Source organism: Orcinus orca, chromosome 4, assembly GCF_937001465.1.
Source record: "Orcinus orca chromosome 4, mOrcOrc1.1, whole genome shotgun sequence".
Classification (NCBI taxonomy): Eukaryota; Metazoa; Chordata; class Mammalia; order Artiodactyla; family Delphinidae; genus Orcinus; species Orcinus orca.
In genome coordinates, this window is record NC_064562.1 from 113,684,445 (window position 1) to 113,941,955 (window position 257,511).

The 257,511-nt window shown below is 41.2% G+C and overlaps 2 protein-coding genes and 1 long non-coding RNA gene across 13 annotated transcripts; 2 read left to right on the forward strand and 1 right to left on the reverse strand.

The window, feature by feature from the left end:
- Nucleotides 1-42,619: 42,619 nt before the first annotated feature.
- LOC117197713 (uncharacterized) lies at nt 42,620-126,360 on the reverse strand. Of its 2 annotated transcripts, XR_007476841.1 has the most exons (5): nt 126,248-126,360; nt 108,824-109,324; nt 108,220-108,336; nt 69,622-69,719; nt 42,620-44,329 (listed from the first exon to the last, which is right to left on the reverse strand). It is a non-coding gene; the product is annotated as an uncharacterized LOC117197713 (long non-coding RNA). The 2 variants fall into 2 exon arrangements; XR_004478518.2 differs by lacking the exon at nt 69,622-69,719.
- Nucleotides 126,182-181,931, forward strand: BOD1L1 (biorientation of chromosomes in cell division 1 like 1). Of its 10 annotated transcripts, none has more exons than XM_049708793.1 (26): nt 126,185-126,566; nt 131,644-131,768; nt 136,158-136,348; nt 136,838-137,452; nt 138,034-138,183; nt 146,028-146,194; nt 147,345-147,456; nt 148,120-148,258; nt 149,623-149,695; nt 151,768-157,738; nt 159,621-159,685; nt 160,574-160,658; nt 162,790-162,833; nt 164,262-164,319; nt 165,543-165,613; nt 166,226-166,298; nt 167,039-167,118; nt 168,753-168,837; nt 169,206-169,279; nt 171,146-171,221; nt 171,303-171,334; nt 172,659-172,704; nt 174,635-174,684; nt 174,782-174,866; nt 175,249-175,402; nt 180,662-181,931. In XM_049708793.1, the coding sequence occupies exons 1-26, from the start codon at nt 126,330-126,332 to the stop codon at nt 180,777-180,779; spliced, it is 8,976 nt and encodes a 2,991-aa protein (XP_049564750.1). In that variant the 5' UTR covers nt 126,185-126,329; the 3' UTR covers nt 180,780-181,931. The 10 variants fall into 10 exon arrangements, 6 of the variants coding, with proteins under 6 accessions (XP_033266573.1, XP_033266574.1, XP_049564750.1 ...); XM_004282536.4 differs by having other exon boundaries at nt 126,186-126,566; nt 171,300-171,334; XM_033410679.2 differs by having other exon boundaries at nt 126,186-126,566; nt 166,226-166,262; nt 171,300-171,334.
- Nucleotides 181,932-199,668: 17,737 nt separating this feature from the next.
- NKX3-2 (NK3 homeobox 2) lies at nt 199,669-202,696 on the forward strand. Its single transcript, XM_004282537.3, has 2 exons — nt 199,669-200,197; nt 202,140-202,696. Exons 1-2 carry the CDS (start codon nt 199,738-199,740, stop codon nt 202,661-202,663), a joined length of 984 nt encoding a protein of 327 aa, XP_004282585.1. The 5' UTR covers nt 199,669-199,737; the 3' UTR covers nt 202,664-202,696.
- The last annotated feature ends 54,815 nt before the right edge of the window (nt 202,697-257,511 follow it).

Below are 257,511 nucleotides of genomic sequence, written 5' to 3' on the forward strand. Positions count from 1 at the left end.
TAAGCCTCAGTTTCCTAATCTGTAAACACCATAGGGTTATTCTTGGGATTTAATGATGCATGTGATTTTTCTTAGTGATTTAAGGCATGCTATGTAAATATTACAGATTCAATGCAAAACCAGCCATTTGCCCAATCTTTCCTGGGCCTGAGGGCAGCCAGGTAAGATGTGACACCCGGGATCTTTATTTTTTTCAAGTTTTAAAGGCCCTTCTCCAGCTTTCAGAAGAGATCTCAAGCTAGGAAACACTGCTTTCCAAGAAGCACTGCACCTATCCCAGCAGGCCTTGAGCCCCATGAATTGTCTGAACCAATAAATACAGCAGGTGTCCTCTCTAGTGTGTAGGTCAGGTAGTAAATTCACTTCCCTGTACTAGAGACACTTGGCTGCATGGTAAAATAATGCAATGCTGTGATTCCCACACCTGCACATGAGGTTGGTCCAGTAACTTCTGCTCAATTCCAGGTGGCTTGTGCTCAGTGGGAGTGCTGTCTGTTCAGGCTCCCCAGCTGACTGCTTGGATGGCTGGAGCCACCTAGACCTGGATGGAAGGAGGTATAATGGTGAGGGGTGTGGACTCTGGAGCCAAATTCTGCGCTGATCTAGGTGAGTCTAGGCAAAGCATTTTAAGTTCTCTGTGCTTCTGCCCCTGTATTAGTTTCCTACAACTCCCATAAACTGGGTGACTTAAAACAAAAATAATAATTTTCTCACAGTTCTAGAAGCTAGAGGTCTGAAATCAAGGTGTCAGAGAGCTGCCTTCCCTCCCAAGACTGGTAATGAATCCTTACTTTCCCCTTCCAGCTTCTAGTAGCTCCTGGTGTTCCTTGGCTGCATAGCTATAATCTTTGCTTCCATATTTTCTCACAGCCTTTTTCCTGTGTGTGTCTCTGTGTCTTCTCTTCTTTTCATAAGGATACCAGTCATTGGATTTAGGGTCTACCCAAAATCAAGTATGATTTCATCTCCAGGTCCTTAACTAAATACATCTACAAAAACCCTTATTTTCAAGTAAAGTCACATTCTGAAGTTCTGGATGGACCTGAATTTAGAGAGCCCACTATGGTCCCCTCATTTGTAAAATGGAAAAAAAAAAACTCTAGGCACCTACCTTACCAGATGTTGTAATAAATGAGACAATACACATAAGAGAGTGTTTACTGTAGTGCCCAGCATACAGAAAGCACTCAATCAACATGACCTATTGACAGTATTAGGGCTAGATCTACCAATAACTCACTTTCTTACTTTGGTTAAGTCATGTCACCTCTCATTTTTCCATTTCCTCATTAGTTAAAAGGGAATGCTGATGCTTCAACAGTCCTGGGGTCCAGAGTTCTAGTCCAGGACTTAGACAACATTTTTTTGTAGATGGCCAAGTAGTAAATATTTTAGGTTTCATGGACCATATATGGTCCTGGAGACAACTATTAACCAAGTCCAAGCTCTCTCTGCTCGCCACACGACAGGCCAGTGAATTGGAGACAAGGTGTTGAGGCAAGAAATAAGACTTTATTCGGAAAGCTGGCAAGCCGAGAAGATGGCAGACTAAAGTCTCAAAATAACCATCTTATCGGGATTTGGATGCCAGTTTCTTTTATAGCACAGAGACGGGGAGGAGATGAGGAAGTAAAGTAAAAAGGCTATCCCCTGGAATAGCCAGACTCGGGGAGGGGATGTGTTAATTACTTCTTTCTTGCAGCCATCCACAGGTGGAACAGGGTCCGGATGTGTCCCTGAACAAATGCACTTTGGTTTAGCATTCAGGCAGAGGGGCAGCGTTCCCCAAGGCAGGCCTTTATGTATAGACAGTATCCTTTTAGTGAACAAAAGTGGCAGAAAGCAACAGTTAAAGTAAAAGAAACAAATCCAACATGTAGGCAGATTTGGCTCTTCCCTGTTACACAACTACTTGGACATGGACAATACATAAGCCAAAGAGCATGACAGTAACATTTTATTTACAAAAACAAATGGTGGGCTGGATTTGGCCCCTCTTCCAGTCTCTCTCCCCTCCAGCTAGCCCTCCCAGACCTTCACAGAACATCATCTCTCAGTGTTTTTTGCCTCTCCCTTGCATCTGAACTTGTCACACTTAAGTTAGTCCCTTTATTAGGACACCAACCACTTTCTAACTTACTATTTATGAATATATGTTATCTCCTATCCTAGACTGTGAGCTCCCTGAGGGAGGCCCATGTGTGATCCACCCTGAATCATCCACATGCTTTGCACACCGTGGGTTCTTGTTAATGAACTTGGACAATGGTAAGGCTCCAAGGGCTGCCTTTCCTCTGTTGGCTTCCAGAACTTACCCTGAGAGAATATTGAACTTCAACTTTATTTAAGGAGTTTGAATATTATTCCAGGAGCAATAAGGATCAATGGTAGGTATCAGAAATGAGAAGAACTCATCCATGTTTGGAGTCCTAATGAGTAAATACCCAGAAGATTAAACTTAGCCTAAGGAAACTCAGAGTTGCTTTAGTTACCAAATGGTCATACTTCCAGCAATCAATAACTGTCCAAAAAGTCACTTCTTCTGGTACCCTTATACTTTTATCTCCCACTGAGATGAAAAAGTCTTAGGGAAGCAGTTAATCAAGTGGTTTGGGTTCTAATATCAGAGCTGATCTAATATCTAATATCCATGTCAGGTAGTATCATTATTAGCAGTATCACTTCTATAACTATTAATAATGCCAGGCAGCAGACTTTCTACAGAGCCTTTAATGTTTAATTAGCAGTTTTACCTTTCTCCCCCAGTCTCCTGCCTGCAGGATTCTCCCAGGAATCACTGTGTGTGCGTCGTCACCTCTGCTAATGATACTGAATCTACACATAGTTTCCCAGCCTCCTATGACACTGAGGTCAGCTGTGGAATTCATTAATGTATCAGGCAGACATTTTCTCCTCAACCCATAGTAACTTCCTGAATCAAAATTAGAATAAGCCTGAGGTCTTCTGACCCAGAGTTGATGGCGACTGCCCCCTTTTCAGATTTCATTTTCTTAGGGTCATTTCTGCATAGTTTTTGCTTTGTTGATCAAATTATGAGCACAAGGACAATAACAATCACCCAACATCTTTATCCCAAAGTGATATAAAGGCCTTCAAGTCCATCTGCCTATTCAGTGAATTTTCCATCCTTAATAAAAACAAGTTTCAGGCACCAACTTCAAACCCTGATGCAGGTGAACCTGCCTCTCGGGGAGCAGGTGCACTACATGCATATTAATGTGCAAAGCTCAGAACGGGGAGGCAGGGCGGAAACTTCAAAGGCACGGGATGTAGAGCAGGAAGATAAGGATTCTCTTTAGAGATTTCTGACTTTGGGCAAGTCATTTAACCTCAGAGTCTCAGTTGCCTTGTATGTAAAAATGGGGATAATACTTATGCCTCACCCATATCACAGTTTGTTGCAAGAAATATGTGAGGCTATCACCACGGAAATGATGGGTGGATGGTATGCTTTCATCATTACTTCTCAAAGGGGTCATTCTATCCAAATGTTAGGCCCCTCTAAATAAACTAGGGGTTTGCCTCAAAATGTTTCAAAGGTCCCTTCTACTCTAACGAAAAAGCAGAAGGAAAAACTGTTTCTTGTATATTCACTAGGTAGTAATATTAACTGACATTGAGTACTTGCTAAGTTCCACATGCTATTCTAAGAGAACTTATATAACCTCAGAACAGTCCTATGAAATAGGCAGTATTGTTAACTCTATTTTACAGATGACATAACTGAGGCACAAACGCCTCAGTTAATACCTTTGCCCATGTTTACTCAGGAGAGGAAGAGCCTATTTTCCTTTTTTTTTAAATTTTTATTGGAGTATAGTTGATTTACAATGTTATGTTAGTTTCAGGTGTACAACAAAGTGAACTAGATATATATGTGTATATGTATGTATATATATATATATATATATTTCTCCATTCTTTTTCAGACTATTTTCCCATATAGATTATTATAGAAGTTTGAGTAGAGTTCCCTGTGCTCTACAGTAGGTCCTTGTTAGTTATCTATTTTATATATAGTAGTGTGTATATGTTAATCCCAATCTCCTATTTTATCACTTCCCCCCCTAGATTGCCCTTTGATCAATAGTTTTCAATATTTGTCCAGTGACCCCCCCAGAGATACTTTCAAGGGAGTCTGTGAGATCAAAACTATTTTCATAATAATACTAAAACATTATTTGACATTTTCACTCTCATTCTCTCACAGTTTATAATGGAGTTTTCCACCAGACCCTACATGTCATGTGATATGACATGTATGATTGAGCTGTGAATTAGTACCAGATATCTTATGAGACAAATAAGCCTCTACTTATTTAAGTTGCACTTAGTCCATTCTTCAGTTACTTGAAGCTAAATGCATTTCTAACTGATACAAAGAGCAAACTGCAGAGATATTTCTATGCATAAGAATTTCTTTGCCAATAAAATTAGATCCAGAAATGACATAGATAATGAAGGCATTTTAAACTTATATTTATATATGAGAATTTACAAGAAAACATGAAAATGATGAGAAGAGAAATAGGAGAAATATAAAAGAACCAATGGGGCCTTCTAGACCTGAAAAATACAATATCTGCAATGAAAAACTCACTTCATGGTATTAACAACTGATTAGACATCAATAGGGGAAAAAAATCAGTATGATCTGAAAACATAGCAATCAGAACTATTCAAACTTAAGCACAAAGAGAAAAAAGAGGCAGAAAAAATTAACAGAACCCCAATAACAATAAGGGGTGATATAAAGAAGTCTAATATAAATGCAACTGTAATCTGAAAAAAAGAAAAAAAATTACAAATATAATGGCTGGAATTTTATGCAAATTTGATGAAAACTATAAACACACACAGTTGAAAGGTTCAACAAGCTCCAAGCAAAATAAAAACAAAGAAATCCACAACAAGGCTCCTCATAATCAAATTGCTATGCACCAGTGATAAAGAAAAAAATCTTCAAAGAATCCATAAGTAAGAATGACACATTACATTCAGAAAAACAAAGATAAGAGTGACTACAGATTTCATATCACAAACAATAAAAGACAGAGGACAATAAAACATTTTTAATGTGCTGAAAGGGAGAAAAATGTCATTCTAAATCCAGTGAAACACCTTTCAAAAGTGAAGAGTGATTTTAAATATTTTCAGATAAGTTAAAACTAGAAGAATCTACTGAGGATATCTCCACTACAAGTAATGTTAAAGAAATTTCTTGGGGCAAAAAGAAAATCATACCATATAGAAACGTGGATCTATTCAAAGGAATTCAGAACAGTTTAAATGATAACTATCTGTATAAAATAAAAATTTCCTTCAGGTTTTAATTCTTTAAAAGGAAATTGTTTAAAGAAAAAAGTAAAAACAATGCATAGCATAGAATTTATAACATGTAGAAGTAAATTGTATCATAATAATAGTATAGTGCCTGGGGAGAACAGAAGTAGACTGTTACAAGGGTCTTACATTATAAAATTAAAAGGATACAAAATGATACACACTGGAAACACTGATAATAAGAAAACTGAATATCTATGTTAACGTCAGACAAAGTAGGCTTTAGGACAAAAAACAGTGATAAACAGGGGCATTTCAATATAATGAAAGGTTTAATTTATCAAGAAGACTTCACAATCCTAAATGTGTGGGTACGTAAGTAACACAGTTTCAAAATACATGAAGTAAAAACTGATATAACCAAAGGAGAAACGAATAGACTTCAATTATATTTTGAGATTTCAACACTCTTCTTCCAGTAGTTGATAGATAAATTAAATCGAATAGCCTCTAATAAAAGACAAACAACATTTACCTCCAACTTGATCTAATTGACATGTATAGCACAAGTAACCAAACAACAGATTACAGATACTTTTCAAGTGTACATGGAAAATTCACTGAGATATCACATGCAGGGCCATTAAAAAGTCTCAATACATTTTAAAGGATGGAAATCATAAAATCTATTTTCTCTGACTACAAGAAAATTAAGCTAAAATTAAAAAATGAAAAAATATCAGGAAAATCCCAAATATCTGGGAAAACAATCACTTCAAAATAACCCATTTTTCAAAGAAAAACTGAAGCAAGGAATATTAGAAAATATTACAAAATGAATGAAACATACTATATCAAAATTTGTGAGATGGGGACTTCCCTGGTGGCACAGTGGTTAAGAATCCCCCTGCCAATGCAAGGGACACAGGTTCGAGCCCTGGTCTGGGAAGATCCCACATGCCACGGAGCAACTAAGCCTGTGAGCCACAACTACTGAGCCCGTGTGCCACAACTACTGAAGCCCACATGCTGAGAGCCCGTGCTCCACAACAAGAGAAGCCACTGCAATGAGAAGCCCACACACCGCAACAAAGAGTAGCCCTTGCTCTCCACAACTAGAGAAAGCCTGTGCACAGCAACAAAGACCCAATGCAGCCAAAAATAAATAAATAAATATATTTATTAAAAAAAAAATTTTGTGAGATGCAAACAAAGCAGCGCTTACACAAAAGTGTATAGCTTCAAACGCTTATATTGTCAAATTTTTACATGTCCAAGATCAGTTATCTTAACTAATAAATAAAAAATAAGAACTGAAATACAAAGTACAAGAAAGGAAGTAATAAAAAGTTTAAATCAGTGAAACTAAAAAATGAAAAATCAAGGAAACCATAGGCTGCTTGTTTAAAAAGATCAATATAAATGATAAACCTCTAGCTAAACTGATCAAGAAAAAAAGACAAAACAAATTATATCAAAAATATAATAGGATGTCAACATCCTATTGACATTTCAAGAGCATTCTCTTGAAATTAAACAAACGATATTAGAATGTTATGAACAACTCTATGCCAACAAATTTGACAACTTGAGTGAAATGGACAAATTTATTGAAAGACACAAATTACCAAACCTGACACAAGAAGAAGAGAAAATTAAAACAGCTGTATAGCTCTTAAAGGCATTAAATTTTTAATTAAAAACCTTTACAGGAAAAAAAAAATCTCCAAATTCAGATGACTGCTTTCACAGAGATGCAACAGTCCTTTATAAAACAGGAACATATTAAATCTAACAATAATCAGAAAGGATAATTCAACATGAACAAGTGGGATTTATCTTATGAATGAAAGATTGGTATAACACTCAAAACTCAATAAGTGTAATTCCCCATACACACAGAATAAAGACAGAAAATGATCAACTCAATACCTATAGCAAACATACAAATAGGTTGAATGTTTAAAAAGTGGGGGAAAAAAGATATACCATGCATGCAGTAACCAAAAGAACATTGTAGTGACTATGCTGAGATCAGACAAAACAGACAATAAGACAAATATTTTTATTAGAGATAAAAAAGAACATTTTATAATAATAAAAATGGTCAACTCATAAGGAAGGCAAAAAATTTGTCATCATATATGCACCTAACAAGAGAATTACAAAGCAAATGAAGGAAAAACTGACAGAATTAAGTAGAGAATAGACCATTCAAAAAACAGGTAATGGTGGCATAGTGGTTAAGAATCCGCCTGCCAATGCAGGGGACACAGTTTCGAGCCTTGGTCCAGGAAGATCCCACATGCTGTGGAGCAACTAAGCCCGTGCACCACAGCTACTGAGCCTGCACTCGAGAGCTCACAAACCACAACTACTGAGCCCACGTGCCACAACTACTGAAACCCATGTGCCTACAGCCCATGCTCCACAACAAGAGAAGCCACCTCAATGAGAAGCCCACGCACCGCAACGAAGAGTAGCCCCTGCTCACTGCAACTAGAGAAAGCCCACGCGCAGCAACAAAGCCCCAAGGCAGCCAAAAATAAATGAATAAATTAATTAATTAAAAAAAGAAACAGGTAAGGCCTTTAATACTTCAGTTTCAATAATGGATAGAACAAATAGGCAGAAGATCAGGGAAATAGAAAACTTGAACAGCTCTAACTACACCTAACAGACATCTGAAGAGTGCTCCACCCAACAACATCAAAATATACATTCCTGTCAAGCATACAGTGAAACATTCTCCAGAATAGACCATAAGCCAATCTACAAAACAAGCCTCAATAAATTTGAAATTATAAAAAGTATGATTCCTGAACACAATGGAGTGAAACTAGAAATCAATCACAAAAACACTCCTGATGAATTCACAAATATGTGGAAATTAATCAACACATTCCAAATAACCATGGGTCAAAGAAGAAATCACAAGGGATATTAGAAAGTACTTTAAGATGAATGTAAACAAAAACACAACATATCAAAATTTATTTTTCTAAATGCTTAAAGATTAATAGCTGTGAATACCTATACTTTTAAAAAATATATATTTCAAATAGGTAAACCAACTTTCCATCATAAGAAACAAAAAAAGAAGAGCAAACTGAAACCAAAGCAAACAGGCGAAGGAAATAGTAAAGACTAGAGAGAAAATAAAGGAAATAGAGATTGGGAAAATAATAGAGAAAATCAGCAAAAGCAAAAATTGTTTCTTTAAAAAGACCAACAAAATTGACAAAACTTTAGTTAGACTGACAAAAAGAGACAGAGGAGACTCAAATTACTAATATCAGGAATGAAAGATGGGACATCACTACCTACCTTACAAAAATAAAAAAAGATCATAAGGGAATATAATATGAACAACTATGCCAACAAAGTAGAAAATCAAGATGAATTGGACAAAATCCTAAAAATATACAAACTACTAAAGCTGATTCAAGAAGAAAATAGAAAATAATAGATTTATAACAAATTAAGAGATTAAATTAGTTATTTTAAAACTTCCTACAAAAAAAATTTCTGCACCCAGAAGTCTTCTTGATCAATTTGACAAATGCTTAAATATGAATTAATATCAACCCTCAATCTTTCACAAACTCTTTCAAAACATAGAAGATAAAACATTCCCCAACTTATTCTGTGAAGCCAATTTTATCCTATATTAGGATAAAATAACACACAAAACCAAAGGTATATCACAAGGTTATATCATAAAACTATGGGCCAATGTCTCTTATGGATGTAGATGCAAAAATACTCAACAAAGTACTAGCAAACTGAATCCAGCAACATATAAAAAAGATTATACATCATGACTTATCCCAGAAATGCAAAGTTTGTTCAATATAATACACTGTATTAACAGAATAAGGACATAACCACATGACCACCTCAAAAGATAGGAAAAAATTATGACAACATTTAAATCTTTTCATGATTTTAAAAAAACTCAACAAAGTATAAATAGAAGGAAATGTCCTCAACCTGATAAAGGCATCTATGAAAAACCCACAGCTAACATGACACTTAATGGTGAAAGACAAAGCTTTTTCCCTAAAAGGAGGAACAACACAAGGATGTCCACTCTTGCCACTTACATTTCAATATTGTACCAAAGGTTCTAGCCAGAGCATTGGGCAAGGAAAAGAAATAAAGGCATCCAGATTGGAAAAGAAGAAGTAAATTTATGTCTACTCACAAATAATTTAGCTGTGTGTATAGAAAATCCTAAGGAATCCACTAAAAACTATTCGAACTAATAAATGAGTTCAGCAACTTCGCATGACATAAAGACATTCATTAACAAGGCCTATGATACTTAGAAATATCATCTAACCTTAGTTAAATTATCCAATCTCATGGTGCCTTTGCGTCTTCATAGCAAAGTGGAAATAACCTTACCCACTTCCCTGATTTAGATGGATTCAACAATGCATCTATGGATTGCATAGTCCCTAATATATACAGTGCCTGATGCGATATATGCAGAAGTCCCTGATACTTAATACATGCTCAGAAATGCTAGGTTCTTGTTTCCTTCATCATTTAATTCACTATTTTGCCAGTTCAAGATGGTGGTTAATAGCAATACTTTTTTAACATCCTAGCATAGTTGCATCACCTGACATTTATACATCAGAATAAAATAAGCTAACTCTAAAAGAGTTTGCCTCCTAATATCTAGCTGAGCTCAGCCAGGATTGGCATAGATATTATATTATCAGTTCTATCTTCTTTCTCCTACTCCTTCCTCCATGTGGTCCTTGTCACATTCTATTTCCAGAATCAATCATACCTGAGGACTAAACACCCTCAGCCCCTCCAGTTGAGGGGAACAAGGTGAAAGAAAAGGGACAAACATTAGAGTAAGAAGGAAAATTTAGACTTCTCACCTGCTCCCCATTAAATTATACTCACCACACTCTATTCCCTAAGAGAAGAATATGACTTCTTCCTTCCACTATACCTCCTCTTCCCCTACAAAAAAAAAAAAAAAAAAAGAAAGAAGGAAGGAAGGAAGCAAGGAAGGAAGGAAGGAAGGAAGGGAGGGAGGGAGGGAGGGAGGGAGGAAGGAAGGAAAGAAAGAAGGGAGAGAGGGAGGGAGGGAGGGAGAGAAGGAGGAAGGAGGGAAAGACCTAACTTTTAAAGAGAAAGCACTATGATATGGACCAAAAAGAATAAGGAGTTTCAAGTTCACAGAAAGGGGACAGAAGACTAGAAGATGACATTGATGAGGAAAGATAGAAAAATTATACATAAAACTATCTCTGATCTTTTCCCTATGTTTTATCCCAGTGCTGCCAGATCCTAGTGGTCTTATGTTTTTTTTCACTCACTAATACCCAAAGGGTAACACAGGACAAGAGGGAAGGTAGGTATAGGAAGGGACAAAGGGAACTGTTCAAGCTAGCCTCCCACGTCTTACATTCAAGGGGTACAGCAACCCATTGAGCTCACATGGTCCAGCCCAACCTACAAAGGAGTTTGGGACCAAAGGCCCAGCTAATTATGATTGTGTCTTTTGCTGGGATGCCCCCTGTGAATGTGACCTTATGTGGAAATAGGGTTTTGCTGATGATAAAGATAAAATGAGGTCATTAGGTTAGGCCTTAATCCAAAATGCCTGGTGTCCTTATAAAAAGGGAAAATTTGAACACAGAGACAGACATGCCCAAAGGGAGACCATCATGTGAAGATGAAGTCAGAGGTCAGGGTTATTACATAAGCCAAAGAACACCTAAGACTGCCAGCAAAGCACCAATAGCTAGGGGAAAGGCCTGGAACAGGTTCTCTCTTCTGACACTTTGATCTTGAACTTCCAGCCTCTACAACTGTGAAGCAATAAATTTCTGCTGTTTAAGTCACCCAGTATACGGTACTTTGTTACAGCAGCCATAGCAAACTAATACACCCTATGCTGTAGGAAATGGGACAAGGATTCAGGGACTCAGGATCGTAGCCATGTCTTCCTTGGAAGGTATATAAACCAGAAATCCCTTGCTCAGCTTCAGCATATGTAACCAGAGACCTCTTCCTCTCCTTTCTGGCTCCACCCCTGGAAGAATGAGTAATTTTCTGATTCACCTTGTCCTGGTCTTTTAATTTAGGCCAGCCCTCCCAGATCCCAGCCCTAGAAGCATGTTCTGTTCCAACAGCAGTACAGACCTCAGCAGTTCGTATGTGAGCTCTGCGGTCAGACAGACTGAGTTCTCATCCTTGCTCTTCTACATTCAAGCTGTGTGACTTTGAACAAGTACCTCAACCACCTCTGCCTCCATTTCTGGGATGGTAGAACGTGCCACCTGGGGTTGTTCTGAGAAGCACAGTGTCTGGGACATACCTAATGCCCATTAAATGTTAGTTTTACAAATAATACCTCAAAGGACAGCTACTGTTATGCACAATTACCCCCAGATTCCTCCCCCTATCCAAGAGTATAGCTCAATATCTCAGTTTGGGAGAAACATTTGGCCTGCTCTACTGATTTTGAGTTTTGGCCTTCCACACTCTTCCTCGCTGAGGAATTCCTCCTATTCCTCCTGTTGCTCCTTCTGAGGTTTTGGTTTCTCCTATAGCCCAGACCCAACTTCAAAACTCCTCCTCCTGGGCCTATCCAGGGTCCTGCTTCAAAGGGGGAGATACTGATAACATAGATAAACCAACAAAACCTACTCTGGAAAGCCCTAGTCACCATGCAAAATGCCTTGAAGAGGGTGACATAAGTGTTGTCTGTGGAGGTGGGACCAGGAAATAAAAAGATGAATAGATATATATGCTGGTAGGCTTGCAGCAAATGGAATATGTAATCAATTTTACTATTCAGTCTAAGGTTCAGAACTTGTGATGCTGGTCAGAGCAAAACAGGCCTTGGATCAAAGTGTTCCAATTGTTATGCTTTGGCAAGCACAATGCAGAGATGTAATTGTGCATCAGGGAGGCTTTGATGAGTCTGATGCCACACCTCCCTCAAACACAGGAAGGGCCTCGTCAGAACATATGACCAACTAACTCCCACAGACAGGGGCTGTGAGAATCACCCTGGGGAAATCAAGACCTCAGCTGCTGAGATGAACAATTTCAAAGCTGAGAGTTTGCCAGAGACAATTTTGTGCACAGCAGAAGAATTTCTGCTGGCTTCTGCTGTGCTTGTTCTGAGCAGCAAACCAGTGCCTTGTGTGAGCTTGCTTACAACAGTGGTTCTCACCTAGAGGAGACTTTGCCTCTCTGGGGATGTTTAGAAATGTCAGGAGGCATTTTTGGTTTTCACAACTGGAGGAGAGAGTACCACTAGCATCTAGTGCATAGAGGCTAAGGATGCTTCTGAATGTCTCATAGTGCACAGAATAGCCCTACACAATGAGGAATTATTCAGGCTAAAGTACCAGTAGTGCCTTTCAGTTGAGAAGCTCTGTCCTACAAGGAAGGACCAGGATTACTTCCATGGCTTTCACAGAGCACTGTGCCATAATCAGGCCCTGATCTGGTTGACCAGACTCACTGTTTATGATGGCCATTGGTGAAGAGCATAAACATCTGAGCTCAAATTCAAACTACCACACTTACCAGCTTGAGCAAGATACTTCACTCTAAGTGTTCTGTTTCCTCATCTATAAAATAGGGATTTAAGTAAAATTTGTCTCACAGGGTTGTTTAAGGACTAAGTAAACTCTGTGAAATAATTCATGTAAAGTGCTTCATTAAGTACCTAGCAGTTAAGAAGCAGTATTAACTATGATTTTCCTTTACTACTGCTTTATTTTACTTATTGTTATTTTTGAGGACACTGTTTTTGTCATGCCACCAGCTGAGAAGCCCTTTGTCCTTCTACCATCCCACCTGTGATCATTCTTGTCCTTCCTCAAAGATAAGTTCAAATGTTTCTTCCCAGAAACCTTCTCAGACCTACACTAGGGATCAATCAGTTCCTGCTCTGAGCTCCCTGGCATGTTGTTTACTCCTGTGTTCACCCTGATTACCTACCATTTGCCAGCTCCTAAATGGCAGGGAACACATGCCACCACCCTCTGTATCCTGGTTCAGGCTACAATAAATATCCATAGAATTGAACCTCAATCTGCCTTTATCACAGTTGTCCTCATTTCTTTTGGCCCTTACCATCCTGAAAGTGCTTCCTTACTCACTCTTTTTTTTTTTTTTTTTTTTTTTTAGCTGTAAGCGGGCCTCTCACTGTTGTGGCCTCTCCCGTTGTGGAGCACAGGCTCCGGACGCGCAGGCTCAGCGGCCATGGCTCACGGGCCCAGCCGCTCCGCGGCATTTGGGATCTTCCCGGACCGGGACACGAACCCGTGCCCCCTGAATCGGCAGGCGGACTCTCAACCACTGCACCACCAGGAAAGCCCCTGTTACTCACTCATTTTGCTGCATGAATAATGATATCTCCAGTCTCCACTGTCTCTTGGGAGCTGACTATAGGTCTGAGGATTTGCAAGACTTTCTCTGAGATGTGATTGGGAGCAGAGAGGATAGAGCTCTAACATAGACATTGATGAGGGGGAATGAAGGAGGAATGAAGACTCTCTCCCCTCTTCGTAACCAGGGGACAGAAATAGTAGTCATTGCTCATGGTCAAGGAGCTCTATTGGTTAGGCATTGTGTGAGTCTTTTCTATGAACTATCTTCTTAATAGTTCCCATGAGGGCGATATCAAAATTATCCTTATTGTTATAATTACTTGACCAATGTCACATGGCAAGGATGACTCCCAGGTAGGTCTGGCTGACCCAATGTTTGTGTTTCTAATCACTCTGATTTATTTATTTTTTTAATTGGAGTTTAATTGCTTTACAATGTTGTGTTAGTTTCTGCTGAAGCTAACTAATGAAGTGAATCAGCTCTATGTATACATATATCCCCTCCCTCTTGGACCTCCCTCCCACACATCTAGGTCATCACAGAGCACTGAGCTGAGCTCCCTGTGCTATACAGCAGGCTCCCACCAGCTATCTATTTTACACATGGTAGTGTACTTATGTCAATCCTAATCTCCCGATTCATCCCACCCTTCCCTTCCCCCACTGTGTCCACAAGTCCATTCTCTCCATCTGTATCTCTATTCCTGCCCTGGAAATAGGTTCATCTGTACCATTAACTCAATTGGCATCATTCCAAGGAGAGTACAAAAATCTGGTGACAAATTCATAAAACTCTTTAGACCCACAACAGCAGTTATTAATGACAGCTGGCTGTTTTTTCAATCTTTTGTTCCCCTAATAGCAGAAAACATTCTTCAAAAGAAAACCTAAAAACAAGTCTGTTCTGACTCACAGATATAGAAAACAAACTTGTGGTTACCAAAGGGGACAGGAAAGGGGGAAGGAACAAATTACAGATATGGAATTAACAGATACAAACTACCCTATATAAAATAGATAAGCAAAAATGACATACTGTATAGCACAGGGAATTATACCAATTATCTTGTAATAACCTATAATGGAATATAATCTGCAAAAATACTGAATCACTCTGTTGAACACCTGAAATTAACACAATATATTAAATCAACTATACCTCAAATTTTAAAAAACAAACGAAAGAACAAGTCTGTTTTGTAGAAGATAAAACACTGAACTGTTCTAGTTTGAAGGAGGTGGGGAGACCTCTCAAGCCACAACCACCTGTCACACCCTCCCAGTTTAGGTGCTCTTAAAGGGGTTCTGAGGAACTAGCTGATCCCACCCTTACATTTTGAATTTGAATTTATATATCTAGAGAATGTTTGGTTTTCTGAATTTTGATAGAAGACACTTCTATCAGTTTCTCCTTTTGTCCCTCAGCACTCTACTTTGTAAGATACTAGTTCTAATCTGTTTTTTGGATCAAAGTCTCTTTGGAATCTGATTAAAGTTACAGAAACTCTAGCTAGAAAAATGTGCATATGCACTGGCACAGTTTGGGACACAGTGTGATGGTTCCCGAAGTCATTCCATGGAAACCGTACATTTTACTCTGTATTAATAACTCTCATTTCTGGACCTCAAATATTCCCTATTTATTCTGTCCCTATGGAAAGGAAGAAGGAGTCTGCTATCCAATCTTACAAACACAGAATTAGCTTCTGTGCCAAATGATGAGAGTTTCGTTGTTTTTTTTTTAACAGATTTACTGAGGTATAATTTATATTTAAAAAACAGTGTAGGGGGCTTCCCTGGTGGCGCAGTGATTGAGAGTCCGCCTGCTGATGCAGGGGATGCGGGTTCGTGCCCCGGTCCGGGAAGATCCCACATGTCGCGGAGCGGCTGGGCCCCTGAGCCATGGCCACTGAGCCTGCACGTCCGGAGCCTGTGCTCCGCAACGGGAGAGGCCACAACAGTGAGAGGCCCGCGTACCGCCAAAAAAACAACAACAACAACAAAAAAAAAAACAGTGTAGGGAATTCCCTGGCGGTCCAGTGGTTCGGACTCCATGCTCTCACTGCAGAGGGTGCAGATTCAATCCCTGTTTGGGGAACTAAGATCCTGCAAGCCACGTGGCATGGCCAAAATAAATTATTTTTAATTAAAAAGAAACTGTGCATAATTAATGTATATAATTTGATGAGTTTGGACATATGCAAACATCCATGAAACCATCACCACAACCAAGATAATAGACATATCCATCACCTCCAAAAGTTTAGGTGTATCTTTTTGTGTTTGTTTTGGTAGTAAGAACATTTAACATGAGATCTGCCCTCTTAATAAACTTTAAGTGTACGACACAGTATTATTATCTATAAACACAATGTTGTACAGCAGATCTGCAGCACTTATTCATCTTGCATAACTGAATTGTTATCCCTGTTAATTAGCAACTCCTCATTTTCCCCTCCCCCCAGTCCCTAGTAAACACTATTCTATTCTTTGCTTCTATTTGTTTGACTACTTTAAATACCTCATATAAGTGGAATCATGCAATATTTATCCTCTGGATATTTCACTTCTCATTATACCTTCAAATTCCATCCGTGCTGTCACAAATGGCAGGATTCCTGTCCTTTTTAAGGCTGAATAATATTATATTGTAAGTATATACCACATTTTCGTTATCCATTTATCTGTTGATGGACATTGTGTTGTTTCCATATCTCGGCTATTGTAAATAGTGCTGCGATGAATGTGAGAGTACAGATATCTCTTAAAGATCCTGATTTCAATTCTTTTGGAGAATTGAAATACATAAATCTATATAGATATAGATATAAATAAATAAATATCTCTAGAAGTGGAATTGCTGGATCATGTGGTATTTCTTTTTTTTAACTTTTTGAGGTACTTCCATACTCTTTTCCATAGTGGCTGCACCATTTTTTATTCCCACTAAAGGATGGCACCTTTGGATGGAGGGGCAAAGGAATCAAAGTTCCATTCTGGCCAAGCTAACTGTTTCCCAGCCACCATTGTCATAACTAAAAGTTCTTAAATTTAAAAAATGAGAAATCCTAAAAATCAAAAAGCAAAATAAAGCAAGTAAAGCTAATTATGCTTAGAGTTAGTGGCTTAACCACTTAGAAAATAATTTCAACTGACTTTTAGAATACAGTAATTTGTACACCCATCTAAAGACAAAAACAACTATAAAGGAATATTAAACTCTTTTCAGTAATTATATTTTTAGTGGTAATATTGATATAGTTATTCTGAAACTGTAAGACCTCAGCCAAGTTATTGGAGATTTTCTTTGCCTGGGTTTCTGTTAGTTTTCAAGTAGAAAACCATAGAAGATGTTCTCATGAGTTGGGGAAAGACAGTGGGTATTCTGAATCTAGGCCAATCTTCCCATCAGCTTTGGCTCTGGCAAACATATATCACTGCAGCAATTATTAATCTTCTCCTGAAGAAAACAGACATCTCCAATGATAAAAAAAATTTCTCCACCCACATGACTTGGCCTGTACTCCTTTTAAGAAATGAAACCTTGACCTTATTATCAGTTGACTAACTTGTCCTGATTTGTCTGATATTTTCCTGTTTTTAGCTGGAAATTTAGTGTCCTGGGAGATCTCTCAGTCCTGGGCAAACTGGGACAGTCTGTCACCCTACTGTACAAATGATTCATTCACCTTTTCACTGGGCTGGCTTTCTTTTCAAAGCCCTCTGTATCAGCTGAGAATGATTCTGGCCAACCCCCTAGAAAAGATGACACCATGCCAAATACCTCTTTTCCAACCCCCATATTTCTCTTTTGATAGAAGAGGGGACAGAGAGTTGGGGATGGGGTAGGATGGAGATGCTACCCCATGTGTGTGTTATTCCCCCATGTGTTTCTTCCCTAGCACCTTATGTTCTTCAGTGCTCTTAAAAGTTCTACTTGCCTTCCCAAACATGTCATACCTCCACAGCTCCATTTTACTGGCTACATGGAAGGGAAGGAAAGGAAAGAAACAATTTCCAAACCCAGCTGAGTGGATACCTGGGGCAAAGGAGACAGTTGGGAACATAAGTTGCTGAAAGTTTGGGATCTATATGTGTGTGAACGTATTTTGAGGCAAGGCAAGGCCTGGGATGAGGGTGGAGGCTGGCTTCCAAAAAAAGACAGAGAGAGAGCTTTCAGTGGCAAAAGGGAAATTAAAGTAAGCTTGTCCAATAGATAACTAATAAGAACCTACTGTATAGCACAGGGAACTCTACTCAATACTCTGTAATGATCTATATGGGAAAACAATCTAAAAAAGAGTGGATATAAGTACATGTATAACTGATTCACTTTGCTGTATAGCAGAAACTAACACAACATTGTACATCAACTATACTTCAATACAAATTATTTTTTTTTTAAAAAGTGAGTTTGTCCAAGTCATCTACCTTTAGGGCATGAATAGAGAGGACATGACCAGCAAATGGCAGGAAGGAGTAAAAGAGTTTAAGGAGGAGCTTGGGAAGCAGACTGTGCAGAAATTCAATGAAAAGAGAATATGGTCACAACTGCTTTTTTGTCTGGTTTTAAAATATTTATTAGGAAAAATTACAAACATACAAGAGTAGAGAGAAGAATATAATGACACCCCATGTATCCATTTCCAGCTTTCAACATTTATCAATTCATGGTAAATCTTATTTCATTTATATCTACCCCACTCTCTAACACCTGATAATTTCAAAGCATTTTTCAGATACTGTATTATTTCATCTAGAAATATTTTAGTATGTATCTCTCAAAAACAAGGCCTATTTTTCAATGTATGTTCACAATTCCATTATCATGTCTAAAAAAATAACACTAATGCCGTAGTATCATCAGATTTCCAATCTGTTCACAATTCCTCCATTTCCTGATTACATTGATTAATACATATCTATGGGCTGTTTCTACCTCTTCTTTTTCCTTACAATTTATTTGTTGAAGTAATGTATAATTTTGCCAGTAGAGTTTCCCACATTCTAGATTTTGTCAAGTACATGCCTGTGGTGGTGTTTAATATGTTCCTCTATCCCCTATTTTTCCTGAAAACTATCAGTTACATTTAGAGGTTTGACCACATTCAGGTTCAATTTTATCACTTTTTATGGCATGATGAGGCTCCATCAGGGGGCATCTAATGTCTCATTACCTCTGTTCACATGATGTTAAGATTGATCAGTGGGTTTCAGTGTCATCCTCCTGATCCATCTTCCATAATGTGTCACCTAATGATTTTAGTAGCCATTGATAATCATTATCTGTATTATTTCACTAGGAGTTGCAAAATAGTGATGCTCTAATTCTAATTTTCCTTCTTAATTTATTAACAGGAATATTTTTATAAAGAATAATCTTTCCCATACCAACTATTTAATTACATTGAGGTAAAGGAAATACAGAATAAATACTTCACATTTTCCTTCACTTTCCCTTATTTACCAATTTTCTCAATAGTTATTTGGGTCCCTAGAATCCTCCAAAAGTAACCAGTGACTTTTTTGTGTTTGTTTAAAATATCATTATAAGTTCACAGATTTCTAACATATTTGATGTATTTCAATATATTGCAGCTATTATTCTTTTCAATGTTTAAAGTTTCCATCTTTAGCCATTGGAACTACTTAGGAGCAACCTCACATTTCTCCTAAGTCATTTTAACATGGCCTCAAGGGCCTTTGATAGCTTCCATGCTTTCTGGCATGACAAGATAGTCCAGACTCATCTAATGCATTTCCTGTCTCAAACCTGTAATCATCCATCTCTCCAAGAATTCCCAGTTCTTTAGTGATAAATCTTATTTGTAGACCTCAATTTGGATGTGAAGGATCCTTATTGTTACTGGGTTGATCATTCTTTCTAGGCTTTTTCAGTAGACAGATCTAACAATTTTTTTAATAGAAAATATATCAGGATTCATTTTACTTATATCTCTTCTCTCTAATGAGGAGACCAGTTCCTAATGACACTGGAATTATTACTTATAGTACATATATGTGTATGTGTGTGTCTATGTCTTTATATGACAAAGAAGGAATCTGAGCAGAGTCTTCATTCTCACAACAGAGGGAGGGTGGTGGGACACCAGCAGGAGGTGTACTTAAAGTAGAGCTGCTGGAAGAGGATGAGGAAAGATGGAGAAAGAAAGAGCATCAAGGAGTGAGGGAGCCTTCATACAGAATATTCTCTGAAGGCAAAATTGCAAGGTCTTGTGCATAAGGTAAAGATGTTTATATATCAGCAGACAACTCATAAGAGTAAGACACTATGAAATCACATTCCTTGACCACCCCTACAATAATACCAAAACTTACATAGCATACCACATGCTAAACATTGTTCTAAGTAATCACTATATAAACTCATTGAATCCCACAACATCAAGAGGTAGACATCATTGATATTATTACCATCTTATAAAAGAGAAAATTGAAGTACAGAGAGGTTAAATCACTTGTCGTAGGTGAAATTACTAGTGAGTAGCAAAGCCAAGATCCAACCCAGGCATTTTGACCTTAAGTACCATCATGATGCTATATGCCTCTCAAGATAGGGTATTAAGGACAAACATACAAACACATGCAAATACTCATACACACATACACACATATATACATGACTTTGGAAGAGGAACACTAGCAAAACCAAGTTATAAACGTCTCATTGTAAAATAGGATTTGGAAAACCGTGAGAGTTCTACACAATTCAGCACCACTCACAGGGGTAGGAGACCATAAGGGGATTGGAATTAAAATTCTCGATAGATAACAAACAGATTTATTGATCCATTTATTCATTCCTTCTTTGTTCACTAAATGAGGACACTAAGATTTAGGGAGATTAAATAAGAAACTTCCCAAAGTCCCTCATCTAGGAACTCTATGAATTCAGAATCATGTATTCCAAAGACTTTGCAATGCCTCTAGCTTTGAGAAACCCAGTGTGACAGAGGTGATGGGTGAATGGTCTTAAATACAGGACCTAGCCTGCCTCCTCTCAAGATACAGCACTAACAGCATCCATAAGTCTTCCCTTCTGAAGAGAATTCAATCCAACTCTTCTTGCAATGAGCTAGAAATAGCCCATTTGTACCAAGTTGTCTCAACCTAATGGGTGAGAGGGGAAAATCCCTAATGAAAGCCAGAGCAGATGCAGGAAGACATTCACCTCCTCTCTACATCCCAGAGGGCCAATCATCACAGCCTCACTGCCAAGGGGACTGAGAAGCAGGGCCTACAGCTGGGCTGCCCTCATGCCAAGAGTGTGTAAACCCAAAATGGAAGCTGGAAGGAGAAGGAAATCAGGCTTAGCCCATCATTTCTCTGGCTTGCTCGGAGTGGGAGCTGGAGCTGGGGACACCAGATGTAAAAACATCACCAGCTGGTGTGTTTCAGGGCAGGGACACCAGCCGCAGCCTTACCTACCCCCAGACATACACATGCAGCAAACAACTTCCATCTGTAGCCCCATTCTCTTTGTTTACCAGGCCTACAAGGCAGGAAAAGAGAACAAGCCAATGTTTCGGAGGCCCAACAGGACATGGGCTCTGCCTCCTGTGGAACAGGGTTGATGGATGGTAGGCTGGCAGTCAACAGATGAAGCCTCATTATACTTGTAAATCTAAGTACAAAATAAATGAGCACTCCTGGCACCACTGCTGCAGCGCCTGTCCTCCGCAGCTGCCTTGCCTGCCTGCCCTGCTCACACTTTCTGTCTCTCAGCAGTCCTGGCGGTTCCACTGGGCTGGAAGGAGAAGGAGAAAGCCCTTGGCCAGGGAACTCCAGGACAAGCCAGGGCCCACCTGGCAGGGTTGAGGGCAGAGTGGGAAAAGCCCACCCCTCTGTGCTTTGTCTTGTATACTTGTCTATCCAGTTGACGTTTTGGCCCCTCGTGTCTCATTGCAGAAACTGCAGCCTCTTATTTGTTATTTCCTGGAAGACCCAGAAATGGACAACAAGGAAGAAAGAATGAGGGAGAGTGGGTTTCCATGCCTGACTTCCAACATGATCTTTATGTAGAAAACAAATTTATGGTTACCAAGGGGGAAAGGGGGAGGCAGCGATAAGTTGGGAGACTGGGATTGACATATGCACACTACTATATATAAAATAGATAACTAATAAGAACCCACTGTATAGCACAGGGAACTCTACTCAATGTTCTGTAATGACCTATATAGGAATAGAATCTAAAATAAAGAGTGGATATTTGTATATGTTTAACTGGTTCACTTTGCCATGCAGAAGAAACTAACACAACATTGTAAATCAACTATACTCCAATAAAAATTAATTAAAAAAATTTTATGTGTCCTCTCTTTGCTTCTCTCCCTTCATTTACCCACACACTGTCTGCCATTATGACAGCTGAAAAACCTTTTGGCAAGTTCTCTAAGAAGATTCCAAATAGACAGGTAAAAGCAGAATCACCAGGCTTATTCAATTCAGCAAGACTTTTCCAGCACCAACCTCACGTGCAAGATACAAGATGAAGAACAAGGAGCTCCCTGTCCTCATGGGAATAACCTAAATCCAGCACAAACACAAATGAGAATTCAATGTGTTCATCATCCATCCATTGCATAAACACTTATTGAGCACCTCTTACTAAAAAGAGAAATGCTGGGACTACCCTGGTGGTCCAGTGGTTAAGGCTCTGTGCTTCCAATGCAGGGGGCACGGGGTTCGATCCCTGGTTGGGGAACTAAGTTCCCGCATGTGGCACAGTGCAACATAAATAAATAGATAAATAAATAAGAGAAATGCTTTTTTAAGTAAACTGGACTGTCAATTATGACACCAGTGAAGGTAGACAAAGTGCTTTCCTAGCATGAAGACTTGAATTGAAAGAATTTCAGACTGATGTGTAGCACAGTTGAACATTTGTCCAGTAGCTATTGTATGGGTGGTGCTGAGTGTTAGACCATGTGAGGGATACAAAGATAATTAAGTCATGGATCCAGGTCTTTGGATGTAGAGAACCAAGTGAATCCAGAACTTAAAATGTATAAAATCAAGTGGAGAGATTAGCAGACCCAGACCTGGTAGAGTATCACTAACAGAACGCTTTGCAGTGGTCCACCATCTCAGCCCACCCTTCTTTCTTTTCTTCTTCCCTTCCTTCCTTTGTTCCTTCTTCCCTTCCTCCCTTCAAAAGCATATTTTTTTCTTGAGAAAAACAAATCCAATTGAATAATAAAGAGATTTTACAACAAACTCATCAAAAAAATATTGCTTCAGAACTAGATTTGATGGACTATCTTAACATGTGTTGAATTTGTTAATGATTGTGTCTAACTACCAAACATATAATAAATTAATTTAAAAGTTAAAATTAATTCCTTCAAATTCAGGTTTTAACAGCAAATGAATAACTAGCGGCTTCATATTACAAAAAGGAAGGGGTTTTGGTGTTGGTTTATGCTTACCCTTATTATTTGTTTGTTGTCTTCCTTTGGTAATCTCTAGCAAAATAGCAGTTCTTGTGAGTGTAAAGAAAAGGTGAAAATAGCCCAAATATTACTGAAAGGAGGCAGAGTCTGAGTGGTCAGTGCAGAGCATGACTTGCTGGCGGTTACCAGTGAAGCCCCCTAGTAGGCAGGATAATGAAAAAGTGCATGGGCTTTGGAGCCAGCAGGCCCATGAACTCCACCAAATTCTCTGATGCTGGCAAGTCACTTCTTTCTTGGTCTTATTGGGAAGGTGGGGACATTGCTCCACATCCTTCTTGCAGGATTTTTTAAATATTGAATAAGATGATTCATATAAATCCCTAGCACAGGGCTCAGAACATGATAGGTATTCAAAGATCCCTCCTCCGCAGTCTCCCTCCCACATTCACTTGCCCTCTCTCCATAGGACTCTGCACACATCTCTGTTATAACACTCATATCACTGCATTTTAATTTTCTGGTTACTGGTCTATCTCTCCCATTAGATATGAGCATTTAAAGAATGCAAGCCATGTCTTACACAATTATCTCAGGTAACCAATAGAGTGAATAGTAGTTGCTCAGTTAACCATTTCTCACATGATTCAGTTTGAAAGCTCTCAACTCAGAAACTTGAAAAAAAATGACTGCAAGTCAGTGCGTAATGTGTTGCTGAACCCTATGATGAAAGCTTGTCACAGATGTTGAAGTTCAGGGCAGAGGAGCCAGCATGATATAGGAGCCATCAGGATGAGTTTGATGAAGGAGGTGGGACTTGAGAGGATTGGGCAGCCCTAAGTAGAATGAAGGAAACCACTTTAGAAAGGATGAAAATGAGCAAAAGTATGGAGGCAAAATGAGCATGTCGCATTCAAAGGATAAGAGGAAGATGGGTGTGATATGCTCAGAACCAGGCAAGGTCATTTGCACTTGATGTGGTGAGAACAGGGAACTCTTGGGGGCATCTGAGGAGGGGTGTGACATGATGTTACTGATGTGTAAGCAAGGCCAATTAACACACAATTCAAAAACTTCCCCATATCCAAAGGAGGAACATTCTTTGATAAGATTCAAGCCTTGCCTAGGATTGTTGGGGAAGAAAGTTCATGGAAAAGGAGTGAGAACCCAGAGCTTCCTACATGAGACATCAGTAGTGGTAGGTCTAGCCCCATGATACTGGTGCTTTGTTGACAGCAAGAAACCAACCTGAGGGTCATCAAGTGCTAGCCTTCCAGCCCAGCATCTCATGCAGAACTCAGCTACAAGGTTCTGATGAGGAGCCATCACTTCTCAGCTCCGTGGCGACCTCAGAAGGACGCTATCACAAACCAGCGTGCATTAGCCAGGATTCTCTGGAGAAGCAGAATAACTTGAGTATATATGTAGAAAGAGATTTATTCTAAGGAACTGGCTCACATGGGTAAGTCCAAAATCTGTAGTGTGGGACAGAGGCTAGAAACTCAGGAAAGAGCCAGTGCTGCAGTTCAAGTCTGAAGGCCTCTGATTAAGAATTCCCTCATGCTCAGGGGATGGCAGTCATTTGTTCTATTCAGGACTTCAAACTGATTACATGAGGCTCATCCACATTATAAAGGACAGTCTGCTTTACTCAAAGTCCACAGATTTAAATGTTAATCACATCCAAAAATACCTTTTAGAAACATCCAGTATAATGTTTGACCAAATATCTGGGCATCATGCCCAGACAAGTTGACACGTAAAATTAACCATCAAACAGCCCCAGGACTTTCAAAAAATTATGACAAAGAACAAGTTGAAATAAGTTTGGGGAAGGAACATCTTGTTGGAAATGGATGATAAGTTTCAAAAAAAGAGAGAGAGAGACATAAATGTGAAAAGACAATAATTAAGACAGTAAGGATCAATTTTGTGTGTAAAGTACTTTTCACATACGGTTATATGTGTCATTCACTCAACAACTTTGTGAGGCAGGCCTTATTCCCATTTCACAGATGAAGAAAGTTAGGCTTATGAAATGACTCTCCCAAGATCACAAAGCCTCTAAATGGTGGAGCTGGCAGAGAACCACAGATGCTGTCTTTCCTAAATCCACTGTGTGCTTCTTAGAAACAAAACCGCCTGTCTCTAGAGGAACTGAGATGCTCTGAGCACAGAGCATAACTCAGAGAAGTAAAGGGGACAGAAAAGCAAACACTGCCACTCAAACTCACAGAAGCACCAGCATGTAAATCTCTGTGAATGGCCAGCTCAGAGTAAGCTGTGTCTTAGTTCTTTTGGGTAAGAAAAGCAAGATGTGCTTTCCAGTGCCCCTTGCTTGCTGCAGCTTTACACAGGATACATTAGAAGGTCAAGAAAGATTTTGGATAGGTAGCTCCTTTAAGAATAGGTTAAAGTATCATAACTTCTCAGGTTTCTTGCAAATTGCCTGACCTACAGTCTTGTTTATTACCATTTCCAAATGACTAAAAAGCTTTTCCTTCCTTTGTGATGGTCTGAAAATTGAACAAAATAAGAGGACCCCATTCTCCACTTCTGATTGCAACACACAACTGGGTTTTCTTACAAAGCACAAAGGAAGAAAGGGCATCTTTTCTTTCCAAAAGGGAAAATAAACTGTGAGCTGCTATGAAATTATGTTGTTACTATTTTAAGCATAGGTATAAATCTCTGTTATCTGCTGGGTTATCTTATAACTGGCATACACATAGTCAGTCTAAACTGAGAGCATCTTTCATTATTCTGTGTATCACTGGACAAGGAGCAAAAAGACCAGACTCAGCCAAGCCATGAATGAGCAGGGCAAGCTCGAGAGAGGGAATGTAAGCTTGCTGATCCCTGCCTTGTCTACTTCCCAGAAGTGTTGACGCATGGTCAAGTGTTTTACAATCCATTAGGCATCATATCAGTGTAAGCCATTATTATCACCATGGTTAAAACAACAACAGCACTTATTTTATCTCTAATTTGTAATTTTGTGCCATCATCCATCTGGGGTCTATTGTGGTCTGTAGCCTCTGGGACCTCCATAGTCAGTGCCAGTGAAGCTGGAGAAAGTCTGACACAGGCAGAGAGGACCTGGAGGGCCCCAAATTATTATGGAGCTTTTACTTATGTAATAGCACTGGTCAGGGTTTTTGCATCTGACAACAGTAATTCCTGCAATGGTGGAAAACACATAGAAATAAAACAAGAATAATCTTTAGAGTCAGACAGACCATGATTTAAAGCATGTCTCTGCTATGTAATAGCCAAGTAACATGGCTGGCTACATATCCTTTCTGGACCTCAGTTTTTCTCATCTTAAGAAACAGGCAATTAAAAGAATCATATTAACATACATATTTAAAGTATCTGCACAATCTTGCATGATAAATTCTAAACAAATGTTAATTTCCTAACACCTATGCTCTTTTCTTCATAATGCACCAAAACAGAAATTACATTGTTGTAATTGTGACCTATCGAAAAGGTCATACCTTCTCAAATTACCAGGGATTGTTTCTTTCAGATATTATTGCATACCTTGTATGTGCCAGAAATGATGCCGGACACCAGACATAAAAATGTGAAAAGAAATTATCCTCAGAATACATGATATTTGATGAATGGAATAAAGCTGAGTCCAAAATATTAAGTGAAGTATCAAGACATAGTCTATTGGAAAATGAAGGTCCTTTGGGGGCTTTTTGGTAAAACCAAGGTTATGATGTCCATGAAGACAGAGCTTGGTCTCTCTTGGTGGCTATCACAGTTTTAGCACATAGAAGAGAGGACCTTCAACAAATGTTTTCTTGAGCAAATCTATCTGTAACTAGGAAACAGCAGTGAGTAATTAACATAGTACCAAAGTGGCTACTTATAATGTGTTGGAAGATATACTCCTGCTGAGAGAATCTCCTTCCATACACATTCAAGATAGAAGAAAGAATCATCTCTTAGGCAAGAACTGCTTAGTGAGATTCTTGTGTTGCAGATGGTTGGAGAACTACATGGGAATCATCACCTGTTCAGTCCAAACCCCTTCCTCTCTAGATACTGACAAAAACCACACAGTTAGGTGGTAAAGGAGCCAGGATCAAGCCCAGGTATTCCAATGCCCACCAGAACTCTTTTTGTGATATGTCTTTAGAACTACATTTGACTAAATGTCTACATAACCTTGAGGAGCTGAAATCTGCCCTCCCATAACCATAGACACCCTGAAATAAAAAGCCAGTTGAACTGCAAACAAGTTGTATGTAAAAAAAACACCCAGTGTTCCAAGTTTCAGAGAAGCACTCTGCCACTCAGGTAGCTCTGTTCACAGATCTGGCAGAAGGGAAAATGTGGTTTTGTTTCTAGTTTAGTAAAAGTGTCCATAATGTTTTGTGGCCATTTCCAAGAATGAGTGTCTCACTCACTTGTGTTAACCAGGAAAAGAACAGTCTGAACTATTTACCCTTCATTCCCATTTTAAACCAGTTTTACCTGCTATACAATGCTAGTAGGAGGAAAATCTTAAAAAAAAAAATGATACAAATGAACTTATTAATAAAACAGAAATAGACTCACAGACATAGAAAACAAAGTTATGGTTACCGAAGGGTAAAGTGGGGGGGGGGGTGAGATTATAAATCAGGAGTTTGGGATTAAAATATATACACTACTATATGTACAATAGATAATCTACAAGGACCTACTGTATAGCACAGGGAACTACACTCAATATCTTGTAATAACCTATAATGGAAAAGAATCTAAAAAAGAATAGATTTTCATATATGTATAACTGAACTACTTTGCTCTACACCTGAAACTAACACAACATTGTAAATCAACTATATTTCAATAAAAAAAAATTTTTAAAAAAAGAAAGTGGGAAGTTCTGGTGATCAATTCCATCTCCCATTATCTAGAATAGCTTTTGCAAACTAAGGGTCTTCATGAGAAAATTGAGGAACTCAATGTGATTATCTTTGACTTCCCACATATATAGGCAAACCTATATTTATTAATACAATCTGACCTCATGTTTATTGAGCTCTGTGCTAAGTGCTATTTGTATATCATCTAGTCTTCATAACAATCCTAAACATGTGTATTCATATCATCATTCCCATGTTATCAATGACAAAACTAAGGTTTAAGGGGCTCTATCACTTGTAAACAGCAGAGCCTAATGTAAACCCAGACCATCTGGCTCTGAAGCCTGGCACTTAGACATCACATTATAATGTCCCCTTCTTTTGCCACTCTCAGGAAATGGTATGCTTCTTCTCCACCCTCCCAGCAAACAGCATCCCCTGAACCCCTGTTTCCTCATTGACCCTGCCTCCTCAGTTGTATATATATATTTTTTTTTCCCTCCTCTTTCCTATATTTTCTCCCACTATTTCTCTATTAATTCCTTCCTCTAAGTATGGATCTCTCCCATTGGGGAAAAAAAAGAGTCGCTCAATCCTTTATCTACTCCTAGTTCTGTATCTTCTGTATTTGATCTTATTTCCTTCAGAGCTGAGCTTCTTGAAAAATTTGTTTGCACTGTCTCCAACATCACTTCTCATTTGCTGTTCAACTCTATAAAATCAGGAGGGCTTATAATACCACCCTCGTGTAGATCTTCCAGGCAATGTCACAAATAAATCCAAGTATATATCTATGGACCACTCCACCCCAGTTCCAATCTTGTATATCCAAGTGCCTATTGACATCTCTGTTTGCATATTTCATAGGAATCACCAACTTGATCTGTCCCCCTTACTCCCCTCGTTACACTCTAGCCTTCCCTATCTCAACTGGCACCACTACCACTCAGCTGCTCACTCTAAATGTCCTCCTTGATTTGTCCCTTTCTCTCAGCCTCCAATTAAATCCAGCTGAACAGCAAGTTCTGATGCATTTATCTCTAAAATATATTTCAAACCCATTCACTTATGTCCATCTCCACTGAATTCTCCAAGGTCCACGTGGCACCACTCCACATCTGGACCACTATAACAGCTATCTAACTGGTGTCTGCCATACATGTTTGCCTTCTCACAACCTCCGTTTTATCCAACTGCTAGAGAATCAAATTAAAATGTAAATTAAAGCATGTCACTCCCCTGCTGAAAGCCTTTTGATGGCTTTTAATGGTTTCTGGAATAAAATCCCAGGTCCCCCAAATCCCTGCATGATTTGGCTCTTTTCTCACCTCTCCAAGTAATAAGAACATGGACACTGTTGTCAAAAGAATCTGTATAATTTTCCATGTAATGCTGGTCAAGTTACATGTAAAGACACTAATGTCTACTTCATGAGGTTTCATAAAGACTTTATAAATTAATCTTTTGTTAATTGAAATAATGGATTTCTAGAAATGTGATATATTCCAAAGTTAGTATTTCAGACTGTATGATATAATATGGACCATTCAAAAAATGGTGCTGGGACAATCAGTTATATGTTTTGAAAAAAATATATAATGGATGCCTACATCACATGATACACAAAAAAATATTCTAAATAGTTTACATATTTAAATATGAAAGGCATTGAGGGGAAGATGTCGGAAGAGTAAGACACGGAGATCACCTTCCTCCCCACAGATACATCAGAAATACATCTACACGTGGAACAACTCCTACAGAACACCTACTGAACGCTGGCAGAAGACCTCAGACCTCCCAAAAGGCAAGAAACTCCCTACGTACCTGGGTAGGGCAAAAGAAAAAAGAATAAAGAGAGACAAAAGAATGGGACAGGATCTGCACCAGTGGGAGGGAGCTGTGAAGGAGGAAAGGTTTCCACACACTAGGAAGCCCCTTCACAGGGAGAGACTGCGGAAGACGGAGGGGGTAAGCTTCGGAGCCGCGGAGGCGAGCACAGCCACAGGGGTGTGGAGAGCAAAGCAGAGAGATTATCGTACAGAGGATCAGTGCCGACCAGCACTCACCAGCCCGAGAGGCTTGTGTGCTCACCCGCCGGGGCGGGCGGGGGCTGGGAGCTGAGGCTCAGGCTTCGGTCAGATCCCAGGGAGAGGACTGGGGTTGGCGGCGTGAACACAGCCTAAAGGGGTTCGTGCGCCACAGCTAGCCGGGAGGGAGTCCGGGAAAAAGTCTGGAGCTGCCAAAGAGGCAAGAGACTTTTTCTTCCTTCTTTGTTTCCTGGTGCGCGAGGAGAGGGGATTAAGAGCACCGCTTAAAGGAGCTCCAGAGACGGGCACAAGCCGCGGCTAACAGCGCAGACCCCAGAGACGGGCATGAGATGCTAAGGCCGCTGCTGCCACCACCAAGAAGGCTGTGTGCGAGCACAGGTCACTAACCACACTGACCCTCCCGGGAGCCTGTGCAGCCCACCACTACCAGGGTCCCGGGATCCAGGGACAACTTCCCCGGGAGAACACACGGCGCGCCTCAGGCTGGTGCAACATCACGCCAGCCTCTGCCGCCGCAGGCTTGCCCGGCACTCCATGCCCCTCCCTCCCTCTGGCCTGAGGGAGCTAGAGCCCCCGAATCAGCTGCTGCTTTAACCCCGTCCTGTCTGAGCGAAGAACAGACGCCCTCCAGTGACCTACACACGGCAGCGGGGCCAAATCCAAAGCTGAGCCCCTGGGAGCTGTGCGAACAAAGATAAAGGGAAATTTCTCCCAGCAGCCACAGAAGCAGCAGATTAAAGCTCCACAATCAACTTGATGTACCCTGCAGCTGTGGAATACCTGAATAGACAACGAATCATCCCAAATTGAGGAGGTGGACTTGGAGAGCAAAATATATTATATTTTCCCCTTTTCCTCTTTTTGTGAGTGTTTATGTGTATGCTTCTGTGTGAGATTTTTTCTGTATAGCTTTGCTTTCACTATTTGTGCTAGGGTTCTGTCCGTCCGTTTTGTTTTGTGTTTTTGTGGGGTTTTTTTTTACTTTAAATTTTTTTTCTTAATAATTATTTTTTATTTTAATAAGTTTATTTTATTTTATCCTCTTTCTTTCTACTTTTTATCCCTTTTATTCTGAGCAGTGTGGATGAAAGGCTCTTGGTGCTACAGCCGGGAGTCAGTGCTCTGCCTCTGACGTGGGAGAGCCAACTTCAGGACACTGGTCCACAAGAGACCTCCCAGCTCCACGTAATATCAAACAGTGAAAATCTCCCAGAGATCTCCATCTCAACACCAACACCCAGCTTCACTCAACGACCAGCAAGCCACAGTGCTGGACACCCTATGCCAAACAACTAGCAAGACAGGAACACAACCCCACCCATTAGCAGAGAGGCTGCCTAAAATCATAATACGGCCCCAAACACCCCAAACCACACCACCAGCCGTGGACCTGCCCACCAGAAAGACAAGATCCAGCCTTATCCACCAGAACACAGGCACTAGTCCCCTCCACCAGGAAGCCTACACAACCCACTGAACCAACATTAGCCACTGGGGACAGACACCAAAAACAACGGGAACTACAAACGTGCAGCCTGAAAAACGACACCCCAAATACGGTAAGGTAAGCAAAATGAGAAGACAGAAAAACACACAGTAGATGATGGAGCAAGGCAAAACCCACCAGACCTAACAAATGAAGAGGAAATAGGCAGTCTACCTGAAAAAGAATTCAGAATAATGATGGTAAAGATGATCCAAAATCTTGGAAATAGAATAGAGAAAATGCAAGAAACATTTAATAAGGACATAGAAGAACTAAAGAGGAAACAAGCAATGATGAACAACACAATAAATGAAATTAAAAATACACTAGATGGGATCAGTAGCAGAATAACTGAGGCAGAAGAACGGATAAGTGACCTGGAAGATAAAATAGTGGAAATAACTACTGCACAGCAGAATAAAGAAAAAAGAATGAAAAGAACTGAGGACAGTTTCAGAGATTTCTGAGACAACATTAAACACACCAACATTCGAATTATAGGGGTCCCAGAAGAATAAGAGAAAAAGAAAGGGACTGAGAAAATATTTGAAGAGATTATAGTTGAAAACGTCCCTAATATGGGAAAGGAAATAGTTAATCAAGTCCAGGAAGCACAGAGAGTCTCATACAGGATAAATCCAATGAGAAACACACCAAGACACATATTAATCAAACTATCAAAAATTAAATACAAAGAAAACATATTAAAAGCAGCAAGTGGAAAATAACACACAAAGGAATCCCCATAAGGTTAACAGCTGATCTTTCAGCAGAAACTTTGCAAGCAAGAAGAGAGTGGCAGGACATTTTTAAAGTGATGAAGGAGAAAAACCTACAACCAAGATTACTCTACCCAGCAAGGATCTCATTCAGATTCAACAGAGAAATTAAAACCTTTACAGACAAGGAAAAGCTGAGAGAGCTCAGCACCACCCAACCAGCCTTACAACAAATGCTAAAGGAACTTTTCTAGGCAAGAAACACAAGAGAAGGAAAAGACCTACAATAACAAACCCAAAACAATTAAGAAAATGGGAATAGGAATATACATATCGATAATTACCTTAAATGTAAATGGACTAAATGCTCCCACCAAAAGACACAGACTGGCTGAATGGATACAAAAACAAGACCCATATATATGCTGTCTACAAGAGACCCACTTCAGATGTAGGGACACATACAGACTGAAAGTGAGAGGATGGAAAAAGATATTCCATGCAAATGGAAATCAAAAGAAAGCTGGAGTAGCAATTCTCATATCAGAAAAAATAGACTTTAGAATAACTACTACAAGAGACAAAGAAGGACACTATATAATGATCAAGGGATCAATCCAAGAAGAAGATATAACAATTGTAAATATTTATGCACCCAACATAGGAGCACCTCAATACATAAGGCAAATACTAACAGCCATAAAAGGGGAAAGCAACAGTAACACAATCATAGTAGGGGACTTTAACACCCCACTTTCAGCAATGGACAGATCATCCAAAATGAAAATAAATAAGGAAACACAAGCTTTAAATGATACATTAAACAAGATGGACTTAGTTGATATTTATAGGACATTCCATCCAAAAACAACAGAATAAACATTTTTCTCAAGTGCTCATGGAACATTCTCCAGGATAGATCATATCTTGGGTCATAAATCAAGCCTTGGTAAATTTAAGAAAATTGAATTTTATCAAGTATCTTTTCCAACTACAAGGCTATGAGACTAGATATCAATTACAGGAAAAGATCTGTAAAAAATACAAACACATGGAGGCTAAACAATACACTACTTAATAATGAAGTGATCACTGAAGAAATCAAAGAAGAAATAAAAAAATACCTAGAAACAAATGACAATGGAGACACGACGACTCAAAATCTATGGGATGCAGCAAAAGCAGTTCTAAGAGGGAAGTTTATAGCAATACAATCCTACATTAAGAAACAGGTAACATCTTGAATAAACAAGCAAACTTTGCACCTAAAGCAGTTAGAGAAAGAAGAAGAAGAACAAAAAAAAAAAAAAAAAAAAGTTAGCAGAAGGAAAGATTTCATAAAGATCAGAAATGAAAAAGAAATGAAGGAAACAATAGCAAAGATCACTAAAACTAAAAGCCGGTTCTTTGAGAAGATAAACAAAATTGATAAAAAACTAGTCACATTCATCAAGAAAAAAAGGGAGAAGACTCAAATCAATAGAATTAGAAATGAAAAAGAAGTAACAACTGACACTGCAGAAATACAAAAGATCATGAGAGATTACTGCAAGCAACTCTATGACAAAAAAATGGACAACCTGCGAGAAATGGACAAATTCTTAGAAATGCACAACCTGCCAAGACTGAATCAGGAAGAAATGGAAAATATGAACAGACCAACCACAAGCACTGAAAATGAAACTGTGATTAAAAATCTTCCAACAAACAAAAGTCCAGGACCAGATGACTTCACAGGTGAATTCTATCAAACCTTTAGAGAAGAGCTAACACCTATCTTTCTCAAACTCTTCCAAAATATAGCAGAGGGAGGAACACTACCAAACTCATTCTATGAGGCCACCATCACCCTGATACCAAATCCTAATATCTCTCAAAGAAAGAAAACTACAGGCCAATATCACTGATGAATATAGATGCTGAAGTCCTCAACAAAATACTAGTAAACAGAATCCAACAGCACATTAAAAGGATCATACACAATGACCAAACTGGGTTTATCCTAGGAATGCAAGGATTCTTCAATATATGAAACTCAATTAACATGATACACCATATTAACAAATTGAAGGTGAAAAAAACATATGATCATCTCAATGGATGCAGAGAAAGATTTTGACAAAATTTAACACACATTTATGATAAAAACGCTGCAGAAAATAGGCATAGAGGGAAATTTCCTCAACATAATAAAGGCCATATGTGACAAACCCACAGCCAACATCGTCCTCAATGGTGAAAAACTGAAAGCATTTCCACTAAGATCAGGAACAAGACAAGGTTGCCCACTCTCACCACTCTTATTCAACATAGGTTTGGAAGTTTTAGCCACAGCAATCAGAGAAGAAAGGGAAATAAAATGAATCCAAATCGGAAAGAAGAAGTAAAGCTGTCATAGTTGCAGATGACATGATACTATAATAGAGAATCCTAAAGATGCTACCAGAAAACTACTAGAGCTAATCAATGAATTTGGTAAAGTAGCAGGATACAAAATTAATGCACAGAAATCTCTGGCATTGCTTTACACTAATGATGAAAAATCTGAAAGTGAAATTAATAAAACACTCCCATTTACCACTGCAACAAAAAGAATAAAATACCTAGGAATAAACCTACCTAATGAGACAAAAGACCTGTATGTAGAAAATTATAAGACACTGATGAAAGAAATTAAAGATGATACAAATAGATGGAGAGATATACCATGTTCTTGGATTGGAAGAATCAACATTGTGAAAATGACTGTACTACCCAAAGCAATCTACATATTCAATGCAATCCCTTACAAATTACCACTGGTATTTTTCACAGAACTAGAACAAAATATTTTACATTTTGTATGGAAACACAAAAGACCCCGAATAGCCAAAGCAATCTTGAGAATGAAAAACGGAGCTGGAGGAATCAGGCTCCCTGACTTCAGACTATACTACAAATCTACAGTAATCAAGACAGTATGGTACTGGCACAAAAACAGAAATATAGATCAATGGAACAGGATGCAAAGCCCAGAGATAAACCCACACACATATGGTCACCTTAACTTTGATAAAGGAGGCAGGAATGTACAGTGGAGAAAGGACAGCCTCTTCAATAAGTGGTGCTGGGAAAACTGGACAGGTACATGTAAAAATATGAAATTAGATCACTCCTTAATACCATACACAAAAATAAGCTCAAAATGGATTAAAGACCTAAATGTAAGGCCAGAAACTATCAAACTCTTAGAGGAAAACATAGGCAGAACACTCTATGACATAAATCACAGCAAGATCCTTTTTGACCCACCTCCTAGAGAAATGGAAATAAAAACAAAAATAAACAAATCGGATCTAATTAAACTTAAAAGCTTTTGCACAGCAAAAGAAACCATAAACAAGACCAAAAGACAAGCCTCAGAATGGGAGAAAATATTTGCAAATGAGGCAACCGGCAAAGGATTAATTTCCAAAATTTACAAGCAGCTCATGCAGCTCAATAACAAAAAAACAAACAACCCAATCCAAAAATGGGCAGAAGACCTAAATAGACATTTCTCCAAAGAAGCTATACAGACTGCCAACAAACACATGAAAGAATGCTCAACATTAATCATTAGAGAAATGCAAGTCAAAACTACAATGAGATATCATCTCACACCAGTCAGAATGGCCATCATCAAAAAATCTAGAAACAATAAATGCTGGAGAGGGTGTGGAGAAAAGGTAACACTCTTGCACTGCTGGTGGGAATGTGAATTGCTTCAGTCACTATGGAGAACAGTATGGAGGTTCCTTAAAAAAACTACAAGTAGAATTACCATATGACCCAGCAATCCCACTACTGGGCATATACCCTGAGAAAACCAAAATTCAAAAAGAGTCATGTACCAAAATGTTCATTGCAGCTCTATTTACAATAGCCCGGAGATGGAAACAACCTAAGTGCCCATCATCGGATGAATGGATAAAGAAGATGTGGCACATATATACAATGGAATATTACTCAGCCATAAAAAGAAACGAAATTGAGCTATTTGTAATGAGGTGGATAGACCTAGAGTCTGTCATACAGAGTGAAGTAAGTCAGAAAGAAAAAGACAAATACCGTATGCTAACACATATATATGGAATTTAAGGAAAAAAGTGTTACGAAGAACTTAGGGGTAAAGCAGGAATAAAGACGCAGACCTCCTAGAGAATGGACTTGAGGTTATGGGGATGGGGAAGGGTGAGCTGTGACAGGGCGAGAGAGAGTCATGGACATATACACACTAACAAACGTAGTAAGGTAGATAGCTAGTGGGAAGCAGCCGCATGGCACAGGGATATTGGCTCGGTGCTTTGTGACAGCCTGGAGGGGTGGGATAGGGAGGGTGGGAGGGAGGGAGACGCAAGAGGGAAGACATATGGGAACATATGTTTATGTATGACTGATTCACTTTGTTATAAAGCAGAAACTAACACACCATTGTAAAGCAATTATACCCCAATAAAGATGTTAAAAAAAAAAAAAAAAAGAATCCCACACTTACTACCAACTCCATACCCATTATCAGTCCCCTTCATATTTTCTCAGCTTTTCTTTCCCTCACTCTTGGGGGAAAAAAATTCTAAACCATGTTTAAAGTCAATCAAGACAGAGGAATGGATAAAGAAGATGTGGTACATATATGCAGTGGAATATTACTCAGCCATAAAAAAAGAATGAAATAATGTCATTTGCAGCAACATGGATGTACCTAGAGATTATCATACTAAGTGAAGTAAGTCAGACAAAGACAAATATCATATGATATCACTTATATGTGGAATCTAAAATAATAATACAAATGAACTTATTTACAAAACAGAAACAGATTCACAGACTTAGAAAACAAACGTATGGTTATCAAAGGGGAAAGGTTGGGGGGATAAATAAGGAGTTTGAGATTAACATATACACACTACTATATATAAAATAGAAGGCAAACAATGACCTACTGTATACCACAGGGAACTCTACTCAATAACCTGTAATAATCTATACAGGAAAAGAATCTGAAAAATAATGGATATATGTATATGTATAACTGAATCACTTTGCTGTGAACCTGAAAATAACACAACATTGTAAATCAACTATACTCCAATATAAAATAAAAATTAAATTTTAAGAAAAGCCAATCAATTCTCCACCCAGTCTGTACTTGAAAACATGTCTGGAGGAAAACACACAAGCACACGAGTGGTTCCATTTTGAATTCATGAGCACTACCCCCAGAGAGTCCTCATTGCTGATCATGAAATACACTACATTTTCCTTCCTAGTCAGCCATCTCTCTCACTTTCCTGGCTAGCTGTTTCTCACCTTCTTATGTCTCTCTAAAGTTCTGTCATCTGTTTCCACTTCCTTACTCTTAGCTAATGACTTTGTATCTTATTTAATTGAGACAGTAGAGCAATCAGAAGATAACTTCTATGTGTTCCTTCTAAGCATACAGAAAGAATTCAATAAATAGGTTAATTCTTTTTAGTTAGGCTTTTCAGGGCTCTTCTCCTTCTACAGTAGGTGTTCCCACAAATTATGACAATAATCTTTCATCCCATATGTCCACTTGCAATATGAATTGATCACTCCTTCCATAAAGAAGTAGGGCCTATTTCCCACTCACTCCCTCCCTCGAATATTCTAGGGTAGCTCTATGACTTCTTGTGATGGACAGAATGTAGCAGAAGTGCTGCTATGTAACTTCAAAGCCTTGGGCTTCTGTTTCACTCTCTTGAAAGCCAGCTGCCTTGTGAAGAAGCCCAGGCTAAACCACTGAATGGTGAGATACCACCTGCAGAGAAAAGCCACATGGAGGAAACCTGAGGTGCCCCAGCCAACAGCCAGTACCAAGACACCAGATGTGTCCATGAAGACATCTTGGGTACAAGCACTTGATGAGTCCACTGTCTCTCTAGTATAGTCTGAGCATTTACTTACTAAAATTTTGTACATAATATAGTAGACCCTTGAACAACTTGGGTTTGGACTGCGAGGGTCCATTTACAAACAGATTTTTTTCAATAAATATGTACTACAGTACTACATGATCTGAGGTTGGATGAATCCACAGATGTGGAACTGCAGATATAGAGGCCCAACTGTAAAGTCATATGGGGATTTTCCACCACATGGAGGGTCAGCACCCCCAACTCTCATGTTGCTCAAGAGTGAACTATATGTTATCTTAAAGTACTTTCCTTTAATTTCTATTTTTGCTGTTTTGGGACATTATATCGATTTGCTTTTGGAATTATATTGTAGACGGGTTATATTACGTTTTCAATAAAATGAAGAATATGTTTAAAAATATTTGTTATAAAAAGGAAGCATAGATAGTAAATCACTGTCTTTGGGCAGCTTAACATAGATCCAGGAGCACACTGACTAGCGTTTGGTTATACATATATTATCTATAAAAACAAGTTATAGTTTCCCACTAACTCACTGATTCATGTCTTCTCTCATGGATATCTCTACCCTGTAGACCAGGGTTTCTCAACATTTTCAATCCAACTAACATGAAAACAATCTCCCTCTCTCTCTCGCTCTCTCTCTCTCTCTCTCTCTCTCTCCCTCTCTCTCTCTCTCTCTCACACACACACACACACACACACACACAAATATACACACCATTTTGCTGTGAGACATCCTGTTCCCCCACAGAAGGCCCCCCTCTAGTCATTGCCCTGGGTGGTAGACAGCAAGCTCCTTGAGGGAATCAATCAATCATCTGGTGCATCTCCATAGCCCACTCCTTCTGCCAAAGTACCTAGAATATGGCTGAACATGTAGTAAATATTTGGTTTACTTCTTCACAGTTGACTTCATAAAGCCAAAGGAAATATTGCCTGAAATTAATATCAACTTGTTCAAATTTCTGACTTGCTGTTTTCTAATCTACAGAGGAAATATTTACGTTGACACCTCCCTCCACGCATGTACAGAAATCCAAGAACCCTAAGAATTCTTTCATGCTACAAGTGTCTCCACATTAAATGCTACTTTTGTACAACTCCAAGTCAATTCCCTAGAAATACTCAGGGGGTTTGTATTTTCTTTTTATAACTATGGTTTGCAAAGCACATTTATGCTTTGTAACTAGGAGAGGCTAACATTTACTGCACCAGGTTCTTTACACAATTTATCTCAATGCTTACAACAGCTCCCTGAGGTAGTTATTATGATTCCCATTTCAAAGATGAGGAAATCAAGCAAACATGACTGTTAGGTGGTTTGGAAGCCCAGGTCATACCCTGCCCAGTTGCAGAGCCCAGTCCCTGAAGGTTGAGTTCAGGGTGCTTTCTGCTACTGTGCAACTGACAGCAGCTGTAGAAAGGCTATGAGGCATCAAGCAATTACTTACCTTTTTGTTCCTCCCTTTTTCCATCTCTAAAATGGGGGGAATAATATCATCAACATCATAGACCTGTGCACATCACATGAGATGTTACAAATGAACTGCTTGGACCTCATTTGGCATATAGTAAGCAATATTATTGTCAAGCCATCTCTTAAAACATAAATTGGTAATCATTATGTCTTGGCCTCTGCTGTTTCCTACAGAAGGAATTTCTGTGTTCAGGGCAGTGAGGAGAGTCAGCTCTGACAAGGACGGGGAAACCACAAGTAAAGAGCCTGTGCCAGGACTCTCCTGTAACAACCTACTTTGTATTGCCCAGGAAAGGGGTTTTCAACATTTGGTGATATGTAATGCCTCTTTTCACCATTCATTTATTATTCTGACTTCGAAAAGCATGTTCCCAGCATCCAGGGCCATGAAAATCCCATTGTGAAGCCCCAGCATTGCCAGTGCCACAGACACAAGACATTTCGATCAGGTTGCCCATGCTGGGCTGCAGGTAATCACAGAGTGGAAGGGATCTTAGTGTTTGTACTGTGACAAGATGCTCCATTTTACTGAGGAGAAAACCAAGGCACGGAGAAAGTGGCTTGTGTTCTCAAGCTATCCCCTCAATAGCTCTATGAAGTAGAGATAGCTCTCTCTATTTTATCTTTTCCTGCTACCTAATGCACACCCAATACTGCAGCCACTGCAAACCATGTATAAGCCCCCATACACCACAGCCTCTCCTCAATGCCTCTCTGCCTTGTAGATGCTACCATTCTTCAGCCAGAAACCTCTCTCTCCATATTGCCCACCTGGCTATTTCCAGTTTGTCCATCCAGCTCAGCTCAAGTCCCCACCAGCTCTCACCCGGACTCTGGCAACAGCCTCAACTTGTCTCCCTGCTTCCACATTTGCTTTCCTGAAGAGCAATTTTGGGTTTTTTATATAAATCAAGTTGTGACACTCCTGCTTAAAAGCTTTCAATGGCTTTCTGACACCCTTAAGATAAAACCCAAACTCCTTCCTCTGCCTACAAAGTCCTGCAGAATCTGGCCCTACCTACTTCTCATCTCACTTCCTGACATTCCCCCAGATTATGCTCCATCCACACTGGCCTTTCTTCTGCTCCTCAAGCACTCTGGGTCTTGTTGAAGGCACCTGCTCCTCCTCTTCCCTGGAACTCTTGCCTTCAGATTTTCACAGGGATAACTCCTTCTTATCATTCAGATCTAAAGTCAATTTCACTGCCTCAGAGTGAGTCCCCCCATGACCACATAATTGTGCCACTTCCCATACCCTTGGTATTTCTCTAATAACATTTCCAACTATCTGGAACTATTGTGTTTGTACATTTACTCCCTGTCTTCCACTAGACGCTCTACTCTATAATGAAGGAATAGGGTCTTTTTTTTTTTGTCGATAATCTTCAAAGCCTAACCTAGTGCCTGGTACAGAGTTGGTGCTCAATAAATATTTCCTAAGTGGATAAGTGAATCAATATTCAATTCTGCATTATAACCTCTCAAGGCCAGCGTTTTCAAACAACTATAAAATGGCAATTAACATGTATATCAGTTCCCCTCTAGTTCTCTGCTGTCTACTATCTGTCAGTTGAGGTTTCCCGTGATAGTCCCAAAATATTGGTCTCATCATATTAGGTTTCATGCATTGCTTTCTCCAAATGACTCATTGTTCTACCCACTCATTCTTGTTTGGGAATTTGTTTTTAATATACTCACCACATTGATGTTTAAGTTCAAAAAACGGCTAAGTTTAGTCTTCCGTTTGGTCAAAGATGTTAGAGATTCCAATATTAATGTATCTACTTTCTCTTGGGTAAGCAAAGCAGAGCCCTCATCTCAGAGTGGCCCCAGATGGGAGGAGGATAGATCCCTGTGCAGGAAGTCAGCAGTCTCAGGGTCTCATTCTCTCTGAGAAGTGACTTAACAATTATTCAATGACTCATTATTTTCTAAAGTACATTGGATGTTTCCTGAGGTCCCTTCCAAGGCTAGAGTTACATTTATTCCTTCAACAAAGACAGGTAATTACACCATGCTTCTGTGCCAAGCACTGTCAAGGTGCTGGGAAAACAGTCTTGAAAAAAGTAGCCAAGAACATCTCTACCTTCATTCTTATGTGATTCTCTAAAGCATAATCTGCTATTTAATTATCAAAAGATTTGATTTTACATATGGTATATTCTAATTATGACAGAGTGAATGTCTTACCCATTTCCACCCTGGGATGAGACATCTATTCTTCATCTTCCAGCCTTATGCTCTGCTTTCTACCGTGAGTAAAAGAAACCTCACCCCTGTCTCTTCTCATGTCCCTGCCATGTTTTTTGCTGACCCAGTGTTTCAACTTTTCTGTTCTCTTCTCTCCCAAACACTCCCAGTCAGATGGGGCAGAGGGTCAGCAGTAAAAATGAAGCCACAGTTATGTCTGTAAAAAAAAAAACATGGGTGAGGGTTCAGGAACATGGCATTGATCCTCACTCTGCCACTCATGAGACCTTGAGAATGTCTCTTAATCTCTCCAAATCTGTTTCCTTATCTATTAAATAGAATGTGGTGGCCATAAAAATGTACCTCTCAGATTTCCCATTGCATAGAATTGACCAAAAGTCCCAGGCATGCTGTCTGAAATCCATCACCACACTGGCACCATCAGCCAAAGTCTGAGTATAGCAAGGTCACTTCTGGGACAAGCAGGTGCATTTCTGGGAGATGTAGGACTCCTCTGACCAGTGACTTTGGCCCAAAGGCTCTCTATCAGCTTTGTCAAAACTTTCTTTGCACATCGGTCAAAGACTTCTGCTACTCAAAATTCCTTCCTCTCTCCTCCAAGGGGGTAAAACCTGCATCATGGTCTGATGGTTCCCCCATTCTCCACTGTTCCTTCACCTTTTTCCCTCAAGGCCAATTTCCATAATCAATTTCTTACATATCTAATGGCATCTTAGCATCTGCCTCTTAAAGGATTTGAAGTAACACATTGAGACGACAACCACGTATGTGGTTGTGAAGATGGTATCAGTGAAAATGTTTTACAAAGTACACAAGGTTTTATAAGGTATAAAGCATCACATGAAAGATAAAGCATCATTCATTCATTTATTCATCACTTAGGTACTGAATACCCACCATGAGCTGGACTCTAGGCAAAGGATCAGGAGATACAAAGGAATAATGTTCTTTCTTGAGATCACAGGCTGGAGGAGCTGTCCAGATCCCTCATGACTTTGCACACATTAGGTAATAATATATTTTGGTAGGGAAATGGAAAAAAAGGAGTAAGGAATAAAGATGAAGGAAGGCGGGAGAAAGAGCATCCATTACACCAAAGCAGTGCAAGTGTCAGATTGTGGCTATTCAAGTGTATGTGAATGTTTTTTAAACTGTGCTCTGCTAAACACAATTTGACGCTCCACTCCTGCCAGAGCCTTGCAGCACAGGGGTAGCTTTTGGGGATGCAACGGTTGCAATGCTTTTGCAGGGAAATTCTTCACTGTTGTCACCATTTCATGGCCCAGAATATTCAGCTCAACAACAGACCTCGAAAGAATATGCTCTGTGTTGTAATTTTCCAAAGGCAACATGATTATAAAACCCAAACAGATGGAAAGACGATTGCACTGGATGGAGAAAGCTGTTAGCAGTTTCCATTTGTAGACAAAACCATTGTTTTTGAATAGATAGCTGCCAGAATGTGATGAATCTGGTACTCTTTGCACCCTCTGCTTTGCAGAAAGCCCTGAAACTCTGTCAGACTTTGCAAACAGTTGCAGGATGCTATTTTTGTACATTTGTTTATGTCGAAGGCATTGACTCACAGAGTTTCACATTTAGCTCGCTGCTAATCTTGAAACTGCCATTAATGTACAGTTCCCAACCCTGAAAATTGGACTACAAAATAAATGGCTGTGCGATCATCTTTTATTTAAAATATTACTGCACCCCATCACTCTATGTCAAGGCCTGGCTTGTTTATGAGCATGCTTGATTATATAATTACACATTAGAAACCATTTGTAAGGAAAATTGATTGGTGTACTTTACAGCAAGGATTTCACCAGAAATAACCCTGTCTTTAGCTTCAGGAGTGGAAGGCCAGGTTAGAAATGACAAAACAACTTCAGGAGCCTGTCACCATCTTGTTTATTCCTCATCACAGAAGAAGTAATTGCCCAAGGAACAATGAGGGACAGAAGTGTTGACTTTGAATAACTATGATCCACAAATCAGATTTTAGGCAATATTATGGGGTACTGGAAAGCGTTTTCAACAGGGATTCATGAGGCTTAAGTTCTAGCTTCAACCCTGCTGGTAATTTCTAGGCAATGCTCAGCCTCCTGAAATCTCCATTCTTCTGTCAATAAAATGGGAATTCAACAGTGGGTTGCTAGGGCTAAGAGGAAGGCAGTGGCCACACAGATTCAGGGGAGATGAGCAGAATCTCAGGCTTAGATGAGCATCACTCAAGACTAGAAAATCGATGGATGACGAGTGGATGGCTAGCACTTGGCGGTCCATCCTTGCAGGCCCAGGGTCCCAGATTGAGGCTTTCCATTCCTCTCTCTCATGCTTTCCTGTCTCTTCCCCAGCCTGGGACCACTTTTTTTTTTTCCATGATCTCTGCCAATAGGAAAATTTGTCCTGTAAAAAAGTGCCTCTACATCTTTTCTGTGGCAAGAGTTTGTAGCCTTTGTTTCTAGTTCTGCAGATTATTTGTGTCTAATGATCTGGGAATGAAGAAAATACACCAGTTAAAACCTCAAAATATTACCAGTCCAAGGAAATAGAATAACAACAACAACAATAATACTAATGATACCTGTCCTTCCAAAAGTATTGGCTTCTCCTGAGGAACAAATGCCATTAAAGGAGAATTGTCAGAACTGTTGAAGTGATTCTTTGGCTTAAAGGAGTTTTTTTTTAATTACTTTTCCTTGGCTTTTTTTTTTAAATTCCTGAAGTAATTTAGATTAGTTTCAGAAAACAAATGGGAATACACATGAGGAAAATAAAGGAAGAAGAAGAAGAAGAGGAGGAGGAGGAGGAGGAGGAGGAGGAGGAAGAGGAGAAAGAGGAGGAGGGGAGGGGGAGGGGAGGGGAGGGGGAGGGGAAGAAGAAGAAGAAGAAGAAGAAGAAGAAGAAGAAGAAGAAGAAGGTGGTGGAGGAGAAGGAGGTAAATAAGGAGAAGGAGAATAAAGGAGGGAGGAGGGGAAAACGAAAGAGGGATGAAGAGGGAGAGAGAGAAAAAGAGAAGAGAAGAGGGGAAGAGAGAAGAGGAGAGGAGATAAGAGAAGGGAACAAATCATAGCCCCTCTTCATAATTCCTCCATTGAAAGAGAACCACCATTAACATTTTAAGGCATCTTCTCATATTTTTTCCTGTGAATGCAAAATAAAAATTTACAGGAGTGGAATCACATTGTAATATTGTACTATTACCTGTATTTTTAACTTCACTATATATCAAAAATAACTTCCCGTTTTATAACATATTTCTTTGCACCATTTTGAACAGTTGTGTTGTATTCCACTGTATATATGCACTCTAATTCATAAACATGCAGGAAACTTCTTGGTCACCATACCTTTGCACATGCTCTTACTTGTTTCCAGTTTCCTGGCATTTTTCTAAGAATGTTACTGCTGTTATGAAGGCAAAACATAACAACTGTAACCAGACGAAAGATTCTCTTGGAAAGCAGATATGTTGAGAAGTTTGCAAATGAGCCCTTTCCTTATAAACTCATTCGTCTCTTCTACCAGGTTACAAGCTCTTTCAGACAATTGCCTCCCCTTGCTGTAACACGTTTGTGATCTTCCTGAGAGCAGCTATGATGCTTTACTTGCCTCCCCAATACCAGTGCCCATGCTAGGGTCCAGCACATAGTTTACACCTCAATAAATAATTGTCCAAATGAACTAAAATAAATCCTTCCCCCCCATCCTGCAAGTCTCAACTCAGAAATCACCTGATTTTTCTATGAATGCATAGCTCATGTTTTCCACTACAGTATTTTATTCATATCCTCTAGCGTTTATCACAATAGATTTGCTGTGTCTGCATAGATTTCTTTCTCTACATGCTTATTCCCAGAACCTAGAAGATTCTGACATAAAATAACAGAAATAACAACCAGAGATTTTTGTTTTTTTGGTTTTTTTTTTGCAGCTAGCATAAAATCATACACAATGTTGATACTTAATGAATGCTTGCTGAACTGAATTGAATTGAACTGAATTGAGCTGAATTGGTGCTAGGATTTCCAACAGCAGCACTGAATAAATTGCTACCTCTTTATATCTAGTTTGAACCTTAATGATCTTACTGAAGTCCAATGATGGATAAGCACAGCATGAACTGTTCCCCCTTTATCACCTTTCAAAACCAAAAATGCTGACACTTTTCATGCCCTCTTGATTTTTTTCCTTCTTAAAAAGGATAAGGTCAGACATGGTTTACTTGCAGTGATTGTATTGATTTCATTCTACAGATGCAATTGGATCTTCCCCTTGCAGAAGATTGTCATTGACTTTTACTTGGAGAGACAGATACTGACCATGGGATGTTTTAGGGAAAGTCAAGACTCAGTATTCAGATGTGACCAAACCAGTGAGCTGAAATTTTTATCCCAGCGTAGCTAACCCTCATCATCTCGTTGGATGGGCTCTCTCATGTCATTTCCAAAAAGCAAAGAAATAGTAAATTATTTAACCTTTTAAATCAAATCAAATCTGTATCCTTTTCAAGCTCATCATTGTTATTACAAGTCATGTATGTAGGACACCAAAGAATAATGAGGATTAGAACTAACTGAGTGAGCAAATCTGGGATTAATAAGAGTATAAGTCTTAACCTTGGAACAGTGCTTTGCAGTATATAAAACACTGTTGTAAACAACGACTCAATTGTCTTTGAAACCATTCCTACAAGAAGGAGTATATTCATCCCCATTTTACAGAAGGGAAAACCAAAGCTCAGAAAGCATAAAAAAAAAAAACTGAAAATAACAGAGTTGGCCTAATGTCAAAACCCTTGCTCTTTCTACAATATCTTTCTACTATATGATTTAGCTTTTGTGAAGTGAAACTGTTCATAAACACTTTTATTTTTAACATCTTTATTGGAGTATAATCGTGTTACAATGTTGTTTTAGCCTCTGCTGTACGACAAACTGAATCAGCTATATATATACATATATCCCCATATCTCCTCCCTCTTGTGCCGCCCTCCCCCACTCCCTATCCCACCCCTCTAGGTGGTCACAAAGCACCAAGCTGATCTCCCTGTGCTATGCAGCTGCTTCCCACTCAGCTGTCTCTCTTACATTTGGTAGTGTATATATGTCCATGCCACTCTCTCACTTCGTCCCAGCTTACCCTTCCCCCTCCCCATGTCCTCAAGTCCATTCTCTACCTCTGCGTCTTTATTCCTGTCCTGCCCCTAGGTTCTTCAGAACCTTTTTTTTTTTTTTTAGATTCCATATATATGTTTTAGCATACGGTATTTGTTTTTCTCTTTCTGACTTACTTCACTATGTATGACAGACTCTAGGTCCATCCACCTCACTACAAATAACTCAATTTTGTTTCTTTTTATGGCTGAGTAATATTCCATCGTATATATGTGCCACATCTTCTTTATCCATTCATCTGTCGATGGACACTTAGGTTGCTTGCATGTCCTGGCTGTTGCAATAGTGCTGCAATGAACACTGTGGTACAAGTCCCTTTTTGAATTATGGTTTTCTCAGGGTATTTGCCCAGTAGTGGGATTGCTGGGTCATAGAGTAGTTCTATTTTTAGTTTTCTAACAAACCTCCATACTGCTCTCCATAGTGCCTGTATCAATTTACATTCCCACCAACATTGCAAAAGGGTTCCCTTTTCTCCACACTCTCTCCAGGATTTATTGTTTATAGATTTTTTGATGATGGCCATTCTGACTGGTGTGAGGTGATACCTCGTTGCAGTTTTGATTTGCATTTCTCTAATGATTAGTGATGTTGAGCATCCTTTCATGTGTTTGTTGGCAATCTGCATATCTTCTTTAGAGAAAGGTCTATTTAGGTCTTCTGCCCATTTTTGGATTGGTTGTTTGTTTTTTAGCTATTGAGCTGCATAAGCTGCTTGCATATTTTGCAGATTAATCCTTTGTCAGTTGCTTCATTTGCAAATATTTTCTCCCATTCTGAGCGTTTTCTTTTCATCTGGTTTACGGTTTCCTTTGCTGTGCAAAGGCTTTTAAGTTTCATTAGGTCTCAATTGTTTATTTTTGTTTTAATTTCCATTTCTCTAGGAGGTGGGTCAAAAAGGATCTTGCTGTGATTTATGTCACAGAGCGTTCTGCCTATCTTTTCCTCTAAGAGTTTAATAGTGTCTGGCCTTACATTTAGGTCTTTAATCCATTTTGAGTTTATTTTTGTGTACGGTGTTAGGGAGTGTTCTAATTTCATTCTTTTTTTTTTTTTTTTTTTTTTTTTACGGTACGCGGGCCTCTCACCGTTGTGTCCTCTCCTGTTGCGGAGCACAGGCTCCGGACGCGCAGGCTCAGCGGCCATGGCTCACGGGCCCAGCCGCTCCGCGGCATGTGGGATCTCCCCGGACCGGGGCACGAACCCGCATCCCCTGCATCGGCAGGCGAACTCTCAACCACTGCGCCACCAGGGAAGCCCTAATTTCATTCTTTTACATGTAGCTGTCCAGTTTTACCAGCACCACTTATTGAAAAGGCTATCTTTTCTTCACTGTAAATTCTTGCCTCTTTTATCTAAGATAAGGTGACCATAGGTGTGTGGGTTTATATCTGGGCTTTCTATCCTGTTCCATTGATCTATATTTCTGTTTTTGTGCCAGTACCATACTGTCTTGATTATTGTAGCTTTGTAGTATAGTTTGAAATCAGGGAGGATGATTCCTCCAGCTTCATTTTTTTTCTCAATATTGCTTTGGCTACTTGGGGTCTTTTGTTTTTCCATACAAATTGTGAAATTTTTTGCTCTAATTCTGTGAAAAATGCCATTGGTAGTTTGATAGGGATTGCACTGAATCTGTAGATTGCTTTGGATAGTAGAGTCATTTTCACAATATTGATTCTTCCAATCCAAGAACATGGTATATCTCTCTAACTGTTTGTATCATCTTTAATTTCTTTCATTAGTGTCTTATAGTTTTCTGCATATAGATCTTTTGTCTCCTTAGGTAGGTTTATTCCTAGGTATTTTATTCTTTTTGTTGCAATGGCAAATGGGAGTGTTTCTTACTTTCTCTTTCAGATTTTTCATCATTAGTGTATAGGAATGCCAGAGATTTCTGTGCATTAATTTTGTATCCTGCTAATTTACCAAATTCGTTGATTAACTCCAGTAGTTTTCTGGTAGCATCATTTGGATTCTCTACATAGTATCATGTCATCTGCAAACAGTGAGAGTTTTACTTATTTCCTGATTTGGATTTATTTTATTGCTTTTTCCTCTCTGATTGCTGCAGCTAAAACGTCCAAAACTATGTTGAATAATAGTGGTGAGAGTGGACAACCTTGTCTTTTTCCTGATCTTAGAGGAAATGGTTTCAGTTTTTATGCTTTGAGAATGATGCTGGCTATGGGTTTGTCATATGTGGCCTTTATTATGTTGAGGTAGGTTCCCTATGCCCACTTTCTGGAGAGTTTTTATCATAAATGGATGTTGAATTTTGTTAAAAGATTTTTCTGCATCCATTGAGATTATCATATGTTTTTTATACTTCAGTTTGTTAATACAGTTTATCACATTGATTGATTTACATATTGAAGCATCCTTTCATTCCTGGGATAAACCTCACTTGGTCATGGTGAATGATCCTTTTAATGTGCTGTTGTGTTCTGTATGCTAGCATTTTGTTGAGGAATTTTGCATCTATGTTCATCAGTGATATTGGTCTGTAGTTTTCTTTTGTTGTGACATCTTTGTCGGTTTTGGTATCAGCGTGATGGTGGCCTTGTAGAATGAGTTTGGGAGTATTCCTCCCTCTGCTATATTTTGGAAGAGTTTGAGAAGGTTAGGTGTTAGGTCTTCTCTAAAGGTTTGATAGAATTCACCTGTGAAGCCATCTGGTCCTGGGCTTTTGTTTGTTGGAACATTTTTAATCACAGTTTCAATTTCAGTGCTTGTAATTGGTCTGCTCATATTTTCTATTTCTTCCTGCTTCAGTCTTGGGAGATTGTGGTTTCCTAAGAATTTGTCCATTTCTTCCAGTTTGTCCATTTTATTGGCATATAGTTGCTTGTTGTAATCTCTCATGATCCTTTGTATTTCTGCAGTGTCAGTTGTTACTTCTCCTTTTTCATTTCTAATTCTGTTGATTTGAATTCTCCCTTTTTTTCTTGATGAATCTGGCTAATGGTGTATCAATTTTGTTTATCTTTTCAAAGAACCAGCTTTTAGTTTTATTGATCTTTGCTATCGTTTCCTTCATTTCTTTTTCATTTATTTCTGATCTGATTTTTATGATTTCTTTCCTTCTGCCCACTTTTGGGTTTTTTTGTTCTTCTTTCTCTAATTGCTTTAGGTGTAAGGTTAGGTTGTTTATTTGAGATGTTTCTTGTTTCTTGAGGTAGGATTTTATTGCTATAAACTTCCCCCTTAGAACTGCTTTTGCTGCATCCCACAGGTTTTGGGTCATTGTGTCTCCATTGTCATTTGTTTCTAGGTATTTTTTGATTTCTTCTTTGATTTCTTCAGTGATCTCTTGGTTATTTAGTAGTGTATTGTTTAGTCTCCATGTATTTGTATTTTTTTCGTGTAATTGATATCTAGTCTCATAGCATTGTGGTCAGAAATGATACTTGATATGATTTCAAGGCTTGATCTGTGACCCAACATATGATCTATCCTGGAGAATGTTCCATGAACACTTTAGAAAGTGTATTCTGTTGTTTTTGATGGAATGTCCTATAAATATCAATTAAGTCCATCTTGTTTAATGTGTCATTTAAAGCCTGTGTTTCCTTATTTATTTTCATTTTAGATGATCTGTCCATTGGTGAAAGTGGGGTGTTAAAGTCCCCTACTATTATTGTATAACTGTTGATTTCCCCTTTTATAGCTGTTAGCATTTTCCATAAACACTTTTCTACGTAGTATCTCATCTGATACAACTCTCCAACTATTGGGAGTACTAGCTGCTGATGGTTCACAGCTGAGTTCTTCCCCATGACCTTTGGCATAGGTGAGCTGCCTCATGCCATGTTACACTTCTTCCTCAGGGATAGCCCACATCCAGTGACTAGGAGGTATGCAGGATACAGACCCAGCTGCCACCTAGATCTGTAACAATTCTGAAGGGCCATCCCAGCTCCAAAACTCCTTATGAAATTATCTGAGCCCTCTATTGCAAATGCACTACCTTTCCCCTCTGACCTCACTCCCTCTCCATTGTTGTTGCAAAATTGCTCCTCAATAAACTCCCTATACAGAAATCTTTATCTCAGGATATTTCTCAGGGAACACAAACTGGGACAGTGCTAGGAGTGGTCTAAGGAACAGATTTTAAGGTGGGACTTTGGAGCTGGATCACCTGCCTGCTGGTGAGGTGATGAGGGCTCCATCGCTAGTGGTAGATGAAATACTAATAGCCCTAGACACTTGTTACAATTTTCACCTGTAGAGAACAGAGACAGAATATTGGTGAATATTGGTGGAACTAGCAGGGGTAATATGTCAAGTGTTGCAAATGTTTGGGAAAAGCAATAATTACAAGGACTGTGGAAGTGGATGACTTTTGCTGGGGGATGCATTAGAGAAGGGTTGAAGATGCTCAATCACAAATTTAAGGAGTTCCATATCGAGATGATGACTATGTGAGGATTCCAGCCCATACTGACTTAAAACAAGGAGTGATCCTGCCCCTGGGGCCCCTAGATCAGGAATGGAGCAATTTTTACTTCCTGACAGGCAGGGTCAATGCCCCTACCCAGCCTTGAAGTAGTTACAGAAGGTGGACCATCTCCTCTCTGCTTCCCATAAGAATATGGGAGTAAAATCTCTGTGGGGGAGTGAAGCACAATAGAAGGAGGAAGAACACAACCTTTAAAAGAATGACATAGACATAGGACATGACAAAAACTGGTTAGAACCAACTAGGTCCATCCAAGATGACAGAAGATTCGACTTCCAGTGGACCTTGAGCCTCATTATGTGCACACTGTAATACATTAGCATCTAAATGACACATCCACAGGTGTCACGATAGTCCTGAGGCTAACCATAAAAGGCTAAAGAGTGGGCAGTGACCCAATTCCTGGAAATATCTGCCCCTTACCCAAATAGTTGGAATAATCCTCCCACTCATTAGCCTATGAAGTTACCCAGCCCACAAAAACTAACCACACTGTATTTTGGGGCCTCTCACCTTCTGAGATGGCCCACACTCTGTCTGTGGCACGTGTTTCTCTAAATAAATCTACTTCTTACCTATCAAAACAAGAACAAAAACAAACAAAAACAAATTTAAGGCAATGTGCAAAACCCAGAGAGCCTCCTTGGAAGCATACAGATTCTTCATCTTCTGCAGCCAAAGGACAGAAAAAACTAAGGATCAGACCCAAGATATAAGTAGAGGGGAAATGGAGCTCAGAGAAGTTTGAATTCTCAACCCTGGCATGTCTGCTCTGCTATGTCAGAGCTCTGATTAGAAAGGAGTGGGACTCCAACATGCAGGATGGAGACCTTTGTGTCAATGCCCTCAGAAATCTTCAATCTGCAGATTCTCCTGACACCTGTGGACTTGGAGAAGTGGCCCATTCCTCCATGTTAAAGCCTAGTTCTCCTCCCCTTGCTTAAATATGACGCAGAGGTCTCTGCATTGCAAGATAACTTAAGCCCACTCCCCAATCCCTGGTGTGCCTCCATCTCCCCACCCAGGCACCAGACCAATAACTAAGGTCAAATCACAATATCATTCAGCCAGGAAAGTGCTTAGCCTGCTGAGGGAGGAAAGAGATTATACTCTGAAGGAGCTGCAGGACCTGGTCAACATGTACTGGCAGCTTCTGGGTGAGTATGTATGGGACTGGATCAGAGGGTACGGGATCCGGGTGGGTGTGGGTGAAATATAAAGACAGATAAAGGAGATTTTGTTGATATTGTCACCTACTCTGTAATATTGGATTTGCCAGGATTAAGACAAATCTCGGGACGCAGTGTAGTTCCTCAACTTCATATATAAGAACATGGGATGCTACACGTAAATGAGGACGTGAAAGTTATTGTAGCTTTTCAAAGTGTTGATCAAATAATGGGTTTGTACTATAAAACAAGATGCTACATGTCTATATATAAGGAGGAAATCTAAGTGGTTGCAAGGTAGGAAGGCCAAGTATGGACCAAGAAATCAACCAAGAGAAAATTTAAGGCATCCCATGGGCACAGAGTACTCAAATGGGAGAGAAATTTTAAAAAAGCAATCTGATTCTTATCAGTCAAATTCAGATTAGAGCAGACAATAACAATCCAGATGCAATAAAAACTCCTGGAAGAGTTTCAGGGGTGAAAGAAAATTTTCTTCATGTGGTATTTAAAAGAAGTCAATTTAATGACTAGTGTGTTTTAATTGTTTTGGGGTGTTTTTTTTTGGTTTTTTTCTGCTTTTAACCTTAACAAAATATGTATATTCATAGCTATGTCTAGAAAAAATTTAAACAGTTAATTATGCTATTGGGTAAACATAGAAATAAGTATTGTGAAATGAAGCAATGTGTACAGATACTTTGACCCAGCAACTCCACTTCTGGAAATATAACCTACAGATATCTTACCGATATCCATTCCCCTGTGTGTGAAAATGTATGTAGAAGGGCATTCACTGTAGCATGGTTGGCATTGTCCAAGGAAGAAAAAGAGTAAAACAACTAAATCTGTGAGGCTAATTAAAGTATGCCACACTAATATGATAGAATACCAGCCAGCTCTCCCTTTAAAAATGTAAGTTAGATCATTGTGCTGTTAGCTCCAAGATACAGTTTTAACTGAAAAAAAAAAAAAAAAAGTACAGAACCATTCTCCCTCAAGTTTGTTTCAAGTTGTATGTATGTGTTTTTGTATGAATACACACAAGAAGTTTCTGGATGAATACAAAATCAATATTAGTGCTGACCTCTCTTCAGTACAGGATGGGGGGTGGAGGGAACTGCACTTCTCAAATTTGAAAACTTCTCATTGTAACTTTTAGCATTCTGTACGATTTGCACTGTTTAAATGTTTCATCTTGTTCATTTATCAAGTTATTTTTAAATAATAGAAAGGTAATGTTTCAGGTGAGAAAAAGAACCAAGAAATACAAACTAATTTTAAATGGTAAAATAGAATGTTGACTAGCATTGGAAAGTAATTCTCATGGCTGAGCAAGGTGAGCAAAGCTGAGAAAATTGGTTCAAAATTCAAACTCATAACAAGGAATCAAGTAACCAGCAGTCACTGGCCTTGACAGATAAACATCATGTACAAGAAGCACTGATCCTCAGCCTGATCACAGAACAAAACAAGAAAGTTTTGGCTATATTCCCACGACACTGACGTGTCTAATGAAACCAAAAGCACACAGCTAAAGACCTAGTTACTCTGCCCTCATGATACGATGTCTCAATCTGGAGACATAATATGGACTACAGACTGATTTTTAAATTTCCATGTGGGCATCTAGAATGGGGAAAAAAAAGAGAGACATTGGCCATTATTAAGAATTCCAGTAGGTGACACTTAGGAGAGAATGTCTTCTTCTTTCAAGCTCTTGATTATAACAAAAAGGGAATTCAGAAAGGGTTAATATTCTCCAGAACCAACTGAATTTACTGTGCCATGTTGAATGCTTAAGTTCCCAAACAGGATCAGCATAACTTAGCAGAAACGCCAAAAATTTTGAGGTCAGAAAAGCTGGTTTCAAGCCTCAGGCATAATAATAATGTTAAGTCACTTAAATTTTAGACTTCAATTCTTTAATGAAAGAGGACTATAAAATTTCACAGGTAGCTTAGGTATTAAATAGAAAGCAAAGGAGTCTAATATTCATGTCCACTTGCAGAATGAGACAGATCACAGACACACACATGTGGGCACACACATGAACACACACATACACTTTCCAGAAAATTTTAGAATGTTCTTAAACTCCATAAAACCTATTCATAGACTCGCGATAAGAATCTCTACAAACATCATATCACCTACTCATTCTTATGAAAGATACAATGTCAATGTTTAGTCAAAACAACATATATATATATATGTGTGTATATATACATATATATATATGTGTGTGTGTGTATATGTGCTCCCTGTAGCAAAGATATATTTCATAAACTCTTATTTCTTTCTCCAAAGGATTGACTATCACCTCATTTCAGACACCCACATAACAGCTAGTGATAATGGCAACTTCTACTTTTGAGGGATTACCCAGCACCTATCACATGTTTGCACACAGATCCCAAGAATCCTAACCACATAGTTAATAACATTTTCATATGTTGCCTCTCTTTTGAATCCAACTACTAAAGAAAAAAATCCTAAAGAAGCCTACCCAAGGAATGTAAAAGGAATGTATATGCTTTTCAGCAAATTCATTTAAATATCCATATTATGGGATACTTATTCCTCTATCCATCTTTTACTCAGTGTTCCTATCAGCCACAGGGCAATTACTAATGCATACATTTCTTATTATTTTCTCTTACATTTCTTTCAGTTGAAATTAAGCTTCACAGACTAACATCTTCTATCATAGTCACATTGCCTTTTCACATGTCAGACTTGATCTTTTTCCCTGAATTTTACGAAGTGATATTTATGTCCAATTTCAATTTTAAAGAAAAAATAACTTATAAAGTCTCTTCTAAGCTTTAACATATCATAGTGCCACACTTTTCTTCATGCCATGCCCTCTTCCTCCAGTGCCCTCTCCACTTCACCCCACATACACTCTGCTGTCTATCAAACGCCTATGTAATTAAAATGAGCCTTAGTGAAAAAAATCCCATGAGGACTGCTCCTTTTGGACCCTTCTACGTACAACAAAAAATGCTTTTCCCCTTTTTTCAGTTAGTGGAGGAAATGATTTTGACTAACCATAGAAGATGCTCTTATACAGGGAAAGAGGGATGAAGAGCTGGTTTTGTTTCATGCATGCCAAAGGCAGCTATGGGATTTGAGCTGTCATCACAGCCCTCAGGCTACTGGTCTACCTTGGGATGTTAAAGGTGAAATGTCTGCTCTTCCCTCATGGAGGGCCATCCACCCCTCTCTCCACGAAGAAGGGCATAAAGGCTGCTTATCAAAACCTGTTTATTCTATTTATCAAGAGTAGGAGAGAGATTGAGAGGCTTCCCTGGGATGCTTCCATGCTCTGGCTTATCTGCTCTTCCATCAGGAAGAAGCTTTTGCTGTCTGATCCATCTTCCTCCCAAGTTTCTTCTGCATGTGAGAAAGGGGCAAGGTACCTGGAGTGCTGCTGGTCTACTGCATACAAAAGCAACCAAAGACACTCATGTCCAGGACACTCTCTTTTGGGTAGTTGATTCTCACCCTGACATAGCTGCATGTGGCCAGATAAGGTCCATGAGCCCCAGTTCCACACATCACTGCATCCCCATCACCGTGTCACACTTTTTTTTTTTTTTTTGCGGTACGCGGGCCTCTCACTGCTGTGGCCTCTCCCGTTGCGGAGCACAGGCTCCGGACGCACAGGCTCAGCGGCCATGGCTCACGGGCCCAGCCGCTCCGCGGCATGTGGGATCTTCCCGGACCGGGGCACGAACCCATGTCCCCTCCATCGGCAGGCGGACTCTCAACCACTGCACCACCAGGGAGCCCTGTGCCACACTTTTGACCCATCCTTTAGAACACAGCTCAAGCATTCCCTCCTCTCAGAAGTATTTCCTCAGACATCCCAACCCCCAGCTGGGTCTGGTGCTCTTTTTCTGGGCTTTCCCTTTGTGCTGTCTTTGCATCTGCTTCACACCATGAGTACAATCCTTATTACACTATATTGCAGTCTTGTCTGTTTCCCTCAATAGACTGTGAGCTTGGTTCTGAATCCCAGTTAAGAAAGTAGATCAATTTAACTGAATAGTCACAATGTGCCAGGTATGATGCAAAATACTTCATATAGATTAGCTCATTGATTTCTCCCACCAAACACATTACTATCCCCACATTTTACAGATAAGAAAACTCACATTGGGAAAATTTAAGTAACTTGCACAAGATCACACAACTAGAGTCAGGATTTGAACCCAAGCAGCCCAATGCCTAACCTACATTTTTAACCACTATACTACATCACCTCCCTTTAAGACATGGAATTCTAAAGGATGAAGAGCAGTCCACTGGGTGGGCAATGGAGAGCAGGCATTCTGGACTCAATAACCTACAGATGTAAAGGCTCAAAAGTACAAAGTCAGATGATGTTTATGAGACAGCAGTGGCTGGTGAGTCAGCAAACTAGGTGAGAAAAAAGTCTTGAGAAATTTGTTTTTCCAAAATAAAGGATTTAGAACTTGAACTTCATCCTTTAACCACCTAGGAGTCATTGAGGGTTTTAAGTAGAAATGGGATAAGATTATATTTATATTTTAGAAAAATATTTTTGTTGGCAGTGTGGATGATTTAAGAGAATAGAATTTAAAAGTTGCACTGGGCAATAAAACAATGACTCTTATGTGTCAGGCATTGTACCAGGTTCTGGATTGGGAGACACGAGGTGGAGGATAGTGTAAGAATGAGGAATAATGATCCCTAACCTCAAGACATTTGCAGAGTGGAAATGAAAGGAGACATACACAATGACAAAAGACAAATCATGACTATACATTAAGTGAGGGCACTAGTTAAAATACTAACAAAATGCTGACAGTATGCAAAGATGAGAATGGTTATCATATGGCACTCTTTCCTGCACTTCCTTCCCATGTCTGCCAATATCCCATAAGAAGGCAAAAGGTAGACAGAGGAACTAGGCACCATGATAAAAGCTACAGGGTGGATAAGATATGGGAAACATGTGACACAACTCTTCCATCCAGGCCCACAGAAGATATCATCCCTGAATCATGGCTCTTTCTTCAGAGTGCAGAGGTGAGCTCAGGCACCTTCTCAAATCATCATAGGCACCCACATCCAGCGGATCAGGTTGGCTTCCAAGGTAAAACTATTTGCCCCCGCAGAGAGCTAGAACTTCTAATGTGGGATGAATGGTTATAGTAAAGGGTGGCTACCTTAGAAGGTGAAAGAAGACAGGTTTCCCTCTTCAGTTTATCCTGCTGTTATTACAGGTGACCACAAACTAGAAAGTGCTTGAAAAATGCTATTTCAATCAGGAGTTAGAAAAATAAATATCCTTTCTCTACCCCAGGCAGGACAGCCAGGCAGATGTCCATGTATAACTTTGTGGTCCCTGATAGTGACTTTCCACTATGCATTGAGCCCAGAGTCTAACAGCCTATAAAGCTGCACAATTATCTGAGGGCGACTGTGATTGAGAAAAGGCAGGAAAATGATCTTTTAATTAAAGAGTGCTCAAATAAAGCCACTTTCAAAGTCCTTTCTGCCCTCATGTGACTTCTATGGGTGTAATACACAGGGTGACTCCACTGTCCTCTAGAAACCTCCAGGAACACCCTACCACTGTAACTGACCAGAGAAGAGGAAGAAGCTCCCTTTTTAACCCTTCAGGAGCTGCCTATGTAATCCTCCCAACAACCTTATGAACTTGGCAGGAACATCCGCATTTCACAGATGAGAAGAACAAGGGGCAGATTAGTTTGGTAACTATCCCAGCGATGTCCAACTCTGTAGCAAGACCAGGATGTGAACTCAGGTCTGTCCACCCCGAAGATGCTCCAGCCACTGCACCTTGAACTCCTTCTGTGGCTGCAGCCGTACTTTAACAGGTTCTGTCCAGGGGGCCTGTCTGGAACGCTGGGCCCACTGACTTTCACTTAAACCCGTCCCAGGCAGTAGAAATGAGATCAGCAGGAAAAATTCCCACAGTTAACCACTCTATGAAGGAAACAAGAGGGAAAATCCAGACTTAGCCCTTGGGAGCAAGCAAAGGAGGCTAAGGTGTCTTTTATCGATAATCCCATTCAGCTTCACCTCAAAAAACCCACATTCTGGTTTGTGTGATTCTGGCCAGTTGAGACTAACATTGGATTTTTTTTTTTATATCACAGGCCCAAATAACACTTTGTGGCAGAACTAAAGTCAGCCAGTATAATCCTATTTGGTTAATGCCCTTATCTAGGTGGACTGGGTTAGCACGGCCTGCCAAAAAGACTGATGAGAGGTCTGCCGGTGTAAGGGGGGACAATCACATCCTTTCATTTACAGTCGTGTTTAGCAGAAAGAAAGTGAAACTTTAAAAAGAGAGATTTCCTTATTTACCTTATCGTCCTTCCCTCCTGTCAAAAACAGACTTTGGTCCAGATAAAGATAGCCCAGTTGGAAAAGCAAGAGAAATAACTGTTTGTTCTATGGTTTTGAGTTATAATGGGCCCAGGTCAGATGATTTAAGCATAATTGAAGGGTTCCTTCCCTATTTTTTTCTCCCAAGTTGAGTTTAACTGTAACTGATGTTCACTTTATATGGTAATTCCGGAATCTTTAACTTCCCCCCATCCCTACCCCAATTCCCATGAGGATTAGACGCCACTCTTAGCTTGGAGAGAAGTGAATGGATTTGAGAGCTCTGCCGAAGTAGATTCCAGGACTTGGTAATTGATGAGATGTTAGAAGGAAGAGGAAAGAATCTAGGATGACTCCCAGGTTTCTCCACAGAGTTCCTCATCTTCTCGTTGGCATATCAAGAACAAGCAATAGCTCTGGTTCTGCACAGAAAACTGGCCTCAAAAAATGCCATTTCCCCTTGATGGTCCAGAAACTAAAACTGCACACACCTTTACATAATCAACTAAAAGAAGAGTAATATGAACATGAGTTTGTAGCAGAAAAAATATATAGATAGGCTCCTAACTTGCAGCAGGAGGGCTCAACAAAAGATAGCCCATTGTACTTTCAGGTCATTTCAATCCCAAGTATTTCTTAGTTAGAAAGACTTAAGCAGATAAAGATAAAATTTGTGGATTAGCACTTGGTTTAACTACTTTTTGCTTTGATGTGCCCAGTGTGTTTACAAGTTTGAGAATCCTCAAGCATTCCTTACTATGTACACCTCCCTACCCCTCCTAAAACTACCCTCCCTGTATATGCTTTTCTGTTTTGTTTATAAAAGCATGCACCAAAGCACAGTTCAAAATTAGTGCAAAAGAATGCATCACTGGTTTTCTTTCAACTTTGGTTATTATAAAAGAATTAACAAATGTTTAATGTGTTCCTATAATATGAAGACCTGATGTAAGAAGATAGGTTAGGGTGTCCCCAGAGAAAGATAACGAGGAATAGCTTTCTTGACATAAAAGAACCCATTTTGGCCTAAACCATTTTGTGATCTAAGTCTGGCCACAATGCTTGCCCTTGAACAGGTCTCAGTAATCAATGATCTTAAGGGAACAAAGGAATGCAGGAACAGAGAAAAGGAAGTCAAACTAACACACCATTTGTAAAGCAATTATACTCCAATAAAGATGTTAAAAATAAATAACAATGCAGTGATAAAAACAGAGTCCTAGTTCCTCTTCAAGGGTTATACATAATAATATATCTTTGAGTTCTGCAGGAACTAAGGACCCCACCCAGGTGGAGGACATGGTGATGTTGACCCTCCAGACTTTAATCAACGAAAGCTTGGACTCTCTCCATCTCTGCCCCAATTTTATGTTGAATTCTCCTCCGCTCAAGCCTCTTCATGAATATGCATGTACCCTTAGCTTAAAACTCCCCCAATTTTGGGCTTCCCTGGTAGTGCAGCGGTTAAGAATCAGCCTGCCAATGCAGGGGACACTGGTTCAAGCCGTGGTCCGGGAAGATCCCACATGCCACGGAGCAACTAAGCCCGTACGCCACAACTACTGAAGCCCGCACGCCTAGAGCCCATGCTCCACAAGAGAAGCCACCGCGATAAGCCCGCGCACCGCACCAAAGAGCAGCCCCCGTTTGCCGCAACTAGAGAAAGCCCACGCACAGCAATGAAGATCCAACGCAGCCAAAAATTAATTAATTAATTAATTTTTTAAAAAATCCCCAATTTTGCTGCTGAGGAGACACTGTTTTGGGAAAGATTCCCCGATGTTTTCCTTACTAGCTGCCAACTAATAATAAGTCTTTCCTTCTCCCCATCTTTGGCTTGGTTGTGTCTATTGGTTTGACACCAACCAAGAAGTGAACCCAGTTTTTGGGTAACACTACTGAAAGGAATATATATCTATCTCAACTTTCCAGCTGTGGAGGTGCTTATAGCAGCACACAGAAGTGGTTGTGTATAGCTGGGCAGCTCTAAAGATAGCCTGAAGTTATTACCATACACACAAAAGAAGCTTCCAAGTCTCATATTTTAGGTTATACATTCATAGAAATTTTGCACTATACTCCTAAACACGTTTGCTTTTTTATTACAATTATAGAAAGAGATGCCCCATGCTTGTTCTGCAGTTTTACATAACTCCTGTCACATCCCCATGTGTCCAGATGTAGTCATATCTCAGTGGAAGAAATGCTGACTCCAAGTTTCTGTCTTAAAGACCATAGCCCTGCCACACACTTGGCCCAACACAGAAATGGGACTCTGCCTCCTTACTGATGTAAGTGATGTCAGCCTTTTTCCTAAGTTCTCTATCCTGACCCATCTTACTCTCTGCTTGCCACTGTTTAATCAGTTTTTGATCCATTTCTCTTCACTTTATATTGATCCTTGGCACTGTTTTCTGGCTTTGACATTTAGCTTGCCCCTTCCTCCTCATTCTGGAAACTCCCTACATTGTTTTGATACACCTTTGTCTCTCCCAGCACCAGTCTCTACTTTTGCTCAGACTGTCAGCATGATACAGCCCCATCAGCTTCTCCCAGGACCCAGGAGTGAGTCCTCCAAAAAATGCTAATATGTCTTACAAAGTGTTAAGAAGACCAAGACTGGCTCAAGTAATATTCAGTGTATTAGCTTCTTAGAGCAGTCATAACAAATTGCCACAAACAGGTGGCTTATAACAACAGAAGTTTATTCTCTCACAGCTCTAGAGGCCAGAAGTCTGAAATCAAGGTGTGAGCAGGACCAGGCTACTTCCAAATGCTCTAGGGGAGTATCCATCCTTGCTTCTTCAAGCTTCTGTTGGTTGTCAGTAAGCTTTGGCCTTCCTTGGCTTGCAGCTGCATGACTCCAATCTCTGCCTCCATCTTCTCTTGTATTCTCCCTGTGTTTGCTTATGTCTCTGTTTTCTCTTCTTGCAAGGACACCTGTCATTGTATTAGAGCCCATGCTAATCCAGTGTGACCTCATGTTAACTTATTACATCTGCAAAGACCCTATTTCCAAATAAACCCGTATTCTAAGGGTCCAGGTAGATATGAATTGGGGCAGGGAGGAATACTATTAGTACCACTACCCTAATAAGCATTGATTCCTTTCTTTGTAATGTGAGGAAAGGGAGAGGAATGATGGGCTACATGATGTGTATTAAAATCAAGTTTCTTTAAATAGTCTGACAGGGCTATGAAGTTCTTCAATTCTAGCATCCTCTCTGAGACACTTTCTTGTCATTAAACAGTGTATATACTTTGGGGTATCTGAGGCAATCACCACAATTTGTAAGGTCCTAGGAATGATTCTGCATCTCATCTTGCATTGATTGGACTATATCACACACACCCCAGAGTCCTACGAGGAATCAAGTCCCACACACTCCTGATTACTTTGTTTGCCTTAACTAGATGCTACGCACTCATCTGATCAATGATTGATGTTCATATCTCTCACAGCAAGTGTTCACTAGCTGCTTTTGAATTAAATAAATAAAACAATACCAATAACAATTATACACTTAACATTCACTGAGAGTTTACTGTGTTCTAGGCCAACACTGTTAAACAGAAATATAATGTAAGCCATACATGTTATTTTTAAATATTTTGGTAGCTACATTTAAAAAAGTAAAAAGAAATGGGTAAAACTATTTCAATAATATATTTTAACCCGATATGTCTAAAATATTGTCATTTCAACCCAACATATCCAAAATATTATAATTTCAGTATTTTAAAATTCTTAATAAGAATTTTTAATTCTCGCTTTTTTTTTTTTCATTCTAAGTCTTCAAAATCCAATGTGTGTTTTCTATCTACAGAACATCTCAATTCAGACTAGCCACACTTAGGAGCTCAGTAGCCACACTTGGGTAGTGACTACCATATCAGACAGGGCAGTTCTGGGCACCATGGTAAATACTTTACAAATACTATTTATTTAAATGTGATGACAAACTGCAAGAAGGTAGTATATGTGTTTCCATTTCTTAGATGAAGAAACTGAGGCTGTGAGAGGTTACATAATTTGCCCAAGGAAACAGAACTAATGATTGGCATAGCCAGAATTCAGGTGTTTTTGATAAGATCCTATGCTCTTAACCGTTGCACTACATTGCCACTCAACCTAGATAGATGGATTGCTGGATGAATATACAGTTCTTTTGAGGTTATTCTTTGGATTCTTGGTTCTTTGTTTTCTTTTTTCCTGTTCACTTCCTTCCAACAAGCAAGTACATGTACGTACATACACACAGACACACGCACACACACACACAAGCATAACTATACATACACACATACACATACACTCATATACTGGACCAGTATTTTTCAACCATTCCCAAAGTAGTTACCACCTGCATCAGAACCACCTGGACTCACATTCCCAGTATCCACCCCTATATGATTCTCTTCCAGTAGGTTAAGGAGAGCTCATGAACCTATGCTATTAATTTCCCCGATTAATGATTTGGATGTCCATAAAAGCAGTGTTCGTAACCTTGGCTAATATTAGAATCACCAGGAGCTTTAAAAATACCATGCTTTGGCTCCATTTACAAACATTCTGATATAACCAGTTTCGGATAGGACCTGAGCATCAGTATTTTAAAATGGACAGCCGGGGTTGAAATTCTGCATTGAAGTTTGAGATCCAGTCTCATTATGCTTCTATGCTCCTGGCCAGTCTGGATAATTATGCATAATAATGTTTAGAAGAATCCAGAGAAATGAATTTAAAGCTTTGTGCTTCCAGGTGTCCAGGTGGTCAATTAGGACTAGGAGCCAAACTGAAAGCAGCAATCAAGCCTTTATTCACCCACTGCAACAATGCAAGCAAGAGGCAAAAAAGAAAAGCCGGCTCCCCAGTGCTCCATTTTTCCCCGCAGAATGGTATCAGGCGAGGGCTGATGGATGCAGCACAGATGGAAAGGATGCCCTGAATAAAAGGCTCCTACGTCTTTATGGACATGTGGGCCAGAGGGATGGGGTTGGGGGGGGGCTAGAGCTACAAAGGTACTGAGTCAAAGTGGACAAAAATGCCTTGGAATGGAAGTGCCTGTTTAGGAATACAGACACGCATTTATGAGACTAGCTGGTCTAGGAATGGACAGCGGGGAGGTCCTGATCCTTGACTGCATCTCCCTCCAGAAAACAGCAATGCTAGTCTGGTGTAAGGAGGGCAGCTTCCCCCATTCTGAGTTAGGCAAAGCTAGTCATGTACCTTCACTGCATTCCACAGAGACCCCTACACTACATGATGCCTTAGACACCCAATTCTCAGCTCCTCTGGCCATTCCAAGTACTCGTTAGGAATTTTTGTCCGTTAAAAATGACAGAAAACCGGGCTTCCCTGGTGGCGCAGTGGTTGAGAATCTGCCTGCCAATGCAGGGGACGCGGGTTTGAGCCCTGGTCTGGGAAGATCCCACATGCCGCAGAGCAACTAGGCCCATGAGCCACAACTACTGAGCCTGGAGCTTGTGCTCCGCAACAAGAGAGGCCGCGATAGTGAGAGGCCCACGTACCACGATGAAGAGTGGCCCCCACTTGCCACAACTAGAAAAAGCCCTGGCACAGAAACGAAGACCCAACACAGCAAAAATAAATAATTATTTTTTTTAAAAAAATGACAGGAAACAAATTGAAACTAGCTTGAACCATAAAGTTCTTATTCCAAGCTGCTAAGCAGTCAGACCAAAGGAAGGGCTGACTTTAAGTGTGGTGAGATATGGACATTAAAATATCTCAGGAGGATTACATAGGTTATATGCAAGTGCAATTTTTTTATAAGGGACTTGAGCATCGGCTGGTTTTGATATCTGCAGGGGGTCCTGGAATCAATCCCCCAGATACCAAGGGAAGACTGTACCTCTGAACATGACACCAGCCATTTAGGAGAGAGGGCAGTGACATTCCTGGCTTCTCACATCTTCTAGTGTGATCTCCCACGTAGAAATAACACACTCCCTGTACAGCTTCCCTCACTCCCTACTCATCACCCATAGAATCTCCCTGGAGGAAACCAAGGAAACTGAACCCAGCCCAGGGCTATTTGCATCCCTAAACACACTAGCCCATCACAATCAGGAGAGTTCAAGCTGCTTATAAAACCAAACTAATTTGATCTACTTCATATAATGGCACTTGGTACTTAAATTTTGTTTCCAGTCGTCAAGGAAGAAATATTAGGTAATGGAAAGAATTTAGTCTTTGAAATCACAGAGATGGTGGTTTGAGTCCAGTCTAACGTAGTTTCCAGCACATAGTGGGTGTAGATGTTAAGGTCTTTCTCTTCCCCACCTGGACAGTTCAGTTCAACTGTAATGGAGTGGAAGAAAACTTGAACCAGAAGCCAGAAAATTCGTATTCCAGTCCTCCCTCTGCCACTCATTTCTTCTGTGACCTTGTTAAAGTGATGTAGGCTCAACGTTCCTTGGATTCCTCATTCCTCAACTGAGAATAATAATGCCAGTCTAGCTTGTCTCCAGACTATTGTGGGGATTAAATAAATGAATGTTCATGAATTCATTGTGAAAAGTATAAAGAGCTATCCAGATATTAGGGATCACATTGGGCCATAGCCCTCATCAATAATCTCTGGGACAGCCTTTAGGGAGCAAGAATGCCGGCAGAAAGAATGCAAAATGGCCGTTTCCTTTTGCAAGGTCACTGCTGTGCTACGGACATTAACAAGCCTGAAGAAAATGGACGTCGACTACTAGAAAATCCTTCATGCAACAGAAGATTTTTGTCAACAGAGCTGAGCAGGATGCCAACTCACAGACGGTTCCCTAAAAGCATGGTTAACTTCCTGATCACCTTTTTGAAGCAATTTAGAAAAGTCATCACAAACCATAGACTCCTGGAAGTTTAGACTCAGAAGACTACCTCAGAGAAGTCATAAGTCCAAATGCTTCATTTTCCAGTCGAGGAAACTCAGGCCCAGATTCACACAGCTACTTTCAAATCCATATTTCTTTCCACTGTGCTAAATATTTCCTTGTGATATAAATTAGGAATGAGAAATTCTCAAAATCCTCAAACAACTCATTTAACTAGATTCCTTACTGCGCAGAGCCCTTCAACCTGGACCCCAGAGGGGGTTGAACCTCCGTAAGATTCAGAAATTGGAAAGAAACACGGGCAGGATACGGAAGCCCCAGAGACAGCATAATTTATAAAAGTAGCATGGCATTTGAGGCACTTCAGATGAAAGTCACCACAGAAATGCCTGACTTTTCATGAAATTACTAAAAGGAAAAAGGTGTTTCACATTATATTACAGCTTGCAAGGTTTCCATTAAATTTCAAAGCTGCCCTGTTTAGTTAAAAGACTTTTCTGAAATGACTAACTTTAGAGTTTTAACTTTTCTGTGGGAATTTTATTATGACCCTATAAATGTTTCCCTTCAGGCTGGAAGCAGGGTTTCATCATGGAAGAGGTACCACCAGAACAAGGGAGCCCGTAGCCTAGGAGTCTTGGGACCCCATTAGGAGGTGGGTAGCCTCTATTTCTTTATTCATTGGAACACTATAATCCTGTCAGGATACTCAGAGAGTTGTGTTCAGCCAAACAAAAGTTGCTCACAGAGGACATGCTTGTAAACACATGTGCACACACAACCAATATAAGCTTGGAGCTGGGCCCCCTCTTCCCACCTGCAAAGCAAACACTTAAAGCAGTTCCTAACCAGAACTACTTATTTCCTTAATAAATAGTTAGAAATAAGATCCCAAGCTTTCATCAATGAAGTACACTTTGTTACCATCTGTTATAATTTTAATTGTGGCCACCCCAAAATAATATGTTGGAATCCTATCCCCAGTACCTTACATTGTGACCTTATTTGGAAACAGTGTCCTAATAAGAAGAGGAAACAGACACACACAAAGAAAACACCATGTGACAATGGAGGCAGAGGTTGGAGTAGTGCATCCACAAGCCAGTGAATGTCAAGGATTGCCAGCAACCACAGAAGCTAAGAGAGAGGCCTGGAACAGGGTGTCCCCTGGAGACTTCAGAGAGAGCACAGCCCTTCTGACACCTTAATCTTGAAGTTCCAGCCTCCAGAACTGTGATGCAATAAATTTCTGTTGTTTTAAGCCATCTAGTTTGTGGTGCTTTGTTACGACAGCCCTAGGAAACCAGAAAACACCTTCCAACTCCATGGAGGATGAAAACCCAGACATGGGATGAGAAAATGCAAAGAGAAAGGAACAAGAAGCAACTGGGCCAGTGTTCAGGGCCTCCCAAGCCCGGCAGGCTGGGCGCTTCAACTCATTTGAAAAATGGTCTGTCCTGTCTTACAGCTGTGGAGAAAGAGCAGAGCAGAAAGTCCACCTTTATTGCTGACCTAGCATTATAAAAGTAATTAGTAAATTGCCACAAGGTGCTCCTGGAAGGTGATTCACACCTCGCTGCCATTCAGCCTGAAAGAGCAGCAGAGCGGCCAGCCAGCATGCTAATGCACCACTTTCAGAGGAAATGGCTGTGTTTATGAACAGATATTACTCTAAGTTGTTCTCCACAGCACAGAACATATTTTCTGTACCGGGGACCTCCATACTTGGCTCACAGAGAACACTCTCAGGTGTGGGATGAAGGTCACATTGATCCTCTTAAGTGGACGTGACAGTTCCAACCAGGTTCCAAAGCCAAAGGGCAGCAGGTCAGCTCCCATGGGAACAGGAAGCTTGGTCAGGCAGCTTCCCAGAAACGGGCTCAGAAACAGGAAAGTCAGTGTGCAGGACGCAGGCCTCAAAGTCAGAAACTATAGAGCTTCGTAGGCATATAAGCATCTAGGAAAGAAAAACTTAAGTGCCTTGCTCAAAATACCTTTAGTAAGATGTTCTCAAACTTGATCTCCAGCTCCCCATCAAGTTCTAATAATGAGGCTCTCATTCTGCAATTTAAACCAAAGTATGATTTATTTTATGTATATATGCAAGAGATCATCTCAGGGCTATCACTTTAATTTTCATTTTCTATTATTCATTGAGAAGATAAACATTGACCTTGCATGTGGAAAACAACAAGCCAGGCGGGCAGGGTAAGTGATGGTCTTTGCCACCATTTGTTACCCCCTTGACATTCCAGACACTGTGCTGAACTCTTCAGTTGCATGATGTCTTTTTTCATCCTTGCCCAAGCCTATGAGTCAGGACCTATGATTATTCCTGAGTTGCAGATGAGGAAACTGAGGCACCAGTAATTTCCATGAATTCCAGTGTCCCACAACAAGTTAGAGCAAAGGTATGATTCAAGCAGAGGTCTGTTTGCCATCAAAGCCTGTGCTATATATACTGTCTCATCTTTGCAATGGAAAACAATTCCAAAAACTAGTTGATTCCAGCCTTGTGAGTGAGTCTCCATTGACCTCTGAGACATTTTCTCTCTACCTTTCCAGGGCAGGTAAGGATTGGTAAACTGTAAAGTACCATCCTCAAGCAATGAACAAGCTTTTCTTTGCCCTTTCTGGCAATGCTTGGCAAGTGCCCAGCAGGTAATTTTTCTGCTGCAGAAGGATTTTGAGCAAAGCCAGCATGGGGAGGACAAGTGGGGAGTGCTCCACATAAGGCAGGCGACAGGAGCTAGCAACTGGATTGTATTATGACATTGGTAGCAAGGGAAAAAGGCACAGAATGAAGTGGATTCTCCACTGGTGTGGGAATAAGAGAGTGAAGGGAGTCTCTAGACAAAGATGGTAATTAAATCAACACGATCAGGGTACAGAACCATCCTTTTCTCCCTTATGAGAGTCTCTGACCCACAGAGGGAGAAATCAATTGAGAGCTTTGAACAAAAAGCAACTCATTTAGGATTGTTGATCTCGCCCCTCCCTTTTGGGGCATATAAAATGTCTCACTCGTCTGCTTTTTTTTTTTTTTTTTCCACTCGTCTGCTTTTAAATCAAAAACAGGGAATTTCATTCAATAAGTTCCACATATGATTATACAAACTATGGTACAGCACAGATTGGAGTAGCATGCTCTCATTAGAAGTCATATTTGCAACACAAATCAAAACTACTATGAGGTATCACCTCATACTGGTCAGAATGGCCATCACTAAAAAGTCCACAAATGATAAATGTTGGAGAAGGTGTGGAGAAAAGGGAACTTTCCTACACTGTTGGTGGGAATGTAAATTGGTATAGCCACTATGGAGAACAGTATGGAGGTTCCTTAAAAAACTAAAAATAAAATTACCATATGATCCAGCAATCCCACTTCTGGGTATATATCTGGAGAAAACTATGATTCAAAAAGATACATGCACCCCAATGTTCATAGCAGCAATAGCCAAGACATGGAAGCAACCTAAACGTCCATTGACAGACGAATGGATAAAGAAGATGTGGTACATATGTACAATGGAATAGTACTCAACCATAAAAAAGAATGAAATAATGCCATTTGCAGCAATATGGATGGACCTAGAGATTATCATACTAAGTGAAGTAAGTCAGACAGAGAAAGATAAATATCATATGATATCACTTATATGTGGAATCTAAAATATGATACAAATGAACTTATTTACAAAACAGAGACTCACAGACATAGAAAACAAACTTACAGGGATTCCCTGGCACTCCAGTGGTGAGAACTCTGAGCTTTCACTGCTGAGGGCATGGGTTCAATCCCTGGTTGGGGAACTAAAGTCCCTCACACCATCTGGCGTGGCCAAAAAAAAAGAAAACAAATTTACAGTTACCAAAGGGGAAAGGGGGAAGGGGAGGGATAAATTAGGAGTCTGGGATTAGCAGATACAAACTACTATATATAAAATAGATAAACAACAAGGTCCTACTAGAGCACAGAGAATTATATTCAATATCTTATAATAAACTACAAAGGAAAAGAATATGAAAAATAATATGTATACAAATACATATATTCTTTTTCATATTGCATATATGTGTGTATGTGTGTGTGTGTGTATTACTGAATGATTTCATATTGTATATATGTGTGTATATGTGTGTGTGTGTGTATTACAAATGATTACTGAATGATTTCACCAGAAACTAATGCAACACTGTAAGTTAACTATACTTCAATTTTGAAAAAAGTGATATTTTCAAGAATATCTAATGCCATGAGACAATGCTAAAGAGGTTAAGCATAAAAGTCAGGAGTCCAATGTGCCTCTATAACAGTATCCTATTTCTTTAAAATATTGTACTTTCTGTTGATTTGAGTGGAAAAAAGACTGGAAGGAAATATACCCAAATTGTTACTGATGGTTATCTCTCAGTGAAGGGATAGTAGTTGAACTTTATTTTTTTCTTTACAGTTTTCTGTAGTTTAAAACATATTTTGCAAAGGCCATATACTATTTTATTGTGAGATAAAATAATCAATATTTTAAATACTTTTGGCAAATACTGAATAAGAATATTGATCAGTGAATCACAAAAGTCAAGTTTCCATTCTGACTCTACTTCTAATCCCTTCCCTAGCCTATGCTCCAGTGTCCTCATCTACAAAACACAACGGTTGCCCTCAGTATCTTGGGTTCAATGCTTTTGTTATACAATGCGGCCAATTTGTGAATATAGGAGAGAGCCAGAGAAGTGTGGAAGAAATTGAAGGGAATAGGAAGTACAGAGGAGTCAGAGAAGAAAGAAGGAGAAAGCTAAGAAGAGAGGGAAACAGACAAAGCAGGTGTGAACTCAGAAGATTTTTGAGATGAACGTTGATTTTTAAGTCACAGCCTACTGTTCATCAGGTCTTTGTTTAAAAGTCACAGTCCTGAAAAAAAATAAAAATAAAATAAAAAAAAAAGTCACAGTCCTGGGACTTCCCTGGTGGTCCAGTGGTTAAGACTCTGTGCTGCAAGTGCAGGGTGCATGGGTTCAATCCCTGGTTGCTGCACGGTGCAGCCAAAAAATAAATAAATAATTTTTTAAAAGTCACAGTCCTTTGAAACTTTAATTAGTCACAGATCTTCATCTGCTTTAATTATTAAACCTCTAAACATCTCACAGAACGATTTCAGCACACAAGCCCACCAGGGCAGAAATTAATCTCTATGCTAAAGCAGAATGTGATACAGTCAAACCGAAATCTGGCTCTAGTGCCTCAGGCTAGAAATGACTCACCCTTGAAATAAAGCTATTATTCCTGTTATCTGCCCACTTCACCTTTAGCATTTGGCTGAGGTGGAAAACAACTCAGTTAAAGATGGCGCTGATTAACTCCATTCCACAAAATACTCACACGTCCTTTCTCTCCAGACTCCCAGGCACTAGTGACCTGGGGACAAAACTTCCTCCTGTCTGTGGGCTACCAGGCTCCTGAGGAGCATGATGAAGGAAACTAGTTTTCTTCTGCTAAGAAAATCGGGATCTTCACTTCCTGTCATTGTCTTGCCCTTCAGAGCATCCCACTGTTTGAAACACAGAACACACTCGATAACGCCTTAACTCTAGGACAGTCATAATGTTTCAAGTACAGAGAACTTCATGGAACATCAGAGAGCCATAAAAACAGGGGAAAAGTGAGGCAGATCCTTAGTTTAAAAGTGTAAAATTGAAACAGGAGGAAAGGGGGCTGGGCACAACCTTTAAAAGAATGACGTAGCCCAAGGACATGACATAAACTGATTACAAACAAATAGGTCCAAGATGGCGGATGAGTCCACTTCCACTAGACCTTGAGCCTCTGTATACACTCACTATAACACATCAGCAAGGTAAATGACACACCCTCAGGCACCATGACAGTTCCAAGGCCTACCATAAAGGTCAAAAGTGGGCAGTGGGGCTTCCCTGGTGGCGCAGTGGTTGAGAGTCCGCCTGCTGATGCAGGGCGCACGGGTTCGTGCCCCGGTCCGGGAGGATCCCACATGCCGCGGAGCGGCTGGGCCCGTGAGCCATGGCCGCTGAGCCTGCGCATCCGGAGCCTGTGCTCCGCAACGGGAGAGGCCACAACAGTGAGAGGCCCGAGTACCGGAAAAAAAAAAAAAAAAGGTGGGCAGTGGCCCAATTCCTGGAAATCACCGCCCCTTCCCCAAAACAGCTGGAATACTCCTCCCACTCATTAGCCTATGGAATTACCCACCCCTATAAAAACTGACAACCCCATACCCTGAGGCTGCTCTCACCTTCTGAGGTGGCCCACTTTCTGTCTGTGGAGTGTGTTTCTCCCAAGGCCTCTCATCTTCTCAGATGACCCACATTCTGTGGAGTGTGTTTCTCTCTAAATAAATCAACTTCTTACCTATCACTTTATCTCTCACTGAATTATTTCTGCGATGAGACATCAAGGACCTGAGCTTCATAAAGTCCTGAGACCAGGTGCGTGATCTCAGTTAAAAGAATGTGAGTTCAAGTCCCAATCTGAGTTGAATGGTTTCAGAATGGCTGGGCCATTGTACCACTGGAAGAAATTTTTCAATTCCTTATGAGTATCCATCACTTTAGAGTCTACAGTCAGTTATAATCCTGGGGTAGGCAGGAAAGCATCAATTTTCCAAATTTATGGAGGCCATGCAGATTGCAATATTATATTCAGGAAAACCTAAAGCTGAATCCTAGTAAGATTTTGCTCATTTCTGCAAGAAACATTGAGCGAAGTGTTGAGAAATCAGGCACAGGGGCCAGATGGCTTGGGTTCAAATTCTAACTCTGGCACATACTGGTTATTTAACCACTCAGTGCCTCAATTTTCTCAGCTGTTAAATGGGGCTTTATTATGGTACGAGGTAGGGTCATCATGAAAACCAAATAATTAATCTCTTTACCTAGTGCCTGGCACAGTCTCTGAAACTGTGTTGAGGAAATGGAATAATCACCAACCCCTATTTGGTTATAGATGTGCATATAATTTATCCTTCCTCTTAATTCCTACAAATTAGAGGAAACTCACAATAAAAGCAGGCCAGTCAGTGTGTTTATTATTCTCATCAGAAAGTATCTGAACCCAAATGCCTTTCAACAGGAAAATGGGCAAACTGCGATATATTCATACCATGGACACTAACCAGCAATAAAAATTTTAAAAAGAACTGCTACCTGCCATAATAAGAGTGAACTCACACAGATATGGTGTTGCATGAAGGAAGCCAGATACAAACAAGTACATATGTCTGACTCCATTGAATGAAGTTAGAAACCAAGCAAAATTAATCAATAATGACCAAAGACAGAATTGTGTGACCAACCATCCTGGTTTGCCTGAGGCTTTCCCAGTTCTAACACTGACAGTTCCACATCCCAGGAAACCCCTCAGTTCCAGGCAAAGTATGACAACTGGTCACCCTGGTGATCACCCCAAAAGAGGCGCCAAAGGTTGAGCACTTGCACTTTACAGTATGTATACTCAATCTGTTCTTTTTTTTTTTTTTTTTTTTTTTAAGGATCTGGACTAGAAAGGGTGAAGTGTTGAAGAAGTGAGATGGCCAACAGTGCAGTTTTGTCAGTTTTGCCAATGTATTCACCACCCAAAACAAGGCACTGAAATTTTTCATCCCCTTCCAAGTTCCCTTACTAGTGGGACACTTTTCATCATGGTGAAGAGCCAGCAAAAAGTTATCCGTTTCCTTTAGGCAGATGGGGTCAGATTCCCAGCTGGCTTGTTAAATTGCACTCCAACAAGGGACTACTCCAACTCCAGCTATAACCTCAAACAGCGCCTTGTAATTTTCTATCTGAAACAAAGAAAACTCCATTTCATTTCTGTCCCTGAACTATTGAGTTTTATCTCCCTAGGCTTCATTGACCTTCTAAAGGTTTTTTATATGTTTTCTTATATCCTGGTTCCTCCACTTATCTTAATTATTGAAGTACCAGTTTTTCAGAATAGACTATATAAGTCCTTTTATAGCATTGGACTGCAATCTTATATATTAGATATCTGGTGGGAGGGCTCTAAACTCAGGAGATTGTGGTAGGTATGGTGCTTTGGACTTGCCATAATATTTTTTCTGTCTCGCTCCCTATAATATCACACATTATTAGAGTCTATGCCTTAAAATCTATCTGGTTCTCAACCTGTGGGATATGCTCCACATAACCTTTCCACACTACTCTAAATTTTTATCAAATTTATCAACCCCAGAGAAAGGAAAATTGTTTGTTAGAAATGCGGTAAAGGCTTATGAACTGGCTCCTGCTATTAATAAGGCAGTCATTTTGCCAGATGATGAAGGACATGGCAGGTTCTGTTGTTCTAGATATTTGTCAGCCTCTATGCCCAAGCAAGTTAAAAATAAAACATTTCCAGGTATTTCCATGTACTAGCCAGCAGTGACCTCGATAGCATAAATGTGAAAGACATCCAACCTGATTCATTAGAAAGGAAGCAGACGTAGGCAAAAGTATGAGGGAAAGAGCCATGAGGTCTTGTCCCTGCTGCTTCTTCCTCCCACTACAGTGACGTTGTTCAGACCCTCATTGCTCCTTGCCTGGACTATTTCAACAGTCTCTTAACTGGTCTCCCACTGCTGGTCTCACCCCAACTCCACCCTCTATACCTTGGACAGTACGAGATTTCTCAATCATTCTCTGATCAAATAGCTTCCTGTGTAATTCTGCAATGACTTCCCCATGCCTGGGGAATGATGTCTGCACTCCAACATGCTGTTCGAGGATCTCCATAGAGTAACTTGCCTCTCCCCTGCCTTCTCTGTACCACTCCTACTTACACACCCAAGTGTTCCCTACAGACCATGCTTAGGAAAATGTATGCTCTCCCAGACCCCCTTACATTTGCAGCTGCTTTGTCCTGTGTCTGAAATTTGTTTCACTCTCTTCTCCTAGCTAATTCATCATGAATTAGCTTAGATGCCATGTCCTCCAAGCCTCTTCCCAAACACTTCTGAAAAAATCATGTCTCCTCCTCTGCACCCCTGTAACTCTCTGTCATAATGTTTCCAGTGTTTCTGCTTACCCCAACTCCAGAGACACGATTCACATCAAACACTGTAAGAAGGGGACTCCCCCGCATTGTGCGAGATGGCAGCTCTGAACCTTTGCTCCTGAATCAATTGTTTACCTCTCTGTCTCCCACCCCCTTGTATCCCCCTTAGCAACCTTTCCCTTATCACTATGACCACAGCTCCATTTCAGAGACTCCCTCCTCTGCCTGTAAGTCCTCAGGTTCCCTTCTAGATCCACCCATCTTTTGAACCTGTTTACTCCATCAAACTAACCCTTTTTGCAGACCCTATGCTTTGGGATTTGAAAGTGTTCATTTCTCCAGTGGTTCTTAAGTTCAACTTCTCCTGGGTCGGTATCATTGATTTCCACTTGGCTATATCTGGCAAAAATAGACAGGACAATTCCCCACACAGGCCCAATTCCCAAAACTTCACCCTGGCCAGAGTTCCAGCCCTCAGTCACCAATGAGAAGAATTCAACCCCACAGAAGGCACTCAAGAAGAGTTTGGGACTCCTTGCCCTTTTAGTCTCTAAATTAGTTCCTTGCAGACAGGGGTCATGCCTTTAATTTCTTCAAAACATTTCTCTCTCTCCAAGTTGGCTGAATCATAAATTGTGCATAGTAAATACTCATTTAATGCTTTTTAGGTGAACGCATTTATAAATTAATGAATAATTTGAAGCTAAGAAACATTATTTATCTTTAGTTGAGAGAAATGCATTCTTAAAATAATAAATTAAGCAAAAGTTAATTTTGAAACATAAAGAATCCATGAGCTATTTCGTTGATTTTATTATTACACGTTTTCTACAAACCTGAGAAGAGTTGCTTGCCAAAAACCTGGAAGAAGTCATCACATAAATGCCCATTTTTGTACCTATAATCAATAAACAATCTTTTTGATGGGGAGCATCCTCCACAGAAGATCGTATTGTAATTTTCCTTAGGTTGAGTGTTGCGTATTCTCAGTTTATTCCCAGAGACACAAAGATAGTAAAGTCTTCCAAAATCATATGTGAAAACCAATGGACCGTGGGAGAGAAGAGGATGGGAGCAGTAGGATAGAAGGAGGCTTTGGTTTTATGCTTGACAGAAGAAGAGAGTCATTCTCTGCTCCCAACCTTGGTCCTGCAGCAACCTTGAGTCTGCAGCTTTCTGGGACAGGCCATAGCTGTTAAAGAATCAATCTGGGGCTTCCTTGGTGGCGCAGTGGTTGAGAGTCCGCCTGCCAATGCAGGGGACACGGGTTCGTGCCCCGGTCCAGGAGGATCCCACATGCTGCTGAGCGGCTGGGCCCGTGAGCCGTGGCTGCTGAGCCTGCACGTCAGGAGCCTGTGCTCCGCAGCAGGAGAGGCCACAACAGTGAAAAGCCCGCATACCACCAAAAAAAAAAAAATCAGCTTTCTCTTTTGAAACCCTTAATGGCAGAATGAAATAATTCGTCTCTGGCTTTGGAGTTCACACTCCGCTGGGTAACTACGGGTGGCTGAGATGTCTGCCCACGGATCTTTGTTTGGTCAAGTTTCAGATCATATTCCATTCTTAATATTTCACCATAAATCAGTTCTTCTGGTCTTTTAATCACTCTTGTTGCTGTGTTCTGAACTGGTTCCAGGGCAATAAATCAATTAAGAAGTGTTTGTAAAGTGCTTTAAAAGATAAAAAATGTGGCTACGTGCAGCATGTTACAGAAACTGGGCCGTTGAATCTGGTGTTCTAGGTGTGGCCTTTGTATGGGGAGGGGCTTGTTTCTAATAAATTTTACAGTAATCTTACTGAGGTGGATTGATTCATTCCCCCTTTTATATTTCTCTTATTTCCTAAAAGCAAAGCCAAATCACATTTCTTTGCAATATTTGTTTGGGTTGAAGGATAAGGACAGCTATTTTTTCTGGCTGTGCCATGCGGCCTACGGGTTCTTAGTTCCCCTACCTGTGATCGAACATGAATTCGTGTCCCCAGGGAATTCCCAGGACAGCTTTATTTTTATAGCAGGAGAGACTGTATTTGGATATGAGAACTTTCTGATGGCCAAAGAAGAAAACAAAGAAATGGTCGACAAAAGGAGATGGTGGAGATTCTGTCAATGGAGATCTTCAGGAAAATAAACAAGCAAAAAGAGAGTTCTCTTCAGTTAAGACCAGGGATAGCAGATAGACTTCAAGTTAAGTTGACTTCTGATCAATTCTGATCAGTTGGTAGCAGCTGCCTGTAAAAATAGTTTTAAAAGAATGTGGAAGCTACATCCAGACTCAGAGGGAAAGCATCATGATCAATTAGCAATGTCTTCCCTGAGTGCAAAGGAGGCAGGTAAGAGGCATGCATGTTACCTACCTGCATTAGACATTAGACAACCTGAAGGCAAGATTTAGAGGTATGGTCTGACACAGAACAGGTGTTCTCCCACTCTAAAAGATTCCAAATTTTTATTTAAACAGCCTCACAGTATGCTGTACCTTGCATAGAGGATGTATGGCCTATCAGCCAACACAAACTGCATACCTACTGGGCGTAGAGGTGGATGCTATGGTCAGTAGGAGGTGGTGAGAACAAAATGTATTCCATTTGTGTCATACCTTAAGTCTACAGACATTAACATCTATGCTGTCTTATTTTATACTCATTTTAGTTTTCAACAAGTATGTATTTTGCCTACTGGGTGCCAGGTAATATACTATGAGCTGGATGTAATAGGTAAGTTGAAAATAAATACAGTCCCTGCCTCTTGGAGTTAATATTCTCATGGAGGATAAGAGGGATGAAAAAGTAGGTATGGACTTCATTTTGAAGATGAAAAAACTTATGCTCAAATAACATATATAATGCATCCATTAAAAAAAAATAAATGACATGTGGAAGGACCAGAACTCCAACTAAAGGTTCCCAGTATAATTTTTCTCTCTGTTTATCCCTGGAGCCCTACTCCATTGTTTTACATAGCCCCTGATCCCAGACCTGGCAGCCATATGGTTCTACATTCTGATAATCCTGAGGACCACTTATCCCCTGGACAATGCTGACCTTCTGGATCTCCCTCATCTGATGCTCTGAGGGCTTTCCCAGTGATGCCCTCAATCCCACAGGCCTCTGAGGGCTCCTTCAGAGAATGCTGCCCTGTGTCTGGAATGGAGAAGAGGGCTTCACAAGCAAGATGGAGTCAGGCCAGATTTCAGACAGCAGGTAAGATCCAAGGTGGAGAAGAAAGGGAAAGGCATTGTAATGGGGGATGGTGGGGGGATTAAGAAGAAATGGCATGTGAAGTTAGAATATTATAAAACAAACATGGGGCTTCAGGGAACAATGAGCAAACGAGTTTGATTAATCCAAAGAAAAAACAAAATATTTAATTAGCACCTATGCACCATAGGCACCGGAAAATAATTTCATTTAGTCCTCACAACTGCATGAGTAAGAAAGGATGCCATCTTCCCACATTACAGACAGGGTAACTGATATTCATCACATTAAGTAACTCGCCCGAGGTCACAGACTAGGAAGTGGCACAGCCAGGTTCATGCCCAGGTCTTTCCATTTCCATATACAGAGTTCCTTCTGCTCAAGTGTGCAAGGTACTCAATGTACAACAGGGTGAGATTTATAGAAAGAGTGAAAGCAGACATCAAAATTGGGCTGGAGAGAAGAAAGACTACCTTTGCCAATTTGACACTGTTGTTGTTACCTGCTCTTGCCTGATATATGATGTGTTCAGGGGAAGATGACAGACAACTCTGTCAATGAATCCAAGCCTTCTGTCTGCCACAAAGAGGAAGGCTTGACTGTTACTACTTTGGGGATGTTAGAAACTTAAGAGATGGACTCCTCACAGGTCCTCTCTTTTCTCCTGCTGCCTTTCCTCTACAACAATTGTTTTCTCTCTTTGCCTCTTGCTGAAGTTACAGCTTATTGGCTTCTCAATATTGATCCCCCCTCCCTCATCCTTCCTACAGAACCTCAACTGCACTCATTCATCCACCCTTCTCTGAAGGCCATGTGCAACAGAGGAGGCAGGATGTACCCCCAACCTCAGCAGGTAACTACTGCTTAATCGAAGATGGTCCTGGTAGTCCCATTTTCCTTACCAATGGGGACTTAGGCATGAGCTTGTGACGCAACTGGGTGAATGAGACATGAGGATGAGTTTGCCAGGAAGCTTGTGGGAGAGGGTTTTTATTAATAAAGGGATGCAGAAAGAAATGGCTGCTACTTCCTCTGGATACTTTTCTGTCTATTTGTGATGCCTGGAACTGTGGCAGCCATCTTGCAAACTTGAGGGGGCCAGACTAAGGACAGACCATCTTTGCCAATTTAACAATGTTCCTCTCACCTAATTTTGTCTGTCATGTGACATATACAGAAAAAGATGGTTCACTGTGCTGATTCACTGTGCATGACAGAGGGTTTCTTTGTGGGTTTTGACAAATAAGGGCTTCTGAAAATGGAGTTTGGGCCATGGAAGAATGAGACAGAAGGAAAATAACATTATAAGAAGGATCACTTTAGTTATTAAATGGGTACCATATAATGTCCTTTGACAAGAAGGAAAAAATAATGGAATTTTTAAAAAAAAATTTTGGTTGTTGAACTATGCTTCTTGATTATGACATCACTCAGAAACTAGACCACAATGATCATAATCTCAATAGTATGAAAACCAGCCTAAAGGAAATGAGTCACGACACAGGAGACAGCTCTTATTTGCACATTTGTTGATTTTATGCAAACTCTTCACTGTAGAACAGGGATTGGCAAACTACAGCCCTAGGGCCAAATCAAACGTAGTGTCTGTTTTTTGTAAATAAAGTTTTGTTGGAACATAGTCAAATCCATTTGTTTACATATTGTCTGTGTCTGCTTTTGTGCTAAAATGTCAGAGTTGAGTAATTTCAACAGAGACTGCAGGGCTCATAGAACTGAAAATACTTTCTGTCTGGCCCTTAACAGAAAGTCTGCTACCCCTAATTTAGAAGGAAGAGAACTGAACTGACAGATTGAGTATGCAAGTAAATACTGGCCAGACCACATAAAAAATGACCACACGAACCCATATGAATTCTGACCCACAGTCTACAACAACCAGCCCAAGAAACTAATCCATTACCAACAGTAACCAGCCCAAGAAGTCAATCTGCTACCTGTCAGTCAGACACTACCTCTGGCAACTTGTCCAGGAAGGCAAACAATACGTCCTATAATAATCAACCCAAAACAGCTAGGACTTGATTAATAACTGACAGCTTTCCTAACTTTTGTCCCCGTTTCTGACTTAGGACGAACCAGTTAAATCTGCATCCCTAACCAATAACATAGGATGTCCTTCTTCTAGTTACCCTGACAATTTCCTCACGCTGCAGCCTCCAATCAGGACACATATGAAGCCTTCCCTTTTTACCACGATAAAGTTTTTCTATTCCTCTTCCTGCCTTTAAGTCTCTGCTTAAATGTAAGTCATGGTGGCTGACTCCTTTGCTAGAGTAAGTTCAGAAAGAAATAGTCTTTGCTTTTCTCATTTGTTTGATCCCCATTTATTTCCACAGAATTTGGAGTCACAAGAGCTGAGTCCTAATCCTGAATCTGCCAATCATTCCATATGTGACACTGAATAACCCAACTTTTCTGTTTAAAACATAGAGAGAAAGAGGCAGGGTCCCTGCCCATCATAGCTCACAAGCTTCCTACCCTTTCAGGGTGAGATTATTACCATACTAGAAACATATGGAAAGGACAGAGTTAGTTCTGAGGAAAGAGCAACAGAGTGTATCTGGGTCATTTATCGAGTAATTGCCTGACATCGATTAATTGATAATCATTATCTTTGACCACTATTAATATAGTCGATAGGAAAATATTTTTCCCCTAAATTCACAAATTTCTTACTTTTCAAGCAAAACTGTAAGCCACTCATTTCAAAATATGGATAAGTCATTTGTTTGAAAATCCAATTTCACAAATGGCGTATCTGTTAAAGTAATATTTTAATGGATCTTGATTCGAACCTTGATTCAAATCATTTTTTCTAAGGTTTCCATTAGTAAAATCATTTGAGTTTGTCTAGTTTGTTTCATGGATGCTTAAAGATTTCCACAAATGATACACTTCAGAATGTTTTGGATGTCTTTAATATTTTGTAGAAATTTACTTGATTTATGGTATGCAAAACAAAATACTAATTGTACAGAACATTCACTAAGATCTCATTGAGTGCCTTAATCTCATTGAGTGCCACAGTTTTATGGTCCATGAGCATTCTACAAATGTCTTCATGTAAGTTCAAAAATGTTCATTGTTTTAAAAAGCTACAGTTGCCATTTCTTAAAAAAGCAAAATATGAATACTTGTTTGAATTTTTCAGCTTTAGTCCAAATGTTATGGGACATATAAGCAAAGCCCATATTGTAAAATCTGTAATATTCCAATTTCTCCTTCTATATGCAAGTTGAAATGTACCCTGGACAGTGTGGGAATCTTGGTTTACAGTCTGGAATCTACCCTCTACTGTCTGAGTAACCTCCAGAAAATAACATCACGTCTTTGGACCCGTTCCCTCTCTTGTAGGCTATCACTAAGTTTCATTTTAAGACTAAAAAGCTACCATCAGTCAGCTCCAGGAATTTTAAGAAGTACTAGTAGAAAATGACATTTTCCAGATGCTCAACCGGGTGGCTTCCATCCTGAAGGAGGCCTAAGCTCGTGAAATTTCCACAAGTTTTACACAAGGAGCACTGAATTCAAAGCTTAATCTACAAAGACTTCGATCCAGGTGGTGTTCCCAAGCAGAACAATACTTTGTCAGCATCATCAGCAAAGACTAGGGTAACTGAAAAGGTCACTGAGGGGGATCCATTCATAGATCAAGGGCTGAGCTAGATTCTGGGGATTTGGGGGTAAGTAAGACACAGCCCCTCCAGATACCCACAGCAAGTGAGGAAAGAAATGAGTTGCACACACACAGCAATGAAGACCCAAAGCAGCCATAAATAAATAAATATTTTTTAATGGATTGCAAATGAATAGAGACCGTTCACTTGACCTTGATCTCACTGTATGATCCATTGGAAAATAAATGTGTGTATTCTTGTTGTTATCAGAGGTGATGTGGTAGTTACCAGCAATAAGTCTAGAACCAGGCTTCCCAGGTACAAATCCCCACTTTGCCACTTTGTGTGATCTTGAACATGACCTAAATGCCCTGTGACTTAGGTTTTTCCTATCTGTAAAGCAGGGATAATAGTAATACCCACCTGGAGACCTTCAAGATGGCAGAGGAGTAAGACGTGGAGATCACCTTCCTCCCCACAAATACATCAGAAATACGTCTACATGTGAAACAACTCCTACACAACACCTACTGAACCCTGGCAGAAGACCTCAGAATTCCCAAAAAGCAAGAAACTCCCCACGCACCTGGTAGGGCAAAAGAAAAAAGAAAAAACAGAGACAAAAGAATAGGGACAGGACCTGCACCTCTGGGAGGGAGCTGTAAAGGAGGAAAACTTTCCACACACTAGGAAGCCCCTTCGCTGGTGGAGATGGGGGTGGTGGTGGGGGGGCAGCTTTGGAGCCATGGAGGAGAGCGCAGCAACAAGGGTGCAGAGGGCAAAGCGGAGAGATTCCTGCACAGAGGATTGGTGCCAATCAGCCTTCACCAGCCTGAGAGGCTTGTCTGCTCACCCACCAGGGCAGATGGGGACTGGGAGCTAAGGCTTGGGCTTTGGAGGTCAGATCCCAGGGAGAGGACTGGGGCTGGCTGCATGAACACAGCCTGAAGAGGGCTAGTGCGGCACAGCTGGCTGGGAGGGAGTCCGGGAAAATGTCTGGAGCTGCCAAAGAGGCAAGAGACCATTTTTTCCAGGTGCATAAGGAGAGCAGATTCAAAGCACTGCCTAAATGAGCTCCAGAGACGGGTGCAAACTGCGGCTATCACCACAGACCCCAGAGATGGGCATGAGATGCTAAGGCTGCTGCTACAGCCACCAAGAAGCCTGTGTGCAAGCACAGGTCACTATCCACACCTCCCCTCCTGGGACCCTGTGCAGTCTCCCACTGCCAGGGTCCCGTGATCCATGGAAAAATTCCCTGGGAGAACACATGGCACTCCTCAGGCTGTTGTAACCTCGTGCTGGCCTCTGCCACCGCAGGCTTGCCCCACATTCCATAGCCCTCCCTCCCCGCCGGACTGAGTGAACCAGAGTCCCCAAATCAGCTGCTACTTTAACCCCGTCCTGTCTGAGCAAAGAACAGACACCCTCAGGCAACCTACATGCAGAGGAGGGACCAAATCTAAAGATGAACCCCAGGAGCGGTGCAAACAAAGTAGAGAAAGGGAAATTTCTCCCAGCAACCTCAGGAGAGGCAGATTAAACCTTGACAATCAACTTGCATCTGTGGAATATTTGAATAGACAACAAGTCATCCCAAAATCGAGGCAGTGGACTTTGGGAGCAACTGTAGACTTGGGGTTTACTTTCTGCATCTAATTTGTTTCTGGCTTTATGTTAGTCTTATTTTAGTATTAGGAGTTTATTATCATTGGTAAATTTCTTTATTGATTTGGTGGTTCTCTTCCTTTTTTTTCTTATATATACATATATTTTTTTCCTTTTTCTCTTTTTGTGAGTGTTTATGTATATGCTTCTTTGTGTGATTTATTCTGTATAGCTTTGCTATTACCATTTGTCCTAAGGTTCTCTCTGTCCATTCTTTTGTTTGTTTGTTTGTTTGTTTTAGGATAGTTTCTAGCACTTGTTATCATTGGTGGATTTGTTTTTTGGTTTGGTTGCTCTCTTCTTTTTTTTTTTCCTTTTTTATTACTTATATATATTTTTTATTTTTAATAATTCTTTTATTTTTTACTTTAATAACCTTATTTTGTTTTATTTTATTTTTTTTTTCTTTCTTTCTTTCTTTTTATCTCCTTTTTCTTCTGAGTCGCATGGCTGAAGGGTCTTGGTGCTTCAGCCGGGTGTCAGGACTGTGCCTCTGAGGTGGGAGAGCAGAGTTCAGGACACTGGTCCACCAAAGACCTCTTGGCTCCATGTAATATCAAATGGCAAGAGATCTCCCAGAGATCTCCATCTCAAAGCTAAGACCCAGCTCCACTCAACAACCAGCAAGCTACAGTGCTGGACACCCTAAGCCAAACAACTAGCAAGACAGGAACACAAACCCACACATTAGCAGAGAGGCTGCCTAAAATCATAATAAGGTCACAGACACCCCAAAACACACCACTGGACGTGGTCCTCCCCACCAGAAAGACAAGGTTCAGCCTCATCCACCAGAGCTCAGGCACTAGTCCCCTCCACCAGGAAGCCTACACAACCCACTGAACCAACCTTACCAGTGGGGTCAGACACCAAAAACAATGGGAACTGCTAACCTGCAGCCTGCTAAAATGAGACCCCAAGCACAGTAAGTTAAGCAAAATGAGAAGACAGAGAAACACACAGCAGATGAAGGAGCAAGATAAGAACCGACCAGAACAAATAAATGAAGAGGAAATAGGTAGCCTACCTGAAAAAACAATTCAGACTAATGATAGTAAAGATGATGCAAAATCTTGGAAATAAAATGGAGAAAATACAAGAACCATTTAACAAGCATCTAGAAGAGCTAAAGAGCAAACAAACAATGATGAACAACACAATAAATGAAATTAGAATTTCTCCAGAAGGAATCAGTAGCAGAATAACTGAGGCAGAAGAATGGATAAGTGACCTGGAAGATAAAATAGTGAAAATAATTACTGCAGAGCAGGATACAGAAAAAAGAATGAAAAGAATTGAGCACAGTCTCAGAGACTTCTGGGACAACATTAAATGCACCAACATTCAAATTATAGGGGTCCCAGAGGAAGAAGAGAAAAAGAAAGGGACTGAGAAAATATTGGCAGAGATTACAGTTGAAAAACTTCCCTAATATGGGAAAGGAAATAGTCAAGTCCAGGAAGTGCAGAGAGTCCCATACAGGATAAATCCAAGGAGAAACACACCAAGATACATATGAATCAAACTATCAAAAATTAAATACAAAGAAAAAATATTAAAAGCAAGGGAGGGCTTCCCTGGTGGCGCAGTGGTTGAGAGTCCACCTGTCAATGTGGGGGACACTGGTTCGTGCCCCGGTTCGGGAGGATCCCACATGCCACGGAGCAGCTGGGCCTGTGAGCCATGGCCACTGGGCCTGCGTGTCCGGAGCCTGTGCTCCGCAGCAGGAGAGGCCACAGCAGTGAGAGGCCTGCATACTGCAAAAAAAAAAAAAAAAAAAAAAAAAAGCAGCAAGGGAAAAACAACAAATAACATACAAGGGAATCCCCATAGAGTTAACATCTGATCTTTCATTAGAAACTCTGCAAGCCAGAAGGGAGTAGCAGGACATATTTAAAATGATGAAAGGGAAAAACCTACAACCTAGATTACTCTACCCAGCAAGGATCTCATTCAGATTCAACAGAGAAATTAAAACCTCTACAAACAAGCAAAAGCTAAAAGAATTCAGCACCATCAAACCAGCTTTACAACAAATGCTAAAGGAACTTCTCTAGGCAGGAAACACAAGAGAAGGGAAAGACCTACCATAACAAACCCAAAACAATTAATAAAATGATAACAGGAACATACATATCAATAACGACCTTAAATGTAAATGGTTTAAATGTTCCAAACAAAAGGCATAGACTGGCTGAATGGAAAGAAACAAGACCCATATATATGCTGTCTACAGGAGACCCACTTCACACCTAGAGAAACATACAGACTGAAAGTGAGGGGATGGAAAAAGATATTCCATGCAAATGGAAATCAAAAGAAACCTGGAGTAGCAATTCTCATATCAAACAAAATAGACTTTAAAATAAAGACTCTTACAAGAGACAAACAAGGACACTACATAATGATCGAGGAATCAATCCAAGAAGAAGATATAACAATTGTAAATATTTATGCACCCAACATAAGAGCACCTCAATAAATAAGGCAAATGCTAAGAAGCATAAAAGGGGAAATTGAGAGTAACACAATCATAGTAGGGGACTTTAGCACCCCACTTTCACCAATAGATAGATCATCCAAACAGAAAATTAATAAGGAAACACAAGCTTTAAATGATACATTAAACAAGATGGACTTAATTGATATTTATAGGACATTCCATCCAAAAACAACAGAATACACTTTCTTCTCAAGTGCTCATGGAACATTCTCCAGGATACATCATATCTTGTGTCACAAATCAAGCCTTGGTAAATTTGAGAAAATTGAAAGCATATCAAGTATCTTTTCTGACCACAACACTATGAGACTACATATCAATTACAGGAAAAAACCTGTAAAAAATACAAACACATGGAGGCTAAACAATACACTACTAAATAACCAGGAGATCACTGAAGAAATCAACCAGGAAATGAAAATATACCTGGAAACAAATGAAAATGAAAACACGATGACCCAAAACCTATGGGATTCAGTAAAAGCAGTCCAAAGAGTGAAGCTTAGAGCAATACAATCCTACCTCAAGAAACATGAAACATCTTAAATAAACAACCTAACCTTACACCTAAAGCAATTAGAGAAAGAAGAACAAAAAAAAACCAAAGTTAACAGAAGGAAAGAAATCAAAAAGGACAAATCAGAAATAAATGAAAAAGAAATGAAGGAAATGATAGCAAAGATCAATAAAATTTAAGCTGGTTCTTTGAGAAGATAATCAAAATTGATAAACCATTAGCCAGACTCATCAAGAATAAAAGGGAGAAGACTCAAATGAACAGAATTAGAAATGAAAAAGAAGTAACAACTGACACTGAAGAAATACAAAAGATCATGAGAGAATACTATAAGCAATTATATGAGAATAAAATGGACAACCTGAAAGAAATGGACAAATTCTTAGAAAACCACAAACTTCCGAGACTAAACAATGAAGAAATAAAAAATATGAACCAACTAATCACAAGCACTGAAATTTAAACTTTGATTAAAAACCTTCCAACAAACAAAGCCCAGGACCAGATGGCTTCACAGGTGAATTCTAACAAACATTTAGAGAAGAGCTAACACCTAAGCTTCTCAAAATCTTCCAAAATACAGCAGAGGGAGGAATACTCCCAAACTCATTCTATGAGGCCACCATCACCCTGATACCAAAAGCAGACAAAGATGTCACAACAAAAGAGAACTACAGACCAATATCACTGATGAACATAGATGCAAAAATCCTCAACAAACTACTAGCAAACAGAATCCAAGAGCACATTAAAAGGATCATACACCATGACCAAGTGGGGTTTATCCCAGGAATGCAAGGATTCTTCAATCCGCAAATCATTCAATGTGATAATCCATATGAACAAATGGAAGTGTAAAAATCATATGACAATCTCAATGGTTGCAGAAAAAGCTTTCGAGAAAATTCAACATCCATTTATGATAAAAACTCTCCAGAAAGTGGGAATAGGGCACCTACCTCAACATAATAAAGGCCTCATATGACAAACCCACAGCCAGCATCATTCTCAATGCTGCAAAATTGAAGCCATTTCCCCTACAATCAGGAACAAGACAAGGTTGTCCACTCTAGCCATTATTATTCAACATAGTTTTGGAAGTTTTAGCCACAGCAATCAGAGAATGAAAAGAAATAAAAGGAATCCAAATTACAAAAGAAGAAGTAAAGCTGTCACTCTTTGCAGATGACATGATACTATACATAGAGAATCCTAAAGATGCTACCAGAAAACTATGAAAGCTAATCAATGAATTTAGTAAACTAGCAGGATACAAAATTAATGCACAGAAATCTCTTGCATTCCTATACACTAATGATGAAAAATCTGAAAGTGAAATTAAGAAAACACTCCCATTTACCACTGCAACAAAAAGAATAAAATACCTAGGAATAAACCTACCTAAGAAGACAAAAGAGCTGTATGCAGAAAATTATAAGACACTAATGAAAGAAATTAGAGATGATACAAATAGATGGAGAGATATACCATGTTCTTGGATAGGAAGAATGAATATTGTGAAAATGACTATACTACACAGAGCAATCTACAGATTCAATGCAATCCCTATCAAATTACCACTTGCATTTTTCACAGAAGTAGAACAAAAAAATCTCACAATTTGTATGCAAACACAAAAGACCCTGAAGAACAAAAGCAATCTTGAGAACGAAAAAATGGAGCTGGAAGAATCAGGCTCCCTGACCTCAGATTATACTACAAAGCTACAGTAATCAAGACAGTATGGTACTGGCAAAAAACAGAAATATAGGGCTTCCCGGTGGCACAGTGGTTGAGAGTCCACCTGCCGATACAGGGGACACGGGTTTGTGCCCCGGTCCGGGAAGATCCCACATGCCGCGGAGCAGCTGGGCCCGTGATCCATGGCCGCTGAGCCTGTGCGTCCGGAGCCTGTGCTCCACAACGGGACAGGCCACAACAGTGAGAGGCCTGTGCAAAAAAAATAAAAATAAAAATAAAACAGAAATACAGATCAATGGAACAGGATAGAAAGCCCAGAGATAAACCCACACCCCTATGGTCACCTTATCTTGGATAAAGGAGGCAAGAATATACAGGAGAAAAGACAGCCTCTTCAATAAGTGGTGCTGGGAAAACTGGACAGCTACATGTAAAAGAATTAAATGAGAACACTTCCTAACACCATACACAAAAATAAACTCAAAATGCATTAAAGACATAAATGTAAGGCTAAACACTATTAAACTTGTAGAGGAAAACATAGGCAGAACACTCCATGACATAAATCACAGCAAGATCCTTTTTGAACCACCTCCTAGAGAAGTGAAAATAAAAACAAAAATAAATAAATGGGACCTAATGAAACTTAAAAGCTTTTGCAGAGCAAAGGAAACCATAAACAAGCCGAAAAGACAACCCTCAGAGTGAGAGAAAATATTTGCAAATGAAGCAACTGACAAAGGATTAATCTCCAAAATTTACAAGCAGCACATGAAGCTCAATATCTAAAACACAAACAACCCAATCCAAAAATGGGAAGAAGACCTAAATAGACATTTCTCCAAAGAATATATACAGATTACAGACAAACACATTAAAAGATGCTCAACATCATTAATCATTAGAGATATGCAAATCAAAACTGCAATGAGATATCATCTCATACTCGTCAGAATGGCCATCATCAAAAAATCTAGAAATAATAAATGCTGGAGAGGGTGTGGAGAAAAGGGAACACTCTTGCACTGCTGGTGGGAATGTAAATTGATACAGCCACTATGGAGAACAGTATGGAAGTTTCTTAAAAAACTACAACCAGAAGTACCATACGACCCAGCAGTCCCACTACTGGGCATATACCCTGAGAAAACTATAATTCAAAAAGAGTCATATACCACAATGTTCATTGTAGCTGTATTTACAATAGCCAGGACATGGAAGCAACCTAACTGTCCATCGACAGATGAATGGATAAAGAAGATGTGGCACATATATACAATGGAATATTACTCAGACATAAAAAGAAATGTAATTGAGTCACTTGTAGTGAGGTGGATGGACCTAGAGTCTGTCATACAGAGTGAAGTAAGTAAGAAAGAGAAAAACAAATACGGTATGCTAACACATATATATGGAATCTAAAGAAAAAAAAACTGGTTCTGAAGAACCTAGGGGCAGGACAGGAATAAAGACTCAGAGATAGAGAATGGGCTTGAGGACACAGGGAGGGGGAAGAGTAAGTTTGGACGAAGTAAGAGAGTGGCATGGACATATATACACTACCAAATGTAAAACAGATCGCTAGTGGGAAGCAGCTGCATAGCACAGGAAGATCAGCTCGGTGGTTTGTGACCACCTAGAAGGGTGGGATAGGGAGTGGGGGAGGAAGATGCAAGAGGGAGGAGATATGGGGATATAGTATATGTATTGCTGATTCACTTTGTTATAAAGCAGAAACTAACACACCATTGTAAAGCATTTATACTCCAATACAGATGTTAAAAACAAAAATTCTAAAAAAAAAAAAAAAAGAATAGTAATACCCACCTCATTCCGAGGATCAATACTCAGCGTATGAAACCTTCATATGGTGCCTAGCAAATTGCAAGCATCCTTTAAATATTGGTAATAATTATTTCCCATTTTATTGAGCATTGTGTAAGCAGTGTACACGCATGATGTCATTTAATCCTCACTACGGCAGGTCCTACTATTCCCATTTTATAGATAAAGAGAGTGAAGCTGAAACAGCTTAGGTGAGACCATGGCTGTATTCTGTACAATATTTAGAGATAATGAAGATAATGTATACCCCTGTATTAACGATAACTGTTTCACATTAAAATCCACAGTAATATATATCTTAACCTATAGCTATTAGAGAACTATAGTTTTAAAACACAAGTGATGCAAATATTTTCATTTCCCACAGGAAGGCCAACAGAGCAGTGTAACGTTCATCTAATAATGTACAACAATCTAAATTAATAATGATGAAACAAAACAAACTGCCATTTATATTTATCAAGTATAAATAGCAGCATGTGAAAAGCATAAGCTACAGACTGCCCTGATGATACATGATGACTAATCGTCCTTCCAGAATATAGCGGGAGTGCTGGCCACCTGGATGCAGCCATGCATGGGAGTTTTGTGATAACGCTGCTTGACTTCCTTCTGAACACCAATTCCAGCCTTCCCCATACTCCAGTACAGGCTAGATTCAACTTCTAAAGGCTAAAATGTAATGTCCCTTAATGACTCACTTAAAAGATAGAAGTACATGGCACTAATTGTGGAAAGGAAAGGAGGGATGAGGGAAGAAAAACCTATGGAGTTTTGCATTGTCCACCAACAAGAACAGACGAATGGATATACTCTGAATTTTTAAAAATCTTTCCTCCCGAAGTCTAGGGTACAATTCTGATCCACCTTCTCACTGGAGCTCATAAACTCTATGAGGCCATGGTCACCCCAAAAAGAGAAATTCCATCAGGCCCTATCTTAAGATTCTGTCACTTCTACTTTACTAACCAAGTAGCAATTCATTATTAAATTCAGAGTGGAAATTCTTTAGTCACTGCCCCTGTGAGATGAAATTATCAGTAAAGCAAGACAAAAATGCGTCAAGTTTTCCCACTTTCAGCCAGATAAAGCTTGTAGCAGATATCTGGGGAGGTAATGGAAGTTCCAGTTACTACCATATCCTACCTCTGAGCAAGTTTGTGACCTGGGCAAGAAAGACATGCAGCCACTTTATTTGAAAATTCACATGGCTCTTATTATACCTTTAAAGACAGAACTTCCATGCATCTTTACTTATATCCTTATCCTATGCTCTGCTAGCCTGTTTCCCCTCTCAAGCCCTCTAATTTCCATTTTTTTAATACAAAATATGTCCCGACATAATAGGTTATACCCTTCATTTCAGCATATACCAATGTTGAATCCCATCCCAAGTCCTGGTAACTCTAAAATGTCACATCTACCACCTTTTGTCATTAGTTTCTTTTACTTCTCATAGTCTGCCCATTTGTATGGAGATCCTGAAAGCATAATTTTCATCCTCCTTGAAAATTGTTTTTTATAAGTCCCCAGACACATTCTACACCTCCATTCTTCTCTCTGAGTCATGATTACTATCACTCTAAGCAATAGTTTACATGAGTGTTTCTCCCTTCTCATCTATATTAATTTCCTAAGGTTGCCTTAACAAAGTTCCACAAACCTTTAAATGACAGATGGCTTTAAATGGCTTTAAATGACAGAAATGTATTATCTCACAGTTCTGGAGGCTAGAAATACAAAGTCAAGATGTCCGCAAGATTGGTTCCTTCTGCAGGCTCTGAAGGACAGTCTGTCCCATGCCTCTCTCCTAGCTTCTGGCAGTTGCCAGCAATCCTTGGCATTCCTTCGCTTGCAGAAGCATGGCTCCAATCTTGGCCTCTGTCTACACATAGCTGTCTTTTCTCTCTGTGTCTCTCTGTGTCTTCATACAGCCTTCTAATGACAGCAGTCATTGGATGTAGGGGTACCCTAACTCAATATGGCCTCATCTTAACTAATTACATCTGCAACAATCTTATTTCCAAGTAAAGTCACATTCACAGGTACCAGAGTTAAGACTTCAACACACCTTTTTAAGGAGACACAATTCAACCCAACACTACTGATATTTACTTTGCATCCCTGCGTTTCAGTCAACTACACTTCAGAACAAATAACGTGTTCTTCATGCTCAGAATGGAGCTAGCCCAAGAAGCCATCCTCATCTCCTCCTTAGCTCAGGATGTCAAGCCCATTATTCAACCCAATCTGTACAGTGGCCTTGCCTCTCCCAAATCTACCTCTCCATCCCAAGATCAAAATGTCTATCTGGAAACAATGAAAACTTACTTGCACTCTCAAGTTCTCCATCTTTCTGGAGACATTTCCCTGATGCCCTGACAATGCTGTTCTTCCACACATGATTAGGCAGAACTGATAATAAGGTACAGCATGCCCTTGATCACACCCCAGATATACCCATCATGACAACAGCCCGCTTTCATGCGGCCAGACCCGGTGGTAAGAGTGAAGACGCTTTTAAGATAGACCTGGCTATGGATAAATCCTGGCTCTGCCATTTACCGGCTGTGTGACCGTGAACAAGACGCTTGACGTCTTTTTGCCTGAGAAAAATGAAGTTACTAATAGTACTAGTCATGGGATTATTATGAACATTAAAAATAATTATGTAAAATGTTTAGCTTGTTGTCTGTGATGGACTGAATCGTGTCTCTTGAAAATTCATATGTTGAAGCACTAACCTGCCCCCCAGTACTTCAGTACATGACTGTATTTGGAAAAAGCGTCTTTAAAGATTAAGTTAAAACAAGGCTATTGGGTAGGCCTCCATCCAATCTGACTGGAGTCCTTATAAGAAGAGGAAATTTGGAGGCACAGAGAGATACCAGGGTGCAGGCACACAGAGAAAAGACCACATGAAAACACAGAGAGAAGACAGGCATCTGCAAACCAGGACCAAACCGGACCATACCTTGATCTTGAATATCCAGCCTCCAGAACAGTAAGAAAATTAATTTCTATTGTTTAAGCCACTCAGTCTAAGGTATTTTGGGGCTTTTTTTCCTTCCAGCTTTATTGAGGTAAAATTAACAAAAATTGTATATATTTAAAGTGTGTAACGTGATGTTTTTACATATGTATACTTTGTGAAATGATTATCACAATCAAGCTAATTAACCTCACATAGTTACCACTTTTTTGTGTGTGGTGAGAATACTTAAGATCTATTCTCTTAGCAAATTTCATGTATACAAAACAGTATCATTAACTATAGTCACCATACTGTACATTAGGTTTCCAGAATTTATTCATCCTGTGTTACTGAAACTTTATACCCTTTGAGCAGCATCTCTCTTTTTTCCCCCATACCCCAGCCCCTGGCAACAAACTGTTCTACTCTCTGCCTCTATAAATTTCACAATTTTAGACTCCATATATCAGTGAGATCAAGTAGTATGTCTTTCTGTGACTGACTTAAGTCACTTAGCATAATGCCCGCCAGGTTCATCCATATTATCACTAATGGCAAGATTTCCTTCTTTTTTAAGGCTGGATAATATTCCATTGTATATATGTACCACATTTTCTTTATCCATTCATCCATCAACAGACACTTAGATTGCTTCCATATCTTGGCTATTGTAAATAATGTCATGATGAACATGGAGGTGCAGCTATTTCCTCAAGATCCTGATTTCATTTTCTTTGAGTATAAATACCTGGAAATGAGATTGCTGGATTATATATGGTAGTTCTATGTTTAATGTTTTGAGAAACCTCCATACTGTTTTCCATAGTGGCTCCACCAATATGCATCCCCACCAACATTGCATTAGGATTCCCTTTTCTCCACATCCTCACCAGCACTTGTTATCTCTTGTCTTTTTGATAATAGCCATTGTAACAGGTGTGAGGTGATACCTCACTGTGGTTTTGATTTGCATTTCCCTGCTGACTAGTGATGCTGAGCACCTTTTCATGTACATGTTGGCCATTCGTACACGTCGTCTTTGGAGAAATGTCTATTCAGATCCTTCATCCATTTATTAATCAGATCATTTGCTTTTCTGCTATTGAATTATTGAGTTCCTTATATATTTTGGATATTAACCCCTTATCAGATGTAGGCTTTGCTGCATTTGCCTTTCTTCTCCACCTATCAAAATCCAAATGTCTTTCAAAGCTTGGCTAAAATTCTACCTCCTGGATGAAAGGTTCCACTGAAAATCATCTGTCCTTTCTCTGCCACATTCCAGCAACATAGAAACAGAACCCAAAATCCCTCTCAATTTTTCTTCTCTGTGTCACTGAGCCCAGGGCCCCACAGATAAATTATTTCTGGAATTAAGCAAAGTGAATGTAAAGCTGCAGCCTGGAGCAGAGAGATTGGGGAGTTCCAAGATGTTGTCTACTTAGGAAATAGCTTTATGTTTGAAAATTTGGCAAAGTACGAAACAGGAAACTCTTACAACTTGAATCCCAAATCCAACTGCATTCATAGGGATGAGATTCTACCAACCCCTCCAAGAAATATGCATCCCTCAGGCACAATGAGGAAAAAAACTCCTCCTCCACTACCTCGAATTCTCAGCCTCTCTTGAGTGAAGAGAGGGGCAAATGGGTCTAGAGGGGAACCACAGAGGGGGCCACAGCCTCACTCATCTCTGCAGAGCTGAAGGCCCAAAGCCGAAATGGCTTTGAATGGTAATTCAAACGAAAAATGGAATAAACTGTAAATGTTGCCAGAGACAAGCTGCAGAAGTCTAAAATTCAGTTTGCACCGCCCACAACACACATTGAGGCACTGGGGATCCAACCATGAAGCAGGTAGGCAGCCTGCATCATGGATGAGAGATAAACCCCATGACCACAAGGCCTGCATTCAAACTGCAGTCCCATTGTTTACTGACAGATGGCTTGGGACAAATTACTTAATCTTTCTGGACCTCAGTTTCCCTTTATTCAAAAATGCAACCATATAAGTTAACATTAACTGAGTTCTTACCATGTGCCAGGCACTGTGCCAACTGCTCTCCCAGCAGTGTGCAACAGGATTCAAGGAGTTAATGTACACAATACTCTTGGTTCAGAATCCAGCACAATGTAGGCATTCATAACAATAAATGGTTATTTCTAAGCAAGGCATTATCCCTATAGCCTATAGTCAGATGGATTAAACAGATTTTTCATTTATCAGAAAGTTCAAGCACTAGTTCTGTCCCCCACCAGCTGCATGACCTTGGCTAAAGTTCTGATGTATATCAGCCTTCATTTTCTCTGATCACCCAAAAATGCATGACAATCTCTGTTCCACAAGGTTGTTGGGAGACCCAGGTAGAATCTTGGAATGAAAGTCTGTAGGACTTACTGTACTATGCATGTAGATAATTTTATTCTGATTACTGCCCTGCCCCCCACCACTGGGTTATTTTCTACCCCCATTCCCACAGTAAATGGTCATGACTCAATGTTTAAGGGAAGAGAAGAAATACACCCAGCCTCCCCATGAGTAAGTGCACGGTGGCAAGCTGTTACTCCCTGCTATGTTACTTCAGAGATCTAAGCCTTATATTCTCAAATTCAGAGGACACCAATAAGCCACACCCTAGACAGATCAACAGACCAATAAGAGGGTCAAATGTATTTAGTCCATCTGTCTGTCCCCTCCACTTGCTGTCACACCACTCTGGCTGCAAGAAGGGTCAGTCTAGTCAGAATGTAGTTGCAAGGACTACTTGAGTGACGTGGTAGGCTTTACCAAACAACTGTGGGGTGGGGCTGGGTGGGAATGAGTAGAAAGGGACTCATAGATTTTAAAGATACCTAGGCAATGTACACTCCTGGCCCTTGTTTAAATGTCACTTCCCAATTAGTTCTTTTTTTTTTTAATTTTTATTTTATATTGGAGTACAGTTTATAAACAATGTTGTGTTAGTTTCAGGTGTACAACAAAGTGATTCAGTTATACATATACATGTACTGCATCTATTCTTTTGCAAGTTCTTTCCCTGTTTAGGTTAATAGAGAATATTGGGCAGAGCTCCCTGTGCTATACAGTAGGTCCTTGTTGGTTATCTATTTTAAATATAGCCGTGTGTACATGTCAATCCCAAACTCCCAGTCTATCCCTCTGCCCACCCTTCTCCCCTGGTAACCGTAAGTTCGTTCTCTAAGTCTGTGAGTCTGTTTCTGTTTTGTAAATAAGTTCATTTGTATCATTTTTTTTAGATTCTGTATATAAATGATATCATATGATATTTGTCTTTCTCTGTCTGACTTACTCCAATGAAGTCTGCTGTCTAAAATATCCCACCTCTTCCCATTACTATCCAACTCTTTGCCTCAGCTTCCCTTAATAAATTGAAAGATAATTATTATACCTCTTTTAGTACAGAGGTAAGGATTAAATGTATCATACAGGTAATTGTTTACAACAGGGGTGGCACGTAGTAAGTATTTAATGTATTTAATACATTATCAATTTTATTACTATTACTTTTTAATCTAAGCACTATTTGATTCTAGCATATTTGATATTCTAGAAAACATTATTTTGGTAATCTTCTTATTTACAAAGTTGTTATCTGACTTCCTAACTAGATCTTAATCTATAAGGAGGGGCCTAGGTTATCTCCACACTAAGTGCTTAATGAATAAATAATTTAATGAGTGAAAAGGCAACCACTACTTTCATTAGACTCACCCCTCATATCCCAACCACATACTTGTAGGACAGAGTTTTCTTATCGAAATATTAGTCATGAAATAAATAGTGACAGAGAAAAAAACTGAGTGATTTGTTCACACAGGAATGTGAGTGAGCAGCGATCTGGCTCAATGCCAAACACCATGCAAAGCCTGTTGATTGATTTACCTGAGCTTCTGGTCATTCAATGCAAGAACATATGCTAAATTCCTGCCCTGAACCATGCCGTGGGCTCCCCAGCCCCATCCACAAGGGGGAGCTGTCTTTAATCCTTGACTACATCCCACCGTTATGATCTCAGTACCCCCAGAGGAAAGCAAGACTCGCAGTGAAGAGGAGGCAGGGGACCACGACTCCCCCACCTCCCCAACCCCCCAGCAGGTCCTGAGTGCCTGCAGCACGGCTGAGTCTTCTCCCTGCGACATCTGATTTCCTCACAGATGACTGTCACAGCCAGAATTGAAGTGTCCCCAGAGCAGCAAGGACATCTGGGTTCGGTTTCGTCAGTCTGCAAGTGCAGCTTTGTTGGCTCGGGGCGGGGTGAAGTCGGTGGAGGGTGTTGATAAGATCTCCATAATCAGGACTTGCCGTCCATGACTTACCGTTCATTTCCTAATCAGTCATCACATTTTGTTCAAGCTTAGTGCTGACCTACTGCATTTAACGCCACATTCCGCAGCAAAGAGCTACTGCTGCATTTATTGGGGGGAAACCAGTCAGCTCCTGTCACTGCTGCTGCAGTAAGCAGAAGGAACTGAGATTTTAAGGATTCTCCCCCGCTTTATCTAGGAGTTTTCATTTTGTTCAAAGATTGTCTCCCCTTCCTCTTCCCTCTTTCCCTCCCTGGTGCCAAGACGACCTGAATTACTTCAAGCAGCCCTTTGTCTAGACTATCATCCTGCCCTGCTATCCTCACTCTGTCTCCGCAGTCAGTACACACTCCCCACACAGATTATCAGCCAGCAGGACACTGTGTGACCTTGGGCCAGCCATGCCCCTCTAAGCCTCCTTTTCATTAACTATAAAACAAGAAGGTTGGGCTAGATTATCCCTTTCTGCTCTGAAATTGCACAGTTCTAATTTCCCCATGATTCTCAAATGATGGAGTTAAAGTCACAAGTTGTCTGAGATGGAAGACACTTTAGAAATAATCTGCTACAACAACTCCATATTTCATTTTGGAGCCATTTCATCACTTTTGCTACATGTATACACCACCTAACCTATTATTTGTTCAACTATTTTTAGGTTAACATTTTTATCAAAATGCATGTGTTGAAAAGGATACTTTTCACTACCATGAGCAGAAAATCATAATCATTTGCCATAAATAGAATTATAACTAAAGGAAAACAACCTAAAAAAATTCTAGCTACGTGCTATTGTCCACCCAAAGACCCCGGTCTGCTGCTTGGCCCTCTCTGTTGAAATGGCAGCACAGCAAGTGTTAAAGCATGCAAAAGTCATGCTGGCCTCCAAGGAGACTTTCTCCTTGTCCTACTCAGCATTGGCAAGGGCCACAGCTCTCTCTCCAGGGGGGGTTGTTGTTATTCAATACAGAGGATGGACACCACCCAAGATCACTCCCAAGACCTTCACTATGGGTAAAATGTCTTCACCACTGTTCTTTGTTCACTATTAAACTTAGTCCATCCAACACTCCAAATTGTCTATTTCTGCATATTCACTGTCACCTTCATCTGCAGGCATTGCCAGGAAGCTGGAATGAGAAAACAAGAACGCTCAGAAACACAGACACACGCGCGCACACACACACACACACACACACACACACACACACTCACACACACAAATACACAAGCACAAAATACTCCAAAACAATTTGGAAACAGTGCAGTGCCTCCCCTGGCACTTCCCCAAGTCCACAGCTTGAGGAATGTCTGACCTTGGGCAGTTCAATGTTGCTGCCTTTTCTAAAGGAATCTCTGCCTGAGTATAACAAAGACCAGCTTCCACTGAACATTGGGGAGCTCTTGAGGCTGCTGCCTTGTCTCCATTTTCTCTCTTTACAGACACCATGTGGCGTAGGAAGAGGCTGGTGCACACTTGTGTTAGAGCAGGTACAGAGACCAGGGGAGGATGGGGGACAAGAGAGAGAGTCGAAAGGGAGGCATTGCCTTCCATTTCTTTAGGATGGTGTAGGGAAAAAACACGTAAATGGTCCAGCTTTGGATGCAATCTGCCTCCCAATTCCAATTCTATCTATTTGCAGCAACATAAATTTAGGCGAGTTGTTCATTGCCTACGAGCTTTCATCTCCTCCTTCTCAAAATGGCTCTAATGACACATCCTTGTTGTAGTGAAGATGTAAAAGGAGTTATGGCAGGTGCGGTGCCAGCCAGGCACACAGATAAACACTCAGCCAAAGCTTATTCTCTTTCCCTTTTAGCTTTTTTTTTTTTTCCACATTAGCACTATTCACGGAGGTCCAAAATTCTCCCTTTTTATTTGTTTGTTTGTTTTGCCTCCCAAATCCTGAGTCTCATCTGCAAAGTAAAAGAGAGAGAGAATGAGAGAAAGGGCTGTGAATTTTCATAATTTAAGGGTCTTTTTCTTTGACTTGATCATGGAAAGTGATGTATGGGAGCTGAGTGGAATGACAAAAAGGGAGAGAGAGAAGAGAGAAGAAAGACTTCACAAGAGCAAACCCAAAAATCAGCCCCTTTTGAATAATCATTAAGCAGCCTGTTGGAAGCTTCAAGTCCTCAAAAGATTTTTGGGATGAGAGAGTAACAACATGAATCTAGAAAATGTGGTACATTTTATCATAGATTTGAATTAGAGAAATCTTGGTTTTGCCTATTGGGTTGGGGAGATAGGGAAAGGCACAAAGAAAAACAGAGAAACACTGCCCCCTTCTGCCTGTGTGGTAAATAGCAGCATCGATGTAAAAAATTTCCGTGATCAAATAAAAACACTCACTCCCTAAATGTTTGCAAAGGAATCACTATGTGCAGATATTTGATTTTGTGGAATGCATTTTCCCATCCAAAGCTACCTTCAAAGGTTGTAAAAATGATCAAAGAACAAAGGCATGCTCTCGAATGATTATGTTCTTCACTGGGCTTTTTTTTTTTTTTTTTAATTTATTTATGTATTGTTTATTTTTGGCTGCGTTGGGTCTTCGTTGCTGCTCGCGGGCTTTCTCTAGTTGAGGCTAGTGAGGGCTACTCTTCGTTAAGGTGCGTGGACTTCTCATTGCGGTGGCTTCTCTTGTTGCAGAGCACAGGCTCTAGGCGTGTGAGCTTCAGTAGTTGTGGCACGCAGGCTCAGTAGTTGTGACTTGTGAGCTCTAGCGCGCAGGCTTAGTAGTTGTGGCACAGGGGCTTAGTTGCTCCGCGGCATGTGGGATCTTCCCAGACCAGGGCTCGAACCCGTGTTCCCTGCATTGGCAGGCGGATTCTTAACCACTGCACCACCAGGGAAGTCCCGGTTATTTATTTCTTTATCTGAACAGGAAATACATTGATGTGATTTTAAAATCAAAATGATATAAAAGTTATAAATTGAAAAAAATCTCACCCCTTGTTTTTGCCCTCCTAAACCATACCTAGATATTTTTATTAGATTTTCATGTAAATACAAGCAATCGTGACTATATAATTTTTTTTCCTTCTTTCTCGTACAATAGTTAGCTACTCAATATTGTTCTACATACTGCTTTTATCATGTAACACCATGTCTTGGAGATCTTTCCATTTCAGGACAGAGTAAGCTTCCTTGCTCTCTCTTCACAGAATATTTTAAATGTGGAAAGAACACATTGCCAGTTGCAAAACCCTATAAATTGGTTACATTATTGCAAAATGTGAATGATTTAAATTTTTTAATATAAACATAACCTCCTTCAGCTCACACTTTCCCACAGACAAACACTGTCCATGGTCCTTTGTAATCACCTTGTCTCCTGGCTGTATTTTTATTCTGGTACTCCTGGTGATGACAGTCTGTCGCCTTGGTACCCATTGTGTTCCATGGTAGAACAGAGCTTTGCGTCACTGAACTTTAGAAGTTAGTGCTCAGAATTAAAAGAGCTTAATGTCACCAAGATTTCTATTAAAACACCCAAGATGAAGGAAAAAGTCTTCCGCTTCAGCTGAAATGTTCTTGTAAAGGGTAAAGTGGAAAATACAAACACCACTGCCTTTTTGCTGGTTGGATACCACAGCCATCGGCGTCTCCTGAAAATGGTAGGGCTGCCAGCTCTTGAGGGAAAACAGGTTTGGCTTTTTGTATTTGAAATGGCTAGAAGACAGTGTCTTCTAGTACAGACAGCAAGCCAGTGAGAGTGTCAAGGTCAAAGAAAAACCCAATTATCCATAGCAAACACTGACCATACAATTAAATTATACCAGTCAGGAAAACATTTGATCCTCTGCAACTGGACTTTTCCAGAAAATTCACCCTGAATCAATCTGAGCCATTCATCAGCTTCTAGCTGACCAATTTCCTTCTGCCACCCAGCATCCTACAACATGTCTGTAGTAGATACTTCGTGCTGACCCACATCCTCTTGGTCCACTCTAGAGGTCACCTGCAGCATCACAGGAAGTTCCCATGCACACAGATATTTTACCGTCAAGGATTTGTTTCTACCTGAGGGTTTTTTCTGGCTACATAATTATGCCCTGGAAAGTCCAGGCATGCAGGGCAGGACAAAAGTACCAGGGAGTTAAAATTCCCAAGCAACCCTCAATCAGTGAGGGACAGGAGTTGGTAGATAAATATCCAGGCCTCTTGCCTCTTGCTGGGGCAATGCTGAAGTGTGTGGCACCCAGACTCTCAAAGGGACACCAGTGTGATTGAGTCCCAGGTACTGACAATAGTGACCCACTCATTAGTACATTCCTTATTGGCTTTTGTCCCTTCCCACTCTTTCACCTTCTTCCTGTGATCACTTCCTATGACAGTCTGGATCCAATCAGGAGACAGAGCACACAGTAACTTAAAACAGAGGAAGTGTAATACAAAGAACCATTAACTATGATGAAGAGTAACTGTAAGATACAAGTAAACTCTTTAAGGCACCCTATGGCTTAGGCTGAACACCCACGGAAGGACAAAGTTGGGAGGAATCCAGACATCTTTGGAGAAGGTGTGGCTCAGTCCACAGTGTAGTAGAGAAGTCTGCTACTTTGGCTAGGCTAGAGCTGGTCTGGAGGTGCTGCAAGCAAGAAGCCAACCTCCAGAGTGCACATGGGGGAGCAGTCAACCAGCACCTGATTATGGGGATGTGCAGCCTGGGAGTCGGAGTCCTTCAGAGCATGTAAGCTGTGCTCCTGGCTCTGGTTTCCATACCAAGGGGGTTGCATGAAGGTTATCACCACACCACGGCTCCATGACCTTCCCCCGAGTTCCAAAAGGCAGGTTCAAACAGATGCTAATTAGGGAAGGGAGGGGATGCGGAGACAAGGGAGGAGCAGTCAAGAAACAGTAGTGCAGCCTTGGGGCAGGGCCCTGGTTCCCCCTCAAGGGATATAAAGCAATATCTTTGAGCTGTTTTGCAGATACTGAAACCCCCACCAGGTGGAGAAATTAACGGTATGCTGCCCACAAGCACTTAGACCCCAGACACGTTGAAACCAGAAGGTTGATGCCACTGACTCACACTTACCTCACCACCAACCAATAAGAAGAATGTCCACAAGCTGATCAAGTCTTCTTTGAACCACCACTATAAAACTTCTCCCGACCCCCTCGGGGTGGGGAGGGGACACACAGTTTTGAGGGCATTAGCCCCCTGTGGCCCCCTTTGCCTGGCAAAATAAAAAAGCTATTTTTTTTCTACTTTACCCAAAACTCTGTCTCTGAGATTTAATTCAGTGTTGAGGTACAGAGGCTGGATTCGGCTTCAGGACCATATTTTGGCTTGTGGGCAGGTTCCACAGAATGTCCCCACACCAATAATTGAGCCTCATCTGGCACAGAAATGGCAGGAGACCCTCATTCTCCAGCAATATCCCTCCAGCATCCTTTACTGAGAAAGCTTAGCATCATGCTCATGTTAAAGGAGAAATACTTAAAGGAATTCCTTTATCATACGCCACATATTCAAGGTTGCATCAGATCTAAGAGGCAATAAATTGATAACAAAAAAACCCCAAATAAACTATTTGCACCCAAATCTTTTCTCAGGGTCTGATTTTGAAAGAACTCACATTAACAGAATGTCCATCAAACCTGATATCAGTCTTGTTTCTGTGTGACTTAGATGAAGGGCCTTAACAGCTCAGAGTCCCCATTTTCTCATATGTAAAATGGAGGTGATAATAAACAATTCCACTTCAAAGGGTGTTGATAGAATGAAAAATCTAGACCATTCACCATGCATCTGGTACAAAATTTCATCCTCTTTCGTCCTTATTTTCAAATCAGTTGCAGCCCCCAAATTTCTTCTTCCATCCTTTAAGTAAGAGGCTAAGTGTCAGGGTGATCTGAGCTACCTAGCTCAAGACATTTTGTCCTCGACTGTGACTTAGGACAGCTTTGGTGGGGAGGAGGTTAGAAGGACACTTTGCCCTGGAAAGGGACTGTTTGAAGCTTTGGAAACAACGGATAAAGACAAGTGCTTCTCTGTAGAGAAAACTTCAAATGGAGAAGTTCTCCCAGAAGAGGATACACCAACTTCTGTGGGCACTTAAATAAATGTGCTTTAAAGGGGTATAATATAATAGCTACCTTGTGTTGAGATCTCACTATGTGTCAGGTATTCATAGTCATAATCCTGCTTAATTCTCAAAACAACTCTCTAAGGGAAATGTTATTTTTAATTCCAATTTTGCAAATGATGAAACAGAGGCTCAGAAAAATGAAGCAATTTGCCTAAGATCAGAGTCAGGATTTGAACCCAAATCTGACTCAAAGCCCCAGCTCCAACTGCTGTGGTGGATGGAGTCCTGATTTAGACTAAAGAATCAGAAGATTGTGATCCATGATTAACCTCTAAGTCCCTGTGAGATCTGGGAGGAAGTTCTTCCTTTTTCAAGGGAGAGTTTCCCTCATCAGTAAAATGAGAGAGTTGAGTTAGAACTGTGATTCTCGGGGGTGATACCATCCCAAAGGATATTTTGTAAATTTATAGGAATAGTTGGCACTATGATGAGAAGATGTTCAAAGGCATTTCATGGTTGAGTACCAAGAAGGCTAGACACCCTATACAATGCTTAGAATAATCCTGTCCAATGAAGAATATGTTTTATGCCATGTATATCCCACAAAACATTCTTCTTGCTGAAAAGTTTATCTAAACCTAGACCCCAACACCATTTTACATAAAAAATAAAGCATTCTTATACGGTTTTAATATATAATGAATTTTTCAGAGCCAATTGGGGGAAGATTGTGCTTTTTTTATTAAAAATATTAACAAGCATTGGTCACCATTTGGAAAATCATATCACTGATAACAATGCGTCTCATGATAGGAGTTAGCAGAACATTGCCCCTCTCTCACTTTGCATTTGTACTGATCATATGTATAGTATCTGTTGCAAGTATCTGTGTATTTCCTTATGTCTTCCAATATAGAAGTCCCCAGACATTTACTCATTACCTTACTAGAAATTATTTTCCTTTTACATTTCCTTCACAGAAAAGTTAGGACACCAAATTGATTAAAAAGAAAATATGTGTGTAGACAGGTTGTATTATCTGTGAACTTTGTTTTGAGATATTTAAAGAGGCATTATAAAAGACTTGTTTTGAAAGGGGAACTCCGGGCACAGGGAGAGAGATTATGACCTCTTTGTTCAGTGAAACATGGCAGCCCCCAATACAAAGCCAAGACTCAAGATGCACAATATGCATATATTTTCATTTACTCAAAAATAGATCATTAGCACCGACTCTGAGCCAGGAATTGCTGTGGGTTCTGGGATGCCGTAGAGATCAAAAAGACTCAAGCCCCTGATATTGTAGAACTCTCACTGGAAAAGGCAAAGGCTCATATCTACTAAAGCTAAATATTCTCCTAACCTATAGCCCAGTAATTCCACTACTAGGTATGTACTCTGGAGAGATAAGGGTACATGCCCACCCAAAGGCATTACAAGAAAGTTTACAGCAGCTTTATTCATAACAACCAAAAACTGCAAACAACTCAAATGTCCCCCAAGAAGAGAATGGATAAATAAATCGTGGTGTATTCATACAGTGGAGTAGTACACAGTGATTAAAAAAAAAAAAAAGACAAACTACTAATACCACAACATAGATGAATCTCACAGACATTTCGTTGAAGAAGCAAGACACAAATGTGAAATTACTATATAATTTCACTTATATGAAGTTGAAGAACAGTCAAAATTAGTCAATGTTGATAAGTATCAGAATAGTGGTTGTCTTTTGGTGGAGAGGTTATTGACTAGGAAAGCACACAGGGAACTTTCCAGAAAGGTGAGAAAATTCTGTAACTTGGTCTGCTTGATGGTTTTACAGGTGTATCTAAATTACCCAGGTGTAATCAAAAGTTCATCAAGCTGGACACTTAAGATTAGTGCACTTTGACAAACCTTAAAATATCCAAATTTCATGTCATTTTAAAAAAAAGACTCTATTTGAACACCCCAAGTTAAAAAGTTAGTAACTGCAAACAAAACGTCTCTGAGGTCAGACAGATTTGGGTTCAGATCTCATTGCCAGTATTTTCTACATTGTGAGACCTTGAGAAAATTACTTATCCTGTCTGAGCCTCCATTTCCTCATGTATAAAATGAGAATAACAATTCATCCCTTTCCAGTTGGCTGAGAGGATTCCAGATGTAACATATGTAGAAGTGCTACCACTGTCCTTATGCTTCTCCAGGAATTTCACACTCCATTAGCTTTGACTTCCCCAAAGCAGGGCTTGTGTCAGTGATGGCGAATGTAGGACACTCGTGTCCCCCACTGCCCACTCCTGAGCCCTAGGACATGGCTAATCAACTATGACACTCTTCCCCGCTGACCCTTAAAATCCATCTCCACACAGTTCTCCCTGAAGCGGCACACTCCGTGAGAGCTGACATATGAAATAAAACCTATTTGCTATCCTGACCTACATCACATTCATCTTTGCCTTGTCTGCAGCATCTAGCACAAAGACCTGTCGAGCTTGTAAAAAAATGGAAAAAGAACTGTTATTTACTTAGCATCTAAAACTCAACATACTCAAACCAGGTGTTTTTTATGTTTTTAATGGTACCACTTAAATCCTCACAAAAATTCTATGAAAGAAGCATAATTCTTGTTGAGTAACCAGAGAAAGTAAGACCCAAGCTTATTTAAGTAACACCAGTTCACAGGTCAGAGGTGGCTAAACCAGGTTCAAATCCAGAGTCTAATGCCCAAAGTCTGTCCGCCATGGCATGCCATGCTTCATTAACTTGAACATGCAGTGCATGTCTATTAGAAACTAGACAATTGTGGATGCATCATCCAGAATCCAGAACAAGGAAATAGACATGCATTATACCATTAGGAGTTAAAAAGAGAATATAGAAAATGATTTCATGCCAAGAAGTAAATAAAAATAAGTGAGGTCTGATAATTTAAAAGAAGCAAGACATAATCAACAGTCTGCAAGATTAACAATTTACTGGCTGCTAATTCTGCAGATTGGCTTTTTCAAGCACGAGCCTATTGGGTATTCTGCTAATGGAACAGAGAGCACCTTGGCTAATCTCCTGAAGTGCAGCTGCCCACACTCTGCAGAGCCCTGCCTGTTTTTCTTGCTTTCAGTTTGGTCTGCTTTCCTGCCAGTTTCGTGTATCTCATCAGAGACCAGAGGTGGGAAAACAGAGCTGCCCCCTGACAAAGCAGAAGTCTTTGCAGTGGAGGACCAAGAGGACCAGTGAGCCCAGACCCCAGGCATGTCAGGACCACTGTTTTGAGTCTGAAAATACACATTGCAATGCCTTCTCTCCTGGGGAGAGAGAGGGAACAAGAGAAAAGACTGGGAGGGAGAAGAATGCTAGAATGTCACAGCCAGGAGAACCTACAAAAGCCATTTTTCCTGTCTTCCCAAATGTCAACAGGTTTCCATATGCCTATATGATCTGTACTATTATTGACATATTCTCTTTCTTTAAATAAGCCCACTTAGTTGACTACATTTAGCCTCATCCTAAGCTATAGATCAATAAACTCATACACTTGATGTGCTGGTTATATTTTCCTTATAGATATTAAAATAAACATGGGAACTATGATAATTTTAAATGTTTATCCAAAACCACAATGAGATACCACCTTACACCTGTCAGGATGGCTATTATCAAAAAAAAAAAAAACAAATAACAAACATTGGCAAGGATGTGAAGAAATGGACCTCCCATGAGCTGTTGGTAGCAATATAAAGAGTGCGGCCACTATGGAAAAAAAGTATGAAGATTCCTCAAAAAATTAAAAATGGAACTACCATATGATCCAGGAACTCCACTTCTGGGTACTTATCCAAAGGAAACAAAAATACTAACTCGTAAGATATATGCACCTCCATGCTCATTGCAGCATTATTTAGGATGGCCAAGCCATGGAAATGACATAAGTGTCCCTCAATGGATGAATGGATAAAGAAAATGTGGTATATGTACACAATGGAATAGTATTTAGAGAAAAAAAGGGTGAAATTCTGCCATTTGCAGGGCCTTGAGAGCATTATGCTAAATGAAATAAGTCAGACAAAGACAAATATCATATGATCTCACTTATAAGTGGAATCTTAAAAACAAAACAAAACAAGACAGCAAGCTCATACAGAGAACAGATTAGTGGTTGCCAGAGGTAAGGTGGGGTGAGAAAAATGGGTCAAGGAAGTCAAAAGGTACAAACTTCCAGTCATAAAATAAATAAATCTTGGACTTGTAATCTACAGCATGGTGACTAGAGTTAATAATACTGTATTGTATATTTGAAAGTTGCTAAGAGAATAGATCTTAAATGTTCTCACCACAAGAAAAACTGTAACTATTTGTGGTGGTGAATGTTAACTAGAATTATTGTGGTGATCATTTTGAAATATATACATATATCAAATCATTATGTTGTAAACCTGAAACTAATATAATATTATGTCAAGCATATCTCAATAAAAAATGTGTTCATCCACATATCACATAAAACCAGCTTGAGTCCCTCTAGTGGGACAAGTACCACAGCATTGAGAAATACTGATAAAGTTCATCGGATTCTAGCCTTTCTTTTCTTTAGCAGCAGAAATTTAGTGGTAATAGAGGATTTTGAGGAACCCCAATCTATCCAATAGATAGCACAAAGAAGCTTTGATGAAAGTTGAGTAAGATGGCCAGGAAACCCAGCTCCTCAGCTTCCTCATTGCCACCCATCCTGCCCCAAGCCCCCAAGTACCCTTGTAGAACACCCAAAGCTCAAAAGCAGTGTTTGAACACTGCCCTAGCTCCAGCCTTTTGTTGTACAGAGGAAGAAACTAAGGCACCAAAAAGAGAACTAATGACAAAATATTGCATACAAAATTATTGCAGAAATAGATCTTGAACACAGGGCCTTTGACATACCTCTGGAGATCTGTGCACTGTCCTGTGACCTGGAAAACCTTCAACCCTGGGCCAAAGAGATGGCACATGGCCTCCCTCCACCTCTATCTCCTTCCACGCCTTCTGGTTTGAAGCAACCTTTGAGGTGAGAGAAGAGGAAATCTATGACTAGAAGCAAAGGCAGTGAGGTGGGATTTGGACCATTATGGCTATGGTGCTGCTTGGTCTGAAAGCTCTTTGGACTGAGAATATAACACTGATGAATGAGAACCTCAGGGAAACTGACACAGCTCAATACATCTGTACCATTTGGGCCCGCTTTTTCTCCCTTGAAGAACATTTCAACTAGTTGAAGCATCTAGAAGCATGCCACAAACTCAAATCCTATTCCAGAAGCACTGAAGAATAATTTGAGATAGCTTCAGCTTCCATACTTCTGTCTCCTTCCTCACCTGTAGCTCCTCTCTGACCCACCCCTGTCCAGCCATGACCCTCCAGCCTCCCTTCTCTGGATCTTTCTCTCTAGAGGCATCCAGCATCTTTTCCCTTGCAGAGTACGCCAGCTTCTGCACATCTCCTCCCCACCCATCGTGCTACTCTACACAAGACAGACAGCACAGCCCACCTTGCTGATGATGGAGTCTTCCTCTTCCAAAGGCTGGAGATGGCATCATAAAATAATAAAACTTGAACAGTTTTTCTTTCTACAAGATTTTAGCTTAATATAAGGAATCAGTTTTCAACAGCCAGAACTTCCAAAAAAAGGTGAGTTGGCCCCTTCAGGCAATGGTGTGCCTTCACCTCCAGGGGATCACTTGAGAAGGCATCCTTGGAAGATTCTGGTCTCAGATGGGAAATCTCACTGGATATCCACTAATACCTCCTTCCAACTCCAGAGTTTTCTGATTCAACAGGGGTCTGTGGCCTTTGGGTTGTAGCAAGGGGGAAATCTGAGGCCGTTTGGGGAAGCATATGTGAGAAGCATCTTTGACTCTAGCACAAAGATCATCAAAGTTTTTCTGCAAACAGCCAGATGGCACAAACTTTAGGCCTTGCACGTCATACGCTGTTGTTCGTTGCAGTTACTCAATTCTGCTATTGTATCAGGAAAGCAGCCATAGGCAATCTGTAAACAAATAAGTGTAGTAATGTTCCATTAAAACTTTATTTACAAAATAGGTGGCAAATGAGTCTTAACTTATTTCAAAATAAAAAGGTAAAAACAAAAATTGGCAGCAGGCTAGATTTGACCTGCTGCTATAGTTGGCCAATGCTTGCTCTAGAGGAAACTTATCCACCTGAATACTACACTCTCCCTTCCTGCTTCATCCACTCAACCACTGAGCCAAGTCAGCACTACCTCCAGAATATGTCTCATGGTCATCCATAAGAGAGACAAGCCGGCACCTTAAGTAATCAAACCCACATATTCCATAGTTAACAACTGCAGGAAGACCCCCAAATTGATCTTCCTTTGAGAGACATGCATGCATTTCTTAAAATGTCAGTGGTCACTAAAACCCCAGGGTAGAAGTGTTTAGCCCTTCAACCAGGAGAACTGTTGTAGGTTTAGGGGTGCTTATTATAAGCTCCTCCCTTCCAGATTCCTGAGAAATAGACAGCAGACCCAAGGAACCACATGAGAATCAAGATCCAGCACTGCACTTTCCTAAAACGCCAAGCAAGTACCAATAGCTTCAATATTTAGGGCTTTGGGTTTACCATGTTGGAGAACATGGCTCAAACTAGACCTTCCCCAATTTTACTCCTAACCCCTTGAAGACATTTGGGTCTATTCAGAGAAGAACCAAAGTTCCAGAACCAACTCAAACCATCTGACCAAAAGTTGCTTTCTTGAATTGTTGTAACCAGAGCAGGAGGGAAAGACAGCAAGTAATACTTGGGCCCACAGCTCTGCATTTAAGTGAAGAGGCTCCGTTACTCTAATTAATGTGACTACTCTTACTGGTGATAGGGTAAGAACCTGGGACCACTGAGTTGTATTGGTCAGGGGTCTGGATCCCTATACTGACTACCGTACAGAGGCAGGAAGAGGAGGGGAGATAACTTGGTCCTGAGGTACCCACTTTTCAAAGGGACAACTCTGATTAGATGCTGATGAGCATTAATGATTAGTAACAGTGACAATAAGACATTACAAATTGCTCTTTCTCACTTATTTTCAGCCACCCTGTGAGGTTGCCATTCATATCAACCCCCTTTACATATAATGGGCTGCCCAGAGGAGTTTAAATCCTAGAATTAATTGAAACTAAGAACACTGCCATCTTGGCTATTTTATGTGATTTCTGTGCTCAGGGTAAAAACCTGAACTTACTTTTGGGGCAAGTTGTCTTTTATCTTGGAAACAATCATTTCAGCAGTCCCTTTGAGTTACAGGTGTGCAAAGTAAGTGCATTCCTACCCATTGATTTTGGGAAAGGGACTTCTTCGGTGGAGATGGGGCTTGGAAAGGGCTTGGGTTTAGAAGAGGCTGATATGTTAATTCAGAATGAATCCTCTCTCATACATCAGTTTACATATGTGAAACTACATGGTGGGTCAAGGAGCCTTCTGCAAGAAAATAGTTTGGTTATTTATCTACTTATTATATTCTTTAGAACACATCTGACAAGGGTGGGTCTACTTGAGGCCAGACGATGGGAAGTAAAAGAAGGGTCTCCAAGAGGAAATTCATCAAGAGGGAGGAGTGTGGACTGGGCAACCCAGGCAAAGGCTGTTGAAGCAGCTGGTTCTGGGCAGTGAGTGCTTTAGCTCACGATACTGCTCTCTGGATGATGGGCTGGGCCTTAGTGAATACAGTTGCTTCTGTGTGAAATGAAAGAGCTGACCTCTGATGGGCCACATCCCTGGCAACCCAGGTCAATTGGAGAGAAGAGTATCCTTGACCAAGTGTAACCCAGGAGAAGAAGCATCGTCCTCTGTTCTCTGTGGAACCGCGGCAAGAGCTGACATTTCTCCTGACCACAGGGACTGCCCAGCTTCAGCAAGGGCCAGGCATCCCAGGTTTAGTTCTTCTCACCTGCAGAGCAACAATAGGGGTTCTTGGGCTTCCCAGGAAAGATCTCTGAAGACAAGGTGTTGGTGTGGGAGAGACTGCACTGCCTGCTAATCTGAACAGGTGAAGGATTGCCGTCACAAAGTGGCTGTTAGCAAAAGAGATTCATTTTGCTTTTGTACGAGCTCTTGAGGTCTAGGAACTTCCAGTTTCTGAGCATGTGAGCCAACTGAGGCTTAGAGAGGCTTAATAATAGGATCTCAGCCATTCTTAACTCTCATTGCACACAGAATTACTGGGGAAGTCCTAAAACAGACTGATACTTGGGCTGAACCCAGCTGAATTGAATCAGTCTTTTGGACTAGAGCCAAGGAATCAACTATATTTGAAAAGTTCCATAGGTGAATCTAATGTGTAGGAGGTTGTGAAGAACAGGACTAACCTAAGGCAGATAGATAGATAGATAGATAGATAGATAGATAGATAGCTATAGATAGCCCCATTTTATGGAAGCTGAAGGTTAGAAAGTCAAATAAGTAGCCCAAAGTAATTCAGCTGATAAGCTTCAGAATCATATGTCAAATCTAGGTCTGACTGATTGCTGACCCCATATTGATTTTACTCTATCATGTTGCCTTGAAGATTCTGGAGAATGAGGAAAAAGGAACCAAGATAGAAGAGAACAGAAAGAACCCCCCAAAGACTTCAGCTTCCTACCAGTTAAAAACATCCTTGCAGGGCTTCCCTGGTGGTGCAGTGGTTGAGAGTCCGCCTGCCGATGCAGGGGACACGGGTTCGTGTCCCGGTCCGGGAGGATTCCACATGCTGCGGAGCGGCTGGGCCCGTGAGCCATGTCCGCTGGGCCTGTGCGTCTGGAGCCTGTGCTCCGCAACGGGAGAGGCCACAACAGTGAGAGGCCCGCGTACCGCAAAAAAAAAAAAATCCTTGCAGCGAATAAAAGGAAGATGTTACACAGACACAAAAATCTTCCTTCTTCATGTCATGTCAGTGAAAAGCCATCCAGGCCAAATCAACATACTTCAAGAAAGGTTTCTTTCTCCCACTTCTTTCTAGCCAAAAAGCTTGTCAAGCTTCATGCACTTGTAGTTATATCACTGCGAGGCAGGCATTGAATGAAAGGGAGAAAGTGTGGTTGGTGTGGCTTGGATTACAAAGGAATCCCACCTGGGCCAGGGCTCCCAGCCTCACTGAGCACAGGCAGAAACAGAGCGCCATCTTGTGGGGAAATGGTGCAAGCCATGCTGGTTCAGGGCTTTGGACCAGAAATGTGAGGCCTCTAGACACTAGCACATTACAAGTGCCTCAATGGCAGGAATCCTCTGAGGGTCTGTGAACACCTAGTAAATAATAATATCATTTTAATTAGAGCCATCGCTTATTGAAAGCTTACAATGCACCCAGTTCTAAGCAAAGCCTTTCCTGAGTACCCTCCGCATCCCATATACACTTGCAAACTCCGATGTTGGCAATACTATCCTCACTGGAGTGATACGGGTCTAGAGATGTGGATAACTGACCAGCACAAGTCACAGAGCTAGTAATGGATCTGGGATTCAACTGAGGGGAAAAATAATAGTGAACTTCATTTCTGCTAGGAATGTGGGGTCTGTTTGACTCTTGGCAGTGTACAGAACTGCCAGAACTCTTGGCAGTGTATGTGACACGGGAAAAATGCAGGCAGGAAACCAAATGCCAGCAAAAACCTGTCCTGGAAACCATCCCACTGCTTTTTTATGTCCTCTTGTTCTATAACTAGGCAGAAAAACATGAGCCAGAAGGGTACTTGCAATTGTGTACTGCTGAGTGTTTAAAAACTGGCTCTATGGGGTATGAAAGCCCTGATTTGTGGCATTTGCCAATTTCTGTGGTATAAATATTCCCACGGTGGCCAGTTTCGAGCTACCAACTTGGCATCAACTACTTCACAAATTTCCTGAAATTTTAACATGAGCTTATTTATACTGGCTCCAGTAAATCTATGGAATCAATTCCATTCTAAGAGAATGAGGCTTGTTAGCTAGAAGTAGGGACTTCCCCCATCCTCCAGTCCAAAATAACCCAGAGAATTTTGTAGTTGTTGTTGTTGTTTTTGGCTGTGTTGGGTCTTCATTGCTGTGCACTGGCTTTCTCTAGTTGCAGTGAGCGGGGGCTACTCTTCATTGCGGTGTGCGGGCTTCTCACTGCAGTGGCTTCTCCTGTTGTGGAGCACGGGCTCTAGGCACAGGCTTAGTTTCTCCAGGGCATGTGGGATCTTCCTGGACCAGGGATCGAACCTGTGTCCCCTGCACTGGCAGGCGGATTCTTAACCACTGCGCCACCAGGGAAGTCCCAATCCAGAGTGTTTTAGCATCCTTCAATGATCTCATTCAGGATTTTTCCCACAAGGGCTAATACGTTGTTTACTTCAGCTTGGTAGACTCATACAATCTGGTTGAGGCCACAACAGTGAGAGGCCCGTGTACCGCAAAAAAAAAAAAAGATAACAATGGAATTGCAATAAAAGAAAGTATGATGACTGGGGACTGTGTCATCTCTCAGGTTCAGAATTGCTTTGCTTCTTCTTGGAAAACTAGCTTAAGTTGAGTTTGGTCTTCCCGGGGGCGGGGAGTGGGGAGCCCAGTGGAGTGCTTAAATGCATAGGCTTTGGGCGGAAATCTGTGGCATTGACCAAGTTACTTAACATTTCTAAGGCTCAGTCTCCTTGTCTGTAGAATGGTGATATTAATGATTTATAAACATTTATCCACATTTCATTTCAAGCTTGTTGGCAAAGCGAAAGACTTAAAAAAAAAAGCTAGCTCAAATATTTTCTTTGGGGAAGACACCAAAAGTGACTTAAACACCACTCCACTAAAGTTTTAAAACAGAAATGTCTGGTTTGAAGGTTATTAGGAAAGCACATGGCTTAAAGAGTGTTGTACCTTTGAATATCTGGTTAAGGGTTACTGGGCACATCTAAACAAGAGCAGAGTGGAGTCAATCTAACTTCCCAGAAGGAATCTAAATTGCTTTAAAGTCCATCAGAAAAATACTCCGGAGCTTTATTAGGAATGCTAGATCCTTCCCAAAGAGGCTGAAAATCACGTCAACTCACAAAGTTGTGCCCCAGATCAGGTTTGGAATGATTTTCTTTCACAGTAACCATCACATAGGGCTGGTGTGAGGATTATATGAAATGGTAACAGCAGCTAACACATACAGAGTGTTTTTCCTGTGCCAGAACCAGTGGTGAACACGTTCCATCCATTATGAAATCACGTCATTTGCCGGTTCACAATTCTCTAGGGGCTTTTCATTGCACTTAAGACAAAACATGTTTCCTATCCTTGTGGTCAAAGCCCTCTGTGATCTGATTCCACCTGCTACTACTCTACCCCAATATCCTCTGGCTGCAATGACCATATTTCTGCTCCTCAAACACATCAAGCTGATTCCTGCCCCAGGACCTTAGCACTAGCAGTTCTTCCTGCACCAGCTACTCCTCATTTCCTCATGGTTGACTTCACTGCAACATTCAGATCTGAAAATGACCTTCCCTAACCTGTGAGTTGCTGTCCAGTCAACCTCTGCTGTATCTGTCTACTTCATCTTAGGCAGAGTACTTATCTCTTCTTGATATTTTATTCATTCATTTGTTTGCTGACCAGCTAATTCCACTAGAATGGAAGCACAGGTAGGGCAAGCGTTTGTCTGCCTAGCTTACCTGCTTTCTCTCCCATGACTAAAATATTTCCTGGCACATAGAAGGACCCCAAACATATTTGCAGAATGAATGAATGATCTCAGTCAGTCTTCCCCAAACCCTATGGTAGGTCCATTTGTGTATTTCACAAATAAGAAAACAAGACACGGAGAGGTTGAGTGATTTGCCCACAGTCGTAAAGCTAGAAAACAGCAAAGCAAACCCAGTTGTGGCTCCAAAGGCCTCAGGCTCCACCTCTTCATCATCATGCCTGTAAAAATAAGCTTCCTCACTCACCATTCCTGTTTTATATATTACACATTTAGTCTAAGAAATGGAAGTAAATCTGCCTTTGCTTTAGACTTACTTTAAATTAGCTCCTCTGCCATTCATTAGTCAAAATGCTATCTACTGTTTTATGTAAATCTAAATTAAGGAAAATGCCCACTTCAGGAGTGAATATGCCTTTAATTGTATGAATATATATTTTCTAGTACTGCCCTTGAAGATTAAGGTACTTAACTTGTTCAGGCCTTCCATCCCCTCTGCCCATCCAGCATCCATCATTTCTTTCAAAACCAAGTTCCAGGCTGCCTTCCTGTAGATGGCTTCATTGATTAATTCAGTCCATTCCAGCCACCCTCCTACAAATGTACACATTCATTTTCTTCCACTTTGCCCTCATTTTGTTACCAAATGCAAGTTCGTGTACTGGACGCACAGTGAGGCTGAACAAACCGAAACGTCGGAGTTTGGAGCAGAGAAAGGTTTATTCCAGGGCCAAGCAAGGAAAATGGGTGGACTGTGCTCAAAAACCTGAACTCCCCAATAGTTTTCAGGGGAAGTTTTTATAGGCAAAAGTTGGGGTGAGGGCTGCAGGGTGTGTGACTTTCTTCTGATTGGTTGATGGTGAGGTAAGTGGGGGATTCCAGGATTGTGAACCATCAGCCTCCTGATTTCAACCAGTCTGGGGTTTCAGCATGTAGTTACCATCTTCTGAAACAGGAGGGGAGGGGGCAGGGCACAACTTTTAAAAGAATGACATAGCCATAGGACATGACAAAAACTAGTTAGAACTAACTAGATCCAAGATGGTGGAAGATTTGACTTCCAGTAGACCTTAAGCCTCATTATATGCTCATTGTAATACATTAGCTAAATGACACAACCATCAGCAGCATGACAGTTCAGAGCTAATCATAAAAGGCCAAAGAGTGGGTGGTGGCCCAATTCCTGGAAATCCCCACTCTTTCCCCTGAAGTAGTTGGAATAATCCTCCCACTATGAAATTACCTATGAAATTACCCAGCCCGTAAAAACTAACCATGCCATATTTTGGGGCCTCTAGCCTTCCCAGGTGGCCCACACTCTGTCTGTGGAGTGTGTTTCTCTCTAAATAAATCTACTTCTTACCTATCACTTTGTCTCTCACTGAATCTTTTCTGCGATGAGACATCAAGAACCTGAGTTTCATTAAGTCCTGAGACCAGGTGTGTGATCTCAGTTAAAAGACCGTGGTTTCAAGTCTCAATCTTACTTGCACGGTTTCACTTCTACCTGCGTGGGGGCCTTAGTTTCTGTAGAAGAACTCAAAGATACTGTTATGTATCTCCTTTGAGGAGGAACCAGGATCTTGCTTCAATAGCCGCACTATCCTTTTTCGATTGCTCCTCCTTTGTTTCTTCTTTCCCTTACTTCCCTGATTAACAACTCTTTGAATCTGCTCTTTGGTATTCAGGAAAGCCTAGGAGGCTGAAGCCTTTGTCCTGCAAATAAGAAACTGGGGACATGAGAAGGCTTTTGTACCTGGGAGGGCCCTATGGGGTCCTGCTTAATTTCAATTTCTACATTACCCAACTCCTCTTATTTTATTTCACACATGTATTGTGTGTGCATAACAAGCATGTTTTGTCTTTATAATCAGCGTGTTATCTCCCTGAGACTGTGGGCCATGCCCTCTGGGCTTCCTATTTTAGGGAACTCTACTTAGAATCAACAAGATGGTACAGAATTCCTATACAGTTGCCTAATAACAGAAAACATGTGCATATAAATGAAAGTACACTTTCTTCCCTCTTCCTTCCTTGTTCTGAAAGTTCTGAATTTTGGGAACAACACAAATGCTTTCTTTATCGCAACACTCACTGTTTAACCACCATTGTAACTTGCTCAACATATCTACCACACCAAAGTATGTGTTTCTAATAACCTAAAATAGTAAAAATTCAAATTTATGTTTAATCTAAAAGAATCTTAGCCATTACTCAGCCTTTTATTATGTTCTTAATGGTTACCTGAATCTCACCTGTTAATTATGGTCTCTTCTTATCACAGAAAGAGAGTGGTGCAAGACATTTCAACATAAACTCCTTACTTATATCCAGAAGAGTACAATTGTCAGTTTAGTATTCATTGTCTAAAAGAATTACTTGATGAGTATTTTTATTCAATTTTCTTTCAAAAGTAAGCATAACTTCTCTTTTTCCAAGTAACTCATATCTCTTGAGACACATGATTCAACTCTATGAAAATCATTCTTGAGTCAAATCTCTAGCAAGAAAGTTCTTGCTTTTGAAATGAAGGAGGACCCTGCGAGGCTCTCCCAGTTACAAACGTCTTTCCATGACCCCTGTTTCTTGTTTGTAGGGAAAAGGTGTCAGCCTCCTAGACATTCCCTGAATTTCAAAGGGCAGATTCAAACAGTTACTAATTAGAGAAGGGAGGGAACTCAGAAACAAATGAGGAACAGTCAAGAAACAATGGTGAAGCAATAAAGCAGTGTCCTGGTTCCTCCCTAAGGAATATACAAAACAATATTATCTTTGACTTCTTTTGCAGGAACTAAGGCCCCCCACCCAGGTGGAGGATGGTGACTTTAGGCTGAGCACAAGATTCCCAGAACACCACCCTGTTACCTCACCACCAACCAGTCAGAAGAAAGTCACACACTCTGCAGCCCTCACCCCAAATTTTGCCTATAAAAACTCTTCTCTCAAAACCATCAAGGAGTTTGGTTTTTTTTGAGCACAAGCCACTCATTCTCCTTACTTGGCCCTTTCAATAAACCTTTCTCAGCTCCAAACTCCAATGTTTCAGTTTGTTTGGCCTCACTGTGCATGGGACACATGAACTTGCATTTGGCAACACTTTTAAAGAGTTGTCCCCACCCAATCCATGGCCTCACAGGAGTAACAGAGACTCTAGTATTAAAAAGCAAGCCATGTGGTTTAAAGAATATCAGATTTGTATCGATGTTTTGAAGTATGCCAGCATGGATTAGTAGGAAGTGTCAAGCCAAGGCTCAGTTTACAAAGGGGGCAAATGGTGACAAATGCTGATATTCACTAGGTTCCTGTGCACATGGCACCATTTTTCACAATCCCTTCCCTTTTGGGTCCCTCCCCACCACCCTAACAAGGCATCCTCCATATTAAACAATAGAATCTTTATTAGTTTGAATGTTTTTCAGTATTTGTTTTACATCAAACGATGGGTAAGAACAAATATAACTAGGCCTCAGAAACAAGTGGAGGACAGGCAGGGCCTTCACTGTCCATCCCTTATCTGTGCTTCACTCTGCCGGTTGTCAGATGTTTTTTCTTCTGCAGACTGGCTCTATCCATATGGCAGAGGACCTGGTGGTTGACTACTAGACATCTGCTTACAGTGTGGCCACCAGAGAGGGATATCAATTATCTTCAAAAACCCCAAGGATAGTTCTAATTGGTACAGCTTGTATGGGGGCTTAGCTCTAAATGATTAGCTGTTCTCAATAAACTTCTGTGTTTTCCTCATTTTCCACAAGGAACTTGTGGAATTTAAATTTAAATTTAAAACATGGCCAAGAAAATTTGATGTTACCTGAGATAGACCATCCGGAATGGTCCCACAGCAATATCTCAATTTGTTCACCACAGTGTGGGGCCCAGCCTTCCGTTTTGCAAGGTCAGAGGGTGAATATCAGTACACAAAGAATGGATCTGAATCCCACATGGTTTCACCATTAACCAAGTTCTTACAGCCTTCTGCATAAAAATCATCCATGGGGAAAGATATAACCACCAAGTGGAGAGCTTCCTATATTTGCTGAACAGCACTTTTTCTTCCTAGATGCGAAGCCAAATGTGAAGCCAAATATGAACCAAAAGTTGTCCAATGATCACAGAGTCAGAAGAGGAATGAATTAGATGATCTTAATGGCTGGCACCTATTAGCAGATGCATGCTTTCTGTAGAAACAATGCCAGTTCTAGACACTTTGGATCCCTGCCTTCCATAGATGCTATGCCAGCCATTTTCCCTCTGAAAAGATTCTTCATTCAGAGGCAGAATACTTTCATTACTTAGGTATAAGATTTATGGGTTATAAACTACCTTCTCCTCCCTTTCAGAATTTCTACACAGATGACCTGGATTAGATTTGGGTGTTTCAGATAATATTACATCATTTCTACAAATCTTGCTTTCATTTCTACTTTTCCTAATTTCATTCCTGGAGATGTGGCTTGCAGTTTGCAGGGAACGATCTATCATCTAGAATATTCAGGAAACACACACACACACACACACATGTTATTTTTAAAATAAAAACAATCTTCTTAAAGACTAACTCTTCTAAATGCAAAATTCCTTTCGATTTTTATAAGCATATTAAGGAATATCTTTTATTTCAAGGTATCTGATATACTGCCATCCCAATTGTCAAAACAGCCTGCAACTCTGTAACATTAATTGACACTGGCTGCTTAACTTCATAATAAATCTTACTTCTTTAAATCTTATTGTTATCACTACCAGAAGCTTAAATCTTAAAGGCAAAGAAATGTGAAAAAAAGTAATGTTACCTACATAAAAGGAGTATCCTCTTCTGAAAACAAAAACATGTTGAAACTAGGAAGTGTGGAATAAAAACCTGACTAAAAGGCAACCAATCACTTAAGGGAACCACGAATGGCCATCAGAGTTCCCCAAACATTGATGAGAAAATTCGTATTTTAGAATTCTGTCTCAGCCTACCCACTGTACCTCCCCCAATGCCAAAAGCAATTTCTTCTCAAAGTAGCACATCTGCATGTGTATTAATTAACTGATGGGCTATGTCACAGAACATTTTAACAGAAATGAAATAAATGTATCATACTAAATGAGCATTTATTGGACACGTTGTGTGCATCCAGTACCCATACCAGAGACCCAGTGTCCTGCCTTGATTCTATTCTCATTCACAGTACCATTAGAAACTATAATGAAGGAAAACTTGGACCCTTTTCCAGTAATCTGCTCTTTCCTCAGCATGCAGAGTTTCCCCCTCTCTTTGTCCAAATTCCACCCATTCTTAATAATTCATTTCATATAACAAATTGTCATGTGACAAAATGATATATGTCACATTGTCATTTACGTGAGCTGGCTTGGTCATTACAACAACCCTGTGAATTAGGCATTATCTTCACTGTTCAGAGAAGCAACTTCTTATCTAGTGAAATGCATACATTCTTGAATACAGGCTTCTCATCTCCAAAGTCTCACAACCACATCTTTGCTGCCTCCTTTTAGTCCAGGCTTTATAAAGGCCCAAGCTTCTCAGTTCTGTAAGCCATGCAGTCTCTGTCACAACTCTGGCCTTGCAGCAAAAGCAGCCTTAGACAATGCAAACAAAGCAAACCCAATGGATCTGGCTATCTTTCAATAAAACTTTATTTACAAATATACATCAACCAGATTAGGCCTGTGGGACACAGTCTAGTCCAATGTTTTTCAAATGGTGAACCAGCATTTGTTAAAAATTTCAATTCTCAGGCCCTGCCCCAGGGCTACCAAAAGTGAGATTCTGAGGATGGGGCCAGCACTGTTTTAACAAGTCTTACAGGAGATTCTAATGCACCCTAAAGTTTGAGAGCCACTGCTAATCTTCCTTATTACCCACACAGGACCCTCCCACATAAAGTATGAATAACTAAGGTGATGGCTATGCCCCACTTCACCAGAAAGCCTCTCTCCACCTCTTCCACTCACATCTTCTGCTCCAAATCATGATTTTTCTCCTCCTCTGGAGTTCCTGCCCCAATATCCCAGGGGCTTATGCAATCCAATCCTAGTATTCTGTTGCCATTATTGCCATCTTGCTGTCCCAGACCCATCTTCCACCTCTCACCTGCTAGAACTCAGCTGCCTTCAATTCTGCAGCTTGTCCAGGGAGCATATGCTCACACAGCCACAATTCCCAAAACACCCCTACTCTTGGGCACTCCTAGCCTGGCAGGGAATGAGGAGGTTTCCCATCTCTGCAAGAACTGACCCTCCTTCTCTCCACCTGACCATCCCCTTGTGCCACCCTCACCTCCAAGTCCTGAGAAGCCCTTCAACTTGTTTCAGGAGAAAAAGCAATTCCCCTTCTCACATTAACATTTTATAAAATGTTCTGCCCAACTACCATCTCCACCTTCATTGACTATTGTACACCGCAGTAGAAATATAGAAATTAGCTGTGACCACAGAGTTTGCTTTGGAAAGACAAATAATACATCTTATCCTCTTCCCCGCCTCTTACAAAAACTGTTAATGGGGGTGTTTTGAACCCCACCTTAAAATGTGTTCTGTTATCACTGAAAAAGTGAACTTTCAAGATTTCAACTGAACTTTGAGTTGATGGAGAGTCATTTAGGAAATAATATTCATCAGCCTTTTGATTATGAAAGGCAAGGCCTGGGGCCTGGTTTGGAATGGGAACAAATGACTCTGCCTAATAAGCATATGGGCTCCCTGGGGTTAGGAGATCACTGTAAACTGATGTTTGACTTTCACAGGACTAGCCCCCGGAAACAGGGTTTGGAGGATTGGGTAGGGGTGGCGATGGGGCAGGCTGGGCTGTAGAAAAGAGAGGAAATCACAGGGGTCAGATATTTGGCAGGTATCTGGTGCCCAAGGACACAAATGGCTACCAGTAATGGCTGCCATAATAACCCACCATTGTTCCCCTCCTTCCCAAAGTATTTGTAAAGTTTGTTTAAAGTCACCGGAGCATCAAACTTGGGAAACCAAATGAAAGCTCGATCATATTCAAGGAGAGAGTGGGCTTCCCTGGTGGCGCAGTGGTTGAGAGTCCGCCTGCCGATTCAGGGGACACGGGTGTGTGCCCCGGTCCGGGAAGATCCCACATGCCACGGAGTGGCTGGGCCCGTGAGCCATGGCCGCTGAGCCTGCGCGTCCAGAGCCTGTGCTCCGCAATGCGAGAGGCCACAATAGTGAGAGGCCCGCGTACGGCAAAAAAAAAAAAAAAGGAGAAAGTATTTGATTCTTGCTGAGATGCTCTGAATTCAGACATACATACAGTGGGGTAGGGGAGCAATGGCAAGTTTTTTTGAACACCTCACCAAGAGGGCCCCCACTATTATCAAAAATTATATTACTGATTCTAAAGAAACTGTAAGAGAAGAGAACAAAGCAACAAGGCCATTGGTAAGAAATGATGACTGCTTAAAACAGCTTTTTTCCCCTCCTTTTTTAGATTTAAATGTACACCATTTTCCCCCTAGGTATTCACAATACTCATCCCTAGGACCTGCCTTCAAATGGAAAGAAAAGCACCTTGGAACAGACAAAGCAGTACAGATCAGTGACCCTGATTCTTTTCAATGTAACTAGAATGCTTTCCAAGGCTAAAAAATTGTTCAAAGGTACACTGTACCCAGTCTGTGTGTAACCAGTGTAACAAACCCATGGATACAAATATTCTCATTTCTTTTAGATTAACTGTGTGTTATTCAATAAGACAGTTAACATACATTTTATAAAATCAATTGTGAATTATCTATTTAAATTATAATTTTCTACTTTTTTTGCCAAAAGGAACAGAATTTAAATTGCCTTGTCCAATCCCTATAGAGGTCTAAATTAGAGCACTCAGAGCAAGTTTAAGGGAACCATGAAAGGTAAAACTTTTCTTTGTGTAACTACTAGAGACATTTTATAGAGCATATTGTAGAAGTACATTTTCTTAGGAATACTGTTTATAAAAACTCAATACTTCAAGTGAATTTGGAACACACGCAGAGACTGATAATTCTGCAAAATAATAGGCAAAGAATAGGATTAATAGAAGTGGGACAAACTAAAAGAAAAAGAAACCATATTGGACCAGAAAAGGGACCCATCATCTTAAACCAACCATGATTTATAATTTTCACCAATAAATACTATAAAGAGTAATTTAAAACACGTGTGTGTGTGTGTGTGTGTGTGTGTGTGTGTGTGTGTGTAACATCTCTGGAAGATTATACCAGACACTGGTAATAGAGGTTGCTTCTGGGTAGGGAAACTGGGGCACAGGGGAGAGACTTAATATTCCACTGTGTTCCATTTGAATGTATTACCTAGTTTTTTAAAAAATTGAATAATTGTATATACATATATATCAATATAATATCCAAAAGGATTCATACTAACACGTTAATAGTGGTTATCTGAAAAAGAGACTGTTTTTCTTTTCTCTTTTGTATTTTATAGTTCTCAAATTTTCTACGAGTATTAACCTTACAATCACAGAAATATGTACTTTTAAATGTCTCTAAAAATATGGAGTATTGGGGACTTCCCTGGTGGCGCAGTGGTTAAGAATCTACCTGCCAATGCAGGGGACACGGGTTCAAGCCCTGGTCCGGGAAGATCCCACATGCCGCAGAGCAACTAAGCCTGTGCACCACAACTACTGAGCCTCTGCTCTAGAGCCTGCAACAAACACCCAACGCAGCCAAAAAAAAAAAAATTGGAATACTGAGTAACCAATGAATCAAAATAAATAAAATTAATAATATCAATAAAAAAGTAAAAACAGAATATAGTTAATTCTCACCCTATGATGTTTTAAAAATATTTAGGATTTTCTATATGTTGTTTACAAAACATAAAATTATTTACTAGCCACTGAACCAATTCATTTTTAGCAGCAAATATCTTGTTGTTTCATTATTTTCTTAAGTTTGATCATTTGCCTAATTAAATTTATGGAATTTTGCTGAATTCTTATGGATGACTCTTTAGTTATTCCCAAATAGTTGAGTAAATTTGATACACACATCTATATACACCAAAGAAATACCATGCCTTTTACCCTACTACACACAATAAGTACTATATACATTTAACAATATATTGTATTGCATTGTTGGTAATTAACTAAAGGGCAACGTCATATTCTTATCTTGTTTTCATAACTAATTTTGAAAATCGATAAAACATATCTTATACCATTTTGATCTTGATTTGCTTTTAGTGATAAAGCTTTTATTGCACGACTTCTGCTCTCTGCAGTCTTCATTATACTCCTCAAAATGCAGGACATTTGGGCTTCCCTGGTGGCGCAGTGGTTGAGAGTCCGCCTGCCGATGCAAGGGACACGGGTTCATGCCCCGGTCCGGGAAGATCCCACATGTCGCAGAGCGGCTGGGCCCGTGAGCCATGGCCGCAAAGCCTGCGCGTCCGGAGCCTGTGCTCCGCAACGGGAGAGGCCACAACAGTGAGAGGCCTGCATAACGCAAAAAAAAAAAAAAAAAAAAATGCAGGACACTTTATTTGAATTGAAACAATGAAGTCAAACTGTTTCTGATAGAAAGTAAATCCAATCAGGCTGATCTGGCTAGTCAGACAATGAAAATGGCTGTTAATTAGGTTATATGACAAATATTTCCTATATTTGACAGTTTTAACTTTAATCAGCTATTTCATTAGCTGCAAAGTTTTGACAAAACAAAACTGAACCACCTGTAACCAAAAAAAAAAAAAAAAAATGCATTTTATCCAAAACTATTTATGCAAATGAACAATGTTTTTCCCAAACTTTGAGTATATTGGGTTAAACAAGGTACATCTCATTTTTAAAACAGTCTAATTCATAGTCACTTGATGTCTTTTTTTTTTCTTTTTTAACACCCTACTCTAATCATTTGATGTCTTGATAAAGCCTATCTGGTATATTTTCTAGTAACCGAAAAAGTGGAAGAATAAGGACTAGGTAAACAAATCCTTTGGCAAGTCAGGTGGTTTTCAATTCTTTGCTTTCAAGAAAATTGAAGGACTAATTGAACGGCCAGCTCAAAGATCATCAAATCTAATTTTTTGAGATCAAGAATTGAGTATTGCTACAATAAAACTCCGTTCCCAGGTACAGTACTTGTTTATATGAACACAATTTCTCAGGTCATACAGCTATAAAAACTAGAAATACGAATAGAATTGTTGCTCAATCCTTTCCGTTCTAGCAATAAGACATATTCATCCACAGATCTATGAATTTTAAAAAGCAACAAAATCCATTTCACTGAGATGTATTTTCCCATAACTTTTACATTCTATTGAATAATTATGAAAATTTGTAATATTTATTTTGCTTTGATCGTGTACTAAGAATAATTTTAAAGATAACTCAGTCAAGAATCAGGCGGTTTGCTCTCTGTGTAACCTTGGACAATTAATCTCCTCGCATCTCAGTTTCCTGATATGCAAATTAGTGATAATAAGACCCAGTTTAGCACTGTTCCAAAGACTGGGTGAATTAATGCACATAGAAAGCTCTAAACGCCACGCCTGGCTCCTAGTGCGTGCTATATATGCAAGCATTACTTATCGATCAAACTAATCAACAGCAACACCCTAAAAACTAAAAGCCTGGCGGTTTGTCTTCACGGATAGGAAGGAGGTGCTGGAGGGATCGGGTTCTAGACCACAGGCACACTCGGAGAGCAACGGGATGCTCAAGAGAAAACGGGATGGGACGGGGAGGAGAGAGACAGGAGGCCCCTGGAGCTACCTGCCTGGAAGAAAAATGGGCAGGATCACAGACTGAGAACGAAGAGGGCTGCGAGAGTTTGGACTAAGCAGTTCTACCAACGGGTCGCATGTCTACGGATGCGAACGTCTATGGATCTCGACTGCTCCGTGAATCAGGAGCAACAGCATCAGGCCTAAACGCCACCGCGGTTGTAACCAACCAACGGTCAACGTTTCGCTCCCCCGCCCCGGCCAGGTGCTAGACGGCGCCCAGTCGGCCCTCAGGTCCTGGGGGTCGCGTGAGTCAAACGCCCGACTGTCCTGGATTCCAGACCTAAGACCCGCGCGCAGAGCCCGCCGCCCGCCGCCCGCCGCCGCTTCCCACACGGCCCAGCCTTGCGAGGGCGCCCGCAGTCGGAGGCTGCTGTAACTGGCCCCTCGCGGCCCCCGTAGCCGGACCTTCGTTGCTATTGTCACCGCCTTTTCCTCCCTTCCCCCAGTTCCCTTTCACTTCCGGGGTTGCCCTGGATCCGCTGGTTCCGTAACAACATCCCGTTGGCTTACCTCAGGCGGCGGGACCTGTGCAGCCGCCGCCTGCCAGGAGCGCCGGCCGCCCGGGCCCGCGCCCTCCCCGGCCCAGACCGCCATGGCCACCAACCCGCAGCCTCAGCCGCCTCCTCCCGCGCCGCCGCCTCCCCCGCCGCAGCCGCAGCCGCCGCCGCCGCCGCCCGGCCCCGGTGCTGGCCCGGGCACGGGCGGGGCGGGCGGCGCGGGGGCCGGCGTCGGGGACCCGCAGCTCGTGGCCATGATCGTGAACCACCTCAAAAGTCAAGGGCTCTTCGACCAGTTCCGCAGGGACTGCCTGGCCGACGTGGACACCAAGGTTCGGGGCGCGAGGTGCTGCGGGCGTGCGGGGACAGGGGAGGACCCGCGGGCCGCCTTGATGGGCAGTCTTCCACATCCGTCGATGGGCCGGCGGCGCCTTGGCTTCCCCTGCCGAGGCCCCTCTGAGGCGCATCTCCCGCCGAGCTCCCTGTGCAGCCGCTTCCTCTCTGAGCTACTGCTTTGTGCCCGGCACTGTGCAAGGCACGCTGTGTTCATTCATTCGCTTAGCCTTTCATTCGTTTAACAGACTAGCGTTAAGCACCTCCAACGTGCCAGGCACTGCTTAGGTGCTGGGAATGTAGAGGTGAGCAAGACAGAGTCACTGTTCTTTTGGAGACTCTTTTGGAAACATTAACGTTAACTGTGCTTTCATCTCTGATTTCGCCCCCCCCCGCCATGTTTACTTTGTATCCAAGTTATTTTTGCCTTCTCTCGAAGATTTCTGGCAAGGATCATATCTTTGTCCTTTGCAGAAATTACTAAGTGGTAATGAATCAAGTTATTTGCAGTGTGCATTGCTGGACTTTGTGAGGGGTGCAGGAGTGAAGAGGCAGAGCTGGGGAGATCAGGACTTTTGTTTCTACCGATGACTGATTTAGGTAGCTTAGGCCAAATCACTTCTCTAAAGTGAGAAGGGAGGTGGGGTGAGGGGTGAGGAGCAGAGAAAACTGAGGAAAGGATGGAGGAGAGGGGGCAGCAGATAGTGAAGTGGAAGAAGGACTGGACAAAAGAGTGAGTTCTGAAGAGTAAGTGGTAGAAGGGAAAGGTCAGCACGGTGGTTTCTTGTACAAAAAGAGTTAGGGGCTAGGAAGGGGAAGGGATTTTATACCAAATGTCAAAGTGAAAGGAGCATTGGCAGGAACAGGTAAACTTAGCTGGTTCTGCAAGGGATGAGCAGAGGACACCAGGAAGGAGCACTCAGTGAGGTGAATGGAAACCCAGTAGGGTCTGGAAGCAAGTGAAGCAGGAAGCTTCTGTTGGAAACAATTGTTTTCTTTTTTTTTTTTCCTTAGGTCTGGTTTGGTTCACTGCTTTTAGAGTTTTGATGGGGTGAGGGTTTTCTCATAGTGTGTTCAGCTGTTCTAAAGAACCTCGTTTCTTTGAGAAAAGTGCTTTGTGGTGAACTGCGCACAATTCCTTTATCTTCTCTGGGAAAACCTTCCTGACATGTGGGAACATCTTCCCTTTTAAAAACTCTGGCCCACCTTGTAGACCAGAAATGGAATGTGCCTTTTTTGAGTTGTCAGAGTTTCAGCACCACAGAAAATTCAGTTTACTTGGGGATATTTATCTATGTAGGAAGTATTGATATGTAGTTTTCTCACTTTTAGAGAATATGCACAACCACCTTTTTGAAAATAATGCCTATTGCCCCTTCCTTCCTTCCTCCCTCCCTCCCTTCTTCCCTTCCTTCCTTTCAAAGGACATGGCCAAGTAAATGTTACCCAACTAAATAAAGCCGGTTACTTGTATCCAGCAAGTAGAAATTTCACTTTGCTGTTCTCAGAAACCTACAAATCTGTGTGTTATTGTGTATGCAGATTGAAAATTTAATATGCTGGTGGTGGGGGCGAGGGGGCTGCAATGTCTAAGGCTCAACTTTTTCTTCATCCCCATCCCCACTGAGTGTTATTGCTGTATCTGTAATATCCCTGCCAGATCCTCTCAAAGTGGAGTCTTAAAACATTTCTTGGGCGGGAAGGAAGGAAGCTCAGGGCTTTGACAGTCTAATGAAAACTAGGGAAAATGCATATGTTCACATTAACATGCAGCCATAAGATCCAGCTAATGGCGAGGCTCCTCTGCTGTAGACTACCAGTTCCCAGACCCCTGGAGCAAGCTGAGAGGTTACAAAGCCGTTCTGACCCCTTTGCACTGAGTAGAGTATGAGGAGGGAAAATCAAGAGAGGCCCATCTGTCTGTCCCAGGCAGGGAGCTCACTGACCAAGTAAATATGGCACCTTTCACCCCAGGTGGTAAAGGCCAATTTTTGGATACATTCTCAGTTATAAATGGCTCCTGGTCACTATGATTATTGTCTATTTCTTTTTAGATTCAAAAGGAAAATAGAAGACAGAAGTATATAAGTTTATTCACCCAACAAATACTTATTATGTACCAGGCATTGTTTTAGGTGCCAGGGATATAGCAGTGAACACAAAGTCCCTGCTTATATGGAGGTTGAATCCCGGCAGAGAGAAACAGACAATAAATAATATGTGAGAGGTTCTATGGAAGAAAGAAAGCAGGATGGGGGTGGAAAGGATTGCTGATGTGTTTTGAGTAAGTTGTTCAGGGAAGATTTCAATGAGATGACATTTGAGCCATAACTGAAGGAGCTGTCCAGCTATCAGGGCTGAGGGTTCCAGGTGGAGACCACAGCAAGTGTGGAAGGCCTAAAGCAGAACCTACTGAGGGAGAAAGTGACAGGAGGTGAGGTAGAATTGCCGCTCCCTCCCTCCCTCCCTTCACAGATCTGTCTGGCCTTGGAAGCCTTTGTAAGAGTTTGGAGCTTACTGGAGCTGAGAAGCCACTGGCAGGAGTTGAGCAGAAGAAGGACATGATCTGACTTTCATTTTAGATAGCTTGACCTCGTATAATTATTAACAGTGTCCCCTTTGCACCCAGTCATGATCTGGTTTGGACAATAAATTGATATGGTTACCCTAATTTTAGAAGATTGGCACTAGCTGCACTGTGGAAAACAGACTTCCGAAAAACAAGGTAGCTCAGGGAGGTCAGCAACAATAATCTAGAAAGGAGATGAGAATGCTCTGGACCAGAGTGGTAGCAGTGAAGCAGGAGGGAAGTGGTCAGGTTCTGGCTGTTTTTTGATGCTAATGCTGACAGGATTTGCTGATGGTTTTGGAAGAGGGGTGGAAGAGAAAGGGAGGAAGGAAGCAAGGAGGACATCAAGGCTTTTGACCCGGAGCACTGGAGAAGGAAGAAGAGATAGATAACTATTCCCAGAAGGGTAATGGAATCTAAAATATTTCTCTAGTCACTAGGCTTTTGACCTAAAGTAGAACTTAGCAACCAGGAGAATTACCTGTTGTAGTTCAGATTGAAGCTTGTTTTATGGGGCAACTAGAGTGCTAAATTTGTTGTGATATTTGATCCTAACTGTTTCTGAGATTTGGGAATACTGCAAAGAAGAATTATGTTTTAGAATCATTTGGGGAGAAAATTAATTTTCATTCACATTGGTTTTGGATAAATGGAGAAGAACATGAAAAATGATCGTGAGACCATTTTTGGTAGGATTAAACATAGGTATTAGCAAAAGTCTGGAAATTGGAAGAGATGAAGGGGTGTCACAGAGGGATAAAATCTTTATCATCTGTGTTACCTAGATAGTTACCCAGTCATCTCACCTGACAATGACTTTTCAGTTGCTTATCTGCCTAGAAGTTGGAAAGGTGTGTGGAAACAAAGATTGAAAGAGTGGAAGGAACAGGCTTACATTTCAGTAGGGAGATAAATATTCCCCCTCTCCCCAAAATATAGTACAACACAAGAATTACTTGAATGACAGTATGTATAGGAGATAGTTGGTACGTGGGAGAAGGGCCATGGAAGCCTACCTTGGGTGTCAGGATGACTTCACAGACTTGGGTGAACTCCAAAAGTGAGAAATTTGCCAAATGGACAGGAGAAAGAATGGTAGGTGTACAAGATTGAAGGCATGAGAACTTATCACTAGAGAATTAGCTTTGAAGGGTAAGGGAGCAAATAGCAGAAGACGAGGCTGTACAGTTTTGCTTAAAATCATTCGGAACACTCAAACTCATCTACGTTAAGAGCCACATAAAAGAAAGATATAAACAGCATGACATGTGGGGGACAGCTTGGAGGAACGAAGCATGCAGTCCTGACTGAGTGGTCAAACATTCCTTCTAGGCAGCATCCTTTTAGGATGAGATGACATAGTATGTGTCCTCTCTCCTGCTTCCCTTATGTCAGGAGTGCTCAGCTGTAGCACAGCTGACATTTTGGGCTGGATAGTTCTTTGTGTGGGGGTCTGTCCTGTGCACTGTAGGATATTCAGCAGCATCCCTGCCCTCGACACACTGGATGCCAGAAGCAACTCCCCTTAGCTGTGAGAATCAAAAATGTCTCCAGACGTTGCCTGATGTCCCCCCCCACCCCGGGGGGGAGGGGGGCAACAATTGCTTCCAGTTACGAACTGGTGACCTACATCAAACTTAATGCCTAGCTCCAGTGGTTGCCACTTCATAATTTCTCTTGAATCCATGTCTTTCAGCCTGTTTTTGCCACCCCAGTACAGACCTTTATTATTGTAGTCATTGCATCCTTTCCTGAGTATATTTTGTGTCTGTTTACTCTTCCACTGTAGGAAGATTAAAAGCTTTAGAAAGCTTTTAATTTATCAGAAGGTTTTCATCAGAAAGCTCAGCTATCACATATCACTCTGCTTATATGTGTTGTGGGTTCCCGTTCTCTATCCCATAATTCCAGACTTCGTATACAGGTCCCCAGATCCTTCTAGGCCCTGGCCCCAAGCTCTGTCTCCAACTACATTTCTCTGCTTTTTTATAGTCTCTTCTCCATCCAAATTGGATTTAACAATGTGGGGGGCTCCCTAATGCTCCTGACCCCACATTTTCTCACCTACTTGCTCTTATATTGTTGGGTGTACCTGCAAGGCCTGCCTTTCCTGGTCCCAGCTGCGTTGTGAAACTAAGGTGCCACATTCTCAATGAAGGCTTACTTTCTCTGCTCTTCTCCCTTTCTTTGCTCCAAATCATCTAACAGTAACACTTACTGGTATCTTATTTTCTAGTCCCTTGTCTGTAAATAGAAGGTATGTCTGTCTTCTTTGTATTCCTCATCTCCAAACATATTGTCTTAGACAAAATAAATGGTATTTGAATGACTCTGAAATTATCCTAAAGCAGGATTGTCATAAGCTGTGAAACTTTGTTGCCACATTGACACTGTAATCTAAGAAATGTTTAACACTGTTAAAGATACTCAAATTCCTGAGACTATCGATATTGTATAACAATGGAGATTTTTTTAACATTTATGTCTTTTTTCTTCTTTCTTTCTAGCCTGCCTATCAGAATCTGAGACAACGTGTTGACAACTTTGTTGCAAACCACTTAGCAACTCATACGTGGAGTCCGCACCTCAATAAGAACCAGCTAAGAAACAATATTCGACAGCAAGTGCTCAAGTAAGCCTCAGAATTGCAGAGTTTCTACAAGGGCTTGAGAATGTCACCATATACTTTGCCTGAAAGCAGAGACATTGTGCGGAAGTTTGTTCACCTGGTGATAATTTTGTCAAGTTTGGTGTGGCTACTTTATATTATGATACAGTGTGATTTTAGAGTAGGTGCTAATCACTTCACATTTCCCCCATAAATTTAACAGTCTGATTTCTCCTGCAGACCTTTGGAAATATTGAGGGAAGGGAATGACAGCGTGACTTCAAAAAAAAAAAAAACCCTCTAGATATGATATGAATAGATGGTTAATGCCAGATAGGTAAATATATCCTATACAGTTACATTCACAGTTATTCTCTTGGCCCTAAAAGAGCGGGGTTTATTATGCCTGATTTACAAATAAAGACATTAAAGGTCACTGAGATTAAAACATTTTCCCCTGATTTGAGGCTGTGTCTTCTGTGTTCTAATATTGCCCCTCTCCTTTTCTTTTGTCTTTTTACTTGCATTTTACTGTGATTTTACCTGTGCTTTTTAATGATGACATATCCAAAAAAGGTGGGAGAAGTGCATTTAGACATGTCGGAGTCATTTTTTGGTAAACATAAAGAGAGTGAAAAGCTGGAATGGTTAGAGGGACCTAAAAAAATCATATTTATTCCCCCAAAAGCAGATTAACAATATTATCTTGTTCTTGAATATAAGTATTTGCCAAGACAAGAAGACTTGGACCCTCTCTCCCTGCTTCACACCCCAAAAACGTGACTACATTGTTTAAAAACTGCCTTAGTCTCCCTGCCTTGACAAATATTTACGAAATGTGGCTTTTAAACAGTTAGACAAATGTTTTTACAGCTGTTACATCTTTTATTTATTTAATTTATTTTTGGCTGTGTTGGGTCTTCGTTGCTGTGCATGGACTTTATCTAGTTGCGGCGAGTGGGGGTTACTCTTCCTTGCGACGTGCGGGCTTCTCATTGCGATGGCTTCTCTTGTTGCAGAGTACGGGCTTTAGGTGCACGGACTTCAGTAGTTGTGGCACACGTGCTCAGCTGCTCCACAGCTTGTGAGATCCTCCCAGACCAGGGATCAAATCCATGTCCCCTGCATTGGCAGGTGGACTCTTAACCACTGCTCCACCAGGGAAGTCCCTATAGCTGTTACCTCTTAATTCCCTCTTGTCCCTCAGGAACCTTGCACACCTACCTAGTGTGCTACTCCATTGATAGTTCCACCCAACAGGAAGCCCCACAAATAAAACTTTACACTCTGACTCAAAGACCCATTTAGCCACAGGTAATACTAGATACTAGGAGCCTGGGGGCTCAGACTCTGTGTCCTAGTAAATAAGAGAAGAGGGAAATTTGACAATAGCTTTGTTGTCTGCATTTTAAAGGATGTTCAGGAACCTATAAAAGAATCCAGGTAAGATGAAAGATGCCATTAGAGGGCTGCATAATAATACCTTTAGGGAAAAAGTCAAAGCCTTTCCTGTTGGGTGGCAGGCCTGGGGTGGGGGTGGCTACTCACTTCCAGACCTTCAGGAGAACAATAACCAAAATAGTAGGGGGATGGGAGGCTAAGGGTGGGATGGGGGAGGGAAGCTTACTGACACTGTCCACACTTGCAACAATTTGCATATCTGCTTCCCTCTCTCAAAGGAAAACATTGCTTTAAAAGCGCAAGGGTAGAGTCTTGGATTCTTTTTTTTTTTTTTTTTTTCCATATATTGAGAGACTAAATGGAAGGCAAATTTCCTGGAATTTACTCCTTAGCATACAGAACCTATAAAGTAGAGAAGCAGTCATTTATTTTGTTCTTCAAAGGGAACTAAACTCAATCGTGCCCATGTAAAATCAAGCACTTAAAATTGTTGTTGTACCAATATAAGGCATTGTTTTCACAGAATCTTGTTTGGTGAGGGATTGCTGGACACGTCAGTAGAGGGTTCTTGTGACTGTCAGCAATTAACACTAGAGCAGTCCACCTATGGGTGATGAGGACTCTCCTCTAGAGACGTTTTAGAACGGGAAATAGCTGTCTCTTGGGTAATATAGGCATTGCTCTTACTGGGATATCTGTATATTTTCTTCTAGCTCTGTTATTTATTTTTAATAGAACTGTTCTCTTATTTAAATTCCATTAGTAAATTTATGTCTCTTAAATAACATGTTAAAGTTTCTTAAAAGACTAGTTGTATCTAACTAATGGTATAAGGGATGGACTATCACCTATAAATACAATGTCAGACAGTTTTTCTTACATATACTTTGAGAAATACTCAGTTGACTCTTAGATTGAACCATCTACAATTGCCATTTTTGTAGGACAAAATAGTCTAATATCAGCAGTTTTGGATGGTTCAGTTTAATAGCCAGTCTGCCAACTCAATAGGTGGAAAAAAGTTTTATTTTATTCTATTTATGCATTCGTTTATACAACAAAACCTAAAAATACTAGGGAGCTCAGAAATAATGACCTTAACTGTACAGTGTTTAAAAGGAAGACAAGGAAGTAGCTTTAACCAAGACAGTGCCAGCTGCTGGCATTTTGGCTTTGCCCTTGAACCTAGAAGTGTGGCTTCTTCTTCCTCTGGTGAGGCAGCTCTGGCCACACCTCAATGAAGTGAGCCCACGAAGAGCAATGTGGTCGCTAGCACTGGCTTCCGTTTTTGTTTTTCCTTTAACATCTTCATTGGAGTATAATTGCTTTACAATGCTGTGTTAGTTTCTGCTGTATAACAAAGTGAATCAGCTATACATATACATTTTTAAGATCAGAGCTGACCTCTGAGTGAGAGTAGACTAAAGTACACCAGGGACCAGAACATAGGCATCAGGGAAAGAGACTGAAGCAGTAATTTGGAGGTGGGTGGGTTTTATTTTTTATTTTGTGCCTTTGTGCTTGTGCCTTAAATCAAAACATTTTTCAGATTGCTTGTCATTGCTTCTTTTCCACCTGCTACATTTTAAAGACACCTCTAAGATGTAACAACAATGTTTTCAGGATTTGCTTTTTTTTTGTTTTTTGTATTATATCTTAGAACTTTAGAAAGCAGGTTACCTACTTTGGGCAGTGTTGACTCATTTTTCTCTATGGCCCACATAAGTGGAATTATAGTATCCCAGGCCTGCGAGGTGCCTCAGGAAATGAAAATCACAGCCATCCTGCACTCCAGACAGCGCTGCACTCAGAAATAGCATTGCAAAGTATAAGGAGAGACACCTCACCCACTATGCAGGGAGAGCCTGAGGCCTCGGAGCTGCAGAAGACCAGCACCCCACTCTCCCAACTCTATCCAGGGAACTGTGACTCCTCAAGTTCTTTGTTAGAAAGGGATAAGGTGGAAGTGTGTTTCTTCAGATAAATTCATGTCATCTTATTTTGCTCAGACACCTTTGTGATTTTCTGCACGTTTCAGACTTTACTGTCCCTTTTGCTCCTCTGTCTCTTATGTATGATATTTCTTTGTGCACTTTCTTCCCCTTCTCTTCTCTGGAAATCAAGCTTTCCTTAGGAAAGCTTTCGCAAATAATGTCAGACATAGCTAATAATAATAATATCCTACTTTTTTCCTACGGTGTATGGTGTGTTCTAGTGCCTACCATGTTGTATTTTGTTTGTGTCTCTCTCTACCACCAGAACAGGGACCAGATCTGATTTGTAGTGGCCCAGTGGCTAGCATGGTGCCTGTTGTGTAGATGCCACTCGTAACATAATTGTTGAATGAATACATCATTTAGTTTTTATAGCAAGAAGATAATAAAAGGAAGGCCAGAAATCTTAAGTTTTATTTTTGTTCTTTTAAAGTTTTTTTCTTTTTATTTTCCTTTTTTGTAAGTTTGGTAAAATTATACTTTGTTTATATTCTTCAGTTTTACTGGAGGCTCTAATACTTACAAGAGGCGTACATTTTTCTGGTAAAAAAAAAAAAAAGAGGTTGCAGAATCCATAGATTTATTTTATACCCAGAGCTCAGCTTTAATGATCATTTATTCCTATCACTAAATTATCACTAAGGTCATTTCGTGAGATAAGCCATGGGCATGATTGAGGTAAGATAAGCATCACCTACAAGCCTGGTCTTTAGGTAATGTGCTGTGTCTAGTTCTAAGGGTATTTTGTTTTGCTTTTGTTCTGTCTGCCTTAGTATTGCCACTGGTGACACAGTGGTGGGGAGTTTACATATTTTTTTGCAGTATGATGTGTTAAATGCCACTGTATTGTGAAACGTATTTTCTTTTGTGTATTCTTTCTGTATATTCCAAGTGAATGGATTGGAGGCAGTTTAAGGTTGAACATATATGTAATAGATATGGCTTTACTTAAAAGTAATTAATGCAAATAATGTAGTATTATCTTTTTCACCTTTCTGTAAATTACCCTGTGTTTCAGATCAGGAATGTTGGAGTCTGGTATTGACAGAATTATTTCTCAGGTTGTGGATCCAAAGATTAACCACACATTCAGACCTCAAGTGGAGAAAGCTGTGCATGAGTTTTTGGCCACGCTAAATCACAAAGAGGAAACAGGTGGCAGCACAGCCCCCGATGATGAGAAACCAGACTCTTCCATCATTACACAAGGTGCTTTGCTTTTACTCTTGGTCAGTTCCATTGCTTTCATTCTTGAACTGAGTATCAAGTTAGGGGTATATAGTTCTTTAAAACATTTATCTATTTGGCTACTCTAGTGAAATTATATTTATTTTAATTATTACCCAGATTCTTCAACTGGCATAACATTTTTTTTTAATGATGAGCATTTTAGTAATGTACTCTGTGTGTGTGTGTGTGTGTGTGTGTGTGTGTGTGTTTCAATAGAGGGGATAATTAAAATAATTAGAAAACACATCCTTTTTCTGAGAACTAGACTAGTATCACATTTGCTGGTGCCTTTCCTAATATACTGTATTACAGAGGTAGAGAATTTAGAATGTGTTAAGTACTAGCACCAGTACCTGAAAGTCTAAAGGTGATGTGTCATGTGAAGATGACAGTGGCAAGTGGCCTTGATTCAGCAGAGGGGTTTACCTTCTGCATAAATTTATTCTAAAACATGTCTTTCCCTCGAAGGTGTCCCTGCCCCTGGGGCCAGTGCGAATGTGGCCAGTGATGCCATGTCAATCTTGGAAACCATCACTTCTCTTAACCAAGAAGCTAGTGCTGCCAGGGCTTCGACAGAAATGTCAAATGCAAAGACCAGTGAGAGAATATCCAAAAAACTCCCATCTCAGCCAAGCAATGAGACTACTGTTGAGAAAGAGAGAACTTCAGAGGACACGGCTGATAAAGAAAAATCTACACCTGACTCTGCAGGGGAAGGACAGGAAACAGTCCCTAAGTCTGAAGAATTTAGTGATCTCCCTTGTCCAGTTGAAGAAATTAAAAATCACATAAAAGAAAGTAATAGTTCAGTTCTGCTAAATAAGGATGTTCAACAAGAAAGCAGTGACCAAAAAAATAAATCAACAGACAAAGGTGAAAAGAAGCCAGATAGCAATGAAAAGGGAGAAAGAAAGAAAGAAAAGAAGGAAAAGACTGAAAAGAAATTTGATCACTCAAAGAGGAGTGAAGATGTCCAAAAAGTAAAAGATGAAAAACAAGCAAAGGATAAAGAAGTAGAGTGTTCAAAACTTCCCTCAGAAAAAAACAATAATAAAGCTAAAACCAGCGAAGGGACCAAAGAAGGTAAAAATTTGGAAAAATCAACAACAGTTTAAAGAACAATGAGTGTCCATTGGGGGCACATCAGATTTGCTTTCAAATTTTAATAAAATGTATTTGATACGTGTTTTTTAAAAGCCTGAAAACTCATACCCTCTTTGCTAAAAGATGAGCAATAAACATTTGTATATTTCTTTCCTATACTAATTTACCAATTCACAAAGTAAATGAACAGAGAAGTTCTAAACCTTATTATGTAACTCGTAATTTATTCATATACATTATTCCAAGCAACTTAATTCATAGTCTTTAAAATATTACATAGTAAATATTTCAGTTCCTTACTTAAAATTTCCTTTGTTTATATCATTCAGACCATGAATTACGAGTTTCATTAATTTTACAGGATAATTTGCCTTTGTATTTTCTGCAAACAACTGTACCTTATTTGATATTGGTTACTAATGGTGAGGGATTATTTCTGAAGTTGAAGTTCTTTGACAGTATTTAAACCAGAAAAATTTAAATGTAATTTAGGAATTGGGTGCTGTGTGTATTCTTATATAACAAGATGATTTATTTTCTGTTATATTTCCTTCTTGAAGATTTCTCTTTGATAGATTCTGATGTGGATGGACTTACAGACATCACAGTTAGCTCTGTCCACACCAGTGACCTTTCATCTTTTGAAGAAGACACTGAGGAGGAAGTTGTAATGTCTGATAGCATGGAAGAAGGAGAGATTACATCAGATGGTAAAGCATTTTACTTAATAATGCCTTTGTGAAGCTTCGCATTGAGCAGTATTTGTATATTCAGATGGCTGTATCATGAAAGGCAGTGTGGTACAGCGGCAAGAGCACGGGGCTTTATAGGTGGAAGATTTGTTCCTGAGTCCCAGCTCCGAGGTTGTCTGTCTGAGCAAGCTTGGTAAGTTATTAAACCTCAACAAGCCTAGGTTTTCTATCTCTTAACTCCATTCCCTAGGATTATTATAAAAGATGAGATCTTGTATGAATTTGCCATGTGTCAGTGGCACAGTCCACAAGACTGCCCTCATGTTTGACACCAGTTGCAAATTCGGAGTCCCCAAGACCACCTTTAGTTTTGGTAATTGACTAGAAGGACTCACAGAACTCATTGAAAGTTGTTAAACTCATAGTTATGGTTTATTACAGCTAAGGGACACATTAAAATCAGCCAAGGGAAGAGGCACATAGCCTATAGAGTCTGACAAAGTTCAAACACAGAGCTTCCACTTGTCCTTTCTTTTTTTATTTTATTTTATTGAATTATAGTTGATTTACAATGTTGTGTTAATTTCTACTACACAGCAAAGTGATTCAGTTATACATACATATACATTCTTTTTCATATTCCTTTCCATTATGGTTTATCACAGGATATATTTTTTTAACATTTTATTTTATATTGGAGTATAGTTGATTAACAATGCTGTGTTAGTTTCAGGTATACAACAAAGTGGTTCAGTTATACATGTATCTATTCTGTTTCGAATTCTTTTCCCAATTAGGTTGTTACAGAATATTGAACAGAGTTCCCTGTGCTATACAGTAGGTCCTTGTTGGTTATCCATTTTAAATATAGCAGTGTGTACATGGAAATCCCAAACTCCCTAAGTATTCCTCCTCCCCCATTCTTCCCCCCTTGGTAAGCATAAGTTCCTTCTCTAAGTCTGCAAGTCTGTTTCTGTTTTGTAAATAAGTTCATTTGTATCATTTTTTTTTTTTTAGATTCTGCATATAAGCAATATCATACTACATTTCTCTTTCTCTGTCTGACTTACTTCACTCAGTATGACAATCTCTAGGTCCATCCATGTTGCTGCAAATGGCATTATTTCATTCTATTTAATGGCTGAGTAATAATCCATTGTATATATGTACCACATCTTCTTTATCCATTCTTCTGTTAATGGACATTTAGTTTGCTTCCATGTCTCGGCTATTGTAAACAGCGCTGCAATGAACGTTGGGGGTGCATGTATCCTTCCAGACCATGTTTTTGTACAGGTATATGCCCAGGAGTGGGATTGCAGGATCATATGCTAGCTCTGTTTTTAGTTTCTTAGGGAACCTCCATACTGTTCTCCAGAGTGGCTGCATCAGTTTATATTCCCACCAACAGTGTGGGAGGGTTTCCTTCTCTCCACACCCTCTTCAACATTTATTGTTTGTGGATTTTTTGATGATGGCCTGGTTATGTGAGGTAATATCTCATTGTAGTTTTGATTTGCATTTCTCTAATAATTAGTGCTGTTGAATATCTTTTCATGTGCCTCTTGGCCATCTGTATGTCTTCTTTGGAGAAATATCTATTTAGGTCTTCTGCCCATTTGTCGATTGGGTTGTTTTGATGATATTAAGCTGCATGAGCTGATTGTAAATTTTGGAGGCAGATCCCTTGTCAGTCACATCATTTGCAAATATTTTCTTGAAATCTCTGATTGTCTTTTCATTTTGTTTGTGGTTTCCTTTGCTGTGCAAAAGCTCTTAAGTTTAATTAGGTCCCATTTATTTATTTTTGTTTTTATTTCCATTACTCTGGGAGATGGATTGAAAAAGATATTGCTGTGATTTATGTCAGAGAGTGTTCTGCCTGTGTTTTCCTCTAAGAGTTTTGCAGTGTCCAGTCTCACATTTAGGTCTTTAATCCATTCTGAGTTTATTTTTGTGTGTGGTGTTAAAAGACTGTTATAATTTCATTTTTTTTACATGTAGCTGTCCAGTTTTCCCAGCACCACTTATTGAAGAGACTGTCTTTCCTCCATTGTATAGTCTTACCTCTTTTATTATAGATTAATTGACCATAGGTGCATGGGTTTATCTCTGGGCTTTCTATCCTGTTCCATTGATCTATAGTTCTATTTTTGTGTCAGTACCGTACTGTTCCGATGACTAGAGCTTTGTAGTATAGTCTGAAGTCAGGGTGCCTGATTCTTCCAGTTCCGATTTTCTTTCTCAAGATTGCTTTGGCTATTCGGGGTCTCTTGTGTCTCCATACATATTTTAAGATTGTTTGTTTTAGTTCTGTGAAAAATGCTATTGGTAATTTGATAGGGATTGCATTGAATCTGTAGATTGCCTTGGGTAGTATAGTCATTTTGACAATAATGATCCTCCCGATCCAAGAATGTGGTATATCTTTCCGTCTGTTTGTGTCATCTTTGATTTCTTTCATCAGCATCTTACAGTTTTCGGAGTACAGGTCTTTTGTCTCCTTAAGTAGGTTTATTTCTACATATATTATTCTTTTTCATGTGATGTTAAGTGGGATTGTTTCTTGAATTTCTCTTTCTGACCTTTTGTTGTTAGTGTATAGAAATGCAAGAGATTTCTGTGTATTAATTTTGTAGCCTGCAACTTTACCAAATTCATTGATGAGCTCTAGTAGTTTTCTGGTAGCGTCTTTAGGATTTTATACATATAGTATCATATCATCTGCAGACAGTGACAGTTTAACTTCTTCTTTTCCAATTTGGGTTCCTTTTATTTATTTATTTATTTTCTGATTGCCATAGCTAGGATTTCCGAAACTATGTTGAATAAAAGTGGCGAAAGCGGACATCCTTGTCTTGTTCCTGATCTTAGAGGAAATGCTTTTAGCTTTTTACCGCTAAAAGCTAAAGTGGGATCCTGCAATCCCACTTTTTACCGCTGAGTATGATGTTAGGTTTATGTATATGGCTTTTATTATGTTGAAGTATGTTCCGTCTGTGCCCACTTTCTGGAGAGTTTTTTAATCATAAATGGGTGTTGAATTTTGTCAAAAGCTTTTTCTGCATCTATTAAGATGATCATGTGGTTTTTACTCTTCAATTTGTTCTTGTATCACATTGATTGATTTACGGATATTAAAAACTCCTTGTATCCCTGGAAGGAATCCTACTTGATCATGGTGTATGATCCTTTTAATGTACTGTTAGATTCAGATTGCTAGTATTTTGAGGATTTTTATTATGTTCATCAGTGATATTGGCCTGTAATTTTCTTTTTTTGTGATATCTTTGTCTGGTTTTGGTATCAGGGTGATGGTGGCCTCATACAATGAGTTTGGGCATTTCCTCCATCTGCAATTTTTTGGAACAATTTCAGAAAGATAGGTGTTAGCTCTTTTCTAAATGTTTCAAAGAATTCACCTGTGAAGCTATCTGGTCTTGGACTTCTGTTTGTTGGGAGTTTTTTTTATCACAGTTTCAATTTGAGTACTTGTGGTCAGTCTGTTCATGTTTCCTATTTCTTCCTGGTCAGTCTTGGAAGATTGTACCTTTCTAGGAATTTGTCCATTTCTTCCAGATTGTCCATTTTATTGGCATACAGTTGCTTGTAGTAGTCTCTTAGGATGCTTTGTATTTCTGCAGTGTCTGTTGTAACTTCTTTTTCATTTCTAATTTTATTGATTTGAGTCCTCTTCCTCTTTTTCTTGATGAGTCTGGCTAATGGTTTATCAATTTTGTTTATCTTCTCAAAGAGCCGGCTTTCAGTTTCATTGATCTTTGCTATTGTTTTCTTCATCTCTATTTCATTTATTTCTGCTCTGGTCTTTATATTTTCTTTCCTTCTACTGACTTTAGGTTTTGCTTGTTCTTCTTTCTCTAGTTGCTTTAGATGTAAGGTTAGGTTGTTTATTTGAGATTTTTCTTTTTTCCTGAGGTAATACTGTATTGCTATAAACTTCCCTCTTAGAACTACCTTTGCTGCATCCCATAGGTTTTGGATCTTTGCTTTCATTTTCATTTGTCTCTAGATATTTTTTGATTTCCTCTTTGATTTCTTCAGTGATCCATTGGTTGTTTAGTAGCATGTTTTGTGGCCTCCATATGTTTGTGCTTTTTTACAATTTTTTTTTCTTTTAGTTTATTTCTAATCTCATAACATTGTGGTTGGAAAAGATGCTTGATATGATTTCAGTTTTCTTAAATTTACCAAGGTTCGCTTTAAGGCCCAGCATGTGGTCAATCCTGGAGAATGTTCCATGTGTGCATGAGAAGAATGTGAATTCTGCTGATTTTAGATGGAATGCTCTATAAATATCAATTAAGTCCATCTGGTCTAATGTATCATTTAAGGCATGTGTTTCCTTATTAATTTTCTGTCTGGGTGATCTGTGCATTGCTGAGAGTGGAGTGTTAAAAGTCCCCAACTCTTATTGTGTTACTGTTGATTTCTCCCTTTATGGCTGTTAGTATTTGCCTTACATATTGATGTGCTCCTATGTTGAGTGCATATATGTTTATAATTGGATTGATCCCTTGATCATTATGTAGTGTCCTTCTTTGTCTCTTATAACAGTCTTTATTTTAAAGTCTATTTTGTCTGATATGAGTATTGCTACTTCAGCATTCTTTTGATCTCTATTTGCGTGGAATACCTTTTTCCATCCCCTCACTTTCAGTCTGTATGTGTCCCTAGGTCTGAAGTGGGTCTGTTATAGACAGCATATATATGGGTCTTCTTTTTGTATTTATTCAGCCAGTCTGTGTTTTTCGGTTGGAGCATTTAATCCATTTACATTTAAGGTAATTATCAATGTATAAGTTCCTATTGCTGTTTTCTTAATTGTTTGGGGTTTGTTTTTGTAGGTCTTTTTTCTTCCCTTCCTCTCTGGTTCTCTTCTGTGGTTTGATGACCATCCTTAGTGTTGTGTTCAGGTTGCTTTTTCTGTGTGTGTGTGTGTGTGTGTGTGTGTGAGAGAGAGAGAGAGAGAGAGAGTGTGTGTGTGTGTGTGTGTGTGTGTGTGTGTGAGAGAGAGAGAGAGAGAGAGAGAGAGAGTGTGTGTGTGTGTGTGTGTGTGTGTGTGTGTGTGTGTGTGTGTGTAGTAGTAGTAGTAGTAGTTTTTGGGTTTGCTGTTCCCATGCAGTTTTGATATAGCAGTCTATGTATGTACAAGATTGTTTTAAGCTGCTGGTGTCTTCCCTGCCTAGAGAAGTTCCTTTAGCATTTGTTGCAAAGCTGGTCTGGTGGTGCTGAACTCTCTTAGCTTTTGCTTGTCTGTGAAGCTTTTGATTTCTCTGTCAAATCTGAGTGAGAACCTTGCTGGGTAGGGTATTCTTAGTTGTAGGTTCTTCCCTTTCATTGCTTTAAATGTATCGTGCCACTCCCTTCTGGCCTGCAGAGTTTCTGCTAAAAAATCAACTGATAACTTCATGGGGATTCCCTTGTATGTTGTTTGTCATTTTTCCCTTGTTGCTTTTAATATTTTTTCTTTGTCTTTAATTTTGTCAGTTTGATTACTGTGTGTCTCAGCATGTTCCTCCTTGGGTTTATCCTGACTGGGACTCTGTGCTTCCTGAACTTGGGTGACTGTTTCCTTTCCCATGTTAGGGAATTTTTTAGGATTTATCTCTTCAAATATTTTCTCAGGTCCTTTCTCTCTCTCTTCTTCCTCTGGGACCCCTATAATGCGAATGTTGGTGCATTTAATGTTATCCCAGAGGTCTCTTAGACTGTCTTCATTTCTTTTCATTCTTTTTTCTTTATTTTGTTCTGCAGCAGTGATTTCCACCATTCTGTCTTCGAGGTCACTTATCCGTTCTTCTGCCTCACTTATTCTGCGATTAATTCCTTCTGGGGTCTTTTTCATTTCAGTTATTATATTGTTCATCTGTTTGTTTTTTCTTTAGTTCTTCTAGGTCTTTATTAAACATTTCTTGCATCTTCTCGATCCTTGCCTCCACTCTTTTTCCAAGATCCTGGATCATCTTCACTATCATTATCCTGAATTATTTTTCCGGAAGGTTGCCTATCTCCACTTTACTTAGTTGTTTTCCTGGGGTTTTATCTTCTTCCTTTACCTGGGACATGTATACCTTTACCATTTCATTTCATATAATTTTCTGTGATTGTGGATTTTGTTCTGCAGGCTGCAGGATTGTACTTCTTCTTGCTTCTGCTGTCTCCCAATTGTCCTTTCCTTGTGGTGTTGTGGACACGGTGCCCTTCCTGGCATTGATATCTGACAGTATACAGATTATTGCCAAGCGGGGAAACTCACTGGAGTCTTTACATCTGAAGTTTTTATTGGGGCTTCATCATATACACCTAGTTGACTGCCCATGTGTCTGGCCTCAGCCTCCAGCCCCTCTGGAGGTCAAACTGGTACCCCATGACCCAATGCTTCCACCCTAAATCACACTATTAGGGCAATTTGGCTTGACCCATGACCCTAGGTAAATAAAAACACTCCTATCAGGCATGGCATTCCAAAGGCTTAGAGATTACCTCCCAGAATGGAGAAGAAAGACCAGACCTCTCTTTTATTATATAGTTTGTTTTTCAGCCAACCCTTATTAAGTACTTAGTGTGTTCCAGGCACTGTGCTCAGTTATTACACTATTGTATAGGTGCAGGTGAGGAAACAGAGTTGCCAAGACAGGGTGTCTCGTCCAGGGTGTTATAACTAGTGAGCACAGCGCCATTTCAAACCTGTGTCTGGGCTTATAATCAATACCTTATGCTGCTCTTTACCACATGATTAAATATTATTTATGGCCTTTTGAAAAGTCAAAAATATTGAATATGATTTGCAATTGCCTGTAGGTAGCATCTTGTAACTTTGTTGCTGGCTCTTGGATAGAATACCTAGAGAGAAAACCATAGGGGAGAAAAAGTAGAAGGTTTTAATGCCACAGATGTATTTTTCTGTATCTCCCATTTTTCATTCTTTTCTTAGTATCCATTAAAAAACTGAATTAGCAGCAATCTCCACTCTTCATAATTATCGTCATGAGGTCATTTGAGTACCAATGTAGGAAGAATGCTGTCTTCCTGTTAAAACTCCACTTTCTGTAGCCAAATGGAAATTTTAATTCTAGATCCTTTATTGGGTCTTTTCAAGGTTTTTCCTGGACAGAACAAGATCTTCTATATATGAGATCCAAAAAGTAAGAAAATGGCTCTTTTGAGAGTACTAAGGAGTACTCAGTACCACTTCTTTACTTCTTGCTGTGCCATGGGGAACTTATCCTCCTTCCTCAGGTAGAGGGGTTTTAGTATATACTTGGTGTAGGGCCAATTATTGATTCTTCCCTCTTCCATAAAAGAAAGATCACAGGTTATCATTAACATCTCAAGTTTACTTTAAAGTGTTGCTTCAGGTGAATTTTTTCAATTAAATACTGGTAAAGCATTCATACCAAGTCTATTTTCATACAAGTGAGGATTAACTATTTGTCAAAGAAACATAAATAACTATAAGGCCTAATTTTTCTTTGCCTTTTTGATATGTGAGAAGCTGAAAGAAAGGAAAAAATTAATAAGTCAAGAGGACTTATCTGGTGGTCCAGTGGTTAAGATTCCGCATTTCCAGTTCAGGGGGCACAGATTCAATCACTGGTGGGGGAAGTTCCACATGACATGTGGTGCAGCCTAAATAAATAAATAAATAAATAAATAAATGGATTATAGCCTTTAAAAATGTCAATATCTGGATGTTCAGATACTGATATTTCTCCTGTCAGACCTACAAATACACTCAAACTACATTGATACTACTTTTGCCTCTTACTGCTGATCAAGCATAATGTTGATCTTATTGCTGATTGACAGAAGCACTGATCTTTCTATTGACTTTCTTCCAGACGAAGAAAAGAACAAGCAGAACAAAACAAAAACTCAAATCAATGATCCCAGTGACGGAAAAGCAAAAAGTATACGGCATGCTTATGTTCACAAACCATATCTTTATTCAAAGTATTATAGTGATTCTGATGACGAGCTTACTGTAGAACAACGGCGGCAATCTATAGTAAGTCAGATTTGATCTCTTATTATTTTAACATGTTAAGTCAGGTTGGCAAACTTGACTAGTCTGTTTACAAGGTACTGGTGAGCATTTGAAACAGTGACATATAGGTTCTACTTTCAGGAACCTTGTCATTTAACTAGGCAGAATAGACATAAACATATGATGGAGGTGTTCATATCATGATTCGTGGTAGTGAAAAACTGGTAACAACCTAGGTGTTTCACAGTGTCGAAATGTTTGACTCAAATATGGATCCAGCCATAAAGAGAGATGACATCAGTCATTAACATAATATTAAGAAGGAAGCGCAGTCCATCCACATATTTCCTGCATTTGAAAAAACTTCTAAGATGTGCTATTATTAACAGGTTTTTAGAGAAAAAAATTGCTACCTTGTTGTATATGTACATCAATTTTAAGATGGCTTATGATATCAGAAACATTAAAATATGAAAAATTGTACATCATAGATTGAGGAAATATTACTACATGAAAAATGACTTGAAGGAAGTGCACCAAAATGTTAATAGTGGCTTATCTCTTGAGGTTAGTTGATAAGGAGTTACGCTTATGCTTAGGATGTTTGGTGCTTTGAGGCTTTGAGTTCTGGGTGGGAAAGAGATGGTGGAGTAACACACAATGACTGGATTTTCCCTGGCTTTAAAATATGACTGCAGAAAGTCCCATGTCTAAAACCTGGGTCCTGAGATTATGACCAGAAGGTCACATTTGTTGTAGGACTAGCCTGTCACTTGAATCTGTATTTCAACTTTCTTTTTTGAGAAAATCAAAAAATTATGGAGACCTACCTCTACACTTGATGCTCATAGATATTTTTACAGCTATCCTTTTAACTGAAATAGCAGTTTATTAAGCCACCACTTCCCAAAATGATACCTTTAAATTGACGGTATTCTTTAAGAGTAATGGAAAAGTTTAACTTCTCTCTCTTTTATTCCTCTGGTAACGTCCAGATTGAAACACATGCACATGCACATACGCACATATGTATGTAGTAGTAAATATGCACTTTTGCAGAGCCCATTAATTTGTAAGAACATCTGAAGGGCAAGTGTGCTTTTTTCCCCAAAGTGTTTTTGCTTTTGCCTGATAATCTGTTAGGATAATTATGAATATTTTGTGGTTTTAGGCTAAAGAAAAAGAAGAGAGGCTTTTAAGAAGGCAAATTAATAGAGAGAAACTTGAGGAAAAACGAAAACAGAAAGCAGAAAAGACAAAGTCTTCAAAAGCTAAGAATCAAGGTATGGGAGATGTTAACTTTTAATATTCTAAACTACCTTATATACTCCATTATTTTGTAGCTATTAATATAACTTATGAGATATAATTTTGATCATTTTATTTTATAATCATATCTCAAAAAAACTTCACTTTTTTAAATTATGTGTTTTAAAGTATGGAAGATTTCCTTTTTAATCTAATGTGTTTCATCACTTTTTAAATTATATTTCTGTATCTAAAGTAAACATTCTATCACATACCAGATAATACACCTCACATGTTAGCAATTTATTCTCCAGTGATGGTGGAATGAATTATCACTGGAAAATTTATTGTTAACCTGTGAGTCCTCAAGCCTTGCAGTGATAATAATGGAATTCATCTACACTTTATGTTAACCAAAATGTCAAACATTTATCTGGAATATTTCATTGAATAAAATTGAACTTCCTCTGGACACTGATCTTGTGTGATATAAAATACACAGATATACATATATGAACATTTGAAATAAAAAATACGACTTCTCCATCTAAAAAATTATTTTTATTCTAACACAGCTTAGAGATATTAAAGCCATTTTGCATTTTTACAGTGATTAGAAAACCTTAATGAAAAATAAATATTACACTGTTTTTAAAATTCTGTTGTGAGATACAGTTTATTGATTGCTTCTTTCCCAGGCAAAAGTAGTGTGGACTTAGAAGAATCATCAACAAAGAGTTTGGAACCCAAAGCCCCCCGAAGTAAAGAAGTCCTTAAAGAACGGAAAGTTTTAGAGAAAAAGGTAGCCTTAAGCAAAAAGAGAAAAAAGGATTCCAGGTACATATTTTATCTGGCCACATTCCCACTGTAACATTCTCTCGTCATGCTTTCAGAAGAGAGGCTTTGAAAATGACAGTAAAGAGTGAGACCTTTAATGTGTATGTTATTTCATGTTTATGAAAGACCTTAGGGTTTCCTTTTCAGTATCATAATTCATCATAATTCATTGTATTAATATCTATAATGTTTCAAAGTAGTGTATACTAATCTTTTGAGGGGGCAGACTTTTTAGATAATCTGACGGAAGCTATGGGCTCTTTGCCCAGAAAAATGCACATGCATAAGCACACAGTTGCCCTAGAATTTCAGAGAGTTTTATAGACGCTCTAGAAGTACTCAGGAAGTATCCCTGTTCTGGACATTCAGTTACCTCTTTTTTTTTTTTTTTTTGTGGTACACGGGCCTCTCACTGTTGTGGCCTCTCCCGTTGCGGAGCACAGGCTCCGGACGTGCAGGCTCAACGGCCATGGCTCATGGGCCCAGCCGCTCCGTGGCATGTGGGATCTTTCTGGACCGGGGCACGAACCCGTGTCCCCTGCATTGGCAGGCGGACTCTCAACCATTGCGCCACCAGGGAAGCCTTCAGTTACCTCTTACTGACAGTGGCTGCTTCCATTCTCCAGACTTTCCAGGCAGTTCACTTCACCAGAATCTCATGCTTCTCCCCATAAACCAGAGGTCCAAGCCAAAATTTTTTTTAGCACTGCATTATCATGGTTAATTCTATAAGAATTACAAAGCTGAAGAGATTGAGAGTGGCTGTCTAGCCATGGGCTATAACTTTGCTGTTCCATTGTGATGCAGTTATATAAATTTATCTTAAACTTGAAGATAGCTGAATCAATCATTTGCAGAACTCAGTGGGAGGAGTTACATCTCATTTTTCTTATAGACCTCATTCCTGTCGATCTGAATAAATAAAACTACCCTGTTTATTCAAAAGATAAGACTTTCAAAATGAAATTGTAGCCCATATCATATTCATCTTCAAGCAACATTCAGGAAATTTTGTTTCAAGAATACTTTCCTATAGGGCCAAGAGTGTTCCATGTCACATTTGGGATTGAGTTCTTCACTGTTGACCAAGAATAGGATTTAAATTGAAATTCACAAGTCTCTATGTACAAATTAAATGTTTATAGTAAAGAAAAGCTAAGGTTTTTTTTTTTAATCTTCCTGAGAAATTCTGATATTTGATTCAGAGTTCATATTTCACTTTTTTTTTTAACATCTTTATTGGAGTATAATTGCTTTACAATGGTGTGTTAGTTTCTGCTTTATAACAAAGTCAATCAGTTACACATATACATATGTTCCCATATCTCTTCCATCTTTCATATTGCATTTTTTCCCCCACCTAGGAATGTTGACGAGAATTCTAAAAAGAAACAGCAATCTGAAGAAGATTCCAAAGAAACCCTCAAAACAAGTGAGGTGTGTCTTAATTAATAAAACCCCATTTTAACTGTTCTTTTGTTAGATATACGCCATTCAGTCCTTTGTAGTAAAACTTAGAATACAATCTGATTTTTTCCAAGTTGAATAAAAAATCCATCACATTCAGCATTCTAACACCCCCATCCTATTATGGCCTGAAGTCCTCATTTTGGCAAGTTGATTCTTATGATCTTTTATCTGGATAATAGCTACTTTTCTACTCCCTTCCCTTCCCCCAACTTCCCCACTTCTTATTTCCTATATTGGCAATAATAAAATTGCCAAGAATAATAACGAAAAAGAAAAGGGAAAAAAGCTAAAATCCCTCTACAAATAGATTGTCTGTTCTATTCTCTTCCATTCTCATCAACATATGTTCATAATTTTGTAGATAGATGTAATCTTGCAAAGTGTTTTTGTTTTTTTTGGGTTTTTTTTGTGGTACGTGGGTCTGTCACTGTTGCGGCCTCTCCCACTGCGGAGCACAGGCTCTGGACGCGCAGGCCTAGCGGCCATGGCTGATGGGCCCAGCCGCTCCGCGGCATGTGGGATCCTCCTGGACTGGGACATGAACCCATGTCCCCTGCATCGGCAGGCGGACTCTCAACCACTGCGCCACCAGGGAAGCCCTGCAAAGTGTTTTTAATGTTCCCTCTTTGCTCATTGTATGCTGTGACTTCCTAATTATAATATTTGATTGTACAATATTATATTGAATACCATAATTTAAGCATTTCCTCTTAGTTGAGCACTTAGATTGTTTCTAAGATGTGATCATTTTAAATAGTAAAAATATGTACATAAAACTACCCCCAAAATGTTCAATAAGTACATTTCTTCTCCTTTTTGCCTTATTTTCTTGAGATAAACTTTTGTTTTCACTGGGTTTAAATGTTTATGTATACTGCCATATTTATAACTCTGTAGCTGAACTATCTTAACACTTGTAAGGGAAACAATGGTTTAGTAATTATTTATTCGTAGCCAGTAAATGTTCTTGATGTCTTTATCCAGAAATTAGAGGCATATTTGTAAGTATATCCTGATATTCTAATGGCATATCTTTAAAATATTTAACTTTATTTTATGAGAAATTTCTGTGAAAAATCTCATAAAATTTTATTCACATTAATTGGTTAGAACTTACTGTAAAATTAGGTTGATGAAATCCCTGTACTTTCTTTGAGGAGTTTAATTTTAAAGTATTTTTTAAGATGTTGATCCCAATATTAGTAGTTGCTAAAATGTAAAAAGATGCAGTGATAAACTGACCCAGAGACACAGAGGGCTTTCTGAGTACTTCAGCCCATTATTTGAATAAGAATAATTATAGCTAGTCCATGAGTCTTTATTAGAGTGTGCTTAGTCATTAACATTAATCCCTTCAGAGCTGTACTGTGGGATAGGGAGGAAAGTTTGGATGTTTTGGTCTATTAGTATCTTCCCTTGGATACATCAATGTATACATACATTATATATAACATTATTATTACCATGAGTTATTGTGTGCATTTGAAGCTTCCTAAGTAGCTTGTCTTACAGGTAACCTAAATTCATGGAGTTCCTATAAATAATTTGGGTTTCTAAATTAAAATATAAAAAACTTTTATTTCATTGCAAAATTTTTAAATTGGCTTCATTAGGTTTTCAGCTTTTGGACTAAAAAGAACATTGCTTTGTCATTCTTTCAGCTTATATTTATTAATGACCACTGGGCATTAGTGAGCTTTGGCAACTTAGAGTTTAAGAAGGCCTCCTAAATGCATGGACCTATCTCAGGAGAAAGAACTACTCTCTAAAAAGATGCTGCAATGTAGTGGGAAGGGTACTAGACTCAGAATGAAATCATCTGAACTCATTGCTAGGTGTCAAGTTATCGAATCATGCTGAGTTTCAGGTTCCTGATGCATAGAATGAAGTTAACAATATCTACTGGCTGCTGGCAAAGGTTAAATGAGTAAGGTGTAACATGTGACAGCACTCAACGTACTATATGCACCCAAATGTTAGATGTGAATATAAAAGTTAATGTTAGTATTTCTTACATTTTAACTTTTATTTTCTTACAGCATTGTGAAAAGGAAAAAGTATCTTCTTCAAAGGATTTGAAGCACATTCATGCAAAGAGTGAACCAAGTAAACCTGCTCGGAGACTTTCAGAGTCTTTGCATTCAGCTGATGAAAACAAAAATGAATCCAAAATAGAAAGGGAACATAAAAGACGGACCTCAACCCCTGTTGTGGTGGAAGGAGTGCAGGAAGAGACTGACATGAGAGATGGGAAGAGGCCAGTGGAACGGTCAGAAAGTGGCACAGAAGAACCCCAGAAACAGAAATGCACACTTAAAAATGAAAAGCATCTAAAGAGGGATGAGTCTGAAACACCATACTTGAGAAGCCTGCCTAAGAAAGAGACAAAATCCTCCAAGGACAAGCCTGAAAAAGAGAAAACTTTGTCAGAAGACAAACTGTCTACAAAACACAAGTATAAAGGTGACAGTACACATAAAACAGGTGATGAGACTGAGCTTCACTCTTCTGAGAAAGGCTTGAAAGTTGATGAAAATATTCAGAAGCCAAGTCAACAAACAAGGCTTTCTTCAGATGATAAAGCTGAACGAAAAAGTAAACATAGGAATGAAAGGAAATTATCAATTTTGGGCAAAGATGGTAAACCAGTTTCTGAATATATTATAAAAACTGATGAGAATGTTCGTAAAGAAAACAACAGAAAAGAGAGACACGGGTCAGCCGACAAAACTAAGGCAGAGCACAAATCAAGAAGATCAAGTGATTCTAAAATTCAGAAAGATTCTCTGAGTTCCAAGCAACATGGAAGCACATTACAGAGAAGAAGTGAAAGTTACTCAGAGGATAAATGTGATACGGACTCGACTAATGTAGATAGTAATTCAAAAGCAGAAGACGTTGTTCACAAGGAGAAGCGAAGAACCAAGAGCTTGTTAGAAGAGAAACTTGTGTTAAAGTCTAAATCCAAAAGCCAAGGCAAACAGTTAAAAGCAGTTGAAACAGAATCACAAGAAAATGTCACGAAACAGGTGACCACTTCAAAACCAGATAAGGAGAAGAACACAGAAGAAAGTGACCCAGATAGGCTGCGGAAGTCTAGAGTTGAAGACAGACCTTCTGAGGAAAGTGGTATGGAACCTGCATCAGAGAGCACTGCCTCTTCAACACACGGTGCACAGAGAGAGTCCAGTCACAGAGCGAAGTTACCACTAGCAAAGGAGAAGCACAAGGGTGATAAAGAGTCAAGCTCTGCCAGACTTGAGAGAAAGTTATCAGATGGGCACAAAAGCAGGAGCTTAAAGCATAGTAGTAAGGACGTGAAAAAGAAGGAAGAAAATAAATCAGAGGATAAGGATGGTAAGGAAGTTGACAGCAGTCATGAAAAGCCCAGAGGAAACAGTTCAGTCGTGGAAAAGAAATTAAGCAGAAGGTTGTGTGAAAATCGAAGAGGAAGCTTATCCCAAGAAATGACCAAAGGAGAAGAAAAATCAGCAGCAAACCCTTTGGGCACTCCCAGTAGTTCCCCCCTTCAGAGACCCAAAAAAAGCAGTGATCCTGCCTTGATGCCCGAACAAGAGCCAATGGAAATTGATCTGGAGCCAGCCATGGAAAATGCATTGGAAGTACCAAAAACCCAAAACATCAGAAGCAGTAGTTCTCAGCAAGACATTGACTCAGAAAATATTACAAAACAAAAAACCACTACAGTTCTAAAGGATGAGTTACGAACTTCCATAGTAGATTCAAAAACAGCAGCTCCAGCCTGTAAATCAGGACGTGGAACAGGAACTGTTGGTAATTCTGAAAAGCACGCTGACCATAAAAGCACCCTGACCAAGAAAGTGCATCTCCAAGGTGCTGTGTCGAAACCGAATCCCGGGGAGAAAGAGCCCACTCAACAAGGAACTCATGAAATGAATGTAGACTCTGAAACAAGTCATCGATTGTTACCTCGTGCTCTGTCAGAAAGCGACAGGGCGCAAAAGAATTTGAAAAACACCACCAGACCCACTGAAGAACGTGTTGCTCAAGGAGATACTGCTCTTGAACATTCCACAAATGTAGACTCCTCCCTGTCATTAAGTTCTGTGACTGCTGTGCCTCAGAAACAATCTCATGATTCAGGTGTAACTCCTTCAGTTGACAAAAGAACTGTTTCAGAAGGTGGCACAGCCAGCACCTTGCTTGTGGACCACTCTGAAATCCCTAACCAAAGCTTGACCGTTAGGGAATCAGAAGTCCCTAGGACAAGTGACAGCAAAGAAGGTGATGCAGTTTCCACAGTAGATAAACCAGCAAAAGCAAGCATGGATAACAAAAGACACATTCCAGAAGGTTCCCAGGCCACTGTACTCCACAGCAAGCAAGGAAAAGTAAACATGCCTCTTGGTAGTGAGTTAACAGACATGACTATGGAAAATGAGAATGTTATCAAAGAAGGTGGTTCAATGGACGTGGCTGGGAAAGGAAGTAACTTGAGTTCAAAGCAGACAATTAAGGCTTCTGTAGAAAATGGACAAAAGGATGGCATTGCTGTTAATCAGGTGGTAGGTGTGAGTACAGAAAAAGATGCTGAAACTGTTGGACTTAAGCATAGTAGAGGCCCAGGTGAAATAGAAAACTTGCCAACTGATGCTGACAGAAGGAATGAAAACAGTGAGGTGGACACCAGTGCTGAAAGCAACACTGCATCCTCTGTTTTATACCAGAGGAGCCGGAAAGCTGAGACTGCAACAGCCAGGTCTGGTAGAGCAGAAAAGACTTCCATTGCTACCAGTACTGAAGGGAAGGACAGAGGTGTTCCCCTAAACCCAGTGAAGGCGGGGGATGCCACAACCACGTCTGCAGAGACAGCAGAGGGCAGGGTGGCCCTGCCTTGCACAAGCATCGAGGCAGATGAAGGCCTCACAATGGGTGTGCACTCCAGAAAGCACTGTCTTCACGTTGGGCTGGAAGCCAGGGAAGGCACCATCTTTGCTGCAGCAGAGGAGGGTGGGGGCATTGTCACAGAAGGATTTGCTGAAAGTGAAACTTTCCTCACAAGCACCAAGGAAGGAGAAAGTGGGGAGTGCGCTGTGGCCGAGCCAGAAGAAAGAGTGGCTGACCCAGTGACGGCTCCCATGGGGACCACCAACGGCGACATCAATAGTGCAGCACCCGAAGAGAAGGATGACGCTGTGACCAGTGCAGGCTCCGAGGGGAAGTGTGATGGTTCTTCAAGTGGGGACTCAGGACTCGTGGAGGGAGCTGTTACTTTTATTAGCGAGGTTGAAAGTGATGGAGCGGTAACAAGTGCTGGCACAGAAATCAGAGAGGGGTCCCTAAGCAGTGAAGAGGTGGATGGATTCCAGAGAAATATGATGAGAATGGGCCCCAAGAAGGAAACTGAGGGGACTGTGACGTGTACAGGAGCAGAACAGAGAAGTGATAGCTTCGTCATGTGCTCAGTAGCTGGTGCAGGGCCACAGGAGGAGCGGAGGGTTACGGGGGCCCCTGAGGTCCCAGTAGATAATGACACGCCAGCGGGAACCAGTCCCACCCAGGAGGGAGGCGGGTCTGTGAATGATGGCCCAGAAGGTGAAAGCGCAGTCACCAGCACGGGGATAACAGAGGAAGATGGGGAGGGGCCAGCAAGTTGCACAGGTTCAGAAGAGAGCAGCGAAGGCTTTGCTCTAAGTTCCGAATCAGAAGAAAATGGAGAGAGTGCAATGGACAGCACAGTTGCCAAAGACGTCACCAACATACCATTAGTCGCTGCTGGTCCATGCGATGACGAAGACATCGTGACCAGCACAGGCGCGAAGGAGGAAGATGATGAAGGGGAGGGTGTCGTGACCAGTACTGGAAGAGGAAATGAGATCGGGCACGCATCAACATGCACAGGGATTGAAGAAGAAGGTGAAGGGGTGTCCATTTGTGAAAGTGCAGAAGAAGGGGATGGTCGGATTGGCACTGCAGTGGGGCATGTGGAAGCCGAGGCCGGGGCTGCCATCCCGAATGCAAATGAGAGTAATGTTGATAGCATGAGTGGTGCCGAGAAGGACATTAAAGATGCAGAAATCTGCTCCAGTGCCAAAGGGATTGTGGAAAGCAGCGTGACCAGCGCAGCTGCAGGAAAGGGCGAAGCGGCTCCGGTTCGTGAAGGTTGCGAGGGTCCCATGACTAATGCAGCTTCAGATCACAGTGACAGTCAGCTCACCAGAAAAGAAAACGTCAACGATACCACTATTTCCACTGGCCTGGTGGGGGGCAGTTATGAGGCTCTTGTATCCGGTGCAGTCCCAGAATACAAGGCTCATCACACGTCACCAGATGAAAAAGCAGATGAAGGTATCATCACTTCTGTGGAAAATGAAGACTGTGATGGCCTTGTGGCTGCTAAAGCCAGTGTCAGTATTAGGAACCCAGCTTGTTTAGCCAGCGGTAAAAGTCAAGGCAAAGGCTTGATGATTTCTACCAGTACAACAAATGATTTCACCCTGCAGCTAAACACGATGGTAGGTATGGAAGAAGGTCGTTCAAGTGCCCTGAGAACTGAAGAAAGTGTGGAGGGCCCCAGAGTGAACGTGGAAGAATTTGAGGTCCCCATGCCCAGTGCGGTGTCAAGCGATGAGAGCCAACTCCCGGCTGCTAGAAACGAGGAGAAAGACGAGTGTGCCATGATTTCCACAAGCATAGGGGAGGAGTTTGAAGTGCCCATTTCCAGTGCAACAACCATCCAAGGTGCCGAGAGTCAGCAGCCAGTTGTAGCAGTTGAAGAACGAGCTAAAGGGCCAGTCTTGGTGAGCGCTGATGACTTCGATGTGCCCATGCCCAGCGCACCTGCGGAAGTCGAGAGCCCCCTCGCTTCAACCAGCAAGGAGGAAAAAGATGAGTGTGCCCTCATTTCCACCAGCATCGCAGAAGAGTGCGAGGCCTCCATTTGTGGTGTGGCTGTGGGAAGGGAACATGAGCGATCCATCCCGGGCATGGAGGAGAAAGATGGGAGTGCCATCATATCAACAAGCTCGGTAGAAGACTGCGAGGGCCCAGTGTCCAGTGCTGCCCCTCAGGAGGAAGTCCATCCCTTGGTCACACCAGCGGAGGAGACGAGTGACACCGCCATGATTTCCACCAGCACCTCAGAAGGACGTGAAGCAGTCATGGTGGGTGCCGTCCCACAGGATGAAGATCAGCTCGCCATTGTGGGAACAGAGGACTTGAGCGATGCTGCCATCATCTCCACCAGCACAGCCGAATGTGTGCTGGCCGCCACTGGCCTAGACAGGCACGAAGAGAATCAGCTGACTGCAGGCAACCCTGAAGGAAAAGATGACCTGTCAGCCTCGAAGATGAGCAAGGCTGAGGCCCCTCTGCCCAGCCTAATTGCTGAGGACAACTGTCAGTATCCTGGGCCATCCACAGGAGAAAAAGAAGTGGGCCCCATGGTGGCAGTGGGCACCAGGGAAGGGCACAACAGGGTGTCGGTCAGCGTGCTCTCTGCAGGTGCTGGGTGTGCACCAGAGACACTGAAGTCTGGCAAGGACTGTGCAGGCAAAGATCAGAGAGAAGATGAAAGCCCTGAGGCAGGGACGTCGGGGGACAGCACTCCAGGCAGGTGTCCGGCAGGGGTTAGTGTGGACTTGCCTCTCGACCCTCGAGGAGCAGAGCAGGCAGCCAACGACTCCTCCGTCAGGGTGCTCTGTTTGACAGCTGTAAATACTGGTGCTAAAAAATCTGATGATCAGCAGGGGCCTGAGGGCAACTTGAAAACCACCACTGAGTGTATTAATGGCCAAGAATCAGAAGTTGCTCCTTCTCACATGACAGTTCTTCCTGCTGCCTATGCTGTAGCTCTCTCGGCTCCTAAGTGCAAGCAGGACTTGGCTATCAGGAGTGATCGCAGTGGCAAGTGGAGCGCTCCAGCGCCTGCTGAGAAAACAGGAGATGGTAGCAGCATGACCGTGTCCTTCCAGGAAGAAGGAGGCCTTGAAGTCACTGTTTCTTCTGAAGAGAATTTGCGTAACATAGGTGAGAATCTCCTAAGTGCACATTGTTGCATTTTACAAAGATAATTGTGTGTAGAGGACATTTAAGACAATCTTCCAAAAGATGGTTTGGATTCTAGAACGTTACAAAATAGCTCTCATCCAACTTGAAGGTCAAGCTTCTCTAAAATTGTGTTTAAAAGCTTAAAGCCTTAGACCTGCTTCTCATGTGCGATGAGGCCAGAGGCCAGAGCCTGAGAGCCAGGTCATCAGCTGGCCAAGTGTTGTCTGCAGGACTGTTGCAAGTTACTAAACCTCTTGGACCTTCAGGTTTCTTATCAATCAAAATGAAGATCCCTTACAACAACGTATGAAATTAGTGTATTTTTTATCACCCTTATTTTACAAATGAGGAAAAAGATTGAGAGTTTAAATAACTTGCATAGTACTCAGGTGCCTCTTAGAAAAAAAAAATTACTTCAGAGCCTCAGTTTTCTGTTGTATAAAAAGGAGATAATAGTACAAAAACAAGCATCATTCTAACCCTTATCTGACTTACAGACTTGAACTATGTGTCAGTTCAGTCTAGCTGGCTACTGCTAATCGAGGGAGCACATTATTATTTTTAATGGAGTTTATTGTTCATATAAATGAGTTAGTTTCTGGTTTAGAATTGTTTGAAAAGGAAAAGCATTCCTTCCTGGTAGATTTCAGAGTGCTGGTCTTGTTAGAAACAGTTGGTAACTTTCAAAGGTGTAAGCTTTAAGCATGGTCATTCATACACTCCCACTTCAGACACATTACACCAGGTACCACTGTGGATTCAAAGATAAATAGTCAAGATGGGAAAATAGCTGTGAATCTAGCCATGTATTGTACATAGGCCATGACACTGCAGTGTGACAGGTGCTTAGAATAGGGTTAACCACAGAATGCTGTGAGAACTCAGAGGGGCATATGGGCTGGACTTGAAGGGATCAGGGATGTTGTCTTCCTTTCTACTCTGATTGTATAAATTGTAGCATCCTGGACTTTTCAACTGGAATAGACCTTAGATACCATATAAATGCAGCCTCCAGAGGCTGAGGCCAGTAGGTTTAGTCCTGTTCATTATAGGGACTTAGATAGGAGACATTAAGAAATGTCCCAAGGGTTGAAATAAGTGACTTTAAAATTTTCCATTGATTTTAGCTTAGGGTAAATTGAACACTCTGGAAGTTTTTTTATGACTCAACCATTGCTACAGTCTATTATTCCTCCTGCCTCCCCCCTTTTCTTCTCCCTGAAGAAACAGAAATAGGAGGGCTTTTAGCAAAGGCAAGCTTGCAGCCTCTTGGAGAAAGGAAGGGTTTTCTTTGGAGACTTACATGTGGGCAGGTGAGAGAAACTGGAAGTCACAGGACAGAAGAGAGAAGGAAAGAAACGACCAAGACAGGGATAGGTTTGAGTCTCTAGCAGAGAAAATTCTGTTCTCTTTTTATCCACTTCACAGTTTTTAACTTTATGTTCAACTTTGCTGTGTCAGCATGAAGCAAGTACAGTGAGTCTATTCACAAATCACCTTCTTTATTGGGAATATACCGCAGTGGCCTAGAATATTTTCTTTTAGGGACAAACTTGATGTAGATCACTATAGAAAAATTCTTGGAAATAAGATGTCCTCACAAATAATATTGTATCATTCTTTGTGGGCAGCCATCTTAACAGCAAAAAAACATTTTCACACACCCCCTCCACCAAAAATGAGTAAATGACCCCTTGCCTTTCATCTGAGAATTTTCGTATATATTCCTTTTTACTGTTTTCTATTGACAGCAGAGGAAGAGGGCATGGCATACTAGATAACAACATTCTGTTACCTTTTGATTCAGGATGTATTTTGCAAGCAAATTCTTAAGTTGATTTAGTGCTTTGAATTTCATTAGGCACTGAAGAGTCTCCATTGAATGATTTGGGAGGATTGGGACTGAAAGCCAACTTGAAAACTGAGGTATGGCTGGTAATTCAGTTATGCTGAACTGTCAGTGGTGTAAGTACCTTTTCACCATATATAGACATATGTACACTTGAGCAGAATATAGTTCCTGTATTCTGTATAGCTATACAAGCAGAGTATAGCTTCTCATTGTACTTAAGACATTTAAGTTTTGTTATTGTCACATCCTATAGGGGAAAAGCTAAGAACCTCAGTACCTCAGTTAATAGTGCCATCATCAGTTCCATCCACTCAAACCAGAAACCCAAGAGTCACCCTCAGTCACCCCACATTCAGTCCATTTCCAAAATATAACTTGAATCCATCTATTTCTATTTCTATAGCTGCCACGTAATCTAAGCCACTACTTCAGTAGTGTCCCCATTGGACTTTCTTCCTCTCCGGTCCCTCCTCTAGTCTTCACACAGCCCTGAGAGCTATCTTGAAAAACATAAATTAGGTCGTGTCATTGCTCTGCTTGAAATTTCCAGTGGCTTCCCATCATACTTAGAATAAAATCTCGTTTGGGGGGTGTTTTTTTGTTTTTGTTTTTTTATCACAGCAGGCACTGCAGTGGTTCAGGGTGAGCTGTGGTGAGACTTGAGCCTCTTGAGGAAGTGGGGCAGATCAGGAAAGGCCTTGTGTGTTGTACTCTTTTACTTTAAAGCAATAGGAGAGCCATTGATGGATGAAATTAGTTTTATCATATTTTATTTTATTTTATTTTTTTGTTTCTGAAGGTTGACAGTATTCATTTTTAAATTTCACAAACTTGAAAGTAGACTTTTATATTGTCACAGGATGTTGGGTGTTTTGTTTAATTCACTTGAGGTGAATTAAACTTACCTTCTTATTTCAAAAACCTCATTTAACTTATTTGTTATGGTGCTTTGGACTTTTTAGGTATTTGTGCCATCAGAGGAAGAGAAAAATCATGAAATTCCAGCACCACCAGAAAGTCCAAGTGGGAGAAAGCTGAGTGGAGTCGGTAAACTCCTTTTAGTGGTTGTTCACATTACTTTTTCCTTGCATGTGGTTTTATCTTTTATTGCCACATAAAATTAGTAGCTAACTTGTAATAAAACATCGACAGGCTATATGGATTTACCTCTCACTTTTTAACATAGGTTAGAGGGAACTCTTTACTATTTCATTTTTGACTTATACTTTTTCTCATGAAGTATCAGTATTATGTCAATCAATATTATGTAAGGTAATTATTTAAATCCAATGTCTCCAAATAATTGTGGCCAAACAAGTTGCTTTGGAGCAAACCCTTGCTCAAGCTCACAAATGTGTCAGTGTGGCCCTCCCTGTCCTTTAAGGTGCTATCACAGTTCACTTCCAAAAGTCTAGTCTCCGGCCCCTGTTCCCACTTCTTTTAACCTCACGCTCATGGCTCCTGGGCTCTGGCAGTTGCCCAGTTACTGAAGCTACTTCCCGCTTGCATAGCCTCTTCTCAGTCTCTCTGTGCAGTAGTATTTGGTGTCCACTAAGTATTTTTTAGGGGAGAGCCTCAGTGTCAGACAGGATTAGGACAGCGGCTCTCAAACACTTTGGTGTCAGGACCACTTTACAAATGACTTCATCTAAATCTGATTACCTCCCAAAGACCCTAACTCCAATACCGTCACATTGGGGGTTAGGATTTCAGTATATGGGGTGGGTGGCAATATATTCCATGTGAGCGGGACAGAAACATCCAGTCCATAGCATTCAAAAAACTGCAAAGTTCAGGTAAAGCATGATCCAGGAGCAAAGACACAGCTTGCAAAGGCCCAATTTCTTATCTTCTCCTTTAGCCCCCAGCAGAAGTAATCACTTTCTCATTCTTGGTCTTTAGGAAGATATCTTTGTGCTGTCATTCATGGCTGAAATCCTGAGACTTACTCTGATTCAGTTTAGGTACCTGAATTATATTGTTCTATCTTTTTTTTTTAACTCAGCCATATATTGTGGGCAGCCTTCATTGTCATTGTATACAGATCAACTTCATTTGTTTTAATAGTGGTCTGTAATGCATTTTCCCATTTGTTATTAGATATTTTAGTGGTCTCCAGATTTTGTAGTTTTTACTAGCTGCAGTGAGCTTCCATATGCATGTAACCATGCATTTCCCTAAGTGTTTTCATAAGAGTGAGTTGAGAGGTCAAAGAATATGTAAGTTTTGCATTTTCATTTCAAGCACTTGATACTCCCCCTACTTTGGAGGCAAATATTGAAGGATGAGTAGGTGTATATTCAGTGGACAAGGCAAAGAGAAAGGCAGTGTGTATAAATCCTCACCGGGAACTATCTGGGGCAGTCAGGGTGGGGACCTTCCAAGGCACAACCATCTGAAAGGGCAGCCTTCAAAGTATGTGACCTCAGAAGCCTTATAAGCAAAAGTACCAGGCAGTCCTGGAAGACCACCCCAAGACCTGGTAAGCCATTCATGCTCACATGTTAAAACCCTAACGATGACTAATCTATCCAAAACTTGGACAGATGCATTAATTAAAATTTGTATGTATGTGTTATAATACAAATAATTAATATCCCATTTGTTAATTGTCAAGAAGGTAACATTTTTGGATTCTGAAGTTCTTTGTTCCCACAGTTATATTTCAGTTTACTTTACTGTGTTTAGGTATGGTTCAATAAGAGATCTACTTATGTAAAAGGAAGTTGTTTTTAAAAGAAAAATGTGTGTTCTGTCACTGTTGAGTAGAAACAGTAGACCTTGTACTTCAAGTTTCCAAAGAATATAAATAGACCATTGCCATTTGAAGGGATAGGATCTAACTTTTCATTTGATGGCATTATTTTTAAATGAACCAGTGTTACACTGTCGCTTAACGGTTACAGCAAAGGCCTTCCTTCCACCGTCCTTCTAAGCTTCAGATCACTGACATGGCTACATCACTATAGTGATTTAATGGATCACTGCCATTACTGTAAAAATGCAGGCAACATTGTTTTTCTGATAGTACTGACAGAACACGGATTGTATATTTCACAAAAGCAGCTAGGCCACTTAGCGACATATTCCGACTTAACTAAAAAAGCTTTAAATTTGTTTCTCTGTGGTTCAGAAACAACACTCAGTTTCCTTATTTCTCATTTTTATTTTTGAACAGCTGAACTACAGAGGGAGCCTTTGTTGGTGATTGAATCACTAAATGTAAGTCACTGTAATGGTTAGAGTTTTGTTGTTATCAGTTGGGGTTGCTTTGATTTGGGGTTTTGAGAGCGATTACATTTAGGGGAGGGGCTGGCTGTGCATTTCTTTAGGAGACAGGACGTGCTCTCCATTCAAGTTCAACTTACTGACACCTTCAGTTCCATGTTCAATTATATCCACTGATGTCAGGAAATTTAGTTGTTTTTCTCAGAAAAAAGGAGTCACTCAATTCAGCTGCACTGTGTTCTAGTGGCTGTTTAGGCCAATGTCATGAAACAGCACTAAGGAAATAGAAGGTGGCCCAGATCCCTCAGACTAGGGAACTCCCCTGGTAATCCTAATGAAATCCTTCAAAGAGCTAGGAGCTTTCTGTTTGTTTTATTACTATAATGGGATGCAAATTGGACTGTGACGTCTTAAATTATCCTGGTGCTGTAGACCAAACCGACTTTATTTTAAAAACTAAAGTTCACTTTATGTCTTTAGAAACTTTTTGTGAAGATACTAAACTATAATTGCTATATATACATATTTTTTCCCAGCTGTGGCTCTCATAATCCCTTCTGTGCTTGAAAGAGTTGGGTTTTTGTTTGCTTTTTTTTTTTCTTTCTTAGTGCATAGGGAAGTGAACATTTTGTAAAATGCTTGCAAATCACAGACAGCTACATTTTTTCCAGTGCCCCTAGAGGACTCAGAAGAGCTTTGCTTCCTACCAGATAACTATGGCATCAGAGGGCTTACCTCACCCTGTTGAGACATCCCAGTCTGTATCTAGAAGCTCACACACGGTCTACTGAGTAAAAGGAAGAGAAAAGCCCCACTTGGTTTTGTTCAGGTTTACCCTCCAGGAGTTAAAAGGATTCTAAATGTGGCTGAAACCTCCAGAGCTCCCCAGCATCCTACCTTGTTTCCCCGAATCCCGCAGCTGGCTTTTTCCCATCTAAGCACAACTGCCCTTTCCAAATATGAAATTCTGTAGCTAGGATTTAGAATGTTGTAGGATATTCTAAGACTTCCTCTCTGTGTTAAAAAAAAAAAAAAAGTACAGTTGACAAGATTTCCCAGAGGGAAACCTTATGACAGAATGACAGAATCCCTTAACATTTTTTAGTAAAGAAAATCTTCAGGGATTGTTGGATGGGAAGAGAATTCATAGAATTCGGAAATTTTTTCTCTCTTATTTCTTACTCTTTTGCCATACCATTTTAAAGACAAGGAGAGTAAACAGAGTGGGATGCTAATTTCTTAAACTGAAACTTCTTCAAAAGGAAAATGCCCTATGCTCTTGAGCTTGTGGGTGAAATTTATTAAAAAAAAAACACGGACTCCAGTTCCTTTAGGCGTTCCCACAAATGGCCAGATTATTTTCTAGATATTCAAGATTTGTGTGAGATTATCCATAAGTAACTTTTTCTGTTGCGTGTTTAGGTCGAAAATTCAGGCTCAAAAACAAATGAAATTCATAGCAAATCTCAAAGCAAAGAAGGTAAGTTAGTGTATTTCATAGTAGTAATTTTAATATTATAATTATCATTTGTTGAGTGCCTTCTGTGTGACATGCCCTGTGCTAATTATAATTAGTTTGCAAATTTTCACTCATCTAGTTTATATGATCCATTACAATGAGCGTTAACAGCATCACATCTGTAGTTGAGGAAACTGAGGCATGGAGTGGTCCAGTGTCTCATTCAAGGCCACATAGCTTGTAAGTGGTGCCTTGCCTTAAATAGCTACTAGAACTTTGCCAGAAACCTCACAGTAGATTTATCCAACGTGGATACAAAATGTATAGACCCCAGTGGTTTGTATCATAGGAGAGGCTCTGTGCTAAGTACTTAACTGTTGATTTCTGACAAGCAGTCTCAGTTTGGTAGCAGATCAGGGACATCACATTTATGAGGCTCATCACCCAGGGGTCAGACCTCATTGCACGCAACCTGCAGAGACTGTCAACCCCAGAGGAATAATTCTCTTCTCGAAACAAAATGTAGAATTTTGTTGATTCCTACTGATTTTGTTGATTCCCTATTCCAAGAATGGGGAAAGAGGTCTTAATCCCCTATACAGTTATTTTTATAACAAGTTATACCATATTTCAAACCAAAGTAAAGTGGCAATAATTATAAACACCCATGTATCCATTACCTAGTTTTGTCATATCTTAAAATGCAGTATATTTGCTTCATAACTTTTAAAAAAATGTTACAGATATATTTGAATCCATATTATTACACCCCCCTCCCCAATCCCAATCTCTTTTTTGTCATGTTGACATGTATAACTCTAGTTACTTTACTTCAGTTGCTCTTTAGTATTCCATGGTGTGAATATACCACAGTTACTATTTTGCTTCTTTTGTTAGTGGACATTGAGGTTTTTTGCAACTTGTCCCAATTACAAAGAGAGCTACCATGCATGATCTATTGTTTCCCTTGGACACTTGTTCATACTGTGCTGAAACAGGAGCTGGGGGGAGAAATGGCTTTGAAATTTACCATGTAAATTCCAGTGATTCTCTTCCCTCCTTCAACTCCATTTACTCAAGTCTAGAAATGGAAATCATTGAACTTAACTGACATAGTTTTTGTGAGGATCCCACCACAGTCATTTTTCCTTCCCCCTTCCACACACACCCCTAAAATAAGTATTGGAGTGAATACTTAAGGTGGGGTTTTGTTTTTTCTTTTTTCTTTTGTATTTATTACTCAGAGACATCCAATAGTGGAAAAGACAACACAGAAGCCATAAGAAGCCATAGTGTTGAAACAAATCCTAAAGAGGTGGGTTTTCATAAGAAACTCAAGTATTTCGTGTTTTATGCATAGTGCTTTCTCCTGTGCATAAAGGCTTTTACCTCTTTGTGTATATAAGAAATTAAATGTATGTATTAAGAGTTCTCCATATCACTGTTACTTCTTTATGTTCTTGTAAGGTTTAGGTAATTTGGCAGGTCCCAGGATTATTTGGACATGTCCCTACGGTACAGTCAAGGATGTTTTTTCATATACTGCCATTCATCAGCCCTTTAATAGGCCACCAAGACGGGAGAAAAATGTTGCCAATTAATTTATGACATGCCATCAATTGTAAGACATAGTTTGACTTCAGAGATGGTAAAATGAGAATTTTTTTTAACGTATTTTAGAATTGTTGAAATACAGTATGTAACCAAAAATAGATGTGGATATTTTGTTTGGACTTATATTAAAATCTTAAAAAAAAAAAACCTCAAGCTTACAAAATGAGTCTAATCCAAATCTAGATGCCAGAAGCAATATTATAGATTTTTAAAAAATTTATTCCAAGGGCTAGAAACTAATACGATGTGCCCCTCTTTAAGTAGATTTGGATCCAAATTCTACTGTCTTTAATATAGTCACTCTTAATTCTAGGTTGAAGAGGAAGAAAGGCACATGCCTAAAAGAAAAAGTAAGAAGCAGTATCTCTCTTCAGAAGATGAACTGGGTATCTAGAATATATGTGTTCCTGTTTTAGACATCTTTGAAAATCATATTATTTTCACATCCAAAATAATGGGCCGGTAACATAGAAAATTCTTGAGGGTAGTAATTGTTTACAATTCTTAACTCTAGTGTGTTTCCAGACCAGCTTGACACCTCCAGGGTCTTTTCTGGACTTGATCTAGAAACTAGATTATTCCCTGCAGAAGACCCAACCCCTGGAAATCACAAAAACCCAGGCTTCCTCTGTAACCTGGGCCTGGGCCCCAGCCAGGTGCCATCAAGTAAATCTGATTCCCAAGAGCATGGTCTTAATTGCTAAGCCATACCTCTTAGGTGCTAACCTGTTCAGGAAGTTAAAAGTGTCTGTGGACAGAGATTCCCTGGAGGTCCAGTGGTTAGGACTTGGCACTTTCACTGCCGTGGCCTGGGTTCAATCCCTGGTTGGGGAACCACAGCCACACAGCTCAGCCAAGAATAAAAGAATCTCTGGAAACGCTATGTCCTAAGCCTTCTCCACAGAACCTCCTGCTTTGTTGGTGCCATTTGAGCATTTGTAGATTTTTTTATTTTTATTTTTTTGGTTTTGCTAGGGCCAAGGCCAGTGTTCAGTGCTCAAGTCACATGACATCATAAATGCCTAAGAAAGAGGTCTCAAACTGTCATTTTTTAAAATAGAACTATGCATTTCATTTTTTCATTTGGCTTTTATTCCTTTGTGATTCTGTGCAAACTGATTTACAGATGATAATCCAGATGTCCTGGATTCCATAATAGAAACAGGACAGAGGCAATGCTCTGAAACTGAGCCACAAGATACAAAGGTACTTTTTCCACATATTAATTTTAAGTTTTAGGGGTAACCTAATTACATCACTGTGTATACTTATTTTGTATTATATGTATGTGTGTGTGTGTATATATTATATATATAGTTCTAATATCTCTTTTACTTTATGTATCTCTAAAAATAAAAGGTGTATATTTTTTAGGCTCTCTCAAAGGAAAAAAACAAATGTTGCACTTTATAATCTTAAACTGCAAGATTGTATTAATATCACAATTTAGGTATAATCATTGCTTAGGTTTTTGTTCATATTATTGACTTCCTTAGGTTTCCAGGTCCTTTCTTCCCAAGTGTAATAGGCTTTATTACAGATATACTTACATGAGAACAGTGAAATACGGTGATACATACTGTTTAAAAATTTTAATATTTGGCTTTCTCTTTACCATAACTCCAGCCCCTAAAATATAGGTAGTCCAAGGATGGGCCCTCCCTCATTGCCTCTTTTTTCCTATGATCTTATTTTCACCTTGTGACTCAGGGAAGCGGCTCACAAATTTTCATTTCTGCTCTTACCCTGTCTTTTGTTCTAGGCCCAGATTTCTCCATTTCCTGGTAGATAACCTCTTCTTGGGTTTTCTCCCATTTCCGAGACTCAGTACTTCTCAGTGTCTATTCCAGTCCACCTCCATCTTCTTGTTCTCTCTCTTTCCCTAATCTATTGTTTTTCCAACTTGTTCCAAAAGTATTTAAGTCACCTTATAAGTATATGCAGCTGACTTCCAGCTCACTAAAACCAGTTTATAGTCTCTTTTCCTCCCAATAACTGATAAACTAAATAAAAAGTAGTAAAAGAATTTTAACAGCCGAAGAGGTAAAGTCACATACTGTCATGAATTTCAGTTGGTTGTGGCCAAGGAAAGATACTGGGTTTTAAAAAGCCCATCACTCCCCCTGCCCTATCCAGAACAAAAATCTTGAGACAGTACTCCTGAATTTGGAAAGAAACAGATTAAAGGGTATCCTTTTATTTTCCCTTCAACTTTGTGTAAGGTTTTTAATGTTAAATTTAAATATACTCTGACTTAATTATTTTCATTTAAAAATCACATATACAGGTAATATTCTCAATATAAAACAGTATTCTGATTTTAAATGTAACTTGTATATTTTTATTTACACATTATATTAGTATCATAGTATAAACAATTTGGTATTTCATGCTCAAAACTTCTTTGCAACTAAGGGCAAATAATTTAACCATTGAGAAATCATTGCTCTAAATCAGCCCAGCTGGATACCCAGAAGTTCTCTTTGGCATCTTCTGCTTTAGTCCTTTCCCCCAGCCCCTCGCCTCCACCAGCAAAGAAAAAAAAAAAAGTCTGTTGTAAATTCCTTTCAGTTCTTTCTTTGGAGTTTCTCTTGAAAAGTCCAGGGTGAGGGAGGAGAGCAATTTCCATTTTGCAGGGGGAAAAAAATGGCCTTGTTGCTTTATAGCCTTATCTCTTGCTTTTCTGCCTTCAGATTTTGTATCTTTTTGTGTAGTCTCCCAAGCAGCAAGATTGTTACTTTTTAAGAAAAATTCCCACAAATATCTAAAAGATTGCTAGGAAATTATTGTTGAAATAAGTAAGAAAAAGAAGCTTCTTGTCTTGTTCAACTTCTCCATAGGAAGAGAACTCTGGAGATTTGGAAGAGTTACCTAAAACAAGTTCTAAGACAAACAACACTGCTTCAAGGGCCATGGAAGAAAAAGGTGAGTAATACATCTACTTAGATAAATTGTTTTAAGAGGAGACTAATCCTTCAAAGCAGTCAGCATATCTCTCACCAGGCTTCACCAGCTGAAACTGCAGTTTGCTGATCTGCCTTCTCGTTATAACACAGTACGTCGCGCTGAGTATCAGCAGCGCTTGGGGATCATTTTTAATCTGGCTCCTGTTTTACCCAAAGTGTGCTTCTTATCGGTTAACCAGACTCTGGCTTATTAACTTTGGTGTGTCCACCTGAGAATGGAGTCTGTGTGCATGTGTGACGGGGACGACATAGGTCACCTTGGTAGGTGTCCTGGCGCTGAGGCTGAGTGTAGTCCCCAGCAGTGAACGAGCTCTGCTCTTTCTTCAGATGAATACAGCAGCAGTGAAGCCGCTGGCGAAAAGACAGAGCAGAATGATGATGACAACATAAAATCTCAGGAGGTGAGAAATATTTTTTATATTTATTTGTTCAGATTTATTTAAGTACTACAAACAAAATACATTCAATGCTCTTACCCAAAGTTCTTCTTAAATGCTTTTGAAGTAGTTCTTTTTTTTTTTAGTGCACTAGGACAGCATTTCATGCAGTGCACTTCATCAGTGTCATTTTGATTCATTTTGTTCCCTATATCTTAATTTTATCCAAACATTTGTATGAGACCTACTTCTGTCAGCCACATGGGATCAGCCCAGATCTGTACCTCAGTGTCCATGTCACTTCCTGACCCAGAGGCTTAGCACGGCCAAGCCAGGCACCAGCTCAGGTCAGAGAACAGGGAGCTGCTGAGCCCTGGAGTCCAGCAGAACGAAATGGGAGCAGCAGCATCAGGATGTGCGGAAGGCCTGCAGCAAGTGCCAGATGGGACCCAGTTTGACAAGGTGAGGTCAGGGATTCCTGGGAGGCTGCAGGAGAGGCAGACCTCCATCCCTGCTCACTCCAGGCCCCTTCGGATTTGCAGAGAGCCCAGGGGGACACAGAATCACAGTGACCTGAGACGGAGGTCCATAAATCAAGGGAAACAACTTGTACACCAGCCAGATCTTCTACATAACCATTGCCAAGTTTGCCAGTCTTGATACAGCTTTTTTTTAACATTTTTATTGGAGTATAATTGCTTTACAATAGTGTGTTAGTTTCTGCTGTATAATAAAGTGAATCAGCTGTATGTTTACATATATCCCCATATCCCCTCCCTCTTGCATCTCCCTCCCACCCTCCCTATCCCATCCCTCTAGGTGGTCACAAAGCACCGAGCTGATCTCCCTGTGCTATGCAGCTGCTTCCCACTAGCTATCTATTTTACATTTGGTAGTGTATATGTCCATGCCACTCTCTCACTTCGTCCCAGCTTACCCTTCCCCCTCCCCATGTCCTCAAGTCCATTCTCTACCTCTGCGTCTTTATTCGTGTCCTGCCCCTAGGGTCATCAGAACGTTTTGTTTTTTTTTTTTAGATTCCATATATATGTGTCCACATACGGTATTTGTTTTTCTCTTTCTGACTTACTTCACTCTGTATGACAGACTCTAGGTCCATCCACCTCACCACAAATAACTCAATTTCATTTCTTTTCATGGCCGAGTAGTATTCCATTGTATATATGTGCCACATCTTCTTTATCCATTCATCTGTCGATGGACACTTAGGTTGCTTCCATGTTCTGGCTATTGTAAATAGTGCTGCAGTGAACATTGTGGTACATGACTCTTTTTGAATTATGGTTTTCTCAGGGTATATGCCCAGTAGTGGGATTGCTGGGTCGTATGCTAGTTCTATTTTTAGTTTCTTAAGGAACCTCCATACTGTTCTCCATAGTGGCTGTATGAATTTACATTCCCACCAACAGTGCAGGAGGGTTCCCTTTTCTCCACACCCTCTCCAGCATTTATTGTTTGTTGATACAGCTTTTTAATAGTTCTGTTTTTTTTCAGTGGCCTCCTTTATTTTTTATAAGGGATCCCATTTGGTCACAAGTGACTAGGACCAAATCCACATTTAAGTGGACATACATATTTATTACAGAAGTAAAAGCTGACACTGAGCGCTTACTTCCATTATCTCATTATCTCATAATCTCATAATCCTCAGGACTCTGTGAATTCATACTCAGTCAGCATTGTTTGTCAAGTGAGGGGACTGTACTGAGAGAAATGAAGCACTAAGCCTAAGGTCACATATTTTTTAAGAGACAAAGCTGGGATTTGAGACCTCTTAGGAGGGAACTCTAAATCCCATTTTGAGAAAGCAAACTATTTGTATAATAGAGGATAAAACTTTGTATTGCTTTTTTTTCCTTTTCCCCTTAGGAAGATCAGCCAGTAATTATTAAAAGGAAAAGAGGAAGACCTCGTAAACACCCTGTAGAAACATCATTAAAAACAAGTAGGTATTTGGTGTGTTTTCAGTTCACACAAAAGAAATTTTCAAACTGATTTTCTAAGTGAGATTTTTATTTTTTAGAAGATGACTGCAAAACAGATGCTGGCATTGTCATTGTAAGTAATTGCAAAAGATGAGAATTCTTCAAATATCTGCTCTTGACCTGGAAAGAGTATACTGCAATATTAGCATTTTCAACTATCTTTTCTAAAAAGTATTTGAAAAGCTTTAAGAGATTCTCTTAAATAAAACATCAAATAACCATTCAGATAATATTATGATTACTAATAGCATCATATAAATATAATTATATTAATTGTAATTCACTCTGACTCTATCCTCACCTGTCAGTTCAGTTATATAAATTATATAGGGACTTATCTTCTTGTCATCCTTGATTAAAATATAGAAAATAGCTGTTTTATATGATATTTAGATAACGGCTTCTTTATGGAAACCTCCAAAGTGTCTATCTTACTACTTTTTATGGAGGCCCTTTTATAGTAGAATGTACACCAATTTTGATGCAGGAAAATTGGCAGTAATACTTTATGTTTTTTAATATTCTTTATCTTTGACCCTGAAGTGTATACCCAACAAAATCATTGTACCAAGACGTCATTGCATGAGTTTCAATGATAACATTATTAAGAGGACAGACATGTCCACTGACCTAACAAAAGCAAATGGGGGGGGGCTTCCCCGGTGGCACAGTGGTTGAGAGTCCGCCTGCCGATGCAGCGGACACGGGTTTGTGCCCCGGTCTGGGAGGATCCCACATGCCGCGGAGCGGCTGGGCCTGTGAGCCATGGCCACTGAGCCTGTGCATCCGGAGCCTGTGCTCTGCAACGGGAGAGGCCACAACAGTGAGAGGCCCGCGTACCGCAAAAAAAAAAAAAAAAAAAAAAAAAGCAAATGGGATTCAAGCCTCAGCTCTGCCACTTACTCCCAGATCTGTGATACTGGACCAGTCATGTGACCCTCTCGAGACTCCCATTTCCTTGGATATAAAGTAGTGTAACAATATCTGCATTAATTATCTCACTAGAATTCTTTTAAGACAACAGAACCAAAGAGCCACATGTAAGAGTGTGAATGCATTTACCAACACATAAGATGGTTTGCCGGGCCGGGTTGGGGAATATTAACAGCGGGCCATGTGTGTCCCTCCATTGCTTGCCCCCCCCCGGCGTAGCAGCACAGTGGCTGGGAAAGAGGCTTGTGGCAGCCCTAATCCTCCTTGTGGAAAGACCTGTGTGTTCAGAATCATAGGCATCCATATTTGCTTGGTATGTTTAATCAACTGCAGGAAGTAGGTTCCAGATATTCTGCCTACATAATAAACAGAGGTCCTCCTGTACCTTCTTTACATTGTTGATTGACTTTCTATGGGATGATAACAAACTGCTGACTTCAGTTTTTTTCTTTGTTTAAATTTAGGTAGAACAATCTCCACCTGGCAGCAAACAGAAAGTAATGGAAACAGGTATGTACCTAAAAGCATTGCTCTCTGTATGATTTAAGGAAGGGGTGGGGAAGCCTGGCTGTCCGGGAAGGTTTTAGAATTTCATTGTTTTCCAATGAAGTGGGTGGCTTCCTTGGTAAAAGCGGCTGTCCTTGTAGCCATGAGAGACTCTAGCTAGTGGCTTTTCCTGTGATCTGAGTCATTCTCAATTTTGTTAGTCTGGGAAGTCTTCAGAGAGAAGGGGGAGGGCAACACGGAGCAAAAGAGGGAAGGCACTGCTGTGTCCAAACCATACTTTCATGGACATGTTTTAGGGAGAAATAGATCAACCTGGGACTGGGAACTCTTATCAGGAAGACAGGAATTCAGCCCAAGAGCCTATTGTTTTCAGAAGAAGAATTTTGAAAGGAGCCTGTGCAGCTTCCAGAACTAGGATGCAAGAGATAAAATTGTTTCAATGAAGTGTTTTTGTCCTCATTCCAAGGAGAAAAAATATTCCAAAATGTTGATAATGATTAGCTCTGGCTGGTGAGATAGTAGGAACATTTCGTGTTTTTACTGTTGCCTGCATTTTCCAGAATCTTTACTATGTGTATGTATTAATTTCATGGTTTAAATTTTTTGATACATAAAAGCAAAAAATAGCCATTGATGGGTTTGAAAGTGCTGACACAGGCAAAAAAAAAAAAAGAATATGACAAGTATTTTGGACCAAATAAATAGCATGGTCATATCAGGAAAGTACATATTTTGATTAGCAAGGTAAAAGCAAATGTGTAATTTAAAATTTTTTTCCACATTTAACTATGTGTGGGATCTTATGATCATCTTTTTCTTGCCTCTTTGAAAATTAAGTTTTGTTTATTTTTTTAACAAAAGGAGGTTTTGCTTATGTTTTGTTTTTAACCATCTTTTATTCATAATTTTATAATATTTTATATCCATACAACAAGAAATCTTTAGAACTCAAATGCCCTTTAAAGACTCTATTGTAAGCTATGCAATTATGTTTTAGTATTGTCGTTGGGCAGTAGTTTTCTGAATCAGGGTAATGATGACCAGTTAAAGACTGGATTCTTCTTTGTGAGCCTTTTTCTTGGCTTTTAACTCTTCTACCTACGTTAGTTTAGTGAACTTGCAGAAAAGGCAGCTACGCAGTCTTCATCACTAATAAGTCCACTTTTGGGTTGTTGAGTGTCTAATCAGCATCCTCATAATCTTAGCTTCAAACAGTGCATTGAACTAAACTTCATTTTTCTTACCAAGATACATTCTCAGAAAATGATAACATCTACAGAAAGCAAATACATAAAGAATAGGTATTCACAACCTAAAATAGGCTTATAAAATGTGCTTTTCTAGGTACCATGGTATAAGTATATGGAGTCATAAGAATTCCAACTGCCCCCCCCCCACCTGCTAGTTATGTGACTCTGAACAAATAATTAAGTTACTCAAGCCTCATTTTCCTACTTATCAAATGAGGGCTGTACTATTTATAGAGCTCCATTACAATTTGAGTAAAGTCTGGAATCCTGACCTGCAGTTCCTGCTGTTTCTTGGGGGCTCCCTAGATGTCCCCTTCCTCCTCTCTTTCCAGGTTCAGAGCATTTGAGCTGAAAGAGAGAAACCATGAAGGCAATCTAACCCAAATCCTCATCTCACAGATGAAAAAACTGAGGCTGAGGGAATTTAAGTAATTTGCCTAGATCACATAGCTTATTCATGACAGATCTGAAATGCAAACTTTGGTATCCTGACTTTCATTCTGACGTGCTTTTTTGCTTAGGTATTCCACCTCAACGTTTGCTTGGCTGATACAAAAACAATGATAAATCGCATAAGAATACCTTAATTAGCACTGGTACATTCACAGACAGCAAGCCAAACTGTTGAAATTTAATTTGACACTAATTAAAATACTAATGCAGAGATCTTCCTTTTCTTAAAGATGAGTCCAATAAAGAAACACCTAACCTACAAGAACGAAGTGGAAGCAATGTAAGTGTTAATTTTCTTATCAAGACATGTCCTTTAGAAATAAACTTAGTAAATGCTCAAGCGACCACCATTTCAACTTTAATTTTATTGCTTCTAGGATGACAGTGAAGAAAAATCTGTAGCAAATGTGCGTCGGAGAGGAAGAAAGCCCAAGCGTTCACTCACTCTATCAGATGATGCTGGTATGTTCCTGGCAGAGTCTTAATTACAGAGTCTTATCATTTCAGAATCACCTTTTAAGAGTTTTTCTTTGGATGAGGAAAAATCCAGGGGGTGCAGCTAGTATTAATACTACATAAATATGTGTGAAATGGCTCTAATCCTGTGTCAGAAATGGTACATCCCAGGTGCTTTTCTGAGTAGATGTGAATTTTTTGCAAATGCTGGCTGTGAACTGCCTAAGTAAACTATCCCAGAGATTAAGTTAAACAGTTGTAAATTGCAAGTGCTGAAACAAAAAGGAAGTGGAAAACCACTTCTTCTGCCTCCAAGGCCCTAATATCTGTCCTTTGGAAGTGTCTTTGGGAATTGTACAATCCAGGTGTTACCCTTCTGTCTGAACAGAATCCTCAGAGCCAGAAAGAAAACGCCAGAAATCAGCTTCTGAAGCAACTGAGGACAAGAAAGACCAGGAGTCTGATGAGGAAGAGGAAGAAGAGGAAGAGGATGAGCCCACAGGAGCCACCACAAGGTCCAGCACCAGATCAGAGGCTCAGAGGTAACAGGGGACAAAGGAGAGCTTCCAGAACCTTCACCAGCTTCTCCATCAGGAAATAGCTGTGGGTTTCATGGGATTCTCTTGTCTTTGACTCACTTGTGCCACAGTGTGAGCTCTTTCCTTTCGTTTTATCCTCAGCAGAGAGCACATGCTCCCAGCCCTCTGACATTTCAGTTCCTCTGGGAGAGGCTATTTTCCCTCTTAACCATTTTTGAGGATCACTTTGGAATCTTTTCCAGGCTTTAGATACCTGTTTGGTGCAACCTATTTAGTTCCTTCATAAATATTTATCAAGGATGAGTAGATGTCTCAGATGCAGTGCTAAGCACCGTGGATGGAAACACAGATACATACAACACAGTCTCTGTGTGCAGCGTGCTTAGCTGCAGTGAGAAAGAGAAATCATGAGCCCATACCCGTTGCAAGATGCACCTCACAGTGCTGTGTAACAGGTCCATCACGTGAAATCGCCAGGATGGCCACCATTTTCCACTTACATAACTGGCAATTTCATATGTTTCCCATAGTACGTTCTCCCAAACCCTAGTATAGCCAGAGCCTCTGGAGAAAAGAGGACCATGGTCAAGTGAGTTTGGGGAATGCCTCTGAATTTTCTCTCCTTTTTAAGCTGTAGTGTACATTACCATATTAAGGGCTTGTCATGGTCCTAAAGGAAAGAAACCTGTTTAACTTTGTCAGTTATACTTTGCCCCCCAGCCCCTGTTAGTATACCTTTTAACATCAATCAGTATTCCTTTCCCCACAGCCCATTTTGAGAAGTGTTGCATCACCTTACAGTTTTATAACTTTTTCTGAAGCGTGAATATTTTCCATTTTTAATGTGATTCACAAGCTGTTAATCTTGGTATCATCATCTATAATTTCATTATCCAAGATTTCAGGAATATTTATTTCAAGAGTATCACTTATTAACATCTGCCACTGTAGTATAATAGTAATAATGTGTTATGTTTACATAAAGACTTAAAATGAGCCTATTTCTAATTCCTCTAAACCTGTACATTATTAGGCATTCGTGATGTGGTTTAGTTTCTCAAAGAATGAGATTTTAGAGCCAGAAGACTTTACGAGCTCACAGGGCTGAAGGTGAGGTGTCTCATGGTTGTTTCTTAGGTGGGGCAGCTCAGATAAATAGGAATCACAGAATTAAGATATCTGCTGATTGAGAGGGTGCGTTTGGGTACAGACACCCCTCCCTCTTTTACACTCGTGGAAAGATCATCCAGTATAGTCGAGCCCAACTCGGAAAGTTCCACAGGCCTTCTAGGCATCTTCAAGTGAGTGTCTAAAAGTAGCGAACAGATTTTCCCTTTAAAATTTATTCTTCAAAAATAAATCGTATTTGACTTACAGTTCTATAATCACCCAGATTATCAATGCTTCTCCTTAATGCACTTTAGGAGCTTATGACTTTAGATTCCTTGGCATTGGTTGATTGGTTCCAGGGCTCTGGCATCTTTATAATCCCACAGATTCTCAGGGTCACATGGGGTCTCAGTGGGTCCATACTGCAAACCCATCAGTACCTCGATCATGCTGCCCGCAGCTCCTCTGAAAAGGTATTTCTGCTTCTGCGTGTTACCTCAGGACAGGAAAGCCACCTCCTCATGGCATTCTCTTGTGTTCAATGGATGCTGGCCTCCCCATAGCTTCTACCTTTGGAGCCTGTACAACTTTCCCTTAAACACTGGAGGGTGGCTTCTAGGTCTTCTCTTGTTTTGAGCCCCCTCATCATCCTGTTTGTTCTCCTCAGTTTATCTGTATTCTCTTTTAAGAAGCAAATGTTTACACCAAGTGTGCGCTGATGAATCTAGAAGAGGCCTGTCCACCTTATCTTCTAGACTGTGCTTCAACATGCATCCAACTCACTGGGCTCCCTCTGCCTGGGCTGCACACCAACTCAGCACGTTCTTTTTCCTCATGGGACATTTCTTCTCTTACCTGATGCTTGTGCAGGTGACTGCTTGGACCCGGTTCCAGGGCCTTAACATTCAGCTTTGTGAACTGTACTTTCATCGATCTTGGCCCCTTATTCTACTCTGGTGAGCACTTTGGGATCTTATATCATCAGCCAATATATTTTCTGTTTATCACAGATTTATCTTTCTCTAAATCACGATATACTGTCCCACACAGTGAAAGCAAAGCTAGAGTCATATAAGCAGACTTAGTCTCAGGTGACATGAAGACCTGCTTACCAACAGTGGTCCAGAAAAACAGCCATTTTCCAACTTTTAGTCCCCATTCTCTGACTTGCCCATGAGGAGCCTCGTCCTTTCTGGAGTCCCAGGGACTGGAGTGTTCAGTGCTGCCATTTGCCCAGTGTTTCTATAATCTGATTCAGAAAACATCATAGCGAGCCATCTACACATGCAACATCCAAACTTGGCAGCCCAGAGAATTTCCCTTAGAAATCACCAAAAATTAGCAAAAGAGGAATTATCTACCAGTGAAAAAGTTAGTAAATCTCCCCAACTGGAAGGTAAGTCCCTGCTGACGTTCAAGTCACTTTTAAACCCCTGAGATTGGTTTTGGTGGGTGCAGTGATGCTTTCTCCCTAAGTTTAAGATTCTTGTCTTGCCAAATAACTGTCTTTGGGAATCATTTGTTTTCCAAATGAAATCTACTCCAAACAGAGTAGGAAGGGCTGCCAAAAGGAGTCTCGGTGGCCTCACCAGTCTGCCCCACCTCACGGCCCTCCTGCACAGGCTTTATCCTTGACACGTGTGAGCCTTACCTGCCAACTCCTACCCCCCAGAACCAAAGACAAGGCTTGTTTCTCCCCAAGTGGTCACAGACCTGAATGCTTGGTTAAAAGCATTGCAGCAGGGTCCAGGAGGTAACAGCCCGGGGTCATTTCTGTTTTGCTCAGAGCACTGGAGAGGCAATGAGGTGACAGGAGAGCCCTTGAGGCATAGCCACGAGCTGGCTTACACCTTCAGCCTGGCCTGGTTCATCTTCCTGCTTCCCACAGGTTGTGCCGACCCCTGCTCCCTGCCTCTGCTTGTGCTGGCTCTTTCTTGAGGAGCGCCCTCACCACCAGCCCCCAGTCAGCCAGGTCCTTCCATCCTGTACACCCACCGCCTTCAGGATGCCGCCCTGCCTGTTCAGCTCATCCTCACCTCCTTCCTGTTGCCCTTCTAATTGGGGCTGTGCAGTTGACAGTGGCATATACCATTGCTTTAAGTGTGTTAGTTTTGTTTTCCTATCTGGTCCATAAGCTTCTTCCTTGAGGTCAGGGACTTGCCTTACCTTCTGTACATTATAGCATCAAAAAATAAAAGACTTCACATTGTATGAAAGCTGTTTTGATGTCTCTTATCACACTTGATCTTCCTAGCATACTTGTATGTATGCATTGTTATCCCCGTGTTATAGAAAGCGAAGCAAACTGAAGTGCCGGGCACCTTTCACATATATTCTCCCATTAATCCTCATTAAGTAAAATGTGGTATTTATCCTTATTTTATATATGTGAAGAATCTTAGAAAGGTCTGGTTCATTATTTCTCAAACATGAATGTGCAGGCCAATCACAGAGGCTCTTGCTGAGATGCAGACTCTGATTCTGTAGGTCTGGGGCAGGACCTGATGGTCTGCATTTCTCACAAGCTCCCAGGTGCTGCCAGTGCTGCTGGTCATAGGCCACCCTCTGAGTGGAAAGAAAGGGTCTGTCAGGTGACCTAGCCAAGCTCACACAGCTAGACGGAAGCCCCTGCGCAAAGCTTCTGTTCTCTGCGGTATGGCATCCAGCACAGTGCTGGCACACGCCCACTCCTAGGTAAATAGCTGCGCACTTAGTGGCTGATGGCTTTCCCTGGTCATGGTTTGAAATAGGATATTGACAACCACTGGTTTTTAGCTGTTCTCAACACATGCATAGATAACATGCTGAAACTACATCATATACAACAATATTTGACTCGATTTGAGCTTATTTACTTGTGCTGTCAAAGGAACAATAAGTAAAACATGTCTTCACATCAGTAGAGTCCCATCTCCTGCAGTTTTATTTTCCAAGTGTCTTCACTGATATAACATTTACTGCTCGCTCACACATGTCGGGCTTTGTACTAGGCACTGGAGAGAGGAAAAGGAATAACCTCAGCAGCTGCCCTGGAGAAACATCCTATCTAATGGAGGGACGTATGTGTACCTGACTTTCAAACTTTTTTGACAGTAAGCAGCTCATGTTAAGAATGTATTCTGCAATATTGTCGCTGTCACTGAAACAAAATTTTCATGAGCCAAACTGAATAGAAGTGATATCAATGGTCTATTGTGTTCTATTAATACGTTGTTTTAAAATAATGGCTCTAGCCTGCAATTTGAAAAACTCCAGTGGATAAATTAACAACGGAAAGTGCTGTGGGGTTTCCGAAGGGCAGCTTGCTCTGTGATGAGGAAGGCTTCCCAGAAGGAGTTGCTTTTGAACTGGGGCTTCAAAATGAGGTTTGCCAGATAGGAGGTGTGGCGTTGTTCCAAAAAAAATCACATGCCAAAATATGAACATGTCAGAGAACACTTTGTGTTTGGGAATGGGGCTACTTTGGCAGGACTATAGTCCAGAATGGTGCAGCAGTTGAGGGCAAATGGTAAAGGACTTTGTGTATTGCGTTCTGGATGACTTTGTGCTGAAAGTATCAGAGGTCCTAGAGAAGAGATAAGACGGTGATATTGACATGATTAACTGAAGTTTCCGACAAATCAGTCTAATGGCAGAATGGAGAGCAGGGCTAGGCTGCTGGCAGGGAGACTGGGTAGGAAACTCTTCTCAGGTTCCCATGCCTTTTCTAACACTGCCAGCTGTCCTCTGTGGTAACGTCCTGTGAGCCACGGTTGTGCGCGTGCTCAGATGGAGGCTGCCATCCCGCTGTGTTCTCACCAGTTGTTTCAACATGGGACTGGCCGTTGATTTCTTTATTGTATAGATAGAAGAACTAGGGCCTAGAGAAGAAAGTGGTCTTGACCAAGGTCCACACCCAGAGTAGGACAGAACCGGAAGCAGAGTACAGGCTTCCAAACTCCCCCACCCGTGCCCTGTTAGGATGTGAGGCTGTCAGCAAGTAACCAGTCAGCATAGGCTCTTCTAGAGTCTCCTTGTCCTGTGTGGACCTTATCCAGGTTTTCTCTTCTTGGCTCTCAATGTCAAAAATCTTCCAATTTTTGAAGAACTCCCAAATTATTTGAAGCAGCTCTTTCTAAGTCTTACCACGGCCTTGACTTTTGTTTACTGCAGATCAAAGGCACAGCTCTCCCCTCCTACCAAACGCAAGAGAGAAGCCAGCCCTCCCGGGGCACGCACCAGAGGCCAGCAGAGGGTGGAGGAGACCCCGGTGAAGAAGGCAAAGCGGTAATCTGACTGCGGCCACCCCTGGCTGGTCCACAAGGGGACACGGTAGAGAGAAGAGGGACAAGCCTCAGGGCCACAGGCTGTTGTTTTTAACCAGGGGAAGGCCGTGCATGTGCTCCAAGTTCCTAGGTGCAAGCTTTTTCTTGTTATGTTTTAAACAGCTTTATAAACTATTGTTCATAGAAGTATTATGTACATTTATTTCAGATAAAGGAAAATAAGTTTACTTTGTACCTGAACTCAAAACAAAGTAGTTGTATATTTTAACATTTGAAATTGGGATTTCCCGATGTGACACATCACTCACGCAAACCCTTCCAGCCCATCAGACACCAGGCTGCCAATTGGTAATCTGTGTACAGTATATAAACATGTAAAAACAGGTTGTATTTTACTGTATGTATGATGCTAATCAATGAACACTTTATTTATTTTACAGAGAAAACTTATCTGTGAACTTTACTATATATCTGTTTATTTTATTTTATTTTTTTTAATAAAAAAAAAAGGGTTTTAAATGCTATGCAGTCATTAGTAGAGATGTTTTAGGACTCTGCCTGCCCTGTAACTATCTGAATTTCATCTGGCAGGAAATACAGACTCTTCTCGCATGTATGAGTAAAGTAGTTTAGCTCAAGAAGGGGTCTCCATTGCTTTTCTGTTCACAGTTGTGATTCTGTTTTTTAAGAATGTAACTTGTTTCTAGATTATACTCGCATCTCTGACTTTACTACCAGCCCCACTGACGTAGGAGGTTCCGGTTCAAGTAAAATTACATCTGTTACCTGCAGCATAAACCCCTGTGTCGGTGTCCATTCCTCTCTGTGCTGCCCCATGTTCTTTCCATAATGTCTTTTTCAGTGAAGAGAAATGCATTGAAGATTAAAGTCACTCCTGTTTATCGAGCTTCAGGATTATATGTTATTTTATACACAGTTATTTCAAGATAGAAACTGGCTTTATTGCCAGATTCTTTTTTAAACATGTTTTAACTCTCATATGAGCAAACTGTCCAACTTAAGTTTTTCATAAGATTAAGCTTTTCTTAAGATCAAATTTGCCTCTAGCAATGATGTGATGAGTTGCCAAATAATTGAGATTGTTTTAAAATGTTTTGTTCATATTCTTGTTTTATAATTAAAATTTACATTCAGTGTGTGTGATTTTTTTTTTGAACTCTTAATGTAAGTTGGATATTTCTGTCATTTTACATTGTTTCTTACTGAGATTTTATATATAAATTATAAAATGTTTCCCAAAACTTGAGTGGTAAGAATTTTTTTCCCCCTATTTTAAAATTTCTCCCTGTGAAAACTGTTTCATCTCTCTAAATAATTGGTCTTAGATATATTGTTCCATTTTCACATTCAAATTTGAGTCGGTGATGGCCTCTCTCTCGGTAGAATTGAATGTTAGATCTGGAAGGGGTTTGGGAGACAAGGAATGTGAGAACTCCTTATTTCCATTTATATGGTTGAGTTTAACCAAAGCTCAAAGTTAGTTAAGGGTAAGAAGCCAGACTGGGTTCCAAGGCTCCAAACTCCTTGGCAAACCATCTTCGCACTAGATGGTTCTAGATTGGTTCACCAGAAGTGCTCACCCAAGAATGTATTCTCCACGTGAAACCAGTCTTATTCCGTTTAGTAACGCCCTCCCTAGGCACGACCTTACGGGACTGAGTAGCTGGGTGGTGAGGAAATGCAGCCTCTTAACAAAGTTGGAAGTAAACATTGCAGCTGCATAAGGAATCGTCTGGTGGGGAACTCAGCTGGGTCACTTAACCTCCAGCGGTTCTGAAACCCGTGTAGGGAGGAGCTGCCACCCCATGGGGCACTGGAACTACACAGGAGCAGTTCTTGGTCATCACAAGGATTTGGCATCACTGGTCCATATTTAGTAGAAGGGAGGAGGTTGGGAATGCTGAGTGTCCTACAATGCACAGAACAGCCCCTGACTCCACAGCCCAAAATGCCAGGAGCTTCCCCCCGAGATCCCACTGGGAAACACTTTCACACCACCTCAAACTCTCCATTTCCCTCATCTCAGCTTAGTGACCACTGCCATGCCTCGTTGCTCCTCCGTAGGCAACCTGAACAGTCACACATCTGTGGAGCTGACACAAGGCTGGGCCAATGCAGCGGGACATCCCAAAGGGGCAGCCTGTCCCCTGACTGAAAGTAATGCAGCCAGTTCCTCTGCAGCTGAAGCTGGTCCTTCCCTGCCTACTTCAGTCCTCTTTCTTCAGGGCGATGCTGCTGGACTCCCCCCCTCATCACCTAGACTTCTTCAAGATTAGAACCTACTAACTCCAGCTTGCCAAGGCCAGCCATTAGGAATGGCCGTCTGGTGATCTCACAGTGAGCCAAGTTGGGACTGAACTCCTGTCTTCTAACCCCAGGTCCAGGTTCTTTCTGCAAAGCCCCAACAGAGGGAGGATGGATCTTCCTACCTCAACAGCAGGCTCACTCACGGCAGGACCATGATATAGTGGAGGAATCCCCAAACATCTCCACAACTGAAAACCTAACTGATTTGCGATGAGGTGGGGGGATGATTCGAGCTCAATGATTTAATTTTCATCTGTTTTTTATTTATTGTTCATCCTGAGTGCGAGAGCACCTTACATTTCCTAAAATTACTGCTTAGCTATCCTTGTGTAATTAAATCAAGAACAGGAAGTGTTTCCTGATACACTGAGTGAGACACTTTTCTCAGGGGAAGGAAATGGTTGTATAGCCAGTGTCTTCCTGCTGAAACTGCTGCGCTGGGATGCACATTTGTTGAGCTCCTAGCCCAACACCAGGGACACAAGTGTGAGCCCCAGTCCCAGGGGTGACAACACATGCAGCAGACAGCTGTGCTGCCCTGGGACTGCACCATAGGACACAGCAGCGGGGAAGAAAGTTACCTTCCTGAGAGAAGCCGGCCAAAGGATGAACTCCTGGTGGACAAGAGAGTCTTTGTTTAAGTATAAAATGGAGCTTGAAGCAAGGTTAGGACCTAAAGAATAGAGCATTTTGAAAGCTGAGGAGCAGGCTGGCAATGACAGGCCCCATTCTCACTGCCAAGTCAACCTTCCAGAAACTTCCAGGAGAAGCACACAGATAATATCTACATAGCTCTAACCACACAAAACACATACATAGCTCCAAAGGCTGCTTCCTCACACTGCAGACCTTCTTGGAAATTCATTAGTCACACGAGCACACATGGATTTCTAAGAAATCTGGCTAACTTTGTTTAACCCAGAATTTTCCAAGGTTGTCAAAACCTTAGAACCCCTACTACCTCCCCGTAACACACACCACATACACACACACAAACTCAACAATTTAACATCTATTTGACAACCCTGCTCCCACCCAGATTCTGGACATTTACATAAGAACCTGAGTTGAGGATTCCTGCCCTAAGTTCCCGCTTTGCTTTTCCTGGGGAACCTTTTAAAATAACCACTTAGAGTTGAGTACTCAAAAAATAAGTGACCTCTGCCCCAAACACCTTATAAGTAACAGGTGCTTGGTACCCCACTCTCCATCTCCTGCTCTTTTGTGATCTGGGACAGAGGACTGCCCTTCCCCCAGCTCACTGCACTTCCCTCAACCCCGCCTCCATATCTGTGATCTGTAAGCAACAAATCTTGGGACTTTACTTCCTTTGTATGAATGTACTGAAACTGCACATTTGATCAAAGTGACCCCGGGGTCTTCACTTCCCCAGAGTGGGAGATCGGATACCGGAAGAGCTACCTGCCAACCCCTTGAGGGTGGTTTGTGCCTCCTTGTTCAGCAGGTTATAATCTGTACATTCTTTATTTAATACACCAGCTATGGGCCCCCCAACACATTGAAACATAGAACGATACTCACACCTTGGAAGCTTCCTGCGTGCCCCCAGGTTTACCACCATTCTAAATACAAGTTTATCATTTTACTGTATATGTATATACATCCCTAAACGATATTTTAAGTTTTGAATACTTTTGAACTTTACATAAATAGAATCATATTTTAAGGATCATTTGAGACTTGCTTTTTTCTTCTACACTGTGCTTTGAAATTCGTCTATGGTAATGTGCACACCTTCTATGGTAACATGCATACCTCCAGTTAGTACACTTTTGCTGCTGTATAGTATTCCGTTAAAAGAATACATCACAATATACTAAGCTGTTCATTTGCCTGTTACTGGTCTTTAGGTTGTTTCCAGGTGAAACAATGCTTCTATGAATATTCTATGGATATTTTATGGGCAGAGCCTCCCAAACTTATCATCATACATATAGAAGATGACATTTATAGACACATTAAGGGAAGCCGAAGGAGCAGGCTGGTTGCTGCCTGAGGCGACCATTAGCCTGTGAACCAGAGGACCACTCAACCACTTCAAAGGCTGAGGGATTAATATATATCCCCATTTCCCATGCCAAGACACACTCAGCTTTCTGCTTCAGTGTACAACTGCTAATTCCTAGAGTAAGCATATTTTCAGGTTCATAAGATAACCAAATTTCTTCCCAAATGCTTTTACCATGTTGTACTCCTACCAGCAGTGTGTTTACCTCACTGGACATTTGGTAATATAGGACTTCTTGATTTTGCCTATCTAGTGGATGTAAAATATCTCATTGTGGTCTTTATTTGCATTGGTTATAAGGAGGTTGAATATGTTTTCATGTGTTTATTTTCCATCCTTATTTCTTCTTTTGTGATATGCCTGTTCATGTCATTTTACCATTTGGTTCTTTGTGTTTTTCTTATTGACTAGTAGGAATTCTTTATATATTTAATATAAAGATATAAATATATATATCTTTATATATTGGATAATAAACCTTCATGTAAATGTGTTGCAAATACCACTCCTCCAAACAAACACACAACACACACACACACACACACACACACAATTGATGGTTTATCTTTCCACTTTCTTTATGGTACTTTTTCGTTAATTTTAATGTAATTGAATATAAATTTCACTTTGGAATTAGATCTTGTTGTGTCTTAAGACTCAAGATCAAACAGATATCTCTAAGTTTTGATGTGTTGCCTCTCACATTTAGAGCATAGAGAAGAAAGCAAGAGGTGTATCAGTGCATGACCCAGGCAAGCCAAGTCTACTAAAGAATTCAGGCCAAAAAAAAAAAAAAAGAATTCAGGCCAAACTCGAAGTTACCACTAGATTTTAAAAGATGCTCCATGGCCGAAGGATCTGGCTGAAAACAGGTTTCAGCCTATTAGTCGTTTGAGTCACACGCCTCCAGTCTGGGCTGGCCGCCATCTCATCCTGAGTCTCCTCGCACCATCCTGGGGATGCCCTTCACCACTCTCATCTTTGGGAGCCTCTAAGATCTGCATCCCCCATCTTCCTCTTGCTTGTTTACTGCGGTATTTTGATGAAGCCCCAGTAGCATTATGAGAAGTGGCCTCTGTAATACCATAAAGGACCAACTGTCAAATCAGACTCATCAGAGACCATAGCCAGCACAAATCTTTACTCATAATTTCAAGGATATAAGTAGTTGCTTGGTGCCATGAAGCATGGAGATCCGGGGTAGCCAATTTACTTCCCTGGTCCTTTCTCATCAGGATGCACATGTGCCCAGATTAATACAAGAAGTCTCTAAAAAAATACCTGCAGCTACTCTTCTTACATAGGAAAAAGTCTTTTCAGTCATTGAACATCTCTACTCAGAAGGTTACACAGCCTGCATGATGTTTTCCCAGGAGCCAAGCCCCATACATCAATAGATTCCAAAGGGTTTTTTTCTTTGTTGTATTGTTGCTGTAAGCAATCCTGGACAGACCAGGTACGTCCTGTTGAAAGCACTTCCTAAGTATCAACTCTCCCACTAGCAAACACCATTCGTTGTTTGCCTAGGGTCCAATCATTAGCAAATTTACAAGAATTTTTAACTCCAGGTCACCTTATTTCTTTCTCAGGAGCAGCTCTCAGTGCTGGATTGAAGGCCTGTTGAGAGCCATATTCTTCCTACTACGTTATAGGAAATCATTTCAGACCCGTTTCAATCATGGTCCAGTCAGCTATTAGAAACTATATCAGTTATTTTAATAAATAATTTAATATTGGCAATTGGTTTCAGTAGCTATTAGAGGACTAAAGACCAAAAGAGTAATCCTGACATGATACAGAGTAACTTCAGAAAGCAACCACCATCACTGCTTGGCTTGGGGAACAGAAAGAGAAGATGGAGTTTGGTAGGAAACTGAAGAAGAAACCAAGCAGTGGTGATGAGCAGACCCCTGAGGCGTGTGGCCGGGTTGGCGAGACAGGGTGGCTTGTCCTAGAGTGGGGGAAAAATGGGAAATTGGAGCCAACTGTGTCTGCAATCAGCTGCCACTGCTGGAGCGAAGAACCGTTGCTGGGGGGAGGCTAACAAGAGTGACCAAACAAGGAGAAGCAAGTCCCTTCTCCAACTTCAGCCTCCTAGTCTGTGCTTAGTGCCCCAAATTGGCAGAAAGAACCTGGAGAGCCATCTGGCTAAGAAGAAGCGGGGTTTGCCGAGTCCCAGCCCAGCCAACACAACATGGAATATAGAAGGTAGATGTGAAGCTAAGAGACGATAGCTTAATAATTGGCAAACCACACCTCTGACTACTCAACTCTATCCCACCCTACTACACATACTTAAACTTCAATATAAGAACAACTGGCTTGTGGATTTCCCTTATAATGTAGCAAGCTCAGCACTGCACTTTAAGGATGCAGTTCAAGTTTGTAATTAGTCTAGCATCTGGTTGTTTTGCTACAGTGGAGCCTTGACAAATACCTAATATGCCATGCTTTCTAAAGTGGAAACTCCAAATACATTTTTCACATTCTCTGCAGAAATCATCTGTGTTCTCATTCACTCAGTTTTTATCTCCGGAAGGATCAGCTTCTCCATTAGCTTTTAATAAATGTGCCCCCTCTGATCACTGGCAGAATCTGTCCCATGTTTTTTTTGCAAATGTCATTCTTTCAAAATAAGTATATCATCAAAGCTCAAAGTTGTTTTTATTTGCAGAAAACAATTTGTCACTCTTCAACAAGTCTTACTTGAAAGAGTCAAATAACATTTTTTTCATCCCTAAAGAAGTATTCATCAAGAATTTGCCTTTTCCTATTTTGGGCTCATGTGTCTCTGTTTACCCTCAAACATTGTTTTTTATTTCATCCCTGTCACTTGGGGGTCCTCTGATCCTTCAAAAAGATTCTTTCCCCAGTAAGCATTCTTGGAGTTTAAAAGGACATATAATTGGTCACTTCAGACTTTTTTTTCATTTTTATTTTATATTGGAGTATAGTGGATCTATAACGTTGTGTTAGTTTCAAGTAGACAACAAAGTGATTTAGTTATACATATACATATTTCTATTCTTTTTCAGCTTCTCTTCCCATATAGGTTATTACAGAATACTGAGTAAAGTTCCCTGTGCTATACAGTAGGTCCTTGTTGATCTATTATATATTGTGTGTGTATGTTAATCCCAAACTCCTAATTTATCCCTCCCCTGCCTCCACCTTTCCTCTTTGGTAACCATAAGTTTGTTTTCTAAGTCTGTGAGTCCGTTTCTGTTTTATAAATAAGCTCATTTAAAATTAAAAAAAAAAAACAACCTTTAAGTGAAATTCAAGTCTCAATAAATTAATCCACCCTCGGCCCCCCAGACCCCTACTTCCTTCTGAGCTAAATATGGATTGATTCTAAAGAGAGGGCTTTTGATACTGCACTAAGAGCCCTTTTTGAACGTACAGGAAGCACGTGTCTCCAGCCCTGGTTCACCTGCTTTTGTGCAGGGATCGCTCCTCAAGCTTCTTCCTTTGACAGTTGCCAGGACAGCTCAGTCCCATCTGTTCACTTGATGTTCCATTAAGCCCGTGTGCTACCACCATATCCTGTTCTCCCTTTCCTGTTTCTAGCCACACTTATCAGACAGAATGACAGAGTTTGCTGTAATTCCTCGACATAAATCTCTCCAGTAAGCTTCCCCCCTATCCTAAACCCCTTTCTCTGAAAGCACAGTCTTCTGTCCCTTTCCCTTTCAAAACCCAGTCCAAAATATCCCATAATGGAAATAAACATCTCCAAATTAGGCCTCAGAAGATGATTTAACAACAGCAAAAGAAGTTGAAATATGTTATTTGTGCTAAAAGACTAAGGGAACAGCTGTGTAAGTGAGGAAGTTTAGAGAGCTAACACATTTTACCAAGCAGGCTGCCTTAGCAGGGAATCCTGATGCAGCAGCTGTGCTCTGTGTGATCTTGAATAAATCACTTGGCCTCTCTACGTCTCAGAGTCCTCATCTGTAAATAGAAATCCTGATACCTGTCCCTCTGATCTCAGGTTGTGTGAGAATAAAGAGACCATTCATTTAATAAATATCTGCTAAGAGCCCACCACGTGCCAGGCCCATTCTAGGCACTGGGGACACCCAGGTGAATGTTCGTGAGGTTCGTCCATACAGCTGCCTTCAGCCTTGGAGTGGCTCATCCTCATGGCTGAGTAGTATCCTATGCTGTGAATGTACAACATTTGACTTATCCTCCTCTTGATGAACATTTGAGTAGTTTCAGGGTTTTTGGAAACTGGGAAAAGAGGCTTTGAGCATTCTAGCATACATCTTTCGGGGAACTTTCCTACACATTTCTGTTGGATCAATTCCATTTTAGTTTTTCTATTTATGTCAGAGAGAAAGTCTCAGGTTGGTGCTGGTGTGCTGTAATGTCTCTCTAGCTCTTGTCAATCTGTCCTTATGACAGAGAGCCAACCTCAGGCCCAGAGCCTTCAGCATCCTATTATATCGAACTAGTGTGTCAACACAGTTCTATCAGCATTATATACATATATTTTTAAAATATTATATTTGGTAATAGGTTAATGATGCTTCATATATGTGTATATTTATATACGAACATATTCACGTTATTTATGTTATTTATACAAACGTTCTTTTAAAAATGAGATTTTTTCAAGTTTAAAAAGTAGTCATTTAGACACAAATGAACCTATCTACAAAACAGAGACAGACTCACAGACATAGAGAACAGACTAGTGGTTGCCAAGGGGGAGGGGGGTGGGGGAGGGATGGAGTGGGAGTTTGGGATTAGCAGATGCAAACTATTTATAGGATGGATAAACAACAAGGTCCTACTGTATAGCACAGGGAACTATGTTCAATATCCTGTGATAAACCATAATGGAAAAGAATATAATAAAGAGAATGTATACATATGTATAACTGAATCATTTTTCTGTACAGAAGAAATTAACACAACTTTGTAAATCAACTATACTTCAATAAGAAAGAAAGGAAAGAAGGAAGGAAGGAAAGTAGTCATTTAAATAAAGGTATTAAGTAAATAGAGATTATAGATGGATACACACAGAGGGCAAAAATGTGAAAAGAGGTTGCAAAGGGTTGTAATTTAAGAAATGCTACTCTAAAAAAGCCACTCTTTTGAATCACACATCTTTGTTTATCATCACTGAGTGGCAACTTGCCCAGATGAGTCAGTTTAATGAAAGACAAGTGCTCAGGTTGGGGGCATGGGCAAATCATTCTAAAGTAGAGGGTTTCCTTGTTTCCAGAAGGAAAAGGTCACAACAGGTAGGGATGGGAGACTCCCAGAAGGACTTAGGACTGAAATAATATGTGAGCCGAGCCAGGCAGGTGGAGAACAGTATCTTTTTAAAATAGTGCATTTTTCTGTTTCTGTGTTCTTTGCCAGACCTGGTGGGTCAGTGGGGTCTCCACAATGAGGAACAGGACAGACGGCCTGTAGGCGGTAGGAACAGGAGTGAAGGTTTTGAGGGGTTTCAGAGGAACATCAGGAGTCACTCGGCTGTGTCAGGAGCTAGGGGAAGTCAGGCAGTGCCCCCAGGAGTCAATGCTCCACCCACCAGCATCAACCTTGACCTCTGTGTCACTGATAACCTGCGGACCTCTGGAACTCAACTAAGTACCCAAATCTATGACCACTCCTCTTTCCAACTCACAACCCTAATACTCACACTCAGACTCCAGCAAGTGTTTTACTCTTTCAGGACTTCGAATCCGTTGATCCGGACTTCCCTGGTGGCGCAGTGGTTGAGAGTCCGCCTGCCGATGCAGGCGACACGGGTTCATGCCCCGGTCCGGGAAGATCCCATATGCCGCAGAGCGGCTGGGCGCGTGAGCCATGGCCGCTAAGCCTGCGTGTCCGGAGCCTATGCTCCGCAACGGGAGAGGCCACAACAGTGAGAGGCCCGCGTACCACAAAAAAAAAAAAAAAAAAGAAAAAAGAATCCATTGATCCTAAATCGATCAATCACTTTCCTTGAGTCACTATTTTTGCCCTGATCCAGCTTAGGTTCCATGATTCTAAGCCCTCCCTCACAAACAGCCTTAAATTCCTGGCTGCTCTTGTTAATGATCCAGCAATGGCCCCACCTTGAGTAGCCCAACTATCTATCCAACCTATGCTATGTGAGTGTGTGTGTGTGTGTGTGTATCTGTGTGTCTCTCTGTTTCCCCGAGCAAGGGAATATTGCTGGAGAAAAGCACACACCTGTGCTAACTGGTCACACTTTTTTTTTTTTTGGGTCACACTTTAAGGTCATGGACATGAATCTCAAATATACCCTCACTCCTGCTCAGCTGTTCCACCTAACTACCCTGATTTCGTCCCTTCCCATTGTCCCAAACGGCTTTTTGCACCTTCTCCCTATCCCCCTAATCCTCCCTGCCCCACTCTCTGTGCTCAGCTTGCCTCATACTTTTTGAGAGAACTAAATAAAGTAATAAGCATTAAGCATTTGAACAGTACCTGGCTCATAGTATGTGCTCAGTAAATGTCAACCATGGTTATTATTACGTCATTGTCAGTCACCGCAGTAACCAGCCTAAAAGCATCTATATCATTCTCTTTTACCAGAGACCAACTGCTCTCACTTTCTCAAGGACTTTGCAGTTTTCTCTTCTCTTCTGCATTATCAGTTATCCTTCTTGGGACTTCCCTGGGGGTCCAGTGGTTAAGACTCCGTGCTCCTAAGGGTCAGGGGGCATGGGTTCGATCCCTGGTCAGGGAGCTAAGATCCTGCATGCTGCGTGGTGTGGCCAAAAATTAAATACATATTTTTTTTTTAAATTGGGTTACTGGAATAATAAAAAAAAAATCTTTCTCTATTGGGTTATTTACACCGACATAAAACCATATTCTAGTATCTCCTATCTAAAGATAAATCTCTGGTATTAAATGTAGTTATCAGGGAATGTGAAGGGCAATAGGACAGATGCTTAAGGGGGATGCAATGAGTAGTAAAAGAGATCTAATGCACAGTATAGGGAACATAGATGACGATATTGCATTATAATCACCAAACTTTCTAGATTAGATCTTAGTTATTCCAACCACTAAAAAGAAGTAATAAATATGTGTAGATGCTAATTATCCCTACAAGGGCAATCCTCTTACAACATATAAATGTATCAATTCAACATGCAGTATACCTTAAATTTATACAATGTTATTTACTGTATAGCACAGGGAACTATATTCAGTATCTTGTAATAACCTATAATGAAAAGAATCTGAAGCTGTACACCTGAAACTAACACAATATTGTAAATCAACTATAGTTAAATTTAATTTTTTTTTTAATTTATACAAAGTTATATGTCAAACATATCTCAATAAAAATAATTAATTAAAAATAAAAGTAGGGCTTCCTTGGTGGCGCAGTGGTTGAGAGTCCACCTGCCGATGCAGGGGACACGGGTTCATGCCCCCGTCCGGGAAGATCCCACATGCCGCGGAGCGGCTGGGCCCGTGGGCCATGGCCGTTGAGCCTGTGCATTCGGAGCTGTGCTCCGCAACGGGAAAGGCCACAACAGTGAGAGGCCCGGGTACTGCAAAAAAAATAAAATAAATAAAAATAAAATTAAGTTTCAGCACTCTACTAAATGGGATAAAATATTTGCAAATGATATGACCGATAAGGGGTTAATATTCAAAATATATAAATAGCCCATAAAACTCAATATCAAAAAAACAAACAACTTGATTAAAAAATGGACAAAAAAAAAATGGACAAAAGACCTGAATAGACATTTTCCAAAGACATACAGATGGCCAATAGGCACATGGAAAGATGCTAAACATCACTAATCATCAGAGAAATGCAAATCAAAACTATAATGAGATATCACCTCACACCTGTCAGAATGGCTATCATCAAAAAGAACAAAAAGAACAAACGTTGGCGAGGATGTGGAGAAAAGGGAACTCTTGTATGCTGTTGGTAGAATGTAAATTGGTACAACCATTATGGAAAACAGTATGGAGGTTCCTCAAATAATTAAAATAAAGAGAGTTCCCTGGTGGCTTAGTGGTTAGGATTCAGGGCTTTCACTGCCGTGGCCCAAGTTCAATCCCTGGTTGGGAAACTGAGATCCCATAAGGCCCACGGTGCAGCCAATAAATAAATAAATAAAAATAAAATATAAAAGTTTTTTTAAAAAAAACAGAACTACCATATCGTTCATATGGGTATATAAGTGAAGAAAATGAAAACACTAATGCGAAAAGATACATGCACCCCAATGTTCATAGCAGCATTTTTATAATAGGTAAGATAAGGAAGCAATCTAAGTGTCCATTAACAGAAGAATGGATGAAGAAGATGTGGTGTACACACACACACACACACACACACACACACACACACACACAGAGGAATATTACTCAGCCACAAAAAGAATGAAATTTTGCCATTTGCATCAACATAGATGGATCTGGAGGGTATCCTGCTTAGTGAAGTAAGTCAGATAAAGACAAATATTGTATGTTTTCACTTATATGTGGAATCTAGAAAACAAAACAGGCAAATGAATATAACAGAACAGAAACAGACTCACAGATACATACAACAAAGTAGTGCTTACCAGTGCAGAGAGGAGTGGGTGGGGGGATGGGGGAGGGGCAAGATAGGGGAAGGAGGTTAAGAGGTACAAACTATTAAGTGTAAAATAAATAAGACACAAGGATGTAATATACAGCACAGGGAACAGAACCAATATTTTATAATAACTTTAAATGGAGTATAATCTCTACAAATATCAAATCACTATGTTGTACACCTGAAAGTAATGTAACTATACTGAAATAAAAACATAAATTTAGAGGCGTGGAGTTGGAAAAAACAAAACAAAAACATAAATTAAAAAATTTTTCTTTTCTTTTTTTAAATAGCCCCAAATCACCCTCTGTCAGATCATTCTAATTTTCTTCAGAGCACTTACACCATCTGATGTTTCCTCCATTGCTTTATGCAGGCATTTGCTTCTTGATATTTCTCCACTTGAATGTTAGCCTATTGAGAGTAGTGTCTTACAGGGCCATGAGCCCCAGAGCCTAGAACAGTAGCTGAGACACAGTAAGCACTCAAATATTTGTTGAACATTTTTAAATAAATGATAGGAAGAGACTACAGAAAAGGAAATTGGCTGGAAAATTTATAAGGGAACCTGCATAACACCACGAAGGCCCTCAGGATAGTTACTTAGAGACAGAAATACAGTAAATTCAGAAGACTTGCTTGTTATTTTACAAGCATCTCAAACTCAGTACAAGTAACAGCACATAGCATCTTCCCCTTTATCCACTCAGATCTTCTTCTTCTCCTTAACTGCCCCCTCACATAGCATCATCATCCACCCACTGTCTTAACTGACAACCCAAATGAAGAAACAAAATCTGAGAGACAAGACAGACTTGTTTGCAATGTCAGAACTTATTGATGTTTAGGGTGAAATACCCCAATTAGTCTCATGAAAAAGTTAGCTTCTGAAAAAAATGAAAAACTTGCCTATGGCTCCAGTAAATCTCACAGACTGCATGTACCTTATATCGCCATCCAGCGGGTGCCCGGGTCCAGTTTGCATGAGAGGCAGTCAGCGGAGCTAGCAGAGAGGAATCAAGGAGATGTTAGACCAGGAGATCTCTGAGCTCCCACTGCAACCGCCCCCATCGTTTCCCCCTCCCCTTGAGGGAGGTGAGTCTTCAGTGGGGATCCGGACTGTGTCTGGCTGAGCCTCTTCAATGGAACACCTAGGTTATTATATCCCTGACAACATGAGACTGTGGAAACATAAAACTAGAAGCAAAAACATTCCGTTTTATGAAACCAACATTCTCTTTTTGACTCTACTTAACACACTACTTCTCTACCTTGGTATATCCTCACATCCCTCAGAGGTGCCCGCTAGGTGGCGCTCGTCCTCCACTGTACCCAGGCGAAAAGGGTACTTTTCTTTTTAAGCCTGAGAGGTGATTTCCAAATCTGGCTTTTTACAGGTAAGAAAACTAACTCCAAAGGAGCAATGTCTTCCGTGAGGACGTATCGCAGCATCTCAGGAGCCTCGAGCAAAACCCAGGTCCCCATATTTCTGAACTCAACGGAACTTCCATCACCTGCTGTCTCCCTCTACACATGGTTTAGTTTATTAATTAGAATAACAATGGCGTATTTCTTTCCTTCTACATAACAAGGTTTAGGTTCAGATCCACAGGCCTTAGCGTTCTTTATTTTCAAAAGTACGAAACTGAAAAAATCGTTAGATTTTCCTGCCTAATTCTTTCTTTGATTTCCTTAAGTTCGAAGTTCCTTTTCTGATGAATGCGTAGCATAGAAATAAGTAAGGAAGACGATGGGAAACATTTAATGAGAATAAACATGAAGGTTTATGAGAAAAAGCGGTTAGAGTAGAAAACCCAGCTGGGTTGGCATTACACAAAGTCAGATTTGAATCCTGATTTAGCTGCTTACTGATGGTGAAATCATTTAAACTCCATGAGTCTCAGTTTCCTCATCTGTAAAATAGGGATAATAATGTTTTCTATTCACTCCACCCTCAGGGTTATGTAGACTAAAGAAAACAAGCTACGGTCCCGGCACATTGTTGGTGAGCAACATTTGTTTAAATATAAAACTACCTCGGCCTATAGTAATGGTCTGATATACCTGGACCACGTACGAGAAAAATCCTGGTGGGGTCTGAAAATGGATGACCTAGGAACCCAGGAGCCAGTGTCTGCTGGCGGGAAAGTGGCGTGTTGCTTGATGCTTGGGATTCTTCGGATGCTTGGAGTGCCCTCGGGAGCCTGTGGATAGGGACAGAGGGTAAGTGCCGAGCGCGGCCTGCCTGGATCTGGCTCCTACCAGGCGAGCCAGCACCGGCATCCTCTCCCTGCCCGTCAACTCGGGCAACTTAGCAACGGCATCGGAGAGCACCGGGTAAAAACCCTCGTTTTAAGGGACTGGAAACCGTGGCCAAGAGACGGCAGGTGACTTCGGTCACCGCCGTTGGCGTCTGAGAGACGCGCTTTGCCTCCCACTGCAAAACAGCCTCTGGCGCTCGCCCTCGGGCCGCTCTGGGCACAGGAGACGGTCTCCTCTCCGGATCTCCCTCCATCCTGCCCCGGGCGCAGGTGGAGGGCGGCAGGGACGCTGCGCGCGGTGGCCCCACAGGAAAATCCCTGCGGACTCGGGTCCCGGGAGCGCGGGAGCGTGCGTAGCAGCTTGCGGCGTGCGCCCGAGTAATGGGGTTTGCCTCCTCCCGGGGCCCTCGGCTCTTCCACCCTCATCCTGCGCTGCGCCGCGGCCCGCGGAAGCCCTACCATCCGGCAGCGCTTCGGCTCGAGGCTGCTCCCGGGGCTGGAGGGTACGGCATGTAGGGGGCGCGCAGGAACCAAACTGACGAGCAGGAAGGGGAGGTCGAGGGTGGAAGTCGGAAAGGAGAAGGGGAAGATTAGGACAGAGCTGAGCGAGGGGCCGGGGAGGAAGGCACCGGCGCAGAGCAAGCCTGGCGCCCCCTCGAAGACTGGCCGGCCGAGGGGCGTCTGGAGCTCCGCAGATTCCCGGGGCCGGCCCAGGCCGGAGCGCGGCGCCCACCGAACCTCAGGCGCCGTCAGGCAGCCGTGGGTCCCCGGAGCTCTCGGTCAAGCGCGGAGCAAATCGCCCTTTATGAACTGGAAGCGGGGCCCCGGCGCGCCCCTATCGCCGCGATATTCAGCCCTGCGACATGCGCTGACCTGCTGAGCCCTCGCCCCACACCCCCAGTCGCCGGTCTTGACTCTGCACGTACCCGGGGAAGCCTCTGTGCATCCGTCCACCTCCTCTCACCGGCCCCCAAAGCCTTTTCATTCCCACCCAACCCCACCAACAGCTTCTAGTGGTAGTTCCAGACCCGTGTGTTTACTCTCCGCCAACACCCAACTCCCGGCCCTGCCTGCAGCCATTCCCCAGACCTAATGATTGACTAACCGCCGCAGTTGCCCGAGATGACACGAGCCTCCCTCTCTGTGAGCCTCCTGAAGACTCGGAATGCGGCCACTTTCTTATACCCCGGGCACACACCAAAAAACGGACAATTCAAAATCACCGAATTGCATCTTTCTAAGCGTTGAAAACCTCTATCCAAGCCTGTGGCAAGGGGTATATTCTACTTTGATTTGGGGTTCTTTAAAAAAATTGGCGGGGAGGGGCAACTAAGTGGTGGTTATATATTCAAGTAAGTCTTTGTATAGCCCCCAAATTCACTCTACTACTCAGTCACTCAACCCGCAAACATCTCTGCCTGCCTGTGTGTCCGGAGTCATTCTATATTTGTCCACATCAAGTCCTAACCCCACAAAGGGATGGCTGTTTGCGACAGGCAGTTCACACCTGCCCGTTTCTCTTCTTCTGGGTGACCTGTGTCAGTCAATCTCCTCCTCAACTCGCCCCCAGAGAGTAATTACAAATTGTCTAGGGTGGTGGGAGAGGGGTGTAACTTAATAAATGAAGGTCCGCGGGAGGAAAGAAAGGACATTTCTTTTGAAACCTCTTAAGCATCTGTTCTGTTCCCCCTCTGGGCCTGAAGAGCATCCCGTTCCTTACACTTGCCACCTACTGACACCAAATTTAAACACCTTTCCCTCAAAACTGAAGTAGCAGTAAAGAGCTATAAATGGGCAATGAACTCTTCAAGGATGAGGCTCCCCCCCCCCCCAAATACACTACAGGATGTGCACTGTAGTGTATTTGGGATGCAAAAGAGCATCACGTGGCTGAAATGCTGGAAAGTATAGATGCTGTGAAGCCCCCCCCCCCCGCCACTGACCCTGAAAACTACTAATGTATTTCATCCTGAGGTGTAGAAAAACAACTACCAAAAAGAAAGCTACAAGGGCGAATATTATTTGTTTTAGTGGCACCAAAAACACCAATCTCAGCAATTTACTAAATTAAAATCACAGTTCTTTAAACGTATTTAATGGTTCAAATTGTGTATTTGGTTTTAATTTAAATCTCTGGTAAAATTTACGGAAGACAGTGAAGTATGTTCCTTAAACAACTTCTTCATTTAAAAATAAATAATATAAATAGGCAACAAATGTTTTGAGATATCCACAATATTTGTGTTTCTTAGCCTGGCTTCTTCTATTACATAAAATAATGCACTACTCATTTTTTTTAAAGCGAATTAATGTCATCAGTTCAGAATCTTTACTATGGTAGTTTCCAGATATTCTTTTAAACAAAAACATATTTTTTCAACTCACAAGTAACAGAATATTTAAAGAACAAAGTTTCAATTTTCTTCCTCGTGTAAAATTTAGCAAACTCCAAGTGCATTCAATTTTGACAGCCCAGGGAAATGACCGCGCAATTTCCAGAAACTCTCCCAAAGATGCCCTCTAATTTCTCTCCTGACTTTAGCTCTATCTCTACCATCTTTTTCTTTTTAATTCTTCTATAGAAATTGAAACAAATAAAATCCGGTGAGGAAAGAAAACTATTTCTACAGTGATTTTAATTCACTTATTATTTCAGAGAAAATAATTAATATTCCAGTGAGGAATCCGCGAAAGTAGAAGGGGAGAAGAAGAAGCATTTCATTCTTCGAATCGATAAACCTCCCTAGAGAACAGAAACTACGCGCGTTTTACGGAACTGCGTTAACTTTGGGTTTCCCTCCCAGATCTGAGTCAACTAAATATCGTGTTCCATAAAAGTGCTAGAATAGGTGGCTACATCTGTAGAGGTAAGAATCGTGGTTTTTTAGCGTGTCTAGGTGGGTGAGCCTCTCTGTTGCTGGAGGATGCTTCGAGGACCAGGCTTGGGAGGAAAGGGGTTAAGTCAGACCCTGACTTTCTCCGCGCAGCGTGCCCCGTTTTGTCTGTTCAAGTCGACGTCGTCCAGCAAGAGCCAACCAATGGGCGGCCGGGAGCTCCCGGGACAGCCCAGTGAAGGGGCGTGGCCTGAGGCTGTCCCTCAGCAGTGAGGAATGACACCCGGGCGGGGGTGTGTGGGGGGGTGGGCTACGGTGGAACTCTGAGGAAGGAAAGAGAGAAGAAACAGATAAAACCAAGACAAGGGGTAAAAGGGTGCCCCGAGCCTCTCGGAATCCAGCGGCCGTCGTCGCCGCCGCCGCTGGGGGTGGGCTCCGGAAGAGCCGGCCCAGCAGGGAAAGGAGACGACGATCCAGAAGCGAAATCCTGCAGGCGGGGAAGAGACAGAGGCGCAAAGAAAAAGTGACTCGGGCCGTGCACCCCGGAGGCGCTCAGGAGGGGACTGCAGCCGCAGAGGGGCCTCACTGATCCTCCCCCCAAGTCCTCCGAGGGCCAGACCCCGGCCCGCCCCTAAAGGCGCGAGGCGATGAGATAATCCAGCTGAGCTGAGAAAGGAGAACTTCTGGCGCTGGATTGGGGGGGAGGGGGTCTCTGGGCGGGGTGGGCCTCGGAAGTGGGAGTGAGGGTCGGCGCTGATCCGGGGCCAGAGGGGGGCGGAGGCTGCTGGGCAGCCCAGGAGTGGGCTGCAGGGGCCTCGCTCGCGGGGCTCACTCGCGCTGCGGCGGCCCGCGCGCTCCATTCAGCTCGGAGCTGCCCCGCGCCCCAGCCGCCCGCCCGGCCGGCCGCTCCGGCCCGCGGCGCAGATGGCTGTGCGCGGCGCCAACACCTTGACGCCCTTCTCCATCCAGGCGATCCTCAACAAGAAAGAGGAGCGCGGCGGGCTGCCCGCGGCGGAGGGGCGCCCCGTACCCGGCGGTACAGCGGTGGCAGCGGCGCCCGCTGTCTGTTGCTGGCGGCTCTTTGGGGAGACAGACGCGGGCGCGCTGGGGGGCGCCGAGGACTCTCTACTGGCGTCGCCTCCTGGGACCAGAACGGCTGCGGGGCGGACCACGGAGAGCCCGGGAGGCTGGGATTCGGACTCGGCGCTGAGCGAGGAGAACGAGGGCGGGCGGCGCTGCGCGGACCCGCCGGGGGCCAGCGGGGCCTGCCGTACAGGGGCGACCCTGGGCCTCGGCCAGCCGGTCTGTGAGCTTCCCGCAGCCAAGGACCTGGAGGAGGAAGCCGCGGGCCGGAGCGACAGTGAGATGTCGGCCAGCGTCTCAGGTCGGCTAAGGCTTCGCGGGGAAGGGGGCCGGGCTGAGGGGCTGGGCAAGGAGAGCAACCACGCTGAGTGGGGTGGGCCTGCTGTTAGCACCTTGTTCCCTGGGCCCCCTGGTTAGCCAAGACCCTAAGCTCTGCGCATCGGCGCGGGCTGCTCTAAGCCTCTGGCAACTGAGCCCGAGAGAGGACCGAGAAACTCCTCAGAACGCTGCGTCCTGGGGTATAGCGTCAGACGACGTCGTGGGGCAGTGTGCTTTAGACCAGACTGGGAGAGAACCACTGCACCCTGGCTTTGAGTCCAGAGTCTGTCTCCAAATCCCCAAAATCGAGGAAAGGGAAGAGCGAGGGTCCCAGAAACCTTGGGTAGCCAGTATCCGGGCCCTGGCCCAGAGATCAGAGATGCTCCCAGCTCGAGGTCTCAGAGCCCGCCCCGCAGCTCAAAGATAGGTAACGAGGGATAATTTCTTTTTTTTTCTTTTTACATCTTTATTGGGGTATAATTGCTTTACAATGGTGTGTTAGTTTCTGCCTTATAACAAAGTGAATCAGTTATACATATACATATGTCCCCATATCTCTTCCCTCTTGCGTCTCCCTCCTTCCCACCCTCCCTATCCCACCCCTCTAGGTGGTCACAAAGCACCGAGCTGATCTCCCTGTGCTATGCGGCTGCTTCCCACTAGCTATCTATTTTACGTTTGGTAGTGTATGTATGTCCATGCCTCTCTCTCGCTTTGTCACAGTTTACCCTTCCCCCTCCCCATATCCTCAAGTCCATTCTATAGTAGGTCTGTGTCTTACCCCTAGGTTCTTCATGACATTTTTTTCCCTTAAATTCCATATATATGTGTTAGCATACGGTATTTGTCTTTCTCTTTCTGACTTACTTCACTCTGTATGACAGACTCTAGGTAACGCGGGATAATTTCAAGTGGGCCGAAGGCCAACCGAGCCCGAGCTTCGGGAGGAGGGTTTCTTTAGCTTTCCCAGACCCCAGGCCCAGGAGACCAGTGCCAGGCTGAGGACCCAAGAGCTGGAGGCAAACCCTGCAGCCAGCTGAAGGCACAGGGGCTTGATTTAGGTCATCCCAGACTCAGCAGGGGGAGGAACCTCCTCAACCACGAGCTGGCATGTCATTTGGTCAGAAAGACCCCCGTGCCTGCCCCGTCGGCTGGACGGTGCTGTAGGCCTCACGCTGGCCCCAAGCAAATATTATCTGCTGCAGGCCAGAGTGCTGGACCTCCCTGCTAGGGTTCTGCGGGGAGAGCGGGGAAGAGGCAGAGGAGCTGTCGTCAGATTAGGGTCCAAGGATTCGAAGCAGGGACACCCCTCTACCCTCAACCCCAGCCCTCCTTTCATTGCCTTTGTAAGAGAGAGGGAGAAGCCTACCCGTGGCCTTGACTCAGCCTATTGCCATAGCCCTCCCACAATTCCGGGTGGATGGGGGCGTAAGACTCCGAATACTTCTGTCTCCAGGATCCATCTCCCCACTTTCTCTTTACGCGCAGCCAACAAGTGTGTGCTGTGACGATGCGTGTGTGAGTGTGAGTGTGGGGAGGCGGGTGAACCCAGGGAGGGTATCCGAAATGCCATCTAGAACCCCAGGGCTGAGGGCGGAGAAGGTGTGCGAGGATGCTCAGGCCCAATGCCCACATTGCCGCGAGGAGCCTGGAGCCCAGAGAAGGCAAGGAGCTGGATCTTGGCTGCACAGCGTTGATACAGCGGCTGAGTTCGTTGCCGGCTCACAACAAGCATAGCTGCAGGAAGCGAGTGGGACAGGGTTCTAAGACTTGCCTCCCGTACCCGCGGCTTCCAGGCCCACCCCACCACTCCGGCGGCATGCAAGGGTATTTCCGCCCCCCACCCCAACCACAGCGGTTGAGGCCGGACCTCACTCCTCTGCGGCACTGACAGTGTCTCGTTTCTGTTCTCACTGTGTCCACAGGCGACCGCAGCCCGAGGGTCGAGGACGACGGCGTTGGCACAGGAGGCGCACGCGTGCCCACGTTGTGCAGCGGCAGCGGCGGCGGGCCCGCGGGCGGCGCAGAGGAGGAGGAGGAGCCCGTGGCGCCCAAGCCGCGCAAGAAGCGCTCGCGCGCCGCCTTCTCCCACGCACAGGTCTTCGAGCTGGAGCGCCGCTTCAACCACCAGCGCTACCTGTCCGGGCCCGAGCGCGCAGACCTGGCCGCGTCGCTGAAGCTTACCGAGACGCAGGTGAAGATCTGGTTCCAGAACCGTCGCTACAAGACCAAGCGCCGACAGATGGCCGCCGACCTACTGGCCTCGGCGCCCGCCGCCAAGAAGGTGGCAGTGAAGGTGCTGGTGCGCGACGACCAGAGACAGTACCTGCCCGGAGAGGTGCTGCGGCCTCCCTCGCTGCTGCCACTGCAGCCCTCCTACTATTACCCTTATTACTGCCTCCCCGGCTGGGCACTCTCCACGTGTGCGGCCGCCGCGGGCACCCAGTGAGCCGGCCTGGGATGAGGCAGCGAATGATCCCCGCGCCCCAGCTGCAGACGGGCGCTGATGGCTGTACAAGTTGTGCCCTGTACTGGGGAGCCCCGCGGAGGGGGCAGGTGGAGGATGAAATCCAGCCCTGGCTCTGCTCTCCAGGACGTGCGCCCTGGCAGCGGGACTGGGTCTACCCAGAGGGGGGCGCCTTTTTCTAGTTTGAACAGAGGCATCCTATGGCCTAGGGACCCTGTTCCTACCCCCCGCCCCACTTGCTTGGAAGCCCTTGGACATTATTTATTACCACCATAATGTTGGGTTTGGATTGTGTCTGCCTGGGGATGGCGTTTCCCAGAGAGGAGAGAACTCCTGGAGACCACACAAGCCTGAATCCCAGAATTTCAGGCCTGCCGGGAGCTTCGTGCGCTAGGCCACACTAGTTCATGGTATCCATGCTACCAATCTATGTGTATCTACATATCTATTATTTTTGGAAATTGCAATTGTTACAAAGGGGTTTAGAGCCCTGGCAGCCCCAAGGAGCCCCAGGCTAGGGGTTCATTGAACCATGAAATGTTTGGTTTGCGGGCCCTCCTCCCCACCCCTCCCCGGTGTCAGAGCTCAGGTGGGGGCGCCTGATTGGTTGCTGAATGTATGGAAGGGAGCCTCTGAGCACAGGGCAGGGCAAGGTCCCCGCATCTTCCCTCTCGGAGGTCCAGGCTGCGACCAACTGGGGGAGCTCCTGGGAGCCCCCGAACCAGGAGAGAGGAAACCCAGGAGTCCTTCGCAGAACCTTTCTTTCTTCCTTTCTTTTTCTTTTTCTTTCTTTCTTTCTTTCTTTCTTTCTTTCTTTCTTTCTTTCTTTCTTTCTTTCTTTCTTTCTTTCTTTCTTTCTTTCTTTCTTTCTTTCTTCCTTCCTTCCTTCCTTTCTTTCTTCCTCCCTTCCTCCCTTTCTTTCTTTCTTTCCTTCTTTCTTTCAGAGGTTAAAACTTATAGCACTTTTCAGTTGCTTGTATTCAAATGATGGTTATTTTTGTATTCAATGTGAATATCCTTGACCGGCCTTTCCTCGGCGTCCTCTGCAGTTCGGCCGCTGGGCCCAGTCTCTACCGTTTAGCCTCGGCGACTCCTGTGTCCTGACCCAGGATTCTCCCATCCCTGTCCCTGCAACCTAAGACAGGTGATCCTGTCAACCTCGTGTCAACCTCGCCGCTTGTCGCCTCCTTAAGGGCACTGTGCACTCAACTAGAGTATTAACTTTAAAAAGATTTGTGAAATTTGGAAGTTCTATTCGTTGTATTTTTTTTCCTTTAATTTATAAACTTTTAGTTTAACATGCCCTCCTGGACGCCGTGTTTTCTCTGAGCCTCTCTCTGTCCGGCTTTGGGGGAACCGGTAACGTGGGCTCATTTTCCCAACTTGTTTTCAGTCCAGGACAGGACACCTCGCTCCCCCCGGAAGTCTCCTCGCTGCTCACCCTCAGGAAGCATTTAAATCCGCGCAGCTCAGGGAATCGTCATTTCTGGGACTTTGCAGGAGTCACAGAGGAATCCCACTGAATCCGGAGCAAATACCTAGGATTCACGTTTTTACTCGTGGGCACTAGTATCAGAGTCTAGGAAGCAGCCATAGCTGAACCCGCTCCCAACTTCCATCCCCCACCCTAACCTTTTCACTCCTCCACCTGCCGGCATCCTCTTTGCTTTCGATTTTCTGAGAGTTTTCTCTAAGTGTTCCTGCCATTATTTCATTTCCAGAATAGGCAAAAACTCACTGGAATTCTGAAGCGGTTAGGGGAGACTGAGGAGCTAATAAGGTGTCTCCCGGGGAGGGTCACCTGTGCTTTGACCCCTGCCGGGTGCAAATGACGCTGCACCTTGTTCCAAAGCACTTCCACTCACTCCCTCAGTGACACGTTGTCACTTGATCAGCACAGAAGCCCACCGTGGGAGCAGAGGATGGGCAGGGAGATGGTTATTTATTACTCCATTTTAAAGATGAACGCGCCTCGCCGGCGTTCCCCAGAATGATTCCCCAGATGCCAAGGATTCACCGGAGCAAAGCGCTCACCGCTACACGCCCCTCACGTCGGGTCCGGGGAGAGCAAGCAAGAGTTAATGCCACACGGCAGGCGCCAAGGCCCCCGGTCCGTGGCCTCAGTCGGGAAAACACTGAAACCCAGACCCGGGCTACTTTCAATTTCACCGCAGCAGATAGGCCGCCTCGCCCTCCTCCTCCGCCTGCGATCTTTCCCAGCCTTGGACACTCCGGCCTTGGCACCCCAAAGGCCTTGGCCGGGCTTCTGCTACCCCTCAGCCCGGAGGGGGCCGAGAGTCGCGACAAAGGCTTTACGAAACGATTCCCGCTTCTGGAAACAGTGAGACGGCAAGGGAAAAGCAAACGCCCTCAGGAGATGCACACCCTAGCCCCCAAGTCCAACTACCTTCCAAAGGATTCCTGCAATCATTTTGTTTCTTTCTGACATGTTTTTAAAATTCCACTTTAATTTCATCATTACTCATGAATGCATTTTCCTTAAAGAAAGTTAGAAGTTTTCCAGTAATGCTAGAATCCCTCCTCTTCTCTCCAGAGATCGCCATTACTGCTGGGTTTTTTTTTTTTTTTTTTTTTTTGAGGGGGGCAGGGTTTTCTTCCCCTTCTGAAAACGTCAATTGTTTGTGGCTGCGTCCTAAGACTGTAGTTTGCTCTCCATCTTTGCGGATTTGGAATCCAGAGGACTGGGGAGTTTCTTCCGTAGGCCAGGCGTCGCCCCTTCCCTTCCTCGTTCCCTCTCCGGCTCCCTGCTTGGGTCAGTTCTACTGGGCTGGCTCGAGTCGCTCGGGAAAAATGACTCAAACGAATTCAGTTTGACCCGGATTGTTGCAGTTTCACTCTGAGCTGCTCCGTGGCTGGCGTTGGCGCGAACGCCGTTGAGATCTGATTCCAGGAGCTGGAGGCAGCCTCCGGGTCCAGCCCACCCTCCAAGGATTTCCCACCGCATTTCGTGACCCAAGATGTATGTCTTTACCTGGACCCCAGGCCGCAAATGCGGCTCCTGTTGGAAAGTTTCGGTATTACTTTCTTCGTTTCCTTTTCCTTCTCTACTCCCACCCGCGCCCTTTCTTTGAAGATGAGAAAGTTCTGCTTTCTGCCCGCCCTGCTTCCTGTCCAAGGAGATCTTCCTTCATCCACTCCCTGCGACCCGCTGAGCCCTCTGGGCCTTCTCAGGACCTGGTTGCCAGGAACAGTTGTCACCTGAGTCAGGTAGACTTTTGGTTTCATCCTTCTCAATCCCTTTCAGCCCTTAGTGAATCTCAGACCTGGCCTTAAAGATAACTGAGTTCGACCCACACACTTAGATTGGGAGCAATGGCTGGGAAAGGGGGCAGAACACGCTGTGACCCGTGCAGAAATCAGTTCCAAGAAATCAGGCTTAGACTAAAAATCTTGCTCTGGGCAGCAAATTTGGGATGATAGGCTACCAAATGTCACTGGTGTGTGTGTATGTGTGTGTGTGTGTGTGTGTGTGTGTGTGTGTGTGTGTGTGTGACTCAAACTCCCGACCTGTTCACCATGGCGATCCCAAGGCGCATCTCACTCAAAGTGACTTGATTTGAGGGGTTCATGGACCCCCGGAGAGTATCTCTAAAGAGCTGGGTCAAGCAGGGAGAGTTTGGGGATAGATTCCATTTAAGAAAATAAAGGGCTTCCGGGCCACAGCGAATCCCGCTCCTCCACTCTAGCAAGGGAAAGAGGGTGACGGCGAATCTGACTTCATTTGAGAAAGTCGGAGGAGAGCTCAATACACATGTCCCCGCGCCTCTGAGAGGCAGCTTAGTGGTAGCGGTACCCCGAACCCCGAGAGGCTGGGCCCGAGGAAGAGCGGCATCTAGGGGACCGGGAAACTGGCAGAGTGTGTCAGAGCCACACCGAGCATCCCACAGAGGCAGGACCTCATCCAAGGCCTGCAGACGTCCGCGGGGTGGGGACCCCAACTGGCTACCGGAGCTCGGTCCAGCCAGGCCGATACTCCACCCGCGTTTCATCACCAGGAGAAAGGTAGAAACCAACCTCTCTCAAGTCCACGGAATTCACCTCGCCTTATAGAAGGGCTCCTGCCTCGAGGAAAGCTGAGCAGTGGGGAGAATCACACATTCCCGGGAACCACAACACTGGTGGAGCAGCTTCTGGGCCCGAAGGAGTGGAGGGGAGCGAGGCAGACCCGTGCTGGGGCTCAGGCCTATGCCGAGGAGCTGCAGGGCTTCAGTCTTGCAGGCCACCAACCTCCCCCTGCTAACAGTCTTCGTTGGGAATCACATCGAGCTCCATGGGACCTGCTGGACCCAGCATATGCTTGAAAGAGCTGAGGGCAGACGGGGCGGATTGATGCATCGCAGGTGTAGCCGTGCTACTGCAGAAGTCAGGCCACCAGTGAAAGTGTGAAGGCCGCACCGCCAGTGGCCAGGGAAACAGGAGCAGAGGCCGGAAGGAGCAGCCAAGCAATACATACCACCACCACCACCAATGATAACAATAACTATAACTCTATTCCTTTGTCTGGGACATTACAAGTGAAAAAGTGCTTCCTGCATCCTGTCCCTCCGTAGTTCCTTGAGGCCGCCTTTTAGCTGGGTGGACATGACCTCCATTTTGCAGGTGGGGAAACTGAGGCTCAAAGACGCAATGTGACTTGCCCAAAGTCACAGGCCATTAAGAGGCCAAGTCAGAGTCATTCAAAGATTAGAAGCATATTTTAGGATTTGAGGCAGCAGGGTGAATTGTCCTTTAGCTTCAGAGCTAGCATTCCCCACGTTTGGTTTCAGGGTGGTTGGATCACAAGAGGGTGGGTGTGCTTTGAAAACCATTAAGCACTGTGCAGCTGGTGTGGACTTATTATTATTGTTGCCATGATTATTATTATTATGAACTTCTGGGCAATGCTGAGTTGGCTGATCTTAAGCAATCTTCCTTGAACTCCTGCATCCTTCAGAGGTTTCTAAGTGCTCTGTGGTGTGCTCCACGAAGGGGCCCTCAGAGGGATAGATAACCTGGGCCTCCTCCAGTTTTCGAGTTTCCTGATAAATATGTTTTTGAAATGAAGACACGCCAAAACAGGGTTGCAAAAAGTGTATTATATTGTAAATGGTTACATCATGTAATAAATTGTCCCCCTGTAGTCATACATAGAAATTATTCAACATAAACTGGGTCGTTAAAAATCATTAAAGCATTTATTAAAAAAAAAGATTACAAGCGGGGTGGTCCAGTGCGGGATCCAGGTTAAGTTGAACAATGAACTTATTTCAAACCTGTTGGGTGTATGAAGGAAGGGTCGAAAGTCCAAATTTAGGGCAATTCACGAATGTGAGAAATGTGGCAAACGGCCCTGCAGCCCCGCACCCATCCCGAAGCGCTGTCGTTACTGTTGAAGTTTTTGGCTTTGAATCGGGCAGGGAAAGGCAGGAGCGTGGCTTCTGACCCACCCGGAGCTGACCTGGAACCCGCGGCCTGGGCGAACAGCCCCTCTCTATTCCTATTGGAATGTCAAGTTCAAAGGGGATATTCGGTAGCCGCGGGGGCGTCACCCCGGAGCCTCCAGCGAGGTAAGCTCGGTGCTGGGCTCCAAGGTCCCCCCACACTTGCGTGAGTGTGCGTGACACACTCACCCGCGCAAGGCCCGCGCTCTCTCACACTCTTCCACCTACAAGCGGCCGGATTTTCTCCCTCCGCGCCCCCGCCCACAATCCCGGGTGCGGCCCGCAGCCGGGCGGTTAGTGCGCCGGCGAAGCCAAGAGCCCGTGGTCTCTGCACAGGCCTCACGGTCTCCAGAGAGCGCTTGCATCCCTCCCTGCTGTTTTTGCAATTGCAACTTTAGTTTTTGGCGTGAGGATCAGCGTAGGGGTTGCTCAAGGCCTCGGGGCGTCTTGGTGAGTCCTTTCCGGCTCGGCCCCCTCCCATCGCCACATTCAGGCCTACTGGCTGAGCAGCGCTCCCTATGACTTGGACGTGCGCCCCGGCACTTAGGGAAATCCCGGCCCTGGAAATCTGGGATGCACAAGGTGAGAGCTTCTCTCTCCAGCCTGCATATTCGAGGGTGAGAAGTGGTCAAATCGGGCTCAATGGCCCCATAGATCTACAAAGTGATTCTGCTTCGGACCTGGAGTCCACAGGTGAGAAGCAGCTCTGCCACTCACTTCAATCTTAGGAAATTAATTTCTTTTCTCAGAATCTCTTTTAAAAATTAAATAAAGAAGAAGAAGAAGGAAAGAAAAGAGAGCTGTGAGATGCTCCTTCGGTTTTCTGGGTAGTGTTTGGGGTGTACACTCACCCCTGGCTTGAAGTGGAAGTAAGGACAAAGCCTTGCTATATTTTACTTTAAATAATGCCATCCCCTTTATAAGCAGTTTTTTTTTTTTTTTTGGCGGGGGGTGGGTGGAGTTGTTTTATTTTTACAAAGAATTTGGGTTCCCCAAGATGCTGTCTACAGGCCTCCCCAAGTTCCTTATCTTTGGGCCTCCTTTATCTGCTTCCCCGGCCTGGGTGGTCAGCTGTTTTGAAAAGTCCAGCTTTTTCGATGCGAGGACTTCTCCCCACCCAGCAAGCTTGGGAGGGAGACCTGAGGCTATTCTGCTTCTGCGGCCGTGCTGAGCTCCAGAGAGACCCCTGTCCTTGGATGGAAACCACGACGCGTTAAGAAAAAAAAAAAAAAATTAATGCCACAAGTGTTTTCTCTCCCGTGGTCCACCAGAAAGCGAGGGTGAGCGGCACGCTGTAAAACAAGAGCCAGTAAAGCCGCTTATTTTAATAAGCTTATTAACATTTTTGAATGGCTTCCCTTGTGCGCTCCAAGGCCCCCTCGGTGGCATGGCAGAGCTGTGCGGCCGGGATTTTTACTCACGGAGAAGCATACCCGCGCGCGGTGCCGCCGCTCTTGGCACCGGGGGCTGGCAGGGCGGGGGTGGCCGGGCGGCGCCCACAGTGCCAACTCTGGACCTGGGCGTCCCCGGCTTGTCCACGCCTTGCTGAGCGCCCTTAGCAAGACTGCGGCCTTCGGAGGATACAGGGCTGCGTGGGTTCAGAGGTTGCAAGGGAGCTTTCGAGACCCTAGATGTGACCCCAAATTGTACCCACAGCTTCGAAGGAGCTGGAAGATCTGAGGGTTTGTCCCCCTTTATCACATTTGTGCTTTGTTTTTGTAAAGGGTGCTGATGGAATTGATATTCCTCCCTGCACAGGTGTTGAGCGTATTCCTGCTGGCGTGGGCCGGCGTCCGGGCTTGGTCCAGCACATCTTGGACCCGGTGTGGGGATGTCACCAGGGTGACTGACTTCCAGGAATTCTTCCTCCTTAAGGAGGCCCGGGACGCTGCCCCTCTTCTTTCCGGGAGAAGTTGAGCGACGCGTCCTTGGCCCCTGGGACCGTGGGAAACGAAACTAGAGACACACAGAGACAGGTGGTGAGAAAGAGTAGAGAAGAGATGCGCGTGGACACAAGGCAGGTGAGGGAAAAAGCGGGCTCAACGGAAGCCCTCGCCAGGCGGTGAAGCACTGTGTCTTTCAGGTCTCGGCTTACAGATCTCAGGCCTTCCCCGGCAACCCTCCCCGCAAGTTTCGATTAAAAATCCCTTCTAAGTCCGTCCCACCGTCCCGGTCCTTATTACTTGCTACAGTGATAAGTGATATTGGGCCCGTTGTCGTGCTCCGGCATAGTCTGACCTGGCCTAGCAACCCTTGGGAGGTTGGAGCCGGGAGGGCTTGCGCCCGTGGTGTACCTAAGTGCTTAGTGCAGAGCCTGTCGCTCTGTGACTTTCAATACATACTTACTGGCCGGACTCCTGAATAAGGACCAAGATCCTCAGCTTTGTCCTTGTCTGTCCCCGCCACACCCCACCTGCACCTCGGGATCTGAGCACCTGGCCACAGGCGCCGGCGCGAAGCTAGAGGAGGACAGGAGGGCCAGCGGAGCTTTCCTGAGCTTTGCTAAGTTGTTTTCTCCCGGCTGGCTGAGTGCACGCCCTGGGGAAAGGCCGAGCGTCAGAGCCGGCGTGCCTTGGGGTCAAGTTATGCCGCCTCAGGCTCAAGATTCTTCCCGGAGCCTGGGCAGCCCGCTTAGCTGCCAGCAAACTCCAGAATGCGTCTCAACCTCAGATTTGATCGTATTAAAATGCACATAAAATCTGACCAGCTAAGGGCTGACAAAACCAGGGCCCTGAATAAACGTTCTGTTTCCGGTTTATATGGGTGGGTGGGTGGGGAATGGTCCAGTTTCGGAATTGGACAGACGCTGTGGTTGGAGAGGGCCAGCTGGCCGGCAGAGCGCAGAGAACCAGGCGGGGGCGCGGGGAGGGGGGATGCGGAGAACACCCTTGGAGAGGTACAGGCGGTGGATCAGGTGGCGGGACTGAGCCCTCAGCGGCCCTCGGCAGAGAGGCTTCTCGAGACGCTTAGGGGTGAGCCCGGGCTAAGGCGCCGGGGTGCGGTTGACAGTGCTCCTAGTTGGGATAGCAGCTTTCCAGCGACTGTCCTAGCTCTTTGGACTCCCAGCTCAGGGCCTGGCACATAGTAAGCACTCAAAAGTTTTTTAGATTCCTACTATATTGTACCTTATGCTTCAAGAGCGGATTCTCTGGGCCACTTCCGTTGAATCTCAAGGCAGGTAGTTCTGGTTCCGTGAGAAGGCACAGGGGTGGGAGAAGGTTGTGAGTCCAGGAGCGCTCAGCTGGAAAGGCCAAACCCAGGCCGAGATCTTTTTGATTCTTCAGAAGGGAAGGCAGTGAGAGCTTCCTCTTGAAAAACCCGATAGGAACAGAGCGTGGATTTGGAACCAGACCTTTCATGAAGATCGGGCTTAAGCTTCACTGCCAAAAATAGGGATAATTACCCCCCCCCCATACACCCTACCCCTGGCAGTGATCATCTAAGAGTCCTGTGCTTCCTGGGCAGTAGGTGCCATGAAGAGCTCATAACCTAACTGATAGTAAGTTTTGCAAAGTTAAACGAGGACATTTACCATTTAAAAAAATTATCTACAGAGATGGTAAGGGGTGGACAGGGAGTGTTGAGAGATAGTAAAAATCACCAAATGAGTAAGAACAGTCAACCCCTAATGGAAACTTTTGAGACAACAGGTTCCGTGCATCCTTTGCAACTGCAGTTATGGTTTTTAAATAAATTCAATACATAGACTTTTAAGGTTTAGAAAAGAAATACATTAATCTGCTTTCCAGTGGATTCCTTCTGTCCACAAGAACTTGCAGAAGAATTTCTTTAAAATAATTCTTTCCTAAGGTGTGCATTATTTATTTGATTAACAATAATTGTTTTCCATGCCACGCTGGTACTCATGTTTGTGGGAGGCTGGTGTCCTGGTGGTTCAGTCCTGAGCGGAATGCACCCCCAGAACATGCCTGGGAAGACCCCCACAGGATACATACAGAGGCCAACGGGTGTCCTATCCTTCCCAGGTGCTGGGCCAGGAAGGACCTCTAAAGAAAGCTCCCAGGGGAATCCTAAACATAGAGTTTGGGGTGGGGGGCGGTGAAGAGAAAAATCTTTGTTGTGGAACGGCTGTCTGACTTTCTCTTTTTCCTTTTTTCTGTCCTCATTCATTCATTTGTTCAAATATTCAGCATTATTTGTTAGGTGCCTACTTTGTGCCAGGGATACAGAGGAGAAAGGCCCCACCCTGGTGGAGTTTACCGTCCAGTGGGAGACTGGGATAGAAGTGCCAAAAGGAAAATTAAGCAGGCTGTGTGTTAGAACGGGAGATGCAGGGTATTATTTGGGAGGCTAGTCAAGGAAGGTCACTGAAATGTCAAATATTTTCAGGAGCGCTCACGGTGCGTGCCGATCGCTAGGGCTGGGTCGCTGCCTTTCAGACTCCATGACAGGGTCCCTATTCCGGGCTAAGTCTCTGTCCCTTCTTTTCAGGTCCTTTCGGAGTCTTCCCTACTTTGCGTGTGCGTGGGGGCGGAGACCAGGCCGAGAGCTCTGAGTGCCCTTTTAAACACCCGCTGCATTCCGGGAGGCCTGCGGGAGGGTCTGGGAGGAGCAGCCCCGAGATCCGAGCGCCCTCGGGAGTCAGTGTCTGAGGTCCCCGATCACTAGCGCGCTGAGCCGCTGGAAAGTCCGAGAAGTTTCAGGAGGAGCTGGGGGGCAGCTTCTCCTTCTTCCCAGACAGAAGCCCTCCAAGCCTGCGCGGGCCAATCACTGTCCTGGTAACCGGCGCTTTATTTAGCGCTTAATCTGTTTGCGCTTAAACCGTTTCCTTAAGTACTTTACGTGAATTATTTCATGCATTCTTCCAGGCAGCTCGATTACAGTTACCCGACGTTGGGGATCGACCCTACGCTGCGGCTCTCGCTGGAGAAGCTGGGGTTCGAACTAGACTGTCTGGCTCCAAACTACTCAGCGCTGGCCACATTTCCGTTCTGTTCCCCACCGCAGAGTCGCGGTGATGAGGATCCCATTTACAGAGAAGGAAAATGAGCCCCGGAGAGAGTAAGCTCAGTCAGGAGTCGAGCTGAATGGTTGACGTTCCTTAGCTCATTTCATTTTCACAATCTCTCTGAGAAGCGGAATTCGCGCGCCGGTAGCAAAGGAAGAAAGAGAACTCGATAAGGGATGGTTGGTTGGCCTTGGCTGTGCAGGTCGAAATGGCAGCGTGGTGTTAAGGCTTTGGAGGCAGGGCTAGCCTTGGCTCCCGCTTCTGCTTTTTCTCAGCTTCCAGGCCTTTGGATGAGTTCCCTAACCTCTGGCCCTCAGTGTCCCCATCAGAACAATGGAGACATAGGTTTGCTGGGAGATAAAAGGCGATAATGTAGGCAAAGCCCTTGGAGTTGGTTCTGGCATAACAGCAAATTCTCAGCAGTGATAAGGGTACAAGTCTGAACAGGAACCTGCCTTCCTAGACTCTCACCCTGGTCTTTCCTCCCTTCTTTTCCATTTGCAAAAGGGGGAGAATTTCCCCCAAACTCATTATTACAGAAGCATCAGGAGATAGTAAATTGCCTTTTTGTCTTCAGGGGATCTGAGACACGGACTGTACAGGAAGGCTTCTTAATCCAGGCTCCCTTTACTATGTTCCTCTCCTTGGTGACAGTGTGATTCCTGGCGACATGATCGATCCTTGTGGGCTGGTGGCTGGCACAGGCCCCGGGAAGGGTAGAGGACTCCACACCCCTTTTCCTACGCATTGTGATAGGGAGTGGTGTATAAGATCTACTGAAGGCACATCAGTTGCTGTGCGTTCACCCCTCCCCATTTTTTGAAGATTCTGGCTTCCTTTCTCAGGGCCTGATTGGAAAGAGCTTCTCAGTTTTGTTCACTCAACCCCAATCTCCAACCCCTCCCAACAAACACTGCAGCCCCCATCACCAAGGTCCCCAGCAGCAGAGACAGGGAGCTGCAGGAAGGGTAAAGGGATCTCACAGGTCCAAAGCACCTCTGCTGCTCTGCTCTGACCATAGTTCATCTTGTTTCATCCTCAGGAGAATCCCAGGAAGTGGGTGGGATTATCTCTCCTTTACAGATACGGGAGCAAAGTTCAGGAGGGTCAAGTGACTAGGGCAGGGTCACACAGCTTGCAAGAGTTGAGCAGGGAACTCGCCCATGGGGTTTATAGGACTTCAGAGGTTCCAGCTACTGCCTGCGACACCTACATGCCCCACTCCCACTCCTAGGGTGGGGTCTGGCACTGGGCAAAGGAGGAGGAATCCCATGGGGAGCGAAGAAAGGGGTATTAATTCTCTGGGCGGTTTCCTATTAAGAAAACACCTCGCTCTGGCCTGCTTCTTCCCAGGGGCCGCTGCTCGGCCTCCTGAAGGCGAGGCCTGTATATTTGTAGTTTGATTCCGCCTGTCAAGGCTAATTTCTCCCCACAACTTAATGGACTCGGCTTGACATGCGTAATGATTCCTAATCACGAACATTATTTTCGCTAGCGCGGAGACATGTTCCAGTTGTTGTGACAGATCGCGTTTCAGCCATAATGACGGAAAATTACCATTTCTAATTCTCCGGTTTTTGACACCTAAATCCACAGACCATATGTGGCAGCGGGAACTCTGGGCCCCTCGGTCCTCCCTCCCTGCCGTGGCAGAGATCTTGCGGTGTGGTGCTTCCACCCACCCCCCGAGCCGCGCCCAAAGGGGTGGAGCGGCAGAGGCCCTTGGGATGGACCCGTCTTTTCTGGCCCCTCAGCCTTCCGACCCCTCCCTCCAACATGAGATGCCCAACCACTGATGACAAAAACTGGAACTTGGAAGGGGCCTCAGAGACTCATGGATTTTCAGGGACCCGTTTTACAGATGGGGACACAGAGGGGAATGCAGCTAGTCCAGTATCTCATGGCTGGTAATTGGAGGCTAAGCTTTTCTCAGAACCGTTCCTGGAGTTCCCTAGCAGCGAATGTCCCTCAGCTGTCGAGAGGGAGACCTGGCTTGTTCCTTTATTTGCAAGCCTCAAGACCATCAGAGAGGCAAAGCTTTCTAGGGAAAATTGATGAGAGCTATTGCAGAGGAAAAAGTTGAGGCACAGAGAGGTTAAGTAAATCTCCCCAGATCACAGCCCTGGTAGAGATGGAGTTGGGCCCAGCACCACTGCTCTTAACTTCTTTCTAAGGTGCCACAATTCACCTTGACCTCTCACCCACCGTAGGTGTGAGGACATTGAGGCCAGCAGGCAGAAAGCTGAAGCCAAGATGCCCATGTCCACGCCCAGGTCTTGCTCACTTTACAGGCCCCCCGGGAGGGACGCAGCGAACCCCACCATTGGCCAACACTCTCCAGCCTGCCTCAGGAGTCACTTCTGCACGCCTCCCAAACCCTCACTTCAGGCATGAGTCAGAGCGAGGCCCTGAGGATAGAAAAGGGAAGAGATAGAACCTCCACCAGGGGTTCAGAGTGAAAACTGCTCATCACACAGGCCTTTGGGACCTAATAGTGACCGATGCGCTCTGAGCAGGAAGGTTCATGGGGCACGAGGAGTGTCTGCTCAGAATTTACTAATTCTGCCTTGGGAATATGTCACAGAACCTCAGATTTATCATCCTCTGTAAGACCATGGTGAAAATGCCCACCTCCGAAAATGGTTGCGAAGTTGGTAGAGGCCTCCTGTCTAGGCACTGGGGACCTTCGCAGCGGCTCCATCCCACTCAGTCCCTAGAAGCCCCTGTGCCACACCCACGGTAATGGGTGGGGGAATGCTGCCAGTGCTAAGGGGCAGACCCCAATCAGGCAAGGAAGTGGCAAGCTTTCTTAAAGGGTTCGCTGAATCCCTGAAGGTTATCTGTCGTCCGTGGGAGGCCCTGAGCTGAGGGTGACGCGAGCGCGGAGAGGAGGTCGCGGGCGAGTCCTGGGTTCTCGGCGAAGTCCGCTCTGCGAGTAACCGCGTGAGTTTGCGGTTCTAAGCGCGCTCCTCCTCGCGCAGAAGCAGCGATGACCCAGCAGAGTCAACCAGAACAGGAGCCCATCCCGGAAACGGAGAGCTGGAGAAGAGAAATGACACGCCAAGGTCTGAAAGCTGGGCGCGGGGCTCCGCCTCCATGTCCCCCATTCCCGCTATCCATGCGCCAGCTGGCCCTGGCGTGGTGCCTCCCCCTGGCGTCTGCCCCACGGTCCCACGCGGATGGCACCATGCAGGGCGCCTTTTCCTGCACCCAAGGTGTGCTGGGACCACGTTCTGTCACTACCGCAGCCTCGATTGTTGTTTCCAACTCAACGTCTTCGGAGTGCCCTGAGAGGCGGTGGGGTATAAATGCTAAAGTAGCTGGCTTCTCTGTAACACCTACCCCACACTACCCCCAAAGTCCGCCTTCGTTGGTTAAAAAGAAATGTCTTGGGAATACATTTTTTAGATACGAATAAGTTGGAGGCTTCCACGGAAGGAGGTTGAAGATAATTAGCTATCAGGATAAACTAGGAGCCTTGCTCATGCCCTTGGCCGGCTTGAAGCCAAAATGGTCACGTCCAGGGAGATTCTGGGTTTCAGTTCCTTACTAAAAGTGAAAGAATAACAGATCCCCCCCCACACACACACTTTCCACAACAGAGAGCGCAAAGGAAAGGATGTTCATGAAAGGATTTTGTAACCAGAGGGTATGCAAAGAGCCTGTGGATGTAGTTATCTACAGGGGCTGCCCAGAGGCTGTGGAGAGCCCTCTTGGCCTTCCTGTCATTCAGGCTCCAGGCACAATCTGCATGGCTCAAACCTACAAGAGTTGCATAGCCTGTTAATTTTACCAACTTGGAGACTGAGGCCAAGCCTGAAGGGAGTGTCTCTCCTCTTTTCTTTAGGCTGCTTGAAGCTTTAGCTCAGCAGAGAAGCTCCATCAGAGAGGCCATCACTCTAATTGGGAAGAAAAAAGATGGCAGATAGTGGTGCAAAGACCTCTGAGCAAAGGGATCTTCCATTTTCGAATCCAGTACAGAATCATTTACAGGCCAGAGTACCTGGGAGTCAAACTCAGCTCTTCGTTTTACTGGCTGTATGACACTGACTTCGGTATGGTCAACTGTAATTGAGGGTAGCAATAGAACCTACCTCATAGGGTTTCGCTGAGCGTTAAATGAGTTAAAACTTGGAAATGGCTTAGAATAGTGCCTGGTATATATAAGTGCTCAATTACTGGTGTCTGGCATATAGTAACCAATCAATACATGTTAGCTGTTTTCAAAGACACCAGGGCTCACGTGGTAAGGAATCTCAGGCCTTTGCCTGGATTTAAACAAACAAATATAGAAGCCATCACAGACCAATGGAACCTAAAGACATCGGCAAAGAGATGCTTCAAGTGTTGCCTAGAATGGCAATTTGGATGGTGGTCTCTCCAGTCAGGGGCCTGGTTGTCAATTTCAGCTCTGCCACTTAATAGCCAGGTGACTTTAAACTAATAGATACTTAGTCTATTTGTGCCTCAGTCTCTTCTTTGTAAAATAAAATTTAAAAGATAGATGTAAAACATTTATCTCACTGCCTGACCCTCAGTAAGAGTTCAATACTGTTATCTCTTATTCCTTGTTGGTATATAAACTGCCCTTACCGACACTGCTAGTGTAGAGGGAGATGATGTAATTGGTTAATGCTCTGGTGACTGGGTGCGATTGCTCAGGGCCAAAGAGTTTAGGGATGATCTGAACTCAACACTGACATGACCACTGGGTGGCCTTGCCCCAGTCACAGCCTCTTTTGAGCCGGCTGTCACCTCTGCAAGGAGAATAATGATTTTCACTTAGCAGCAGAGGCTCCAGAATTTCCTAATAGGAAGGGCTCTGGGGTCTGGGGGCTTTGGAAGATTGCCTTAAAGCTGTTCTGGCAGAACAAGCAGGCTCTTGACTTAGATTGGATGTATAGTTGTGATCCAGTGGAAGAGAGATTGCAGGCTTACTCTGCCCTTTTCTGCTCAGTTCATTCAAAGAGCTATGCTAATGTTCCCATCTCAGGTCTGTGGGTGGGGCAGACAGGGTGGATTAAAGTCTGATGGAGTGGGGAACTTGCTGCTTAGTCCTTCATAAAATGCCAGCAGAAGGGCAGAATTCATCTGGGGTTCACAAACTCTTCTTCTAGAGGACAATCTTGGTCAGAAATCCTGATCTAGGATTACTAGATCTTCTGACCCACTTTTGATTTGCCTGCAAGGTACTAAAAGGCCCACAGGCTTCAGCAGCTATTTTGTAGATTTAGAATTAGAGCACGTAAAATGCTTGGCAATGTGCCTAGCATGCAGTACTGGAAAAATGGGAACCCTCTTTATCAAGTCAGATCATAAATGCCTGAAACGGCTTAAGCAGGACCTTCTGGGATATATTCACAAGAAGGCTCACGGTGCCTTTTTAAGTGTTCCAGGAAGAAGCTTTGCAAGGCCTGTGGTGCAACTTCTGTCCATTTCGCTAAGGACATCCTGAGGCTTACAGACCTTTCCTACTGGAATCTCCCTCAGATAGGGGGCTATCCTAGGGGTTCACTTCGGAAGAAGCTCGGCTCGGCCCGAGTCTCTTGGCGCTTGCTCCTTGGCTCCCCGGTGCCCAGCGCCGATGCTCAAGAAGGCTGGGGAGAGCTGTGCGGTAGCCCCACCAGCGGCTTCATTCGGGCGCTCTGCCTCTGCGCCGGCGGTTAGTTCTGGGGCATCTCGTACACGGCGGGTGCCCGGCGCACGGCTGGATCGCCTTGGCTCATAGCCAGGACTCCGAGGCCTGGGAGAGCCAGCAGGATCTCTGTGGTTTCATCTTTCTGGTCCTGTAGGCAGGGGCCAAGGGTTGGCAACCGTCCGAGCGCCTAGCTTGCGGGCTCCTCCATGCGTTCTTCACGTCTGCATCTCTTTGGTCTGATCCTTACAGAAAGGTTGTTGGCAAGTCGCGTGGACATCACGCTGCACTTTGAAACAGGATAATGAGAGTGACAGCTCACGATTTGTTGAGCTTTCGGTAGGGGCCAGCCACCATGACAAGCTCTCTATCTCTGCCCATTAAAACATTTGTAACACCTATTCTATGAGGGATGCATCATTATCATCCCTATTTTACAGTTAAGAGAACTGAGGTACAAATAACTGAATTTCTTTGTGGGCTTACAGTTAACCACGTGATGGAACCCGGATTCAAACCTTGGCAGCTCATGTCCGTAACCACGCCCCTATGCTTTTTGCTGAGTTTCTGGGGGCCAGAACAGTGCCTGACATTTGGTAGGCTTCTTTGAATATTTGTGGAAAGAGGAGGCATTGTTATCTTCATGTTATCGATGATGCAAGCGGACATAATTTCTGGGCCAACCCTGGCCAGGAAGGGGGTCAAGGCCGCTTTGGTGTGGTCTTCTCCCCTGCATCCCAGGTGGACTCGGGGATGGTAAAAGGCCACTAGCCTGATACATCCTGACTTCAGTACCCGGGTCCTTCCTTCCCAAGAGGAGCATGAGGGTTTGTGAGTTAGGTCTCTCCGCCTGGCGGGCAGAGGACGCTGATTTAGTTTTATTTCTTGAGCGCTCCAATAGGAAGGCTACCCCAGTACTCACCACCGACTCAGTGGTTCCCCACCCCCTGGCCCCCAAACACTGAGCCAGTCCAGGGTGCTGGAGGCCGAGGCGCGCTTAAGCTGGGAGAGTGTGGGTGGGACGAGTGGCGGGGTGGGCGGGGGGAACGGGATGATCCCAGGGTTCCCCTGGCACCGCAGACAGAAAGGATTAGGCCTTGAATCGGTCCCGGGCTTGTGGCTGGAGCAAACGGCACGGGTAGGGTGGGTGGGTGAGTGACGCAGGGAGGGCGTGGGTGGAGTGGAACCGGGCCGGGGGCGGAGGCCCCGCCCGGGTGGGATGGAATGGGGGTAGGGGCCGCGGGCGCGGCGTGGTTTGGTAGGGATTGGGTTGAGGGGTGCAGCCGGAGCCCTCGCGGAGGTCACCTGGCCCGGATGCGCAGGCACCAGCCAGGCCAGTGCCCCCTCTCCCCCTGTTACTTCCCTTTTGGCAGGGGTCGCCGCAGGTGAACCTGGCTGCAATCAGCCTCTGCCCTCTACGCTGGGCGCTCCTTCTCGGCCCCTGCAACAGCAGCCGCGTTTCCAGGATCGCCGGCAGTAAAGGCCGGGGAAGGGGGCAGGTGGAGGGGAAGTCGGTTCAAGCACTCGGGAGCCGCAGCGGTCGATCTCCCAAATCCTAGCAGTGCAGATCCCTGCCTGACGCTGCGCTGGTGCGGAGAGCCAGCCGCGCAGGGCCGCTTCCGCGTGGGGCCTTGGGTACCAGCAACCCGCTTTGTGCTGCAGGTCCTCCTGTAAGACAAGGCTTATGATGTCTCCCTCTTTCAGAAGCTGAAACGGTACAAAGGCGCAAAAAAGCTGTGGTTGGCGTTAGGGCCCAGCCAGCCTCCAACTTCAGCACGCGTAAAAATTCAGTGGGGAGTGTACTTGGTTTCAGTGGGTGAGGGTGAGGCCCAGGATCTGCATTTGTACCCCTCCGGGGGGCCTGGTGCACGCAGCTCAGGGACATCACAGGGAGACGCCAAGGCGGAGGCTGCGGGGCGGAGAGGCAAGGGGAGTGGAGTCTGGCCTCGGCTCGATCAGCTTGCCCTGAGACCCACTGTGCCAGGGGCACTGGGGACACAGGAACGGTCAAAGGCCTGCCCTCGAGAAAGTGGCAGTTTAGCAGTGGAGAATCAGACCTGGGACCAGAACTCTGCGTTTAAGCCACTTACTCCAGCGGGGCCGCCACGCCGCGGTGTCTGCAGCACCGTTGCCCCGCCACGCGCGTCTGTTCCCCGGATCCTTCTCTGCCGCCAAGTCGCCTTGGAGCTGTCGAGTCTCCGGGCGGACGCCGTGCGGGGCTGGAGACAGTACTGAGGCTTTGCGGGGGGCTCTGAGGGCTTTGGCGAGCACCTTTGCAGACCCAGTCCGGCGACGATGCCTTTTCCAGCTTGGAGGGTGGGAGGGAGGCGGTCGAGCCGCTGGGGAGCTTGGGAGCGTCGAGTTTTCCCTAACTCGGGTCTTGCGGAGGTTTGCCCCGAGGAACAGGAGCAAACTGGACCCCGCTGCAGCCGACTCGCGGAGAACAGGGGCACCGCTTCCTGCCAGCCTCGGGGAGGGTCACGTCAGGCTTCCCAAGCAGGCGGGTTTGCGCCCGGCCTTGCTGCCAGGAGAGCCACCTGTGGAGGCCATGGGCAAGAGTTGAGCTGAATCCACACCTGGAACGTACCCTTCCCCAGTTCCCTTCTCAAAGCCCTTTCCTTGCCCGTCTGAAATGAAGCGAGAGGCTCTGCCCCTCCCTTGGGTAGAAGTTAATGAAGTTGTCCGGGATTCACAAGCAAACAGTGTTTGCTCGCCTTTACCTATCCAGGTGAATTATTTGCGGTGACTTCTAATTTCCTTCCCCCAAAGAAAACCATGTCTTCCCACCTTTCCACTTTTTTTTTCCCCTTTAAGCTTAAATGCTTATGAAAAATTGATGGAAAAACATCTTCAGTGGCCTTTGGGTTCTCCTAGAAAAACAACCCAAACCCAGACCTCACTAGTAATAATGAAAACTTTAAAATTCAGCTTGTTATCCCAGGCTTCCCCAGTTTTCAAACTGACAACTCAAACATGTTTGGACTTCAAAATGTCAAACTTGATATCTGGCTCTTTTACAAAGATGGCTTGGCTGAGAAATGACTGAAAAGGTAAAATGCTACTTCCGACAGTTTTGGAGCTTTCCTTTATGTTTTGCTAATATCACTATCGGCTTGCTGAGTGACCATACTAGAACTGAAAGTTTTGTGTCAATATATTGGCAGTTTATAGAAAATAAAAAAGGTAGAGTATCAAGCTAATGAAATTTAGCAAGAATACTATTAGACTTTTCCCTTATTCATCATTCTCCCTTAGTTCTTTTACGTGGAATTCCATATAACATATAAACTATTTATATAAAAGTTTGCAGAGTGTTACATTAACCAAAAATACAGGGAATGGAACAATTAAGGAGCACATATAGGCATATTAATTACCCCACCTCGCCCATGAAGCTACATGTTCTACATGGCATTTTTCATTACTACAGGAGCTTTAAATGTATAAAGTAGGTACATTTGTGGGCACATTAACACACTATGAGAACTTGAACTTGTTCATTTCCTGGTTTTTATGGGCCTGGTTGGGCTGTATGGGCTTGCTTTGCACATGCTCACATGCCCTTAGCTCACATTGACTTCTAGAGTCCCCCCTTCATGGTTGGAGGGAAACAAGTAGAAAATGACATAAACTGTATGGTTGAGTGTAAGCTGGCCAAATCTGTGTTGTATATGCCTAACATTAACTGCATCCCACAGTGGCCCTGACCCCAGGACAGAAGGAAGCCCTTGACTCATGAAACTGAGTCTGGGTGCTTTTCTTCAACCAGTTGTCTTTTCAGAGACCACATGGTAAGTCCATCATTACATTGGAGGTATTTTTTTTTTTTTTTTTTTTTTTTTTTGCCATTGGTTTACCTCGGCTGTCCTCCCAACTTTACCTGACAAATATGAAACCTAAAATTAAGCTGCCCTGCTCCCTAAGCAGATTGCCCAGTTCTCTTCCTTAGTGCAAATGAGTTTGAAATAATTCTCACCTCTTCCCCACACAAAATGAGCCACCTGTGGTGCTTACCTCTGAGTTTCTATACTCCTTTATTCTCAATCATAAAATTGAAAATAACGTTAATAGGATAATTAGATACCTAGAAATGGGTTACTCAGTAAAGAACAGGTAGATTGGTGTAGAAATAAATAATCTTGGGTCCTGATGGGTGTTGCAATGAATGAAATTAGTTTACATTATCTCTATTGAAAAGCACTGCTTATGTATTGAAGAGAACTGGAAAAAAAAAAAAAACAAACAACTGTACATACCCCTACCTTCCATATATTTTTTTTTCTTGGTTTTTTAAAAAATAAAAATCTAGCAAAAATGTAGCTTGTTTGAATCTGGAATTAGAATAAAGAACAAGACCAAGTTCTATTTTACAGTGGTCTTATGTAAAGAAAATTTAAAGTCAGCTTCAAGATAACTCTTGAAATAAATATTTAAAATACGATTTGGTTTACATGCAAAAGTCACAAGAAGGAAAATACCGCAATTGTTTTTAAGATGGCAAAATCTTTGAAGAAAAGTGAAAAATGTCATTTGTCCTTTTTATGTCCTATTTACAGGAACAGATAACCAGATATTTTGAAGGGGAAAATATGGCATTTGGGTGTGTGTGAGAAAGTGTTTTATGAATGGTCAAGGTTTTCACATTTTGTCTGCTGAGTGCGGGCAGCTTATAATGGATGATTGAAGTCTGAACTGATAAAATTTTTAAACACAGGACTGGTCATTTTGGTCTAAAACGACTCCATATAATTTTTTAAAAAAGGTCAAATCAAACATGGTGATAACAGCTACTATTTGAAAGCTTCTTGTGCTAGGCACCATGCTTGGTGTCCTATAAATATTATTTCATTTCCTCCTTATGAAAGTCTATGATATTATCCCCACTTAACAGATGAGAAGATTGAGCCTTTGCAAGTATAAGGAACTTCTTTACAGTCTTATAGATAGTAAATGGTGGAACTGGGATCAATTGACTGTAAGATCCAAATTTTAGTCACTACTTTAAGCTGCATCCCTCCATTGACATGAATAACCATGTTTCACTGAACAGTCTTGAATTCACGGAACCTTGTATTTAAAAAAAAAATGTTTACTAAATTAAATGGTTCAAGTTGAAATGGTAGAATTGGCTATGAACTTAGACTTTGAGAAAAATTACCTGGCTTTCAAGAAGGTGGTCTTATTTGCTAGGCCTAAAATGTTTTACTTTACTGTTCTGTTTTGAAATGTTATGTTTTGGAACAAAACCAGTGGTAAGGTTCAGAAATGGAGATGCCAATATAAAGGATGAAATACTGGAACTTTTTCAAGCTGTAAACTGGAGGGAGCTGAATTGGGGGAGTTAATATGTATATCAATTTTCATATCAGACAATTTCATATGTGTGATAGATTTCATGTGGCCTCTTTCTGTTGAAAACATTTTTTTTTTTAACATTTGTTTGCTAAAAAGTGTAACTCCAAGGGCCAAATTCCCTGGCTTGTGTACTGAAGATATTCAGCGTTTTGAGTGTTAAGAAGAGCTGCAAATTAATCCCCGGGAAAAATTCCTTCCATTTCCAAGTCTGCCAATGCAGGATTTTCAGAAAGGATAGTTGACCAAGGAAATTAAACTCCCTTTTACTATGCAGATGTCAAGAACGAGCATGGTCTTCAAAGAAAAGTTATGAAACACAAGAATTTGTTCTTCACTTTGAAACGTATTTTCTTCTTGGTGTTGGTATCTACATTAGTTTGAGTTTCCTATGAGAGTTTTAGTTTCTTTATTCTTTTGTTACTGTGTGGTACCGATTTTTTATAACCCAGGAGCAACATTATACAAAGAAAAATGAAAATTTCCATTACAATCTCTAATTCTCTAAAATTGAAAAAAAAGTAAACTGGAATTAACATACATGCCATTGAAGGTTGGAATTTTAAATTTGGTCTTAATAGTCCCAATACTTATAAATAGTAGAATTATTTTGCGGTTGAAGATTCTTTATTTAATAGTATTTATAGAATGTGGTGAACGCTGGTTGAGCAGGTTAATATGCTGCCTTTTTAATAGGGAACTATTGCTACTGGCTTCCCTTCCATAAGGCATGCACTTGGTGTTGTTTTTCAGTGCTGTGAGTGCTAATGAAGGCCAATTTAAAGCAATTTTCTTGAAGATTGCTGTTCAGCCCCGTCTGACTTACAATTCCAAAACTTATGCCAGGCAGGAGGGTGTAGCGAGAGGTTAGTAAATACAATTATATTAATACTGGTGTTATTTTAGTTACTTAGAGCTTGGTTATCTTGAAGGCAACCAGTCAATTAATACACAGTTGATATTGTCAATGTATTCATTACACTAATAAGTCTCTCATTTAAGCAGACGTTGAAGCGCAGTGTTTGAGAAAGGGTGTGTAAGTACGTTCAGCTGAGCTTGCTCTGAGCTGATGAGTGAAGGCAAAAGATCCTCTTTTAAAACTCTAAACTGCAGTAGGTGAGTCATTGGCATGTGTTATCTTAGATATGTCACTGCTATGCTTACCACAAAATTATTCTATTGTCAGTGAAATTATTTTACTCTGTTATAGATATTATTTTTGTCCGTCTTTCCTGAGCAGTGTGTACTCTTTCAGAATGGACTTATTAACATGGGATCAGCTTGAGCTGAATGTCGTGAACGCACAGAATTCAGAATGAGGCTAGTTCAGTGATCTTTGCACAGCGAAAACTCAGTAGGGTCCCCTCTGGCTCAGTGACTTCATTATAAGGAAAATAAAAAAGAGAAAAGATGACTTTTCTACAGTCTTCTCTCAATTTTGTAGCCTCTCAGCCATTTTCAGGTTTCACTTTTCATTTTAAAAACAAAATTTCATAGGCTCCCTTCCAAACTATTTAATTCACTTCTGGCAACTAAAAAGAAAATGAGGCACAAATTGCTTTTGAAAACTTAGAAAGGTACCTACATTATTGAACATAATATCACGTAGGACTTAATTGGGTATAATAAAATATTTTCTACCTTCAATTCCCTTGAAACCAAAATGAAAAATTTTCTCTAGGGGCAAAAGATAAAGATGATTTCAAATACAATGACTAAAAGGTAATTATATAAATAAGGTATTTTTGTTGTCTCTTATTTTTGAATTATGTCACCTTGTCTAAGACAGGATAAAAATTTCCAAGGAAGAAAATTTCAGGATATCTAATTTGCAGTCAGAACTAGTAGGTTGATATTTGTAAATTCTTTTGCAATTTTTGAGCTGTAAAATGGAGATCATTTGATTTATCAAAGACATTTTGTGGGACTTAAATTGAAAAGAAAATGAATGATGAATGCTACATAAATTTTGGCATTTGAAGAAAATTACTTAACCTCTTTCTTCTGCAAGTCTCCATTTATATCAATATGTTACAATGTGCCCTTTTATATGACTGTCACAATTATAGAGATAAATGAAATTTAAAACGAGGTAATTTAATATTCAAGTTTAAGTCAGTAATTTTCATTTTGTTCAATAATTTAATTTTTATATTTGAATAATGATGAAGTTTCCACATTGGGCCTTATTTTCCCAGTTTGGTATTTTGACTTGCCTATAAAACAAATGCATTCTAAAAATTAAGACGTTGAGGTTGGCATTCAAACCTTCTTTGAATGTTAAGTGAGATATTTTTACAAGTGTAATGAACATTTTTCTGATGCTCATTTGAAAAGAATATTGGATTCATATTGATAGCAAACACTTTGAAGAGATTTTGTTAAAGTGTTGTCCTCTCTCTCAGAGTTGCCCTTTGTCTTTCCATTTACGTGGAGAATAAGGAAGTGTGTATAATTTATTACTATTAAGGAACTTTATGAATGGCCTTTCTCATATTTCCCTCTTGGAAGCCATTAGATAATCTGTTTTTGTAATACTGAGTCAAACATTTGGTTTCATATTTTTTTTCAGAACAGACTACACATAATCATAAGATTATTAGACATCTCATAATTTTTAGAGGTGTCTTAAACCCATGCACGTTTACTCCTATGCTGGTTCCTAAAGTTACAATCTTTAATTCTTGTTCTTAAAAGCAAACAAACAAACAAAAATGTTACCCAAGATGCACATAAAACATGCATTAGAGGCATTTCCTACTCTATGTTTTTTTATTATCCCTCTACCTTACCACCCACCAGCGTTGTGGATTTAAGAGAGTCGACATAATTGAGTAAGTAAATTACCAAAAACCCAGGCAGCTGCTGCAGACACCTAGCAATTGGCTGTTCCGTGGTTCTAATGTTCTCGTATTAGCACATTAAAACCAGCAGAAAGGGGGCTCTTAATTACGCTTGCTTTATGGGAGCACAATAAATTCTTTTTGTTGACCTTACTGCACACTCAATGGTGTTTTTGTGCAGTGTTGAATTAAGAGATATCAAAAGTCATAGATTGAAGGATTATTCTGAGTATTTAAGGAATGAGTAAGTAGGTAGTAATGAACCCCCAATACAACCAAATCTGCTTGTCTCAATGCTAAAGTACCAGTTATTCAACATTTCAAACTGACAGCTTGTAAATGTAAATTTTATTAAATGCACAGCAATAAAAATTTGTAGGTTTCTGTCACTTTGAATTTCAGTGGCTCAAAATGAGGCCTCTAGCCTTTTAAATCACAGCAGGTAAAAGCAGAGCTCTCAAGCATTCAGCATTTTAAACTGGAAGCTTTTTTAGGTTTTACTGTGTGCATTTTCTCACATAATATCCTTTGCAGGATTCAAGAATGGATGTGTTATGTCACTTAACAGGCCTGCATTTTCCATCGCCTTCATATCACAGTTCACAAAATGTTTCTCTTACATTCAGAGAGGGCAGAGAGAGAGTGGGAGAGAGAGATTTTAAAAGAAATAAATTACAGAGATAAAAAGAAAAAATAAATTAAGAAAAATAAGAAAGTGTATCAAATAATATGTATTGATGCTTTTGTTTTTAAATTGGTCAAGCTCATTCTCATGGAGATAATGGAAAATATAAACTGTCATGTAAAATAAGGATATAATGAGAAAAAATTATGGGAAATAAAATCTTGGTGAAGATTTCCTGACGATTTCTAAAACGTAGAAGGAAAATTAAAAACATGCATATTTCAAAGCTCAGTTTATTGGGCAAAATGATAATTTGTGCTTCATTTAAGGAAAGCCCAAATCTAGATTTAAATGACAATTGTTTTCTATGTTCTAACCTTACTTAATAACAGAAGCATTTCATTTCTCTATTTATTGTCCTACAGAGAAGCAGTCTCAATTGATACCTGACAAATATCAGAGTTTAAACAGTAATTGAATATGCAGTTTGTCAAGTAATATTACTTTACCTTGGTGAATATTGTTGCTATAAATGACTTTTCTGATGAGACTTAGGAGAAAGCATTTGGCCACCTGTGGTTGTTAAATATCCCCCTGGCACTTTTTGTAAGAGTTGAAGTTTTACCCTGTGTTTTGGCCACATTCCAGTTTGGGCTAATGGCATTCGTCCTTTCCAAGTTTCCTTTGCAGTTTTAATTGGGTCTGACCCTTTTCTTCACTTTAAGGAGCACCCCCCCCCAAAAAAAAATTCCCATTCTGGCAGAAAGAGAGGAGAGAGTCGTCCTTCTTTGGCTAAATTTCTGGAGAGTATTACAATGTTCTGTACATTATCAAAGTAGTTGAGGGTGAATTTCAACACTCTGTATATATAAGTACTAGAGGGCTTTAGCATTTATAAAGTAAAAATATTATTTGCTGCATGCATAGAATCTTTCTTCAAAAGATTTTACTTTTAGGGTACTTTAGCGGATGATGTAAAGCAGTTAACTTCAGAGTTTCAACAGCTTATTTTTTAAATGGTGGAAATCAAGAATGTTTTATCATAATTCATATGTATTTAAAAATTATGATTACCAAGATAGTAATCACATTTTGGGGGGCTAATTTTCCTTTCTATATTAAAAGTCAAAGTCCTTTCTCAAAGACGTGTGTGGATCAGCTAACATGTACTTGAAGCTGTTTTAATTTTAATACCTCTTGCTGTTGCTGTATCTACTGAATCAAAACTAGAGTTCGTATACACGACATATCAGTCGACCGGTTCTTAAGGTTTCCTTAGCTAATACGTTTAAATTTGAGAGGCAGTCACTTTTGAGAATATTTCTATTTCTGGTTTCTCATCTTCCCCTATCACTTCTGGTTAGATCTGCTGCCAAGGTCAACTCCTTCTCTTGTTAGAATTACCAACATTTTGGTGCATAGATAGCTATCCAAGGGAGGGAGGTGGAATAAAAATAGAATGGCCTTAAAATCATGGAATTTCAGAGTTGGAATTTTGGAGCTCACATTTAGTCACTTTATTTTAATCTACTTCATGTTTTTTTTTTCTTTTTCTTTTAAATTACATATGTGGCATGTGACTGTTAAAAATACATAAATTATATACAGTAAAAGAATTTACTCTCTCCTCCCCTATCTTGCTCCCCCTCAATCCTAGAACCTTCCCAGTGGTAATTACTGATATTACTTTGGTGTTGGTCCTTCCAAACACAAAAGCATCTTTGTACATAATTTTGTTTTGTATGATTTATTTCAAACAAATGGAATCACACCATACCGCAATATATTTTTTTCACTTCGTAATATTATCTAAAGAGCTTTCTATATTTGTACATATAGATATACCTAATTCTTTTCGCTGGGGCTTGTAAATCCATACTATGAAGCACCTCCCAACTGTTGATTATTTCATTATTATAACCAGGTCCCTTGCCCCTCTTTATATACATGGGGGATTATTGCTCTAGAGTAAGTACCTATGGACGGTGCTGCAATTCTCTTATTTTATAATTGAGGTACCCAGGGTCCTTGGAGATCAAGTGATTCATCTAAGGACACACAGTTTTGACAAAGCCAGGACCAAAGCCCAGGTCTCCTCATTTTTAGTCTACTGACCTTTCTGTGATACCATATATGGTGGCTATTCTGGTGCTCTGCCCAGATCCTTTCTTCATGGTAAATGCTCTCTTCCTCAGAGGCTGGGGCATCAGCTCTGACAGCTCACAGCTGCATCCAGCACAAAGAATTGTCCTTAGCTGTAGGAAACTGCTTTGGCCAAGGTTATGCCCCCCTCCCAGAGAGTGTCTCATGGTTTTTGATTGACTGATTCAGAAATACTAAGACTTGGCTCCCTTGTTTCAGTTTGAGACAACTCTGAAGAGCTATCCCAGCTCCAGAGCACTTTGTAGGATGGGCTGAGGCCTCAGCTGCATTCAGGGTCAGTTGCATTTAGGGTCAGCTTCTCACTCCACCCAATCCAGACTTTATTACAGAAGTGGGCTTAGAGAACTCACCAATAAACCTTCTGCATGCAGTTCTCTGTTTCAAAATCTATTTCCAGGGAACTCAATCCAAGACACCATATGGCTTCATATATATCTTCCCCAAATGTGAATTTGGAAGTTCAGAGGCAGAACAAGAAATGATTCAAAACTAGAGATTCAATTCTGAGATGATTCAGTTCAGAACTGGGGAGTGTCAACGGAATCACTAATTCCTATAGGCTCTAGGACTAAGTCTAAACATTTAAGGCTAAGCATTGCACATAATCAGCACTAGAAGAAAAGGTATAGAAAGGGAAGAAGGAATGAAGGGGAAGATGTAGAGATGAGAAAAGCTGCTTCGAATACTTTTTGAGAAGAGAGAGGATAAACATTGATAAATAGATTAATAAGGGTGGAGAAATTTTCACCAGTTCCTTTTAGGTATAGGACTATCTTTTAGGGATAATACAGTGATTACTGTGATGCTCTTATTTCCCAATTCCCCCCTCCACCCCACCCTACACTCAACCCCAATATGCAGATATAGGCTGGCACCAAGAGCACAGAGGATAAAGGAGGAAAAATCTAAAGTTCTAAGGGAAATTAGGAAGAAGGAAAAAAAAAGCTGGGTGTTGTCTAGAAGAAAGAGACAAAAGGAGAGACCCAGGTAGAAAGAAGGCTGAAACATAAGTTTTGAAGGACAAGAATGTCTAAAGGGAGATCTGTCAACTTGTTCCCTATGAACTATGAAATTTAAGCCATCTTCCCCTCACCCTTTCTCAAATGAGCATCCTCCCTTATCAAGGACCCTGTCTGTGACCCTGCCCCCCAGTTCCAGTTGGTTAGACCTGGAATGGACCCCCGAACTGAACCAAACCAGTCAGATTCTCTCCAGTAATTTGGAATAGGGATTCAGAAACAAAGAATTCACTTTTGTATGCGATTAGAATTACAGTCATGTAAGCCTGAGGGCTGAGGCATGGCTGTCTTCCAAGATGGGGCAAGAAAGCAAAGAGTACCAGGCTAGGGCTTCCCTGGTGGCGCAGTGTTTGGGAGTCCGCCTGCCGATGCAGGGAGCGCGGGTTCGTGCCCCGGTCTGGGAAGATCCCGCATGCCGCGGAGCGGTTGGACCCGTGAGCCATGGCCGCTGAGCCTGTGCGTCCGGAGCCTGTGCTCCGCAACGGGAGAGGCCACGGTGGTGAGAGGCCCACGTACCGCAAAAAAAAAAAAAAAAAAAAAAAGAATACCAGGCTAAATAGAGTGGGATAGATAATATGCAAAGAGAGAAATAAATAAATACGAGAGATAGAGTTTCTCTCTTCCTTAAGGATTTCTAGGTCTTGCTTAAAGTCCTCCTTTGAAACTTAGTTCCGTTCTCGTCCTTTGGTTCTATAGAACACTCCTGTATCCCAGTAACAAATTACTAAGTCTAATTCAAGTTACTGTCTACTACTTTAATCAAAAGAGTTTTCCATTTCTGGGGACTTAACCAAAGGAAACAAAAACACTAACTTGAAAAGATATATGCACCCCCGTGTTCATTGCAGCATTACTTATCATAGCAAGACATGGAAACAACCTAAGAGTCTATCACAGGATGAATGGATAAAAAAGATGTGACATGTACATATATTATATATATATATATATATATATATATATATATATATATATAGGAATATTATTCAGCCATAAAAAAGAAGGAAAGCTTGCCACTTGTGACAACATGGATGGACATGGAAGGCATTATACTAACTGAAATAAGTCAGACAGAGTGAGACAAATAGTACTGTATGATCTCACTTATATGTGGAATCTTTAAAAATAAATAAATATAAAAGAACAGAGCTCATAGATACAGATTGGTGGTTGCCAAAGTTGGCAGGTGGATGGGTGAAGGGTGTCCAAAGGTACATACTTCCAGTTATAAAATAAATAATCCTAGAGATGTAATACACAGCATGGTGACCATAGTTAATAATACGGTGTTGTATATTTGAAATTTGCTAAGAGAGTAGATCTTAAAAGTTCTCATCACAAGAAAAAAAATTGTAACTATAGTGATGGAAGTAACTAGACTTACCATGGTGATCATTTCATAATATATACAATATAGAATCACTATGTTATACACCTGAAACTAATATGATGTTTTATGTCAATTATATCTCAAGTAAAAGAGTTTTAACTAAGAATATTCGTATCAGAAGTTGGACTGCGAACAATAGCCCTTTGGAGAAGAGAATTGCAGAATTGGCTCAGTTGAAGTGATATAAAAGGGGGTGAATAATAAAGATTTCTCCAGAGTGGGACAGGAATGTAGCTTGATTTTGTTATTTGCAGTGCTACAAATATGATTAATCATGTTTAGAGAGGGGAGAATTAAAATGCCAAGGGAAAACCATTTAACAAAATCCCATAGAGATCAATAGAGAAAAGAACTGGACATGGAAAGAAAAATCCAGTGTTTATCAGGTAAAAGCGTTCAGGAAATGAATTGACAACAATCTTTATGTCTTCAGATGAAGAAAATATTAGGAAGAAGTAAAGCAAATTTTCCATTTAAATATGATTAAATACAAGCACTTATAAATGAAAAAGTAAAATGTAGCATGGTGTATATAGTATTTGTGTAAAAAAAAAAAAAAGGAGGGATTGTGTATTCATTTCCCAGGGCTGCATAACAAAATACCACAGACTGAGTGGCTTAAGATAACAGAAATTTATTCTTTTATGGTTCTGAAGGTTAAAAGTCCAAAATCAGGGTGTCCCCAGGGCCATGCTCCCTCTACAGGCTGTAAAGGTGAATCTATCCTTGCCTCTTCCAGCTTTGGGTGGCTTTAGGCATTCCTTGGCTTGTGGCAGCATCACTCCAATCTCTGCCTGCATCTTCACATGGCCTTCTTCTCTCTCTGTGTCTCTGTGTCTTCACGTGGTATTGCTCTCTCTGTTTCTTTCCTCTTCTTATAAGGATATCAGTTTTACTGGATTAAAGGCTCATGACAATGACCTCACCTTAACTCGATTACATCTGCAAAGACCCCATTTCCAAGTAAGATCACATCCACAGGTGCTGGGGGTTAGGACTTCAACATATCTTTCTGGAGGGGGACAATTCAACACAAAACAGACTCTGTATAAATATATATTTACTTATTCAGTAGACAAATGTTTTTCAGACTGGGGTTATTGTAGATCATATCTTCAAAAAGAGGGCTGCAACAATGTCTCCCATCCTAGGTACCCTTCTGTAGTGTTCTTTACCACTCTCCCATTGGTAATTCCCCTCCCCTGGATTCCAGCTAGCCTTGGTGACTTGCTGTAATCAAAAGAATGCAGCAGAAGTGTCATCATACATCTTCTGAGGCTCTGTCAGAAAAAAATTTGCAATTTCTACCTAGGTCTTGAGAATGCATGCTTGCTGGTCACACCTTCTTAGGATGCCCCCTCTGGGAACACAGCCACTATCCTGTGGGAAGCCCAAGACACATTGAGAAGCCACATGTAGATACTCCAGTTGACAGTCTGAGCTGAGCCAAGTCTTCAAGCCATTCTAGCACAGGATCCAGACATTGATCAAAGAGTGCTCCAGATTACTCCAGATCCAAGGCATTTGTGCCATTCCCAGTCATCTGAGTCTTCCCAGCTGTAGCCCCAGACAATGCAAAACACAGACAAGCCACCCCTGCTGTGCTCTGCCCCAAATCCTGATAAACAGAATCCCTGAACATAATAAAACGGTGGTTGTTTTACACCCTTAGTTTGTGGTGATTTGTTATGCTGTGACAATAATTGGAATAGTGGGTCATAACTCACTAATGGTTTGTAAGATGAACTTAGTGGGGCACTAAAATTAAACTAAAATTTTTGTATTCTATATTTTGACATTTTTATTTAAAAATGTAAACAACACAAATTTGCTATTAAAAGTGATCATTTTGTCGCTGTGATTTGGAAGACTGTGTTCGAAAGATATAGTTATTCAAATGTAGTAGACAGCAGAAAGATGTGCAGAGAAATCCACAAACTCAAGGATAAATGTGTGAAAGAGAACTTTTGACAGTAGAAAAAAGGGAAAGAAAAGTAAATGTTTGTTATGGGAACAAACCCATTACACCAGTTTGCATGGACAGCTAGAGGATAAGAGGAATGATTTCTTTTTTCTTTTCAAAATTTTTGTTGAAGTATAGTTGATTTACAATATTGTATAAGTTTAAGTGTACAGCACAGTGATTCAGTTATACACACACACACACACACACACACACACACACACACACACACGTTTCAGATTCTTTTCCTTTATAGGTTATTACATAATACTGAGTATAGTTCCCTGTGCTATACAGTAGGTCCTTGTTGGTTATCTATTTTTTACATAGTAGTGTGTATACGTAATCCCAGCCTCCTAATTTATCCCTTCCCCCACCCCTTTCCCCTTTGGTAACCATAAATTTGTTTTCTGTGTCTGTGAGTAAGAGGAATGCTTTCTTGATAGGCTACGAATATGAATACTGGCAAAAAGCAACAGTTTAGCACAGGTGTTAAAAAGAACTCTGATAGTAGACTGGGCTTCATTTTAATCTCTTCTCCACTATTTGCATCTGGGTAACCCTAGAAAAATTATATCATGAATCTAAAATTCAGTACTTTCGCCTGTAAAATGGCAATTATGATAGTACCGACTTCACAGAGTTGTTAAGAAATTACATAAGTTAATGTGCATTGACTAGCAAAGGGTCTAGTCCATATAATGAGCTCAAGTAGATAAGTAAGAAGTAGAAAACTCAATACATTAGCTTGGTTCTAAATAACTGAGCAAAGTTAGTTGGTATGGTGGGCAGAATTCTAAGATGGTCCTCAAGAACCCTACCCCCGATGGATACAACCTGTATGTGACTATGATGGGAAAGTCACTCCCATGACTAGGTTAGATTATGTGACACAGATGACTTAAAGAATAGGAGATTATCCTGGGTAGGTCTGACCTAATCAGATGAACCCTGAGAAGGGCTCTTCCTAAAGCAAGAAATTTGAAGCAAGATGGATTTGATGCGGGGAAGGTTCTTGGTTGCTGGCTTTGGAGTGGAGGGAACCAAACAAGAAGGAATGCAGATGGGCTCTGGGAACTAACAACTTATCTGTGATTATATCAATGCCAGATAATGACAGAGTTGTTTCTTCATTTCTGATTGTTATAATTACTTCTTTTTCTTGAGTTATGGTGCTAGCTAGGTTTGCCAGTACATCAATAAATAATATCAATGATAGTAGAAATCTTCTTTCCAAGCTCAAATGGAAACTTTGAACTATTTAATACAAAGTGTAATATTTGCTATAGGCTTTCTGTAAATTTCTTTATCAAAATAAGGGAGTTCTTTTCTATTTCCAGTTTGTTAAAATGATTTTTTTAAATCATGAAAGGATGTTGGATTCTATTGAATTATAATCTCTTCCTTTATCTACTGAGATGGTCATAATTTTTATCCTTTAATCCTCAAATGTAGCGTATTACATTATTTAATTTTATAGTGTCAAACCAGCCTTGAATTCCTCGAATAAGCTCTACTTTATCATGACTTTAGACCATTTTACTCCATTTATGCCTTCCTCTCCCAGACCTATTTGTTGTTATTATCGTGTTTTTTAGTTCTACCCTTTTAAACACTATAGGATATTATTATTATTGTTATTAGTTTATAAACTCAGTGTTCCTTTGTTTACCCACATATTGATCACTTTCTTTGTTCTTCTTACATATTAGTCCATATGGAATCATTTTCCTGCCTAAAGTGCATCCTTTAAAATTTTCTTTAGAGTGACTCTAATAGTGGTAAATAATTGTTGTTAGCTTAATTTATCTCCTTCTTTGTACAATATTATTTCTGTGTATAGAAATCTAGCCTGACAATTATTTTCTTGTAGGACATTGAAGAACCCAATTGCTAGTCTTTGGACTTCCACTATGGCTGTTGAGAAGTCAAGGGTCAATAGGACACTCCTTTAATGATAACCTAATTTTAAGACACTCTCTTTGCCTTCGAACTTCTGCATTTCCACAGGGTGTATCTGGATGTGGATTTATTTTTATTTAACTTGTTTGAGATTTGTTGCAATTCTTGAAGCAGTGGATGAATGTCTTTCAAAAGTTCTTGGAAAACTCTCACCCCTTATCAGTAAAAATATTGCACCTGCCCTGTTTTCTCTTTCATTGTGTTCTAGAGCTCAGATTAGATATTTGATAAACCATTTCACTTTATCCAATGTTTTTCAATGTTTATTTTATATTTTTCACCTTTTTTCTTTCTGTGCTGCATTCTGGATGCTGTCATCTGGACTATCTTATTCACAAATTATTTTTTCAATTGTGTGAAATACGTGTGTTGTGTTTTTAATGTCAATTATTTTAATTTTCATGTTAAGAAATATTACTTGATTTCTTAGTGTCTGCTATGTTATTTTTAATAAATTCCTCTTCCATGCAAAAATATTCAAGTTTTCAGACTTGCCTTTTATTTCTTTAAACATAGTAAGCATATTTTTTCATAATTTGTGTTAATAATTTCATTATATTAATTATTTTAGGTCTGTTTATGCTGTTATTTCAGCTGATTGTCATTTACAGTACCTTATTTCCTTGTGTTCTGAGTTACCTTTGTGAACTGCTCATTTTTTCATGGAAAGTTAGTTGTGGGGATGCTTTGTAGCATAGGATAAGGGTGCCGTCCTCCAGGGATGATTTGTTTTTGTTTCTTCCATGTGCCTAGGAGCACTAAGATTGCAGACTCATTTTAAGCTAAATTAATAGTTTGAATTTTATCAGTTATATAAGTTGTGTATGTTTTCCCTCATAGCTTGCCCTTTAACTTTGTTTACAGTGTTTTTTGTTTGTTTGTTTTGTTTTTGCAGTACGCGGGCCTCTCACTGTTGTGGCCTCTCCCGTTGCGGAGCACAGGCTCCGGACGCGCAGGCTCAGTGGCCATGGCTCACGGGCCTAGCCGCTCCGCAGCATGTGGGATCTTCCCAGACCAGGGTATGAACCCGTGTCCCCTGCATCGGCAAGTGGACTCTCAACCACTGCGCCACCAGGGAAGCTCTACAGTGTTTTTTATTGAACTATAGTTTGGGGTTTTTTTTTAATCTTAAGGGGAGCATTACATTTTTTTGTAATTTTGTTTTTATTCCTTAAGAGCCTCTTTCCTACTCCAAGTCATATGTTCTATATTTTCATCTAAAATATTAAAAAGTTTTGATTTTCATAATTGTAAATTATTTTATTTATAGTATAATATAGAAAATTTATTATTTTTTAATGAATATCCAGTAGTCCAAGCATGATTTACTAAATAGTTCATCCTCTCCTCTCTGATTTGAAATATTATGTTTCCATGTATGTATGAGTCTGTTTCTGGGCTCTGCATTCTATTCCAGTAGTGCCTTTACCTCTACAATGTCTGCATGCCTCATTCTTCCTTTTCAAAATTACTTGGACATTTAGGATTACCTTGTCAAGTACCACATTAAAACCTGTTTGAAAATTAATTGAAATTGGGTAGTATTTATGTAGACTTGGAGCTGTTTTACAGTAATAACTTTAAAAAATATTGTCTTTCATCTATGAACATAGCCTATATATCTTCATTTATTTCTTTGAGATGTGTTATAATTTTCTCAACAAAATTTTTGAACATCTTCTATGTCTCATTACCTTATCAATTTTTTGTGTGTTTGTGAATGGTGTCTTTTTTTTTTTCTTTATAATTTCCAGTTGATTTAGCTGGTTTAGAAATATCATTATTTTTGTGTGTGTTAACTTTGTAACCAGCAATCTTAATGAACCCTTTTTAGTACTATGAGTTTATTAGAAGACTTACTTGGCTTTTCTATGCAGTAGATCATGTCATCTACAAAGACAGTTTTGTATTTACTTTTTAATATTTATTAAGATAGAAAGTGATAAAAACTCTCATCAAAGTGGGTACCGAGGGAACATATCTCAACATAATAAAGGCTTTGTGACAAACCCATAACTAACATCATACTCAATGGTGAAAAGCTGAAAGCCTTTCCTCTAAATTCAGGAAAAAGATGAGGATGCCCACTCTCACCACTTCTATTTAACATTATATTGGAAGTCCTAGCCACAGCAATCAGAAAAGAAAAAGAAATAAAAGGCATCCAAATTGGAAAAGAAGAAGTAAAACTGTCACTATCTGCAGATGACATGATACTTTAAATCAAAAACCCTAAAGTCTCCACCCAAAACTTATTAGAACTAGAAAATGAATCCAGCAAAGTTGCAGGATACAGGATTAATATACAGAAATCTGGTGCTTTTCTATACACTATCAGAAAGAGAAAGTAAAAAAAAAAAAATTCCATTTAAAATTACATCTAAAAGAATGAAATACCTAGGAATAAACTTAACCAAGGATGTGAAAGACCTATACTCTGAAAACTATGAAACACTGATGAAGGAAATTGAAGATGATACAAAGAAATGGAAAGATATCTCATGCTCTTGGATTGGAAGAATTAATATTGTTAAAATGGCCATACTGCCCAAAGCAATCTATAGACTTAATGCAATCCCTATCAAAGTACTCATAACATTTTTCAGAGAACTAGAACAAATAATCCTAAAGTTCATATGGAACCACAAAATACCTCGAACTGCCAAAGCAATCTTGAGAAAAAAGAACAAAGCTGGTGGTATCATGCTCCCAAACTTCAGACTATACTACAAAGTTACAGTAATCAAAACAACATGGTACTGGCATAAAAATAGACATATAGCCCAGTGGAACAGAACAGAGAGCCCAGAAATAAACCCCCACACCTATAGTCAATTAATCTAAGACAAATGAGGCAAGAATATACAGTGGAGAAAAGACAGTCTCTTCAACAAATAGTACTGGGAAAACCAGACAGCTATGTGTAAAACAATGAGATTAGAACATTTCCTCACACCATACACAAAATAAACTCAAACTGGATTAAAGACTTAAATGTAAGACCTGAAACCACAAAACTCCTATAAGGGAGCATAGGCAAAACATTCTTTGACATAAATCATAGCAATATTTTTCTGGATCTGTCCCCTAAGGCAAAAGAAATAAAAGCAAAAATAACAGATGAGACCTAATTAAAATCTCTTGAACAGCAAAGGAAACCAATGACAAAGTGAAAAGACAGCCTTTAGAATGGGAGAAAGTATTTGCAAAGGATATAACCTACTGGGGTTAATATTCCAAAATATATAAACAGCTCATACAACTCAATATCCAAAAAAAACCCAACCAATCAAAAATGGGTATAAGATCTGTATAGACATTTTTCCAAAGAAGACATATGGATGGCTAACAAGCACATGAAAAGATGCTCAACAATGCAATTATCAGAGAAATACAAATCAAAACAACAGTAAAATATCACCGCACATCTGTCAGAATGGCTATCATCAAAAAGTCTACAGATAGGGCTTCCCTGGTGGCGCAAGTGGTTGGGAGTCAGCCTGCCGATGCAGGGGACGCGGGTTCGTGCCCCGGTCTGGGAAGATCCCACATGCCGCGGAGTGGCTGGGCCCGTGAGCCATGGCCGCTGAGCCTGCGCGTCCGGAGCCTGTGCTCCGCAACAGGAGAGGCCACAACAGTGAGAGGCCCCCATACCACAAAAAAAAAAAAAAAAAAAAAAAAAAAAAAGTCTACAGGTAAATGTTGGAGATGATGTGGAGAAAAGGGAACCCTTGTGCACTGTTGATGGGAATGTAAATTGGTGCAGCCACCATGGAAAACAGTATGGAGCTTCCTCAAAAAACTGAAAATAGAGCTACCATATGATCCAGTAATGCCACTCCTGAGTATATATCCAGAAAAAAATGAAAACACTAATTTGAAAAAGATTTATAATACACAAGATATGGAAGCAACCCAAGTGCCCATCAACAGACAAATGGATAAAGAAGTTGTGGTATATATATATATATACAATGTAATATTACTCAGCCCTACAAAGAATAAAGTCCTGCCATTGGTGGCAGCATGGATGGACCTAGAGAATATTATGCTTAGTGAAATCAGTCAGACAGAGAAAGACAAATACTATATGATATCATTATATATGGAATCTGAAAAATAATACAAATGAAATATATACAAAACAGAAACAGACTCATAGATATAGGAAACAAACTAGTGGTTACCAAAGGGGAGAGAGAAAGGGGCAGGAACAAATAGGGGTTATGGGATTAAGAGATGCAAACTACTATGTATAAAATAGATTAGCAGCTAGGATATATTGTACAGCACAGGGAATTATAGCCATTATCTTGTAATAACTTTTAATGGAGTACAATCTGTTAAAATACTGAACCACAATGCTGTATACCTGAAACTAATATAATATTATAAATCAACTATACTTCAATGAAAATGCTTTAATATTTAGTGTAATGTTTATTGAAAGGTTTGAGAGTAATTTTGTATCAGATTAAGGAAGTTCCCTTCTATTCCTCATTTTCTAAGAGGGATTGTTTTCTTTTTCTAAATCATAAATGAATATGGACTCGTTGAATGTGCTTTTGTTCTCTGTAATTTTGAAAAAAGTTAAATTATTTTGTCTTTTCAAGACCTGAAGTCATTTATGCCTATAGTTTCATTTCTATCTACTGCTTTAACTTTCTGATTCGACATGATTTGTATCTTGAATTCTATTTTATACTTTATTCAATCTTATATGTACATAGTAGAGGAAATTACCTCAAATCAAGTTTCAATGAATTTATTTTTAATTTTTTGGCTGCGTTGGGTCTTCGTTGCTGTGCGCGGGCTTTCTCTAGTTGGGCGAGCGGGGGCTACTCTTCATTGCGGTGCACGGGCTTCTCATTGCAGTGGCTTCTCTTGTGGGGGAGCATGGGCTCTAGGCATGTAGGCTTCAGTAGTTGCAGCACATGGGCTCAGTAGTTGTGTCACACAGGCTTATTTGCTCCGTGGCATGTGGGATCTTCCCGGACCAGGGTTCAAACTTGTGTCCCCTGCACTGGCAGTCGGATTCTCAACCACTGCACCACCAGGGAAGTCCCCAAAAGCTTTTAGAAGTGTTTTAACTAGGAGTCTGATTGCTAGGTGTAGTGAGTTGAATGGTGGCCTCTAAAAAGATATGTCCACGTCCTAACCTCTGAAACCTGCAAATGTAACCTTATTTGAAAAGGTGTCTTTACAGATGTAATTATGTTAAGGATCGCAAGACAAGATCATCCTAGATTATCTAGGTGAGCTCTCAATCCAATGACAATAGTCCTTCTAAGAGACATACGGAGGTCTTCTTCTCCTCCAAGAAATGCACAGAGCTACCAGAAGCTAGAAGAGGCAGGGAAGGATTCTTCACTAGAGTCTTCAGAAAGAGTGTGGTTCTATGGACAACTTGATTTTGGACTTCTGACCTCCAGAACGGTGAAACAATACATTTCTGTTGGGGCAATTTTTTATGATATCCCTAGAAAACTAATACCATTCTGGTTATTAAATCTTTTTCTATTTTATATGTTTCAAACGTCTTCTATGAGCCTGTCTCTTGTCTTTTAGTGGAATATGGGTGATCATCATCTTTTTTCACACATTCAGTCTCATTGTCTTCCAAAATGTCTCTGAGTGTTTTCCAGAAAAATTTGAAGAGTTTTTTTTCTGAAATTAAGGTAAAGGTGGAGTCATAGTAGCGGTGTGGAAAGGTATGTTTCTTATTAAAGGCACTGACAGCAGGGAAGTTAACATTGTCTCTTGGCAAAAACACAAATCAGCTTCGTAGCTGATATAACATTATTGACAAGTGTTAAAAGTGATGGAAGTGATGAAAGCCTGTACTTTCACATGGCATACATGGACAACTTTTTTTTTAAAATAAATTTATTTTATTTATTTCTTTTTGGCTCCGTTGGGTCTTCGTTGCTGTGCATGGGCTTTCTCTAGTTGTGGTGAGCGGGAGTTACTCTTCGTTGTGGTGCACAGGCTTCTCGTGGTGGTGGCTTCTGTTGTTGCAGAGCATGGGCTCTAGGCATGCGGGCTTCAGTAGTTGTGGCACTCGGGCTCAGTAGTTGTAGCAACTAAGCACGGGCTTAGTTGCTCTGCGGCATGTGGGATCTTCCCGGACCAGGACTTGAACCCGTGTTCCCTACATTGGCAGGCGGATTCTTAACCACTATGCCACCAAGGAAGCCCATGGACAATGTTTTTATTATCCTAGAAGGATCAGAGAGGGAAAATAAATCTGTAAGAGTTGAAAGTAGCTGAAGTCTACAAATTTAGCATGTGCTCAGGTGAAAAATTCATGTGTGTGTGTTGTAAAGTGCCATTATTTACAGTATTCAAGATGTAGACTTTTGTAATTTTCTGTTTATTTTTCTTAGTCTGAGATATAACTTTTTTTAAATAAATATTTCCCTTTAGAATGACTTAAATATATCAGACAGATAATATGGTGCCACTATTAATACATGACTATTCAGTAGCTCAGAAATTAAGTGCATTATATATAAATAGAAAATTATTTTCAAGATTTCTAGGATGGTCCTACATTGTCATTACTCTCTGAAAGCATGGCTCTTCCCCCACTTTGGGTCACCAGTAGAAGACCTTCACATGGATTCCCATCAATAAGTATTTTTCTCATTGACTAAAAAAAAATTGATATTTTGGGTGGGAGCTTTGGAGAGGAGAAGCTGGAGTCTCTTAGCTTAGCGTATTATGCAGTACAGTTCAGAGACAGGTATGGTCCCCTCAAGTACTTCAGCTTGACCTGAACTACTGGAGTTCAGCTTCAACATAATTGCAGCACAGCAAGGAGTCCCTTCTGGAAACCAGCTGCTTGATCAGGGATTCATTTATCAGGAGGATTATGACTCCAAACATTTTTCTAAACTGTTGTGGCCATTTAAAAAGGAAAAAAAAAAAAGAGGAGTCTGGGGAACTAATTAGGAAGGAGTGGCTCCCCTCCGAGTCTTGACCTTAACCCCACTGAGAAAGTATGGGATTTACTTTACCTAAGTAAGGAAAGAACATAAATAGTTGGCAAAAATTCTCTGTGGTATGAGTTCCGGCAAGTCATGAATTGGCCTGATACAGACTGGGAGAGAGAGAGGAAACAAAACACAAGAGAAACTCCAAAGACTTTAAAAGTAACAATTAAATGTATCATTATAACACATTATTATTTTGTACTTTCCTGATTACAAGAAAATAAACCAATGTGAGTCTGTGATTAGTATATAAAATATAATATGAAAAAAATGTTTTTGGTCTTTGTCAGGTTATGAAGTGTTACCACAATGAGTCTGGGTATCACTTTCTATTATTCCATTTAGTAGATTGTGTTTTCTCTATCTGCATTTTAATGTCTCATTAGTTTTGGAAAATCCTCAGGCTTAACCTTGTAGAATATTGTTTCTTCCACATTATTTGCTCCTCTTTCTCCAACTCTAATTGTGTTACACCTTCTTATCTTATTTTCCATGTTTCTTAAACCCTCTTTCATTAAAAAAAATCTCCTGATATATTTGTGTTACATTCTGGGTAATGTCATTATTTCTATCTTCCAGTTACTGAGCTATTTCAAATGTACTACTTAATCCACTCACTAAGATTTTCATTTCAGTGATTGTAACTTTCACTTCTTAAGGTTCCATTTAAAAAAAAAACAGTGTAATTTCTTGAAAGTCTTTAGTTTTGTGTTGGGAGGACTTTATATAGTTTGCAAAACTGCTAGAAGCAGAAATTTAGCCTCTTTTCAAGTCTGTCTCTGCTGTATTAAGTAAACTGTAGGATAAATGAAGATATAATAGCTAGGAAGCTCAAATCAACAAAAACAAGTACTTGTAGCTCCTTGTATAGTCTACAGAGTTCTTTAAAATACTGGCCTTTAATTTGATCTTCATAGTACTCTTGTGAGGTGCTTACTCTTATTTCCATTGCTGAAGCTAAGAGACTTACCCAAGGCCTCCAAGCTAGTAATAAGTAGAGCTGAAATTAAACTCATGTTTTATGACTCATTTTATTCCATACTTTTTCAGTATATATTAAACAATGTTTATGCCATGGGGTAATAGAGTGTTGGGTAATTAGGGAAAGGTGTACTTTGTTCCAGTATATCATAATTAACTTTTCTTTGAAAAAAGCTACTTAGGTTCAGCCCAAGATAACTCAAAATGTTTCCTGAGTAGAAGACAACGGATTTTCAGACCTGCCTTATTTTCTTCATTTCCATGTTTCCTTACTATTTCTTTCTATATTTCTACCCCTGTTTTTAGGGTCTTATGTTCTGTAAAGCAATTAATAAATTGTAGTTTATAATAATTTAAGATCTACTACTTTTTAGTTTGTTGGATCACTATGAGGATGAAATTAGATCATGTATATTCACGTTCCTCATAAAGTGTCTGGTTCCTAATGGGCACTCAAAAAAAGAGGAATTCTTTTAAATGCAAAGATAGCATAAATACTAATCCCATGAAGTCATAATTCCACTTTGTATCCCTCACAACGTGTATCAGTCAGGGTTCTGCAGAGAAACAGAACCATTAGCGTGTGTGTGTGTGTGTGTGTGTGTGTGTGTGTGTGCACGTGCGCACGTGCACATGTGTGTGCATAGAGAGACACAGAGAGATTGACTTTATAGAATTGGTCCACGTGATTGTGGAAGACTGGCACATCTGAAATTTTTAAGGTAGGCCAGTAGGCTGGAAACTCAGGCAGGATTTCTATGTTGCAGTCTTGAGGTAGAGTCTCTGCACCAGGAAACCTCAGTGTTTCAAAATTAACCATCATACAGCGTGTAGTATTAATCCATGGCTCTTCACATTCAGGGACTATATCAAATGTTTTTATTGAATTCAGTTATATTTTTAGAAAAATGTTTCTCACATATCACACCAAAGTTTAATTTATCCATATTTAGTCAGAAAGCTTACTCTCTGTTTACTCACCTTCCAAAAAAGATATTTTAAAAATATTAGCATCACTGGTTTAACCGTATAGCTTGCCATGGTGACTTTGTTTTATAGGCAAAACTCATTTACATGTTTATATTCTAATGTGCTTATTTGATATCAAAATGAGACACTTTAATAATAGGCTCTACAATAAATGCTGGAGAGGATGTGGAGAAAAGGGAACACTCTTGCACTGCTGGTGGGAATGTGAATTGGTTCAGCCACTATGGAGAACAGTATGGAGGTTCCTTAAAAAACTACAAATAGAACTACCATATGACCCAGCAATCCCACTACTGGGCATATACCCTGAGAAAACCAAAATTCAAAAAGAGTCATGTACCAAAATGTTCATTGCAGCTCTATTTACAATAGCCCAGAGATGGAAACAACCTAAGTGCCCGTCATCGGATGAATGGATAAAGAAGATGTGGCACATATATACAATGGAATATTACTCAGCCATAAAAAGAAACGAAATTGAGCTATTTGTAATGAGGTGGATAGACCTAGAGTCTGTCATACAGAGTGAAGTAAGTCAGAAAGAAAAAGACAAATACCGTATGCTAACACATATATATGGAATTTAAGAAAAAAAAGTCATGAAGAACCTAGGGGTAAAGCAGGAATAAAGACGCAGACCTCTTAGAGAACGGACTTGAGGTTATGGGGAGGGGGAAGGGTGAGCTGTGACAGGGCGAGAGAGAGTCATGGGCATATACACACTAACAAACGCAGTAAGGTAGATAGCTAGTGGGAAGCAGCCGCATGGCACAGGGATATTGGCTCGGTGCTTTGTGACAGCCTGGAGGGGTGGGATGGGGAGGGTGGGAGGGAGGGAGACGCAACAGGGAAGACATATGGGAACATATGTTTATGTATGACTGATTCACTTTGTTATAAAGCAGAAACTAACACACCATTGTAAAGCAATTATACCCCAATAAAGATGTTAAAAAAAAAAAAGATAGGAAAAAAAAAATAAAATAATAGGCTCTAACACAGATTTGTTGTTGTACTAAGCATTGTATGCATACATATATTATTGATAAGCTTTATAACAACCCTATGAAGAAAGTATATTACTATAATCTCTATTTTATAGATGAGGAAACTGAAACTCATAGAATTTAAATTACTTTTTCAAGGTCATAAACATGACTTCAAATAAAAATCAGATCTCTGAATCTAGGCCAGTGCTTTAACCACTCTGCTTGCATAGCTCTTAACGTTCTTATTATACTAATTTATTTTAGTTATAATGACAGAAGCACTGAGAAAACTTTAAATACATTCTGAATCAAAACACTTGTGTACCAATAGATTGGACTCTCCATATACGTAAGTAGAAATTTAAGTCTTTTTCATATGAACTTTGTATAATGAAGATTTAAGTGTTGAAAATCAGCTTCTTAACTGCTTTTGAGATTTCGTTCTCTCCTGGAATTTTTTAAAGTAGAGTTTCTGAAATAATGTTTTATACAACATTAGTTCTATATGATATCAGTAAAATATTACTTTGGTCAAATAAGTTTGGGAAATTTTGAGTTAAAAAAGTCCAAAGAGAGTGCTTATTGCCATATTTCTCAGAGTATGTTATGCTCAAGTGCATTGTCACTTTCCAAAAGTGGGGTAGCTATAGATGTTTCCAAACTTTATTTGAACAGCAGTTCATGGGACTAGTGTCCCAAAGAACTTGCTTTTGGGGAATGCTATCCCAAAGTTAAGATAATATTTTATAATATCATCTTACTTGTCTGAATGTCTGAAACCTAATTTTCAAAACATAGATAAACCGGAAACCCAGATGATCCACCTAAGGGGCCATCACAGGTAAAGCAGTTATGCTATAGAGGAAAGCTGTGTAAAACAAGGTTTCTGAAGGGGTCACAGTAAAGGATAATATGTCTTGGAGAACATTTGTACCACTGCCAGTCCATGGAATCTGGAAATGCAGAGTTTCCTTAAAACTTACTGAGTTCTCTATGCTAGCTCTTGATGGTCAGGGAAATTCACATCCCCAAAGCTTCCACAATCAAGTTTCAAATAATATTTTGCATTTATACCATAACTCCTAATTTTTCAAAACATTTCCACACGTATTACCTTATTTAACCATGCCAGACTCACTGGTAAGTTGTAATAGGTCTGGTTTTCACAGCTGTGGAGGTGATTTGAGAACTCTCCTGCTTTACAAATTTTGGGTTTTGTCTGGAGCTATGCTTTAGGAATCAATGAAGCACATCCCCAAGCAATGAGGCAGAACTGTGGACAGCTGGGAAACTGAAGCTCACACACCAGCCTGGGGTTCTTTTTCAAACAAGATTTTTTTTTTTTCTTTTCAAACAAAGGGTCTTAGATGATTATGAAACTAACAGGTTTTCTAAATTAGTGGGATCTTCTTATCTCATCTGCTCACTGTGAAAAGGACTGTAGGTAACTATTTAGTCTTTTGTTGTTATTCATGTATTTTTTCATGTTTCCTTTTTCTGATTACAACACACATTCATGTACACTGTAAAAAATTCTTAAAATACAGGGATTACGCTGGTGGCGCAGTAGTTAAAAATCTGCCTGCCAATGCAGGGGACGGGTTCAAGCCCTGGTCCGGGAAGATCCCACATGCCGCAGAGCACCTAAAGCCTGTGTGCCACAACTACTGAGCCTGCGCTTTAGAGTCTGCAAGCCACAACTTCTGAACCTGCCTGTTACAACTACTGAAGCCCACATGCCTAGAGCCCGTGCAACGCAGCAAAGAGTAGCCGCCGCTCACCACAACTAGAGAAAGACCGCACACAGCAATGAAGACCCAACACAGCCAAAAATAAATAAATGAATGAATAAATAAATTTATTTTAAAAATTCATAAAATACAGAAATACATAACATGAAAAGTGATAGTTCTCTATAATCTTGCTATTATTAATGGCTATAAATAACTTGTCTTATATTCTTCTAGATTTAATTTTACTATGCATTTACTATCAACCACATATGTGTATATTTATAATTTTAATTTAAGAATAACATATAGAAAATTGCACTAATTTTAAGATTATACCTTAGTGAAGTATAAGAAAGTGGACAAACTCATATCTCCACCAGATAAGAAAGTGGACAAAGTCGTATTTCCACCAGCCAAGTAAAAAACAAAATAGAGTGATTCCAGTACTCTGAAAGCTTCCCTTGTGCCCTGGTCTTCATCATTACCCACTTCTTCCTCCCCAGAGGTAACCATTGTTTTGACTTCTAATACCATAGGGTTTTTTTTTTTTTCAACTTTATATAAATGGAATCATGGAGGATGTACTCATTCATGTCTGGATTCTTTCATTCTATGTTGTATTGATTAGACTTCTTCCATATAGTAACATGTAGCAATTTTCATTGCTGCATGATAACCCATTGTGTGAATATACCACAATTCAATTGTTGATGAATATTTGGATATGTTCCAGTTTTAGAGTATTATAAATAATGATGCTATGAACATTCTTGTGCATGTCTTTGTATGCCTCTTGCTTGGATAGATACTAAGAAATGAAATTATTGGACTATAGGACATATATATATATATCCATCTTTATTAGATGATGCCAAACAGGTTGCTGAAGGGGTTACAGAAATTTATACTCCGACCAGCAGTGCATGGAATGTTAATGGCTCCACATCTTCAACACCTGGGCAACATCAGTCTGTAATGTTATAGCCATTCTGGTGAGGGTGTAGTGGTAGCTCATTGTAGTTTTCCTTGGCATTTACCTGATTATTATTTCTTTCCCACTGTCTTTGTGCCCTTCCTTCCAGATGTTATCTTCTGATTCATTTTCTGCCTTATTATTTCTCTCTTCAACTCTGTCTAACCTGCTATTAAACTTACTGATAATTGGGATAATTTCTGTTATTATGTTGCTAATTTCCACTTGGTTCTCTTTTACATTTTCAACTTCTTGACCAAATTCTCAGTCTTGTCGTATAAACCCTTACACATACCAGCTATTTAATGACCATGTTTTATATCTCCATTATCTGGATCTCTGTGGGTTACTTCTATTGTTCACAATTTCTCTTGATTTTCAGTCACCAAGTCTCACTGCTCATATACCAAGTTTCTGATTGTTAGATATTGATGATGAAAAACTGTAGAGATAATTTGATACTCCTGCAGAGAGAAAGAGATTTGTTTCCAGTAGTTCACCCAGGAGCACTAGCAACCCAGATCATCTTAGTTCAATGAGGAATTGAGGTAGCACAAAAATTGGCTTCAATTTCTGTGGAGGTGATGTATTTCCAGTTCACCCGCCCTAACTCCTAAGATGTAGCTTTTCAGGAACTTCTTAACCCAAAGAATGGGGGTTGGTTTATAAAGGTTCCTGCTTTGTGATGTGCCTTGACCTTCATTGTATACCCTTTCTTCTCCCAGCTCTATGAGACTGTGAAAAGTGCTACTTATCCTGTCTCTCAACTCTGCTCTTGAACCAGCAGATACCTCCTGGGGAGAGTTGTCCTCAATGCTGTCTTCTGATCTTTGGGCTTCCTTCCTCTTAGCCCTATACTTACTCATGTCATAATTTGGTAATTCTCTGATAATTTCACATAGATTAAAAAATACTATGTGTAGCTTTTCTAGTTTTCCTCATCTAATCTTTTTGTGGAAGCTTATATGATCCTAATGGTACCTTTGGCACATGAATGTTTAAAATTTTATGTACACATATTATAAGTATTTAATATTTTGACTGAGCTTCATGCCATGCTTACATGAGTTACTTCCACTCCAGGCTATAAATATTTACCTATTTTTTTTCTAGTTTGTTATGGCTTCAAAAATGTTTTAATTTCATGTGGAATTCACTTTGGAGTAAGGGATGAGGTAGACTTTAGTTTTAAAAAATAACACCATGAGCAACACCATGTTTTCCCCACTGATTAGAAATAAACTTCCCCCCTTACTATCCGCTTAATTTCTTGATATATTGGAATATTTCTAAACTTTTCTGTTGAAGGAATACAGCTATTTATTCCAGTACCTACTCTACATAATTTTAATTATGATAGTTTAATAATATTTAAAAAATCTGGAAGTTCTAACCTCTTTCCAATACTTAAAAATTGGGCAATTACCACTTATTTTTCTTCTAGATTTAGCTTTGGACTGAATTGTGTCCAAAATCTGTTTTAGTCAGCTTGCACTGCCATAATAAAATACTGTGGACTGCACGGCTTAAATAACAGAAATTTATTTTTGGAGTCTAGAAGTCCTAGATCAAGATTTACCAGGGTCAGTTTCCAGTGAGGGCTCTCTTCCTGCCTTGCAGATGACTGACTTCTCGCTATGTTCTCACATGGCCTTTCCACAGTATGTGTGGGTGTAAAGAGAGATTGCTTTCTCTCTCTCTCTTCTTGTAAGGCCACCAGTTCTGTGGGATTAGGACTCACCCTTATGATCTCATTTAACCTCAATTATCTCCTGAAAGCCCTGTCTCCAGATACAGTCACATTGGGGGTAAAGTCTTCAACATATGAATTTGGGGGCGGGATATACAATTCATATGTTGAAGACTTAATCCCCAATGTGACGTTCTTCTCTTATTCCATCCACATTCTTATTCCCATCTTGAGGTTACCATTAACTAGAATTTTAGTTTACTATTATACTTTTGGATAATTTTTGCCATATATGTTCATACATGGATGTATATACATTTAGTTTTGAGCTCTTGTTTTAGAGCTTTATAAATATGGTATCATGCTCTATGTAATCTTTTACGATTAGCATTTTTTTACTCCATGTTATATTTCTAAATTTAATCCAGGTAGCTGTAATTCATTTTTCCCTGCTGCATAATATCTCCATATGTGAATATGCCAAAATCTATTCATTTTGCTGTTGAAGGACCTTTGGATGATTTCTCAAATGAAATGAGCTTATGAAAATTCTTGTACATTTCTTCTGGTGCATTTATGTATGGGATTTTTCAGGGAATATATCTAGGAGTAGAATTGTTAGACCCCAGGTTAGGGAGATCTTTAACTTTACAAAATAATGAAAAATTGTTTTCTAAAATGGTTCCATGCACTCTCCACAAGAAATGTATGAGTTCCTGTTGGTCCACATCCTCCTCAACAATTGGTGTTGTGTTGGTTGTAAAGGTTTTGTCTTTAAGCTCCAAACCCACCTTCTGTACTGACTTAACTAGTACTCTGAAAACGACATTGCTCTTTTTCTAGCTTGCTTCCTTTTAGTTTTTGCCAATGGCAAGGGGCACTAGAGGGAGTTTGGAAAGTAGGAAGAGACAGAAGGGGCTTTCTTTTCTGTTTGTGTGATATTTTCCAAACGATGTTCTTCCAACAATGGCATTTCACCTCAGTAGCAGAAGCTGGTTATAAGGGTGGTTATTTCCAGTTTCCAGCTTTTTCTACACTCCTAGAATCAGCCTCATTGTACTCACTTAGAGGCACCAAAAGCAGTGGAACAGTTTTCTCTCCTCAGAAGTGAGTTCCAGCTCTGTGTAGTCCCTCTACTGATCTTCAGAAGCACAGCCAGTAGCAGCTAGTGGAGGTCCTTCCTCAGAATTTTGACTCTTAGTTCCTTGAGTCCTTCCTCTACATTCCTGAAGAACAGCAGCAGTGAGGCAAAAGTCTGAATCCCACCTCCTCAGGCCTTCTCCTTCAAGCTTTAATGTTAGGGTAGCCCCTAACCTCTTCCCTTGGTTCTTCAGTGTTGAGGGTAGTAACTGCTTCCTATAGTAACTAACTTTGTGTTACTGCAGTGTTCCCTTTCTGTTTTTTATTTTTTTTTTTCAGTCTTTTAATACCATAGAACCAATTCCCTATATTAAATTCTCTCTGATGACATAACTATGTCGTTTCTATTTTCTTGGCTGATAAAGATATGATTGGACTTCTTAATTTTTGCTAATGTACTGGATATAAAATGGTATCTCATTAAGCTCTGTTTTGTGTGTGTTTCTCGGTTACATTAAGAAGGCTGAACTTTTTTTGGATAAGTTTATTGAACATACATGTTTCCTTTTCTGTGAAATGCCTTTCATGTTGTTTGTTCATTTTTCTATTGGATTTTTTTCTTATTGATTTCTACTTCTCTGTATGTTCAGAATATCAATTGGTTGTACATTTTATGTATTGAAAAAATCTTCTCCTAATTTGTGACTTACACTTTCACTTTCTTTATGGTATCTTTTGATCAGGGAGTTTTTTATTTTAATGTGAATTTCTTTATATTACTCTTTATTGTTAATTATTTTGGTCTTGTTCAAGAAATCCTCTATCCCAAGATAAGAAAGATAGTCACCTCAAAGTATTTAACTTCTGTTTTTCACATTTAGATTCTTAATTCCACTGGAATTGTGTGTGTGTGTGTGTGTGTGTGTGTGTGTGTGTGATGAAATGTAGGAGTTCCAATTTCAATTCTTTTCATATATGCTTTCCAACTATCTCCCCTTTTTATCTACTGTCATATGTAATCTGTCATATATCAAAGTTCCAAGCATGTGAGAGCCTATTTCATGGCTCTCCATTTTGTTATAATGGTCAGTTTGTCTATTCCTGAAACAATAAATACACTACATCTTAATTATTATAACTTTATGTGATATCTTAATATCTGATAAAGCAAGTATTTTTGTTCTTTTTCTAGAATATCTTTGAAATCTTGGATCTTTGCCTTCCAGATGCATCATTTCAAATTCCATGAAAAATTTTATTGGAATTGCATTGTCTCTGTACATCACTTGGTAGAACTGATATATTTACAATATTGTATTTCTATGCATAGACATGGGATAGCTCTTCATTTATTTAGTATTTATTTAATTTCTTTCCATACAATATTTTAAGATGAATTCCTAAGTACTGCAATTGTAATTAGTATCTTTTAGAAAAATTATATTGTCTGTTGATGATCTTTTCATTTCTTGCCCCTTCCCTTAATTTTCCTCACGTGTTTATTCTTTCACATAAAATTTAGCATTGTCTGTCAATGAAAAAAAGTTAGGGAGGTTTTGATTGAAAGTGAGTTTAATCTGTTTGTGTGGAACTGACATCTTTATAATGCTGAACAGAACACTACGTGTAAACTGAAGTTTCAGTAGAGACCACTAGTTACAATAGGTGAAACACTCCATGAGCAAATCAACAAATGTAGATGTTAAAAAGGTATATCCAAAAGTCAGTTTCATGATTATTAAATGCTCCAATCATCTCAAGACTATAAAATGTAGATAGAAGAATTTGTGTGTGTGAGGAGAGTGCTATTTGTGAACTGGGATTTCCTTTGGAGGAGGGGGCTAAAGAGCATTATTCATAACATCCCCAAACCTGAAACAATCTCAATGTCCATCAGCAGCAGAGTAGATAACTAAGTTGTGGTTAATTCATATGATGGAATAATGTACAGCAATGAAAAAGTACAAACTACTGCTATATATAATAACATGGATGTCTCTCACAGACATAATATTTAGTGAAAAGAGTCATTACATACCAAAGAGTACATATTATATGGAGTATATTTCTATAAAGTTCAAAAACAGGTAAAACTAATTTATAGTGCTAGAGGTCACCATTGTAGTTACCTTTGAGGAGGTAATGACCTGAGAGATGGCACAAGGGAGCTTGCTGGATTCTGAATTGTTCTATATCTTGGTCTAGGTCATGGTTACACACACACACACACACACACACACACACACGTATATATGTGTGTGTGTGTGTGTGTGTGTGTGTGTGTGTGTGTGTGTGTATATATATATATATATATATATATATATATATATATATATATATACCATCAAGGGAGAAGAGGATTTCAGGAAGAGAGGCTTATTTTTGTCCTCTAGGAGTTTAATAAACCAATAAATTTTGGGGCTCATTTCTATATTCTTCTTAGGTTTTCAGCAGAACTACAGCAATATCAAGTGTACAAGCTGGGAGCATGACCATTATTTTCCCTTACTCAATATATTTTTTCTTTTTTTTTTTTTTCTTTTTCATTGAGGTGACATTGGTTTATAACATTATACAAGTTACGTGTGTACATTATATTTTGACTTCTATATATACTACAGCATGTCCACCACTAAAAATTTAGTTTCCATCCCTTACCATACACTTGATCCCCTTTAACCATTTCACCCTCCCCCTCCCTGCCACCCTCCTCGCCCTGCCCCTTCCCATCTGGTAATCACCAGTCTGTTCTCTGTATTTACGTGTTTGCTTTTGTTTGGTTTGTTCATTTATTTTGTTTTGTTTGTTTCTCATATTCCACATATGGGTGAAATCATATGGTATTTGTCTTTTTCCATCTGACTTATTTCACTTAGTGTAATACCCTTAAGGTCCATTCATGTTGTCAGAAATGGAGAGATTTCATCTTTTTTTAATGACTGAGTAATATTCCACTTGTGACATTTATCTCACATCTTCTTTATTGGTTCATCCATTGATGGACACTTAATTTGATTCCATGTCTTGACTATTGTAAATAATGCTGCGATGAACACAGGAGTGCATATATCTTTTCTTAGTGTTTTTGTTTTTCTTGGATAAATACCCAGAATTGCTGCGTGGGGGGTGGTGGTGGTGGTATGAATTGGGAGATTGGGATTGGCATATATACAATAATATGTATAAAATAGATAACTAATAAGAACCTGCTATATAAAATATAAAATTAAATTTAAAAAAAGATTTAAAAAAATACCCAGAACTGGGTACTTCTAGTCTTAATTTTTTGAGGAATCTCCATACTGTTTTTCATAGTGGCCATACCAATTTACATTTCCATAAAAAAATGTATGAGGAGGACTTCCCTGGTGGCACAGTGGTTGAGAGTCTGCCTGCAAATGCAGGGGGCACGGGTTCGAGCCCTGGTCTGGGAGGATCCCACGTGCCGCCAAGCAACTAGTTCTGTGAGCCACAACTACTGAGCCTGTGCTCTAGAGCCCACGTGCCACAACTGCTGAAGCCCGTGCGCCTAGAGCCCTGGATCTGCAGCAGGAGAAGCCACCACAGTGAGAGGTCCACGCACCGCAACAAAGAGTAGCCCCCGCTCACTGCAACTAGAGAAAGCCCATGCACAGCAACGAACACCCAACAACGAAGACCCAATGCAGCCAAAAAAACCAAAAATTTAACAACAAAACTATTACAAAAAAAATGTATGAGGGTTTTTTTTTCTCCACATCCTTAACAACACTTGTTATTTCTTGCCTTTTTGATAATAGCCATTCTAACAGGTGTGAGGTGATATCTCATTGTGGTTTTGATTTGCATTTCCCTAATAATTAGTGACCTTAATCATATTTTATCTTTATTTCCAAATCCCTATTTACTTAGAATTTTAGTCCTAAGCTCTGAATCTTCAAAATTATGAAATATTGGAAAAAAGTGAAAGAAAACTGACAGATGACTATAGGATTTGTTGAGATGATAGCAGAGATCCATGGTTTTTAAAATCAGTTTACTTGCTGATCCACTTAGTATTTTCTCATATTCATTAGTGATGAATAAAAATGTTTGGATATTTTTACTCTTTATCCCAACCATTGGCTGTTTTAGTACCTTTTTTACTTGAATCTGACATTTTCCTGTTGATTTATTAAATTTTTATGTTCCTCCTTGTGTTAGTTTCCTGTGGTCATTGTAATAAATGACCATAACCTTGGTGCTTAAGACAACATAAATTTATTCTCTCACAGTTTTGGAGGCTGGAAGCCCTAAATCAGTGTTCACTGGACTGAAGTCAAGGTGTTGTCAGGCCTGCACTCTCTCTGGAGGCTCCAGGGAGAGAATTCATTCCCAGCCTCTTCCAGCTGCCGGTGGTTGCCAGCATTCCTTGGCATGTGGCTCCATCACTCAAGTCTCTGCTTCTGTGGTCACACTGCCTTCTCTTTTCCTGTCTGGGTCAAACAGAAAACAGGGACTGGGACCTGATATCTTTAGTCTACTATACCTCCCCACCAAACTGCAAGTTCCATGGGAGCAGAGCCCTTGTATGTGTGTGCTCATTGCTCAGAAGAGTTGGGAGCAAGAATGCCTGGCACACAGTAGGCATTCACTTAGTATTTGTCAAAGCAATCATTAATTATAGGGAATCAATTTGAAGAGCTTCCTTTAGAGTCAGGAATTTCTGTTTTATTCCAGAAGTCACATCCAATACCATTAGTTGGAATTTTTAGTGAGAGACTTCAGCTCATTTCAGAAAGAATATTCTAATAACGAGGCCTATCTGTCCATAGTCCAAGTTACTTCATGAGGGAATAAACTACTTGAATCAGGATATATTCCAACAAAGATTGTTTTGTCACCTGTTAGGGATACTAGAAAATATATTTTAAAGTTAGGTGGGAAGGCGGTTTTACAGATAGCAGACAGGTTTATCTTGTGTAACGAATCTTACTTCTTTCTATCTAAAGAACCCCAATTCTTTTTGAAATTTCCAGAATTCTTATCTAAGGTTTTTTTTTTTTTTACCCCACATCTCGCAGCTTGTGGGATCTTAATTCCCTGACCAGGGATTGAACCCGGACTCTCGGCTGTGAGAATGCGAAGTCCTAACCACTGGACTGCCAGAGAATTCCTTCTAAGCACTTTGTTAAGGTATTAGTTTTAAGACCACTGAAAAAGATTCCCATTTCTCTTTAATTTATATATATATGGCTCCTAGTTTTCAAATCTAATTTTCAACATGGAATCTTGTGATAGATGTGAAAATATGGTCATTAAAAGAACGCAATTGGCTTTTTGTTTCATGTAGCAATACTGTCTCAGGGATGAATCCATATCCAAATAAATGATGTCTCTCCATCAAAGCCGTTGTCCAGGAAATTGGTGATTACAAAATGCAAAGTTTGAAATCACACATGAAAGTCACTTAAATGGCCTTAAGTAAACCTAGTTTTTAGCCAAATATTTGTGCCAATTGGGATGTTTTTGTCTGCAAGTAATAGAATACATCACTAAAGTACCTTAGATTTATTCCCCATAACAAGAAGCCTGGAAGGTAGGGTGTTGAAGGCTGTAGCTGCTCCAAGAATTATGTCCTCACCCAAATAATCACAGCAAAGGAAGGAAGGGGGAGAGCCTTCCTTCTGCATCTCTTGTATTCTTTCTTTTCTTAAATCAGAGAGGAAAATCTTTCCCAGATGTTTCCCAAAGGACATCTTCTTCTGTCTCATTGGTCAAACTGGGTCACATAACCATTTCCATTAAGAGTGGAAAAGCCAATTGCTGCCACATTAACTGACCTCATGGACAAGAAGGGGTTAAATCTGTCCTCATTAAAAACGGATTCCTCAACCTAACATTTACAATGGACTTTGCAAAGCTCTTTCACTTAACGTTTTCTTCTAATTCTCATTAACACATCCAGTGATGTAGAAAGTTGGTGGTGGTGATGGTGGTGGTGGTGGGGAGTAGGGAAAGAACTGGGAACTGGAAGAACTGGAACTGGAAGAACTGGAAACAACTGGGTGTCGACTAT

Coding starts and splice junctions, on each gene's coding strand:
- BOD1L1 (XM_004282536.4), top strand. CDS start 126,330: ATGGCCACCAACCCGCAGCCTCAGCCGCCTCCTCCCGCGCCGCCGCCT. Junction 164,320..165,542: donor CAAATCTCAAAGCAAAGAAG/GTAAGTTAGTGT, acceptor TTTATTACTCAG/AGACATCCAATAGTGGAAAA. Junction 165,614..166,225: donor TTGAAACAAATCCTAAAGAG/GTGGGTTTTCAT, acceptor TCTTAATTCTAG/GTTGAAGAGGAAGAAAGGCA.
- NKX3-2 (XM_004282537.3), top strand. CDS start 199,738: ATGGCTGTGCGCGGCGCCAACACCTTGACGCCCTTCTCCATCCAGGCG. Junction 200,198..202,139: donor GATGTCGGCCAGCGTCTCAG/GTCGGCTAAGGC, acceptor CTGTGTCCACAG/GCGACCGCAGCCCGAGGGTC.